The sequence below is a fragment of the Musa acuminata genome, chromosome BXJ3-8, assembly GCF_036884655.1.
Source record: "Musa acuminata AAA Group cultivar baxijiao chromosome BXJ3-8, Cavendish_Baxijiao_AAA, whole genome shotgun sequence".
NCBI classification, from domain to species: Eukaryota; Viridiplantae; Streptophyta; class Magnoliopsida; order Zingiberales; family Musaceae; genus Musa; species Musa acuminata.
In genome coordinates this window covers 5,738,461-6,024,292 of record NC_088356.1, presented here as the reverse complement: position 1 = coordinate 6,024,292, position 285,832 = coordinate 5,738,461, and the positions used below count along the sequence as shown (strand labels likewise).

The window sequence follows — 285,832 nt, the reverse complement described above, 5'->3', positions numbered from 1 at the left end:
CAAATCAGAGCACTTAAAGTAATTAAAAAAAAGTGAACAAGAAGCAGATGCATGACTAAGTTTATAATTTCAATTAGACACACAAACAATAATGTATAATGAGAATAATGGACCGGTTCACATTATGAAAATACTCCATACTAACAGATAAAATGTTGATTGCAAACACGTAGCCCAATAATCAAGCTTATGAATCTAATGAATCCTAAATAATAGAACCAAAACCATCTTGCATTTTCTTTTGAGGCGCAGATAACCAGAAGACTACTGAAACTTGCTTCATTAAGATAATAAAAGAGGAATTTCAAAAAGTAAGGGGAAAGATATAAAAGATATGGTGTATTTATAGGACATATATTAAAATAAAGAAAAATAATTCAAGGGAGCTAGCTTCCCATTTGGTATATCGACTTTCCATCCTCTAGAAAACCATCTAGAGTTATTTGGCGCCTTTTCTGTATGAATGTCATTATTCTATATGGTTCGGGAATTACTAGCTTTCTAAATTACTCAGCATATTGGAATGAATTAATCCAAAAAAAGCCTCCATTATAGTGATTTAAAAAGCGCTAGGCGCCAAGGTCCAAAAACGCACGAGGCGCTAGGCACTCAACAGAGCGAAGCAAAACGCTAAAATATAAAAATATATAATATAATTAATAAATATAATTATTTAAATAAAAATATGATATTAAATTAAAAAATCTTACAGAATCACAATATCACATTAACAAAAAATCTAAAAATTCATAACAATAACAATAATTTCAAATAAATAAAAATTAGCAGTATTAAAATTAAAATAATATATTATTAATCTAATAAATAAATAAAAATATTATTACTAGTATACAATTAATAGTATACTGTTAACAGTATACTATCGAGTCGATGTGAGAAGACGGAGTAAGAGTAACAGTAGCGGCGAGTAGCGGTAACGACAATGGGAGCGACGATAATAGCAAGTAACGACAGCAGCAGCGAGCAACGGTAATGGCAGCGGTAGCAGTAGCGGCGAGCAGCGAGGGCGCAGTGTAAGAGTAAGACTGAGGTTGTTGACTGAGAGAAGCAGCAGTGGTAGTAGCGAGCAACGGCAGCAGGAGCGAGAGCGACGAGCAACGATAGTGGCAACAGCAGTAGCGGCGGCGAGCAGCAACAACAGCGGAGAGCAACGACAACGAAGAGAGGCAACGACAACGGCAACAGAGAGGAAATGTTAGCGGCAGAATCATAAGCATGGTTAAGGTTGGGGAAGTCGTGAGAGGGATGCTGAGAGGTTGATATCGATGCTTTAGGTTGTTCGATTGAACCAGCTAAAGCACCGAAGACTGAACCAGACATAAAACGCCGGTTTGATCGCTTGGTTTAACTCGGGCGCTCGCTCGAAGCACTCGGTGCCTGATCTTGGGCGAGCGCCCAGGCAACGCCTCTTTGAAGCGAGGCGCCTGGACATGAAGCGAGGCGCTCGGGCGCTCGAAGCACTCGGTGCCTGATCTCGGGCGAGCGCCCAGGCAACGCCTCTTTGAAGCGAGGCGCCTGGACATGAAGCGAGGCGCTCGGGCCTCGCCTCGCCTCGCCCGAGTGCCTATTGAAATCGTTGCTCCATTAATAGCTTGATTCTTTTCTTTCTCCAGATATACCAATGAAAATTTGATAGGAAAATTGCTGATATATAATGATAAAAAGATCCTCACCAAATATGCTTTACTAAAAGGACAAATGAGTGCAGTATAATCCATGGTTTCATCAGTTTCGTTGTGGAACACATATGGCTTTGTTCTCCCATTTCCTCTTGATGGTGGCAATATTGGTTTTTCTACTCTTAGGCAAGTCACAGAAACTTAGTTTAATTTTAAAGTCCAATGAATTATCATCATGCATGTTTAGGTAATTGTTTCAGAAAGTCCACTGAATACTATCCCATTCCTAGTATCCAACCAGCTTCATAGCAGAAATGATCAAACATAAGTAGAATTTTAGACAACAAAGAGCCACTAGGACCCAAGTGTGCATGACAACAGTTCAAGCTGTGGTCATCTTCTGTAACAAGCAACTAAATGCTGAAACAATGAAGGTTTAATAGATGCATTAAGGATCCAAAAGGTGCAACAGTTATCAAATGGTTTCAGAAATAGAGGATCAATTGCTTAACTATTTGTAACTGATCAAGTATTTCATGTTTCTAGTGAAACACCCAAATTTCTTGTGTTCCAAGAAACTGATGCAAGTAAAATTCTCTATTTCACAAGAAAAATGTGGTTAAAAGTACACCTTGACTGTATCATTACATAGATGGGCCTCCGTCACATCACATAGCTTCCCAATTATATAAGAAGCAGAATATTTTCCATCTGCAGTTCCATATTCCCCAAGAACCCAGCATATGACCTGAAGTGGATCACTATATGTTACAGAATTTGCTTTCATAAAACAACTATCAAGACAAAAGACAGATGCAAGAATAACAGATAAGTACCTGCAAAAATAGAGATGGAAGCTTTGGTTCCCCAAGAATACGTAAGTAAGAATTCACCTGTATAGAAGAGAAAGAAGTTAGAACTTATACATCTAACATAAAAAAGATTAGAATACACCAAACAATCAGCCAAGATGACTGCTGAGAGCCTGAGACCATAAAGGGCATCTTTCTTTTAATGAATAAGTACACACCATCTAGCTAAGATTCAATTAAATAAATAAAAAATGGGCATTATTGGAAGTATGAGCAATTAACTTAAATAATTCACAAGAGTATGAAGACAGCAACACCAAATACTATTAAAGTTAAACTTGAATACAAGTTAGTTCAAATAGTATGGTACAAGCATCAGGAAAAATATCTAGTGCAGTTGTTGTTTCATAGTTTAGACACATAAACAACAAGCACGATAAATCAAATCCAAATTCTACAACCAAGTTCATGCATTTCCTAATTATTGTCGACACATACAACTCAAAGCATGTAGAAAATGGTGGTCCATTTAAATGTAGAACTTATGGAGACAAGCAAAATCACCATTTTAAGAAACTTGTTACAAAGAATATTATTTAATATTTTAGCAGCAACATGCTGCATCCAAATTACAACCAAATATTTGAGAACATATATTGAAAGCATACTGTTGAATTTCCATAGATAAACTTTAGCAAGTTCAGAATGGAGAAAAAGAAGCTCAATGTTAAACTTCAAACCACTAAATGAAGAAGTGTGGAAGAATTGAGAAAAGGAAAATGGAAAAAACGATTAAATTCAAGAGGAAAAAGGTAATGGAGAGAAGAATAATTGAAGGGTTGTTTAAGTGCCCAAGAAAATAAGTGAATTAGAAAATAGGAATAGGCTTTTTTTTTCGCAAAAGGGTAAGAGTACAAAATATATTGGATGAGATCTCAAGACTCAACCATTGGTACGAAAGTCTGGTACACTTCGAACCCTCAACCTTTGATAAGTTGGTCTGATACATCACCACCAGACCAGTGTTTAAAGAGTGAAATACGCTATTCTAAGAATGGAAAAGTATAAGGGATATGAGATTACCTTTTCCCAGTTACCAGTCATAGACAGTTTGGCTCAACATCCTACCAGTGGATGGTAAGTGTCCTGAGAGTTATTGGAACCCTCATAAAGAAGAGCAGAAAATAACACAACAGCAAATCTCAATCTGAGAAGAGAGAATCTAGGATGTCATTGAACAGGTCAGGGTAATAGGAGGGAACTCAGCTCTGCAATTTCGGAGAACCCACTTCTTCTGGCTCAGCATTCAAGGTAGAGATAGAAGTCCTGAACTCAATGAGTGGACAACAAGGCCTCGTAAGCAGGCCCACTTTGACACATCTTTAGGCTAAACAAACATGGTTAGTTAATGAACTAGAGCTAGAAATTAAAGGAACAAAAGCTCCTCAAGAGGAAGAAATCCTATCCTACACAATCTTTTACAACATGGATACATCACCAGAACAATTTAAATATAATCGCAATCAGAGTCTTCAGACCAAATTACTTTAAGCTAAAAAACTTCAATATTAATAAATTGAACAACTAGTGAATATCTTATTATTCTCCAAAAATGAATAATTAAATCATTTCATGCAGGTATCATGATCCAACATTCATAAATTTAATTACTTGCAATCTATCAAGACCTTCAGGACCTTGTGAGAATTTTACTTAATATGGTATCCTCCTTCCAAATGAAAATCCTCCATTCCTGGAGTACAAATATATAAGCAATAGAAACCTAGATACTAGTAAAATGCTAAGCATTCTGAAAAATTGGCCAAACATGCACGGAAAGAGCATATTACTTAGTGGAACAAACCCTCGTGCACTCAGAGATAGCCTGGTTCATCATTTACAAAGATATGGTAGCTATACAAAAAAAGAACTTACTGCTGAGGATCTCAGCTGGCTATCAGCACCTTCATCATCCTCTCCAAATCCTTCAGCAATTAGTCGCATTAAATTATGTGCCACTCTAACATTTAAAAGATCGCCTGCATGCTCAAAGACCTTATTCATGGTCTGGAAAGTAAAATTGTTAGAGACAGAGAACTGCAGAGATAAGAGATAAAACATATGGTAAGCAATAAGATCTAAACAACACAGTTATAACAGTAGTTACCTGGATAAACCATTGGTTGCTTGGTGCAAACTGTTCAGCAAGCTCAACACAACGTGATGCAATCTCTGTTTTGTAGTGATTGTCATTGATGCTTATCATGTAATCAATCATACGGTCAACTATCACTTCAACATTTGTAGATTTTGTCATTTTATATAGTAACTCAAAGGTCTTGCGCTTTAAGGTATCATCAGGATCCTGTAGGAATGTGTTTCAACCCCAATTGGCTCAATCAGTTTCTAGGTTCATATTTAAATATATGGCAAAAGTTGTGAGCAAGCATGTATAAGTACACCTAGAACATAAATGCATATGCTTGAAACATATGTTAATCGTTTGAACTAAACATAACTATAAATACTACCAGAAAGACTAGTTTAGGTGTCTGATGGTTCTAGAATCAACCTTTGTTCCCTTTTGACTGCTATCACTCCTTTTTCCAAGAAGATCATGAACAACTTAATGAGCATCACCCTGGTCTTCCTTTCTTGGCAACCATCCTCTCCTCCCATTATTTTGGCAAGCATGTATAAGTACACCTAGAACATTAATGCATATGCTTGAAACATATGTTAACCGTTTGAACAAAACATAATTATAAGTACTGTTCTAGAATCAACCTTTGTTGCATTTTGACTGCTATCACTCCTTTTTTCAAGCAGATCATGAACAACTTAATGTGCATCCCCCTGATCTACCATTTTTGGCAACCATCCTCTCCTCCCATTACAACTTAATGTGCCTCACCATCTTTTGGCAACTACCTATCTGCTATGGTTAGGGATGTCAAAATAGATTGGTCCTCGTGTACATGTGACTGGTGTGGCACAAGACATGCTTCCAACCTAAGGCTAGCACATGCATGGCACACATGATGTCAACTACTTGTTGAGAAATGCTCGAGTAATGTAGATCCATATGTTTCTAGCAATAACTAAAGTGAAGCACATGGGTACATTCTGCCAACTCATATTAGTGGCATCAAGCCAGACATGGGACCAAATCATACACGTGAGTTTAGCACATAGCTTGAAGCTTAAGACTGTACTAGTGACTTTATCAAACTTCAATAAAGTTACATATGCTTATTTATACTTTTATCAAGCACTATTCGAATAACCTTTTAACTCTTCATGGAAATTTAGCATACAAGACTACCATCAATAATTATATTGTCCCCAGAACAAAATAAACCACCTTACAAAACTAGTAAAATATAGGTACAAAAATATCTATAAGCATGTTTTCTTATAAGAACTACTCTTACCTCTAAGCAATCAATAACAGCCAGTTGGTGTTCTTCAGCAATATCTGGATTTATTTTAATAAGTCTGCCAAGAGCATCAATGCCCATATATTTGAGGTTATGACTATCACTCTGCCCATAGAAGTGTAGATATTAGACTGAGACAGAAGATGTAAGTATCAACCAAGAACAAAAAGTAGACATGCCTTCAGAAACTTTGAAGTAGATTCTGCAGCAGCATCTAGTACTTTAGCATTTGGGTAGATGGATGAAACACAGCATATGCATTCATATAGCACAGCATTACCAATGTTGCTCGATGATTCGCATTTCCTAAATATGTCACCAAGTACATTATAAATGTGTCCACTTGCTTGCTTATCACCGCTACCAAGCAGTGCAAGAATCTTGAGCAGCTTTATCTGCAGCAAAATATAGGATGCTAACCAACATAAAATTGGATAAATTAGTAGGTTAGAGATCAAGTATTGTTGGTAGCACAATACCTGAATAAATGGAGCAGGCATTTGATGGTAATCATAGGCCTTCGGAAGCCTTCTTTCAGCTACTTGCTTAAGAATGCTAACAAAACTGATAACCAGATCCTTATATGAGTTTACATCTGCAGTAATGAGATCAAAAAGAGGAAAAAGTGTTGCACCCATCACTCCAGGATCATTGTCACATAGCCTCTGCAAAAAAAAAAAAAAAAAAAAAAAAATCAACAAACTGATATATTAGCTCCTGAAAAGGCCTGCCAGATACAAGTAGAAGATGTAATGTAGATCATTGTAAAAGACTGTAATGAGAATTAATAAATGTATTAAAGCAATGTGTTATGAAAACATCACAATATATAAAAGTTAATAAACAGACAAATGTTCGAACCAGATAGAATTTTTTAACCATTTCCACATATCAAGCATTTTATCCAGACCTATATGGGACGATGTAACAGAACAAGCTAAACTTAGTTATATCAGGTTGAGAAAAATAACTAACAAAAACAAAATTAGGAGATGACAGCAATGATAGGGTATTTCCCCTCTTACCACAGGTCTTCTTTCTTCAAGGGAGAAAGATATCCTCCCTGAGATAGGAAAGATCAAAGAGAAGCAAGAAAGAACAAAGACAGAAAAGCTAGAAGATAGAGGTAGAACAAGAGAGAAGAAAGAAGAATAAGAGAGAGAGAGAAAAAGAAAGGAACTATAGAGAGTTTATCGTGGATAAATTCAATTAGTATCCTCTGAGGATCCTTTCCCCCTGTTATTCCTCAAGAAAGTAAAACTCAACAAGACTTATCACCGTAAAGTCTATAAGTTGAGAGATGAAAAGTTAATCTCACATTCTCGCAAAGTTCCTCTGTTGGACTTTATAACTCTCCAAATATAATCCTAAATAGGAAATATAAATAGCCTAACCACCACTACCAAGATTAAGTCTTTTGGACGCTAATACAACTCTTAATAGGAATCTATAAGCCTTTCAAAAGAGCCTTTAAAAACAAGGAGAAAATACAACTATATTCCTAGTCCAAGTAGGATAAAAATTCTTAGGAAAGAGAACTAGTTAGACTGAATCATATTCTAATTTGGTTTGAGCCTTGACTTGAATCCTGATGTAGGGATTAAAATCTTTTGATTGCTTAAATTAAAGATGCAAATCAAGACAACATCATGGATCCACTTCTTCTAAAGTATCCCTTCCTAAATCCACAACATGGTCCAATTATGGTAGTTTGAGCCTGGAATACGTGCAGTAGAATTCCGAAGTAATCTGACCCATGCCAGAATAAATATAGGTTTCCAACTCTGCTCTTTTCCAGTTCAATCCAGTAACATAATAAAGGCATAGTAACTCAGTTTTCTGGGTTGTTCAGGTCCTAGTCAAGGGATGTCAATTGCAAACTCGAAGACTATTGGTTTCTCCTAAAACCACCTGTTAATATGAACATTGTAAATGTTGCTGCATTGTTCCTTAACAATAAAACCAATAGAAAAGCCTTTTTTTCTCAGTACTGCCCTAAAGAAATCAGAAAAGGTAATCCATCATGTTTACAAATAAAAGAATTCATTGGGTGCTTTCATGTCAACCCTTTGTATATTCTAAGATGTCAATGTAAGCCACAAAGCTAAGATTCATAATTGGCAGATGGTTAAAGAACATAAATTGAGGATCCCTCAATGTTTCCATAAAAAAGGTTCAGAAATCCTTCTGAACATATTTCTTTTGTTTTATGAACTCAAATTCTTTTTCATTGAGTGTTCTGTCTCATGCAGTCTTTCTACTTGCAAGGAAAACATTGTGATGAAAAAAGAGAAAGTGGTAACAAACAAACACCAATGAGCCAAACGAGGTGCCTCAGCAACCGGAGACATACTAGCATCCTTTTAAGTGCAACAAAATTCAACGACGACCACCTAAGAAACAAGTTGCCATAAATAGCATAAACGCAAGCATAGAGGATTCAGTCACAAACTTTAATAAGTGTGGAAAGAGCACCTTTCTGAAGTTGGAGATGAGGTGGGACACGGAGGCGGGGGATCGCTGGTAGAAGCGGTGGAGGGCCATAACAGCCTTCTTGCGGACGGCCTCTTTGGGGTGGGCGAGGAGGTCGACCACCTGGGGGAGGACGGCGGGGATCGTCTCCTCGTTGATGAGCTTGCATGCGGCGGTTAGGGCGGTGCAAACGATGAGGTAGTTGTCGGAACGGAGGTCCTTCTGGATGGTGTTGACTATGAGGATGATAAGGTCATGGTCGTCGCTGAGGAAGAGGGTGACGGCGAGGTAGCCAGTGCGCTTGAGGGAGAGGGAGTCGTCGTGGGTCATCTTGACAGCATGGATATAGCCGAAGGAAGCATCGTGGCCAAGCATCTCGGCGTAGACGAGGCGGATGATGTACTCCTTCATCCGGCGGCGGGGGACGTCTGGTTCGGCGATGCGGCGGCGGAGTGAGTCGATCTCCCGGAGGATGATGCGGTCCTCTTCCGCCTTGGAGCGCGCCTCCCCAATCGACTTCACCAGGTCCAGGAACTCCTTGGACTGGCCGGTCCACCCGCCCCCTTGGGAGCCCATTGCCAGCTCCCGCCCGATCGTCTTCAGCTGCTCCATCCCCAATTCCCGATGCGGAATCGCACGAAGCCAAAGCCCTAGGACGATCTACTTCCTCTTCTCCTCCTTGGAAGATTCAGATCTCCCAGTCCCGAATTCGTTATCCCAGTTTCGCCTCGATCGCAAAGATTCAGCGTATTCTGAGATCTCCCGATCAAATACGGAAGAGCAGAATCCAGATCCAGATCCAGGTCGAGGATCGAGGTCGTTGTTGAGATGGAGATCTGAAGCCACGCACAGAGGAGGAGGAAGAAAAGAGCGATCTCTGGTTTGTTCTCCTCGCTTGACAGGAGAGATGAAAATTAGGGTGTGAGAATAGAAGTGGAGAACGGGCCGGGAACCCTTTGGGTGTATGATGGTCTCGGTTTGGGCTAAGACACATAAATACAAGCTAGTTAAGGATTTAGGAATGAGAAGGGTGGAGGTGAGGAATATTTGGGTGAAGTTATCACTTTACATGTGATCTCGAGGCGATAAGAACGACATGCACGAAAGCATCCGTAGGCATTGGATTCAGTATAATGCACGGTGGCTTTTCACATGTCTATTATTCCCTTGAGTTTGTAAATACCATATCTTTTGCCTTACAATTTTTGGTACGAAATATGTGATGCCAATTAGTTTAAGCTCGTATATAAGCAACTTGTATATATTTTAATATTACAAAAATAATTAATTTAATTTAAAATAGTTATGAATCTTTAAGTAAATTATAGTGATATATGTATGCTTTATTCTGTGAAAATATTGCTGTGTTTGGTCTCCATAAGAATGCATTAGATTTACATTAAGGTATAGGTAGAAAGTGAATAGGGAATACATACTTGATTGTTGTCTTGGAAATCAATCCCCATCTTATGATACAATAATAATATACCTACGCCGGACATTATGACAGTTCATTCAATCAATAATTAAAACATAATGATCAATTAATAATCAACAAGTACCGATCACTATGAACACAGATTCGTCCATCTGTTTTAAACAATAAGAAAGCTCCATAGTTATACTTTTGAGCTCTTTGCCTCTAATCTTTTGAGCTAATAGCAACTTCCAAGGAGCTTTAATCTATAATACATGCATACACAGATTGCAGATTGATGGTGTTAGTGTTGATGATATCTCTGACCCATGATTATTTTTCTTTCACACTTGTAAGGCTAGAATAATCAAATCCATTGGAAGATGTTACTGTCCCTAACTTCAAATGTCAAGATACATTCCAAGCTTTTATTTCAGCCATTCAACAGATCACAAACAAGAAAAGAGTTTCGAGCAGTAATTTACTTGTATAGCTGCTTAATTTGTTCCCTGTACCGATCTGCAACTTCGTTCCTTTTTATTTTCATGGTTGGAGTCATTAAACCATTATCAATCTGAATACAGAAGTGGAAAAACAAGATTATGATTAAGACATATTTGACATGGTATGGACTAAAAATCATGTTGAGCAAAATAATTGAAATCAGGAAGGAGATTACCGTGAAGGGCTCGTCCACTATCAGTATGGGTCCGATCCGGAAAGAGAAACCAACAGTCCTGCAGTAAAGTAGACATCAGTTTTTCATCCTTTCCTTCCTGTTACTGTTACTAGCTTTGGACATGAAATTCCTGGGAACTTTAGCTCAGACCTATAGAGATTCTTTTCCAGCTAAACAGGTTTATCGATGGTTAAATTTTTTAATTGACAATTTTGAGCATTCAATCCGTAAGGGAAAAAAAAATGCATTTACCAACATTCTAACTTTTATACATTTGTGCTTTTACTATGCTGCTGTCTTGAATGTATCAAGTGTCATAGTTATGTTAGAACCCTTGTAGAATGTTAGAACCCTTATAGATTTTAAACTTGGGATTGATCTCGTTAGGGGGATCGATCTCCTTGGATCTCTATAGGGGTTCCTCCCTCCAAGTTGCTGCTCAAAGACTGCAAAAAAGATTCATCTATTGCTTATCAAAAGATGATGAATATATGACAATTTATAGGGTTTTTAAATCCTAACTCCTAATAGGACTCCTACTCAAGACTCCTAATAGGACTCCTACTCAATACTCTTATTTCTTTACAACTCCTAATTCTTCTCTAAGAAATAACCTCCAAACCCTAGCCGACATCTTCACCTCTTTAATAAGGGTCGGCTTAGGTAGATTTTACATGAATGCTCCTCTTAATTAGGACTCTCCTAATTAGAGTCCTAACAAGTTCCTCTGCTTGTTTGATGCAATCATAAAGTTTATTGGTGTATCATCAAATGTTGCTTAATTGCTGTTGAAATCAGGTATCATAAGGAACTGAACTGCAAATAAGGATAGCAATAGAAGACTTTAAAATGTCACAGTTGAACTGATGAGACAATGCTATTTGCAACACTATATTACACGACATTTCACCCGGTGAGCTGATGAAGAAAAGGTTTCTCTAGGCATTTTATCAGAAACTTGGGAGAATATGAAAATAAAATTATATGCCAGTTCTGTGAAATTAGTTAGACATTGAAATCTGATCAGCAACAATTAAGGTTGAAATATGCATCTAAAAAGGAGAGATGGCATGCATTGGTCAGATGACTTGCACAACAACTTTAAACATTGCACATTGGTTGTGAGGAGTTGAAAGATGGAGGGAAGAAAAGAAGAAAAAATCTCCTGGTTGTGAAGTTCAAAAATTCAGGATTTTGAAAAAGAAAAAGAAAACAGAAAACCTGTGTTTATCTAGTGATATCGAGAGGAGAGGATAAAGGGTTTCCATTGACAACCAAATTTATCTCTTCAGCTTTTCTCTCACACTGCTTCCAACCCGCTCAACCAATCATATGGATAAGAGAAATGGACATGAAAGTAGCTCTTACGGTTCAGTTTGTCAAGGATTGTGACAATCCCAATTAGTTCAATGGTGAGTAGCTAAAGTGCAGAAAGGAAAGATCAGAACTAAGAAGCTTAAAGATGCATTGATAATGACAGAAGTCAAACAGCATGCAGAGAAGATAGGGATTAAGGTTCCAGACGGATAAAAGTGTAAAAATAATAAGTATCAGGTACTTGAGGAACAATGTGAAAAACTGAGGATGTTGGTCAGTGGGTGATATCCTCAATTTCATTATGGCCGGACAAGATTCTGAAACAATGTAAAGTCTGCCTGCAAAATTTGGGAATGTATTGTTGTTATATACAAATTTGGGAAAGGAATCACTTGTTTCACTTACATGGAATGCTTCATGCAACAACTGTGCAATTGTTCTTTAATAATCAAACACTTGAGCTAGTATCAAGAATTAAAATACTGGTCTAATACCGGTTTCAGCACCATGCTGAACCAACATGATATTGGTATCTGGCTAGTATAAGGTCTTTCTCAGTTGATTCATGCATTCTGGTGAGTTTTGTTACAAGTTGTTTATATTGCATGGTAAAGCTCATCCCAAAAAAGATGATGTCGTATGATCCACATCAGAAACATAGCCTATAGAATTAGCCAACTTAAAGAATATGTGCACATGATGCAGTTAGTGCCAAAATTTTGATTCCACATTTTCTGGCGAGACAGATGCACAAAAGGTAAAATGTCTTAAAAATGTCGAACTGTTCTAGCAATCACCACCTTGCAATCCCAGATAAGGCATGACAGCCATTGTTACAAGCATGTCATAGACATGGGCAATGAACTACTCGACTATCAAGAAACATTCATCACATCCCTCGATCACCGCAACATAATGGCAAAGATGATAGACAAACTTTAGTACTTAATAACAAAGAAACTAAAAAAGTCAAGTATTTTATGATTAATATACATATTGCCTCACATGAAGAAAAGAAAGTTATTGAAATACTTAAGAGTTAAGACATTGTTATACAAAAACTGTTCGAAAGTGATAATCGAGTACCCATGCATTTTGTGTCGAACATCAACTGGAAGAATGAGAAACATAGAGAAGGAGACAGTTACTACATGATATAAACCAAAAGAGCCTGATCATATGGCAATCAACAATGTTAAAGTCATTTTCAGGTTTTTCATTAAAAAAAAAAAGAGAAATATCAACTCATAAAATCATCATGTTTACAACAAAACTGGCACATATTAAGAGATAGTAGACAATGTTCAGGATTAATTGCATAAATACTAAAAGTAGACCAAAGATATGGAACCAAAGTGGAAGCAACAGTGACTTACAGATGAGAGAATACTGGGTTACATGAAATTTGTATTATACATAATTTCATACAAAAGCTAGACTTACAAAAAGAAAGAAAGAAATCTGGCAGAAGTGGGAACAAAGACCATGCTATTAGAAGCTAACAAATTAAATAGTGTCATGGTTTGTTAAAACTTAAAAGTACCTCAAACATTGGTATGGAGACAACACATAAAAGCAAAGCGAATAATAGATCTTACCAAGTTTTTAACTCATCATATAACAGGCTCATCATCTTATTTTCACTCAGCTCAGAGTCATCATTTACAATTGACTGCCTTCGGGCTACTGCTAAAACTTCATCTTTGTTTGGGACAATTATAGCTCCAAGCCTCCGTTGATCCTACATACAATTTGTGCCAATAAGCTACCAAAGATGTTACAAGCTAGCACAATGCTACAAAGTTTCATAAGGAATCTAACATAAGGAAAACATAACAGTTAGTCAATTGTTATGAAAGGACAATCATGATTTAAAACCCGAATGTACTAGTCCATACCAAACTGTGTTTACTGGTCCAAAGAAGAAGCAGTGCATGGACCAACCCAATCTGTACAGTACTGTTCATACGAGGTGGACCATGTGATAAGGTCATAGTACCGGGCATACTTGTAGGTTTTCTTACTTTGCAATGTCGAATCAAATGATAAGCACTGTCTGGTCAATTGACCCGTCCCATTATCTAAAAAGTCCAAGCTTCATGCCTATTTGGTTCCTTCGACACATTACTTTAGTGATCTAGAACATGTTGCCATGAGGAGATTGTGCTTCTTCATCTTAGTGATGAACAAAGCATTAATTCAAGCTGGATCTGTGTCTCAAGCCAAATCCACGCAGATCTTATCAGTGCCCACCATCATGGTCATACAACTTGTACTTGATCAGGTCACTCATACCAATAGGCACCAATTGTACATCTGAAGCCCCACACAAAAAAGTAAATACCATAACCATTTGTTGTTCTCTAATTTACAAGAAAGCCACATGATGTTCCTCTGTTTATCCACAATTGGCACAAACCTATTAACAACGATTCCCTGGAATATCACAAGTGGATACTTTAGATTTATATTATTGATCTCTAGTGCCAATTGCATTCCGAGGAACTACGCCATTAATTTTGGTATAAGTAGGACTGTAGGAGACTTTTACTTTTAAGGTATGGCTTGTAATATACATAACACATGTATCATATGCTGATATTTTGCAATTTCAGAAGGTTTCTGCTTATGTATTTTTGATACATGGTTCATACAGGATCTTTGAAAATGTATTAGTTTATTATTGAAGCAAACATACATTAAAAAACTGAGTTTAACATGGTTTGGATGGATACAGAATTAGAACCCACCGATCTAACTAATATGGACCAGTATGGCAACAACACTTACTATGGTCAATACAAGCATGGCAATGGTCCAACCAAACATCAGTTTTATACCGGACCGAGATTTAAAGCTTCAGATAGAATGAATTCATAAGTCAACAAACAAATTATTTTCAAGTCGTATTATTTTGGGAAAGCCATGATAAACCAAACATACATTTTGTTTTTGCTCTGTTTCTCTTTAGATTTGCACAGAAAAGGAAATGCATGGATTTTGAAAACATTGTGGGTGTATTAATTATTAAAGCTTAAAAAGTTTGTTAAATCTGAAGATGCCTTGCAGATTTTTTAAAATGGAAGTACAAAAACTCACTAAAATCTGATAAAATACAAGTACAAAGTTTCCTAAATCTTTTAACTGGGATGGACATACATGGATTTAGAAAACAGGACTGCTGTTTTAAAAGTTCTCTAAACTTTGGAAATGTCCATTACATTTCTTAAATGAAAGGATAATCTAATATAGAATCTATCTTGTGCAGGCACTCAAAATGATAGCCACACATTGTGATGCTCAGACAGGCAGCAAGCAAGTTCAAAAGTCAGAAAGAGGACCAAAGGATGATAGAGTCACACTTGTAGAACTGGTTAATACAATGCTCTACAGGCTTCCTATTTCAATCAGTACTAGAACCAACTTCCTCTGGAACTTAAAGGTCAGTTTTTTGTTTTTTGCATTTTTTTATTGGTACAGGGTGTTATGGTTGGTATACTGCCAAGTACACCAGACTGTATCAGGACCATATGATCCAGTTACAGTCAGTAAATAGTTTTTTTTGCCTTTTCAATTGGTATCGAGAGGTACAGGTTAGTGTACTTTGCCATATACCAGATCATACTAGTTTGGTAGATTGCTGAAACCAGTACTGGACCAAGATTTAAAATCTTGGAATATACACAATCAATTTGACAACACTTTTTTTATATGAAGAATGATTTTTTTTTAATTTTATATCACTGGAATGAAGAATTGGTGTCTAGCAAGAGTAGTTAGTGAAACCTACATATGCGGCATAAGGTAAAAACTTTTCAAGGACATCAAACAAGACACTCATTCACTTCTTTGCAATTTAAACATAAGTACAGATCGACAATGAGTTTCTCTTCAAAATTACCACTCATAAAATTTTAGTACTGATTGAGACAATTAATAAAAACTTTCACGAACATCAATTAAGATATGCATTCACTTCCATGGAATGCAAGCATAAATACAAAGAATACTCAATTTAGTTTGTGTTCTCTTTAAATAATACATATTAAATCTACAACTTATTTTCCAAGTCTAGAACCATAATAATGGGTAGTACTCCTTTACCTGACCAATGACCACAATTTGTTGTATCAAACTACTTCGCATGGCAGCAGCCTCGAGCTCTGTTGGTTCAACATTCTCACCTAGAAAGTTTCCAATCAAGTCAAAATACTATGAAAGACCGGACGCAAAAGAAGCATAAATTTGTAGATAGTATCCTATATTCTCCTGGTTTTTATTATCATGATAGGAGAATATTTGAATTAAACAAAATATTTGATACCCATAGACAAGGGTATAGTTAGCTAGAATATAATGAAATATGTGAGGCAAAGAAATTTCGAAGTCAAAGATGGTTGCAATAGTTTTTACATCCTTCAATAGTATAATCGTGTGTGATCATGTTCAGCAAACACTCACAAACTGCCATGATACGAAACAAAACCACTTATTCAATGTATTAGTTTACCTTTGTAAACCTCCTATCACCAAGCAAAAGTAAAAAACAGTTAGGTGTTTGCTTCATGCAATGGGAGGGAACAATTAATCAAATACCGGTTGGATTGACATGCCTGGACCAGCCCAAATCAGGTGGTTCGGTCTGGTCTATATATCATATATTTTTTCTCTTAGGGTTACGGATTAGGGATGCATGATTTCTCATGCTTGCCATGAGGCCCACAGTTGCTCGTCGCCCCATCCAGTACACTTCCACCTCCTTTCCTCTTCCACTGTCTTGTCCTCTTCTCTTCTTCCTTCTTCTTCCTCCTTGTCCTCCATCAGCTCCTCTTCTTCCTTTCTCTTCCTCCTTCCTCTTCTCCTTCTTCTCCTTCCTCCTCTCTTGAGCACATATAAGTGTCTTGTGTGTTGATACACCGGTGCATTTGGTATGTACCGATCCAGCCAAGGACCTATCTATAGTACCCCAGTACGAGATTGCATAGGGCTCAGCTAGCATGAATGAAAAAACGACTCCTCGACTTCACCCTCCCATGCCCATCAACCACTGTCCGCTGCTGACTGTACACTCATTGCCCACTCTGGTGCGTCTTCTCCTCCTTCACGACCTCCTCTTCTTCCTTCTTATTTTTCATCATTTTCCTCCCCTCCTCTCCCTACCCCAACAATACTGTGGTATGTTCTGATGCACCATATGTCAATACATCCGGTCCAGCCATGGACTGGCACAGGTCCAATAACTGAAATTGCAAACCTTGCTCATGACCAGCAGTGTGATAATTTGGTCATTTTTCTTAGAGTATGATGCATCTTATGACTTACATCATCAGTATAATGATGACAATAGCAACTCAATTACATTTCAGCAGAGCCATACGTGTCATGATCATTCTTGTCTGCAACACGGGTTGTCAATGACGATGAGACTGTGATTGCTACCATGTTGTTACATTAGTGAACACATTGTTTGACAATATCAAATGTCATGGGAGTATTTTCATGCACAAGTCCTTCAGGATTATAATTTTGAACCACCTCTCATGAATCAAAGGTGATTATTTGGTAGTGATATGCTGGTATGGAATTAAATTTTTTTATTTGCTTTTCTTTATATACTGTTCATAATCCACACTTAAAACATCTTTTGATTCATTATTTACTCGTTACTTAGTCAACACTTATGTATATTTACTGATTAATAAGACTTCTTAGGTCAATTTTAATAAAAAAGATAAAAACTAAACCTAATTTTTGGGTCCACTGGCTGGTCCAGACCAGCCAGACCTGTACTGCTCGGTATGCGGGTGTATTGACATATGATACACCCCCATTATACTGATACTGTACTGGTCCACTCAGGGACAAGTACGGATCTTAGACCAATATCTAAAAACTTGCTTGGTGTCAACCGCTACAATCAGCATACCAGCAAGGTATGGTCAGTAACACTTGGGGATTGAGATTATGCCTGCAAGCAGGGTTTGCCGTACCGCCCGGTCCGGACGGTACGTACTGGTCCGACAGATTTTCGGTACGCAGACCGACGGTTACCGGTCCGAGGTACTGTAGCACTGTAGGAGGTACTGTATTACTGGAGTACTACAGTACTCGGTACACTCAGGTGTACCGCTCGGTATACCGTACCGTACCGGTACCGAGCCCAGGTCGAAATACCGGTACGATACGGTATTGCGAACCTTGCCTGCAAGTGATATTGACATAGTATTGCAAGTAAGTCTCATATTTAGGAATATGATAATATCAGCAGGTATTGTTATTCAACATAATAGTGTATAATGGTCCCATGGTTGGTTCAAACAAAAGTATAAATGCTTCCACGTTAATGGTTCAAGGGATGCCAATTTCTTCAATAAATGGTGCAGCATGACTTAGTCTATGAGATGCACAAGGTAGCACACAAGCATGATTAAAATTCTTTAGCTGTTTAGCATTTTCGATCTTGAATTATCATGACATATAATTGCTAATCCAATAGCGTCTTTATGTTTACAAGCAAGTCTTTGAAAAGAAAAAAATGAAACACAGGGCAAGTGTTGCCACAATTGGCATGGATGAAGATTTTGGATCTTTTAATGAGAGACATTAACTACTGCAAACCGTAATGAATAGGAGCTCAGGTCTAAGAATATTTATGAGAAAATATAAATAAAGCCAGTTACTTTCTGTTATCATTAACTGAATTAACAAAAGCCAAAATTAAAAAAAAAAATTAAATCTTTATATGCATAATCTAATAAGGATTTATCAAATAATTGATGTAATTGCTATGATCCGTTCATTATAAGATATTAAGATGCATTAGTAGCCTGTTGTGTTTTTCTATTACTTTTTTTATTTTGCTTTTGCCTCTCTAGAGATGTACCTAATCTTTGCTCATGTACACAAAAACTAAACTACTTTTGGATCCATTAGTTCCAGAAAACTGAATGTGTCTGTCATCACAACAATTTTGTGTCATATTACTTTCCAGCATGTTGTGCTCTTGTCCATTTACTAAGAAACTTATACAAGAACTTTTGCCGCTTCTATTTCTACAGAATTGTACTATCTTCAAGATCTTAGTTCTTATCAAAAAGTAACTTCTTATGCAAACCACATCTAATAATCTTCACTAATGATTATAATCTCTGTAGGTTGCAATTTAACATGTTTAATAAAGCCATAGTCAAAGCAAAGTGCAGATAAAGATTTATAGTTTTACATAACAACTGAAGAAGAGCATTTACATACGAAATTTGCTTTTGGATATACCTGTGCTAAGAACTATTGTGTCCTTTGATCGTCCTTCAAGAACAATCATTCCCCCACAGTTACGACTCCTCCCCATGGAATGCATCGGTATAATCCAACCTATATCACCAGTGTTAAACCAGCCCTCTTCATCTACAGCTTCACTTGTAGCAGATGGATTCTATGGGCAATGAACAATATAAGACCATTAAGAGGAAGGTGTCCTTTTCAACACAAGTTGATTCAACTTCCAAATGATCCTCTCTATTATTAAAAATTTATTAGGTTCACTTCTTCTTTGTCTGGAGACATTCACAAATTTTAGAAGGATAAACACCAGCATAAATGTGATAAACATATTTTATTGTCAGACAAACAGTATCATTGGGTTCATTACTATATATGTTACACAAAATCAACTGTTGTTTTTTCCACAAATAATTCATGAAGAGCCATTTGGATCAAAATGAAATATGAAACACTTCGGCCATATTTACGATATCCTAAATTCCTGATACATGATAAGAATATGACAAGAAATTTTTGGACTATGGACCAGCAAAGAAACTTGTCAGGTGTTCTAAAAGTCTAAAACTACTAAAGACAACTAATTATAGATAGTTCTAATTCCATTTCCACATCTCCAAAAGAAAAGTTAAAACTTCCAATGCTTCGAGAGTGTATAACTTCCATCAACAACTAACCAATTCCAGGGCCATCATACACTTCCGCACCACACACACACGAGAAGAACAGAAGGCAAGGTTAACCAGGTAAGTGATAGAACACTGTATTTCTGCATCTCCTAGTTGTGACTGCATGTCAGCCGGACTCCAGGATTCAAATCAGGAACTGGACTACTAAAATTGATGACCAGAAAGCTCACTGGACAGAATGCTTAATTATCACCCTGATCCTATAGTCATCGAGATTCAAGTGGAAGCATCGTCTGCTACTCACCCGCATATGTATTGCAATCATGAAAGAACTGTTTCTGGCATTCAAACATACAATCCTCAATCTATTTTGATCCTACCATAATCTATTTTGTGAAAGAGACACCCGATTAATTCCATCAGCCATTGGAGGAGATCGTCTGTCAACAAATGAATATTACTTTATCGGCCTCAGCTTGCAAATTCGTCTCCTTCCCCTTTATTTTCTCACTCATCTCGTCTCTTTCCCTCCAATAAGTGTACCAGCATGTCTTAAATCACATGAGATTAGATCAGTGGGCGCTGATAACATAGTGATGCAAGGTGGGGTGGTGAGGCACATAAAAAAAGATAGCAAATATATAGTGATAAACAACAGCAAAATGCTGGCTTTGAAGAGTAGAAAGGAAGAATATTGGTTAGAAATAGGAGGAAACATAAGAGGACTAAGAGATAACATTAGGACCAACTAGCACTCGAAAACAACTAAATTTCTATTGATTCATATAAAGAACTCTAAATAAATCATCAGCACCCTTTTCTTAAATATATCTTTGTAACTTCTAATAATGTATTCCAGTTTCCTTAAGTACAAGACAACACCAATATGGGACAGGAATTTTACATCACCTGTTTGCCAATACCTTTTTCAATTCTAAGTTTCCAATTGCCTCATGATGATCCAATTCTAAGATGGTTGAATTGTGTTAGAACCAGTGTCTGCCATACCGAATCGTACCGCCCGGTACGGGCGGTATGCACCAGTCCGACAGGCCAGCGGTACGCGGACCGCCCGGTACCGGTCCGCACTGTAGCTCTTGAGTCCTAACAAATTGAATTTGGAGTCCTAACAAATTGGCTCTAGTCAACCTGGTTCCCTAAAAGTCTTCATATTGAATTTGGAGTTTCTTGGTTAATGAGCTCTTGAGCCCACGAAGAACCACACTGAACTACTCTTGTATTTAGAATTTTGATTTTTAGACGAGCCCATTAAAAGAAAGAAGACGAAAAAGATGGAGAAGAGGAAGAAGAAAATGTACACTCCTCTTTTTTCAGTTTTCTCCACCCTCTCCCTCTCCCCCTTCCTCTTCCCTTTTTTGTCTTGTCAGCAGCACATTATCTTTGTATGCCCAAAATCTATATCATGGAATCCTGTTTTGCCTGGACCGATCAGGGCATGAATTAGTATGGAGACTTGATCCATTTCAGGCTGCCCAGTTCAATTCAATTATTATATATACCACCACCATCTGCCTCATTGTCCGCTGGTTGCCTCTCATCAGGTAATCCCCCTCCTCTTCCTTCCTATTCCTCCTACTCTTCCTTCTTATCTCCTGGCTGGAAATAGTACTGTAAGCTTGTCTACTGACAGCATTGATGTTTTCATAATGCAGTTCATATGTCATTCAAATGATGGTTGCATAGTGTCGTTCACATCTCAAAAATGTTTTAGTTCCATTTGTAGACTGCAAGTTTCAATTAATTCATATCATTAAATTTTACCTTGTAGTAACCTTTCATGACTTGTGGCCCTTTGACTTTGACAATGCCTTTTAAACCATCTGGAAGAACCTCACCAGTTTTCATATCCACTATTTTGATTTCTGTGTACTTAAGCGGGTGGCCAATTGTGCCAAGAACCTTCAAATGTAAAAGAATAAAAATTCAAAATTTCATTAAAAAATTAGCATTAGAGTAAAATGTGAAGATTGAAAGCAAATTCTAAATGAAAATGCAAACAAACAAAAAAGGGGAAGTAAAAAATCAAAACAACAATATAACAGGGTTTTTCTAGTACAATTTTGTTCCCTGACATGGCCCAGATAAAATATGCATATATCTTGCATATTACATGGAATGGTTCTGGTGACATGCCATATAATTCAGTTAAAATTACCAGCAAAATTCCAATTTATATTCTTAAAAATATCTAATTCAAGTTATTATTTGGTGCAAGCAATCATGCATATGGAGTCATACCACCATAGGACTTTTCATTGGGTAGTGACTTACTCTTTTTGTTTCAACAGAAAGTTTCTTCCTAAGAAGTTTTAACTGCAAGATGGATAAAGAACATCACCACCCATAATTGTGAATCAAAGTAGTTTTTAATTTGTAATACATAATTAAAGATCTACTTCATTCTACATAAGAATAACTGAATAACTATGGTCATTAAATAAGAATCCTCCTTTGAAAATTATGTTTAATTAAATAGTAAAGAACACAACATTTCCTTTCTGTCGGAAACACAAAAAGTAACAAACTTTTAGCAGATTTACGGTACATTGGAGCCTTCATCAGGCATAGAATGCCTAAGTAGTTTCTCAAACTTCACTTCTCTTTTCCCCAACATATGTATGTGCCAGTTTAGGAACACACATCATTTTAAGATATGCATATACATTTGCAAATGTAAACTCTTCAATAATTTGGCCATAGCAACTAACCAGGATTATGAACTAACGACATAAAGCTTTTTCCCCCTCCAAAAAGAAGGGTTTGTAGTTCATGTGTACACAAGTATGCCAGCATACTCGCGCATACAAGTATTCCAACATACAAGCATTCGAACATGCTCATACAAGTATTCCAACATACTCAAGCGTGTTAACTACTCTCTTTCTCATATTTGAAATTTTGGGTTTCTGACGTGCACACAAGTATTCCAACTTACTCATGCATGCTGAGGGGATATAAAGTAAGAGACCATTCTATAGCATTTAATAGGATAGACCCAAAAGTTAGTTAACCATTAATTGCACAGTTGCTGAAAAGCTGCAATCTGTAAATAAAGAGGACTTAGTGGGCTGGCAACCTTGATATGGGTTCATGATTCTCAGAGAAACTCTGGATTTTCTTTGTTATTTTCCAATTCCATTAGCAAAATATTAATCAACCAGTAAATAATGAATCCTAAATTATCACCATTTGTTAGTTAACAATGGACATTGGTACATGGAAAATTATTTACAAACACATTTCTGCATCACAAAGAATTCCTACAATAAAGCAACATACATTGCAAGATGGCCGTCGAGCAGCTACAACAGGAGAAGTTTCTGTTAGACCATAACCATTCTGCACCTTAACACCAATAGCCTGAAACAGAGTTGTCAATAAACTACGGTCCTTAATGCTACAATAACACATCATTTAAGGATTCTAACCTCAAAAAACCGGTCAATATGCGATGGTAAACTCGCACCACCACTTATACCAGCCTGCAATGTGGCAAACAAATCTCTGCAATTTACTCAAGACATCAAAATGCATAAAATAGTTTTTGATTATAATAAAAAAGCAAAGTAGACTGCTGATTCTAATGCAAAAGTTCTATATTCTAGTACCTTTGATATTCCAATTGCAGAATGAATTTTGCTATAAACTAGCTTCATTGCCAATGTATGCAGTGGCCAGAGAAGTACAGCAACAATTCTTGCCCACAACCAGTCTTTCACAACTATAATTAATGATTCTTGAATGTGTTCTTTTGTTAAGAATCCACCCTTCACAAATAAAGTGTTTCTCACTCGAAAAATAAACATAAGATAATAAAAATAATTTGATAAGTTTTCCGCGTAGACATTCTAGTAAGTGAAGTAGTGAACAACTGGCAATGATTTTAGATCAATCGAGTCAAGTCCTAAAGAGCTTCAGAAAGTTGGACATAATAATGTAACCAGTAATGGAGTCATTAGTTGATGAATTAAGCATAACCCACCTCATAAATCCTCTTGGCTTCCATGTATAACAAACTAACTTTAATTAACATAAGTGCAACAAACTTCCGAGCACCAGAGCTTGAAGATATCTGCTTCTGGATTGAACTGCAGAAAAGAAAAAAACAAAAATGTCACTGCAACCTTTATTTATTGAACTCTGTCAAGGTTGATACTTGATACAAGCCCAAATTAACACTGTATTCTTTTTCCCATGGAACAAAATTCTCACTGAACAATTTTATCGAACTTGCATGATAGTGTTCCACATGTGAGCAAATAATCTCCCATTAAAATGATCCAAGAACTCTACAAACTATAAGTAAGATTTTTTAGATTTCCAGATTATATGATTTGTCAGCAATTCAAGAACTCATGAACCAACATGAGTAATTCATACTCAAGAAGCAACCATTATCTCCTGCCACTGCTTTTTATATCTTTAAAAAATTAATTTCCTTTCATTATATTAATCAGTATATAAGCTCACACATAAACTAGAATTCGAACCTGAGACCCATCAAATGTACAACAATGAACTAACCAACCTAGACATACCTTTTCGCCATGGAAAGAACTAACCTGCATTAGTTGGTGACTCAAAACAAAAATGATCAGACTTCAGAGACATTCTACAAAGACCAAACAAATTTAATCCAGTCCGGTTCAGCTTCAGGGATAATGCATATCATTTTTCATTTCTAAATAATAATCAGGAGATATATATAAATAAATATATATATATATATATTTATATTTATATTTATATTTATATGTATATACATATATATATATATATATATAAACTACATTTAGAAGAATCTCCAAAGAAAGCTGACCTGTAAAGTGTTTCATAAACCAGGGGAACAGAAATAAGATACTGAGGTTGATAGAGCTTCAAGTCATCCTGTCAAAAGAAAAAAAGAATAAATAGGAGGGAAACTTTTGGGTAAGGGAAGCAGGGAGGGTAGTGAGGTGAGCAAGTTGTGCATGGACAAGCCTTTACTAAGGACTTCTGTCAAACCCAGTCTAACCAGCTGACTTCAGGCTTACAGTGTTGGGATGGCCTTGCTAGATGGCCTTGGACCTAAACCAGGTCATAAAAAATGGCTTGAAAAATTCAACTTTGGTTGAGTCATGCTTCATTCCAGTTCATCCAAGTAGTAGTGAAGAGACGGAGAGGAAGAAGAGGAGACCCTTCTTCCTTCCCTCCAGCATCTCTGATCTCTGGTCTGACCTCTACCCTTAGCAAGAAAAAAGAATAAGAAGATCTTTTATCTAATGGGAAACACCTATTCTCTTTTTTTATTATTTTTACTAGATATACAAGGTGCACAGGGTGGTACATCAGTCAGTATTGCCGGCACCATGCTGGTGGTACATACTCGGGTGCAAATGCTCGACTCAGATGCACTAATCAATAGGAGTAAGGATGCAAAACTCTACCTTCAACCTTTTAATGTTTGTGTAAACCTGCTCAATCCCATAGGTAAATATAAAATACTCAGCTGCACGCTCATATGCATGCCATGTTGGCAGCATACTCAAGAAACGGTCTCCGGCTTCTGCAGGCACAATGTCCCACAAGTTCTTTATCTACAACAAAAAATGCACAGAGAAGAAAAAATAAGAACCACATAGGAGACAAGGAAGATTATAACAATGTACATACTCACAAAGCCACGTGCAAATTACAAGTACAACAGAAACTTCCATGCCTAGTTAACTTATATTGCAGTTGGTAAGTTGGGATGGTATCTGTATGTCAGTCATAGGCATCATACACAAAAGATAAATTTCTATAATATATGACATTACGAGGCGAAATTATGAGAAGATAATATTCAAGACTGAAGATTAAGCAATACAATAACAATCATGAAAAAGGTTTTCAGACCTGATGCAAAAGATTCTGATGTGTAAGCATCACACCTTTGGGAATACCACTTGTTCCACTTGTATACATTAGTGTAGCAACATCTTCAGGGTTGATGGCTTCATAAACATACTTCTGGCCTATAAAATGTCACTTGCTGTTAATTGCAATTTAGATATTAAGCACAATATAAAACATGCAGACTGATCATTTTAAAAATATAATTTCATCTATCTTAAGATAAAGTGGTGAGAAAATGGACCTTGGATAAAAATACTGTTAGGACCCTTTTTCTGAGCTTTTGAATAATGTTTATTGAGTCTGTTTAGTCCAGTTGTTTATTGAGTCGATTTGGTTCAATTAGAGTCAAGTAGAGATTTATTTAATATTTATTTATTATTAGAGTTCAAGTCCTGATGGACTCTGGGTGGAACTCTATAAATAGGGATGTAACTGCTTCTTTTCAGAAATCTATGAAAAATACTATTGTCTTTGGACAAACCCTAGGAGGCCGATCCCCTCGAAGTGATCAAGGAGGGCCGATCCCCTCGAAGCGATCAAGGAGGGCCGATCCCCTCGAAGCGATCAAGGAGGTCGATCCCCTCGAAGTGATCATTATCATCCCTTTTCTCATCTTTCTTCCATGATAAGACTTTAGGATCTTACCATTTGGTATCAGAGCCTACGATAAGACTTTAGGGTCTTATCATTTGGTATCAGAGCCTACGATAAGACCTTAGGGTCTTATCATTTGGTATCAGAGCCTACGATAAGACCTTAGGGTCTTATCAAAAAAAAAAAAAAAAAAAAAAAGAAAGAAAGAAAGAAAGAAAGAAAGAAAGAAAGAGAGAGAGAAAGAAGAAGCAGCAACCGCAGCCACGCACGCCTGCTTCCCCTGCTTCCGGCCAGCCCACCCGCCGCCCGTCGCTTCTCTCCGGCCAGCGCCCACCATCGCCCCGCTTCCCGGCCGGCGACCACCGCCGCCGTTATCCCCTGGCCAGGAGACGACGCTGCCAACGTCCATCCCAGCCCTACTACCGCCGCCCGCCTTCCCTAGCGTCGCAGCGCAGCCGCTCGACCTCTCCTCCTCGGCGATCGTTGGTGACGCTGCTCCCAGCCGCGCCACCACCGCTGCCTCTCCACCGCCGCCCGCCTTCCCTTGGGTCGCAGCCGCAGCGGCCGATTGTCGCCCTCCTCGCGGCGACGGAAACAGGGCAACTCACGGATTGCCCTTGTTCCCAGCTGCATCGCCTCCGCTCGATCACCTGGCCAGCGACCTCTTCTCCTCGCGTTCCCATCTCGCTCGAGTGAGAAGGACCGCCGGCACCACAGCCGCAACCGCCGGTTGCCGCAGCCCCTCCTTACAGCGGTGGCAGAAACACAGCTTCCTCTGTTGCCGCAGCCCCTCGTCGATCGCAGCCACGCCTCGAGCGCCGTCACCTTCCAGCCGACCCACCACTACTGCCAGCCACCGTGCGGCGACCGCTGCTCGCCTCCCAGCCGCCGCTCCCCGTGGCTCGGGCGAGAACGACCGCCGCCACTCCCCCTTGCTCTGCCCCCTTGGTGACCGAAACAGGGCAATCCTCTTGCTGCTGCGAACGGTTGCCACCACCGTCGCCGCTGCTGCCCAGCCAGCGACGACGCCGCTCGCCGCCCAGCCTGCCACCGTCGATTCCTATTTTCCCCTGCAGCCTCAACCTCGGCAACACCACCGCAGCCTCCCTCCAACAGCACACGCAGCAAGCTCCGTTTCGGTCGCTTCAACGACACCGTTGTGTCCTCAACGGCACGCGATCCATCGACGTCACCAACGCCTTCGTAGTGCGGTAGAGACAGAGCAACGCTGCCTTCAATCCGCATCGTCGCAACCACCGCAGTGACAGTCCCTTGGTGACGCTGCCCCCAACTGCAACCACATCAACGCAGTCGCCTTCCAACCTCGGCGCTCTCACCCCATGCCTCGATAGAAACAGGGCAGCTACTCTTCCTCCAACGCAGCGACCGCAGCACTGCCCTTGGCGTCCACCTCCTCGGTAACTTCGCATCGATAGTGTTGATGCCCTTGACCCGACACCAAAAACAGGAGTTGAGATTACAGATTTGCAGTCTTACGCAATGGCCATTGATAACTCGGTGAAAGCACAAATGGAAGCATTGGAAATCAGAATTGAGAATCGACTGCAAGAAACACTTAATGATTTCAAAAAGAGCCTAATGGAGAGCATTAGTTAATTTTCAACAAGGTGGGAGCTCAAGTTCTACGTTGCACAGATCTGAAGATACAGGAAAAGGGCCCCAAGATTATGACACAAATTACTCACACATGAAGATGGAATTTCCGAGATGGAAAGATGGAGATCCGACCAATTGGATCTCTAAGGCAGAAAATATTTTCCGTTTTCACAGAACCCCAGAAGAATCCAAGGTAGAAGTGGCCTCAATCCAACTCGAGGGAGATGCACTCCAGTGGTACGATTGGTATGAAACTTTTCACGGAGTTCCTTCGTGGGAGCAGTTCAAAAGAGGGCTTCTTGTTCGCTTTGGCCCATCCGAATATGAGAATGTTGATTGCCAGCTCGCCAAAATTCATCAAACTTCTACAGTGTTAGAATATCAGAGTAAGTTTGAAAGATTATCAAATCAAGCTAGAGATTGGTCGAACCGACAACTTCTGGATACATTTATTGAAGGGCTTATTCCAGAGATCCGGTGTGAAGTTAAGGCTCGTCAACCCCGTACTATGATAACTGCGATCTCATTTGCAAATCTACATGAGAAAAAAATTAGCAAGGAAAGATCAGCAAGGGGTTTGTATTATGATGAAAAATGGAGTATGGAGCACCGATGTAAACAAGGGCAACTTCTGATGATTGAACCAATTGGAGAGGAACCGAAAGCTAAGAATGTGGACTCCGATCATGAAGGTATAAATTCTAATGAAGATGTTGGACCTACCATATATACAATGCATGCATTAGCCGACTACTCTAACCCGCAAACTATGGAAGTTGGCGAAACTCTGGAACATCAGCCTGTTATAGTTTTGATTGATACTGGTAGCACTAACAATTTTATAGACAGTGAGACTGTTGACCGATTGGCCCACCACATTGAAGACTATGATAGATTCGAAGTAAAGATCGTTGATGGACGGATTTTCACTTGTGATAGCAAAGGTTCAAAGATAAAATTGATTATACGGGGCCAGAAGTTTTATGCAACGATTGCTACATTGAAAGATCGACTTGTTGCTTACACTATTAAAAAGTGGAGATCATACTTACTTGATCAACGGGTTGTGATGCGTTACAGATAATCTATGGCTAAAGTGCTAAAAGAGAAGCTCCCAGAGATTGATGCTGCTCAGCCTTGAGGACAAGGCTGATTTGAAGAGGGAGGAACTGTTAGGACCCTTTTTCTGAGCTTTTGAATAATGTTTATTGAGTCTGTTTAGTCCAGTTGTTTATTGAGTCGATTTGGTTCAATTAGAGTCAAGTAGAGGTTTATTTAATATTTATTTATTATTAGAGTTCAAGTCCTGATGGACTCTGGGTGGAACTCTATAAATAGGGATGTAACTGCTTCTTTTCAGAAATCTATGAAAAATACTATTGTCTTTGGACAAACCCTAGGAGGCCGATCCCCTCGAAGTGATCAAGGAGGGCCGATCCCCTCGAAGAGATCAAGGAGGGCCGATCCCCTCGAAGCGATCAAGGAGGGTCGATCCCCTCGAAGCGATCAAGGAGGTCGATCCCCTCGAAGTGATCATTATCATCCCTTTTCTCATCTTTCTTCCACGATAAGACTTTAGGATCTTACCATTTAGTATTAGAGCCTACGATAAGACTTTAGGGTCTTATCATTTGGTATCAGAGCCTACGATAAGACTTTAAGGGTCTTATCATTTGGTATCAGAGCCTACGATAAGACTTTAGGGTCTTATCATTTGGTATCAGAGCCTACGATAAGACCTTAGGGTCTTATCAAATACCAATTGCTCCACTTCTTCATATTATGGACAGCCTGATTGCAAGGAGGATAGACTTATATATATGACAGGCCGAAACCATGCCAACAAGTAAGATGGAGTAACATGTTTAGGTATACTAGCACTTATCAGACTCTTATCGGTATAAAAATGGAAACTTTGTGATAGATGATAATGTTGGCCTGGAGTACTACAACGTCAAAACTTGAAACCTGTGACAGACAATCTAGGTGGCCTTGAGTAACACCATAAACTCATCTTTGTAATTTAAGCGGGAATATAGCCATCTAAGTTTGTAAATTCTAATTGAAAATGAGAAAAATTAGCTTTACAGAATGAAGGCGCTAGGGTTCAAAAACTTTTTTTTTTTTGAAACAAAACAAAAGGACACACAAGCAAAGAAAATAGTTTAAGCAACTAAATTGGTGTTAGTACTTAGTAGCATCTTGCTTTGTACATATAGTCCACAAAATACCCTAGAAGTTTTAGAGACAAATATGGCAATGCTATTCCCTTCTGTTTGAAGGCACTGCTAGCTATTAACATAGGAGAATTGCTTTACAGTTTACACAACTAAAACTTTTAGCACATTGTAAGACAATAGAGATACCTTTTTATGATGCAAGCTGTTCACTTTGCAACAAACTTTGCATCTTTAGTTTTGTTGCATTTTCTGCATAAACTATATGATGTTATTGGCACATTTTTATGTTGCAAGTCGATCCTTTATCGAAGATCAAAGCACCTCTATCTAAATTTTTGAAGCAAACTAAGCTTCCCTAACTATATTATCAATGGAATTTGAGGCACATACTAAGACCTCAATGTTCACAACTTGTAGCAGTCGTCTCCTTGAGCATCGATTCATATTGATGCGAAGCATGAAAAATGTGCAGAAACTAAAGGATGGCAAGTAATTCATCTTTAGGACTTAAGTCATATCATAATATAGCATAATTACTAGAAAGCAGTCACTAATAATTACTCCAGGAACATAGCTTAGCAGATTGATTACACTTCATATATGCCACTGCATATTCTAGAGAATGTCAAGGGAATCCACTAATTGCCCAATGTGGGATTCATTTTTCTTGCCAAATGCTCTACAGGTCAACACATGGAAAATATTTAAGCATAACATAAATAGATGTACCTGTCGGCCAAGAATGAAGCAATGCATGGCGGCTTTGTTGTCCTAGTTCCACAATATCCTTGTACTCATATATAGGCATTTCATCCACAAATTTACTTTTAAGGTGTGATTTCTCGCCCCAAAGTAGAACAACGAATCTTATATGAGCCCTTGTAATGAAGGATTCTGCAAGCCTGTTGAAAAATTGAGGATTGTCGACAACAAGTGCATCACTGTTACAACAAATTACAAAAAGTCAGTTATTATTAAAACACATGCAAAAAAATATTATGTCTCACAAAATAATAAAGGTTCAGATTCTAATGATTAACTTTCTATGGTATAGGTAGTCAAATTATGCAATAAAATAATGTTTACATGGCACAATAATAGCCATGCATTTTAAGAGATCAATTTCTTAAAATGATATTGGCATTGTTTCTAATTGTTCTACATCAACCATATAGAGTCTATTGTTTAACTCAGTGATTGAAATTTCAGTTGGCACAGTACGAAATCACGGAAGTGTGAACCAAGCCAATTTCAACAAGTTCACACCCAGTATAGGTGTGTCAGTCAAAATTGAAGATATACTGCTTGTTACCCTGGCTTACCAACATGCAGTGCACTAGTATGAACCAATCCTACAATGGTCTGCCCAGTGACCACTATACCAATACCATTGAGATTGTATACCTTTAACTATCTACAGAATATGGCATTTACAGATATTAATTAATATCATACTCTTAAATATAATCAGTAGGAACTTGGTCTAATGTATCAACATGTTCTATCTGTAATTGACAACAGGAACAATAAAGTGAATTTTTGTATCATGGTTTAAAATCTCAGGTACCAGCACTAGGCACTAAATGACACCAAAGTTTCAAAATGCCTGAGGCTGCTCGCCCAAACAAAGTGAGGCACTTACCCAATATAAATAAAACAATTACTAATTGGATTAGAAAGAATATAATTGAAAAAAAGAGGCATAAGAGAGGACAAGCTATTGGAAACAGAGGCAAGGTAGTCATTAGTGAGGATCACGATGACAACAGTAGGTGATCGAAAAAGCACCGAGAGAAGTTGAAGGTAGAGGTGATTATAATCGTAAAGGTAACGGTGGTCATGATCAAGGTTCGTAATTTCGTATCATACCGAAGTTTCGAACTCAGTTCGATACGGTACGATATAAGTATACTGAGCGGTACGTTTTAGTATACCGCTCTCTCTCCGTATGAGAAGGAGGTTTCCTTCTCCCTGCATGGAAAAAAAAAAAAGCGACGTCGCTCGGTTTCTGCCCATGTGGGGAGAAGAAATTGTTTCCTTCTCCCCATGCGAAAAAAAAAAAGAGAGAAAGGCAATGTCGCCCGGTTTCACCACGCAAAAAAAAAGGGAAAAAGAAAGCGACGTCGCTCGATTTCTGCCCACGTGGGGAGAAGAAATCATTTCCTTCTCTCCGCGCGAAAAAAAAAGGTAACATCGCTCGGTTTCTGCCCGCGTTGTCACGGACTTAGCTGGTTTTGCCTAAGTCGTGCGGCACCCCTGCGTGTCTGTCCGCAAAAGTCAACCTCCTCGAAACCTCCCATGATCCCTTAGGACCTACAAAAGAGAAAACGGGTTAGAGAAAGCGCCTTACCCGGGATCCACAAGCAAACATCTCATAAAACACTTCATAGCCAATGCAAATTACAAACAGACATTATAAGCTCTGAACGGTTGCACAACAAAGGGTCAAAATGGTCCACTACAGACCGAATATCTCTCACAAGTGTCCACATAACACAATCTTTATTTACAAGCCTAAAACGACCACCAAACCCAATTAAAATGGGGTTGTTAAGCCTTCGACCGTCCCTATACATGTTGTGCAAAGCATGAACATACCAAAAGACACGGACATATATAAGCATTACATCAAACATCCTGTTTAGAAGTTTGTCCATGACATTCTCCCCCACTTATTCCTTCGACGTCCTCGTCGAAGCTTTTGCCGACACTGCAACTCCTCGCCTTTGCTGAGTCTACAATTTTTTGCTTCAGCTGCAATGCGACTCTTGGCTCCCAGCTGCTCTCCGCTGCTGTAGTTGAGTAGTCGAACTTTTGATCTGCCATGCTGCTTCAACTCGGCAATGACTCTGACTCTAGTGTGGGGTTAGCTGAGTTGTGTTGATCCCTGTTGGTTCCTACGAATCCTTCAGATGAAGGAAAAGACCATCCTTACTTTGCGCCAGTCTCTCAAATGTCTCATGCTGCCTGAACTGGGTGGATGTTTGTTGGAGCTTTAACGAGCATCGCCTCGTAGACTTTTTGAAGTTTTGGGTCCTTCCTCCATAAAATTTGCCCATTGACTCTTCTTTCACTTAGTTGTCACTTCCAAGTAGATTCGCATCACTTCCGGTTTTGATTGGCATTCTGTTGGGAAATGAAGCGGATAATCTGCTCTCAGTAGCACCGATCACCATTGGTAAGGATTTGACAACTATTGTCTTCCATTATCTTCGAAGGGTATTTGAACCTGTGCTGAGCTCCTTTGCTGGATAGATAAGAGAATTGGGGTATTTGGTTTCACCCATTCTCTTAAGAGTTGAGAAGGCAAAGGTTACTTGACTCGCCCACCTCCTTATGGGTTGTACTCCATGCATCGAGTTGGTTATTGGCCTTCACCCGCTCTTTGCGCACACGTCTGAAGCACTTGAAATGTTTGCACTCCTTGCGTTGAGTTAGCTACTGTGATTCACCTTCTCAATGTCGTCGAACTTTTGGAATGCAGGAAGTTTTCACCCCAACTTAAAGTAAGTCTCTAATAGTTTTGGTCGCCTTTGGGATTATACCGTCTTCTCCATCAACCCTGCCGCCTACAACACCGCATATTACCTGCTTCGTTCCTTGGTCGTGCACTTTTGCATGACCCGAAGTCCTTCACTTTCGGCTATCTTGATGAGAAGCTCGTTGACACCGGTCTTACGAAGTTCCTTGGCCTCTGCCCTTCAACCTTGTCCTGGTACTTGGAGTTTGCCTCTGCATGCTCCACCTCCTCGGCCCCTTTCATGACCAAGCGCTCTCCCTCCATGAGAGCAAGGGATCGATGACTTCACGGAAGTCTCGCCTCTGCGGTACCATGGCGCTGCCATGCCTATGGCCCTACTATCCGTCACATCGCATCTGCATCCCTTTTCTTCACGATCGGTAGATCTGTCTCTGTGGCACTCATTCGAGTCCACCTTCATTATAGCTAATGCTTTGTTTTGGGTAGCTAAGTCCCTCTGGACTCGTCGTCGCTTCCTCGCCCCTTTTGACCCCTTGCTTCAACACCTCCTTGTTTTCCAAGCAGTTCCCCTTGGTCGATAGAAAGACAGACTGCAACTCTCATGCATGGCCTCTGCCATCATGTTGTAGGGTTTGCATTGATTTTGTTCTCCTCAGCTTCCTTGGTAGCAACGTTCACATACTCGACCTTGTCCTCTAACTTGCCGGGCTCCCTTAAGCGAATATAGGCTCTGGGGCAGTCCAACTCTCCAACTGCTTTGATTATACCTCTGCATGATCAAGTCCCTCCCATGGGACTCACTAGTACTTGCATTCGAACTTTTCCCTTGGTGGTACACAGCCCCCATATGTTGAAGACCAAAGCTTTCATCCGATGCAAAATTCGATGCACGCACGGAAGACCCGCCTCTACGGTACCATGGCTTTCACTACTTGAATCCATAGCCTTTTTTCCTGTCGTGTTATTCACCGAAGTAAAGCTCCCAGTAGCTCCAATCATACCTCCGTATAATATAGTCCCTCACGGGACTATATTCGTGTGTATCGCATTGCCACGAATTGTTCCACCATGATCCGTTGCACCATGTCGCCTCCTGGTGATATCTCCATTGCATTTTGATCCTTATGGGATGAACTCGGATTGTGATCCCTCCATGTGTGGCCTCTGCCAACACATCGCAGGGCCTCTTCCACTTTCGATTGTGTTCGCTCCTTTGGCACTCGACCTTCTGTCACGGACTTAGCTGGTTTTGCCTAAGTCGTGCGGCACCCATGCGTGTCCGTCCGCAAAGGTCAGCCTCCCCGAAGCCTCCCATGGTCATTTAGGACCCACAAAAGAGAAAATGGGATAAAGAAAATGCCTCACTCGGGATCCACAAGCAAACATTTCCGAAAACACTTCATAGACAATGCAAATTACAAACAGAATTTACAAGCTCTGAACAGTTGCACAACAAAGGGTAAAATGGTCCATTACAGACCGAAAATCTCTCACACGTGTCCACATGACACAACCTTTATTTATAAGCCTAAAGCGACCACCAACCTAACTAAAATGGGACTATTAAGCCTTCGGCCGTCCCTCTACATGCTGTACAAAGCATGAACATACCAAAAGACACGGACATACATAAGCATTACATCAAACATCCTGTTTAGAAGTTTGTCTGTGACATTCTCCCCCACTTATTCCTTCGACGTCCTCGTCGAAGCCTTTGCCGACACTACAACTCCTTGCCTTTGCTAAGTCTTCAATCTTCTGCTTCAACTGCAATGCGCCTCCTGGCTCCCCCACTTATTCCTTCGACGTCCTCGTCGAAGCCTTTGCCGACACTACAACTCCTTGCCTTTGCTAAGTCTTCAATCTTCTGCTTCAACTGCAATGCGCCTCCTGGCTCCCAACTGCTCTCCGCTGTTGTTTTTTAGTAGTGGAACCCAATGTTCGCAATACCGTACCGTACCGGAGTTTCGATCTGGGCTCGGTATCGATACGGTACGGTATACCGCTCGGTACACCCAGGTGTACCGAGCGGTATATTCAGGCATGCCGAGCACTGTAGCAGTGCTACAGTGCTACAGTACTGCTACAACATTGCTACAGTGTCGGAACGGTAACATATGGTCCGTGTACCGAAAGTCTGTCAGACCGGTACTGCAAACCATGGTCGAACCTTTGATCCGCCATGCTGCTTCAACTCGCCAATGACTCTGACTCTAGTGTGGGGTTGGCTGAGTTGTGTTGATCCCTGTTGGTTCCTACGGATCCTCCAGATGAAGGAAAAGACCATCCTTACTGCGCCAGTCTCTCAAATGCCTCATGCTACTTGAACTGGGTGGATGCTTGTTGGAGCTTTAATGAGCATCGTCTCACAAACTTCTGAAGTTTTGGGTCCTTCCTTCACAAAATTTGCTCATTAACTCTTCTTTCACTTAGTTGTCACATCCAAGTAGGTTCGCATCACTTCCTCTTTCGATTGGCATTTCGTTGGGAAATGAAGCAGACAATCTACTCTCAGAAACACTGATCACCGTTAGTGAGGATTTGACAACTATTGTCTTCCATTATCTTCGAAGGATCTTTGAACATATGCAGAGCTCCTCTACTGGATAGATAAGAGAATTGGGGTATTCGATTTCGCTCATTCTCTTAAGAGTTGAGAAGGCAAAGGTTACTTGACTTTGCCCGCCTCCTCGAGGTTGTACTCCATGCATCGAGCTGGTTACTGGCCTTCGCCTGCTCTTTGCTCACACTTCTGAAGCACTTGAAGTGTTTGCACTCATTGCATTGAGTAAGTTGTTGTGATTCACCTTCTCAATGCCATCGAACTTCTGGAATGCAGGAAGTTTTCACCCCAACTTGGAGTAATTCTCTCATAGGTTTAGTCGCCTCTGGGATTGTACCATCTTCTCCATCAACCCTGCCGCCTACTCCACTGAGTAGCAAAAGTACAGCACCGCATACTGCCTGCTTCGTTCCTTGGTCATGCACTCTTGCCTGACCCGAAGTCCTTCACTTTCGGCTATCATGATGAGCAGCTCGTTGACACCGGTCTTACGAAGTTCCTTGGCCTCTGCCCTTCATCTTTGTCTCAGTACATGGAGTTTGCCTCTGCATGCTCCACCTCCTCGGCCCCTTTCACGACCAAGCGCTCTCCCTCCATGAGAGCAAGGGATCAATGACTTTCACGGAAGTCCCGCCTCTGCGGTACCATGGCGCTGCCATGCCCATGGCACTACTATCCGTTGCCTCGCATCTGCATCCCTTTTCTTCACGATCAGTAGATATGTCTCTGTGGCATTCCTCCGAGTCCACCTCCATTCTAACTGATGCTTGATTTTGGGTAGCTAAGTCCCTCTGGACTCATCGTCGCTTCCTCGCCCCTTTCGACCCCCTGCTTCAACACCTCTGTGTTCTCCAAGCAGCTCCCTTTGGTCGATGGAAAGATAGACTACAACTCCTATGCATGGCCTCTGCCATCGCATTATAGGGTTTGCACAGATTATGTTCTCATTAGCTTCCTTAGTAGCAACGTTCGCTTACTCGACCTTGTCCTCTGACTTGCCGAGCTCCCTTAAGTGAATATAAGCTCTGGAGTAGTCCAACTCTCCAGCTGCTTCGATTATACCTCTGTATGATCAAGTCCCTCCCATAGGACTCACTGGTACTTGCATTCGAACTTTTCCCTTGGTGGAACACAGCCCCCATATGCTAATGACCAAGGTTTTCATCCGATGCAAAATTCGATGCACGCACGGAAGACCCGCCTCTGCGGTACCATGGCCTTCACTCCTTGAATCCATAGCCCTTCTTGCCGTCGTGTTGTTCACCGAAGTGGAGCTTCCAGTAGCTCCCGATCATACCTCCATATGATCTAGTCCCTCACGGGACTCAGTGGTACTTGCATTCGAACTTTTCCCTTGGTGGAACACAGCCCCCATATGTTGATGACCAAAGTTTTCATCCGATGCAAAATTCGATGCACGCACGGAAGACCCACCTCTGCGGTACCATGGCCTTCACTCCTTGAATCCATAGCCCTTCTTGTCGTCGTGTTGTTCACCGAAGTGGAGCTTCCAGTAGCTCCCGATTATACCTCCGTATGATCTAATCCCTCACGGGACTATGTCGTGTGTATCGCATTGCCACGAACAGTTCCACCACGATTCGCTGCACCATGTCGCCTCTTGGTGACATCTCTATTGCATTCTGATCCTTGTGGGATGAACTCGAATTGTGAACCCTTCATGTGTGGCCTCTGCCAATACATCGCAGGGTCTCTTCCACCTTCGATTTTGTTCGCTCCTTTGGCAATCGACCTTCATCCACCCACTCTTGGGTCACACCTAGATAAAGCATCGCTCTAGGACAGTCCGTTGCCTAGTAGCTCCCGAAGTCTCCCGACTTCGCTGCAATTAGTGCACCATTGTCTGGATCCTGGGCCTCTGCCCCTGCCAGCACAATCTTCGCTGCGCACCGCTTCCTTCATGGCAACTTGAATGGCAACACTGCGGCATATTCTTCAAGAGTACCCGCCTCTGCGTCCTCTTGCCCCGTGCTAAGGCCTTCTGAACCCAACTTCGCCTCCGCAAATTGAGTCGCCTTAGTTCCTCCATCAAATGCTCCTCCGAGATAAGGTGCATATGCCCAGAAGCTCCCTTCGTCTTTGGCACCATGCAAGATGAGTCCGCTCCGTCAGAATGAATGACCCATGGAACAACATGATCCTGCTCTTGCCTCTGCAAGAGTTCATGTCCTTGACCTCTGTCCAAGGAAAGCACTATGCCTCCGCTCCATGTTCCATCTTTTATGCTGGCTCCCTTCATGCGGCTTGGGTACTTCGCCAAGTTACACCCAAGTTGCTCCGCTCTTCGTTTTTGCATTGAGTTGATTGTGGGCCTCGTGCCCACCATTCCACGGGTCAGCCCTCCCTTGAGTCTAATCTCCATATCGACTCCAAGTGTGCCTTCATTTGTGTTGCTTTAGGTCGCTCCCCCACTTAATCTCGCAATGCATCTACCAATGCATTCTCTCGAGCGAGATCATGCGACGACTCCTCGCCGCTTGCTCAGTCCATTGAGCTTCATGGAGTTGTTGTTTGTTGAGGTACTCCTCCTCAACTTGTGAGGTCCGTCCTACATGATTCTCCCTCTGGAGAGCTGGGACTTATCCCTCCTGGATAACTGTCCCGTTGGAGCAACATCTCTCTTCGTTTCGGAGACCACCATTCCCTTTGACTACTCCGATCTACTAAACAAACTATGCATTGTTCTGCCTCCTACAAACACACTTGCTAGATTGTGACTCCACGTCAATACAGCCCCCGCTGCACCACTCAAAGCCTAGCAACATGCTGAACTCATTACACACTTCAGCCTCCTACGGACGTATCCTTCACATGCCGAAGAGAAAGCTTCAATGCTCCATAGCGCCGAGTTTCGGTCGCCTTGGGATGGCCGCGAACATTCCATCGTCCGCATACAAGCCTATGCACGAGTACCGAATTCTTTGAGTTAGCAATTCCCATCACCTCTGTGAGCTTTGCACGACTCTTTCGGTCGCTAAGCAACTCATTCCACCTTGGATGGTCTCATCCTTTACCAAGCGTCTCGCTTGCCTTGAGCACCATCAAGTATAGTTGTCAACGTTGAACCATAGCTCAAACTCAGCTATCCCAACCTTTGTGCGCTCCGCATTCTTCTAAGCTTGTCTGTTCTCGTGGTGCCTCTTGCACGAAGGGTTGGCCATTCCTCTGAATGTCAATCTCAGATGCCCGCTCCTCCGAGCGACTCCTTTTCCCTACATCTCCATGCCCGTTTTCCCCCAAACGGTCGCGTGTGTGCTAACTGCCCTCAATGCAGCCCCGCTAGGTCCCCCACGTTTGCATACTAAGTGTTTCTATGAGTGCTTGTCCCGCTCTGATACCATCTGTCACGGACTTAGCTGGTTTGCCTAAGTCATGCGGCACCCTTGCGTGTCCGTCCGCAAAGATCAGCCTCCCCGAAGCCTCCCATGATCCCTTAGGACCAACAAAAGAGAGAACGGGATAGAGAAAACGCCTCACTCGGGATCCACAAGCAAACATCTTCGAAAACACTTCATAGACAATGCAAATTACAGACTTTACAAGCTCTGAACAGTTACACAACAAAGGGTAAAATGGTCCATTACAGACCGAAAATCTCTCACACGTGTCCACATGACACAACCTTTATTTACAAACCTAAAGCGGCCACCAACCTAACTAAAATGGGACTATTAAGCCTTCTACCATCCCTCTACATGTTATACAAAGCATGAACATACCAAAAGACACGGACATACATAAGCATTACATCAAACATCCTGTTTAGAAGTTTGTCCATGACACTTCGTCCATCCGCTCTCGGGACACACCTAGACAAAGCATCGCTCTAGGACAGCCAGTCGCCTAGTAGCTCCCAAAGTCCACCGACTTTGCTGAAATCGGTGCACCATTGTCTGGATCCTGGGCCTCTGCCCCTACTAACACAATCTCCATTGCGCACCACTCCCTTCATGACAACTTGAATGGCAGCACTATGGCATATTCTTCAAGAGTACCTGCCTCCGCATACTCTTGCCTCGTGCCAAGGCCTTCTGAACAACTTCGCCTCCGCAAGTTGAGTCGTCTCAGTTCCTCAGTCAAATGCTTCTCTGAGATAAGGTGCATATGCCTCGAAGCTCCCTTCGTCTTTGGCACCATGCAGGATGAGCCTGCTCCATCAGAATGAGGGACCCATGGAACGACATGATCCCGTTCTTGCCTCTGCAAGAGTTCATGTCCTCGACCTCTGTCCAAGGAAAACTCTGTGCCTCTGCTCCATGTTCCATCTTCTATGCTGGTTCCCTTCATGCGGCTTGGGTACTTCACCAAGTTACACTCAAGTTGCTCCGCTCCTCGTTTTTACATTGAGTTGATGGTGACCCTCGCGCCCACCATTCCACGGCCCAGCCCTCCATTGAGTCTGATCTTCATATCGACTCCAAGTGTGCCTTCATTTGTGTTGCTTTGGGTCGCTCCCCCACTTGATCTCGCAATGCATCCACCAATGCATTCTCTCAAGCAAGATCATGCGACGACTCCTCGCTGCTCGCTCGGTCCATTGAGCTTCGTGGAGTTATTGTTTTTGAGGTCCTCCTCAATATGTACGATCCATTGCACATGATTCACCCTCTAGAAAACTGAGACTTATCCCTCCTATATATCTGTCTCGTTGGAGCAATCTCTCTTCATTTTCCTGCCCTTTGAAAGCATCGGAGACCACCATCCCCTTGGACTACTCCGACTTGCTAAACAAACTGTGTATTGTTCTGCCTCCTACAAACGCACTTGCTAGATTGCGACTCCACATCAATACAACCCACGCTGCACCACTCAAGGCCTAGCAACATGCTAAACTCGCTGCATACTTCAGCCTCCTACGGACGTATCTTTCTCATGCCGAAGAGAAAGTTTCAACGCTTCATGATGCCGAGTTTCGGTCACCTTGGGATGGCCACGAACATTCCATCATCCATATACAAGCCCTTGCATGAGTAACGAATTCTTCGAGTTAGCAATTCCCCTCACCTTTGTGAGCTTTGCACAACTCTTTCGGTCGCCAAGCAACCCATTCCACCTTGCATGGTCTCATCTTTTACCAAGCGTCTCGCTTGTCTTGAGCACCATCAAGTATTGTTGTCAACGTCGAGTCGTAGCTCGAACTCAGCCATCCCAACCTTTGTACGCTATGCATTCTTTCAAGCTTGCTTGTTCTCATAGTGCTTATTGCGCGAAGGATTGGCCATTCCTCTGAATGTCAATCTCAGATGCCCGCTCCTCTAAGCAACTTCTTTTCCCTACATCTTCATGCCTGTTTTCCCCAAAACGATATCGCGTGTTGGCTGCCCTCAACGCAGCCCCGCTAGGTCCCCTACGTTTGCATGTCAAGTGTTTCTATGAGTGCTTGCCCCGCTCTGATACCATGTATCACGGACTTAGCTGGTTTTGCCTAAGTCATGCGGCACCCCTGCGTGTTTGTCCGCAAAGGTCAGCCTCCTCGAAACCTCCTATGGTCCCTTAGGACCTACAAAAGAGAAAACGAGTTAGCGAAAGCGCCTCACCCGAGATCCACAAGCAAACATCTCATAAAACACTTCATAACCAATGCAAATTACAAACAGACTTTACAAGCTCTGAACGGTTGCACAATAAAATGTTAAAATGATCCACTATAGACCGAATATCTCTCACAAGTGTCCACATGACACAACATTTATTTACAAGCCTAAAACGGCCACCAAACCCAACTAAAATGGGGTTGTTAAGCCTTCGACCGTCCCTCTACATACTGTGCAAAGCATGAACATACCAAAAGACATAGACATACATAAGCATTACATCAAACATCCTGTTTAGAAGTTTGTCCGTGATAACGTGGAGAGAAGAAACCGAGGGTTACTTCTCATCGTGGAAGAAAGTAAAAAAAAAAAAAAAAAGGCCTCGTTCCATCTGCCTACGTGGGGAGAAGAAACTGCTTCTCCCCGCGACGTCACTGTGACGTTGCCGAGGCTTCTTCTCTCCCCGTGTGGATGAGGAAAAGTCGTCGACGACGCCGAGGCCTCGTCACCTCAAATGAGGAGACGACATCATCTACAGCGTCCGACGAGGGAAGGCGGCGACGAATCGGGATCGTCGAGGGAGAGCGACTCCGGATCTTTAGGTTTTATCTTTTCTTCTCCCTCTTCTTTCTTCTCCCTCTGCTAATACCATTCGGTAGCGGGCGGTGACAGTCGATTTAGGGTGATAATGGAGCGGAAACAGCCCCAATCGACGCTATCGCCTGGTAGCGAGCAGTCCGCATACCGGTCTGCTGACAGACCAGTACATACCGCCCAGTACAGGCGGTATTATTCGAAATTAAAATCCTTGGTCATGATAACAGTAATGATGGCAATGCTAATAGTAGTAATTGTAATATTGTTAATGGTAATGGTAATGGCAATGCAAATAATCTCAATGGTAATAATGATAGTGGTCACAATGGTAACAGTAATTATAATGTTGACAACGGTAATGGTAATGGTAATAGTAATGATAATGGTAGTGATTAGAGTAGAGTTGTCGAAGGCGAAGGTTGTCAAAGAAGGCTTGTTGAACGCTATGGTCGATGAAAATCAAAGGGACAAGAAGTTGTTGTAGGTGAAAATCACAGTGGCAATGGTAGCCGATTGGAGAATCGCATCGAAGAATAGCATTAGAGAATGTTGTAGGAGGCAGAGACAAAGGGAGTCATTGGTGATAATCATAGTGACAACGAGGAGAAGAGCTCTCAAAAGTGAAGGTAGAAACGATCATTCATGAAAATCACAATGGTAATGATAGGAGGTTGACAATAGTCGTCGGAGGGGATGACGATTATTGGGTGGTGGTCCTAGTGGTGACGAAGAAGCTGAGGTTTCAATTAAGTGAGGAGGGCGATCACACTAGGAGGGATAGGAGATCATGCAAGGGGACGATTGTATAATGAGGATGGGAGAGTTATTAATGAATTGCTTCGATCGAACCAATTCATCAACTCTAATTGCAAAGGCTCGACCACTCGACAAAACCAATTCTCTCAATTTGGGCACAATTTGAGACCAATGAACACCTAAACTAGGCTAGGAGAACGTTTAAGCCATGTTGGCCTCCGGCACCTGCCAAGGTGCCTCCTTATAAAATCATATCGCTTAGGTTTATAATGAGGTGCTCGGAGCTCGCCTCACCTTAACAAAGCACCTAAGCAAGCACTCGAATGCTCTTGACATCACTGGGTGCCCAGATCCGTACTTGTCCCTTGCCAGACCAGAAGGATGAGGCAAACCCCAAGGAGAGGAGGAGAAGAAGAAGAAGACACGATGAGAAGGAAAAGAGAACAAGGTTAAGGAGGAGGAGGAGGTGCACTCACGGACCACGTGGACATCGGGAGTGATAGGCAAGTTGGTTGGCAATAGCAGACAACACAATGGCGAGAACAAGAGAGACATCAAGAGAAGGTGGATCACTTTAACCCAAAACTAACAAAAGAAAAGATTAAATGCTCGATCAAGTCCATAAGCTTGGTTCAGGAGCGCGATTGCCCAATGACCAATGAACCAACTATGAACCACCAAAACGGATGGTATGCGTGTTAGTTCATGCCCATACCGATGAATATTGAGCAGTACGTAAAAGTTAGAGAGAAATTTAAAATATTGACTAAATATTATATGGTTAGTTAGTCAATTATGGTTGGTTGGTTTTTTTACGCTAATTGCTAATTGACAATAATTGCTTAAACAATTTTTTAAATAATGTTATTGGTTCTCAGAACTTGTATAATTGTCAATGGGACTATTAATCCATTTTGTCAATGAAGAATAATTGTCAATGAAGAATCTAAACTAATAAGCAAAGGGACTGTTAATCCATTCATGAATGTTGCCAATGAGCACTAGGAAAATGAAGGATATAAAAGTTCCAACCTTTCAGAGTGGTCATATATATGAAACAATTCTTCATTTGAAGATCTAGTACCCCTAACTACATTTATTGCACCGGTAGCCATTATTCCTGCAACACAACCTTTTAAGCATAAATATAAGATGATTACAGTCAGAAAAGAAATTGAAGGACAAATAAGAAAGAAACCGATCTATGCCCAGAATATGAAGAATAATTTGGTATCTCAAGTGGTATTTATTATCAAAGTAATATTACAATTCAATTTGGCTAAAAATGGTAACAATGGCATTGTTGACCATTCATGGTGCATGAGGATCTATTGTTTTAACTGTATTACCAAATCAGTTTACACACAACAATTTCCAAATTGAGAAGCCCCAAATGGATTAAGAAGATAATCCTGAAATTCTCTGCAGCATCTTTATCTGTTTATTAGTGCTAAGCTACTAGCTAAGAAAACCTTAAGAAAGAGAGGGACCTCAAATACCTCTTTTGAGAAGCCATCTACCATGCAAACAGGCCTATTCTGATGAAAGTAAGATATATACTGTAACTCAAAAAGTAACTCTTCATTTTACTTGACATAAAGTAGTCAAATGAAAGTAAGATATGAAGATAACAAAGTTACAGACCCATGACTTCAAGATTTAATATGATAGCTCTTTATACCATAGCTTGTTAAAGAATATGAAGAGAAAGATAAACACTAAAAGTGGAGAATACGAACTCATCCTGTAGCTCATCCTGTTGCATATCATCCATGTTGCGGTCAGTGTAGTCCCCTGTCTTATAATCATGCTCCTTAGCTCAAATGGTTATTCATAATTTCATATATCAACTATATAACTTGACTCCGATTAAGCTAACAGATCTCACTCTATTATAAGTTTAATTTATGCTTACAATTGGCTCAGTCGAATCTGAATAACAATCAAAATGTGAATAAACCCGAGCAAAAGAATCAAATTATAGTGGTAAACAACTGGAAACTATAGAATGATATTGTACATTAAAGAAAAACAATCACACAAGTCAATAAACCAATGTATCAGTGTGATTCCAAACAAGGATTGAAATTTCGTACCGAATCGATGTACCGAGCTTTGCTCGATATGGTACAATACGACGTACCGAGTGGTACGCCAAGGCATACCGAGCGATACGCCTAGAAAAAATATAAAAATTAATTTTAGTATCAAGCGGTACTATATATATATATATAAAAAGATATAAAATATATATCTTTTATATATAAAAAAGATATAAAAATCGATATATAAAGATATAAAGAAGATTACCAAGCAATAGCCTCGTCGTCGTCGCCTCGTCCTTCTTCTCCTCATCGCCTCGTTTGTGACCTTCAACGTCAAGGAGTCGGGGAGAAGAAAGACGACATCAGAAGGTTCTCCGTGCGACAGCAGTGGACAAAGGAGACCGTTCGGAGATGAAGAAGGCCGGGTCTTCGCCACCTTCCTCGCAGTTGCCTCTTCCGTTGCTCTCACCACCACCTCCGCTAATCCCCACGCCTCCAGCTCCTCCTCCAAAGAGGTACGACTCTTCTCGCCGTTACCTCTCAAATCGGGATCATTGAAGGAGGGCGACGCCAGATCGGGATCAAGAAAGGGCGTGGAAGACAAATTCGCACCGAGGTTCGACGAGCTCAGGTTGTTCGAGACACTGGTGACAACACACCAGTGACTCTGCGGTCCTCTTTCTCGACGCTTCTCACTCTTCTTCGAACGCTCTCTTCTTCCTCGCCTCACCTCGCCGCAGCCAGGCTGATACCACCCAGTAGCGGGCGGTCCATGTGTCGGTCAGTTAGCAAACCGATACATACAAATATAAAGTGAGAAAAAAAGTTATATGCATATCCTAAAGAGATTTATAAATGAATCACAGATTACTCAACTGAAATAAATGATGCAGGAAGACATGTATGAAGAACCAAGGAGACCTTATTAGAAAGAAAGGTACTGAATGGCATTTAGTTTGACTAGTGCAGCCCTCATTAGGGTTCAATGGCAGGCTTTGACCGACTCCAAATCATAGGGATCTATTGAATCACGACAGAATTTCCAAGCCAAAATGTTTCAGAAAGATATTGCAGCTCAGGCTAGTTTAGATTATTTATGTTCCTGAACCTTCCTATCCATATTGATTCATTCTGGTGCTTGCAGATCAAGTACAAAATAAATCACTCATATGGCGTATTTTTCTCTGGGGATGAATCTTGACCAATGTTCTAATTCCTTAATCCTTAGCAGCACAGAACAGCACAGTGTGGTACGATGTAGAATGAAATTGTCATGTGGAAGTGCCATAAACTACTTTATGAATAATGTGATCACTGATTATGGATTTAGCAAGCTTTACATATGAAACCATGGTATTTTTCAGAAGACCTACATAAACTAGCTCAAGCATCCAAAAGAAATGTCCATATTTGTATAAATTACATATACCTGAAGAGTCACTTTTCAGGGTAGGAAACCTATGCTAGTATGAATCCAAATACACAAAAAGAGGGTCAAAGATGGGAAAGAGATGTATTTAGATGGCTCTCCAACGTAAAGATATACTCTTTTTATTTTGAAAGGGAAGCAGAAGGAAAAGATAGATTGATTTCTGCAATTGAGTGACCCCACATGACATACCACCTAGAAGCATGTTGCTAGAAATGGCTGGTGCACAACAAGAAAAGAAAGATAAATTGACTCATAAATACACAAAACAGAAACACATTACCTTGGTCTGCAATTAACCACCTACAAGAATTATCAGCAAAAAGTGCTAGCTTTTCATCTGGAGCAACTCCAACAACCCTTAAGCCTTCAGAAAAGTTCAAAATTTCTTGCTCAAGCTGCCGTGAGAGACATAGAAGCAGATTTGAGAAATTAGATACACTCTTTAGTTCTGACAAACATCTTATGTTTAGAAATTTCCAAATGATTTTACAAGAAATTATTCATATAACAAGTGTTAAATTGTAAGCATGGTTTGCATTATTATTGGTTTATTGACCAGTGTTCTATCAATCAAATCCAAACCAAGATACATGAAACACCTTGATTAGTCCCACATTGGAAGTGGATAAGATTAAGATTGACTTATAAGGGTCTGATGAGTGTATTACTATCAACCAGGGTCTGTCGTACTGATCCGTACCGCCCGTACCGGTCCGACAGGTTTTCGGTACGCGGACCGATTGTTACCGGTCCGAGGCACTGTAGCACTGTAGCAGTATACTGTCGCACTGTAGCAGTGCTACAGTACTCGATACACCCAGGTGTACCGCTCGGTATACCGTATCGTACCGGTACCGAGCCCAGGTCGAAATACCGGTACGGTACGGTATTGCGAATTTTGCTATCAACTTTAGCTTAAGCATTATAGCCAATAGTTTGAGCCAAACGAAGTTGATAGGTTAGTTAGCCTATCAGGCTTGGGTCATGACAATACAGACAATGATGTGCTTTCGTCAAAATCTTAAACAATATCTCTAAAATTCTTTTTCCCTCTTTCTCATTTTGATTTTGGTGTAGTACAGTAATTATATAGCAACAAACAAGACCAAGTTCAAACTCTTCTTTATGAGTTCACAGTTGGGTCCTCATTTGACATCCATCCATCTATCCTCTTTGTCTTCTGCAGTGCCATTTTCCTGTATCAGACCATCTTTGCTCACTCTTCTCGTCACATCAGGCCAGTGCCCCCCTCAGACAAGGTAACTTCCCTTTTTTTCTCATTTATTTCTTTCTTCCTGATTTGCATTCGTTGTGGCAGCATGTCATACAATATAAGACACTGAAGGATGGGTAAAAGGAATTCATTGATTCCAAGTATCATAGAGGTGAACCACTGGTCACTGGTGGAAAGGTATCGTGAAGTGTCATGCCAGCACTTATTCATTGACATGCCAAAGCATTTTAATGATATAAACTATACAAATTATTGACTGTTTCACAATATGTGATAGACATGCACCAGCACAAAGTGGAAGTGATTTATAGGGACAATTGTACATCATCATAGTATACTTGGTAAGCACTTGAAAAATGAGGTACTAGACCATTAACTTACCCCAAAACATTGCAAAGACTTAGGTTAATGCAAAGGGCAACTGAAAGGAATATGGATATACAAGCGAATCTAATAGACTGAAAACTAAATTTTGCAACTAATCCATACTACTTATGAAATTGGTACAAACTATCAGCATCAAGCACCAAAAAACTGCTTGTCCAACCTGAAGTTGCCATGAACCACCGTCTCAAGTCAACAGACTCAATCTACAACTCCATTTCTGAATCTCAAATTCAGCACTAAACCCATGAATGATAATGCCATGGGCAAAGATGTCAAAGAACTGATTGTCTAGAAAAACTACTGTTGTTGTCTCATTAGATATAGAGAAATCATAAAATAATAAGGCTTTTTTGCAATCAATAGCTGTGATGCATACACATCAAGCAACTACTAGTTTTTACCTACTAGCTCATGATCATTGGATCAAGAGTTGGTAGTCTTGACTCTTGAGATATCTGTACATTAAGACCCTCCCATCACTTCACCTACACCGATCATGTCAATATAATTCCAGACAAAAGATCACCAGCTCATGATCATTGTCATGAATTGGTAGGATCAAGTTACACTGCTCTGGGATAAAGACCAATTTATCCATGCACACATATGTATATGTGTACCTATATATAAATTCAAGGGTTGTCATTTCATGGTGTCAGCATGGCATGATCATGGTTTTGAATAGTACGGCAGAGAATGGGTGATATTCACCAATCGAATAGCGCTGCTTATCATAAGTGGATTAGGGTGGTTCAAGCCCGGTATGGACCTTCTATCCCCCAGTATGGGCCTTGTATCAGGCACTCAGGCTTACCACCCAGTATAGACCAGGTAAGGGCCTATACCGGGAGGCATGCTTACCCCCCTAATGTGACTACTCAACTAGCTGTTGGTTGTCATTGGGGGATTGTTAGGTGACTATAAAATATAAATAGTCCCCACAATCCCCTTTCTTCTCCTTACACTCTCTCTCTCTCTTTCTCACCCTCATTCTCTTTGATATTTCTCTCAAAACACACCTAATTCTCTCTTAACTCCCTTCCAAACTCAATGAAGATTCTTAGGGAGGTTAATCTGCACATTAAAATGATTCAGTCTCAAGATCTGAACAAAGTTCTTTTTAAATCAATGTAAAAAATCTGAACTTAACTCTAAGCCAATTTCATGCAATTAGGTTAGGGCATGTATACCAAAGTTTAGGGCTTCATGTTCAAAATTAAAGCTAAATCCCTGAGGATCAAGTTGATCCATTCAGATCTAGCTTGAATCTAGGCTTAGATTCAAATATATCTTAGCATTGATCCAATTGGGTTCATACTAGAACTTCACAGATGGAGTGTAGATTCCATGCAGTAGATCTTCATGGATCAAGACTTAATTTTATCGAACTAGCCTAGATATTCATGGATTACAATTCTAGTCTTAATTTTTAGTATGATTATGAATTTGTAGATCTGATTATATGTTGTCAACTCTTTTTGCAAAAATGGCCCCAAAAGTAGCCAACTTTCAGTCCAGGATGGTTGCATCTTTGACACCTGGAGCACCGCCATCGCTGTGATTGCAACTATATCAACTATCAAGAGGGGTGGAGATATAAGTCATATAACCCATCTAAGGAAGCATTTGACCGACAAATTTCCCGGCATACAAATTTGCAAAGATATGCCCCAGGAAAACAGAAGAGCCTTCAGCGCATCACTTGATGCCCGAGAAAAACTGCGACTGCAGGAGGCAAATTGGGAGGAACCTGACAAGCATGCTACGGAGTCACAAGTCTATGCTTCCTTGGAACATTAACACATACACAAGCAAGTGATGAGACATCTATCGATCGACTCACAGCATGAGTCATAATTTGATTGTGTATGCAAAGAAAAGGGGAGGAAAAAACACAAAGTTCGGGTTTTTTTATTTTCAACTGATTTTTCAATTTGAAATTTGGTATGTGTTGACGTATCAACACATGATATGCCAGTATGGTTCAGGCTCGTACCGGTCTGGCCCAGGACTGATACAAGTTCGTTACCAAGATTAAATTCCTGGGGCACGTCAGTCATTTTGTATATTCATAAGATGTGTATAACATATGTACACACAAATGGATACATATTTTTGTGTGCATCTTTATGTGTGTAGATATATATTTATATGCATGTTGGGAGTACTAAGATGTGTGGCAGAAAGAAAGAGAAGCAACGAAGAACATGGAGAAGAGAAGAAGAAAAAAAGAGATACAACATATTTCACATCAACAATATCAAGAGCATTTTGAATGACTAATAAGTCAATAAATACCAAACACAAACAAACCGCAACTAGAAATCGACTAAAATCGAATTTAAAGCCAACCCAAAGTCTAATCTCCTCAAAACTACTTATTTGATAAGTGAAATTAATAAATTGCCAACTAAACAATCTAGTATTAAAGATCCAAAACATTTCGAAACTATTTTGGTCAAACATATACCAAACATCATGAATCCACCTTAACAATATTTTGTCATTCCAAATCCACCATGACAGCACCAAAAAGTCCCACGAGAGACTCGATGAATTCAAAACATCTTGAACCATTCTCTTAGATCTCTAATGTGGCATAAATTTATCCTGAAACAATCCTCATATGAAATTTTCCAAAGATCCCTTAAAACTCACAATGTTAACAAATGTCAGTACAGAATTCACAATGGCATTTTTCAGTAGCCCAGGCCCCAGGGGGCTATATCAGAATATGTATTTGTTTCTTTAACATATGTGCACATTTTGCAGATATAAAATACTGTCTATTGACAAGGACAATTTGGATAGATTTCAAATTAGATAATTGTTGCTACATGTTTCAAAAAGATGATGTATTTGTAGTACATTGATAACATCTACCATCCTATAAGTAACTTTATAAGCATCACTTAGTTAACAAACTAACAAAGAGTAACTCAACTGCTTAAACCATCAGAAATCCATAAAAGAACTTTCTAATTGAAAGGAAAATTTTGGCTAAGTGAATAGAAATTGAAACATTTCTTGAGTGATAATACAGTAGTAGATGAGACTAAATTTACACCTGTTTGTAAGTTAACTCTGTAGGTGGCTCGTGATAAGGATCCACAAGAGCAACACGATCACCATATTTTTCTGCTGATGACTTCCAAATATCTGGAATTGCACTCCACTTGTGCAAGGATGGATCATTAGAACTAGAAAGAAAAGAACCTTCTAGATAGGGGCAACACTTCCTTCTTACTAAGCCCTCCAGCTGTTCAGACATGCAAAATAATTGGTCAAATCAAAAATATGTTTCATCTCAAAATTTCAGACATTAACAACTTACAACTCCATGTTGCAGAACCATGTGCAAACTGTCTGCTGGTTTTCATATATATTCTTAGAATCTCAAGTAACACAAGGAAATATTAATGCTCATAACTTGCAATTTAGGAAAAAATATAAGCAAAGATTTGAAAGTTCCACATTTTCTCTTAGAGTGGTTTAACCTAATAAAGTAACAGAAAAGCCCAAAAACTGAGATCTTGATTAGGAAAATGATCTTCAAGAGCTTAATTTACTTTTTGAAAACACTTGCAACAGATAGTCACATTTATTGTTTTATTTGATAATATTTGGTTAGAGTTACAGTCATGTAGATAAAACAAACAATATCTAGACAGAAATATATGAATTTATATTTTATGTCAAATTTACAGTTCTCTGAACATTTGCCTTCTATCATATCTGTTGCTTTTCTTAATATGAAGCTTGAGAGCAACAAAATAGGGCAAAAAGTAAAGAATGATATGCAAGATATTGCATATAATCACTGAACTCCTAGAATTCATATTATATGGTCATACAACTTTTCTTCGAGAAGAAATTTTCACAGATCCCTTCTTCATAACTTCTTTTTGCATGTCCATGCCACCAGTGTTCCAATGCCTCATGAGCCAATTATCATGATAGGATCATCATTCCGCTATCAAGGGTCTTCTTTTTTCAAGGAAAAATGTTTCCACAAGGAGACACATCGAGAGAAAAGAAGGAAAAAACAATCAGTGGGAAGATAGAGAAGTAAAGAAGAGGTAGGAAAAGAGGAGAGAGATAGATGGGAACTCAAGAGATATTATTCATAGCTTCTGATTCTTTAAAAGCCTTTAGAGCTTGCAATAGCTTCTATTTATAGTATCTATCTCTTTTCTATCATAAATAGAAGATTCCCATGTTAAACTTTCCGAGTACAAGTCCAACCATAAAAATAACTAGTTCTAACTTATAGTACACTAGTAATAGAGTTTTTTTGACAGTGATCTAACTCTAAATATGACTGACTAGGTCCCTCTGAATAGGGTAGTTTGGACTCAGTCTGGTCTTGACTAAAATCTTAACTTAGGAATGTTTTCTTTTGTTTGAGAAAGTGATCTCGAATCACCCAAATCAAATAAAAAGTTCAAGTCATCCTACAAGTAACTTTGTGAGGCTCAGACCAACTTCTTGACCACAGTGGTCCCTCCTATTCTTTTATTTTAATGGAAAATTTGCTTCTTTAATTTAATTCATAATTTGGAACATTGTATATCTATTATTTAAAATGAAACATGGAAATTCTTTGTTCAAAGTGAAAAACATCTTATATATCCTTTAAGAAGAAGAAAATAGCATATATATGATCAATTTTTCCTTTGAACATATTGTCAATATCTAATCTCTAGTTCTCTACTACCAATACTTTGATTTGCATGTCCATCAATAGATAGTTTCCATATAACAGAAAACTAGATCCTAGGATGCTGATGATAACAAAATAACCATAGGCATGGGACAATTGTGTTTGAACATCCCTTTTCCCCCTTTTGTTAACTTTCATTTTTTTTCTCTCAAGGTAGATTCTCAAAGTTGTATATCAGTGTTTGTTTAACATGAACTACATGTTGAAATTTGATACGAACTTGTTAGTTGTTATCAGACTTGAACCTTAGGATCCAATATTAGTAAGAATTGTCATTTCAAGCAGCATATGTTGACATCCGTCAAAAAGGATCATGCTAGCAAGGCATCAGCATTTGCCAAGCCGATTTGTGCCGATGTATGGCTAGAGTACCTTTTGGGGCACATGGCTACCGTCACAGTACAAAGTAGTACCAAGCCATAAGTCTATCAATATACCCTCATGGCTAATGGGAGATTAATAATCAATTAAGTTTAGCATCAACTGACAAGACCCATTAACATATTGGCAGGACAGGAAAATAGTAAGCCAATTTGCTAATCCAGCCGAATGAACATGTGGTTTATGCAACCATGACGACTACCTACATTTCCACCAAGCCAAAATGCATGAGGTTAACCAAAACCTGGCTACTATATAACGGACCTCTGATATGGGATCAAAAATCAGATCAGTTTCTCACCACTACAAGAAATCCCATTGGCATATTCCACCTCCATTTTACTTGGCAACTCGAAATGCATGTTTCAACATCTGAGATTTAATGTCTACGTTCTGATCATTGGATTTATTTTTCTTAGGAAATAAGTGACAATAACTTTCTCAGTGGATGATTATGCAGCAAATGCTAACTTAAACCAGACAATGTCCTGTTTATTACTTAGCGACGGTCAGAAAGAAAGATAACTAAAAGCTAAAACAGCTCAGCATGTCAAAAGATTCATTAAATTTTCAGAACCTCAAAGAAAACTCATCTTTTCATGGCAAGTAATTCACCTCCAGATGGCAGGCAACCCTATGACTCCGAAAGCGACAACCCCGCAGACTCCTGCGTCTTCTCGGGAAGAGTCCCTTATCCTTGACCTCCTGGCGGAAGCAGTAGAGTTCGGAAGACCACCTACGATCCAGACCGCAAAGGGCGACAGTGGAGCGGAGAGAGACCGCCATCGACCTCACCCCGAGCTGGAAATCCTTCAAGAAGATGGCACGGAGGAAGCGAAAAGATTCGGGTGCGGTGTTGAGAGGAAAACGGAGATCAGATCGGTGAAGGCAATTTCGAAGGAAAACGGAGAAACCGACGTTCTCGATGCATAGAATAAAACGAAGCTGTGAGTTTTCACTAACAGCAAATGGGGCAGACGGTCGGACCAATGTATCTGCCAAGCCAAAGAAGAGGGTCCGAAATTTAAAAGGCGTTTGGTTAATTTAATTAGTAAAAACTTTTAAATCTCGTCTTCGTCATTTATTTTTATCAAAAAAGCTTATTATATATTTTTTATATTAAATTTTATATTTTTATAAAACTTAAATATATCAATTTTTAATATTTATTTGACTATGGGCGTGATGGTATTGAAACTCTGCGTACCATTAATATCCTTCAAAAATATTTATGAATTTTTTAAGTTGAATGATATATATATATATATATATATATATATATATATATATATATATATATATATATATAATACTACGCTAAATGATAAATATACTATTTCAAAATATAGACGCATAAATTCTAATATAAAAATATGTCTGAAAACCGTTGACGTCCATGGCGTGTTACTTTAAGTCGGGTTCCCAACTACCCGTGATATTAGTCAAAATAATTAATGTGTGATGGATATAATTTCATGATTAAAAGAGAAATAAATACCTTCTTCCTTTTTTTTCAACTAACTTTTTTTTTCTCATTTACTGATTAAAAGGTAGTATGCTGATATAAAGAAAATTTAATTATAATAAGATTTCATAAGAGATGATATTGGTGAGAGAAACTATTATAATTATTTATTATAGACTCTATATTCTCATTTATAAAAGAATAAAACCTTCTAGAGACATAATTATTTATTATAGACTCTATATTCTCATTTATAAAAGAATAAAACCTTCTAGAGACTCGTGTAAATATGTAGTTACGTGAATACACGAATTCGTAGATACGAGGATAGATAAATATATGACATTATTGAGAAATTATAGATCTTATATTATTTTTTTATTTATCCCTAATTCATCACTTATAGCAATATTATAAAGGATAAGAAAAAGAATAGAAGACGTTCACAATGCATACATATCATCGTGCGTTCTTTCATGATATCCGAGTTATCCTTTCGATTATTACCTTTAAAAGGTATATATATTTGATCTCAAATCTATAATATTTGATTTTAATCTCGACATTAATTTTTTTTACATAAGAATTTTATTTCTTAAATTATTATGAATCACTTCATCCTTCTTCGAGAGCAAACTTTCATATAATTGTAATTGTCTCGCGGAGGGGACTCAGTTAGGTTCTTCAAACGAAGAGGAATGTTGATAATTAAAGGAGTTAACACCAAACAAGCACTACAAATCCCCTGTTCCTAACAACTCAGGCTTAGGAACGTAAATAGAAATTACCTTTCAGAGTTATCATATTAATAATACAGATATTTGGTTAGTGTATTATTGCATAATTGATGGATCTTAGAGAAAGTAAGAAAAGAAAAATGAGATGGAATTTAGTTTGAAATGAAATGGTTGAAAGAATAAAATATGACCCTCAAAATGCATATTGCACTGCAAATTGCATGTTAGTTGACTTGTTGATAGTGTTCCTTCTCCTTACTTTGTCAAACTTGGGTATTTGCAAGATCCATAACCTGCAAAAATCACCACCAAGTCATTCTAACCAGCCAATATATATCAAGTTAGCAAAATAATGAGTGTCAAATAGAAAATTCACTCTAAGCATCAGGGTTGGACTTTTGGTGAACAGGTTATGGGCAACAGAAGGTGTAGGCATTCCAGTGCAAGACGTGGGCTTACTCGGGTCGGCCTTGGTCTGCACGGCGAGCCCGTCGAAGAAGCACGTCCCGCCCGCCTGCCGAAACTGTTGCCAGTACGAGTTGAACGCGTAGCTCGCGTGCGTCACCAGCGTGTTGGGCTCGTAGCACGGGCCGCCCGGCCGGATGGCGTCGCACGTGCCGGTTCCCTGCCCGCACGCGTACGCCAGCGCCGCCGTCGTGTTCGCCGCCGCCTTTCCCTCGGCGTCTAACACGCACCAGATCTTCCCCATGTACGGCACGTCGTTCTCCGGCGGCGGAAGCGGTGGGTACGACTCCAACGGCCGCCGCCCGCTGAGGTCCACCTCGTACACCTGCTTCCCGTCGGGGTACAGCAGGCCCCAGTGACGCTCCGTCCCTGGCCCCGGCTTCCGGTCCTCGTTGTACAGCGAGAAGACGAACACCGGCATCGCTGCTCCCGGCCGCGCCGGCGTCCCCGCCGCCGGCCGCACCGCCATCCGCCGGGCGAGGTTCCGGTTGTAGGTGGCCGCATTGTGGACGTTGGCCCCGAACTGGTCCAGGTCTCCGGCGTTCGGCCAACCCGTCTCCGCCACGGCGATCGGGACGCCTCCGAACCCTAGCCGGCGCATCGCCGCCACCACCGCGTCGAACATCTGGTCCAACAGATTGGTGTAGGTCAGGTTGCTCCCCGGATCGATGTAGCTCAAGGACGAGTTGGCGGCGAAGAGGGCGTAGTCGAGGCGGATGGAGGACGGGTTCGAGGCCCAGGCGAGGTACGGGTATGCGTCGACGAAGTAGTAGGAGCGAGTCCTGCTGAGGAAGTCGAGGAGGGGGCGCATCACAGGCCCGGCGATGTCGGCGCGGAAGGCGCCAGCAGAGGGCGGGAAGGAGGTCGCGAGGGCGTCCATGGCGAGGGTCGTGCCGACCTTCACGTCGCAGACGGAGCGGGCGCGGAGGGCGCGGTGGATGTTGGCCATGGCGGGGACGAGGAAGGGCCAGGTGGAGTTGGCGAGAGAGGCGTCGGAAAGGATCTCGTTACCAACGAGGAGGTATCGGACGCGGACGGCAGGGTAGAAGGGCGCGAGGTTGTCGGCCACCCAAGCGTCGGCGAGCGAAGCGTTAGCGCCCAGGAAGGGGACGATCTCGTTGGGCACCATGATTGAGACGCGAACGCCAGTGCCGGCAAGGGCGCGGAGGATGGCCGGGTTCGCGTCGTAGATCTTCACGGCGCCGGCGCCGAGAGACTGGAGGAGGGCAACGGAACGGGCGGCGGAGGGGAGGTCGTCACCCAGGGTGCCATAGTTAACGCCCAGCCTCGTAAAGCTCCCACCTTTGACTGCCATAGACGCGAACAGAGCGTCACAAAGCCCTGAAAACAGATACAAAGTGCAGTAGAACAGAACATTTTGACATGGGAATTAAGAGGTGCTAACCCGGGGGAGAGGAGAAGCAGAGCAAGAGGCGAAGGAGAAGGAGGATCATTAGCACGGTGAGGTGAAGAAACGACAGTTTCTCCTCCGTGGAAGAGAACAATTGCACCGCTCGAGCTACAGTGTGTGAGAGAGAGAGAGAGAGAGAGAAGCGTGAAACCTGTAGTTCAAGCTTTGTACATAGTGGCAGGGGTGGTGTGAACACATAATATATAGCTTTCTTCCCCAACTCTCCAAAAGATGGGACACGCTCTTGGGACTGCCACAGACATCCTCACACGCAAAAGAATGCGCCATCGTCTCTCCCTCTCAGTTTGACTTAGCTTCAGTTGAATGGGTACCATGCGACTTGATCTTTGGGCAACAAGAGATGAGGTTTCTCACATATTCTATTTTCTTTAATTATTCCATTAATAATTAATCTAACATTAATAATAAATCATAAGTTGCCCAACCATAAACCTAAAATCCACCAACAGCTTAACGTAAGTGATATTATTACATTGTGAATCCTGCATTGGTTGCCCAAAGTGGTTGACCTCTGTGTGAACATTTAACAAACAGCTTATGGGCAATAATAGTGTCAGATAATTCTTTAGGAAGGAGGCATTCAGGGTAGAAGCATCGTTTCATCCGATCGTCATGTTGATGAGAAACTATGGTTGGACCATCACCATGCCTGAAAGCAATCAATTCCATCTTGGTCTTCGTTTTTGTTGGACTTGACGTCGCAAGAAAAGAATTGATCTGAGGGTTCGGTGTGATATAAGATACTAAGAGTCTGTGTCAGCCAGAATGTTCAAAGCCAGGCATAACATCTGCTAGCAATGTCAACTTCCTGTTGTGCGATCAGCAAATGGATAAGGAGTGCTCAGCATGATGATGCAGACTACTTGCAGATTTCCAAGTGCTACAGTTTCTTCTTGCTTAAATCTCATGTTCAAAGACCCGAAGCAACGACGTCTCACCTCTCCTTCCATTGGCAATAATGGCGGTCGCGTTGCTGCTCAATAGCTTAATCTCGTTGTCCAACGTAGTCTCTCTTCTTCTCTTCAAAGGGGTAGCCGTGCTCGTGTTGCTGCTGCTTTGGGTGCTCAAAGTCCCTGGCTATGTCATCTGCTGCTTCCTTTGCCAAACCAGGCAAAGTGTGATAGAGCTGCTTCAGTTGGCCATCAAGCTTGCGAGGGACTGGCTCGCGTCCGCCGCCGCCGCGAGTGGTGGCGTGGAAATCGCCATGCCGTCCGTGTCCTGGAACGGCACCATCGCGCGTGTGAAGGATCACATGGAGACGGTGGCGAAAGCGATCGACTACGTGTCGGTCGTGAAGGCGGTCTTCGAGATGGCTTCGGGCATGGCCAAGAATTTGATGGATGCCGTCAAGCTCGTCGCCCAGTTTGCGCCCCAGAGATGATCGCCTGCGACGCCACGGCCCTCCTTCTCTCGTTCAAAGACGTCGAAGACCTGTGTCGCAGTCTCGCCGGTAAGTGTGCAGCAATACATTATCGATCGATCCTTTGTTCTCATACTATTTACATGCCTTTGTTAGATCCCATAATAATAATAATAATAATAATATTAATATTATTATTATTATTATTATTATTATTATTATTATTATTATTATTATTATTATTATTATTATTATTATTATTATTATTATTATTATTATTATTATTATTATTATACGTTCATCAGATATAAAACAAATCACTCATTTATTGCATAGCAAATATTTTTGAATTATTAAAGCTTATATGTTTAGATTACGAGGAATTTAAATATAAAAAGATTTGTGAATTAATAAAAAAATAATAAAAATTAAAATTTAATTATTATATGAATATTCATGTATTTTTAGATTTTAGTAGGATGAGTGTGGCAAAATATTCGATTGTCTCTTGGGATGATATAAATAAAAAACTTGATTTTTCTACATAAACTTAGATGATAAGTCTCGAATCACATAAATTTTATTCCACCTTTGCCACGTCAACTTTTTTATATTTTATAAAAGGTGATTTATCATTTGGATCAATTCAATAGGTATAATTTTCATGTAATAAATTATAATATTTTTAAACAAATACATTAAATATTATATCAAACTCACTTACTAAATATATTTTTTGAATGTGTCAATTTATTTAGTTAGTAAAACCTTAACGGTTTATCGCAAAGTGTAGAGCTTATGTTATACATAAATAAGCTTATAGTGTTTTAACACTTCCACCAAAATAATATACTTGAGGCAAATAGACTCCAAAACCTAATAGAAATCCACTATCTCCAAAAATAAGATTTTAAATAGATACCCTTATTGGTTTATGCAACAAAAAAAAAACTAAATATAGAGAATTTTGTACTATTTTTTAATGGACTTATAATAATTCACACCTCTACCAAAACAATGTAAATTGGGTAAATAGACTCAAAACTCAATGGAAACTACTTCATATATAAAAAAAATAAAATAAGGTCTCTAGTTAGTATCATTACTGGTTTAGAAATGATCAAATATAAAAACTCTTGAGATAGTTATAATATTTTTGATATCTTCATCAATAAATCTATTAAAAAATAATATAATTGAAAAATTAGATTGATTCATTTTATAGTTTATCCCGTTAATCGATCCACAATATGTATCCATATGCTGGATAACTAAAAGTTAATATGTAAAAGAAATCAGTCTAGCTGAGATAATAATATTGAGGCGGGTTGTAAATTTTCTAGAAAAGATGGAAAATATTTTCAGTTGCCAACAATTAGGTATAACAACTAAAGATGATATCAATTTTTTTGTCCAATAAGATAAAACAATTATCAACAATCATCAATATTATAAAGAAAATCTAGCATATGAAATATATATATATTAAAAATCCTATGTTTAATTAAAGGTCATCATGGCAATTGAAAACAGAGTTGTTAGGGAAAAAAAAAGAGCAACATGAGGGGATTTGCTTACTCTAGCAGAATTGGCAATGACATATGACATGATGTTCACATTCCTATTAATAAGGGAGAGGTTTGGTACTTTATGTGGTTGTTCAAAAAATAAGGATATCACTTGTTCCAGATAACATGATGTTCCATGAAGCATCAAATTTAATCCACAAGGCCTGCAAGCTATCTATCTTTTTGGCTCTTTTTAAAGCTTCCATGACTGCAATGCACTCTTTTCTTTAATATTTCTGCCTTGAGAAGGTATACTTCTTGTAGCTACAGCTATAAAGTGATGATGTACTGAGGATATATTCAAAAGGATACAAGTTTGTAATATCAAAAATCTTATTCTGTATTGGGTTTGATTAGTGTCAAACATAAAGTTATATGTCATGATGGTCACTTTACACTATTACGATTAAGCAATAGAAGTCAGAGTGAAATATCAATTAAACTCCTTATTTTTCTTTTTTTTACATCTTCATCTTATCCCTCGAATAATAAATAGTCATAGAGCTGTCAAGAGAAGAGTTTAAAATTATAGCGGTAGTTAGATTATGTGATCCTTTATAATTAGATATAATATATAATAAAATTAATTAGATTTTAATGACAGAATTTTTTAGGAGATGTACTAATAATTTATCTTAAATCATGTATAAATAAATATGACATCTAATTACTAAATTATGCATGTCAAAGAGAACGCAGTTGAGAGATTATGGTTTCTCTCTAAACCTCCCTAAACCATCAATAATAATGATTATATGAAAAGATAGGAAAAGAGGAGGAGTGTCTAATTCTCCTTCCAGATCGATATTATTGTGATATTCGAATATGAAGGACAGTGTCTTTACAGATCAGATAGAGATCTTTTTCAGATAACATCGAAAGGTATGCATCGTATATCCTATCTAACGTTATTTGATTTCAATCTAAAGTTTTTCGTATAACTTATAGCATATTACATATTTTATGCTTACACTAACTAATTATCGATAATTATAAACAAAAATATATTCAAAGAAAATATACCGAGAAAAGTTTACAAATAAGATAAATATTCTATTTAGAGTGTAAGATTTTACTTTAGAAAAAAACATAGGTCGGTAAACTATTCCAAAGCAATTTCCACTAATGCCGGTGTAAAACCACTTTTAATTACTCAAATTTAGACAAATCTTTTGTATTAATTAATCATGATATATTTTTTAATTTGCATTTGGATGAACGAGATAAACCGATTAATTATTGGTTCACGTTGATTTACAATATTGGATCCTCTTACTAAATCAAAACGAGGAAGAAAAGAGGGTCATAATTGACCTAACAAATTGAAATTGTTTTCGACATGGAAGACTCATCGTTCCAACGCAACACACGCTGCTACGCATGTCGAGCAACAGTTCCGCTGTGTTCCGTCGATCGAGCGGTGGAGCACATGGGTTGTCGTGAACACAGATTTCATTGATGTCTCCGTAGCCAAGAAAAGGGGGAAGAATTCATCTTTAACGACCTCAATTAATATGCATCTTTCATTGGTGTTCGTTTGTGTCATGGCATCGAAGACGATTTAGTAAATGATGTCCTCGTCAACGCTCATGACTTCAATTTTCGATCATTCATTATTGATGCCAACCATTCAATGCTCAAATTAAATTTAGATAATTAATTCTCAAACTGATTGGATTAGCACCAATGATGACAATATACCCCGATGTGGATGTTCGATCATCAAAATTGCCTGTCCAATCAACATCGATAAAGGCATGAAGCTGAAGTGGAGAATATTTACGAAGAAAGACACTATGATTGAGAGTCTCCTTAAGATATCGTAGGACTCGTTTGACCGAAAACGAATACATAGTAGACGACCTCTGCAGTAGAGGAAGTAAGTCAACACTAGTCCTTCCGACTTCCACACCGACACATAGAGGAGCAATAGAAGGCTTCGACAGTACATCCGCAAGAAAGAATACTCTAATACAATATTAAAAAAATAATTACTGAAGAATATTCACATGTTCATTTCCTATTTATACAAGTTAGGAGGCACAATAGATTAGCGGATTCTCAATAAAAATAGAAAAATATTCTGATATAGTTGAAGAAATCTATCAGATACAAAGTCTCAAACTTGTTTTATTGACCTCATTCACAAAACAATTTGTATCATTATTTAATTCCTCCTAACACTAGCAAAAAAATCCTTCTTATGGTTTGGGCTTGTAGATTAGTATTATCACCGTGGAAGTATAATGTTCTTGGCAGCAGAAGAAAACTAGAGCAGCAAGAATATCCTAGATTTCAGCATCAGTCAAATCACTGGAGTCATCTCATACTGATTTCCATTGTCTGAAGGTTAAAAAAAATCAGCTTGTGGAACATTCCAAGCCATCATCTTCTTTCATTCATTCTGCCTTCATAGCTTATGATCAAGTGGTGGTATGAGAGTCTTAAATCTTAACATAGTAGAAAAGTTGCCTTGCTTTGTTTGATGATCTCTGAGGGGGTTTTGGAGACCTAAACATAAGGAACGTTGCAGTCTATGCCAAACCTATCAGCACATCTGTGCATCTGAATGCAAAAAATCCTTCCATCTAAGTTTAGATGCCACTGCAGAAATGTTTCTCACAGCTCATATGGATCTACCATCCATAGTGAAAACATGCATCGACTTTGGTCAGACAAGATGAATCAAGTTCCTTTGAAGGCCAATCCAAAGAAGAAAAGAAGACAGAGACAGTATCGGTATGCGAATTTTCTAGATGAAGTAAACTGTATGGATTTACATCAAACAGCAAAATCTCTTCTTCTTCATCTTCTTCAGCTATCACAACAGAGTACTTGAGGAGGAAAGGACACAAGGAAAGAGAAACCATGACAGCACCCTTGTTCGGTGTTGGCTGCTCCTCCTCCCCTCTGTTTCCCCTCTCCACCATCATCATCTTTATTGCTACTATTAATTTATAGTAATGATGAAGATTAATCTGTAATTAACCAACAATATAATAATACACGGTCACGTATGATGATTGCGTCAGGCCGACGCTGCCGCTCGCTCCTCTCCGGCGATCTTGCGCTTCCTGTTGATCCTCTTGGTGGTCTCCACGCCGTAGTACTCGACGTACCACTTCACGAACTTCTTCAGCCCGGTGGCGAGGTCGGTGGTCGGCCGATACCCGAAGTCCCTCTCCGCCAAGCTGACGTTGGCGTGCGTGAAGGGCACGTCGCCGTTCTGCGGCAACGTGACGACGTTCTTCTTGGCTTTCTTCCGTAGCAGGTCCTCCAAGATGCTTACCATCTTGGCCACTGGAACAGGGGAGGTGTTGCCGAGGTTGTATATCCGCAGTTGCGCGGGGCCCCGCTTCTTGCCGCCGCCGGCGACGCCCGTGCTCTTCTTGGCGGTGTCGAGGGCGCCGAGGCAGCCCTTGACGACGTCCTCGATGAATGTGAAGTCGCGCTGCACGGCGGTGCCGTCGGGCATCCGGAAGAGGGTGATGGGCTTACCGGAGAGGATGCTCTTGGTGAAGGAGAAGTAGGCCATGTCGGGGCGGCCCCAGGGGCCGTAGACGGTGAAGAAGCGGAGGCCGGTGATGGAGAGGCCATAGATGTGGTTGTAGGTATGGGCGATGGCCTCGCCAGCCTTCTTGGTGGCGGCGTAGAGGGAGGCGGGGCGATCGGTCCGGTGGAGCTCGGAAAAGGGGGCCTCGGTGTTGAGGCCATAGACAGAGGAGGAAGACGCCCACACGATCGAGGGCTGGGGGTCGGCGTGCTTGGCGGCGGTCTCGAAGAGAGAGACGAGGCCGGCGACGTTGGAGGCCACGTACGACTGGGGATTGCGTGTGGCGTAGCGGACGCCGGCCTGGGCAGCCAGGTGGAGGACGTGGGAGAAGGGGACGACGTCGAACAGCTTGGCGAGGAGGGCGACGTTGTTGATGTCGGCGTCAAGGACGAGCACGCCGTGGCGGGCAAGGAGGGCCTGGCGGGAGCGCTTGAGGGCGGGATCGTAGTAGGCGTTGAAGTTATCGACGCCGACCACGCCATCGCCACGCCGCTTCAGCGCGAGCGAGCAGTGGGTGCCGACGAAGCCGGCAGCGCCGGTGACGAGGACGGAGAGGCCGTCGGCTCGGCGTGGAGTGGCAGAGCGGCGGACGTCCTGCTCCCAGGCGGCGCCGCCGTAGGCGGCAGAGGATGAGGAGAGGAGGCTGCGGTGGTTCGAGTGAGGGGAGGAGTAGTAGTGGGAGCCGGAGAAGAGGAGAGGTGGGCTGTGGAGGAGGAAGAGGAAGATAAGGAGAAGAGCGGCAAGGAGGGTGAAGCGGAAGAGGATGTAGGATGAGGCAGCGATGAGCTTGGCGCTGCTGACCCGGCGGCGTAGGTAACTGTTGTAGCGCTCCAGCTTGGACGCCTTGCTTGTGTCCGGCGGAGAAGCCATCTTGTAATATTAATAGCAATGCTGAAGGTGGTGATCCAGCGCTACAAAGATACTAATGATTTCTCTCTCTCTCTCTGAGATGGGATTTGCAGATGGAAGAAGGGAGATAGAGAGATATAAAAGAACCAAGTGAGCTGATGAGAGAGTGACTGTCTGTGAGAGAAAGAGAGAGAGAGAGAGAGAGGTGTCGGTTGGATGCCACTTGCTTTCCTTTTCTTTTCCGCTGCCTTCTTTCTCCTTAGCCTGAGCATTTGCATGTGTATGATCAACTCCTCCATTATTTACGACCCCTATTACCCAACATGGTAAATGATATATATATATATATATACAAATATCACACAATATAAACTTGTCAGTAAAATGATGGATTCAAATGGATCATTTAGATTCTCTTGACTTGGAATCTGATTGGTCACAACAGGATCTTCCTCAATTCGACATGGCTCTGTCCTACCGTTGATGCGCACATCTTTTACCAATCTTAAAGCTCTGCTCTACCCATCCGACTCAAATTTCGTGCGGGTGAAAGCCACAGGAAGCCTATGGAGATCGCTGCTTCAGTACAACAGCTGAGATGGCAGAGTGTGGCGTGGTCTGGAAGTCACATGCCTCGCCGCGTAGTGCCACCCGCGTGAGTTCCCTGTCCGTTTCGCCATTGCTGTTACTCTGCTCCTTCCTCCTTGGAACTCGGAATGCAACGAGAATGACAGTCTTCACCGGACCATCAGAGATGGAGAGGGAGCAGTGTGGCTGCTTACAGTGGATGCCGGCAAACAGACTCTTACGAGAAACAACAGATAGAAGATAGAGAGCAAGCCGAAAGGAGGAGAAGGCGTATCTTTGACTGCAGTTCAACTTTCTTCAGGTCTTTGCTCAGTGGCGAGTGACACTCCAAGTTTCCAGCCACTTCACCGGTGTTGGAATTGGCACTCTCCCAACACAAACCGATGGGACAGTTGCCTTGAGAGGAGAGGCAGCATTTATTGGATTCACTGTCATTGTGTGACTCTCTCGATTGGTTGACATGGACTTGTTAGCCACTGTAGTTTCCTGCCCCTTTCCAAGGGCTTATCAACATGGCCGATTCCACCACCTCACTGCTTCGCATTGAATATGATTCTCCCAGAAGTCCCCTTCTTCCTTGTTTCGGTGCGTTTTATCTGATTCCATCTGTCTAAAGCTTGGCGAGTAAATTACACTCTGCTGCATAAATACTGTACCTGACACACAACAAAACTGATACTGCAGACCTCAAGTGTGAAGGATCAATGATGATAAGACCTAAAGCTAGGAGAAGACAACTTTTTTAGGCTCTGACAGCTCCTGGATATCCTCGTCTGGTCTGCCCATGGCTGCACCAATTCTAAAAATCCTGCAATTGCAGTACAAGGCATCTTTGACACAACCACGTAATCTATCATCTTTCCTGCTTGTCCTGCACAATCAACCCTGCACTTCAATTAATCTCCCTCATAAATTACTTGGCCAGGAAGCAACTGTTTCAAACCACTCCCAGTTGGTGCCTGATTAATCTTCTGATATATCTGAACAGTTCAGCACCGAAGGCGTTAGAGAGCTGAGCATTCTACAGCAGCTTCACTAAATTGGTCTGCAAACCAAAGTTCAGTGGTTTTAATCATGAGTATGATTCAAGAACCTTGCAAGTTACTATCACAGATAAATTACTATTAACATCTAGGTTTGTGTAACCGAGGAAGACATTGTGAATCGAAGGACAGCAAAAAAGGGGAGAATCAAAGGAAGTCAGGTGATGCCAAACTACGAGGAGTTGGCATGGGACACACCACCGGATACAGGGGGAAAGGAGGAGACTTGAAGGCATCTTTGTGACCTTGTTTTGTCGGTGGAGAGACGATGGGCTTCGTCGATGCCGACGTGGGAAGTCCACGCTGCCACACATGCATGCCTCAGATAAGTCGATCAGAGTTGGGACTGTTGCGGTATGCGCGTTGGAGGTGGAAGAAGATGAGGGGTTTGGAAGCCACCGACTGCACATGGCCCTAAAATATCAATTAAAGCGCCACCTCTTCGAAGGCTTTGCCGGCTTGATTGATCGTCCTCGGCTTCGGTTCTTTCCTTCCAAGTTCGGCATTGCAACAGGAACAGATGTTTCGGTGGGAGAACTCGAATTCCCCTTCACCGTGCGCAGGTTGTTAGTCTCACGATAGGATTTGAAGTATCTCTCTCTTTCCTCCTCCGATCTCTCCGTCTTTTGAGTATACAACAGTTTGACGGCCGGCTTTAGTCCGATTTGTTTTCTTCCTTTGTTTTAGATTTTCTTTTTTCTTACCACGTGGCACCATCACGTTGGTCGGATTAGGTTATGAATGATGCCTCTCCGTCGATCAATGTTTTTGTATTTTCTTTCTTTTTTAGGATTTTTTTCAACCGCCCCTCCAATGCCACGTGGTATTATCCCGTTGGTAGAATTAAATTATAAATATGACTTTTCCTATCAATGGTTTTATTATTTATTTTTTTCTTATTTATAAAATTATCTTTCGATAAATTCTCGAAAAATCTCAAAGTTTTACTTTTTTTTCTATAAAGGGTCTCTTCGTATCGTCGCTTTCACTCCTCGTTTGTTGTTATCATATCCTTGTTCGTCCGAACTTTTCTTGCTATAGTGTTGTTGCATTGGCTTTTGGTAATTCCAACTATGCCCCTCTGAGCTTTGCACATGTCGTTCTATCGTTGATCGCATCCTCCTTTACATCGTCAATTATTATTATGCCCTCACCTCCCTCCTCGTTTATAATGATGATAGTTGTGATGCCCTTCACTACTTCATCTACTTGTTGCGATGCTCGCTTTCACCTCTTATCATTGCTTAATTATGAGAATAGATTAGCTTGGGAAGGAGGCATGGGCAATGCTCGATGCAATGGGCCATATGGGATAGGAGGGAGGGAAAGTCTCATCGTGACTACCTCCTTTCTCTATTGTTGAGGTCGATGACAAGGATGATGAAGAAGAGACCGAGCCTTAGCAACGCATTGACAACAACGAACAAGAATAAGGGTATAGTAGGCAAGCAAATATAAGGACAACGAAGCGAAAGTAATCACGCAAAAACGAAGGTCAATGTAATATCGTTTCTTAAAAAATAAGAGATACTACGTAAGAATAAATAAATAAAAACTTAGATGTTTTTTAAAAAAATTGCTCATCATTTAGCAATCGATTGCTTAAATGCCATGTGGCACTATCCCATTGGTTCCATTAGGTTATAAATATGCCTTTCACTTAACCAATGTTTTTTAATTCAAAGAAATAAAAAATGAAGAACATTGTAAGAAAAAGATATTAAAATAAATATTTCACAGATAAATATTAAACTAAAATAGAGATAGAAGACACAACAAACTGATTCAATTCTGAGGAGATCCAAGTTAGTAATCCAAAATTATGAAACATTTGGGGATCAACAATACAGTAGTAGCATGGAACATAAAGCATGTTAAATATTTTCAAGAAACATAATCAGAAGCAGAATGCAGCATTACTTGATTGCAAAAAAGGATAAAACATAACAAAGAAACCATAGCACTCAAATTACCAAAAAAGATGTCACTGATTGAAGATCTAATGTGAGAAAGATAAGAGGTCCCAAGAACAAGGTTCAAAATAATCATCAAATGACAGCTAGAACTAAAACATTTAGATAACACACAAGACTCGATAACATTTCTCCAGTGAACAGAGCAAGAACCCATAACCATAGTTTGCTTTACATATCACTTTTTGCTTCAGCTCAAGCAAACGAAGTTTTAAGAATTGACAAGCAGATAAATATGCTATACGTTAGCAAAAACAGGTAAGTTTCAGCAGAAATGTAATCTGTCAAGAATTAAGCTCAAATAATAAACTTAAAGCTAAGAGTTGCATCTTTTAAACAAAACAAAGTAGAACATCACTTTTTCTTCAAAATACAGTACCAACAGCAATAACTACCAAGTCGCCAGGAATCCATGAAGCACAACAAAAAAAAAAATCTTGGAACAATAAACAAACTCACATTTTGATCACAAAGGATCAATTCTACACCAAGTTATATGAAAATACAAACAAGAAAAGCCACAACCAAAACACTGAATCACAAATATCTTTCTTGAAGCAAAAAGAGAAAAAATGATTGGCATATATAGAAGAACCGTAAATGTTACCCATGCCTTGTACAACTATTCCCTTCCATAAACAACACCGTTGAATGAATGTTTCAGAAACCAGATTATTACAAGGGAAAAATCATTTTTTCTTTATGATTATTCTTCAACAATATGCAGGGAATGATGTGAATTCAAGCCATTTCTCCAGTTTCATGCTGACTGGTGGCTTTTCCAAATAGTTAACCCAAAAAGAGAACTTAAAAGTGTCAGCTTTGTCTGCAACTGCATTTCTATCTCCATTCAGGAATCATTCCTATCATGATTGACTTCATCATGAACAGGAAAAATGTATCATCAACATAGTCAGATCAAATTTCCAGATGTTTAACCCTCAGAAGCATTGTTATCTGCAATTGTCTGCAAAAACAAACCCTTGGCTTTTGCATCAGTAGAAAATTGGCCCAAAACTGCAATCGTAGCCGTGTTGCTTCCTACTTTCTCAATCCCTCTTGATATCATGCAAAGGTGGTGAGCTTCCACGACAACAATTACTCCAATATTGAAGATTGAGTAAACTGCTTCAGCTATCTGTCTGGTTAGTCTCTCTTGCACTTGGAGCTTGCAAGCAAAGGAATGAACCACTGACTGCAAAACAGATCGTTCGATACATTTACCTTCTTGTTTATCCAAGTATCCTATGTGTACAACACCGTGGAATGGCAGGAGATGGTGCTCACACTGTGAGCAAAAAGGGATGTTCAACACAGACTGGATCTCGTTCAGGCAAGTAAAGTTTCCATCTACCACATTACAGGAGTTCGCTTTACTAAGACCATTCAGTCTCAAGTCCAAGTTAGAACTCCTAGAATTCAAAAGCCACTGCACATAGTGGTGTGGGGTACACACAAGTTCTTTTCGTGATGGATCTTCACCAAGGGAATGGAGAATTGAAGTCACTGAAGCCATCATGGAAGCATGTGTAACGCCTGTCTTGGAAGTCTTACCATTTTTGGGGCTCCTTGCACAATGCCCATTGCACAAAGATGTCTCTAGAACCCGTGATGGACACCAAGAAGAAGCAGAAGAAAGGTTTGTATCCCCTCTTTCAATGTTTATGCTTTTTAACTTCAGAAGTGCCAAAAAGTCATCCCACAAAGAACTTTTCTCTTCCTTTAAAACTCCAGAACTTGAAGAAACAAAAACTTGTATCCACCCTTGCATATCCAATTTGGATGGGTATGTTGAGTTGGAATTACACGGGAGGGCTTCAGGAAACTGGATGTGCCAACAGTGAAGAGCAACAGCAACACCAGCCGGCTTGATGCTGTTGTGCAACGCTGAACAAATTTCATTTGCCAGTCTTTGTGGATCTTGAAGCCTCTTAGAGAACACATCTGCAACTCGGGATAGCTTGCTCAGGCCCACAACTCGCCGACCTGATGGCACATAGCCAACATGGCACTGGATACTGAATGGAAGCAAGCAAGACTCGCAGTATGAGAACAGATTGATGTTCCGAACCACCACTAGCCCACCAGCTCCTCCAGCATGACCTGTTCCAGTCTCCAATCCGGCTTCTGGAAACAAGGCACCTTGTACGATGTCCTTTACTTTTTGTTTGTAACCTAACACAAAATAGAATAGACTAAATAAAGACCTCAAGCGACTTAAAATTTCTACATGATCAATGATCGATTCTTCCACGAGTTTGTCATATAGAAGTTGTGAGGAACTGAAGTAGCTAAGCATGACACAACTGTCAGGAGCAATATGTTTTGAAGGTTAAAGCTCAAATGCATAGAAATCCTCCTGTTGGCAAAGCTAGAATTGATATCTGAGAAACATCTATCGACTATCAATAAGCAAAGACTTTCTTTTTGATAAAACAAAAGTAAGTGCATTTTCAACATTTTTAGGAAATTAAACTAACAAGCAATATATTTTGAAACATAGACAACTGACATGGAGAAATATTAATTGAAATGAGTTTCAGGAGAAGTGACAATAGATATGTTTTGATATTTCCAAGGAACATACTCCAGAGTAAGATATAGCATTCGTAATTGGTTAAACGCACAAATTATCTTAAACAAATTATAGCATTCAAATAAGTGAAAAATATGACTGATGCAGACAAGAACTTAGAGATCTAACATGAATGATAAATAAAGGCAATCCTGACTTCAAGATTCAAAATATAGATAGGACATTTGCCAAAGCAATACGTTAATAGTACTCATATGACTAACTTTATTCTAACAAACAACACAATATTCCCGAACTATGTTTTTTCTGTGCAAAGTAAGAAATTTTGGCAACCACTACCTTTCTGCTCCAGAAAACAAAGCACCAGGAATTAAGACAAAAGAGCATGTTTTGGCAGTACCAAAATCACCTGGAAGTGTCGCCACAGATAGAAAGCTAAAGGTTGAATCATTTCGAACCAAACAAAGCAAAGATCAAATATGGAAAGAAGATTTGCCAAGAGCTGAAGTTTGTAATACATATACGACCATAACCTTTTTGGTTTTTTGCAAAGACAGAATCTGTCGCTAACAAACAACACAATCCTTTTTTTCCCAAAAAGTAAAATTTTATAACCTAACTATGCAGCTGCGAACTCCGCTCATCAGAAGAGAGTAGGATTGTGAAAGTGAACTATATCTTTACTGTGCAAAGAGAGAAACTTCCTAAGATCAAACCTCTTCTACTCTAGGAAACAAAGCAACAGGAATAAACACAGATAAAAAAAAAAACCAAAAGTTTAACATAAAGGGAAAGTTATGGCAGTAATGAATAAGCGTCGCCACATATTTAACGATAAAGGTTCATCAATTGAATTAAACAAAGCAAAAGGTCAAATATAAAAAAGAAGATTTGCCAAACGCTAAAGTTTATAATACGTATACGACCATAACTTTTTTTGTAAAGACAGAATCTATCGCTAACAAACAACACAACAATTCAGAACTATATCTTCCCCTTGCAGCATGAGAAACTTTTTCAGATCACTTCCTTTCGTCTCCAGAAAACAGAGCTAAAAGGGCGAGTTTTGGCAGGAGAATTAAGCAACGCCACAGATTTGAAGCTAATGGTTCCATCATTTAAACCAAACAAAGCAGAAGGTCACCTTTTCCTCCAAAAGATGGTATAAGAGACAAACAGAACACGCTAACAACGAGAAAGGTGCGATTACTACAGCCAGTCAGTCGCACATACTACGAAGGGGCAGCTAAAGGATCCACCATTGCACAACAGAGAAACTAAAGATCAAGCTTTATTAAAAAAGAACCGAGCAGATCTAAGAAAAACGAGACGACAAAGAAAGATCTATAAAAAGCAAGCAAGCACAAACCTCTGGTTCCTTCGCGGAACGCTTTGGCCACGCGATGGGGCGTCCTCCGGAGGCCCTCGCGCTCGGGGTCCTCCCCAAGGCCCTGCAGCAAGACCCGCACGGCGTCCTCGATCGCCCGAGCCGACTCAGACTCGGAGTCCGTCATCCCCGATTCCCACCCGATCTCCGCCACATCCTCCTCCAACCCGACCCCATTCTCGAGCTCCTCCTCGAAGCATCCCGCGTCGAGAGCCCCCATGCCGCCGGTCGCCGAGCTTGAGGCACGAGCCGGGCAGTAAGACCAAGCCCTAGACAACGAAGGCCACGAAGGGTGGCAGCAAGGAGTGCCACCGAAACGGATGGATGAGATCCTCCTCGAGATGTGTGGATCGGCGCCGCCTCCTCCCCCTCCGCGGTCCGCCTTCTCTTATAGGACGATCGATTCAACTGTTGAGTCTAACGTGCGGGGTAGATCGCATTCTTAGACCCTACGGGCGTGGCTTTAATCGCGCCATCTAATAATAATCATAATTTAACGTCGGCTCGGTTTCGTATAGGAAGGGAACAAGTTCGATTCCGATCTGAGATCCGCCGCACGAATCTTAAACAGCATCGGACGTTCGTTGAGCCGCTGTGCGGGGAACGGATGGTGGGGCCCAAAAGTGAGCCGAGGGGCGTCGCCCACCGTCGCTTTTTCGCCTGGGCGGGGCCCGCGGAGGATTTGGGGTGGAGGTAGTGGGATCCTTCACGCACACTCATTTCCTTCTCACACGCCGTGTCGACACCCCATCCGCGGTGTGTGGCGAGGGGACGGATGCGGTGGGGCCCGGGTGCGGTCGCGTGAGAGGTCACGTGGACGTTACTGTTCCTGAACAAGACGTCATGTAGACGTAATAAATCGAAATAGTCATCTTTTGTAGAAAGGCTTTAGTAATTCCCTTTTTTCTCTACTCTATTTATCCCAATAAACCTATCAGTTGCCTAAGGGTCAGGCATTGTAGAGGTAAGTTGGTACATATGATCCCACAATCACTTCCAATATTGGATTAAAATAATATTTTTTTTGATGAAAAATATTGAAACAGTAAAATAAAACTAGATCGAATTTGATATAAAAACCAATTAACACGATACGTAATAGATAAAAAAAAAATTTTAAAAGCACAATATGTTATTTTAAAACTTATATCTCGAGCCGATTGTAATGGATAATTAACTCATGTAGTACCAAATATTGAGAACTTTAATGTTTCAAGAATCAAAGTTAAGATATCAATAGTATATAAAATTGAAAAAGAATATTGAATATTTTGATATAGAGATTCTAATATTGTAATAATTTGGCATTGTGGAAAAGTTTAAAAAAATAGTTAATGATCATAAAATTATATCATATATTAAAACAGATGAAAATATTAGTACTAAATATAATTAGTAAATGAAATATATGAGAACATTGAAAATATTCAAGTTTCTTGCAATTCTCACAAGAAAAACACCAAACTTCAACGTCACAGTAATTTATGTGATACATCCTATCCTATACACTCATGATGTCCTCCACATGAAATAATAAGCCAAAAGTCTCTTGAGGCAGTGTGAAATTGTGGTAGGCTCGACATGTGTTCCTCCTCCTTCACTCACAAGAAATGGGAAGAGATTGCCTCACCTACTAAACTTGGTCGGTCAGGAGAAAGATTGGATGATGGCTGGACTTTTGCTGGTAAGTGCAGCGTTTGATGGTGGTGGATGAATGATGGGAAGCTCAGCTGTTCCTTTCCACACCGAGAAAAGTTGCACTCGAAGTCTAAATTAGTTACTCATTGTTGGTGATCGAAATAGTTGTTCAGATAACATTTTTAATATACAAGAATGTTCACGTTAAAAAAATTAATTAGATTATGGGTTCTATCTAATTAGATAAAATATATTATAAATATAATTAAATTTTGATAATGATTATCGATCAATAGAAAATAAGCTTGATTATAATATAATTTCTTAAGATATGATTTTGATGGAAGAAAAATTTCTAATTATTTATCATAAAACTTCTATTCTATAAGCAGATAAAATTTTACAGGAACTAAATGGGGATGTATGGATACATGATACATGATAGTAGTTAATTTTTTTATATTAATTTTTTTTTGTATAATAATAACATATTATTGATTTTTATGTTCAGGGTCAAGAGAGCAATTGGATGATGGTTGGACTTTTACTAGGAAGTGTAGTTTTTGATGGTGGTGGGTGAATGATTGGATGCTCAGCTGTTTCTTTCCACACACAAAAAAGTTGCACTCAAAGTCTAAATTAGGTACTCATGCAGATTGTTGTTGATCAAAAGAGTTGTTCAGATAACATTTTTAATATACAAGAATTTTCTCAATAAATTTAATTAGATTATGAGTTACATTTAATTAAAAAATATATTATAAATATGATTGGATTCTCATAATGATTATCAGTCAATAATTTTTTTAAATATAATAAAATTTCTTAAAAATTTTTGATGAAAAAAACTCTCTTGATTATTTATTCTAAAACTCTCCTGATTAATTTTTTAATATTAAAAATTGACATAGAAAAATTACACTCAAAGTCTAAATTAGGTACTCATGCAGATTGTTGATTGAAGAGTTGTTCAGGTTACAATTTTAACATACAAGAATGTTCTCATTAGAAAATTTAGAGCTTGTTGATTGCTTTCAAACAAAGAAATGAGTATTTTCTTTCACATAACAAAGCAAGCAGAGACATGCTAGATGAGACATAAATACTCCATCTCATGTGTCGATGACGATTTACCAGATTTCAAACATAAATATGTCATACAATCTAAACTCTTTTGATTTATATTTTCACAAAAAAAAAATATTTATCTCAATCACATCTCATCATGTATGGTAGCACAATTAGAAAGATTAGATTTAGGTTAATGATTGGGTCATGTAGACGTTAATCCAAAATAGAATTTTCAAAACATATCTCACCTTAAAATATTTTCTCAATTAAACCCATTGTAGAAAGTCATTAGATCACGATAATCGAGTATAGTTACTGTTATACTAAAAAAAAATTATTTAGTTTTATCATCGACATGACTTAAGTATGAAAGGGACCATATCGAGAAATCAATTTGATCTCGGTCTTCATACAATTTGAATAAGATTCGAACATAAATATGTCCATCAAAACTGAATCATCCAAGTGTAATGACATAAAAAATTATATAAAAAAACATAATTTTATTTCTAAAATTTGAAAATAGATGTATAATTATAATAAGTGTAATGACATAAAAAATTATATAAAAATATAAATTTATACAATTTTAATCGATTTTAAACTAGGTTACTTAATTTTAAAATAAAAGATTTAAGCATCAACCATAAACTCTACATGTGATTTATTTTTATTTATTTCTATCATTTAATCGGTTTGAAATCAGGACGATTGATTCTAGTTTCTCAAAATAAAATAATATAATATTTTAATCCAATTCGAGTCGAATCAATGATCCGAAGGAAACGAGCTATGGGATCCCATCTAAACTATCTTTCTAAACGGAGTTTAGTTTTGTACCATCATCCGATGCTCTGCTCTGATGCGACACACTTGACGAAGTATTCCTCGCCTCGAACCACCGTCGAACAGTTGGTCGGCAAGTTAATAGCCCTTGTTGTCAAATCCCTTCAAAAGAAGCTGTTGTTGACGAAGACCACTGCTTTCCTACTTTGACGATCTCAGACTTTGGTTCTTGGGAGGAAGACATTTGGCCAGCGAGAGTCGAAGAAGAAGATAAATATATATTGGAGTGAAACAATATTGACTTACCAACTCGTGAGATGTTCATACAAAACGGACGTCAGAGTCAACGATTGCTGCCGCCATAATCCACCATAGCTTGCTTTCGCATGTAAAAGAAGGTGTGGCCGTCCCCTACGTTTTCAGCATCCATGAATTGACTTACCGATCGTCCTTCTGTTTCTGCTCCGATGGAAAGGTTATGGGAGGGAGGCTAACATATTAGTCCCTCTAAATTCTAATATAGCAAAATATATCCCTTTATATATATAAATATATCCTTAACGAATATTAATAAAAAAATAAAAATAAAAATAAATACATAAAATCCCTCACCACATGCAAACGTGAAAATTGCTAGTTCAAGAGTTATATATAAATAATAATTTATACAGAACATTTGTGGTTTGAGAATTTTGAAAATAGAATACCATTTAAGAAAATCTAAAAAAGAGTATTTAATTTCCCATCTATAAAAATAAATAGATAGTTTTTATTTATGAAGTGGTGAAGACCGTATCTGATTCCAAGAATTTATCATTAATGATAGAAAATAACATCACTATCAATGTTTTCTATTTGACGGTCATAACTTATATAGTACCGAAATTTCTAGACCCAACTAATTATTTGTTATCGAAAGTCATACGAGAGGCTCTTAATTCATTTATGACAATGACAAACCCAATTAATAAGTGCGGTAATCGGTCCAAATGGTTGAATAAGCAATTAATACAACCCATTACCACGCAATGGACGTTCTAAAATCATTATATATGATCAATTAAGTTTTCGAACGAGACTTAAATGGATGGATTGTTGGGTCCAAATTAATAATTAAAAAAGAAAGCAGCGAACGAGGGCAATCGGTGCAGTGAAGAGTTTTGTGCATGCGCAACGAGCAGCGGCGGTGCACGGTGAGAGAGAAGGCAGAGAGCGCGCTGCGAACTGTGGCGGCGTGCGTGTATGCAGAGAACGACGGTAGTGCACAGCGAGAGGAAAGAGAGAGAAAAAGGAGAGAGAGATTAGTCTCTTCGGTTTTCTGTTTGATGATAGTAGTCAAATGTTGTCAATTTTAATCGAAATTTTATACGGAGAATTTTTATAGTAGACTCTATAATCTTAACGGTGTTAATCTACGATTTACCCTCTCTGAGATACTTTTATGCTATATTCATTTTTATGAGATCTAGAATTTTTTTTTTATGATAATATATTTTTGAGCTAAGATTTATGTTCTTGATGTTGGTGTGATCCTCTAGTTATTATAGAGAAAATTTACTATAAATCTATTATTATTATTATTGATAGTAGAAGTTTGAGATGGACTATGGTCCCGTGATTTTTTTCACATTAGGTTTTTTACGTTAAAAATTTAATCTTTTATGATTGATTTATTGCTCTATTAAAAAAATATTTCGTTTTAACATATTTTTCCATTGATGATAAAAGTATTTTATATTATTTGTGCCAATGGGGATAGATAGAAAATTTCGTGTCACATTTATATTATCATATCATATTTATTAATGATTATATATATATATATATATAAGAATTAAACTCAACATTTATGATTCTAATATTTCAATATTAATCATTAAATCAATATTATGCTTAAATTTTTAATATATTTAAAATAAAAAAATAAAAAAATATTTTAGTAGAAGTTCGAAGACCATGAAAATATACGGTAAGAACTTTAAGTTGAGTGAAAATACTCTAATTTTTATTTAATATTAATTCTTAATAAATTTTATTTATATAATAAATAAATATTATTTCGAAATGTTACACATCTTTAAAGAAGATAAATATTATTGTGATATAATTGATATATTTTTTTAAATTTAATAATATGATTTCTTTTAATAATATTGTTAGATACTTAACATGTTTTGTTATTTTTGTAGTACACAGATATGTGAGTATTAAAATTGAGAAAAATATTAATTTTATATATTAATTTTAATATATTTATATTTGAATATTATTGTGATGTATAAACTTTGCAAATATGATAATAATAATATTATTATTTTTAATAATATATTTTTCTTAAAAAAGATAATTAAAGAATAATATTAATAACTTGAATTCCCTGTCTAGATTATGATTTCTATCCCCACCTCTGCTCCATCTAAACGAGTAATGGGATGGGGGATGGGAGATGAGGGATGAGAATAGCTCAACTTGTTCCATTAGTATCCTTAATAAAGATTTTATAAATATATAAAATAAAAAATAAATATTAAACAACATATATATATATATATTTATATTTATATCCAGTAAAATAGAATTATAGTTGGTAATGGTTGACCGTTGACCTAAGGTTTAATGGGGAATACCAACGGCAGACGCACGCTACATTGGAATTTATATGGGCATACACATACTTTTTCGTGTGCATAAGGACATGTACGTAATTTTACTTGTGGATCTTGATTCGCGATTATTTAATGAGTTGGTGCGCTAATTTCTTTTACCCCTCACGAGGGGAAAGTATAATACCCGAGCCGTTGGTTTCTCCAATCTTGGGCGCGGCGGAGGAATAAATCCAAGATCTCCTCTACGCCTTCCTCTCTCTCTCCTTTTGATTCGTGTTCCTCTCTAGGGTTTTCTCTTCGTTCGCCCCAAATTTCTATACCCGAGAGTGATGGGGTGGGGATCGCGGGATGTGGCTGCGTTCAAGTGCTTGTTCTTGCTCGCTCTCATGTTCGGGATCATGTCCTGCATCACCTATTGGATCATCCACATGAAGCACGTCGCTCCCCTCGGCCTCGACGCGCCTTCGGATCGCTTCTCGGAGGCGAGGGCCGTCGAGCACATCCGGCAGCTCACGGTCGAGATTGATGGGCGCCAGGTGAGTGGATCGGGGAGTTCGTCGTTTCCGATTGGTTTGGGTGATGAAATTGGGTTCTTCATGATATTTGGATTGCAGGAGGGTCATCCGGGATTGGAAGAGGCAGCGAAGTATATAAGGAAGGAGTTGGAGACTATAGCGTCACGGGCAGGACCCGATTACAGGTGAATTTATGGGTTCGAAAATCTAAATCTGTTTACGTGATGTAAAATATTGAATTAAGTGGCAATTCTTTGTCTTTACCTTCTGTTTCTTGTCGACAACCAATTACCGTTTTTACCTCATCGGCTCCACAATTAATTAGCCAAGGATGAAGTATGCTGGTGATGTGACCTTTTTTATAGCTCAATTGTTACTTAATTAGTGAGAGAACTTTTCTGAAAACACTTACTGTCAGAAATTAAAGCGAGTTAGTTTGCAGCTTGTTAGCATGCTGTTTAGGATTCCGATGAAGGCTTTAAGTTTATCACATGGTCTGTGACACATTGAATGTAGTTAGAAGCATAAAACTGTACATCCCGCTTATGCTTCTGAGTAATTTTCAACTAACTTTGCAGCTGGATCCTTCGCATGGGTTTTTTCCTTGCTTGATTATTACAGCCACCTGTTGTTGCTGGTTGTTGTACTGAAATATATACCACACGTTAGAGTCTAGAAATGTACATCCAGTGGTGTAGTGGGCTATAGGTGTGATCAAGCTCAGCTCTTGTTTTTCTCTGTTCTGCCCTATTTTGCATCTTCATCTTTTATTGGATTTTAAACAAACTTTAGATCGAATGAATTAACATGCCTGAAAGAAAAAGCCAGATTTATTTTCACAAAATCGTATTATTTCCTGAAAGAAAAGCCAATTTATTTTCAATACCTTGTTTGCTTGGTAATAATTGAAATTATTCGATACTTGCAATATAGATGGCATTTCACACTATACGCTGTCCATATGAACTGAGAACACATTGTCCACACTTAAATAGAAGGCTTGAGAAATTATGCTCAGAGGTCATGGAATATGTCTATATAAAAATTATGATAAAATATTTGGAGGCTGATAACTGGTCCAGAAAACAAACAGCTAAGATGGACAGTTGTTGCCACAATATATTTCTAAAGTGGAAAGTTAAAGGTGGTATTAAAAAAGGGAACTTGGAATAGTATATAGCATATACAGCTTTTTCTTCCATGCACCAGCTGGATTACTTGTCTTTAATTACTTTTTTTCTATTGTATGTGGTAGATACATCAAATATAAATCTTAACTCAGATATTCAAACTTTTGAGTTTTGATGGTTTAGTAGTGTACTGCAATTTTTCATTATTGAGGATTTGATCATTCCACTACCCATTTTTAAGGATTGATTTAAGTGATTGAAAATTTCCATTATACTATTAGCTCTTGTCTAGGTGTCTGTTAATAGGACTGCTAAGTTTTAAACCATTGGTAAGTTACTAGTTTTTTTGCTTATAGTTTTTGTTTGACAAGATGGGAATCAGGACTCAAATTGTGACAAAACCAGAATTTTGAATTTGGATCTTGTTGGAACAGTCAGATTGGATTGTGGAATCAGATTTATTCAAATTGATCAACAAAAAGTTGGTACAAAATCAGAATGGATCAGTCAGAACCCAATTGATTGAGTCCAAGTTAGCCGGGTCAGAAACCGAAGCATCGCCTGAATTGGACAGGAAATCAACAATACATAGTAGGGGTTGGTCAAAAATGACCTGATCGATTGGGATCAGTCACACACAGCATTTTCTGAACAATTTCTGATTGAGTTTGATCTAGATATAGTTGATTTAGGCCTAGCCCAGCTGATTATTGATATTTCGAGTGCTTAGGTATCGGATCAGGTGAATGCAACCATATTGGTGCTACTATGTTGATTAGCTTTGAAATTAAGCTTCAGGTCCACCTCAGGGGAGGTAAAAGATGCATACTAAACTTAAGCTAGATGATTCATTGTGGGATTGGCTAACCAAACTGGTACTGGTTTTTATAGTTTTTGTGGTTTGTATCAAATATTAATTTATGAGGAAATTTGGTTTTTATTAGTTTTCAAATGTAGGATATGACATTGGTCAACAAAAAAAGGTGCAAGAACTTGAAAATGAACAGGTTTATCTGATTTGTGTTTAGAGGGCACAATTTGTAGGAGTGATATTGTGGGTTTGGTGCTTGTAAAAGGAGGTGGAGGGTACAGATGATGAATAGAAACAGACTGGGGAAGGATCACTTTGAACTCACTCTTAAGTTTTTCGGACTTGCTCAAAAGAGACTATGACTGCAAAAGAACTTATATAAATAGTAGGAAATGTTCATCCATGTTCAAGTTTTAAAGTCTCTTCATATTATATAAGAATACAGCTACAAGTAAAATATAAAAATAAGCAAGGCAGAAAAGAAACATGGTGATCTCTAGCTGGCACTAATTATGCACAGACAATGCAAGTTGTCAATCATGCCATATTGAAGTAAGTCTTTCCCTTCTTTAAAGATTCTTGATTGTGGAAATATATTTCTTTGCTATGATCCTTTTTTAAAGATGGTTTTCTCATGGATTTCCCCAACTTGCAATGAATGTTCAACCATTCTCCATCTATCATGTGCCACTATTTGATCAAAGATAGTATCATGTTAGTCGCTACTGCTATTCCTTCCTAGCGAAGTATTACGAGGAGTTGAAGACTATAAATGCTAAAGCAGTTAATATGTTATTAAGTTCAGCCAAAGCCAAGCATGACCAAATGATCAGTGCCCTGGGACTACAGTTGAACTTTTTTTTTTTTTGTTAAAACTTGTATTTTGGACAAGGAAAGTCTCTATCACTTTCGATAAAACAATGTAAGATAACAATTAGATTATTAGTTGCTTAAATTTTGAGCTTTAGGCCGCACCTAGCGTTGTGGGTAATACATTTACATGACTATTGTATGGATTTTTTTATGGAAAAGAAAGGATCTGCAAGGATAACTAACTTGTGTTTTGAAACTTCCCTGCCAAGTTCCCTTGATGCTCTTCTTTTTTTAAATTCTCTCCTGAAAAAAGTTGACATATGATATCTCAACATGTTAAATGTAGATTTATAGGAAATTACTTGGAATTTGCAACATTTCAGGGCTTTATGTGAGGACTACCATAAGGTGTAATATCAAATGCCCTCAAAATTAATGAGCTAAAAAAATTAGTGTGCATCAGCAAGTCCTTTGGTTTTCCATTATGAGCTTTTAGAAGAAATATGTGATTTTGAAGAAGTGGAACATTGTTCGTTTAATTAAGAAGTTCATTATTTGTCAGATGTTGTAACATATTAGTGGAAATCCGAAAGCTAGACATCCATAGTTCTGAGTCTTCTGACTGGATATGACTTCAATGTTCCACACAAGTAAGGACACAAAAAAAATTCTTGGATCGTTGGCCAATTAATGCTAAAAATTAATGGATTTTACTTTAAAGATGATCGTTTTATCTGTTTGAAACTTACTAAGTCAAATGAATAACTAATTATTTTTGGGTTGATCAATGTCCATGTTCATGCACAATTTGACATTGCTGGAAGGCATGATGCAGTACCTGCTGTTTTTGTACATACTTGTCGAGTTTACAAATTTCTTATGTTTTTAATCTGCAGAATAGAGGTTGAGGAGTCACTTGTCAATGGTACTTTCAATATGTTATTTTTACGGCATAGCATATCTCTTGGTTACAGGAATCATAAAAATGTAGTTATGAGGTACTTCCAGCTTTCTTTATCTCATATCTTGATAATGGTAATTACTTGCTTTATTATAAATACTTTTCTGGTAGTTTGTTCGTGCATGTTGTGCATTATCTTCACCCACTTGGGGTTGCTGCTTATGTAACTTTTAGGACTTAGATGACATGTCTTGGAGACTACATAGTCAGGATTGACATGTATAAGATGGTAATAACTGCTTTTTTTTTGTTTTTTCTATCAAGGGATTTGCAGATGGTAAGACTACATATTTGTGCATTCAACGTTGAATTGTATGTTGAATATGACTAATACTCATCTCATATGTGGTCTTTGTTCAATCACCTTCTCCCTAAGTTCTATAGCATGGCTCATTAGTATAACTTCTGTATAATTTTTCAGCAATGAATATTTCCCTTATATATCAGAGCTAAAGAACTTCTCTAATCAGTAATCAATTTTCTATTTGTACTATTCATCTAGATCAATGGGATGCATTTAGATTCTTTACTAGTTAATAAATTACGTCACTTCTCTATTTTTATATGAGAAAAAAAAATTATGATTTTTATACTTTGTTTAATTTTTGATACTAAATTTATAGTGGCTTTATTAAGTCACTTATGAAAATAATCTCTCTATCTTCACCTAACCATAACAAGCACTATCCAGTCCTGTACCTAATACATCTAGTGTTACCTAAATCACTAAACCTCCTTTCTTTGGCTTTAGTGCCAACCTATCAAAATCCTATCGTAAGCCTTATGTTTAGCCATATTTCCATTTTTCAACCACCTTTTATATTATAATATATCCTATAAAATATTTATCATTTTTATAGTACTGTCAAAATTTAGAAGCATTGTTTTTGCATCAATTTTTATACCTCTTCGCGCTACCACCAACTGTTCCTTGTTTCAATTCCGTGCATTTTACTCTTGGAGATTTCTTTTAGTACACTCTGAATCACACTTACCATTAAAATCCATCTGATATTTGTATCATTTTTCTCCAAGTTCTGAACCCCTTTCCCATTCTACTTCTTAATTGGTCAAACTGACAATTATTGATCCTTTATTGGGGATGCCACATATCAGTCTAACAGGGTTCAAATAGTAATAAAATAAATGGTGTAATAGAAACAATAGTGACTAGTAGGACTACATTGTCAGAACTTTTTTCAATTAGAAATGAAATGTTAAGTGAAAGAGGTAACTACCAGAATGGTTGGACCATATCATAAAGTAGAGGAATTGTTCAAGTCTTCAAGATATATGTAATGAAGTTGATGAAAAGCCTAATTATGGAACTTGTGCATCTCTTGGACAATATAGAGGCATAGAGCTATAGAAGTATTTCTCAGCCATAATAAACTTATGATGGGTATTCCATAGTTTGGCATGTAATTGATAACTGAAATCTATTTATACAAAATTGATAATCCTATATACCTCATATGCAAGAAATTATTCAAAATGACCTAAAAGAGATGTACATGAACCTTGACATTAGTTTATGGAGTCTGGACAATGCCTTAGCATATCGTGTGCTGGTGTTACTTGGTACCACAATTAAGATTTGAGGGAACTGTTAAGTATTCTTGAGAGCACATCAATCTTGAAATTTAAGCAATGTAGAACTTTTGTATTTTGTACCCATAAAATATCAACTGGCTCGATGATTACTTGCTCTTTCTTTCTATATTACTATTAGTGGACATCACTGCAGTTAGAAATTCATTTCTTTAATTCCTCCAAAAGTTATATAATATGTCAGGCCAGGAAGACACAGGAAGCTGGAAGGAAAAGAGGATGAGTTTCAAAAATGTTAAAGAATAGACACAACTGAATAAATCAAGGTTCCAAGACTACTGCTGAACTTCCTAGCAAAAGGATCATCATTAAACCAAGGTTTGCAATTTCGAATCGTACCGCCCATACCGGGCGGTCCACTCGATATAACGGCCTGGCTGCGGTGAGGCTAAGGGAGAAGCGTCGAAGAAGGAAGAAGAAGGAGAGGGCGTTCGAAGAAGAGGGAGAATCGGGAGAACCTTGGCGCAAACTTGTTTCCACGCCCTTTCTCGATCCCGATCCGACGCCGCCCTCCCTCGACGACCCCAATCCAGGAGGCAATGACGAGGAGAATCGTAAAGAGGAGGATCTGGAGGTGCGGGGATCGGGGGAGGCGGTGGCTAGAGCAGCGGAAGAGGCGGTCTCCTTCATTGCCTCGTCTGTGACTCTACGACTTTCTTCTTCGCTGAAGGTCTGAGACGTCTACGGTCTTCGCCGAATGCCGCAGACGAGGCGACGAGGAGAAGAGGAGGAGGCGATGTCGTTGAGGCTGCGTACGCCTTTTTTAAAAATATTTTTATTTATTGATTTTTATATTTTTATATAAAAATTAATATTTTTTATAGTTTTTATATATTAATTATATATATATATATACACGTATCGCTCGGTATGCTCTGGCGTACCGCTCGGTATGATGTACCGTACCATACCGAGCAAAGCTCGAGACATCGGTATGGTATGAAATTTCAAACCTTGCATTAAACTATCACATCTAAGGGGTTGAGATTTGAGAACACATGAATACATCTATGTGATTGAGAATTGTAATCAAATTGAACTATTGATTAATTTTACACCAGCTGCAGATTAGCATAAATAAACAACTTCAAAGTGCACAACAATACAAAAAAAAAGAACAGTATAGGAAAAATAAATTCCTAGTACAAGATCTGCAAGGCAGGATAAAATAAAGGTAAATTGGTGTTGAAGAAAAAAAATTATCTGTTGAAAAATAGGGAACTTATCTGTATTAATGAAAAAAAACCTTTCACAGAATCCCACAATATTGCAATACAGAAGTGACAGTGCAATTTGGAAAATGCAGAAACAATGGCACAAGGAGGAATACAATCACTGGCAAACTATGAAGTCCCAAAGATAAATGTTTGGATTGTTGTGGTCAAAGTAAGGTGTATATTTCAAAGAAGTTTGGATGTCATAGCTTTCGTAATTATCCTATAAACCATTCGTATAATAGAATTATCTTTTCAATAGTTAATATTCCTAATTTTAATTGGCAAGTTTACAGTTAAGAACTTCAGTAAGGGAATACAGGCAATTTTGCTAAAATAGAATGAATGTATGTGCATCTGTGCAGCTTCCTAATTTTATGTTCATGAATTTTGAAATTTGATTAGTGGATGCCACTGTAAAATGGTGAAATAGACACTTAGACAGTGTTTCTGATTACTACGAAATCTGTGTAAGCTTTTACATATTTTAGGCAAAGGACTTTTCTCGACTTCCATGATATTCTCTGGACTTGAAAAGATCAATTTTAGTTAGGAAAAAAGTTTGTCCATGAAGTGATGATTTAATTGAGCATAATGTCTTGTTAAGCCAACTTTTGTTAGGACAATTGCAAGTTTCTTTTTCAATGATGTTACAGTTCCAAGAGTTTTTGACAAATATCTAGTCAATTTTTTGCCACATACTGTGCAAACCTTACTCAAACTCTATTGAAGATTATAGAAGATAACAATAAGAGAAATACAAATTTAAAGATACAAGTGAAAGAAAGGGATGGACAGTGAGAAGGGGTTAAAAGAACAAAAATGAAAAGAAAATATAATTTGAAAGCCCAAGAGGAGGAAAATGGAGAAAGGAGAACTTGGTTAGAAGTTCAAACAATAATGTTGTTTTTCACTTATGTGTGGATAAGAGCAGAAGCGAAAGGAGGGGAAACATAAGGGAAAAAGGAGATAAAGAGAGAGCAGAAAAAATACTTCTAAGAGAAAAAGAAAAGACAAGGACAGGGACATGGTATGATTTTGATTGCATTAGAAAGCCAAGTGCTATCCTTTGATGGGCAACTTTAATCACTAACAGCAGTCGCAGCCAAGGATTGCCATTTTGTGGCATGGGAACATACTGGTACCATTTTGTCATGTCAAGATTCCGTGTTGTCCTGGTCAGCATGCCTTTGTTTCTTGTACATGCCAAAAATTTGAGGAAAAGAGAAAACAATGGTACAAAGCCTAATGTTTCAGGCTTAAACCCATCTGTCTTAAAACGATGGGCTAGCTTAAGCTCTATGGAGTTCTAAAATCTGCATGACATGAGTTTGTTTTGGGTTTTGACTGAAGCTCTGTTGTTTTGCTGATGGTTTTAAGTCTAAATGTGTTGGCCCATGCAGATTTTTGTGCATGATTCAACCCAATAACATATATGAAGTGAGCCTTAACTTAATGGCTAAAATAGTTACGGCCAAGTAGTCACTAGTTATGGCTTCAAGTTCTTTTATTTGGGTCTCAAGTCAAATAATTGACATTATTATATAGGCATTAGATGTATTTGGGAATCCTTCACGGAGTTTCTCATGTGGAACCATGGCCTTCAAATGTGCTGTTAGTGCACATTATTTGGTAGTTCTGCTCCCCAGTCCCCTGATCAAGTTGAGAAGAAATATAACTTGAATATCTACTTGGTTCACTGCATTACAAAGAGAAGCCACAAAAATGTTTTAATTCCATTGCTATCTATCTGAAATGATCACTTGGCCTGATGATGTTATGGGGCAGGCCTCACTCAGTGGATCACATAAAATTAAAATATCTACTCTTCTCATAATAATAATAATGATAAAGATAGCAGGCATTCAAGTTCATGTATAATATTCATCTCTTTTATGATGTGAGATTGTTGAGGCATCACACACTATGGAGCAAAAAAATAATAAAAATACCCATGATGACTAAGGGTGCTTGTACACACATGTTAAAGCAATTCAATTAAGGTTGCCATAACTATAATTTTCTTTGATCTTTGTGTACTTTATAGTCTCAGATATGCTGCTTCTAACTGAATTAAACTAAATCACAGGATTTCGTCAAAATTGTCAAATGACCGTGATCCATCTATTTTGGTAAATGGACATTTTGATAGCCCACTTGGCTCTCCTGGTGCAGGTGACTGTGGTTCTTGTGTTGGTGAGTCATGTTATATTGATTGCTGACATTTTAAATTATGCTATTGATTGTTTATGCTTTTCTTATTTGTTTTGTCTTTCTTTTCAGCATCAATGCTTGAGTTAGCACGATTAATTGTTGACTCTGGCTGGATTCCACCTCAACCTATTATCTTTCTTTTCAATGGTGCAGAAGAACTCTTTCTTTTGGTAACAAACTACAATTATTTTAGGAAATAGACTATTCTTCGCCTCATTTCAATTACACCGATCACCTGAGCATACTTGGATTACCAACTTTTTCATTTTAGAAATGTGCATAACCAACTTGAACGCCGACTATTACATGTGGACCTTATTCTGTTACGAAATATTAATAGGCAGTCTTTGACAGGTTTTCAATATTTCTTATCAATCCAAAAGTCTTTCATAGGTCTTTTATGTTTCTTATGAATCCAAAAGTGATATGTGTCATGTTTTGGATTATACTTTATACTTTATACTTTATAGTTTATAGTATGTGCAAACATGCTCAATACCATTTAAAGCATTAAGGTAGTTTGCTGCTTCATTTTTCTCTTCAAGGACTAACTTTTTGCAAGAACAACTCTCTGCTCAAGCTATGCATAAAAATGACTTATGACTTTTTGACAGTCTTCTGCTTCCTTAGTTCTCTTACAGTACTAACTTTTTGCAAGAGCAGCTTCTGTATGCATCTCTGAACCTATTGTACCTTCAATTTTTAAGAAGCCTTTTTCAAAAGTTGTGTTGTTTCTTTTGATGCAAAATCTTCATAGAGGAACAATATATTTTCATTTTTCTGTCATTTTTGTCTCACCTAAATGTTTAGCACTGTCCTCTGCCACCACCTACACATACATTAAATTTGCTGGATATAAAAATCTCATTTTTCATATAACTGCCACGAGACAGAATGTTAGGTAAGAATGACAATACAGGTGCTTGCTTTTAGACAGTTTTATATCTTCTAAAGTATCATATTTCCAAGTTCTTTTAGCCAACACAAAGGTTTCAATTTGCACCGTCAGTGTGTGAATCTATTCTTACAAGCACGAAGGCCAACTGATATGAAATGGAGGCAATTTCATGGTGTCCACTCTGAAACAAAGTTTACTGCTCAGTAATCTCACATATTAGGCTTATCAGCTGGTAAGCCTACCACCTGAGTCCCAAATTTTTTTTTAATAAACCACTACCACCTGAGTCCCATTTTTTTTTTTAATAAACCACCCCTGGATAGTTGTCAACAGGCTGTTGATAGCTCCTCTCTCCTGTTGACAGCCCCGTTCTCCCTGGAAACTATCACCCACCCTTCCCCCTTCTCCCTTATTGACAACTGTCTGTACCCCTCGACAACTGGCTCCCATTCCCTCTCATGTGGATACCCACCCCCAGTTCCGAGAGTCTCCTCCTCCTCCTCTGTTTCTCTTCCTCCATTGCAGTTGCCTCTTCTTCCCTTTTCTCCACTGCACCTCTGTGTCTGTCTCTGCCTTTCTCTGTCTCTCTATATAAATGTTTCTCTTGTAGTAGTCCAGATGGTACTGAACTGTACCAACACTCATACGCCATATGATACTGTACCAAATAGGTTCAGTCATTGACCAGTGTCAGTAATGAATTGTGATTTTTAATCCTTCTTAACTAATTGTTTTTATTCCAAAATGAAACAACATTCCCAGACAAGGGCTTAAACACAAGCTGATGGCTATGTTAACAAAAATCAAATAGAAAAAAGTGAAAGAAGTTAGATGCGGCAATTGCTGTTTTATATATTCATCTGATAAAAGGAATAAGGTCGCTTGCTTTATATTTGCTTATTCATCACAATTATCTACTTGTGCTTTCTGTCTTTCTGCATTGTAAGATAATATGGGTTGCATTTACATTGATCTCCTGCCCCTATTTAGGACACATGAGCATCTTTAGGTTTTAGATCTTTCAACTGTGCAATTCATCGTGGATTGCTATGGGTTCCTGTTCAAAACAGGAAGCATATTCTACCTTGTAGACATGCTCATAAATATTTTATTCCATCTAGTTCTTTGATGCTTCCAATATTTGATAGTGTCCATACTAGCAATAATTGCTCATATCATAATTGGCATTATCAATCTAATATGAGCTTGCTGATTATTTTATTTTATTTTGGCAACATCCTGTTGCTTATGAGACACTTAAATAATCCATTAAAATATTCAGTGATGCAGATATTCTTCTTTGGCACTTCCATATCTGATATTTTCTAGGAGTACCTTCTTGTTTCCTGCAATCATATTTACACTGTTTAGGCAAGCGAAAAAGCACTTCTGATTGGCTGTCTACAGCAATAATCTATTAGAATATACAGTGACACAGATATTCTTCTTTGGCACTTCCTTATCCGATATTTCTGAGTTCCTTCTTGCTTCCTGCATTCATATTTACACTCTTTATGCAAGCGAAAAAAAACACTTCTGATTGGCTGTCTAAAGCAAAAAGGTGTTCTTAGTATGCAATTATGCTTTTCATACTGATAAATTTGAAATTTTGTACAAAATGCATATTAAAATAACTGAGAAGTCATAGTTCCTTTTACATTTTAGAAGCTAAATTTCCTTCATTGAACTGAAATTGCTCTATTCTGTAACAGTGTAACCCATAATTGTATATCTGAATTCTGGACATGAATTTTTTTCTGCATCTGTTGCATGAGTACAATGTCCAAAACATTTAGTTTTTTGTTACCTTATGAGAATACTTTCTGCATTCCTCAACAATTTATGTACTCTGACCTGTAAATTTTGCTCATAAATCCCAGGGTTCTCATGGTTTTGTCAAGACACATAAATGGAGCAACACAGTTGGGGCTTTTATCAACATTGAAGCATCTGGAACTGGTGGTTTTGGTATGATTATTTTTGTTTGAATCTAAGCTCGAACACTAACATTTTTCTCTTTGTTGGATTGAAGCCTTCAATGCTAACATCTTTTTATATTTTAACTTTACAGTTAAAATATATTTATTTTACATGGTCTCCTTGACTGTAAATTCTGAAGTAAGCTGGTTTTCTGAAAAATGCATTTTAGCACAATGTTGTACCAGGTCTTGCAGGGATGTTGAGTAAACCTTTATGTCCAAACAAATTAAGATCATATGAATGAGATTCTGATTGTACCATGATACAATATATGCATGGTAATAATGAGAAAATTTTGTAGATGCACAAATGTCTCTTCCAGATCAACATCCCGTGTGTTCTATACTGTAATTGCATACAAGTTACATCTGGTGGATTCTGTTGTTGCTGTTTAGAATTCCTACCTTGATAATTTTTTTCACCCAGCTAAATTATGGGCATTAAAGATGTAAAAATCTCCATGCTTCATTTATTCAGTAAGGATGCTTCACATCTTTACCTTTTTGAAATTCTAACTAACTTCAGTTATAACCTTTTTTCTCCATTTAGTCTTATGGTATGCTTCCAAAGCTCTTTTCTTTAATTTTTTTATGGCTTCTTTATCATTCACTATCTGCGTTTGCGTATAAATTTTGAATTCTGCCGTCTGATTTCTTTCACCTAAAGTAATTAACTTATAGATATAGCCAACCAATATTTCTAGGTTGTTGGCAAACTGAATGCTCCAATTTTTTCCTAGTTCGATCATATTTGAATGCAAGGTATATAGTTTCGAATGATGCCGCCCGGTACGGGTGGTACGCATCGGTCCAACAGTAAACCGGTACGCGGACCGCTCGCTACCGGGTGGTACATATATATATATATATATATATATGTGACGTAGCCTTGTTTTTCTGCGATGTCGCCCTGCCTGGGGAGAAGAGAGGTGACGTCGCACATTGTTATATATATATATATATATATATATATATATATATAGAGGCGACGTCTCCTCGTTTGGGGAGAAGAGAGACAACGTCGCCTCGCTTGGGGGAGAAGGGAGGTGACGTCGTCGAATTTTTTTTTTACTTATATATATATATATATATATATATATATATATATATATATATATATATATAAGTAAACTGAACGGTATACCGTTTGGTATACAGTACCATACCGAGAGAAGGTCAAAACTCCGGTACAGTACGATATTTCAATTCTTGTTTGAATGTTAATAAACCTGAGGTAGTCAGGCTATGTTTGGAATTTTTCATCTAGAAGTTGGATGTAAGTAGTCCATTTGTTTGAACTTGAATTATCAAGTGATCTAGAGGCTGGATACAAGTATTCCATTCGTATGGACATGAACTATGAAGTGATGTAGAAGCTGGATGCAAGTGTTTCATTCATTTTATACTTTCTGTAAGATCTTAGCCTTGATATTTCTTTACATGGAAAAGAAATTTTTACTTGTATATCATTATGTTTCTTGAAGTAACTTGTATAAGTTGTGAGCATAACAAAATTTTGTAAAACTAGATTGTTGAATAACCAAGCATTTGACATGAGGTTACTTGAGGTTTATCTCTAAAACAATATTTTTTTGAAGGTTGATTAACTTTTTTTTTTCCTAATGATCAGATTTGGTTTGTCAATCTGGACCTGGATCCTGGCCTGCCCATGTCTATGCTCAATCAGCAAAATATCCAATGGCAAATAGTGTAGCACAGGTTATGTTTTCCTCTATCCTTGTTAGCCAATATGTTTTAAGTTCATTTAGAGAAACTATTTTGTTGAACTTAGCTGAATTTGATCCACATTTCTTCTTTTTTTCAACAAGATTTAAAGTGTACCTTTATTTTGGCTATCAGACCCAAGCTGGTCCTTGGCTGTACTGATACAGGTCTGGTCTGTCTTGTACCAACACACTTACCCTGGAACATACCATGTTACAAAGAAGGGGGAAGCAAGGAAGAGAAGAAGTGGAGGTGGCAGTGGAGAAGAAGAGGAGGGGAGGTGGTGGTGGAGAAGAAGAGGAGGGGAGGTGGTGGTGGAGAAGAAGAGGTGGCGATGGGATACAAGTCTGCAAGAATTCTGTTCCATACATATTCAAATTTGAAGGAAAGGATTGCAATTTCGGGTATCTGACCTTGTTGATCACTGGTCGGACTGGCATGTACCCAATATTAACCAGTGTACCATTGCATGATATGTTGGTATGTACCACAGTACCAGAAGGAAGAGGAGGAAAGGAAGAAGAGAAAGAGGAGGAGAACATCAAGAAGAGGAGAGGAGAGAGGAGGAAGAGGCAGCGAAATAGCAGGTTGAGGAGGAGATGGCAACAAAGGCAGCGACATAGGAGGTTGAGGAGGAGATGACATACATGGTCATTAGCAGGCAGCATGACAGTGGACATTGTAAAAGGAGGTGACAGGCAGTGTGATATTTTCACACGAGAGAGGTGTGAGGGTTGGTGGTTAAGGGGTTTTTAGAGTTTTTTAACATAGTTTTTTTAGAAAAAGAACTGGACAGTATGCCTGATTTAGAGTATTTACCGGGCGGTAATTCCTATACCGCATATGGGTTGCTTGGAATTGGATGGTTCACATGCAGATCCATGTTGTATCAGCAAATATCAGCCGGTACATATCGGTCCTGGTGAAATCTCATTCCTTGATTTAAGGTGACATGATATATGCTGCTTCATACTATACCTCACATAATTCATATTATGATAGCTTTGCAGTTTTTGTCCAGACATATAGTTGGGGTAAACATAAGGTGTTAACTTAAGACCTAAACTATGAGGGTTCAAGGCAAAAAAGTAACTTTCTTTTGTTTATGTATGCTGAACTACTTACTTTATTATGTTTCTTGGAACTTAGAAGAGCTTTTGGTTTGTCTTCATGTTTATGTCCTTTAAGTTTTGAGATTATTATTATACATACACTTATATCACATGTGGTTGGTAACTCAATTACGTTGTACAAACAGGATATGTTTGGCATTATCCCTGGTGATACAGATTACAGAATATTTGCTGAAGATTATGGCAACATTCCAGGACTGGATATTATCTTTGTTCTGGGGGGTTACTTTTATCATACCTCTTACGACACCGTGGAAAGGCTATTGTATGCATCAATTATTGTCTATTAAGAATTCTATAACTATTACTAGAATTTAATATGCATTATTGTGATTTAAAAACCTAAAGCTTTCATATATCAGACCTGGAAGCATCCAAGCACGTGGCGAGAATTTGTTCAGGTTGACTAAGGCATTTGCAAATTCTTCTTTGCTGCTAAATGCTGGTGAAAGATCTCTAAAAGTTGCACCTCACGGAACCATGGAGGACCGTGCTGTTTTCTTTGATTACCTATCTTGGTTCATGGTATCCAGTTCTACAGTATTTGTTCTGCAGCCAGTTATTACAAAATTAGCATAGTACTCATGCTTGATCATCCACCTCAATGAAGGGGATAACAAATCCAAGTTTTTTTCTTGCCTCTAACTACACAAAGTAAACAACATTTTCTTGTATGCTGTGTTTCAGATATATTACTCAAGGAATTTGTCCGTGGGACTTCATAGTTTGCCTCTGGTTGTATTCCTCCTCATGTCATTGTTTCTGCATTTTCCAAATTGTGCTGTTAACCTCTGGATTGCAACATTATGTGATTTTCTAAAAGGTAACTACTCATCAATACAGATAAATGTTTTTTTTACACTAATTCCCTTTACTTTATGTGTCCTGTACTCTTGTATTAAGATTTTATTTTTCCTACACTTATGTTCCTTTTTTACTGTGATATCCTGCTCTTTGAAGTTGTTTATGCTAATCTGTGGCTTGTGTAAAAGTTTTAACTGATAGTTTGATTTGAGTATAATGTTCTCAACCCCATAGATGTGATAGTTTAAAACTTTAAATGTTTAATGATGATCCATTAGCCAGGAAACTCAACAGTAGTCTTGGATACTTGATTTATTCAGTCTCCTATTTTCTTCTTTTTTTTAATCACATACTCTTTTCCTTCCAGCTTCCAGTGTCTTCCTGGCCTTAACATATTATATAGCTTTTGTCTGAATTAAAGAAATGAATTTCTAACTGTGGTAATGTCTACTAATTGTAATACAGTAAAAAGATCAAGTAATCATCAAGCTAGTTGATCTTTTATGGTTACAATATACAAAAAAAAATTAACTGTATCTTCTATCTGTAATGCTTAAGCTTCAAGGTTGATGCAATATCAAATTCTTAAAGTTCACTCGGATCTTAATTGTACTATCAAGTAACAACAGCACAAGATATGATAAGGCATTGTACAGAACTAATGTCAGTGTTCATGTATATCTCTTTTTAGATTATTGTCAATAACTGCTTGCTTACTAGATATGTAGATTTTGTATAAATGGATTTCTGTTATCAATTACTTGGCAAACAATGGAATACTTGCTGGGAGAGGGTAGTAATCAAGCAATTTAAAGCAAGAATATCATTGTCATAAGTCTAGTAAACACTTAGCTAAATCATTACATTGGCCGAGCAACACTTACAACTTCAATTCTCCAAGAGATGCAAGTTTTCACCAGATGAGAGTTTTTTTATCAAGTTAATTATATATATCTTGGACATTTCTTCTATGTTTTATGATGTGGTTTAATCATTCTGTTAGTTACTTGTTTAACTTAATATTTCATTGTAATTGAAAAAAATGCATTAGTGTCATGCTAGTAGTCACTATTTTATCTATTACTCCATTTAGTTTATTAATATTTGAACCCTATTATAGTTATAGCCTTATACCAATATACTTTGAAGTTTGAAGTACAAGTCCAATATTGATGCTAACCTCAATGTCAATACATATTGGTATTATTTTGTATGGATTTGGCTAGTCGATATCCATATTGGAGCCACTAAAATCTCCATTTCCTCTTTTTTTTTTATAATTTTGTGATATGTTATCTCATGCAGGGAAAAACATAACAAGTAACTAAAATCACTAGAATTAGCACAGAACACCAGTAACATGATGTATGTTCAAACCAACGATTTCAATAGGCGCTCGGGCGCTTGCCTAGGCGCTTAGGCGAGGCGAGGCAAGGCTCGAGCACCTGGCTTCAAAGAGGTGCCGCCTGGGCGCTCGCCCGAGCCCAAGCGCCGAGCGCTTAGGGAGAGCGCCCGAGTTAAATCAGGCAACTGAACCAGTGTTTTACGTCTGGCTTGATCTTCGGTGCTTTAGTTGGTTCAATCGAACCAACTAAAGCACTAATATTAGACTCTCAGCATCCCTCTCGCGACTTCTCTAACCCTAACCTTGCTCGCAATTCTATCGTTGACATTTCTTCTCTGCCGCCTCTCTCCGCTGTCGTTGCCTCTCTTCGTTGTCATTGCTCTCCGCTGCCGCTGCTACTGTTGCTGCTGCTACTGCGACTCTCGCCGCTCCTGTTGCCGTTGCTCGTTGCTACCGTTGCTGCTTCTCTCAGTCAGCAATCTCAGTCTTACTCTTACATTGCGCCCTCGCTACCGCTACCGCTGCCACTACCATTGCTTGCCACTGTTGTCGTTGCTCGCCACTATCGTCGCTCCCGCCGCCGCCGCTACTGATACTCTTACTCCCTCTTCTCACATTGACTCGATAGTATACTGTTAACAGTATATTAACATTATATTAGTAACAATATTTTTTTATTTATTATATTAATAATATATTATTTTGATTTTAATAATGCTAATTTTTATTTATTTGAAATTATTGTTATTGTTTTGAATTTTGAGATTTTTTGTTAATGTGATATTATGATTTTGTAAGATTTTTTTAATTCAATATCATATTTTTATTTAAATAATTATATTTATTAATTATATTATATATTTTTATATTTTAGCACATCGCTTCGCTCAGGCGAGCGCCTAGCGCTTTTTAAATCACTAGTTCAAATTTCAAACATTACAAATAAGTACAATTATAAGACATAATAAAAAAATTACAATCTTGGTATCCACAATATAAGAAGGGTGAACTCAGTATATGAGGCTCTCGCCAATGCATATTATTGGTGAGTTTTAACGAATGGTGTCCACATCATACATATCCTTTTTTCCTAATACTAAAATGTGTCATGTTGACGTGGGAGCTGCCTTCGGGCAGAAGTCAATTTGATATATTTTTACTATATAAGAATGTTGTTGCTCACAGTTCACATTTTGTGCTGGTAGATGTACTGCATATTGATAAGATTATCAACCCATGTAGGTTCTCGATATTTTTCGTTTATGTGGTGCTTTATTTGATAGATGTGTTGAGGAAGGTCTGATGGTAGAATCCACGCAAGAACCAATTTTTAAGCACCATTTTGCTCATTACATTAAGTTCACTTTGATTGAACATTTTGAGAATGTCATTGTCATAATCCGACCCATAAAATCATGCTACAGGATGGTGACCATGATGAACATTTATCAGAGACTCAATCTTGGCAGTGCTCTCTATCATCATATACTTGAAATTAGCTCCATCTCAACATGTATACACCTATATCCATGCATATTTAACCTAAATTTGCATGTGTAGCCTAGAATCTCGTGGATCCAGTCTAACTTCAAGTATAGTTAGACTAATTTCATGCAACTAAAGCATGCAGTCAAGTAGACCTAGATGAGATGCAAGCAAATCTATGCTTGGTCCATGTAGATCTAGGATATCTTTGAGTTAACCTATGCTTGATCTAGCCTGAAAGTGAGATTATTATGACATTGTATCTTAATGCAAAAAAATCTAAATGCTAATTAAAAATTTTGTCCCGATTGTGGATGGATTGGAGTGAAAGATAGTATGGGACGGTGTCACTGCAAAGTACTTAAGACGAGGAAGAGACTAGAGAGGTGGGAGCTTTGACCAAAGGTTTCATCCAAGGAATCTTCTTAATAGGCTTTTGAAAGGGAAGGGCCTTATGCCATGTGGTAGGCTTAGGGCCCAGTATGAGATCAATATTTATGAAATAGCAGGTGGTAAGTTGAGAACTCGAGAAATATGGGGCAGTGAGCTTGGATGAGAGACTTATTGCTTAGTAAGGCCTGGTCCTCTTATCATACTTGGCTAGGACCAGTAAATACCAGTCATGTTGTGCATGTCCAATCAGTATTTCGTATCCTGGAATAGAATTACATATCACACTACTAGTTTTAAGTTAGAAATATGAGAAAAACAGGAAAATGATCAAAATGTTGCATATAGTGTTTGTAGAATTTAACTTTATTTGAGCATGATGATAAGATGGAGAGGGAAGCAGAAAGAAGTGGAATGGAGTAAAGGGTAGACAAACTAGCATACTCAAGTAAAACACCCAAGGATACAAATATCCCATGACCGAGTATAAAGGACTTGAAGTCACCCTCCAAGGAATCCACCTAAGACTTACAAACTTGAAAATGATAAGAAAACACGTCTCATTCTCAATAAAATTATACTTGTATTCAAACCACTTTATTCCTCTAAATCTTATGAGACATGATATACAAGGTAGGTTTGGAACAACCCTCCAAGCATGGGTGATTCACAGGGCATTAAATGTTCACCATTTTGAGATCAAAATACATGTAGAACTAATTAAAAAGTTATATAATAACTAAAAATCACCTAGAAACTCCAAAAAGTGAGAAGAATTTTTTATAGTTCACATGTGGTATAGCCACTATGACCTATAAAAAAAGGCGGTATGTACCGGTCCGATAGGGGACTGGTACGGACGATACATATCGATATGTTGGTACACCCCATCGATCTGTCGGTACATCGGTATGGTTCGATATGTACCATACCGACTGTCGGTCGGTACACCGGTACAAACATATAAAGTGAACCATGGTATAGAGAAATGAATATAACATCCTATTAAAAGACTTTACATTGAAACCTGTAAGATGCTTTGGATTCCTAACTCATTGAATTTTGAAATGGTATAATATCCCACATAGATATCTCAGTATTAATTTCAGAATTTATTTGAAACAAGTCCTAAAATTTTGGTTAACTGGAGAACCAAGAGCTTAATGTGAATATTCTGAGTTCTCTTGATTCAAGGCATAGAAATGCTCCTGTGTCATTAAACTCTAGAATCAACTACGAATTGATCATATAAATTTTAAATCTTAAACTAATGGAACTTTAACCCTAACCACTCAATCCAGACCTAGTTAAACAAAACACGGACCAGTTGGAAACCTAATTGCATCACCAACGATGTCTGATTTTTTTATTCAGGTTGAGCAGTGAGTTTATCTATGTGGTTATTTCCAAAAATCATGTAAAGTTACCCAAATAGATTAGTATCTCCAACTTATAGATCCTCTAGGAGATTCAGGTTACCATTTTCAATGCTTTGATTTGATAGTACAATCTCCTAGTTATAGAAGTTAGTAGTCATTCTAAATGCATAGATTAATAAAATTTTGAATTGGTAAATCTAATGTATTTAATCAACCAACACTACATTTAATCAAAGTCTGTGCACCAATTTCTGGTTTTTTGTCACAATTTGATTTAAACTTTCAGTAGGATATTTTCTTTTCCCTCTTGTTGTGTTATACTATAGCTTTGTAATTTAGCAATTTATACAATGTTATCGATGCTTTTCATGGTCATATTTTTAAAAAAATATTTTTTAAAAGATTAGTCTATGACTTACCTTTTTTCCTTTTCTACAGGGACATTGTTTCATGCTGTTAGTCTTGTTTCTGCCATTGTTCTTCCAGTTGTATTTGCTGTGTTGAGATTATTTTTCTCGAGCCAGGCGATGAATTGGTAGGGATCGTTTCTGTCTCCAAAAATGTCTTCACTTTCCTATTTTTCAGTATCTTACGTGGTGTTTTAGTCCTAACTAGCTTATGTATAATATTGATTGAAGTATCAAAGTTTCTCAGAAGCCCTTCTAAGTAATTATTAATACATATGAGCTAGCATTCCTTGTGAACTGCTGTTTTTCTGCATCGTAACATTGATAAAAGGTAAGATAGCAATTGATAACTTAATTTAAATGACTGTTGATTGGTTATTTCATCTAGGATGTTTTGCAAAGTTCTTTTGAGGAATTTGCTGTCAGGCACTCTCCTGTGAAGTGCAGGGATAGTTACTGTAGCACTGTAGCAGTTCGAAATACCATACCGTATTGCTACAGTACTCGGTACACCCAGGTATACCATACCGTACCGGTACCGAGCCCAGGTCGAAATACCGGTACGGTACGGTATTGCGAACCTTGCTTTAAACTGTGTTGTATTTTGTAGTTGTTCGTTGTTACTTGTTACAACAAATAAATATTCTAGAATCCCTTGTTTACATAGAAGGTATTTTCCTACTATGAGTCCGTAGTTTTTTTCAACATATACAAAGATGATTTTATCAATTTCTTTTTAAAAAGTAGGATAATGTAATATCTGATTCTTATTTCTCTTAAGAATATTAAATATTATAAATATGCTGGAAATTTTGCTGGGTATATGGACTGATGAGAAATTTATAGGTTTGCTCACCCTTTTTTGGCGTTCTTGATGTTTGTACCATGCTCACTGGTTGGTCTGTTGCTTCCAAGAACTGTATGGGGATTCTTTCCGCTTTCACAAGATGCGTCACATCTCAATGTATCAAATGTGGTATATGTTTTTCCCTTATTTTCTTAAAGGCCCAATATTTTTTCCACTCATGATGATACTATCCTTTAGAAGTTAATTACTAGAAACTTAAATATTTGTGTACCCACTTAATCTTCTAACTTGTGTATTATTCTCTAGCAAAGATCAAAACTTATTATGGTTGGTAACTCAACAATTGACAATGTTTTGATAACATATTTTCTATGATTCATCTTATCGGTCTGCATCGATGTACCGACCAGCTATCGGTATGGTACGTACCAAGCTTTACTGAGCTGTATCGAGTATACCAATACATGGTACATGGGAGCATACCGATATATCGCCCGTATCGGTCCCCTGTCAGATTGGTACATACCGCTCATATTGAGCGGTATGCCATGGTATGACGAACCTTGATATTTTCAAGTTGACTCATTGGCTACATTACCATTGGATATTGTATTTCTATTATTTGCAACATATTTATTATTGCTGGAACATTTTCTATGACCAATGAACATTTGTTTTCATGGTTCTTTCTAAAGTGCAAGATATCATGGTTTTTGTTAATCCTTGAATTAAAGATGAGGGCTTTGAAGTTTGAGCCATAAACATCTCGAGATTGATTAACAATGTCCAGGATTTAGTCTAACCTTTAACTTTACAAACTATGTTTTCAGTATTACCATTATTGTTCATTGTGATATAGACAAAAATACATTGTAATGCATTAAGATGCAATGGCAATTAGCTCATGGAAGTCGTAAAAATGTTCATAATAATTGGATTTTTGTGCTGTTGTATCTTAAATGAACATGTCAATAAGCCTTCTTTGGGTGGAGAATATGGAGAGCTACAATGGTAGAGTTTTGTATGATCGGTAGACACCATTTAGATTAAACGGAAAATTTAGAACATAGGTGTTTGGCTAGTGATACTATACAAATATAAGTATTGGATGGTTAACCACATATACAAAATTATTTGTTATTTGAGATGAGAATGTTCAGATATATGTGTGGAGTTACTAAAAAAAAAAGAAATGTTTCATTCATGAAAAATTAGTTATGGCTCTGATAAAGAATAAAATGAGAAAAAATCGTCTAAGATGGTAACGAGACATTTCTATGTTGTAAGAAGAAATTAGACAATTAGGATTAGAGGATTAATGGTACTAAGCAGGATAGAAGGCGACCTATATTTATTTTACATAAGGTATCTATTCTGTTTATTTTGTTGTATGTTGTAATAAAAAAACAGGTTGCCAAAGGAGTGTTCAGTGATTTAATATTTTTTGTTTGAAATACTAAATGGCTCTGTATTTACTTGTTAGGTTCTATCTGATAATGCATGCTTTTGGGGAGCTTTTGGACTATATACTTTTATAACTATGGTAAGTTTATTGGTTTTTACTCTGTTACATGCCTTTTTCAGTTATGCCATCTCCATGCAAATACCTTTTTTCCATGAGTATTTGGTTCTATACAATTTGCAAATGTAGTAATGTGGAGACAATTCAGTAACATTTGTTCACCTGATTGTTGCTGGAATATCTATTGAAATTTTCTCCTTGAACATCTTGTACCCCATGAAAGTTAAAAAGAAGTAAAGATGATTTGTTTAAGTGTTGAATGTCTTAATATTGACCCTTTTGTCATAGGTGATTGAAATTGACTTGATAACTTGATTTTGTATGCATAGAATTGTGCGGATTTCTATGTTCCATCTGTACAAAGATAAATTCTGGTTGAACATCATATGTTTAAGATATCATTCCTTCCTTTTTGATGCTTATCATCCGCCTGATAGTTGCTTTGAACTTGTATTAATATCTTTAGTTATTCTGGTAGCTGGCAACACTGCAGTATGAGATATTTCTAGTTTCTACCTAAAGTTAATGCCACTATGCTATGGTGGTTAGTTGTTACTTGTTTGAGCTCATAAACCTTTTGAGACCTGGATATGTTCAGTTACATTTGAGCATCAGCCCCTTACGAGCTTGCGGAGATTGTAGTTCGTGTGCTCTCTGTAAGTTTTTTGTGTTCACACAAAGGTATAAATTGATACGGGGTTTATCTCCATGACTTTCTGCTTTATCCTTACTATATCTATGCCATTTCATGTGACCAGACAACTAAAAGTTTATTGCCTCAGCTTGTCTTTAAGCTTTATATTGGATATCACTTTATTAATGGAAAGCTGTTTTATGGCCCAAGCTAGATCTGAGAGGTCCATTGTTTCATCAGCCACAGCATTGGCATGTTACAGTAAAATATAGTGGAAATATGAGTGGTAGTACTGCTGTACTATCAATTTATGTTTCTGTATATATATTTAAACTACTCAAAAGGAAAATGAGCAAGTCTAATGCACAAGGCTCCTGCCAGTATAGGTCTGGGAAGGCAGATGGGTTGTTTATGACTATTTCTGATCACCCAAGTTGCAAATAAACATCTTAGAACAACAAGGATCACCTTTTAAAAACTACATGGAGGATTATATGCAAAATTAATTTGAAACTCAATATTCAATATTGAATTTGTGCTTTTAGAATGAAGTACAATACTACCTATACAGCACAATCATGATTCCAAATTACTCTTTTAAGACAATGGTCATCACTTTATGCATGGATACTTCTAAGACCCGAACACTCAATCAAGTTACACTATTGGTGCTTCCACGTGAACTTTTGAAATTTCATATAGACATACTATGATAGAGTCATCTTTTCGTTTAAAATTTGTAATATTAGGTTTGGAATATTTAACTATATTTTCACAAGTTGGTTTTGTTTCATAAGGCAACATTGTAGCTGGTGCATTTACTTGACTTATATGTTAATGAAGCCATCTTTTTGTTTAAAAACATTTCTAGAAGTTGTTTCTTTACGAAGTTATGGTGCAGCTAGTGCATGTACTAACTTTAATATTTGATCTCTAGATTTAGATATCTATCTTATGTTGTACTATAAACTATAAAGTACGTTGCCTATATTTGATGTTGACTCTTTCTAGAAGTTGTTTGTTTACAATGTTACAGTGCAGCTAGTGCATCTACTGACTTTAATATTTAATCTCTAAGTTTAGATATTTATCTTATCCTGTACTTTAAAACACGCTGGCTTTGGTCATTTACCCTTTGAAGATATTATCTTGTACTTTCCAATGTTTCCATAATATTTATGGAGTTGCCATTATGGTTCAAGCTGTCAAGACAATCCTTTTAAGTTCTATTGGCTAGTTACTTCTAGTTATATGACATGGGTCACATTTGCTTTGTATATCCTATGTTGGGACATTTCTTTCTTTTTGGAGCAACACTTGACGGATTCATGTGTCAACTCTTCTATAAAATATTAATTAAATAAGGGAAGTGTATCAACCACAAAAATAACAAGTTCCCAACTAGTTGGATTTAGCTGCATGAATCCTTTCCTAGAATCCTTATGCTTTGTAAAGGGAAACATCAGACAGCGCTATCTAGTTAAAGCCAATCTTTTTTATTATTTCAAACAAAGACTTCTGTGTACTTCCTCTAATTCTCATAGCACTGCTTGTGAGCTAGTCTAAATTAGCTTCTGTGATCTGGCAGTGTATATTTAGATTTTTTTGTCATTTCCAAATATTCTTAAATTATTATTCTTTAAATTATCTCCAATTAATACTACCTCTGATTTTTTCAAAGATGCAGCACATATTGTTTCATGTTATATGATAACTTCAAAACTTTTTTCAGCTTTTGTTGTTATACCATCTTAGGCAAGCATGTGAAGAACTTTGGCTTCCCACTATACCTTTTTGTAGTATATGCTCTATTATAGATTGGACCTTGGCAAAAAGAAAAGATTGGACCTCCTCTAGCTATACTCAACTGTGCCATTCTTTTACATAATTAGTCTTCAGCAATCATTTCATGGCTTAATTTTGCTTATGTTATTTATTGTCACAGACTTACAGTTATCTGCATGCATTTTTTATTAGATTCATGCCAAATTATACAGAAGAAACATTTATTTTGAGCAGGTTTATCTGCTAGCTCAGCTTGGTGGTGGTTTCTTGACATGTATGATATCATTGTCTATGCTGCTTGCTTGGTTCGCTTATTGCATTATGAGAAAGCGTTGTGGCCGTCAATCAATCAAGTACTTTCTATGCACCCTTGACACATGCAAACTTTTGTACAGTGGTTCAGCTTTTTGCCTAACTTTGCTGAAGTACTTGGGACAACTTCTTGTCTCTTATGCATAAAATCTTTGCTACTTCTCTAAGACATTGCCCAACTAAAAGTAGTTAACAAATATGTTTCACATGACATCACCATCGAACGAACATCATAAGTAAGAGTATCTTAAAAAGTCAATAAATTGCAAATATAGATGAAGCATATCTTTTTCCACTTTAATGGTTAAGACATCAGATCATTGCCTGCCATGCTATGGTCTTATTGAATTGTCTTTGCACCTAATGTTGCACATTTTACATCACATGAATGCAGTGTATATTTCAGATTTCTTCTTTTCTTTTCTTTCAGTCTGCACTTTGGACAGTAAAATGTGTTCTGGTTCCCACTTCACCAGTCTTTGTAAAATAACTTCTGGGCTAAACATATGGCACTGTTTTTATCCTCTAATTGCCTATGATGTTGAGGTTGACGCTGAGCATCAGCTTGATCATATTGCCAGTGAGGAAGGCCATGCAGTATACATGTTACATCACTTCATATTGCCAGTGATGTAGTGCATCATATGTTTTATGTGGTTAACCTATTGATGAAAATGTATAAAGAAGTTTGAAGAGTCTAACCAAGGACAGAGGTAAGTAAGCTTGATAATGATGGAGATGATCTTTGGGAGAAATAAGTTGTTTGCTATGGTTGTATTGTAGTTGGTGGAAAGAAGAAACTGATCAAGGTGACTGCAAGCACAGAGGTGCATCCCAGTAAATGGGATCATAAAAAAGTGTGCCAGATTGGTGCACTGACCAACGTCATATGGTAGTTTTTGGTAAATAAGGTAGATAATTGGTATAAGGACATAAAATATTGCAAAAGAAGATCACATTTTATAAGCATAATGAATGAAGAGCCAACAGAAACCTCCATCCAGGCACAGCACTGTGGTTGAGATGCATTGAGTATCACAGCTGTCCTAGAAAAATTTTGAACTGATCATCGTACTGTTGATGGAGAAAACACAGCAGTGGTATGCATTAAGTTTTAAAACAAATGTTTAGCCACATCAGAAGACCGCATTGTTGTCTTGTATCTTCCTGGCAATGCTTCGGAGATTCAGTAAAGGAGGCTATCCTTTGGTATGACTACAAGCAGAGTGATCTTATATCTAGCTAAATTTCTAGAGGGAATAATACATGTCGAACTAACATTTATTGTGACATGTATTGTATTCTTCACATGGATCCAAATCAGATTGAGCCTGAAGGAATAATAACATCAATGAGAGAATGATGATCGTTACTGGTCTTAACCCATTGGAACACAACTTTAAGAATAAGAAATATTCTTCTGTAGAAAATGATTAACCTGTAAATTCTTAGACGTTCAAATTACTGAGCATATAGTGCCATCACTAAGTTTCTTTTTACATGAAAAAGTATGCAAGGAGCAATTTTCTGGGTATTTTCCCACCATACATGAAATTTCATGGTTTCCAAGATAGTTCTATATAGCAACTGTTGATAATGCAACTTATGGTGGTCATTCTTCCGTGTACATGATAGTAATTTGTTTTCATTTTCATATAGCATAAAAATGAATGTTTATCTTCAAGTATCATGTTCTTATGTACTTATGCTTACAGGTCATTAGCAGGATATGTAGTCCCTATGATCCCCTGCGTTCTATACAGTGTTTACTACAGTGGGTTTCTTGTCCAATTTTTGATTGAGAAGATGGGTATGATGGGCTCTCTTCCACAGCCTTATGGTTAGTTTTCTGCTCTTCTTTTTTTATATCTTACATGTCTTTTTTATGCCAATCGCTTTTTTTGAATAAATTTCCAGACAGTTGTTTTTGATAATTATCTTCTTGCATTCACTATCCAGTCGCTTTCACAATTGAAAATTAAAGCTGTTCTTCTTTTAGTAGGACCAAGTTTTCAAGCAATTCATTCTGACAAAAATCAGAATTAAGATTTAATGGTACTCAGAATAATTTACTTCCTTAAGGTCTCTTTTGTTCCTAATGCTTTGATGCTCTTCTTATGCTGAACAACACTTCAAAAGGATGTAGTTACTGGCTTACTGCTATGCTGAAGTTGGGGAAAGTTCTCTTATTCTTCACTAATATTCTTGTTTGTATGGGTTTAGCTACATTTGAATCCTGTTATAATTTTATGTGGTTATACTTTAAAATAGCCATGGGCCAATAGCATAGCAAATTTTCATGGCTGGTTAAAATTTTTTATACTTGTCTAGCTGTCAGTAAACTGTTAAAGTACAGTAAACAAAAATGAGTTGCAGTATAGTTGATGCTAAAGTTGTTCTTAATGCTTGGATTTCTTACTTATGCTGAACATTGTTGTTAAAGTCGCTAGGCCTGAAAAGGTGCCAAGCTTCCAAAACGCATGCTCGCTTGAGCGAAGGGAGGCGCTCATCAAATATAAAATGATAAAAATGTATTTCTGGATAAAAATAATCATTAAAATAAAAATGAGATAACACATGAGTTTCATGTCATTTCATATTCAAAATATCATCACTAAAACATTAAATTACATACGTTTAACCACTAAGATAAATGTACCATCTATAATGAGTAGGAGAGAGAAGTGGTGGGTGGTGATTGAGAGGCAGGGGAGAAAAGGGGGAGGAGGGCTAGGGGAGAGAGAGCCCAAAACGGAGAGAGAAGCGAGAGGAGGGGGCTTGCACTGTTGATGGAGAGGAATATCGGAGAAGGAAGTCGTTAGGTGGAGGAGATGGCGTTTGAGATTGCAAACACTGACAATGTCGGTAGAGAAGGTTGTCAATGGAAGGAGGCGGTCGTGGTGGATAGTGTCGCTTTGTTAGGTGGCGGAGTCTCGATTCTAGTGAGAAGTTTCAGTTGACAAAGGAAGCAACATAGATAGCAATCATCGGGAAGATTCGATTGTTAGCTAGGGTTTCTTCCCATTCATAGAAGCGCATTGAGGTGGCTTGAGAGGTGTTGCAGTTTGTTCAATTGGTTCAACTAAATCATCTGTTTTGACTGCAAATCAAACCCATACACCTTGTTTAACTCAAGCGTGCACTTGAGCCACCTAGCGCTTGGGCCTCTGGTATGCCTGGGCCATGCTTAGCCCTATTGCTTGCCTGAACCCAACTAGAGGCGCTCGTAGCCTTGCTTGGGCACCTAGGCGAGTGCCTGAGCTCCCCTTAATAAAACATTGATGCTGAAGTAAACTGCAATTACATGTGGATGCTGACTTACTGCTATGATCAAGTAGTGAAGATCCCTTATTATTTGGTATGATGCTTGTTGATATGATTAAGCTACATGTGAATCTTATTGTAACCTTGTAATTATATTTTAGGATGTTCTTGGGATAACAACATGGACAATTTGCATAGTTGTTTAAAAGTTTATCCATAATGCAGTTGAGCTGTCTGTTGAATATACAATAAACAGAATGAGTAGCTGTTTGATGCTAAAGTGATTTTTATGCAGGCTATTTTGTGCAGGATGCTGTAGTTGCAGCTACAATTGGACTGGTGACTGGGTGGTGCATGGGTCCACTAATGCCCGTAGTTGGTCATTGGTTGGCCAGGTCATCCATTTTGCAATGCTTCATGCAAGTGACTATTATCGCTCTGGCTCTATCATCACAGTTCTTTCCATACAGTTTGGATGCACCAAAGAGGGTTGTGCTTCAACACACATTTAATACTGCCGGTATGCTGTTACATGTATCTTTTTATGCCAGACATCTTTTAACTAGGTGACCATGATATCTTCTGTTGGACATTTGTCTGTACTAGACAACTTTTTATTACACTAGGAACTCTATAGCCTCAAACATCTGCCAATTTGTTCTTTGAGATTCAACACATTGGTCTGATTATGATAAATTTGATTTAGCTGTTTTCATCTATGACCATGTAAATTTGTATTTTGTTGACTTGTTTCCATTTGTGCTCAATAACAACAGCAAGATTTAAATCTCATCTTTAAATATAAATTACATTCTAACTCCTTATGGCAGTGCGCTATTGTTCCTATGGTCATCATGTCCGTGTGGTCATTGCCTCTTAGTTCTGACCCTTGTTGAAATTAAGATTGGTGACCCAGGCTCTAGGTAGTTCTTTGGCGGGTTGACAGCTTTGGTGAATAACCCTGCACAACAGAGCCAATGCTGGATGGGATACTCATCCCATTTTAAAATCTTCCCTCCTTTGCTTGAATTTCATCCCATCGTGCACTTCTCCCAATCTCTCAACCTTCAGAATTAAAATCTTATCGAGATATATGGCCTTGAGAAACTGAGGTGTCTGGATCATTTCTTATGTGGTAATCATTGCCAATTACAATCCGCCCTTTGCTTCAGTTTCCTCCCACTTCGTTCTTTTGTTATTGTAATTCTTGGTTTTCATCCCATTGTGCAGATATTGGTAGTGCAACAGTGGTATGGGAATTGGAAATCAGCTTGATCTTGCTGCTGTAGAAAATATGTAGAACTAGTTATAAACTGGAAGTTACATCTTTTGACCTTTAGACCTTGAGGTATCACAGTACCATTTTATATTCTTCCCTTTTGTTTCATTAGTTGTCACAGGAAAAGAGAAGTATAGAATTACCTTTAGCATAAGACCGTAGAAGAGTTGGTTGTGTGTGGTGATTCGTTAATATTGATTCTAATTATAGTTCGATCTCGAGTTGCAATATGGTATCAAAAAGAGGAAAAAGCATCTCAGTTACAAGGCTGTATACAGAGATGTTTTATTTCTTCATTAGTACAACCTTTTTCAGAGTCTCTTTCCATGAATTTGTTGGATGTGGAGGACCCTAGTTATTGATTTTGTACATGGAATTGAATCTTGGACAGTTACCCAAGCTGGTTTCCTCAAGTACTGGTGTGATACAATATACCTTGATATAGACGACTGAAAAAAGAATAAATACAAGTTGGTGTTGGTATTACTTTTGATATGGTATAGTATGTTACATACAGGTTGGTCATTGGACCTCTGCGGTACAATTTATGTATAGTGATACTTAAATGTTAAATCCATGATCATGTCAGTATCAAAAATGAAAAAAAATTCACAAATTTTCTTTTCTGCATAATTGCTTTATCCATATCTTGCCTGTGTTTCCCTAAGTTTCCTTAGTTGTTTCTATTGGTACATAGTTTCTCCTTTTTTATTTCTATTGGGGATTTTGACAGGTGCTTACAAGGTTGTGGATTCAAGATATGATTTTTCTGTAGTTGATTCCAATTCACTGGCTTTTCTCTTCAAGCATTCACCTGAAGCTTCAAAAATGTTAGACATCAATTCAGAGTTCTCCTTTAACAGCAATTATCATTCTGATGGGAGCACTTGGATAGTAAGTGAATTGGCACTTCAGGCTTCTGCTTCGCATACCAATGATTTTAACTAGTTCTAATTCTGTTTGTAAATACAAGTTGTATATTGTTCTCTGGGCATAATTTCTAATTATCCATTGTGTATCTAGTGGCTGATAATGTGAGCTAAGATAAAATTGCATCGGCCATTAGTATTCATGCTTTATATCAAGGTTTGTTGTATCGATGCATACCGCCTGGTATGGGCGGTACTGGTCACTTTACCCTGTATCGAGTGATACAGGGTCTATACCGAGCGGTAACGATCGAAATCTGATCGTTACTGACCTACCGGGCGATAACGATCGAAATCTGATCGTTACCGACCTACCGGTCAAGGGCTGAGACAACATTGAGTCAGAACGTGGCAGAAGGAGCCACATAACATCGAGTTAGATTGCTCAAGGAACTAGAGACACCTAATCGTCACAGTCGTCTGCCCAGCATACAAAGGTAAAGGGGAATGCAGTAGCATCGGATGCACCATTCGAAAGAATCGAGTCAGGCAATGAGACATCTTCGCAATCTCATTTAACAACCTGCTCGGTCTAGAGACATATGGTAGCGACGTGGATAGCAATGCCTTGACCGAGGAGCGATATTTTATACATGCCACCCAAGATTTAGATCTTGAAGCTCGACAAGGTACTGGTCAAGTTTATGCATGGAAGGGGAAGGGGAAGTCAGTTGATGATTTTGAGCAGATGTGATAGAACCTACACGATGTAGATGCAGAGCAAAGCTCATCGTATTCACAACCGTCGTATTACGAAGAATTTACGACTAACAACAGTACGGTGATAGTTAGTCATACTTCTTTGAGCATCAATACAATGATACGACCCTACGATATGGAACAACAGATCAGTAACGGCTGTAAAAGTTCAGACATTCTCTGTGCTCTACACCAATACATGCCACATTCGTCCTTTCCTCAGGAGTTGCCTCGAACACCTGTGGTTCACGTCGATTAGACTACGACCATCACCACATTGATGCACTAATGGCATGCGATGTATCAGTACACTATGTCGTGGGATCAATTTGAGGATTGGGTCTGACAAACATATTATATTAATATACAGATACATTAGATCGAGGACCCTGATCCACCGCTCGTGGAGTCCTATCGTTCTTTTTTATGGTAGAACTAAGTATATCCATCAATTGATTATTTAATACATTGGAATCATAAAATTTAAGTTGTATAAAAAATAATCTAATAATTCAACTAATTTCTTTGTAGAAATTTAATATTAATGGAAGGACGATCCTGAACTTACCATAGAGTTACTCCTCAAAGTCCGAAAAAGACAAGTGACACTATTCTTTCCTAATTTACATCATTTTTGCTAAAATTATACTAAAATTATATTTATTTCTAACTTAAAAACTCTAATCTAATTTTTTTTTTAAAGGTATTTTTGAAGTTATTTTTTATGATTTTGGGTGTACCGCCCCGATTTACCATCGATATGCCTTGGTACATATCATACCGAACATGGTTCAATACCCCGATATGGACCAAAATTGCAATCTTTGCTTTATATTTTCTTATAGGAATTGTGATGCACTGGTGTATTATACCGACGAAGTAACAAACAATGCTTGATCCCCTCCAGTTCTTTGTATGAACCCTATGTTCATTGTTTTCTTAAGTGATATGATAGCAAGGTTATGGTATGCAAATTGATGCACAACTGAGCTTCCAGGCTCCTGTTCCTTGCTCATTAGATATCATTATTCATAACATTGTAAAAATAATGAATATCCAATGCACCATCTTGGTCTTATGTAAAAAGTAAAGGACAAAACCAATGCATAAGGTTCCCCTATATACCAGGTCTCAGAAGGGTTAGGATACCCCACCCTTCCTCTTAATGATAGATCCGTGACTTGAACACTGGTCATCCTGGTCGGGTGAAACTTTGACCTTCTACTTGCCCTCATTCTAGGACAAGTACAAAAAATGTAAGATTTGGAAATTGCGTTCGTGGTTTTCATGTAAATTTTGGAAACCAGTAATTGCATTTATTCCATTTTTCTAGTACTCTGAGGAGAATAATGATCGTCTTAATATTGAATTGCCTTACTAGCTTTCTAAATTTAATTAAATGACATACTTGGGTCTTCACTAGTTGAAGGATTTTTATTCCATTTTTCTTGCCAAATCTATGTCTTTCATAAGGATGTTTGTAGCTGCATGTGTCTAGTAACCTAAATAGTAACTAATTTTTTGTGTAGGAAGTTGCACACTGAGCTTGCATCTACAATTTCGAATGCTTAACTGTTTCCTTATATCGCAGGCACTATTCCCAGTGTCGTTCTTGTTCTCTGGAAGTTTGAAATTTCCTGCAGATGGTGATAGCATCTTAAAGCATTATGCATCCTTCCCACACTTAACTGTTCGTAACACAAAATCAATTTCTGAGGCTGGTCACCGCAGAGTACACTTGGAACTTCATTTAGGGTGATTGTTACTTTGAAGATGACTGTTCTAATGTGTATATATCTATAGATGTAGTCACCTGAAATACTTTGTTTAGCTTAGATAAATTTGTTTGTTTAAAACTGTTACAGCTCCTTGGGTGAGATCTGGGCTTCAGTCCTGAATATTACTGGTCCGCTGTCGAATTGGTCTTTTGCAGATTATAGGCTTCCAGGTCAATCTCAACGAGCTTTTGCCTCTAGAATTTATTGTCTTCCAGTAACCTGACCTTTTTGTTTCCTCTTTTGCCCCCAGCTCCGGAGAAAATCAGTGGTGGCCCACCATCATATATATGTAGACTTAGTGGAAGTAGCAATGAGAGTTGGACTTTCTGGCTAGAGGTAATGGTTTAATTTACTCAATTGTTTCTCGTCATTGAAGTAAATTTTGCGAATAGAACCAGTTGCATCCCAAATTGTATTAATTGCATTTTGAAGTGGAGTATTTTAGCAGTACATTTCTTCACATCTACTGGCCAATTTGGAAGTCTTCATGCTTGATTTTTTCTTGGACCTCTCGATTCACAATCTTTGGATGCATGCTTGATGTTTTTTGAACTAAAATCACATTTGTCCGAATAATCTACTCCCATTTGTTGCATGGACTGTGGATGTTCTCATGCTTGATATTTTCTGTAAAATCACATTTGTCAGTGTGTTGCATGAACTGCAGGCCAACAGTTCGGAGGCTTTGAGGATGGATGTTGCTGTGTTAGATCAGTATCTCGTTGATGATACCAAAAAGTTGAAGAGCTTCTTCCCCAGCTGGGCAGATGTAACTGCTTTCTCAACCTTTTTTTCGAGCTATAACTTATGAAAACGATCCTATTTGTAACCTTAATTGTTCTTAGTTGTTAGAAATTCATTTTGTATACCCCTACAAGGTGAAAAAGAAAAAAGATGATATAGCATCTGTCATTTCTTCATAATTTGTCAATCAAAAATGTTTCATTCTCATAAACATTACAAGAGGATACCTTAGATGTATCAAGGTTTGAGGATTTGAGTTTTCCTTGATGATTCTACCAAAGCCTCGGATAGCTTTTGACTTGTATCAAGTTAAATTGTAGTACTTCCTTGAATAAACAATGCCATTTACTTCCTAATATAAATATATGTTTTCTACCCATCTACAGATGATTTTGGTGAAAACACAACTTTTTAGAAAGGTATCTTATTGTGATAAGTGTCTTACGAATCTTGATCGTTTCCAGTTTGCACAAAATTTTGAGAGGCTTCTTAATGAATGGTGACCTGAATTTAGAAAGGTCTATAACAGATATATGATAAAGAAAATGATTGATTAATTAGTCTCATCAACTAACTAATGCAAGTAAAAACAACAAGATTCAATGTTTCAATTATCTGGGATTCATTGCATGCATCTTTATTTGTTATTAACCCCCTGACTATGTTATTAATGGATCTTTACTCGTATTTAAGTTCCAACATGTTTCGAAACAGTTCAAAGTTCCTGTCTATCTTCTCGTTCCATGCGATCTAATCTGCCAATTCATGCAACTAACATATTTAAGGTATAAATTTATCATACATATTTTAATTTTATCCGTACAATAACATTATTGCTATGTAGCATTATATCTTCGAGAAATTGGTTGATTGGGCTTTCAGTTACGTGACTTAATTGGAACCGCTCGGCCGCATAACCGTACCCAGCCGACCATTTGAATCAGAACGAACAGTCAGCCGATTAGTGATAGGATCACCCTTGATGTTACCACTGAACGGCTATGATTCATTCTTTCGCATACAATTGTCGCACATGTTTCGTATGCAAGTTACGTTGTTCCAAGCTTATACCCACGAATCCCGTGCCAGTTGAAGAGTCCCGGTCAGGGCTTCTCAAAATTTATTTTCCTTACGGACTTTGCGATTCAAATTACGTAAATAGGCCCATTGATGAACTCTATTTCGGTCATTTTGTCACCCGATTTTAAAGATTCCGGAGCTCAAACCCTATTGAACTTCACCCTCTTTCTCGCTCGTTCAATCGCCTTCGGAATTCGCCTTCGCCGCGGAATCCAACTAGGGTTTTGGAAAACCCTCGCTGCATCCGCCGCAAAACCCTCCCGATCCCGGGGGCCGGAGCACGATTCGATGGCGGACGACGCCGCGCCATCCCCTGCTGCGGGACCGATCGGACACACCGTCATCCCTATCGTGAACAAACTCCAGGACATCTTCGCCCAACTCGGGAGCTCGTCCACTATCGATCTCCCCCAGGTGGCGGTCGTCGGGAGCCAGAGCAGCGGCAAGTCGAGCGTTCTTGAAGCGTTGGTGGGCCGGGACTTCTTACCCAGGGGTTTGGATATTTGCACGCGGCGGCCGCTGGTGCTGCAGCTGGTGCACCGGCCGCGGAGAACGGATGCGGCCGAAGGAGGGGAGGAGTGGGGGGAATTCCTCCACTTGAACGGGCAGAAGTTCTTCGACTTCTCAGAGATTCGTCGGGAGATCCAGGTACTTCGGGTTTTTGTATTTTGTTTGAGGGTTTTAGATTGTTTCTTTCCTTTATGTTATTCTTGGCTATTTTGCGATTCATTTTTTGGTTTACTAGATATTAAAGTTACTGGATTGATCATCCCGTGTCTTGCTTATGGCTTGGAACTTTTAGGAATTGAAGTGCGCACTCTGGATAGTACGCTTTGCTAGTTATTTTGACATGTGTCCTTTTAGTTGTTGATTATTTGAGTATTGATATGCTGATTTAATCTAGAATATAACAGTGTGTTTCAATCTTCCTAATTTAGAATTTACATGCATTCTTGCTACAAATTATGAACTGATGGCATTCTATTCTTTGGTGATACGCAAGACACATCTTTATGCTTTTTTTAGAATCTCAATGATGGGCTCAAACACGACAAGATTCATATAGAGTTGCAAATATTTTCTTCGTAGAACTAGATGTGACTTTGTTAAATCTGCAAAGGTTTTAGGCTTATTGAATCTACATAGGTCTTAAACTTTCATCTCTGGTGATAAATAGATCCTTGTATTGATGTCATGAGGTGTCTTCACCTTGTCATCTAGGTTCTAAATGCATTTCTTAAACTCACAGACATACAATCCACTGGTGTTGCTTGTTGGTCCTTTTTGAATCTTTAGTTTTCCTAGAGAATCATGTCTTGTAGAGAAATTCTCATTCTTGCTAACCATAATTTGCTCCCAATTGTTTGCCAATACTTTCTGATAATGATGTTATTTATTTTAGGCAGAAACAGAAAGAGAAGCTGGGGGAAACAAAGGTGTTTCTGATAAGCAGATTCGTCTGAAGATTTTTTCTCCAAATGTCCTGAATATCACTCTTGTTGACTTACCTGGAATTACTAAAGTACCGGTTGGTGACCAACCTAGTGATATTGAGGCAAGAATTAGAACAATGATATTGTCTTACATCAAGCATAAGACATGCATTATATTAGCAGTTTCACCAGCAAATGCAGACTTGGCAAATTCTGATGCACTTCAAATGGCGAGAATTGCAGATCCAGATGGTAAGTTTTTTTGATCGATTATTTATCTATGGAGGCTAGAACATGGTAGACTAGTATTCCACGTTGTCAGAATGTTTGAAATCTAATCTACCATTTCACAATAATGAATTTTATTTTGGCAGGTTCTCGCACAATTGGTGTCATCACAAAGGTTTTATTTTGTGAACTTTAGTAAATTACAATTACAATAGCATTATAATTATTTGCCGTGATGACACTAACTTTATTACTTCTATTTGCAGTTGGATATAATGGACAGAGGTACCGATGCACGCAACTTTTTGTTAGGAAATGTGATACCACTTCGACTTGGTTATGTGGGTATTGTAAATCGTAGTCAGCAGGTATTTTCATTTTTCCGGATAATATGTGCTTTTCCTTCATGCTTATCTCTGGTTATGGAAATTATGTATGAAACTACTTATCATTTAATTTGAGGTATCTTAATCATGGTTCGCCATACCACTACGTACCGTCCAATATGGGTGATACATATCGGTTTGATAGAGAACTAGTTCGAGTGGTATACACCGGTTTATCTTTATGCCTCACCATATCGTGTGTCGGTATTTGGTATGGTTCAGTATATACTGTATCGATGGTCGGTCGGTACATCGGTATAAACTGGTAAGGCGAACCATGATCTTAATACTATCCAAGTAACAAAGCAAGCACCATGACTACAAAGTGCATCTGTTGTGAACATGTTGTATACTTGGGGAGTCAAAACTAATCAAGAATCATATGTCAGCAGCTTTTTTATTGTGAGACGTGATGAGGAAAATCATCTGAGGTTGCTAAAAATGTCTAAATATGGGCTTTTAAGTGTTCTCACAACAAGAAACTTAGTCAATTGATTTAGAGGTTTCAGGAAGGAGAAATAACCAAGTAAAGATGAGCCCATACTTTTTGTTTTTGGGGGGGGGGCTGGAAGATGAGCCCTTACATGTTAGAGGATCCAGGAAGTCAGAGGAATTGCCAAGCAAGATATTCAGAAGGGCTTGAGGCTCTCGGGCTATGTTATAAATTTACTCCAAGCAAAGCTAAACTGGAATACAGATGGTTATATTTAGGTCTAATTTTTCATGATTGTTGTTGGATAAATTTAATAGGTTCCGGTTTTAATCTCTAGATTAAAGCCAATGACATATATGGTGACTAGTTAGCATGGGTTGACCAATCAGCATTTTTGTTTTAAGTATTTTTTCCTATCAGTTGTGAAAGAACTTTATGGTTAGCTTCAATTACAACAAATACTTGTCTGTTTGAGACGAGTGCATTTTATCACATTGCTTATTATAGTGCCACTTGTGATCTGTTATTCAAATAGATATTTGTTGAGCATGTGTTTAGGCTTTAGAGCACTGTTGATGTTCCATATTTGCTGATACCTTTGTCTTTGTAAATATGCTTTGTTTCAGTGACCACAACAGATTTTGCTATGGCTGACTTTCTTGAAAATGCAGGACATCAACTTGAATCGTAGTATCAAAGATGCATTGGCATTTGAAGAAAACTTCTTCCGCAAACAGCCTGTATGTTGTATCCGAGGACAATATTTGATCTGCACTATATGCTATTCATTTCAAAAATATAATGACACATTATGGTGGTTTGCAGGCATATCATGGCCTTTCTCATTGTTGTGGGGTTCCTCAGTTAGCCAAGAAACTGAATCAGGTAAGTGGTTCAAATGATAATTTTGCTAGTATACAATTAAAATGTGTCTTTTTGTTGGGATTATAAATATTTGAACAGAATTAGCAATATGTATTTTGCTACATAAAGATTAATTTTCCTGCACTATTTCAAGCAATTATTCAGAATATTCGGCTTTTGTCCTCTTGTGGCCTAAACCTGATGTATTATATTCCAACTTTTCTGCAGATTTTAGTACAACACATTAAGAATGTCCTTCCGGGGTTGAAGTCTCGCATAAATGCCCAATTGGTTGCTGTTGCAAAGGAGCATGCGGCCTATGGTGATGTAGCAGAATCAAAGGTTTGTAAATATGTATATATGTACATTACATATAAATACATAAACATTTGGTACCCGTAGATGAAAATATATTGTATTCTTGCAGTTTCTCTACCATTGTTACAAGCATCATATGTTCATGTCGAATTTTGGTGTTATATCTCAATATCTCCCTTTTAGTTGTTCAACCTCTAATCTGGGTCTTCAGTCCATGAACTGGAGAGACATACCACACCACGTGTGTTTAAAAACATAGTTGATTGGATACTAGTAAAACGACAATCATGGGTTCTTACACTCATTTTCTTAAAATGTATAGCCCTTTCATTGCATGTGTTTGCTTAGTTACTTTTTCTTTATCTTTTATCTGTGTTACTTGAAGATAATTCATTTTTACAGGCAAAGCCAATATGAGAAGTTGAGACTGCTTAAATCTCTAATTGACCCAACTTATTCTTTAGTGGCATATGATTAGCTTGATTTAACTTAAGTATTAGTGGCAACTCAGCTGCTGGTTGTCTCAGGATTTTGATACCTTATGATATCGACTTTTCGATATACATTTTCCTGTATTATTTCAGCTATCATTTGGTGTTTATCTAGTCTTTTCATGTTCTTCCTTCTCGACATTATCCTTGAAATAACTGACTGTAAGGTAACTTTGACTGCAGGCTGGAATGGGGGTTAAACTGTTGAACATTCTTACAAAATATTGTGAAGGTCAGCTTGGAGCTATTTAATAAATATCAAAATTTTGAGCTTTTTTTGGCATGAGAAATGCTTTGGAGTGAATTTTTGTGTTATTTAAAATTTAATTATTTGTGTTTATGCCGGTAGTCTCATAATTGTTTATTGTGTCTTAAGTTGCTTTTGCTTTCTTGGACTGATCAATTTTTTTATTGCATGATTGCATATCTTTAGAATTCTATAATCTTGGATTTTAGTAATATTCACCTGGATGGCTTAGATTGAATGTGATCTCAGTGATGATCCAAGTTTGTCTTGGATGCCTCTTTTGCTTGTAAGGGTAAGGTTGCATGTGTAGCCTCCTAGATCGTGTTGCAAGAAACCTTTTGCATTGGGTCTCCCTTTTGGATTTCGTTTGTCATACTTCAACATGCAAAAGTTAGTTTGTTGGTACTTTAGTTCACATGCCTTGTTAGCTTCTGACTAAGCATGCGCCCTTTTCAGTGAATGTAGGCAGGTTGCCATAACTAATGGTATGTTTTTTGCAGCTTTCTCTTCTATTGTGGAAGGGAAGAATGAAGAATTGTCAACTGATGAGCTATCCGGTGGTGCTCGTATACATTACATATTTCAGTCTATCTTTGTGAAGAGTTTAGAGGTGTATTTCATTATCATTTTTCTAATGTGCATGATATTCTTCCTTTTATATTTTCTTATCCCTAGTTGTATAAAACTATAAATCACTGTTATTTAAATCTGAAAGATTCTTTCTTATCCTTAGTGTTCTCCATGGGTTTAGGAGTCCTATAATTGGAGGGGTATTTTGATTCCCTCCCACAAACCTCTACCTTTTGTAGTTCAACATTATGGATGATCATCTGATGTTTGTGTAGGAAGTTGATCCTTGTGAGGATGTAACTGATGAAGATATCCGCATGGCTATTCAAAATGCAACTGGTCCAAAAAGTGCACTCTTTGTACCAGAGGTGATAGTGACTTGAATGATGTTACATGCTCTTGTGAGATTGAATACAACTAAGTCTGCAGTTTAGATATCTTCTTCATTTTGATGAACCCTGGTTCTCTATGTCTATAATACATGATTAGGTGCCATTTGAAGTTTTAGTTCGAAGGCAGATAGGTCGTCTGCTAGATCCAAGTCTTCAGTGTGCAAAGTTTATCTATGATGAACTAATAAAGGTATACACCATGAAATTGTTAGGAAAATAACTTGATTGCCTTATAATTACCAATAATTGTTCATGTTATTGTAGATGAGCCACCGTTGTTTAGCTAGTGAGTTGCAGCGTTTTCCTGTCCTTCGAAAGTCAATGGATGAGGTAGTTGGGAGCTTCTTAAGGGAAGGCCTTCAACCTGCAGAGACAATGATTACTCATATCATCGAGATGGAGGTAGATAAACTATCTTAGTTTTGTTGTGTTGCTTTGATGTGTGAATTTAGCTCTTGTGAAATGCATAAAGCAAAAGACTAAGATAGCTCCTGGTGTATGCATTTCTCATATCTTTATTCTGACTAAATTGATGTCCGATAACTTAGGGAAACCAGTGTAATGATTTAGACCCAGAATCTGTTTCCTTGGTTGCTTATCTGGGATTAATCATGGAAACCCCTATTGTGCACAAAAAAACCTCAAAATGCGTGTACTCCGATATGACAACCCACAGGAGCATTGGGAACATAATCATTATGTTACAATCAAAGTAGTCACTAGTCCAATAATCTAAGTCGAACAAACTTCAGAATTGTCTAGAGAATGCTTGAGCCCCAAGTTATTCCAGATGGCCAGTCAAATCGTATGTACGAGTTAAATCTTTATTTTATGGTACTGAAATATTGGATTGTAATTATGTATAAAAGCAACGAAATTCATCTAGTAATTCGTCATGTCTACTGGTTTTTGCTAATTGCTACACTTTTTTTAAATTGTCACCAGTGATCTTTTTGGTATTTGATCTTTATCATGCATACTTTATGTCAGAGTAAAGGGGCCGTATTATTGTTGAGGATTAACTGAAGGAAAAAAGGATCATTGTCATGTAAAACTTCTTGTTTTTAGTTTTTTCGGTTGAAGCCTGATTTCGTATATAGGATTTAATAAGAAGACAAGAAAATGGGCCATTTCTACTTGGTTGAGTCACACAATACTAAATAAGCTTAACATGACCACAAGGAACATAGACGACAAGAACTCATCCCTAAACATGCCAAAGGCAACAGTTGAGGCATATCGTGAATATACCATAGAGAACGCAAGCTTCCCAAGGAATCTACCTCCATTGTCACTATCAAGGACTCAAGTTGAGTTTATTAATTAACCTGCTAAGAATAGGGTATTCTGATATAGGAAGTGGATTGCTTGGTTCTTGTTAACTTCTGTTCATGGATATGGTAGATCATATGGGTGCATGCAATCGTTTGTATTTGGTGGTTGGAAAATGTACTATAATTATCTGAGACTTGCTACTATAAAGGTATGTTATCATTGACAAGCTAGTCTATGCCTCCTTTGTTAATGTGTATGTTCCTTTGTTAATATTTTTCATTTTTTTGAAGTCTGTTGGAGTTGATTTCATCATTTTTCTTTGAGCATTTATGCTTCAGTGGAATGCCAAAACATATTTTTGTGATTCATCTTCTTGGCACATCTGTTATAGATTTATGGAAAGCATGATTTCGATCATTTTTCTTTGAGCGTTTAAGCATCAGCGGAATGCCAAAACATATTCTTGTGATTCATCTTCTTGGCACATCTGTTATAGATTTATGGAAAGCATGATTGAGGAATGTGTGATTGTATTATCTTCTTGACGAACTTTCTTGTATATATTATCATATTTGTTAACTAATGCTGCAAGACTTGGTTCTTACAGAAACATTGAAATATGTAAAATCTAAGAGCATCGGCTCTTATTGTTTTGCCACCGAATGTATAATTGCTAAATACGTAGACCTTTATCTATAGTGATTTTCCTGCTCATGCTGTAATGTTATTAGCTATGGTGGTTATTTGGTTCATTCAATTCATTCCTGGGACATTTCTGAACCAGTTAATCTGACTTGTTTTTCAAAAGTTTGATGCAAACTTCTACCAAATTGGGAGTTATAATATGGCTGAAATGAACTGTAGAATTATTGGCAATTTGAGAATTAAAAAGGCTTTAAAAAATGTGCACAGCAAGGATTGCCTTTTCGGGTACTGGATCCATTTCTTCAATCTATCAAACCCATACATACTGGCCTGTACCGGTGTGCCGACACACGGCATGCCAGTGCATACTGGTGTTTCGACAAGGAAGAAAAAGAGGGTTCAGAGGAAAGGGTGTTGGAGGAACAGAGGAGGAAGGAAGAAGGACAAAGCAAGATTCGCAATACCGTATCGTACTGGTATTTCGACCTGGGCTCGGTACCGGTATGGTACGGTATACCGAGCGGTACACCTGGGTGTACCGAGTACTGTAGCACTGCTACAGTGATACAGTACCTCGGACCGGTAACAGTCGGTCCACGTACCGAAAACCTATCGGACCGGTACGTACCGCCCGTACCGGGCGGTACGGCTCGGTACGGCAGACCCTGGGACAAAGAGGAAGCGGTGGAGGAGGAAAAAGAAAGAAGAAGAAGAAGAAGAAGAAGAAGAAAAAGAAGAAGAAAGAAAGAAGAGGAGAAGAAGCAACGGCAGCATACCTGGAACCAGCATCGAAGCGGCAGTGGCGGTGGTGAAGCGGCAACATCGCAGTGGCAGTAGTGAAGTGGAAGCAGCAAGGGCAGCGACACTGTATGCGAGAAGACGCAAGCTGTAATTTGATTTTTTCTCTTTTTTAACCCTGAATTAGATAGAAACCCATCACTTTTTTTATTTTTTTATTATTTTAATTGGACTGCACGAAACAGGTGTGGTCCGTGTATCACCCCATGCTCGGACCGATATGTACCCCCTGTACCATACCATTTCGAGCGGTACAGCAGTCGATGGTGCACGGTTGGTACTTCAGTAGAAATTTTGTCATTTTATTTTTGTTATGTTCTTTCTGGTCTGTGTCGGAACTGAAAGTTATAATCTGTCTTTTGTCAAATAACTTAATGCACACCCCAATGCTCCCTTTTGTAAGAGACCATTACAAATTATAGTCCCCATTGGCCCATGTACTTGTCGTGCTGAGCCTCACTGTTGCCTAGTCACCATAAGTTGGGCCTTGTTGATTCTGGAATCATCTTTCTGTTCTACTTTAGAGAGAAAAATCTAAGCTGCTAATTGCTCGGAAGCAACTCTCTTACATGACCAACGGTATATGACTGCTCTCCTTTTGTCATGCATGACATGTGAACTATGCTTTTTCTTTTTGCCCCTCTATTTTTGCATTGATGAACAGTGCAGGTTAGTGCTATGGTGCCTCTTACAGGTGTCAAGCATTTATTGTTTGCTTGAATCAGCAAAATTTGAAACCTTATCATGTCAACCTATTGTGTGTGCATGTGCTTGATGTGTTGGAAAGTTTCCCTTGTTATACGTACTTATTTTTTAATATCCTGTGAGCATTATGTTCTAATACATGTATTGTAAACATATTTTACATGCTTACAGTTTGTGATGTCTAAAGGCCAGGGATTGCATTGTGAATTTCTAGATCAAAATTTTAAGGTATAACAGACTTTGTTATGTAATGTAAAAGTGTGCCCTGTCTGAGGAAATCTAAAATATGTACATGATTACAGCTAAACAATTCTTTAGCTCACACACCCAGTGATAGAAACATCTCTTTTATTATTCAGAAGAGTCAGCTAAATCATATAGGCACATTTTTCTTGGCATCTCTTGTTTTTCCTGGAATCCTGCATCCATTTCTACATTTCTGTCAAACATGTATCCATTTGCCAAATATTTGTGTGCAAGCATGGCACCGACCAACTTCTTTGGTTATCAGTTTTAAATATCATGTGATCAAGATAAATCCTTTTTGTTTTGAGGTTATTCTATTTTCTGAAGTTTCACTTGTCCAAGTTCTTCTTGGGTTTCGATTGTATGACCGGGGTTGAGTTGGTTAATTGGTTTTCCAGATGGATTATATAAACACTTCTCATCCAAACTTTGTTGGTGGAAGTAAGGCTGTAGAAGTCGCCCAGCAGCAAGTCAAATCTGCAAGGTTGGCAGCATCAGCACCTAGAGCTAAGGTATATGTTCCTCTATTGTGTACGTGCAACCATTTTTTTCTAATAGATTTGCTTTTATATTCTAGACTAAATTTATCATGTTCATTTTCTTCTTTTTGCTGACATCTGCATTTGTTGGAGCAAAGGCTGCTTCTTTTAAACAAGTTAATGTTATTAAAAAAACTGTCATGCTTCTTTAACCAACAATATTAACCAATCAACTATTGAAACTAAAATTTCTTTTATAGCAATTTTTGTCAATGATTATATTATTTTGTTGGACTGAGGCTGTTTGAAACTTCAGCTATCATTACTACTTTCTTTTGAGTGACTTGCATTCATTAACAAAGACTGATCTAACCTGGAGTAGAACAGGGTTTTCCAATTGATTTATCTTGATGGCACGGATTGCTGGTTTGGGCGTCTGCTATAACTTAAGTTCATTTTGATTTCTTTCTCCTAAATTTATTATTGTTGGACTTGATCCTTTCATTTTTAAGTTGTCAGATAACATGTTGGTGCCTTCTTATTAGCACCCATAATCTATTGGTGTTGCTCAGCTTTTAGATTTCATATTGACATTCATAAAGGTTTTCTTCAGAGTTTAGGGGGAAGGGTAACTTTAGGATCATAATCTATAAATTTATGTGAGAAACTTAGCTTGTATTTTTTAATAAATTCTAATGCTTGTTTATTGTTTCAATCAAAAGTTTTTTTTTTAAGAAAAAATCAATGCAGAAGTAGATTGTCGAGCAAGTTTCTGTTCCTACTTACATCTTCTAAATCCTTGGGATGGGTACAGGCATAGTCATATTATATTGTGAATAATTAGATTAAGTTCAAAAATAGATGCATAATAGCATATTGTCTATCCACAATGTCTTGAGTTGCTCATTAGCTAACAGATTATCCGACTTGTTTGATGATGCTATTGGAATAACTTCTTTTTTAAATTTTATTTATAAATGACATGAATTTTAGAATCTGGGTAAGCCTTTGCTTTCCACTTTTGTTGGAAGTAAAAAAGGTGAGGCATAGGTGCAAAATGTAGTGAAACCCTGGCTCATCATTAGTCTGATTCTATTTTTGTTTCCATTACCTTGGGGTTTGGGCCAAAGAGAGTAAATGAAAATTGCAACTGTTTCTCTTCTGTATCCTGGTATTCTGGAATCAGAATATCTACAACCAATCTATGTTTTTATACACAGGATGGAGTTGATTCTGATAAGCTGCAAGCTTCTGTAAAGAATCTAAAATCTCGTGCTATCATTGCCAAATCTGGAGCAAATGGAGTTGTTCCTGATCATCATCAGGTCACTGCTTTATCCCTGTTGTTTATCAATACCTTTTTTGGTATTATAATGCATATGTTCTTATGATGTCTTGTGTATGCTTTCACATTGGTTTAATTCTCCTTTCCTGTTTTTATTGATGACGAATAGGATGCTCGAATTGTTGGGGATTCTGACAGACCAGGTTCATCTGGTGAGAAAAATACTGTTATAAAAATTATAATGTTTTTTTAATATCTTTTTGATATGTTGCCCACTAGAAGTGAACCAATTCTAAAATTTTGTATCCTGACATACGTTGGAACTGATTTTGAGAATGATAAACACAGTTTTTCAGCCTCATAGCTTAATACTAGTAATGTCGTTCAAGGACCAAGGGGAATACTTGTTCCCTGTCAAGTGTCAACGATAGTTAATTTCTTCATTCAATTTTCTCATGGTGCATGTGCAATTGTTTATCACCAAAATGTTTTCAGTAACCATTTAACTTTGAGATGAATCAGGTAGTACGACTGGATCGAGCTGGGTTTCATCAATTTTTGGTGTTAGTGAAGACCGTCCATCTTTGAAAGAGGTTCCAGTGAACAAGCCTTATGGCATGCCTGTTCATAATGTTGAAACTTCACTCTCTATGATCCAATTGAGAGAGGCAAGTATTTTGAAACTATGTTTGTGAATTGCTTTCATTTGCTTATCCATTTACCTGCATCATTTCTGTAACTGAATTTGTCATTTTTCAGCCACCAATAATCTTGAAACCCTCAGAGAATCAGACTGAGCAGGAGGCTCTGGAGATAGCAATCACAAAATTGTTGCTGAAATCATATTATGATATTGTGAGAAAGAATATTGAGGACTCTGTGCCGAAGGCAATAATGCACTTCCTGGTAAATTTCCTATATTCTAGCTATGAGGGGTCAGATGGTGTTTGCTTTTAGTTTGTCAACACTATGATCTATGTTCTTTTGTTTTAAGTCTACATGCCTTTAACTCATGAGTGGGTCCTACAACCAAGCAAAATTATGAATAAATCTAACAGCAAAATATCTCAATATGTTCTCTGCTAGAATAATGTCCTTCTGACCTTACAAATTATGAATATTAATCATGTTTGAACTTAAGATGCACTATGCCTTCCTGATAAATTTGACAGCATTACATGTTTAGTAGTGAAGAATCACTCATTCTATGTGGAAGTTGTATATTTGGTGTTAGTTTACTTGGGAAGTGTTTTTGTGCTCTGCTGTCAGTGCCCTGCTTTCCTAAATGTAGTCACTAATACTACAGTAAAAATGTTTTTATTCAATACAAGCAAATATATTCCTTGATCGTCCAATTATAGGCTACACCAGAAACTTCTACCTGCATGATGGGCTAGCCAAACTATTGCCTCCTTCATGATCTAATTGTAAGTGCAGCCAACAAACTATTCATGAAAAGGATGCAGTTACTTAGGATGGTCTTCAAATCCCAAGGCCAAGCACCACCCTTTATAACAAAACAAGAGTAGAATAATTGACTCCAAAAGGCAAGCGGATAATGTTGTGTTCAGCTGCCTACTACAATCCATCTAACGATCTGATTACCTGGTGTAACCGATAGTAATTGTCCACGACATAAGAATAGTTTATTTAGACAGATATCCTATCCTTGTGGTCACGACCATGATACCATTTATTCTATTGGAGAAGAAAATTGGCCTTTAGCATTAATAAGCTTGAAGTTCAGATAAGTCCTTTGAATGTTAACATGGTTTATTCGATTTTCTTTTTAATGCAATCCCCTGGAATGATGAGTTGTAATAATAGCATTTATTTTTGTGGTGAATTGGATTCTATTTTATCATGATTATTTTCACATAGTCAGCGGTTGTATCAGGGTTACTTCTTTAGATGCTTCTGTTCAAGGTTTTAAATCTCGATCACAACGTTCATCATAGACCAAGTATATAGCTATTGAGCTTATAGCTCAATACCAATTCGTGATATTATTTTTTAATGTTTTTACTGCTTTACTTAGTGGTATTGCTTCGATAGAGAATAAGATAAGAGAAGATCACTTATGATGGTATAGGCATATGGTTAGAAGATCTCCGGATGCGATAGTCGGAAAAGGTGAAATGATTAATGTTAATGGTGCGAGAAGAAATAGAGGAAGACCTAAAAATACTTTAATAGCAATTGTAAATAAAGATTTAATTATTCTAAACTTAATTAAACATATGATTTTTTATATATCTCAATGGTGGTTCTGCAAAAGATCTATATAGCCGACCCCAAATAGTTGAGACTTATGACTTTGTTGTTATTGTTGTACTGAATGGTATTGGGTAGTGCAGGTTGGTATTTCGTCTGATACATTATCCTACCTACGTGGTCCCTTAGATTAATAAAACCAGTATCGAACTGAGATTAAAATCAATACATCTGTATACTTCTGAAAGATTGTATCATACATCTATCACTTTTGTTTTTAAACAATCAATTCATGATGTTATTATCTTCCATCTGTAAGGCAGTGCCTCAGGCCTGATATAGCCCTGAGGACATGTTGCTTAATCAGTTAAGAACCATGGCACTCTAGCTTTATATTACGTGATTTGATCTTTCTTAGTGTTAGCAGTTACTTGTGGGTCACAAGATGGCTAGCCTTAGCACAATGGTTATGTTGCTCATCTGCAACTTGGTGATCAAGGCTCAAGCTAGACATTATTTTCTGCTTACGGTGGTAAGGCTGGTGTGTTGACCATTACCATAGCCAATAGCTGGCAGGAGCCTGATGCTTGATGCCATCTCTTTTCTAAATTATTTGGATATGATGCTAATCTAACTGGTGATTGTGATGACACCGAAAGTCTGACATTACCTACAGCAGACCTGTTGGCTTTTAGTTATCATTGTTTAGTGTTTTCTCTTGTTGAGCAACTGGTTTCTTATTGTTTCTTGTGTAGGTAAATCATACAAAACGTGAGCTGCATAATGTGTTTATCAGGAAGCTTTACAGGTAACAACTTGGTTCATGTTGTGAATTTATTAATATTCTCCTACCTTTGGTTTTATTAGGATGGTAACTACATGCTGCTTTATGCTGTGAACCAAAAATTATACTTGGATCTAACTTGTCAAACAGAGAAAACCTATTTGAAGACCTGCTGAGGGAGCCTGATGACATTACTGCCAGAAGGAAACGTATACGTGAAACTCTCTGGGTTTTGCAGCAGGCTTATAAGGTATGTTTCTCCTTGAACAAACCTATGGTTCTGAAAACAACTTATTTGCAATGTACACTAGCTCTCAGCAAAGTACTGATACCTTGTTTCTTGGTCCTGTTGGTCGCCAGACAATAGATGAGATCCCACTTGAAGCCGAGTCTATCGAGAAGGGCTATACATTAGATGCTGATCCAACTGGTCTCCCAAAGATACATGTGCATCCTTCATCCTTTTATGCAGGGAACAACGATCTAACCTCCCAATATTCAGCTTCACCCAAGAATCCGAGACCTAGGAAGTCGGCACACTCAGGAGAACAACCGCCTCCACTGTTTTCAAGCTCTGTTGCCAATGGCCTGGGATCCTATCCCACTTTTGATGTTTGATCACTCACCGCAAGTTGTGGATTTAGTCTACTTCCCACAAATTGGTACACGTGGTTTCATTTTCTTTTTTGGATGCCAATGCGAGCAGTGCATTTTGGTTTTTTTTTTTTTTCCTGTCTGTATAACACTCGTTTTACTTTTTTTTTCTCATCATAGTCTATCTTCATATAAAGCTGACCCATTAGAAAAATGTGGCAGCTTACTACTGGCATTTGCGCTTTAATTTGAAGTGGATCTGCTGCTGGCAGTATCCATATCCTATTTAAGGAATTTGCTAGGATTTTTCTTCAGCTGTTGACTTGAAGCTATTGATTGAATGAGGGTTTTGCGCAATCTAATCTTTGAGTCATGGCTACTATTTTTCCAGTCCGATGCCCATTTTCTTTTATGTTCTTTATTTATTGTAAAACAATCGTTTGATGCCTTTTGCTTTATGTTAAAACCGTAACGAGCCTGTCTTGGCAAAAGATCTATTGTATCCCTTTGTACTTCATTCTTGTGTGTAGATAAAGTGAAGAACTATATCACTTAACTTGGTTGTAACCACACGCACACACATCAGGCTTTAGAAGCATTCTCCAGCATTCATTATATGCTTATTAATGACGGTTTCATGGCTATTTCAAAAATATCCTTAAATCATTGATAAACACATAATGCAGGATGGATCATGTTTATAAAGCTTGGAATTTCCAAGAAATCTTCACTAATAAACATATATATATATATATATATATAACAGTGGTAGGATAATTGTGGAGAATGCTTTCAAATCCATCTGACTATGGGTCGTCTGATATGTTCGCAGTTAAAGCCATCATAAATAGACATCATCTTCAGGTAGCAGTTGGTGTGGCCATCTAAAGCTGAGCGGTTCTTCCTAAACAATCGAAACAAGTTAGGTGCAGCTTCAGCATCAACATTATGGTGATCGATGCCAAACCGAGCTGAGAGCAGTCACCACCATCTTTATTTAACATCTACCTATATATCTCAGTGGGTTTAAGACGGAGACCAGCAATTGCTTTGCGGAGGTTGGCTCACCTTCAAAAGTGAGTTGTTTTGACTTCTCTCGTTCTGCTTTAATTCTCATCAATGTGGACACTGTTTCATCTCTCTCTCTCTCTCTCTCTCTCTCTCTCTAAGGCATTTCAAAGACTCTCTTCGTCCTTCGTCTCATCACTTTTGCACGTAAATCGGTGGTTACTTTTTGTTTCTATATCTTTTCAAATGATGATTCATTTTCGTGTCAGGCGTGAAGCAGAAATAGATGTCTCAGCTACTCTCATCACAAGGACAAGTTTCCTGTACTAACTTCTCCTTTCTTAAATACATGTTCTTCTGTTGCCTGAGTAGCTAACAACACTTTTCAGAACAATCAAATATCTCCGAATACTCACATAATTTTATAGAATTCCTTTCAATTTTTTTTCTTCTTTCGATTAAACACGCCAAGATTTTTTATACAATTATTTTTTAACATCCTCCCTCCTCCGTCCAAACATAATATATTTATTTATTTATACAATAATCAAATTCTAATTTATAATATTTTATTTCTTTCACACTTATATTAATTAATACTGACTCCATAAATATAACAAATAACAATAATACTTTATCGGTCTCAAATAATAATTATAATAGCCATTAAATAGTTTATACGGCCGCACAAATACAAAGAGTGTTTGTAGTTGTTTGCCTGAGTGTAATTTGCAACTGAGCTCCCCAGATCATGATATTTATTTCCTGCATCCTTTTCTTGTTGTGATTCACATGTGACCACTCTGTTATTAATTGTTTCATTCATTGATTGTTGGTTTTCCCATTTTATACTCTCTGTCGTCGAATTGATGTTAATCATGATATACATGATAAGTCACGATCCGAGATGACTCAATTATCGATAACTCTATTTTGATCCTTCAATTACGGACAAAAATATTTAAACAGAAGTTAATATAGTATACTCATCAGGTCTATATAAGTTAATCATACATATTGTTCACTTTCGATATGGAACTAATGATCGAACATGATCTAACGAGACTATATACATACCTTTGCCCTAATATGAGGTCTCATGTTTATTGCTTCCAACTCATAGTTTTTTATTATCTCATTATAATGTCTCATCGTATTACATTGTTCTCCTCTCTTACCATATTTATCTCGATATTAAATTTTGGAACATGCTTTCTGCACTGCTCAAAGCTTCGTAGTTCTTAATCTAAAGATCATGCCCCGATCACATAAAATTCTATGGTATTCTTTACCCGAATCATTCTTTATTCCTATATAAATAAATATTTGACCCTTTAATTTTTGTCATATTCCAACTAAATTCTCATTCATCAAATGTAAACTTATCTATAAATAAATATGCATTCAAACATAATTTTTTTTCCAGTGCAAAGAAAATAATTAATTCCATCATTAATCTTGAAAATTTCACTAAAAGTTTCATTTACTGTGTATCACATCAAGGGTAAAGTAGTAAATTCTTGTATCTAGCTCCTATTAATTTCCGCTCCTCTCTCTCTAGACGCCGCCTCCCTCGCCGTCTCTCGCCAAGCTCAAAGAAGAGGTAGAGCAAAGGAGGAGAGAAATAAGAGGGGGAAAGAAGAGGTTTGAAGGGCTTCGATGGCTTATCGAGTGGCGTTGCGGCCGGAGTCTTTCCTCTGCTTCTCTCCCGTGAGGAGCAAGAGGAATGGCAGATCTCCCAGGGTCTCCAAGGCATCCGCCATTCGGTCCTCCTCCGCCACCAAGTAAAATCCTTTCGTTCGTGTTGTCTCTTCGCGCATTGGATTGTCCGATTTACCTTTCTTGATGCCGTTCTCCGATCTGCTTTCTTGGTTCCTCTTGCGAAAATTTTTGGGCTCGGGCGATTTGGATGCGTTAGTCTTTTACTTTTTTTTGTTCTTCACGGAGTTTCAGTGTACGATTCTTTTTTATTCGGGTTACTTCTTTTTGCTGTTTCAATTTGGAGTTGGCCGAAAGTTGGCAACTTTGTGCCTTCGGTGATGTCAAGATGCCTTTTTTAGTTAACCTATCGATGGTCGCTTTCTGTATATTACTTGGTTGTTTGGGATTTATCTTTTTCGATGAGTTATTGACACTAAATTCATGTCGTCATGTTGAGTTCATGGCTTTGGTTTAGCAAATTTTAGCGTTGTCTTGCATTCGAAGATTCTATGGTGGATACTTTTTCTTCTTGTTGTCGTTGGGCGGCATTTTGGTTTTCGCTAGAATGACGTGTTGTCCTTCTGTTGTTTGGCGGTGCTTTCATTTAAGTATCTTAACTTTAGCTTTCAACTACTTGCATATAAATGATATGTTATGTTAGTTCTTACTTCTCAGAATATCCAAATATACCTTCTCGGTCCCCATCCTTCTATTCTATTCCTCCACTGTGGTAGATGGGAGGCTTACTCGATCCCCTTTATGTTTCATTGTTCTCAATTGTCTAGTTTTGCACCAACTTAAGCGCTTTAAGCTTTACTTTGTACTGAATGTCTATATCCAACTAAGAGCAAGGAAAAAAAATTTATTAGAGGAAGACAAGTAGAGTTTAAGAGAGATGTTAGAACTGACGGAACTTGTGAGAGGAAAAAATTGTGTTTCGGCTGATCAATAAGGGACAGTTGATTTTTGTGATTGGAATTTGTGAAAATTTTTAGGTTTTGCAGTAGAACATATGATATCTTGAATTTTGTATAAAATTAGTTTCGTCTCTATGGAAATACATACATTGATCCCCTTACTTGCAAATAAGACTGCATGCAGTGGGCTCGTGTTTACCTTCTAGGACCACTCAACAATAATTTGCCTTGGACTGTCATATCTTTGATGATGGTACATATCTTCACAAGGGATGGTTCGATCTTCTACTTCCGCTCTGTCATCTGAATCTGCATTAGAAAGTATTTTTCTGACTTGGAATATGGTGACGATTGGATTTAGATCAAAGTTTTTTTGAACTAGCTTCTGCTCTTCCCTAGTGATCGCTTTGACATTCTACATTTTGGGTAGACAGACTATGGTGTTGTTTCCACTTTCTACCATATAGAAATTATTGATACCGTTATACTGTTATTCTCTTTTTTCATTTCAAGTTACTACAACTTTTAGAGGACTGGTGGCCATATCTGAATCAGCATAGGGATTGCAAATATGAAGATGAAAAGGTTCTGATGCCAACTGATGCATCTCTTGGTGATATGACAATCATACAATAGGCTTTAGAGATTAACCATAAATAAAAAAAGAAAAAAAAATTATCAGAAGAGAGTAAGAAAGAAGGAAGCATGAGTAGTAATCTGCTATAGAAATAGAGAAAAATTAAGAGAATGGGCTTGTTGTCTGAAAAGGTTATCTTTCTTTCAACAATGTATATGGCAGCAAAAACCTGTTTCTTTCACAGTAACTAGATAAGTCTCCCATGAAATCAGACACCAAGTCCTTTGTAACTCCTGAACTGAACAATATATCAACTAGCCCTCACTAAATCACTACAATATCACCACATACTACCAACATGATATTATAAAATGTTGATTAATCGTATTTCAATTTAGGTTTGAAAGGAAAAGGTTTAAATTGAGTGTTTGGGTATCATAAATTGTAGATAAAATATCAATTCAAATCGAATTTTTATCATGTTGTGCCATAGTCGATAAGTTATTAATTTATCTTTTGGTTTAACGTGCTTTCTATATTGAAACAATGAAGCCATTATCATCGAGGCATTAGTCTTATTTGTTTTGAATGGCCATAGTAACTTCTCATCCTATATGTAATTGGAGAAACTAGAAACCTTTTTTTTTTTTTGCTTTTGTGAAGCTAATGTAGTTTTGGTTCATATAATCCTTATGTGCATCTTGTCATTGGTTCAGTTTGAAAGTACATAACATGTGTTTATATTCTCCATGGTAATGATCCTCTTGCTGATACCTTTTGGGATGCCTACTTAGATATGTCTGATTGAGTTATTGATAGAAGTTGTGATGCAAGAAAGCTTGTCTATATCCTAAAAATCATATCAGAATCATTTTATAGAAGTTACAATTGGTTCAAAGAAAATGATGATACACCTCCTCTTGATTTCATGAGATTATGTAACCTAATCATAACAATTCTTGCTATATCATGTGCACAATTTGTATACTGTTATTTCTAGCTATGTAGAAAGTCTCTTCAGTGGTAAATTTGTGCTCAAACTCTTTGCTTCCTTGTATATGATTGTTATTTTAAGAACATGATGATTGTTATATATATTATTCACATTTATATCTTCTACCGACCAAAATATTACTGACATAATCGTCTTCTTCCAAGTGCTATGTTCATTCAGTTCTTTGATAGTTGGATGGAACTATCTCATTTTCTCGAGCTTTATATGTATCACTTACTCTATTTTGAAACTGAAAATGCATTATACTTTATAGATATGCCTCGAGAATGTTAATGATGCTTTCCTATCTTTGTAATGTCGAACTTAATCTAATATTTTAGGCCTTATGATCTCAAATCACTGATTTATGTATTTTTAATGTTATAGTCATTTATTTTGCTCTAGGGTTGAGACTCCAAAAAAGCCCTTCACTCCTCATGAGTTACATGTTCAAGTCACTCATTCCATGCCACGTCAAAAGATCGAGATTTTCAAATCATTAGAAGATTGGGCAGAAAATAATATATTGGTGCATCTGAAACCGGTCGAGAAATGTTGGCAGCCACAGGATTTTCTTCCAGATTCTTCATCAGAGGCTTTCTATGATGAGGTTAAGGAACTGAGAGTGCGGTCGAAGGAGATCCCTGACGATTATTTTGTTTGCTTGGTTGGAGATATGATTACTGAAGAAGCTCTTCCTACATACCAAACAATGCTAAACACTCTTGATGGCATCAGAGATGAGACAGGAGCAAGTCTTACTTCTTGGGCTATCTGGACTAGGGCATGGACTGCTGAAGAGAACAGACATGGAGATCTCCTTAACAAGTATCTATACCTATCTGGAAGAGTGGACATGAAACAGATTGAGAAGACAATTCAATATCTTATTGGTTCAGGAATGGTGAGATTTCTTGATGTGCTGTGTTGCTTATGCTTGACTGATCTTTTAAGGTTCTTATTTAGGGTTCACCTCAAAAGGGTCAAGTTGTCATATCATAGAACCTTCCTGTGGATGTGAATTTAGATTGTCATCTACCGCATTACATGCCTTTTGTCAGCTGCATGTGGATCAAAAGCCTTGGCTGTGCAGTCACATTGCACATGAGTTGCGTCGTATACAATATGAGCAATAAATCAGTAAACATCAAACCAATTTGAGTTTTGCATGTATCAAGATGAGACCACTTTTCAATGTGGATGGGGGGCCTTCCGCATTAGTGACTACAGGAAATCAGAAAATAAAAAATAGAAAGCACATCTTAGTGCACATGGGTGGGAAATCAGGCCTTTGCTGATCAAAATCCTTTATGGTATATAACTGTTTTTTCTATTATTTTCAGTATCAGTGATCTGTCTTAAAAACATTATGGCTCATATATTTTGTCTCTGATCTTAGAATTAGTTTTTGGCTCTTCCTTTTTAATCTTGCTCATAAAATGATTTTTTATGTTGATAAGTACTATTCTCCGAGTCGATGAATAGTTGCATTAAAGTGGCATGTCCTTTCATTGTCTACTCGTTCTGCATTCAGCTAATTTAAACGGCTATGGAATTTGCAGGATCCCAGGACAGAGAACAATCCATATCTCGGTTTTATTTATACCTCGTTTCAGGAGCGGGCAACCTTCATATCCCATGGGAACACTGCTCGGCTTGCCAAGGAACATGGGGACCTCACATTGGCACAGATATGTGGGATAATTGCATCTGATGAGAAGCGCCATGAGACTGCATACACTAAGATAGTGGAGAAATTGTTTGAGATAGATCCGGACGACACTGTTATTGCATTTGCTGACATGATGAAGAAGAAAATCTCAATGCCTGCTCATCTGATGTACGATGGTCGTGATGATAAGCTTTTCGAGCACTTCTCAGTGGTTGCCCAGCGGTTAGGTGTCTACACAGCCAAGGACTATGCCGACATACTGGAGTTCCTTGTTACGAGGTGGAAAGTTGGTGACCTAACAGGCCTCTCTGAAAAAGGGAATAAATCCCGGGACTTCATCTGCAATTTAGCTCCAAGGATCAGGAGGCTTGAGGAAAGAGCCCATGGAAGGGCCAAGAAAGCACCTACCATACCTTTTAGTTGGATCTTCGACAGGAAAGTGCAGCTATGAGTGTCAAACAAGAAAACGGTTTTGGTTGTCCATCCAAGCAATCGTTCTCCCTTTGCTGCGAGTATGCGGTTCATGGGGTTCTAAAAGAAGTTGTAGCATCATGTCCGTGCTTCATTTTGTCTTCTATTCAAGTAATGGATGAGTTGGGATGGGGGACTGTACATACTCTTCAAGCTATCATAATTTGGTTTTCAGAGCTAGAAAGCCTCTTGTTTTTATGTTTTCTTTTTATCTTTTTCATGGGACAAGTTCTGTTTGTCTGAGTGGAATAATGGATGCATATGAGAAATTAGCCTTCGCTCTTCTCTCGTGTTGTGGAACCTACATTTTGCCATCTAGTTTCTCTGTCTATATGCATACAGATGAGATGCTTTTTATGTGCGTGTGCTGGTCACATGCAACTTCCAACATCCCTAGGAAAATTATTAGTCCACATATCTGTGCTTTGACTCCTAATATGCTTGTAGATATGTCTTCACCATTTGACTATTTCCTGTGGGTTTCTATGCAATATATAAGCTATGCCATGGTGAGAAGCTTTTGACTTCTGAATTGTTTGCTCTGCTGTGTGATTCTATTAGGGAAAATAAAACAGGAAATATCACAAGCATCCTTAGTTATCATGTATCGATACATCGTTGTCTTGTGCCGTAGGGTTTTGTTATACTTGTATAATCTCAAGTTTATGCTTTGATACGGACTAATATATTTTCTGTGTAGATTTTGCAAGACTACAAGAGATTATAAGAGTGGGTTGATCCTTTTGAGAGCAGACTTTTAAACCTGTGATGGATGATATCTTAGCTCTTGATTACTTGAAATTCACTTTTATCTAACACAAAGGATAATCAATTTCAGCCACATTATCACTGATATATTTTTTTTTCTTTGAAAACTTCATGATAAAATTTAATTTCTCAACCCAGATGATCTGTGTTGGAATAGTGAAGTGGAAATACAAAATGTTTATATTTTCCACTCATTCTAACATGAGTTATTCACACTCTCTTTTTTTTTTTTCCAGAAAGCAAATGTATTGCTCTTGATATTTCTCTATATTCTTAATTAAATTGCTTCCATATGATTGAATTAAAAATTTAAAATAATAAATTCTATTTAGGAATACTGGTAGTTGGTTTGATAAGTTAAAATATTATAACTTTCAACACTCCTGCTCACAACTTAGCCAATTTTGATAGACAAAACTCTTTATGTTTTTTGTATGGAAAGATGTTGCTCATCTGTTTATAGAGGTGTCCCACCTCCTTGTAATTCTGCTTTTTGGAGAGGTGATTCCACTTCCTTTCAACTCTGTTCTGTTCTGTTCAGATTTAATATAAAATAGTTTTTTTAATTTAAAAAAACATTACAATTGATTTGTTGTTAAGATGAGGAAATTAATTATTTTTTCGAGTGAGGACATTTTGATTATTTTTTTAAAAATATAATAACTCTATGAGTATTAGGAAAACAGGGCAGAAGCCTAACATATCAAATCTTTCTTTGATATAAAAATATAAAAAAATATAAAAAATAAAAATAAAAATATATGAAAAATATAAAATAAAATACATATAAAATAAGATATATATAAATATATAAACCATATAAAGAATATAAAAAATATAAATATAAAAATAAACATAAATATATAAAAATATAATATGTATGTATGTATATATATATATATATATATATATATTCCAAGGGAAAATAAAAAAATAACATTTTCTATACCCTATCTTAAACCCATCTCGCTCCCGTCTCCCCGTCTTCCCTTTCCCCGAACCCACACTGACGAACTCGGGGGCAGGCGAAGCACGCGACGTGCGCTTCTTTCCTGCTTCCTCCTCTCTTCTCTCTTTTTCCTACTCCCAAATCGCTGCAAAATCCCTTAATAGAGAATTCAACCGAGGAAGCATAGCCCATTCCCATGCCCTAATCTCTCTCTAGCTCATGGAATCCAGTGTTGTCTCTCTCCATCTCACCTCCTCCCTCCTCACTCCCTTCCCCTTCCATTTCTCCCGTTATTGCCTTCCCCTCTCGCCCCCTTTTTTCCGCTCCAAACCCTCTCGCCACCGTTTTCGAGCTGCTATTAAACCCTTCATTCCTCCCTTCCCGCATCCGTATCCTCGCGTTTCTGCTTCCTTAACTCCTCCCGATCATCAGTCCTCGGAAAAGTCGCCAGATTTATCAGGATTGTGCGCCACTGTTCTCCATAATGCTCGAAAGCCTCTATCTTTCTTGTTCTTCTGCATCGCGGTTGGTTTCCTCCCAATTCCTACTGCTGGAATTCGTGCCCTTGCTGTAGCGGCTACCGTGCAGCCGAGGAAGGAAAAAACACGGAACAGTGACGCCTCTATGGATCATGAGTTTTCAGAGTACACCCGGAAACTGCTTGCTGATGTTTCAGTTCTCCTGCAGAGAATCGAAGAGGTGAGATCCTCGAGAGGAGATATGGATGGCGTTCGGGAGGCTTTGAGGGCAGTGAAGAAGAAGAGGAAGGAGGTTCAGGAAGAGGTTCTTAGGAAGCTGAATTTGGAGTTGAGGGAGTTGCAAAGGGAAAAAATGCAACTGGTGAAACGGTCTGAGGATATTATGAACTCAGCTTTGGCAATGAAGAAGCGGCAGGACAAGTTGTCCAGAAAAAAGGGTGATGGTGATGGTGTGAGAAAGAATGTGCAGGCTCTGGAGAACAGCTTGGTTGCTGCAGAGAAGGAATACAGTGATATCTGGGAGAAGGTCGGGGACATTGAGGACAGGATCCTGAGGAGGGAGACATTGACGTTCAGCATTGCCATTAGGGAGCTTTCATTTATTGAAAGGGAGTCCGAACTCTTAGTGGAGAGATTTGGCCGTCGGTCGAAACAGGACAGTGTTGCAAGGTATGTAGTTTGAATATTGTGGTATGTCTGACCGACAAACTTGGACTTTGGTGTCTGATACCATTCAACTTTTCAAGATGTTGTGCCAAATAGTAGCCATGGCATGGTAATATAATGACTTCATACTATTAGTAATTTTTAAAAAATTATTTTCCAATGTCCTATAACATTTTCCCTTCTAGAAAGAGACTTCAGTCGTCTGCAAATAAGGTATTTTCTTTTCTTTCGGTATTAAAAGAAAAGGCATAGCCAAAAGCTCCTTGCTATATATGTCTAGCCATAAATTGGATTTACCTGTAAAAGAAAGTAGGTGTTAGTGAGTCCACAATACAAATGAAAGGAAAGGGATGCTCAAAGCTTAATTAGATGTTTATATTTTTTTTGGAATTTAGCAGGAATCATAGATCAGGAAGTCTTTATCTGTATTGTTTAATCTAATTCTTTGATGCTTCTGTACAAATATTTTATTATTTATTTCTATTAATTTTAAAAATTGATCAAAATGCCCTACTCCCCTTGTTTAGAAATTTAGTGCTTTTAGATTATTCTGTTGAAATATGATATACTCTTTTCAACTCTTAAATTTTTTCACATTTTGATGGTTGATCATTACCTACATGTCACTAGGAATAGGCTTGCATTTGATTCATGCTTACTTCTTTCAAATGAAAGATAATTGCTGATGGTTTGTGCATTTGAACTAATGAGTAATGTCATAGAGTTATGCAATATATTATGTTAGTCAAGTTAACCTTCAAAAATTTGTAATTGAGAATTTGAGATCACACCTTGTCTTGGCAGTGCATATAAATTTGACCAAGGTATAATTTGAAGCCCACTGCGTGATTGCAAACAATTATATCTGTAACATTTGATTCTTGTTCCTAATCATACATCTTGGTTGCCATTGGTGCTCACAGTATTTTTATGACCAGTTGAGTCAGGTTTCCTGATTTATAATTTTATTTTATTGCAGTCCATTGAAGGCGACAACTAGGCTGTCCAGGGATGATATCAAGAAAGAACTAGAAACAGCCCAAAATGATTATTGGGAGCAGATGCTGCTGCCAAAAGTTTTGGAAGCTGAAGATCCTGAAATCTATTCAGAAACCAGTACTGGAGGTTTTGTTTCTAATATAAGAAGAGCTCTTAAAGAATCCAAACAGATGCAAATGAATATGGAAGCTCAGTTAAGGCGAAAGCTAAAGAAGTTTGGTGATGAAAATCTTTTCCTTGCAAAAACTTCAGAGGATGAGGTGCTGAAGGGTTTTCCAGAGGCAGAATTGAAGTGGATGTTTGGACAGAAAGAATTTGTTATTCCCAGAGCTGTTAGTCTTCATTTATTTCATGGTTGGAAAAAGTGGCGGGAGGAAGCAAAAGCAAATTTGAAAAAGGAATTACTAGAGAACATGGATCATGGTAGGCATTACATGGATCAAAGAAAGGTACATTTTCCTATATTATGAACCCCATGTTTAGGCAACTTGATGCTTATGGTACGTTTTAGATTTTGCATTGAACAATGGCTGTAGAGTATGAATATGTGGATTACATCTAACAATATAAGTCATATAATAATCAATATCTTTCTTGCATGATATGCATATTTATTATGCAATAATCAACTGGTTCTTTGTGGAGAGTCCACATTTAATAATGATGTTTTAACGTGCGAATTCTCTGCTTTTGGTTATTTATGTTGCTGCATATCTTTTCCTGTATGCATTTTTTTCTTGTCCAATTGGTAGTAACAATTACATTTGACTTTGATCCTTACGAGTTCTTTTTAATACATCAAATGCATCTAGGAGTTAAACTTCACCAAGAAAATATGGTTAGATCCAAATTACACAAATTGATTTTTAGATAGCAGTTTGGAGTTCCAGTTTCTACTTTCGATTGAGTCGTGAAGGGTCCAGTACATTTTTTTTATTTGATTCAGTTGATTTGTCAGTTTTATGTCATGTTTCAGTCACTTTCTTCTGCTTCATTGTGTTTCATTGGTGAGCTTCCACAAAATTAAAAAGAAATGAATTTTTCCAAAGAGGGCATGCAGTTTTCAGTTACATGCCCAATGATTTGGCTCTTATGAAGCATCCCTTGCAACTCTTGCATTCCGGTTCAAATCAAAGCTGAACCAGCTCTTCACTAATCGAGTTTCAGAAACTCTTCCTGGCTAAGATTCTTGGTAAAATTTCAAGTGTTTGGGTCCCTTTTCCTCTAATTGCATGGCTATGGAGAGCTATCTTATAGTCACTTAAGTACAGAAGTCATTGTTGGGGTATTCACTCTAGCAGAGAAAAAGGGAGTGCAGCTATTACATCAAGATTTTTTTTAATGTTCTCTAGACTTGTTAAGAGTTTTTCAACATTGTAAATTTAGGGTCATGCAACCCAAAGCCTTGTCATAGTAGTCTATAATAATTCTTTTACAATCTCTCTTCAATTTCAAGCAATCTGATTATTTAGATTTCCATTTAACTATTCCTTCCAGGTCTTTCTATTCCTCAGATTTAGTGAAAACCTACCACAGATGACTCGTAACATTTTTATATCCAAATGATGTTTGTCTAGCCTTTTTATACATCAAATGCAATGGTTGAAGTTAGCTGAAGATATCTGGATTACTGCAACAATGGGAATGATTGATAATGGTTGTGAAGGGTGACACCAAAGGACCTTCTTGGGGAGAAAGTGTAATTTGGGGAAATTTGTTATAAGACATTTGACAAGGTCAAATTGGCTTTCTTAATGTATCTTATACTAGCAGCCTAAGGGTGGCTTGAACTCCAAAACAACCAGAGTAGGGTTCCTCCAAGCTGAAAAGGGGAGAGGAGCCATTATTTTGAGGGTATTTTAATCAGATTTTTTTTCTTGACTAGTAATATTTTAGATAATGAAATACTATTGACAAAGGGGACTTGTGAGCCCCCAAACACACCTTATTATTTTTCTATAAGTTTAATGATATAGTTGTTTAGTTTCTTTTAGATCGACCCTTTGGAAGTGTTTTCCTTTGTGAAAATAAAGAATTCATATTTACAAATGGTGATTCCTGATAGTTGCCTAGGTTACTCTCAGTGATCCTTTAAGACAATGACAAAGACAACGATAAAATACACTACGGCCCCAATTATTTAAGGGTTTATATGGATCTTTTCCTGACATTGGGCTTAATGATCCTTTAAAATTACTTCTAAACTGTTCAACTTATTAGCAGGAGGGATGATTCAGAGGTATTAATTAGTAAATTTGTTAGTATTATTTTGCTTTGAGAAAAGTCTATGTAAGTCGAAATAGTAGAAGGAATACAGTTGCCACATTATCAAATCATCCTGTGACTGGGTTGGAACTCTACTTGGATATAAGGGATGGATTAATTCGAAGGGGAAGCAACTTACTAGTTCATCCTTACAATTGTTCAGGTCCCCATGAGTTAGATATTAAGCTTTTGTGGGGAAAGTTGTTGTGGAGGATCTGGAGATGACTTATATATAGGTTAACTTTGGATCAGTTGGCTTCAGCATCCCACTTGAGAATTCCACTAACTATACCGGTTCAGCTGCAGGCTGAGCTGTCCTTGTCTTAACTGGCCTGTACTTAAAAGAGTCCTCATTTGACTAGACCACCAGATTGGCAGATTCACTCAAAAGTAGGGAAGAATCTGACATGACCTATCTCTCTTATGGTTGTGTCCTGTGCTTCTGTAATGTGTGCCATCATCCATTGACCCTAAGAGGGGTGGTTGTAACACCCCTGATTAGTCCCACATCGAAAGTGGGCAGGATTAAGATTGACTTATAAGAGTCTGATGAGTGTACTACTATCAACTTCAGCTTAAGCATTTTGGTCAGTGGATTAGACCAAACGAAGTTGATAGGCTAGTTAGCTCATCAGGCTCGGGTTATAATATTCGGTATCAGAGCCGACCTAGCATTTGGGCATGGTGAGGGGGCTCGAGTAGGAAAGGGCTATCCGTAGACGGAGTCAGAGGACTCGTCACGGCGTGGAGCCACCACTGGGCTACGCCTCACATGCACTATGCTAGGGTTTGATCTGGGTTATGTAGGGGCTTGACGAGGATGTCAAGCCTTTGAGTGGGGGTGATTGTAACACCCCTGATTAGTCCCATATCGAAAGTGGGCAGGATTAAGATTGACTTATAAGAGTCTGATGAGTGTACTACTATCAACTTCAGCTTAAGCATTTTGATCAATGGATTAGACCAAACGAAGTTGATAGGCTAGTTAGCTCATCAGGCTCGGGTTATAATAGTGGTGGCCAACGGGTAACAGTGTATATATGAGTATTCTTAGGATCATATAAAGTTAAAGTTTAGCTTTAGTCTGTTGTAGTTAGGATTGAGAACGTTTGTAGAGTACAAATAAGCCATGTAAGATTAATTTATCATCATTTTTTGTTTTTTGTTCCTTTTTTTAACACTAAGACTTTTAATTTTTGTCTGTCCAGAAATCTCTTGGAATTTGAAAAAACCATAGGGTCATAAATCCTAATAGTTTGGGATTAGAATTAGGCCTGAGTGACATGCTGATGCATCTCTATGATGACATCCATGGGTGATGAAACTTTTACTTGTGCCACATACATTGTCAATGATGGCTTCAAGAGGCCAGAGAACATATTGGAATAGATGATGGATTTCAACTACTTTCAGGAGGATGTCATTGACTGTTTTGATTGATTGGAAGAGTAAAGGAATTTTCTATGATAAGTTGGAACTGGGATTCTCAAAATGAAAATGTGAAAAGATGTTCATTGGCACTTATTGATCACAGAGCAATAGAGCATCATCATTGACAGAATCAAAATCAAACTGGCTGGAGGTAAAGAGAATGCAGGATCCCCCTCAATTATGCAACCGCTAACGTGCAACAAGGCTAATATCTTGCCAAGCGATGGCCGACCTGATCAACCATGAGTGGAATTGCGGATTGAAACTACCATATGCCACTATAATAGACACTTCTTGTACTGCTGACCAAGGATCGTCATTTCGGGTATCAGACCCGTTTCGGTGATATCTCGCATTGGTATGTACCAGTCAGTATCAATGTACTGACATGCGGTGCACCGGTATGTGCTAGTGTTTTGCGGAGGAAGAAAAAGAGGGAGAAGATGAAGGGGTGGTAGAGGAACAGAGGAGGAAAAAGGAGGAAGGGAGAAGGAAGAAGAGGAAGCGGTGGAGGAGGAGGAAGAAGAAGAAGGAAGAAGAAGAAGCGATGGAGGAGAAGGAAGAAGAGGAGGGGAAGAGGTGGGAGCTTACCTAGGAAGAAGAAGTAGAAGGAACATGGGGCAATGATGATGGTAGTGGTGGTAACAGAGTGACCAAGGATTCGCGGTGGCAGTGGAGTAGGGAAGCAACGACGTCGTGAAATAACAGCAACGGGGAAGCAGCGACAGCGATAATGGCGACAACAACAACGTTGTATGCGAGAAGAGGGCTTGTGTTCACGAGCCCTATTTTTTTTTAGTGCTGAGTTTGATGGGCTCCACCACTTTTCTGGTATTTTTATTATTTTAACTGGGCACCTGAAATGGGGGTTGTCCGCATACCGGTGCACACCTGGACCGGTACATCCCGCCCATACTATACCGTTTTGGGTGGTACAGCAGTCCTTGCTGCTGACTGGCTCTGTTGGGGATCTTTTCAGCGTTGAACAGCAGCAGGTTGCTGTTTCAAAACAACACTTCAGATTGATCTAAACCAGGTTTCATCCATCTTTCAGAACATTTGAACATAAACCCCATTTAGCTCAAACTCCAGAGACAGCGGCAGAAACCTGCTGCTGCTGGTACTGTGGCATGTCTGACAGTTCCATTTGTTGCATCTTTGAGGCTGAACAGCAGTGACTAGTTATTTTTTGATTCTATCAATGCTATTGCCTTCTCAACACTTGTCCGCCCCATTGCAGCAGCAACTGAGTCGTCTGAAAGAACTCATTTGAGTGCTGGAATGCAGCAAAGCAAAAGCAACAGTGAGGGAGCGAAAGTTTTACTTGAAGATGAGCTTCTTTTAACCATCATAGGCTGCCATTTCCCTGATACGTAATATAGGTTCAAGTTTGAACTGGTATGCTGACCACCCCTGTTTTGGGCAGTCTGGTCCAAATTCTTAAAAGAAAACTATTTAACACTGTGTTCTGGAGCCCTGCTTGCTCGAATGTGAGCCCTCTTCACCCTTAAGCCCCTTGTTGCTGACTAGTGCTGCCCGCCGATCGTGGTTCTTTCTCCTCTTCTCTTTCTCTTTTTCCGCTGCCTCCTCTTTTTCTTTCCTCTTCCTCCATCGTCAACTCTTCTTCCTTCCGCTTCATCTTTTCTCCTCTTCCTCCACTGCCTCCTCATCTTCGTTCTTCTTCCTCCTCTTTCTCCACCGCCTCCTCTTCTTCCTTCCTCTTCCTCCTTTTTCGTCTGCTTCTTTCTCCACTGCCTTCTCTTATGACTTCCTTTTCCTCCTCCTTCCTCCTCCACCTTTCTCTTCTTCCTTCCTCTTCCTCCTTCTCCTTCCTCCTATTCCTCCATTGCTATGTTCCTTCCTCTTCTCCTTCTTCTTTCTCTTTGAGACTTCGGTATGTATTGGTGTGTTGGGACACCTGTACCAATTAGTACGTATTGAACTGAACACTGGTATATTGTGGTCATTATGAGATGACATTCCTTGCTTGGAATATTACCTAATCCTTAAACTGATAAATATGAGCTAAATCTTAAAATTTTATGGGGTTTTTATTGGAGTATCTCCAAGAACCTAAAGGAACTATCACCTCAGAGGGGACATGATTAATGTATCGCCCTTATTTTGGTATTGAACTACTTGACTTGTCTCCTTACAGGTATGCTCATGACCAGACAATGGAGATCGAAAGGCATGTTAAATAAATGTTGAAGAATGGGCTCATCTGATCATCGTGTAATCCTAACTTGTTTTCTGTGCAGTTGGTGAAAAAGTAAGAACTTGATGCTTTTGCTTGCATTGTAGTTGGAAGGAGCACCTGATTAATTTTCAAGAGTGTGTTGGAGGTATTATGACATCACTGGCTGTACATAAAAAGTGAGCAAAGCCATATTTGGATCTATTCACTGAGCTGTTTGGGAAAAGTCATATTTTGGAAGTTTCAGATGACTAAGAAAATCAAGTCGATGGTGGATTGGTTCTTTATTATTTTAGTAAGTTGCAAAGATTTCTAGGGCTTACCAGTTATTACATATTTTTTGTCGAAGTACCGACAACCCTTCTGGAAAAAGATAATTCCTTTTTGGAATCATGCAATGGCATGACATCCAAATTCCCTAAGGAAGCTATGAACCTTTGACATATATGCCCATTGCGCTGGTGCCTTCCTGCACGTGGTTAGAGTATGTGACATATTTTGCTCTATGGGGTGTGACAACAATAATGTATTTGCATCTACGCTTTGGCATGAGCTCATTTCCATGCGAAAGATGTAATTTAAGGTGAGTACATTGTATCATCCTTGATGGATGGCCAATCAAATGTGATGAAGCATGGGCGAAAGTTGACAGTAGCACAGAGGAAGATGAAGGTGTAGTATGATTGCAAGGGCTAAGTTCGATATGGTTGTAATGATTTGGTGATTTTCCGATTGTCTTGCTATAGATAGTCTTCAATCTGTCCTATGCTGTCTACCATCCTGCAGACCCTTTCAGGTGTTTGAGAGCTTGGACTAGCTTCTTATCGTGTATAGCTATCTGCTGATCCACATGTTTATGATGTACATGTGCCAAAGCTCAAGCTTTACTGAGAACCTGAGACAGTATCTATTATTCCTATTCCTGCTGCAGTAATTGAATATGACTTATCATCTGATGAAAATTCTTGTTTGTCAATGCCATCAACTAAATGGAGGAATCAGATTGAAGTCCTTGTCAAGTTGAGTGGTGACTTGTGGGAGTATGCTGCATGGGAGCTTCTTGACAACCTCTTTTGGTATTTTCTGTAGATTTTACCAGGAGGACAACATGTAACCATGGAAGGCTGGAGGCTTATGGAGCTGGCTTATCTATACATTAGGTCGTGGCTTCAGCAAAAGTCCCAAAAAACCTGTGGCTTCAGTAATAGTCCTGATTTTTTTCATTAAAACAAATCGGTTGAGCTTCAGAACAGCGATGGTCCTAAAGTGATCCAGAATAAGGCTGATCAGCCGATATCCCAACCAGCCAAGACTCAAATCCCTATACGGTCAGAACATCAAACATGGAGATCACCCAAAGTAGGGAAAAAAAATTAAACTTTCCTTTTGCCCAGAGGCCCCATACAATGTTTCTATGGCATACAACATCATCCACTGATCATTGCCAGCAGTAGACAAAGAAGAAAAAACAATTATCCTCGAGGGCAAAATAGTCAAGCTTAGCTTTAGCCTCTCTTCTTGTAGGAGTATGATTGCATATATTGATCCTTCCGACTGCACATTATCGGTAGCCTTGGCACTTAGCCATTTTAACTTTAGCCAATTGTAGTTAAATTAAGAAGATTAATAGGTTATGCATATCGTCACTTTTGTCAAATTTTTCTCTTATTTTTTAAGCAGTAGTTGTTTTTTTAAACTGGATCTGTGGGGCATAATGTCACTTAAGTGGTGAAAACACTATTTTTGCAGTTTAATTCTAATTGAAGTACTGGCTCTAATAGGACAAATTTGTGCTGAATTCAATTTTCTTGTGCAATCCACTTTATCAACCTTCTTTTTCTACTTAATTCATCAGCATTTGTCTTCTCAATCCTCATGGAAACCTTCTTTTACTTGTATAATTCTTATATGAACTCATTTTTGATCAGTTTCATTATGCTGTGTTCAGAACTGATTTTCTTCTTTTTTTCTTTCTCCTCTTCCTCAAACTGAAGTTATTTGCTATTTAACTTGATAGATTTCACCTATTAGTATTATTCTGACCTTGGAATGTGGAGGATACATTATGCTGTATCTTTTCTGATGCACTCTGAAATTATGTGTAAATTTTGTTGTGCTTTATCTTTGCATATCGTTTACTGATTTATGTGTTGATCTTCTAATATTTTTGTTGCAGGGGCATATCATCAAGGACAGGGAGAAGTTGATGACAAAGACATGGTACAATGATGAAAGAAATAGGTGGGAAATGGATCCAGTGGCTGTTCCTTTTGCTGTTTCCAAGAGACTAGTTGGAAGAGCTCACATTAGGCATGACTGGGCTGTCATGTATCTTACACTTAAGGGTGAAGATAAAGAATATTATGTTGATCTCAAGGTTAGTCATTTATTTATTCAGTAACTATGCTGTATAAAGTTATACAAGATCATGCTTCTATGCTTTGTCTGTTACTCTGAAGAACTATTTATAATTCAATGCAGAAGTTTGACATACTTTTTGAAGATTTTGGAGGATTTGATGGCCTTTATGTTAAAATGCTTGCATCTGGAGTTCCAACTTCTGTTCAGTTGATGTGGATCCCATTATCAGAGTTAGATATTCGACAACAGTTTCTCGTGCTAACAAGACCTCCTTCTCAGTTTCTGGTTGGTCTGTGGAAGTCAAGCATTGTATCTTATATGAGAAAATGGTCTTACTCAAAAACAAAAGATATCATTGATGATCTAATGATCATTGTTGGTTTTCCTCTTGTAGAGTTTATCATTCCTAAGCAGGTAGTTGTTTACAGGATTATATTTAAAATATTATTTAATTTTCTACCTTAATAATCTTTTAGGGTGATCAATATTGGTAATGTGTTATAATATGGTTGGTAGATTATATTTTCCATTCTTATTACAGATAAGAATGAGTTTAGGCATGGCCTGGCCTGAAGAAGCATATCAAACTGTTGGCGCCACATGGTACCTTGAATGGCAATCTGTGGCTGAATTGAATCACAGATCTAGAAAGAAAGGCAGCATCTGGTGGTACTTTTGGTTTTTGATGAGAAGTGCCATATTTGGATTTCTTTTGTTTCATGTCTTTCGATTCTCAAAGAGAAACATTCCAAGGTTTCTTGGATATGGACCATTTCGTAGAGATCCTAACTTGCGGAAATTTCGGAGAGTGGTATGATTTTGCCATTGATTCTTTTGCTTCTTCACAGATTTATTGCAGCGTTTCAAACTAGTGCCAGATATTTCATGTTGCTATTATGGCTTTTATGTTTTGTTTGTCCTGCTTTGTAGACCTCAATGACTGTATTGCATCCAATCCTTTACTTATAATTCCTCTATTGTAATGAGATGCTAGAGTTATTAGTTCTTTTCTCTTCACATTCCAGTTCTCAAATTCCTATACTACTTTTAATAAGTTTATTCTTAATTTCATGTCATAAAACCGATTGTTTGACCGCATTGGCATGCATACAGAAAGGGAGACTAGTGGCAATAGAGAGAACTAATTTCACCTCAGGCACATCTGTAATCCATTTTCTTTCTGTTTTCAATTTATTTTGCTTAAATGAGGGACAAATTTGGTCACTGTATAGTTGTAAAACTTAACATTAACATGCTGATGGAGAAACTGATAGAAGTCTATTGAAATGCATGAATCACTAGATTTTTCATTGTTTTGAATATTTTTATGTTGATTTTTTTTAATGATTTGGCTGTAGTATTGTTTCTAGAGATGGCCCAATAATTTACCTTATGTTTTGTGGTGTAATAGTTAATTGGTTGTCCTGTATCATATATAATTGTCTTCTTGTTAATTATTCTCTTTTTTAAATTCTTCAAAATTATAATGTATTTTCTGTATCTGCAGAGATTTTATTTTAAATATAAGCTATACAGAACGATACGGAGGAAGAAGGAAGGCATTGATCCAATAAGGTCTGCATTTGATCAGATGAAGGTGTGAATAAATCAAAGAAAAACTGTCAGTTTGGTACTATTTGACTTTCCATTATTGAGCTTCACTATGCCAACCATTTCTTTCATTTTGTATCCTTCTTTTGTAGGTATTTGACTTTGCATTATTTAGTTTCACTATGCTAACCATTTCTTACATTGCATATTCTTGTTTTATCGATTGCAGAGGGTGAAGAATCCACCCATTCGACTGCAGGATTTTGCTAGTGTGGAATCAATGAGAGAGGAAATTAATGACATTGTGACATGTTTACGGAATCCCACTGCTTTTCAGGAAAAAGGAGCACGTGCTCCCAGAGTAAGATCACTCGTCAAACTCTTTGAGTTCTCTAAGATACTTCTGTTTTATTTGCTGTTCAAAGGACTGATTTTCTGTTGCATGCTTACCTCATCCCAATATATTCTCAAGAAGTGCACTTTTGACGAATTTCACCAAATTGTAACATATGTAATGCCTTCTCCACCCTTTACATTCAATAGTTGCCAAAGCATAGTTGCTGAAACTTTTGTGTCCTTTTTGACTATACATTCTTGAAATTGTTTCTTTACTTGAAATCTGTAGTCTTTACCCTTATACCAATCTGAAATCTGAAGGATTTTAATTGGTACCGTCCGAAAGCCGACTATTATTGACCTGTACCAATCAGTAATGGTTGAATTTCGATGAATTGGGCAGTATAGAGGGTGTCCTACTGGGTATATGCCTTATATTGGGTTTGAAGTGATTGTCTCAACCCTGTTTCAGGTACTGGCGGCAGGTTGAATAGGTAGGTAAATACAGGTGATTCTGTACCATGCCTCCTGGTATTGCATTCCATGAGTAAAACTAAAAAAACATAATAAATTATAAATTAGCAACATAATGTATATTAACAACATAAGTCTGATTACATGTTTATATTCCATACCTTTTTAGCAAGGGCCCCTACTTTGCCAAAATGAATGCTGTGGTTCTTTGGGGTAATTTTTAGCTGTAGGTCCAGATCAAGGTTTGAAATGCTAGTTTGTATGGTGCATATTGCTTGTTATTTATCTGTTCGACAAAGGGCCCGGATCAAACCATATTAATTGTTTAATGTATCGGTTGGATATAGATCAGTTTTATTTCTTTTTTTTATGTTGGTATTAGGCGATAAAAGTCAGTATATCACACAGTACTCTGGTACTGTACTGGTTAGTAGCTACTAAAATCGGTGTTGGACCGAGTTTAAAACCTTAGTCAAGATTATCTTTCCCTATGCTGATCTAAGTTGAATTCATGGGGACCTAGCCTTGTTCTTTGTAGTTCTAGATCAAATTTAGTTATATTTTGTCCACACCCATGCATATCTAGTATATATTTACATGGATCTTGGTTAGATCCATACAAATTTAGGTCTTATCGATCATTATGTAGCTTAGATCCATGTGGATCTCACCTGCCTTATGTTGATCTAATCTAGATTTATGCATATCTTGGCCAAATTTGAAAAATCTAGATCAGATCAGCGAGTTTCTAGCTCAGTTACATGTGAATCCAACCATGATATGCACAGATTTAAGTGAGATTCGCACATCTGGCCTATATCATGTAGACCTACAGTAGAAGCAACTAGATCTGTCGTTGGATGCTTTTATAGTGATTCTGGATTTTTATGCAATGAAGAGATGAGCACACATGAAACTTTCTATACAGTAAAAATTTTTGTAGATGATTTGATGATCTAACATAATTAGTCTGAAAGATATTGCTTAATGATTCCTCATGATTGGTTTCAATTCAAGCTTTCTAGAAGACTTGGCTATACCATTATGCTCTATATGTATTGTTGTTGAAGCCAAGAAGTCGTACCACTCGAAATGGTATGAAATGGTTGGTATGTACTGGTTCAGGTGTGGACTAGTACGTGTTCCCAGTGATTTAAAAAGCGCTAGGCGCCAAAAGGCGCCAAGGTCTAAAAACGCCCGAGGTGCTAGGTGCTCGCCCGAGCAAATCAGAGCGCTAAAATATAAAAATATATAATATAATTAATAAATATAATTATTTAAAATTTTAAATTAAAATATGCTATTAATAGTATATAGTATACTGTATACTGTTAACAGAAGGAGAAGAAGGAAGTGTAAGGGGTGCTGAGCCTACTGACTGAGAAAAGAGGAAGCGGCAGTGGCAGCGGAGTGTAAGGAGGCAGCGGCGAGCGACGGCAACGGTAGTGGCAAGCGGCGACAGCGGCGGCGGGAGCAGGAGCAGGAGCGGCGAGCAGCGGGAGGCGCGAGCGGCAGTGTTTGCGAGCAACGGCAGCGGGAGCGGCGAGCGGCGGGAGGCGTGAGCGGTGATAGCGGCAGCATTTGCGAGCAGCGACAGCGGCGAGCAACGGCAGCGGGAGAAGAAGCGGGAGCGGGAGTAGGAGCGGGAGCAGGAGCGACGAGCAGCGGTAGCGTTTGCGACAGCGACAGTGGCGAGCAACGGTAGCGGGAGCAGGAGCAACGTGCAACGGGAGCAGGAGTGGCGAGCGGCGAACCAGACCTAAAATCCTGGTTCGGTCGCCTTGGTTAACCCAGGCGCTCGCCCGAAGCGCCCAACGCCTGGGCTTGGGCGAGCGCCCAGGCGACGCCTCTTTGAAGCGCGCTGCCTGGAAGATTAGCGAGGCGCTCGGGCTTTTTAAATCGCTGCGTGTTCCTATTTTGGGCTGCTCAGCCCAAAATCCAAATCTTATATAAAAAAATAAATCTTAATATAAGTGTTACATTGCCTTGATTAGGGCTTGCTACCCACTTCTCATGACGCTATCGATGCCATCTTTGTCACCTCGGGACATTGCCTGCCCGTTTGTTGTCGCTGCAGGATGTTGCCCGCCCATTCATTACTATCGTGGGACATCGTCTATCTGTTCACTGCTGCCACAGGACGTCGCTCTCTCGTTCGCTATTGTCATGGGAAGCTACTCTCCTGTTGCCTGCCTGTTTGCTATTGTTGCTGGATGTCTCCCGCCCGTTCACTGTCGTTTATATCTTCGGTACATGCCTTCCTCCTCTTCCTCCTTCTCCCCTGTCGCTCTGTCTTCTTCCTTCTTCCTCCACTGTTCTATCTTCTTCCTTCTTCCTCCATCGCGTCTTTTTCTTTCTTCTTCCTCTTTATTGCTTCTCTTTCTTCGTTCTCCTCCTCGACTGCTTCGTCTTTTTTTGTCTTCTTTTTGCTTCTCCATTGCTCTATCTTCTTTTTTTTTTTTCCACCTCCTCTATTGCTTTCTCTTCTTCCTTCTCCCTCCTCTTCTTTCTCCACTGCCCCCCCTTTTTCCTTCCTCTTCATCCTTTATCCTTTGTTCCTCCACCACCCCTTCCTCTTTTCTCTCTTTTTCCTCCTCTCCGAAACATCGGTACATAACAGTATATTGACACATTGTATACCGACACTGACCGGTATGTACCAGTCTAACTAGATCACCGAAACGGGGCCAGTACCTGAAATGAGGATCCTTGGTTGAAACTATAAGTGGGTTTAGGTGTGAAACTTTTCTTCTTATTGAGATTCTTTCTGCAGCCCACATGATGGTTGGTAGCTGACAGATATGTGTTAGCATATTATTTAAGGATTACAATGTTTCATGGATCAATAATTAAGGTAGCACCTGGTAGGCTAAATGTGTGGTAATGTGGCTAACTAATACAATATGTAGTGTTATGTGGATCAAGGTTGCGTGCTAGTTATAACAAGTTTGCATGAGTCAGAACAGTATGGCTCCATTATATGACACTGGTTGTGCCGGCCAACACAAGTGAACACCAGTTGGAACTCATGCTGTGCCACAAAAGGTATTGGTGTGCCCTTGAGGCATGGAACAATAATCCTTGACATGAACTCACATGTCAATGTCTGGTATGTGTCCACGAATTGCGAGTCGGACATGTATATCAAATGTATCATAATATCTAAACTCTCAAGTCTAGAAACTTTCAGTACTTTACATTCTCACAGCATTATAATAGAAAAAAAATATTTTTTGTTTTCCAATGTTTCTGTCTCCATTTAGTCTCCTTGTTGATTCAGGTGGTTGGCATTGCCAGCATCAAATTCTCGTATCTGTCTGTGCGTATGTATAATTACTTACCTAAACTATGAACATACTCTCATCATACATACTGTATGTGTAATACCAGTGGTCTGAACGTTTTCCGTGTGGAACACAGGTGAATTTCTCACCTAAACTATAAACATATCCTCATCATACATGCTTGATAGTTCTAGTCTGAACTGGGGATTGGCAATTAATTAGGATTGGATTGGATGGATTGTTGGGTCGAATCGTTTTGTTAGCTTAGCTTTGAAGTAGTTTCCTATCGACATAGATTGACTCGTACTTGCTTGGAATAAGCCATGATTGGTTGCAAATTTATCATGGCTAGCTGAATCTGGCTGTTGTGACCAAGACAGGTTCATTAAGTGGTTCCTAATTTCTTAAAGGGACATGGGATCACCTATGGGCCACATTGATCCTGATCCACCAACTGAATCCAGAACAACCAATCCTTCAGACCATGTCATTTAATATAAACAATCTTAAACCACTTCAAGTTTTAATTCTTAATATCAGTATGTGAGATGCCAGTAAAGTACTAAAAAGGACTAAAACAAGTTAAGGAGACATCAAACAAGTGACATCAGGTTAGTTTTGAAGTTGTCTGCAATCAACCTAGATTGACTTGTACTTGCTCGGAATCAGCCATGAACGTTTGCAAATTGGTCTTGATTAGCTGAATCTGGCTGGTGTGGACAAGGCAAGTTTTTAACTGATTCTTAATTTCTCAAATGGACATGAGATCACCGAGGGGCCACCTTGATCCTGAACAACCAATTTAATCCAGATTGACCAATCCTTCAGACCATGTCATTTAATGTAAACAATTTTAAACTACTTTGGGTTTTAACTCTTAATATCAGTACTGTGAGATGCCATTGAAGTACTAAAAAGGTATAAAACAAATTAAGGACATATCAAACAATATTTTGTGCTAGTTGTGCTGCTCTGTGCTGTCTGGTTCATTCTGATAGAGTTTAGCATTAGGTGCTAGTGCATTCCCAATGCTGGGCTTGTATACAGTTTTAGGTATGTGATCTCTATATGATTTGCATGGTCACAACTCAGTAGCATGAGCACATTCCTGTTTCAAATATTGGTTGGCGTATTGTCCAATCCGACAGTGGACTGTTATCAGACTATATGGTCTAAGACTCTTAAGTATTGATTGGGTATTATTTTTTAATTATTTTGTCAGGTAATATTAGGAAGCATGGGTTGATATATTATCCAATTACTGGAACCAAACCAGTTTGATAGATTATTGGACTGACATTTAAATCCTTGTGCACAATACACCATGATAGGTGGTGTCGGCCTAGTTCCAATATTTTGCCTTATTTGGGAAATAACTTAAGAAAATGGTTGCTGATTCAACAAGTTCTGCCATGCAAACAAGTGATTTTGCCTCATCTACTTTGGGTTAATCTGTACTTCATGATAAGATTGTTTTACCAGGCTCACCATGTAAAGAGATCGATACCGAAGGGTACCAACAGTTAGCCTACCTTCCGGTATTGATATCGTTTTTTTAGATATATGTGACAGTTGGACAACTATCAGTCTTTATTTCTTGTTCTCTATTCCTTCGTTTCCTTCCTCTCCCTGATTTTTTTTCCCTTTCTCTCTCTCCTTGCCTCCAATTTCTTCCTCCTCCACCTCCCTCTTCTACTCTTGCTCTCTCTTTGGTCAATGCTGTTTGGTATGAGACTGTGTTGTATGTTGGCATGCCCCGTGTACCAGGATCTCATTGGTTTGATTGGCATTTGAAACCTTGGTACCAGAGTTTGCCATTTTGGATATTGGATCCGTCTTGGAGATTTGTTAGGTCGATATGTACCGGTCTATATCGATGTACCGACACACGATACACCAATAAGTACTAGTTTTTTGGAGAGGAAGAAAAAAGGGAGAAGAGGAAGGGATGGTGGAGGACGGAGGAAGGAGGGAGGTAGAAGAGGAAGCGACAGAGGAGGAAGAAGGGAGGAAGAGGAGAACATACATACCTGAGACGTGGTGGTGTGCAGGGAGGTTGTGGCATGTGGAGGTTGCTGGTAGCTGCCTATGTGTGTGCAGCGTCGATCGCTGCAAATTGGTGGCCTGGCGGTGTGCAATGTCGATCGTGACAATCAAAGTTTGTGGCGGTGAGAAGTTGCAGGCTTGCGGCGATAGCATGAGAAGCGGAGGTGGCACGAAGTGCGATTCAGGGTTTGCCACTTCCCTTTTATACGATGGACTAGACCGGGGTGGATTTGTGTATCAGTCAGCGCTTGGACCAGCATGTGCCACCCGTTTTGTATTGGTCTGGGCGAAACAACGATCATTGCTTGTTACATGCTGGATAATGCTAGGGGTCATTGTTTTCACATTTTAAGTTAACTATCCAGAGCATATCTTTTCATTGTTGTTGCCCTCTCTTTTGTCCTTGGTCTATTTTATTTTACATGAGGACTCAGAGTTCCGCTCATGATGCACAAGTTCTGTACCTGGTATCCTACCATTGAAATTTAATTTGAGATCTTGTGAAGAGCTATTGGGATCTCTTTGGGCCATTTAAACCAATCTTCCTTTCTCTCTCTCTCTCTCTCTCTCCCTCCCCATCCCCCCACCCCCCACAGACGTTTCCATTTCAAATTTCAAAATCCAGACTTATTTCTATTTAGATCGAGGTAAATCCGAACCTAATTTCTATACTAGTTTCGTGCAGTTAGTTAGGGTCCTCGATTCCTTCTATTTAGACCTAATGTGGGGCTTGATGTACAAAATTAAGCCTTACTATTGTAGATCTTAGTTAGATCCAGATGGATCATGGCTTGATCCTTATGAATTTAGCATAGATCTGATACATCTGGTTGAGTCACGTCGATCATTTTGGTGGTAGACACCGATTTATGTATTAATTTTTCATCCATTTAATTGATCATGCTTATATGTTATTTAGAACTTCTGTATATTCTTTATATGTTGCTTTCGATCCTTATCCTATATATGTTTCAATTTGGTATTTTATCGTTTTCTAGATTAAAATCACTTTATTGTTGTTTTATTGATCATAGTTTCCAATAATGATTGAGGAAGAACCTTAAATTAGGGTCTTTGTTATTTCCAGAATTTTTGAGTTTTTTGGTACCATGATATGTGCTGGCTTAGCATGGGTTGGTACACCGTGTGGACCAGACCCATATGTTTTGTACACAAAATTTTGTTCATTGCTGCAAAATACTGCTATTTTATAGCTGAGACCCAAGTGTTATGTTACATTATTCTGGACAAGGTGGTTCCATAGTTTTCCACCAGCACTCTTCTAGGACGACACACAATGTCTATGCATATGCTTTCTTTCACAATGGTCTAAATCAGTGACATGATACAATGTGTAAAAAAAAAAAATGAAGTCCTTGACAAGACTCAGAAGTTAGAACCGCAAATTATAGAAGATAGTAATTCTTATTAATTAATTTGATAGATCTTAGTAGAAATTTTGGCTTTTTTGCATGAGTTTCAGTTCATTGATCTTTTTTATTGGCTTTTGGTACCCATGTAATTTTTTCTTCCGCTCAAAAAGAGACTATGTTTTCCCAACTCTTCTTATACTTACAAATTAGCATAAGACATGGGATGACATTTAAAAAAATTAGTTTCTAGATCTAACGAAGATAGTTGGTAGTTGTTTTATAGTTAAAAGTTCATGAGATCTACATGCAAAATATATTATTTTATAGATAGTAAATTTTGATGCTCCATAAAATCTCTTTGATGTGCCTTGTTTTGGCAAGATGACGATATATGTTCTTGACCATTATTTTGAAGCTACACAAACCTTCAAACCAAGGTTCGCCATACCATAGCGTCCTGCCCGGTACGGGCAGTATATACCAGTCTAATAGGGGACCGGTATAGGCAGTACGTATTGGTTTATTGGTGTGCTTCATTGTATCATGTGTCGATACAACGGTACAGCTCAGTACATATCGTACCAATGGCCGGTTGGTATATCGGTACGGACTGGTAAGACGAATCATACTTCAAACACATAAACATATTAAAGAACAACTTTATTAATTATTACCACAATTAAGCATGTTTTTCATTTCTTCTAATTACTGACCGAACAGATCATGATATTATGTGATTTGAGACTTTCTATATGCAAGTCTGTTTTGCACTAGTTAAACTAAATTTTATCCGTTGACTATTCTTAATAAGCATCATTAGTATAGGTACACTTGTGAGACATCGTTTGGAGCATTTGTTCTTCCAGATATTACTTACATGTAAAAGAACAAATCTTTGCAGATTAAGGTTCTTCTTTGCACATATTATATTTTTGAAGGCATATGCTACAGAAGGAACAACCATTCTAGTGGTTGACTTACTGGTGATGGTTATCAATGGAACTGCAGGGAGTCCTAATTGTTGGTGAGAGAGGTACAGGGAAGACTTCACTTGCATTGGCCATAGCTGCAGAAGCAAGAGTTCCTGTTGTTCAGGTTGAAGCTCGTCAACTAGAACCTGGTCTCTGGGTTGGTCAAAGTGCATCAAATGTTAGGGAGTTGTTCCAGACTGCAAGGGATTTGGTTGTCCTCTATTCTTGCTGATATTAATTAGTGTTCTATTCCTTTTATTAATTGAACATTGAACCTGTGTATCTTTTATTTTATCAAAGAAATTAGCTTTTGCATACAGACTTATTAACTATCAAGAACCAATAATGGACCATGTATCTTTTTGTTGGTTGGTTTCCCATTTTTATTAGTTTTTTAGTGATACCGGATGGAACAGATTGGTATACCATTCAGTATATGGGATACCATATTAGTCAAACAATTTGTTGAAACTGGTTCAGAACTGGTATTTGAAATCTTGTTCATATTAGTTTGCATGCCAAAGTTTGTTCATGATTTTGAGATATAAATTGTTCACATCCATGAGATAGAGTGAAATCCTTTGTAAATATCTAAACATGATCTTCAAAAGGCTATGATCTGGTCAAATGATGGCAAAAAATCATCATACTTATGTTAAATGTCACATACACTTGCTATGCTCTTTGAGTGCAGCTCTTAGACACTTTCAGAAAGGGCGAGTGATTTTTATTAGTTACCTTAGTGTCATCTGGATATCCTATTTCTCAATGCATAGTCTTCCATTGGCATGACAGTTACTTAGTTACCAACTTACCATCATATTATTTCTTTTGATGGTTGACTGCTAAACCATTTTGATATTTTACAATTTCTTGAAACTAATATGACTTGTTCTGTAGGCACCAGTGATTATTTTTGTCGAGGATTTTGATCTATTTGCTGGGGTTCGAGGTCAATTTATTCACACTAAAAAGCAAGACCATGAGGCATTTATTAACCAACTTCTGGTCGAACTTGATGGGTAATAATCATCATTGCCCCATTATTTATTGCTTATTGCAATTTGTTGATCTTGTTCAACTCATTTTTCCATACCTGATACCAATTCCAGCATGTTCTGTAATCATTATAGTTTGCATAATTTCTCTTTTCTTGATACAAATAAGAGCATAATACATAAGAGAGTGAAACAGAAAATCTTATGGGTGGTAAGAATTAAATTGTTTGTTAATGAAGATACTTAAATATTTTATCATTATTCATACAATTGATATTTAGCAACTTCAGGCTGCCATCCTGTGTGGATGCTATGTCGGTGATCCAGCTTTTGACTCTGCCCATAAGCATTAACTTGTAGTGCTTCCTTTCAGGCAGCATGTTTGTATAAATTAAGCTTGAAAGTGTGTGCCTTTTCTCTCGTAAGAAGATGTTTTTGAAATAGTAATGAGTTGTATATTATACAACTCATTGCTATTTCAACCCATATCTAGTGTGGGACTTGAGGAAGTATATTTCATGGCATGGGCAATGCTGATATCTATCTTGGATGGTGAGATTTCATGCTGTTCTGATTGACACATACAAAAGAATCATCCTACCATTCAGCACATACTAACATGAAGTGAGTTGTTTTAGTTTGCACATGCCAAATTGTCGACCTAACTAGTGAAGTCACCGGCTGCTTGGGCGTTCACCTAGGTGCCCAGGCATGGCCCTAGCGCCCGCCTATTGGGCTAGGCTGGCGACTTCAATCATGTGCAGCCTAAGCACTCGCTTTGGCCCAAGTGTTGGTAGTGATTTCAATAGGCGCTCGGGCACTCGCCTTGGCGCTCGGGCGAGGCGAGGCCCGAGCGCCTCACTTCATTTCCAAGCAGCGCCCTTCAAAGAGGCGCCGCCTGGGCGCTCGCTTAAGCCCAAGCGTCGGTCGCTTCGGGCGAGCACCCGGGTTAAACCAAGCGACCAAACTAGCATTTTAGGTCTGGTTCGGTCTTCGGTGCTTTAGTTGATTCAATCGAACCAACTAAAGCATCGATATCAGCGTTCCTCTCGCGACTTCCCAACCCTAACCCTACTTGCCGCTCCCGCTCTCGCTGCCGTTGCTACCGCTGCCACTGTCGCCGCTCCCGCTGCCGTTGCTACTACCGCTGCCACTATTGCTGCTCCCGCTACTGCTGTTGTCGTTGCCATTGTCGTCGCTCGCCACTCTCGTTGTCGCTGCTCACTGCTACCGCTACTGCTGCCATTGTTGTCGCTCGTCGCTCCTGCTCCCGCTACTTGCTGCTATCGCTACTGCTGCCACTGTCGTTGCTCGCTGCTCCCGCTGTTACTGCTGCTGCTCGCTGCTATCGCTGCCATTGTCGTCGCTCGCTCCCGCTCCCACTACTCGTTGCTACTATTACCGCTGTCGCTGCTCTCAGTCAGCAGCCTCGATCTTCCTCTTACTCACACTCTTCTCACTTCGTATACTATTAATAATATATTAACAGCATACTACTAACTGTATACTAGTAACAGTACTTTTATTTGTTAGAATAATAATATATTATTTTGATTTTAATACTATTAATTTTTATTTATTTAAAATTATTGTTATTGTTTTGAATTTTGAGACTTTTTGTTAATGTGATATTGTAATTTTATAAGATTTTCTTAATTTAATATCATATTTTTATTTAAATATTTATATTTATTAATTATATTATATATTTTAATATTTTAGTGTCTCGTTTTGCTCAAGCGAGCGCCTAACGCCTTGGGCGTTTTTGAACCTTGGCGCCTTTTGGTGCATAGCGCTTTTTAAATCATTGAGTGCTGGGCGGGTCGGGCAGTTCAACTCAGGCTAGGTTGAGCCTGAGTTGAACCAAATTGATCTCTAGTTTGATTAAAACAGACACTCTTATGCTCAAACACCCTGAATCCCTCCATGTGACCCGTGCCCTAAACACAGAATGACTCTTTCCTAGTGTTTTTGCACAATGGTGGACTTCCTCCCATTGGTGAATAACGACACTACCTAGCCTGAGTTGAACCAAATTGATCTCTAGTTTGATTGAAACAGATTCTCTTATGCTCAAACACCCTGAATCCCTCCATGTGACCCGTGCCCTAAACGCAGAATGACTCTTTCCTAGTGTTTTTGCACAATGGTGGACTTCCTCCCATTGGTGAATAACAACAGCAGAGGTAGTGACTTCTTCCACACTTGGTATTTAACTCTCTTTCTCCTCCTCCCTTCTACCTCTGTCACGTTCATCGCAGCCCCCTGTCCCACCTGCCTCGTCGTAGTCCCCGCTTCCCCAATCCCTCTTCCCCTTGTTGTCGCACCTCTTCCTTAATACCTAGTGCATGCCCGGTAACGTGCTAGGTGGTAAGCCCTGTACCACATCCAGACCTCCCGAAAAGGGTAGTCCACGTACTGGTTCATTCCCGGTTTAGGAAATACCATTCGGTTTATAACTACAAAATTATCAAATTTAGGAGCTATACAGAGTGCTGGTAATAATAGTGCATGGAGATTTATGATTTGCCTTATCATAAGGTTTATAACTGCAAAATTATTAAACTTGAGAGGTACACAGTGTGCTGGCATCTCTTAAATAAATAGGCTAGGAACTGGCATGCTCCAGTTTTAGTGCTTCAGTGTAAGCAACCTACGTTACTGGACTTCAAGGAAAGTAGGAAACAACTTCTCATTCTTAATTTGGTGTATCAAGAATGCTGGTGTTTGCGCTTGGGAGTTTGGTCACTTGGTAGTAGGACCTTATGATCCACAACCTGGATCATGCTTTCTGAATGATGGTGCTCATTATGATTAGGATCTTATTCTTAGATCAGTATCAGTGAGACCTAATATTCCAACCTGGATCATGATATCCAAATCATGCATTGTACAGTGATGATTGCAGGTTCCTAGACTTGGATCATCAAGCATATTTTAAGTTGCTAAACATTTAAATCTCTATTTTTGTAATCCATTAGCTTGTTAATAGTTGCAGCAAAAGTGCAAAATAGCTAGCATGTTAAGATTTTCATGTGCCCAAAGCTAAGACTCAAAAGGAGGCATGGTTAGGGAAGTGATTGCGGTTTGATGTGTTAAACTGTGTTTTATTTAGTAAATGGTGATATAGAAAAATCGCTCAGATGGCTATTAAAGTAAACAAAAATTTCATTATCCTAGGATTTGAAGATAAGGAGGAAAAGTTAAATACCTTAAATTCACTTTGGTACCTAGGCATCACACTATCGGTCTTGGTCTCCCACCAGCGATATAAAAAAAAAGGAAAATGGATAAATATTAAACTCACTCTAGCACTGTGAGCATACATAGGGATGAAGACCTCGAATCTTCTCAGTCTCACACATGGATGTTAGAATCACACCATTATTGAAGAAAAACTCTTTCATTAATCTAACTTTTATTACCTCATTTTTTTGTTTTGCTTACAGTTATCTCGCTTTGAATAGACACTGTGTATAAAGACATAGGAAAATATATTTCAGGAAATTGATTTTCCTGATTTAAAACTAATCATTCATCCATCTATCGTTTCTTGGGAATCATCATTTTATAATTTTACTTCAAGAGACAAAGTTCCTTGTATAGCTTGATCTTTTATCAATCACCTTTATAATGGTCTTCCTTTTTAGCTTATCTTTCTTTCTCATCTTCTTTGAAAATCTTAGTAGCTGATGTGCCATGTGGCAACTTATTAATTTACAAAAACTCCAAATTAGCAGAATATTACTAAGATTAATATAAAACAAAATATCTCTTGCATCAAGTGGTGTGGCCCTTGCCCCTGTATAATTAGTTTCGTTTGGACTTATTTTTTTAGTATTACGATGTTGCTTGTTTTCTTTATTTTTAGTGGTTATGGTTAAAATATATTTGCTTTTCTGATAGTTGATTCATATATTAGATCATACCTCATGATTATCAAGGGTCAAATCATATCTCATGATTGTTTGTCACCAGCTGATAAGCTTATCGAAAGTTGTAGAACATGGAGTGGCTTCTATATTCATTTATGAGCTGCCAAAAAACATTAACATCCATTTTTATTGTTTATTGAGGCAATGAGTCTAATCTTATGTACCCACAAGTGCCAACTGGGGAACCCAGTAAGGCCACTATCATTGTTATTATTCGTTTATTAGTTTTGATACATTTGAATTTTGGTATGCATTTATGTATTTAGCGGACCGCCGAAACATTTAATCTTGTTGAAAGAGTGGTTCTGTAAAAATTTGCTGGAGTATTCTGCTAAAATTCATTGACTTGGTCATCATAACATTTTATTTAAATATTATTAACACTAGTAAATTCTCAACAATCTTCACCACATTATCTACAATATTGCAGTTTTGAAAAGCAGGATGGGGTTGTTTTAATAGCTACCACTAGAACTCTTAAACAAATTGATGCGGCTTTGAGAAGACCTGGCCGCATGGATAGGGTATTGCATCTTCAACGGCCAACCCAGATGGAAAGGGAAAAAATATTACGCCTAGCTGCCAAGGAAACAATGGATGATGAGCTTATTAATTTTGTTGACTGGAAGAAGGTAAAATTGCTTGAATTGTAATGTCAAGCTTCTTTTTTTCTTTTGTTTTCTTAATCTGTGGTCTCTCTTCTCTTTCTTTTTACAAACAAATGCTAGTTACTGAATGTGATTATGGAAGCTAAGGACCACCCTTGTACCCAATCTTGTACAGGGGTGGTCATATATCCTTGAGAACTTAAGTCTCAAGAATAGTGGATGTTTTTCATTAATTGGAATGCTCATTTTTAATGTCTTAGCACTTATATTTTCTGAATGGTTGTTGTATATTCTTGATAACTTAAGCCTGATGAATATTGGGCCTGGCAGATTTGTAGCTTAATTTGACAGCATTAATCACTTGACCATTGTGTCACCCTGTGACTGCAGCTCTCCTTTGACTCTCTTGTTCCTTGAACCAAGCGTCAAACTCATCTTTATCTTTTCCTCTGATGTAGCTTGTATGCACAGTCTATTTGATGATAATTATATTTGATATACATGCCCAGATTGGTGTTGATCATGATGCTTAAGATTTGTTTCTTTCTTTAATAATTTGATGAACTGATTAACAAATTCTGATGTTGAAATTATTTAGTTAAAATTTTTCTTTCTTTTCATTGATTCAATTATTCATTTTTTAATTGCATTTTCTGAGGTATTTATGACATTATCTAATATTGGAACTAGTGTCTGGTACATTATGTTGTTTCTCTTTGAGTATTGCCTTAATTTCTACTAGCCTTATTAGAGGTGTCCAATTTTTCCATTGAAGCAGGAGTGTTTTCTGTTCTTGTGATACTCTATTGATTACTTTGTTTGCCATGTTTTTCTGCACTTCATGCTGAAACTTCCAATGTGTTACACAAGGTTCTAATTACTGATGTCATGATGTGCTTCTTCATAGAAATGTTGGTTGTTTATTGTGTTAATCATCATTTTGGCCATGCATTATGATATTTCTCCTGTTTATTAGAAAGAACCAAGTGTATTTTCTAATGTTTTAGCTTCCATTTTCAGGTTGCTGAGAAGACAGCTTTGCTAAGGCCGATAGAATTGAAGTTTGTGCCTTTGGCACTAGAGGGTAGTGCATTCCGTAGCAGGATTCTTGACGCAGATGAATTAAATTCCTATTGCAATTGGTTTGCGGTGCGTATTGTTTGTTAAATTGATTTTTTTAATATTTTATAATATATGTTTGTTAGTTAAAGTGGTCTTTGCTTGTTCAAATTACAATAAACTTTAGTTGCCACATATTAATGTTTGATGAAATTTGAGAAGAAAAGTTTAGTTGTATGTTGCCACAATATTGTTATTTACTCTAGTAAGAGATTTGCAAGTGTAGATGATGAATTTAAAATTTCCATGACAAAAATAAAATTTCCATAATAGAAGATACGCTTCTCCAGAAACAAGTATAGAATGAGAAAGGAGATGGGTAAAGAAATGCCGGTTAGAAATAAACCTATAGAAGTACCTAATGAAGGTGAGAAAGTCATTGGCCACTATCAGAGGTGGAAAATCGATGTTGGTACACTGGTATGCCATCAAGAGACGTGACATCCTATGTCATGAGATAGGAACATGTGACATCTTCATTGAGAGAGATCAAGATCAGGGGATGCAAACAAGAGACGTTTAGAGATAGGTGGGGATTGGTTGCTGTAGTTGGATATTCAAGACAAAGTGAGGAGCTTTAGATATGTTTAAGGTTCTCTAAATTAAATATTTCAGATAGATGTCTATATTTATATATGAATAGGGTCTTGGGTCCCAAATGTGTTTGTTACCTGGCCCCTTAGCAACAGCTTGAGTGCAAATCTAAATATTGAGTCTCCATGGGTTTAGATTAAGGCGTGTTAGGGTAAGTTTATACCAACGTATGCAATTTCGAATAGTATCGCCCAGTACGGGCGGTACGTACCGGTCCGATGGCATACTGGTACGTGGACCGCCCGCTACCGGACGAAACGTTTAAAAGTGCCTCGTATTGGACGATACGGGGTAATATCGGGCGGTAACAGTTGAAATTTCGACCATTACCGCCCGGCACAGCTCGATAATGGTCGATTTCGACTGTTACCGCTCGGTAACAGTGCTATAGTGCTCCAACTGTCAAATTGACCGTTGGAGCCCTTTCTCATAGTATTTAAATCATTCTTCTCCCTTATTTCACTCCATTACATTCTCATACTCTCTTAAACTATTTCAAACTCTTTTTTTCTCTTAAAAAATAATCTAATAATTTAAATGATTTTTCTGTAGATATTTTAATATTTACATAAAGACAATCCGTAATGGACTGAAATACGAACCTTGCACAAAATATTCTTCAAAGCCCGAAAAAGATATGTGATAGTATTCTTACCTAATTTATATTGATTTTGCTAAACTTATGCTATTACTATATTTATTTCTAACTTAAAAATCATTTCCTAACTTTTTTTTATTATAAGGTATTTTCGGAGGGTTTTACACATAAATTAGGTGTACCGCTCGGTACACCCTGGCATACCGCTCGGTACACGGTACCGTACCATACCGAGCCAGCCTCGAAACATCGGTACGGTACAGTATTGCATACCTTGGTTTATACTTCATATTTATTCTTTTTGTCTATTTTCTAGGTTTAGTTTGAGTCAAGGTTTGCAATACCAAATGATACCGTCCGTACCGGGTGGTATGTACCGGTCCATCAATAGACTGGTACACGGACCGCCTGCTACCGAGCGGTAGCGTCGATTGAGGTCGTTATTGTTGACGGTGATCAATGGAGAAGAAAGAGGGACAAGGTGAAAGAAGAGGCAAAAGGGGAAGAAAGAAATAGGAAAAAAAAAAAAAGAACTTGAGATCAGCTTCACTCTCGTCGTCTGCAGCGACTTCTCATTCGCGTGCGGGGAGAAGAGTATCAGCGTCGCGGGGTGAAGAGAGGCAATGCCTCAGCAATTTTTTTTTTTCTGCGACGTCGCCCCGCATAGGGAGAAGAGAGGTATACCAAGCAATTTACCGCTTTTATATATATATATACACACACCAAGCGGTATACCAAAATATACCGCTCGGTATAGAGTACCGTCAAGGTATGTATACCTTGACGGTATGGTACCAGCGTACCAAGCGGTACACCAAGGCGTACTGAGCGATTTCCTCTTACTGTAGCACTGCTATAGTGTATTATTGTAGCACTGTAGCACGGTCCGCGTACTGGTATGTACCGCCCGTACCGGACAGTACCATTCGAAATTGCATACCATGAGTACCGTATCGTATCGAGCAAATCTCAAAATTTCGGTACGGTACGAAATTTCAATCCTTGGTTTGAGTTATATGTTTTTATTTTATTTTTCTAGTTCTTATAATAGTAAATCTTATTAAAATTATATTAAGATTTGAATATTATATTATTTTTTTGGGTAAGATGTCAAAAAATTAAAATTTTGGCACATTTATTTGATTCAAGGATTTTAATTTCGAATGATACCATCCGGTTGTGGGCAGTCCGCCAGCAGATCCGTACACGGACTGCTCACAACCGGGTGGTACTGTCGATTGGGGTTGTTTCCATCCCGTTACTGTCCTAAATCAGACGATGACTGAGGGAGAAAAAAGAAAGAGAGATTAGTGGTATCAATCGAGGGAAAAATGTAAAGGGAGAAGAAGAGAACCTGAAGAACGGTGCCGCTCTGCCTCCTCATCTGTCAGCGACTTCTCTCGGCGCGAGGAGAAGAGAGGCGGCGTCGCGGGCAAAAGAGAGGAGTCGTCGTCTCGATGAAAACAGTTTTTTTATTTTACTTATATATATATATATATATATATACATATATATATATATATATACATATATATATATATATACTGAGCGGTATACCGAAATGTACCGCTCAATATATAGTACCGTACCGAACGAATCTCGAAACTTCAATACGGTATGAAATTTCAATCGTTGATTTGATAATTAAGCCAAAGCAAACAACAGTCGCGAATAGGGCCTTTCTGGCAACAAAACATCAAATCAACCTTGATACGATAGAACATTAATGATGACGACCAAAAAATAAAGAAATACGAAAAAAAGTGAAATGAGTTGACTATAATTTCTTTTACTTTCTTTCTTTTCTTTTCTAGAATTCCTTTTTGTCGGAATAATTGTAAGTATGGTTGTGATGCTTTTAACTGTGAAATCAAAATGAAAATTTGAATGTCTTATAGCAATAGTCCTCTTGGTAGATTCCCTCAAACTTGTAATTCCCTTATTGTCACGGACAAGCTTCTAAATAAGATGTTTGATGTAATGTTTATGTATGTCCATGTCCTTTGATATATTCATGCCTTACACAGCATGTAAAGGGACAGTCGAAGGCTTAATAGCCTCATTTTAGTTGGGTTTGGTGGTCGTTTTAGGCTTGTAAATAAAGGTTGTGTCATGTGGGCACTTGTGGGAGATATTCGGTCTGTAGTGGATTATTTTGACCCTTTGTTGTGCAACCGTTCAGAGCTTGTAAAGTCCATTTGTAATTTGCATTGGTTATGAAGTGTTTTCTGGAATGTTTGCTTGTGGATCTTGAGTGAGGCGCTTTCTCTAACCCGTTTTCTCTTTTGTAGGTCCCAAGGGACCATGGGAGGTTTCGAGGAGGCTGACCTTTGCGAACGAACACGCAAGGGTGCCGCACGACTTAGGCAAAACTAGCTAAGTCCGTGACATCATGTCACATCCCTCTTAGACCTTTTTTTAATCTCTAATTACCATCATATGGCATATTACAATTTCTACAGTAATACCGTATCAGTGTCAACATCTTTATAGGTTCTATTGCATCTGCTTGTTGTCATCCATTGCCTTTCTCCTTTCCTATCTTTGTGGTCATAAAAGAGTCGTATAGATCCTTATGCTTCGTAATTTGTATCTTAGGTGTCAAATAAAATATTGTTCTTTGGTTCATGACCCATCCATTGACTCTTAAGTAATAGGGAATGAGTGATTGGCCGTCATCGGCATCATTATAGGTCCTCACCATGATTCACCTCACTGACATCTCTCTAGACCTCAGGAAGCAGGGACTACTAGGGGTGTGTCTTGTTACTCGACTAAAGTGATTGCTTGTTTATTGTGTCCAAAGGATCAATCAATTACTAAGCTTGCTCCTTTTCCTTTTAAAATTCGTTATGCTGTGACTGCCACATTCCTTAGTAGCAAGGTTCGCAATACCGTACCGTTGCTTAGACATTCGCTCGGTACGGTACGAAATGGTATACTGAGCGGTATACCGCTCGGTATATATATATATATAACTTGGCGACGTCGCCTCTCTCTTCTCCCAGGCGGGGCGACGCTTCGGCGACATCACCTCATTTATATATATATAAATTTATATATATATATATAATTCGAATAGACGCCTCGGCGACGTCGCGTCGCCTCGGCAACTTCGTCGAAAAAGGTGATGTCGCCGGCGACGTCACCGAACATCGCCTTTTTCTAATATATATATATATATATATATATATATATATATATATATATATATAATTTTTTGTTCTGTCCGGTAGCGAGCGGTCCGCGTACCGGTATGTTGTTGGACAAGTATGTACCGCCCGTACCGGGCGGTATCATTCGGTATTGCCTATCTTGCTTAGTAGACCAAGTGCTTGAAAGTCTTGACACGTCAAGAAACAGGGCACTGCCCTTCATGTGATCGATGGTCCTTTTCTTCTTATATTGCCTCAGTGATGAAACAAGGTGAATGTGGAGATCTCCTATTGTTTGTAGTTATTATAATCTCCCTAGGGTATTTCATACCATGCTAGCCTCTTTGTTGCTTTCCGGTTTAAGATCTGTCCAATTAGCTAGACTTTGAAGTCTTATTAAAACTTTTTCTTTTTTGTTGTTCTCACTGGTCATTTCAATCTAGCAATTGAATATTTCTTTTTGTTGTTTTTACTGGTCATTGTCTAGCAATTGATACTGTCCTTTATGCTGATACGAGTTCTGTTTAAACTTTAAACAACACGGAGTTGTTGCTTTTGCTTATGTGGTCTCAGTGAAATTTGTTATGATCTTCCTAACGGCTATGATTGTGGTCCTTGCAAGCAAAAATGTCAATTTTATTTTCTCTCTGTTGCTTGGAATGTATTAAACAACTAAATGAATTCTTCTGATGATGACACCCGTGACTTCCCTTCTGGATGTATGGTTATGGATGTTTTGTTTGTTTCTTCCAGCAGCATTTGTGCTTATAATCATGAGAGAAGTTGGCAGAACTTTTTTTTTCCTATTAACTCTCCAATGTACTTGTGGTTACACAGTTAGCATGTAAATATGAAATGAGAGAAAATGATACTTAAGTTGCTTTTCTTACCCCAGTTATCCTTTATATTACATGTTGGCTAAATGAGTAAATAGAGAGTATATGGACTATGGAGAAACTATTTGTTTTTGGTTAAAAGGGTAAAGAGTCAGAGAAATTAGTCATGTTGATGTTGTCATAAAATTCAATATTTGCTTCATTTTCATCTTATTAATTCTCTCTTATTTTGTAGTCATCATTTACTGTTTATGATGAAACATGGCATTTTTAACTTGTAGCTTAACTCGTTCATGACAATGTTCTATTATGTGCTCATTTAGTGTCTGAGTAAAACTGTTCCCAAATGGTTGAGAGGGACCAAAATTTACAAGAGGATTAGCAAGTCTCTAGTTAATCATCTTGGATTGACATTGACAAGGGAAGATATGGAATCAGTTGTTGATCTAATGGAACCCTATGGTCAGATAAGCAATGGGATTGAATTATACAGCCCTCCACTTGATGTAAGCAACTTTACGAGATTATACATTTCCTTTCTTTTCTAATGAAATCTTCTTTTTGCCTTGTTGGCTATTTTTTTGTCTTTTTTTTGTTGAATATTGTCCTATTTCACACATTGCTCGACTTTTTATATGCATTGCTGGTTTTTGTATGTTACCAAAGTTGTTTTGTGAATGTTTAGAAATTGATATCTAATCCATTAAGAAACCATAATTGACGGTTTTGGTCAGACTGGAGTTATGTTTTCATGTTATTAGGCAACATCAGTTCCTCTGTACTGCATCTATCTGTCTCCACCCTCAAAAGAACAGAAGGGAATGGGACAGTAAAGAAGGGAAATCAAGCATTTCTTTGGACTGATGCTTGGTCGGATCTGCCGATTCCAGCTGGTCTTAACTCAGATTTGTTGTTCATAGCATGAATTGGCTGATTAGAACTGGGGCTGATATAGCCCAATCCTGTTGGGTTGAGGGAAATCTGGGACAAGATCAGTCAATCTTAGTCTGGACATGCAATAGTTTTGTTAATAAGCCATTTACACCAAATGGCTTTCACATAGACTTTGAAAAAATATGCAATCAGATGTACACCTTCAGTTAGACGTTTTGTATAGATTCATGCTAGAGTAGTGTTTTCAAAAGGCACTTGGGCGCTCGCCTAGGTGATTCGATGAAGTACCGCTTGTTTGAACAAGTGAAGTTGGATTGGGATTTGAGCATCGGATTGAACGAGCAAGTTGGTTCAATCGAATCAACTAATGTAATTAGACAAACCCCTCTCCCCCCTCCCCTCTTCCCCCTCGCCCCCACACTTAGTGAGACAAACCTAAAGTGAAACCCTACGTCCATTGCTATCACTGTCATTTGCCACCACTCCCTTTATCCGTGTTTCGGCCATTGCCACCGTCTTCATCTAGAGCTTCATCTGCAGCTTCATCCGCTGCCCTCTCCTTCCCCCACCTTCCTCCATAGTCTCCAATTACTCCTTTTCTCAGTTCCCTCTTTAGAGCGGTTTAGTATTGGTTAGAACTATCTAGCATCATATTGATAACTCTGGTTATAATTATTTAGCACATATTGATCCACTCTTTAGAATTGTTTAGCACCATATTAATCCACTCTTTAGAATTGTGTAGCACTGTTTAGAAACCAATTGCATAAGTCTCCATCAGTAGAAACCATATGGCATCATTTTTATTTTTATGATCATATTTATCAATTGTAACATATTTTTTTAAATTTTAATACATACATACATATCAAATCTCTTCTGCAGTCAGTTCGAAAACAAAGCAGACAATCTTGACATGTGCCTTGCAGAGTGTTTTGATCTTGTTTCCCATTTCGTCGCTGGAGGAAGAGGAGAGGAGAGTAGGAGAAGAGGGAAAAAAGAGAGGAGACAAGATTTAATTCAAAATAATACACTTAAAAAACTATGAAAGACATTGCTCATCATGTCTATCATAAAGTTTAGCAATCATTGAAGTCTTCACGCAGACATAAATTTTATCATTTATTAATTTTTGTCAATGAGATTAACTTTTTAAAGAATATTATCTTTAATCTTAAAAATTGTAATATTTTTGCTACTTTGTTTTTTTATTGATTTTTCGTTATTATATTCCCTTTCTATCTTTTGGATTATTAGAAAGAAATAACTGCAAGTGAAATAGATAATATCTACTAATTGGTATATTATATTAATATTTTGTATAATAATACATAACAAGTTGAATCAATTGTGTATAATAAGTAATAAAGTGTTTGTATAATAGACAATGAAAACAATAACCCATGATTTGATATAAATAACACAATAAATATTGATATTCGGTAATATTCATAAGCATATTTGTAGACTAGTGAATAGTTGTGACAGAAGGTCATTGGAATAATCTTTCAATAATATTATGATTTTACATATCTGGTGATGGATTTGTGTTGGTTCATTGTTAGTCCGATATGGTCCAGTTCGTGTAGGAATACCAACACATGGTACATAGGCACATACCGTGGTACCAATAGGAGGAGAAGACGAGGAAAAGGAGAAGATGAAGAGGCATAAAAGAAAAAGAAGAGAGGATTAGCTGGCAAATTGGTAGTAGTGGGAATGGTGAGTGGTTTGCAGGAGGCAAATGTGAACCATATCTGGACCACCTGACTGAAAAGGGGTGGGCCCCAGCCCGGTTCAAGCTCAGACCTGTGTATATCACCTGATATGTAATGGCCCAGCCGATACATTAAACGTTGTTAAATCCAACTTGGACCCCAAAAGAGTCGACGAAAGCATAGACATGGCTGTTCACAGTAGATGGTAATGCAGTCGTTGCTGAGGTCCGCATGGTGTAGCTGAACTTTGCATTGGCTGATGTGGGCCTTGTGAAGGTCCCTAACAGAGCTTGATTATCCTGCAATGTGCTTAATCAGCTCCAATTGGACTTGGGTGTGACTTCAAATGAAGGATTAACAAGTGGTCGATATCTTCTGCCTGAAACAGAAAGTGGTAGGGCAGTTCTCTCATTTGGAAGGGTTGGATGACCAGTTCATGTAGTTGACCGCGGTTGCTTCAAACATTAAAAGGGTGTGACGGTCTTGCCAACGGCAGGCTTGTAGCAGGAGGGCAGCAGTATTAGGTTGTTTTCCTGAGTATTTTCAACATATTAGTTCATGTATTTGAGTGACGTATTCTTCACGTCTCATTTTTTGGATGCACTATTTTCTCTTGTAGATAAATTGTTCCTGAGATACCCTTGTTTTTAAAATATTTCTCAGAATAGCTTTGGCCAAAATTTGTTTGTGAGACAAGCCTCCTTTTTATCACCATGCTGTCATGTTAAAAGCCACTAATGAAAACAGCATTAATAAGTTAATATAATAAATATTTTTGTCTCTCTGCTTATATTAGATTGTTCGTCCTCTAGTTTTTTAACTTAAAAAACTTATAATGGCGGTCTAATTGTATTGAAAATACTACTATCATTAGCAGTTTCTTGCTTGATTCCAAATGACACATTTCTCTAGCTCTCAAAAGCAGTTGGAAATTTCTCTGTCAAGTTGACACTACTGCTATTGCTTAGAAGATACAAGTAAAAAAGTCCTGTCTAATGCTCATGTTATAATAAATTTAATAACAAAAGTTTGACCTGTTGCACCTTATCAGTTAGATTACTATGGAATCTGGTGGTGAAAGGTCAATATGTATGATATACAATGGTATGATCCAACTAGCTTGCGTATGAGATCATTGTTTAGTCAATCTGTTATGATCAACCAGATTAACCTATTTTTTATCGGTCACAATTGTATCAATTCAAATTTGATCGAAAACCAAGATGTCTATAATCTCTATGAATGGTAACTTATTATTTTTGAAATTGTAATAATTCTTCTTGAATGTAATGTGATTGAGATATTATTAAGCGAATTCTAGTAGGTAGTCAACGCTAATGTTTTGAATTTGAATTATAGAATCCGAAATAGTGATTGGTAGTTAAGAAGTGTTAACGATGTGGTGCTATGGGGATCAAGAAATGACTGAGAGAAAAGAATATAGTTGATCTGTATAGTTCATTAAATTTGTTAATGATGATCTATATCTTTCATTAAATTGTTGAGTATATACGCGTTGACACACGGATGGCATCTTAGAATCATTATGGATGACATTTGAAGAAGAACTTAAAGATTTTGTTCTTGTTCTTGTAACTCAGTATATTGATGGCTTTTGTTAGTGGACAAGGGAAACAAAATTCCCTCATGCTGTATGGGCAGCTGGACGTGCTCTGATTGCTCTTCTTCTGCCAAATTTTGATGTAGTTGATAATATATGGCTTGAGCCTGCTGCTTGGGAGGTATTGGTCCTCATCTTATCATCTTGATTCTGCTCGAGCTTTTACTAATTTTTTCCTCTCTGATAACCAAGTTCACGCAAGTTGACAAACATGTTATTTAAAGTTTTATAATGATTCTTTCACTTGTCATCATTGTTCTCTGTGGAATGTTTGTGCTATTTACAATGATGGATTAACATATTTTATGTAAACTTTGATGTTACGATAAACAGTTTTTATAAAGGGAATCAAAGATAAGGGGGGTTAAAGTTGTGGAAGGAAAAGGTCTGGCTTGAAGAAACATGGTTCATTTCATCAAATAAAATAAGACTTGTTGTGAACGTATCCAACATCTAAAAATTAATAAGAATATTTCAAAATTCTTGAAAATAAAAAGAATCTAAAATCAAAGAAACTAAAAACTTCACTCTTAGATTGGGATGCATCAACAAGCTTTTTTCTGCATAGAACTGGTCCTCGAGATCTCATGGTGTACTTGCACTATTACTTGATCTTACAAGTTATTTTTCTTGGATACATGTTCAGCATGTATCTCATTGTAAACCTCTCATTGTTGCAACAGATTGAGGGCATACCATTTTTTGTAATTTGAAAAATATAAGAATAACATCAAGATAGAGATGAACAGATTGGACAGGCGTGAAATTCTAGGAAGAAAGAATGGGGTGGAAGATAATATTGTCTTTTCCAAGAGTTTTCAAACATGATCTGGAGCCAAATACAGAAGACTATGGACTGAAAGAAGTTTGCAAGAAATTATCATAGAAAAGAAGATATCATAGAGTAGTGACATTATGCAAATACAACAGTGCAATCTCAGTTTTGTACTTTCAGGCAAATGAGCATATGTTGATGTTAGGCTTTTGTTTCTTAGGGGATTGGATGTACAAAGATTTCAAAAGCAAAAAATGAAGGTTCTGTCAGTGGCAATCTGGAATCAAGGTCATACCTCGAAAAGAAACTTGTATTTTGTTTCGGTTCACATGTTGCATCTCAGTTGCTGCTTCCTTTTGGGGAAGAAAATTTCTTGTCCACATCTGAACTTAAGCAGGCACAAGAGGTTGGTTATAGGTTACAACTGCAGCTGCAAAAAATTTGCTATATTTACAAGAATTTCTTGATGACTCATACACTCCTGATAATTTTTAAATGATTGTTGATTGCAGATTGCCACACGGATGGTGATTGAATATGGATGGAGTCCTGATGACAGTCCTGCCATTTACATCACTAGCAAAGCAGTAATTATCTATTTAATGAGGCCTAAATCTCAATTATGTTGTGTTTTAGTGCTTTTATAATTTTGAAGTGTCTTAGGATTTCTTCTGGAACATGTGATAATCACTTTATTATTATAGTTGTTCCTGGCGAAAGGAAGTAATTATTAATATAAAAGATGGTGGACATTTTTTCAAAGTCAGATTCTTTTGAAAATATAGATATATAGGAAATGGCCATAAGCTGCATTATCAGAGATATTTGTATCATCATCTTTTGTGGTTATGCTTTGTCTATCATTATTGATGTCAATTCCCACATGAGCAGCAGGATACTTTTTTGAGCTGTTATTAACTCTCACAAATTTTAATCTCTAGCTAGATAGCAAGTCTCTTGTGTTGAAGCAAAATTCGGAACAAAATCCCTCTAGAAAGCCTCAAAGCTGCCTCATCATTTAGAGTGAAAGAAGGGAAAGGAAGCCTCAGCTTCATCACTTCATGATCGAGGATTATATAGTTGTAATAGACAGCAAAAAGATAACAAAGCATTATCTTCAGTTGGTTTTAGTTATCCTGTTTTGGTTGGCTGGTCCACCTCGGAATTGGCATGTGGCTTGAGAAAAGAAAAGAAGTAAAAATGCATCATAATTAGTTGGCTTTGTACAAACATGTATTCACTTAGTAGCTTCAAACTTGATTGTGCGGAATTTGGCAATTTGGAACTTGATGCCTTGGGACTTGGTGACTTGAAATAGATTTTTATTTTTCTATATTGTCATTAATCTTCAAACCTAGCCATGTTTTGCATCATCTTCCTAAATCAGTAGCTGTAATTTAATTTTAGGTGCATTAGCGTCTGCATCATGTGTAAATTAGTCTGTGTTCATGTTTTGGTTCTCATGGCTATAAGCTTGGATGACTTAGTTACTAATTGAAGACTAAAATTTGGTACATAATTGTAATCAAGTAATGCAAACTGGCTGGTATTTGCGGGGTGAATTGGCATGAAGACAGCACAATTTTGGGTGGTCCACTTATGATACAGGGCTTACTTGGTGCTGAGCCATGTGAACTGGGTTTATGGGGCTTGGATAGGGCAATAAATCCAGTTCTTTTTTTATTCTTTTAACCCTAAAAAATGATATGGGAAACCTCTTCTCTCTCCCTCTCACCCCAAGTCTCTCTCTTGTGACCCTTTATTGTGCCATCTGTTGCCGCTCGTCCGTTCTGATTCTCCCCACTGCCTGCAGTCCACCTGTTGTATTCCTCTTCTCCTCTGCCATGGCTGCCTCCTCTTCTCCTCCGCTTCCTAACCTCCTCTCCTCTTCCTTCTCTCTTCTTCTTTTTCTCCTCCCGGTACGATGGTACGTACCAGCATACTGCATGTTGGTATGCCAGTCCATACCAGAGCTATACTATGCTGGCCAGCTATGAGCATGGGTTTGATACCCAAAGTTGTAATCCTTGATTTCAATTACAGTTTACTTTCTGATTAAAAATCCAAAAAACTGCATCTGGAGTAAGCTGCATGTCATTCTTCACCCCTTCTTTGGAGACAATAATCTTAATTTTCATCCCATACGTCATCCGTCCACTCTGCTCTTACAGAATCTTCTTTCACAGCTTTTATTTCTAAGTTTCTAAGTGGACCGGCTGTAGTAAGTTTGTTTATATTTGTAAATAGTTTCCTTTTCTTTGCATGAGCCTAACTTGACTTCACTTATTGTCTTTTTTTTTTCATGTTAATCATGATGAACAAAAAAGTATGTGCAAAATTCTTCCATAACTGTAAATTACTATATTTATGTAAAAATCTGTTGCTATCTTTCGAAGTCAATTCATTTATGATATGCCAATTTATATCTCCTTAGTTCAAGGGTGATCTGCATTTTCATTTGGGGGGTATATTGCCTTGAAATCAAGGCTTTGGTTGAATTTAGGTTAGTTACAGCTAAAAATTTGTAGCTAAATTTTGAATTGAAACATGAGATTTTCAGATGTGCAGCTTTCCTTATATTTTTTTGTACTTGATTAGGTTGGAGCTCTCAGTATGGGGAATAGCCATGAGTTTGAGATAGAAGCAAAAGTTCAGAAGGTATGAATGTCTCAAAGCACACCTTTGAGTTTGGAATATTGTAGAATTTGTTTCATGACTGCTATATGCCAAACATTTTCTTAACCAATATGGCATGTAGATTCATTTTTGATGATTACTTTCCCTTGCAGATTTATGATTTGGCATATGATAAAGCTAAAGAAATGCTTCAGAAGAATCGTAAAGTCCTTGAAATAATTGTGGAACAATTGCTCAATTTTGAAAATTTGACAGGAGAGGTGAATGCTTCTACATTCATTTGCTCAAGCTAAATGTTGATATCTATTATCTTGATTTTTTTTTAGAAAATTTTTGATACGATCTTGAAATGTGGCCCAAACCTAAAGCATTCGATGTCCATGACCTTCCACAAGCAGCTAGGAAGCCAATTATATTGAAGATCTTAAATTCTATAATAGTACTTTTATATGTTGATGTGTTGTAATAAAAGATATGCAAGTTAATTGGATTGTAGGATAGGAAATTTAGATGGCTTCTTTAAAATTTCCCTTGGTAATTTTTTTCTTTCTTTAAATTAACCTAGTATCATTCACATATCTGACTGATATTTCAAAGTGGCACAGTAAAATGCATGAAGCTTCTATCTTCATAGAATTATTATATATGTTTTTTAAGCTGCTGATGAAATGAACAATCCTTTTAATGTCGTATATATGGAAGTTCGAAAACTTTGCTAGATGTACATGCTAGTAGCATACTCTGTCAGAATTAGCTTCAATCTTGACTTAGATTGATTTGCTGCTTATAGCAAATATGGCCTTTCATTCCAGGATTTGCTGAACATCCTTAAGAATAATGGAGAGATTCCAGAAAAAGAGCCATTCTTCTTATCGAAGCAGCTTTATAAGAAGGTATTGTTTAGATCTTATTGAGCCTCGACTTTTGTTTTTCTTTTATAAATGTGATGAGAGAAATTACCTATCTGTTCATTCAATTTAGACACGGCAAATGCATTAGAAGGAATAACATGTATATGTATATGTAAACACATCCATTTGAGGATGCATCACGAGTTTAGAGCTTAGTATAAGAGCTTTGTATGAGAAATAAGTTACTTGTTTTCTCCATATTCAAATGCTTTGTGGAATCCTAACATTTAGAATGAACTCATAATATTAGAAATTTTGACTTGTATATGAAGAAACGTGGCACCACATTATCGCTAACAATTTATGAAGATATAGGTTAGTACATTTTTGCTTTTCATACATATGTAGTAATGTACATATATCTTGTTCATTGCTAATAGGATCAGAAAACTTAGTTCAAGCAAAGGATAATTTTTTAAAATCTTTTCCTAGGACAATAATACAAATACATTTGTGCATATTTTGATGCTTCCTTATAATTAGACGACTAGGTTCAGAGTTGTCATGAACTGAGATTGACTCAGATTACATAAAAAATTTCAGCACCCTACTAAATTACTATTTTCAGCTTTGTTACTATGCCAGCTTTGATTGTAACATTGCTAATTGGTGCAAAAATACTTTTTGAGTGACAACATTTATGTGGATTACTTGGTGTTGTTTCCTATGATCTCCTGAATTAAGCATAATTTAGTTTGGATGCAACAACCAGACATCTTGCTTTTTAGCTCAAGGCTAGAAGTAACCAAAATTTCTCACCTTGCAGCTTAAATCTGGAAGCTCTCTTGATGAAAGTGGGGATGCAGAAGTATTGGACCTTTTGGGGGTTGCAACATAAAGGGGCTGCAATTTTGTAATTTGCACATTCCTCTAGGACAATAGGTATGAGTTTGACTGAAATTTGAAGTATATATTTATGTCACTTGATAATATTTTCATTTAGTCTAATTTTACCAGCATTCTCTAATTCATCTCCTGTCTCAGGGACAAGGAAGATTATAAAATGTGACTGAATCTGGCTATAGAATTTTGTCTTTTGAACTGAAAATCTTGCATCTTTGGGAGTGTTTTTTCCATGGCTTAGCCAATGACTTGTACAAATTGAAAGCCATCTCAAGGAATAAGTCTGCAACTTGAAAGAAATATTAGTTTTTCTGATCAACCAGAGTTGGGGCACCTTTGCCGTCATGTCAAATTTGTATCAACTGCAGCTTTCACAAACTGGTACTACTAATATTCTAAAAACATGCCGAAGTTGCAGGCTGGAGAAATTATTGTGTTCAAGAACATTGGTGCCACAGTAAGGTTGTTCTTTTGCTTTGCTGGAATTCAAGTCATGGAAAGCGAACTTTTCTGCCTGCAGGGATAAGGTTTCATGTTGATTTTTTCTAAACATCACATTGGCAAGAGTTCTGTGCAATAGGCTGACTGATTTTCTATACCAAACTAGCGGTATGTCTCACAGCTCAGATTTATGTTGTTCTGCGTTTCCAAAAGCAGAAGCCTAATGCAAAATAATATATCATTCATGTATCTAACATAGTCCTATTATGTTGCTTAATATGCCTTAAGAGATGAGAAATGCTGCCCTGTATTCCATCTACTATATCAGCAATCATTTTGGCTTCAATATTAAGATTGATCAGCAGCAAGCCCCACTTCTAATTCGACTCAAATGTGTTGTGCATGCCTTTTTCTATTACTTGCTCACCAACAATACAAGGTCGACAAAGAGGGCTGAGATTTCATAATGCCCTTTCGATTAATAATAAATGGTCCTTCAAAATGTCATCACTTGTATGTAGTCTTTGTCACGCGTGGTGTTGCTCTCTCTCTGAATCACCAGACAAAATGTTGGGCCTGCTTTATGCCTGCTGTGTGGAAATGTATTTTACTTGCCTGATGGAAATGTATTTAACTTGGATCCGAGTCTGATAACTATGTTTGAGAAGCATAGTTATCAGACTCGGATCGAACTGCCTGATGGAAATGTATTTAACTTGCTATAGTTCATCTACTAATACATGCTACCATTTCTAATGTTTGAGAAGCATAGTTATCAGAATCGGATTGAACTGCCTGATGGAAATGTATTTAACTTGCTATAGTTCATCTACTAATACATACTACCATTTGTAATGTTTGAGAAGCATAGTTATCAGAATCGGATCGAACTGCCTGATGGAAATGTATTTAACTTGCTATAGTTCATCTACAAATACATGCTACCATTTCTAATGCTTGAGAAGCATAGTTCTCAGAATCGGATTGAACTGCCTGATGGAAATGTATTTAACTCGCTATAGTTCATCTACTGATACATACTACCATTTCTAATGTTTGAGAAGCATAGTTATCAGAATCGGATCGAACTGCCTGATGGAAATGTATTTAACTTGCTATAGTTCATCTACAAATACATACTACCATTTCTAATGTTTAAGGGCAGAATTGGATCGAACTGCTGTGTGGAAATGTATTTAATTTGCTATAGTTCATCTACTAAGACATGCTACCATTTCTAATGTTTGAGAGGAATAGTTATCAGAATCGGATCGAACTGCTTGATGGAAATGTATTTAACTTGCTATATAGTTCATCTACTAATACATGTTAAATCTGTACATCCACAAAGATAGATCTGTACAATCCAAGTCTTAAATATAGATCTCAAAGAAATGGCATCTTATGGTGTCATGGTCTCTACAAATGTCAACTTCACTGGAAAAAAATATTTTCATACTTGGTGATATCCGAATAGCAGAACCTCATGTAAGCTTAATACATGGAGTAACATCGTCTTTGGCGTTGTAGATGACTATTGTACTTGGCGTTGTGTTCTTACCGAAGTTGAGAAGATGGTGGAATGAATTGATGTATCTTTCAAGCTCGAGGGTATGGGTCAATCCAGCACTTAATCTTCTTCCACTGCTTGTTGCCATCTCCTTCTAAAGATACCCAGCTCAGGTAGCAACCATGTATCACCTGCAACCAAGATATCTCAGCCCAGGAAATATTAGTGAAGAGAAAAAGAGACCAGAAACGTTTGTACTACAACATGGTTGATTAAGATTATGCTCAAACATAAACCAACAACTACTCTGGAATTATAAATGAATTGTGATACATACAGCAGCTCTAAGAGCGGTGGTAGATGATCCATTAGAATCCTGCAAGTATCCGTGTCAGATTGTTGCACGATCAATGCACAACGAAGTAGAAAGATCTGCCACTTGAAGGCAGTTTGATAGGTTAGACATGCGTGTGGCTTCAATATAAATTAACTATAAACTATTGAGGATCAAGAAAAATTGTGATTTCGAAAAATTGTGATTTCAATTACATGATACAACAGCTTATATCGATGGCTAACAATTAAGCTAATCATAACAAGAACATCAACAATAACGAAGCGACTATGAGCCTAACTAGATCAAAACAAGCAAAATAAGGACCTAGTTATGTCACGAGTATTTCTGAGATAATTCAATGACCAAAGGAACTAGCATTTTGACCTTGGAAACCAAAAAGCTAGAAAAAAATGAGGGAAGGAAATAACAGATGATCTCCAATGGCTTTATGATCTCCAGAAGTAAAATTCAGACTAGTGAGTTTGATATGAATACTATCAGCTCTTCATCATATGTTTCCTTTATATATATATAAGCTACTCATCTTTTAGGCATAAAAGAAGACATCTCTAATCAGATAGTGATTGTTTGTTTTCACACACATTTTCTCAGGATCTCCACCAAGTGTAGGGGTCCCCTTGTGAATGATGTATTCACTATCTACGACTCCAACATTTATAATCCGATCACCCTATTAAGAGGTAAATAGGTGTCATCTTGTCACAAATTATTAACTGGTACTATTTGGTTATGCAAAATGTTACCTGAGCAGACAGTAACCAAATTTCATGTCTAAACCCCCCACCAATGACAGAATACTTGGATCATATGTCATGCACATTGCCAAGCAGCTTTTGTGAAAACTGGAACCATCATTTCCACAAACCTACAAAGTAAACCAATTCAATGCAAAAACAAAACAAAATAAACTTAAGTTTGCTCTAGGGAGAAGAGCAACTAATTACACTATAATTTAAAATAAAAGCTAATAGAGTCACACACGATATGGTATTACTAAATGGCTATTAAAGAAAAATAGATAAAACTGATAGCAAAGAAAGTATGAATCATGATCATCTACAATGCACTACACTCTTGATCATTCTATGAATGCTTGAGACAAGTATAACTAAAATGTGCAATTGAAATGGTCATATAATATAATGAAATCTAATCAAGTTATTCATCTCGGTTTCTTGGGTTCATTTTGATTGAATGCTTCATTTCAGTTTAAAAAACTGAAAATCAAATGTGATTCAACCATGTTTGAATATACAAGTTATTGTCATGATTTTAATATGTATGTTGTTCTTTACTCCCATTCAGTTCAATTTGATCTTTCAAAAGTTTACCTTGTTTCATTAACTTCAGCTTGGGAATTTCCCTGGGCTATAGCAGCTATTTTGACTTGTTGTTCATGGAATGTAAGTTAATTTGTTTTTATGGTCATAGTATGCCTTCAAATGCTCATGGAGATTGTTTCCTCAATGTGTGGTGTACTATCTGTATAAGAATAACTAGATGCTGTTGAGAGGGACATGAAATGTTTGGTCATTACGAGGACTATAAGAAGAAACAGTGAATACAAATTTGTTATTTGATTAATTAATAGTTCCTACAGATTTATTTCCAGGGTGGTTCATTCTCCAAATTAAACTTTATATGATACAAGTTTTGGTAATTTAAAGGTGGCCAAACTTGAATCTAGAAGTCACTCAATTAACCGACGGTTGGCATCTATAAGTTTGGAAATAGTACTTTCAAAGAGAATAAATGTATCAGCAATATTTAATAGTACTTTCAAAGAGAATAAATGTATCAGCAATATAAATAAATAAATAGTACGAGAACCATTTGACACAAATGTAGCTCAATCATATTAAAATTTATATAAATAAATAAAAATAAATGTTTACATTGAATCAAGGATTGATGAATCACCCGAAATGGAATGATACGGGTAGCACATATCGGTCCGACAGAAGACCGAGATGCGGACTGCTTGGTACCGGGTAGTATATGCTAGGGGGGTTGTATCAAGTGATACAACTTGTGTACCAAACAAAACAGTTGAAATTTGACCGTTACTGACTCATTACTGGAGCATCAATACTTGGTCATTAAGGTCTTGCAACGTATCTTGCATATCAAACATTTTATCATGAAAAGATGTAAATGATGAAACAACCTTCCAGGGTGAAAATTTTCTACTCCAATGTCTTCATCCCAAAGGAAGATGTGTTTATACTCAGCCACTATATCTGGATGTAAGAAATGCTTAGCAAACCACCTGTAACATGCACATAGGTTTTTACCATGAGAAGAGAATCCCAATTTCGGTTTGTGGAAAAGAATGTGCATTGAGTTACCATTTGGTTCGATTGATTGCAGAGATATGTACTGCAGTGTCACTCCATTGATCAACAATTCCATCATAGTGGAAAAGCATTACAGTGAAATTACAGAAAAGGAAGGAGATACAATAAACAACATAACCAGGAGGAAATAGTCATCTTCAACTTATTAGTTCATACTAGGAGTTTTTAAAATGAAGAAAGAAAAATGTAAACAATATTGTAAGTGCCTTCTTTACAAGTTCAATTACCATTTCTTTTGGTTTTATTCCAACTGAGACTGCCAATAAGCTCTTAGATAAAACTCATTTTTTTCCTGAAAACAACTAAGGTTAGAGAAAGGCTATATGCTTCCGTCAGTAGAACAATTTGCATGTGTAAACAGGTGACATAGTTAATCATATCATATAAATCAATTAAGATTTATATTGTACCCTTGAAAATTGAAATTATTGTATAGACTAGATTTTCTTGGTACTGGTTAAGGAAATCAGCACCAAGTAGTATACAAGAAAAGGAATACTTAGATCAGAATAGAGATTGTTAAGACTTGTTAGGAGATGAACACATGTAATTTTCCAGGAAAAGAATAAAGCAAAACTGAATAAATGGAATTTATATTCATCAGAAAAATTCAAGTCAACCATATTATGACCTGAATAAGCATTCTCAAATGACCTTCTTTGCTTCCTTTAATCACTAAGGCTTTCGCCAACAAACTCACTTATTACTCTAAAACTCACTTATGGAATAGAATGGAGTGCAAAACTAATAGAACAGCGGAACCTAACCTAACTGCTGACATTTTATGTAGCGGTAGCCTAACTGCTGGCATCTTACTCTGCGGTAACCTAACTGCTAACTCCTGACCTCTAAACAAGAAGAACTCAGCTAGGCACTAAACTTTAAGAACGTTGCTACCCAATTGAAATCCAGGCACATTTAAGATAAGATCATAACCGGACTGCCCACTACACTCCATTGGAGCAAGTCAAACAATCATTTCTTACTTTCAAATTATACTCGTTAGCACAAGTCAAATCAAAGAATGAAAGCAGTCAGCAGAAGAAGCAAGAGCGTTAGGACTCAAACTGGTATTACACTCGTATTCAATGCCGAAAGCACCTAAAATCTAATATTTACTTCCCTTATTAAGCACCTAAACTCAAATACTTATTCCCTGGCATATATAAGAATGAGAAAGGCTTATAGAGTTTGGCTTCATCTTCCTCGGATGCAATTCTGTGCAGAACAAAAGCACAAGAGAAAAAGAAAGTTCAAAAGAAACACTAGAGAAAAGACTAAACGTATATAGAATCAAAGAAACAATTAAACAAGACATCCAACAACTAAGACATTTAAATAGCAGATCAATAGAAAAAAAGAGGGAGAGAAGGAACAACCAATGCATTCGAGAACGAGCGCCCAAAACACGAGGAAAAAATATGGTGTTGTTAGAATTTGCAATGACATATATGTAAAATACTAAAATTTGAAGTGACGCAGCATTTAATTTACCGGGGACCTTTCAGAATTTAGAATCAAAAGAAAGCACCTCATACTTTATTTTTTTTCAAATTTAAAATCAAAAGAAAGCTTTGCATTAAATTATGATCTAACCAATTGGTCCACTTGTCGATAATGACCCCTCTATCTCAAATGGCCGTCTTGTTTTGTGTTGATTTCTTCTTTTCCTTATTTGCTCTTTTCTTCTGAGGATTTATATATATAAGCTAATTATTGAATAAGATTTTAGAAAATAAGAAATATCTTATTGATTTCAATTATAAACAAAATTTAGGGCTCCAACAAGCCGATTTCCATGTGAAACACAAGTCTGCAGAGAATGCATCAAGAACTGCACCAAAAAATCGACCGATTCTTTTCTCACCATTATGAGTCTCGACAAGTTCGCCACTAGTCCCACACCAGGCAAGCTTACACGACCAACGTGAACAACGAAATCTTTTCAACTTAGACCGGAAAAGATAGAAAGAAAAGAAGAAGAAGAAGAAGAAGAAGAAGAAGAACCATGACATGTAAATAGGTCTGTTTCTTGGAAAGAATCAGAGACATCGGATAAAGATAGGACCTCTTGCCTCGTCATTCTGAACGATGCTTGTGCCCGACTCGGTCGGTGTCTGCTCCTGGAGGAGTTGCAGAACGGAGGGATGGTCGAGAGAGCTGAGCCCTTTTATAGGTATATGATTTGGGGAAATCATTTATTTGATGCAGTTTGCGACTTAACTCGTAGTCAGTACGAGATGGGTTAAGCATTAGGCCGCGATGGAATCGTCATTGGACGGCGAGTGACATTATGTTATTGGATTCGGGTTGTCGGTTTAGCAGTAACGGGCTAGAATTATCCATGTTCGACCCATCGTTACTATCCCATCATCATCATTGCTGCACTAACATATCACGTGACTTTAAATGTACTTGTTATGACAGGCATTAAATCAGATGCTGGGATGTCAACCATCTCCGATCAATTCATCCTGACCGTTGATCATCGCGTTCTCGTGCTCATCCTGTGATCTCGGACTGCCACCTCGGTTGGTAACACCACTGCTTCGATCGCTTCCCGTTCCGTCGTATTATAAGTCCCGTTAAGGCCGCTCATCAACAATCGGACGGCCGACATCGGTTCCACATCGGTCCTATCGACCACGAGTCATCTATAAGCGCTGATGTGCGGCGACGGAAAGGGAGCGCCTCGTGGAGTGCTGTAAGGGAGGTGACGCGAATCACGAGGTAGCCGGTGGATGGCGGAGATGCTGCGATTCTGCGCGGCGGCGGGCCTTATCAGGTACAGCGAGGCGGCGGTGGCGGCGGCCGAATGCCGCGGCCGGAGGAGGTGGGCGGCGGTTCGGTGCTCCTCCAGAGCGATCCCCGGGCAGGAGGCGGCGGACGTGGCGGCGGCGTCGAGGCTAGTCGCCGGGGTGGGGGCGGTGGGCGGGGCAGAAGGCAAGGGGCTGTCGGAGCGGTTGCGCCTGGGGAGTCTGGTGCCGGATGGGCTGTCGTATAAGGAGAGCTTCGTAGTGCGGTGCTACGAGGTGGGGATCAACAAGACGGCTACCGTGGAGACGATCGCCAATCTACTCCAGGTCTTCATTCGGATCCCACCTTTTCTGCAATTTGTTCTTCTTTTCCCTTTTTCGAAGACATTAGAAAAATGAGCGCTGTCTAGATCTGGAATCACCTTGCTGTCCTCCCCCCTTCCGGTTTCCTTCGTCCGCTCGGATTTTGGAGTCAGTAAGAGACTTCGATTTGTGTTCCTTCTTCTACGATGTCGATTTCTCTCGCTGAATTTGGTACGACTGAGGTTGGGGTTTGGAAACTTCTCTCCAAAAATTTCGCCTTTATTGTAAAGTTAACTTTTTTTTTTTCACTAGCTTTATGATTGTGCTTTTATCTTAATTGATTTAGTTTGACCTTTACTAAAATTTCCATTTAGTCGGTACGAGTGATTTGAGTTTGTGCAACTTGTGATTGTGATATGCATTCTGGTTGATGCTAGATTTGGTTGCGCAGATCTTTGCAAACGACTTGTATTTCTTTATTGATTCAATTGTATTCCATAATTTCTAGAATTTTCGTCTTCCATTTCTTCATAATTCATGCTTCTACTTTTTTATTATGTTTTCCCCCCAATTTAGCTGAAATTTTGGATCTATTCAAGAATCTATTGTTCTTTATTTGTACTGGATTGCAGGAAGTAGGATGCAACCATGCACAGAGTGTGGGGTTCTCCACTGATGGATTTGCTACGACGCCTACCATGAGGAAGCTCCGCCTAATATGGGTGACTTCTCGCATGCACATTGAGATATACAAGTATCCTGCTTGGTGGGTTATTAGGAATGTGCATTTCATCTCCTTGAATTCTGAGTCGGAGGTTGAGGCTTACGTCATAGTTCTTGCCAGGGGTGACGTGGTTGAGATAGAGACATGGTGCCAAGGGGAGGGAAGAATTGGAACCAGGCGTGATTGGATTCTCAAGGATTTGGCCACTGGTGAAGTAATTGGAAGAGCTACAAGGTACTTTGTTGATTGTACCTAACGTTAAATAAGATAAAAAGTTGTTCTTGCATGTTGAAAATTTTACAGCCTCCGATGTACATAGATGCATAAGTTTCTCAGTGCAATTGTATGATAGTTCACAGTTTGTATAGTAGAACTGGTGATGGCAACATCTCAGCAGTTGATTAGTGCCATCAGGAACAGAAACTCGGTCAAGTTATGCTTCTCCTTTTGATTTTCAGAAAGAATTCTCCATAAGCAAAAAATTAGCTGTGTTCTTAAAATTGATTGTGAAAACTGATATAGTTTATCCTAAAAGCTATTAAATGATTTTGAGTAGGGCATGAAAAGATGGTTCCCAAGGAGTGTCTTTTTTGTTTGAGGAGGGATGGAGATGCGCATCAAGATATATAGTCAAAGAGGAGCTAAAGGGATTACAAAGTTTGGAAGCATTGAGTGGACAAGTGAGGAAAAGAAGTGTATTCATTTTGCTGAGGTAGCAAAAGAGTGGGGGGAGAGAGTTACTGCAGGGCATAAATAGCTATGTTATTTATACTTTTATAGGATTGCTATTGTTCTCTCTATGTTTGTAGGTGATGATAATAAGTGTATTGCTTCTCACTTTTGGTTATGCATCTTTGCTTCAGCAAGTGGGTAATGATGAACCAAGACACACGGAAGCTTCAACGAGTAAGTGATGAAGTCAGGGAAGAATATCTTGTGTATTGTCCAAGAACTCCTAGGTAAGCATATATTGGAAATTCTTTTTAATTTGTTTACTTGAATTGAAACTTCTTGAGGGATGATGCCAAATCCATGGAATTGCATCAAATTTTATTTTTTGAAAAGGGAGGAAATAAGATGGATTATGAAGTTATATAAGACATCAGTGATTGCACTTAGCCTAAAACGCAGTGCTGTTTCCCCCAGTATATGCTCTTTAGAACTGCAAGTTATATTTCTAAAACTTTTGTCTTATGGCATGTAGATTATCATTTCCAGAAGAAAACAATGGCAGCCTGAAGAAAATTCCCAAGCTTGCAGATCCTGCTCAATATTCAAGATTAGGACTTGTGGTATGCTTTTTATTTGGTTAATTGAACTCATGTTTGTAATCCTGTGCTTACAGAATATGCCTGCTTTTCTTTTGAGCTGTTACTCTAATCATTCTCCATTTGAAAAATGCAGCCAAGAAGAGCTGATTTGGACATGAACCAACACGTAAACAATGTGACTTACATTGGATGGGTCCTTGAAGTATGTGCTTCTTATCTAATGCAACTATGTCTATGCATAATGTTATATTTACAGTACACACTCTAGGTTAGCAGCAATTTTTATTCAGCTTTCTCCACTTTGTTAATGTTATTTTGTGAATTTTTTCATCAGCTGATCCTATATTTATCCTTTTACAGAGCATGCCTCAAGAAATTATTGACACCCATGAGCTGCAGACAATCACTCTAGATTATAGGCGAGAATGCCAACATGACGACGCAGTGGATTCACTTACCAGTTCAGAATTTGCGGAAAATGGTAGCACAAATGGGATTGCCACCACAAAGCCACATGATCAGGAGCTCCAGCAGTTCTTGCATTTCTTGAAATCGTCTGGCACCGGTCTTGAAATAAATCGAGGCCGGACAGAGTGGAGGAAACTGATTCGTTAAGGTTTTGGTTCATGTACACCAGTTTTTGCTAGCAGATAAGAGAACTGGTTGGTTAAGTTATTTTAATTATGTTGCATGTTTACCTGGTAAATTTCATCATTGATATTGCGTTAGCTTTGGACATACTTATTATTGCTCTACCGAGAGGACATTGGACTGTCAAGCAAGCGATCTTGATTCCTTTTCTTAATGAGCCATGTAAGATTTGGGTGTAGCAACCAATGTATGCTTGGAGACCAATAAATTATTCAGTTTGTTAAGACTGAGGGAATTTGTATCCAGAATCTAATTTTTTGGGCTGAGAACTTTTGTATTTGGTAGTTCCAGTTGGATCTGTAGGCTACAACAGAAAGGTAATGGATTATGGTATGTGAAATTAATTTAGTTTATGAAGAAACTGCAAACTCTTCTTGCTCTTTGAAGATGAGGGTTTGACAAGTTTACTGATAAATAGGTTGTGTGATCACATCTCTCTCCTTCTGTTTTCTTCCCTTATGGTGGATGCATTTAGGAGGTTCAAATTGCACAGCAACTTTGGCTTCTGCTTTCTGTAAGCTTGCTAACTACTATCAAAGAATCTTTGCCTGTGTGAAGTTTGATTTGAGCTGACATTATCTTGAGCAATTCAATTGTTTGATTTGTGTTTTTAGCTAATTAAAGGATTTGAGCCTTCTGAGCTTGCCTTTCAATGTGCATTTTTCACAAGTTTTTTCCCTTTTTTTTTGTTTTTGGAAAAACAAGTGGTAAAGATTGAGATTAAAGACATCAAAATTTTACTAGATCAGATTATGAATCCTCTACTTTTTGAATCTAACACTACTCATTGAACATAAATTATTAGAATCTCTAGTCCCCATCAAAATAATGTGTGAGAGGTAATTACATTATGTATCAATTTCCAAGGAAGATCCTTGTCACTGTCCCAAGGTAATTCCTACAGAACACTTGGTGGAACTTCTCAATGGGGATATTCCTGAAGGTAATGCCTACCAAATTATAACAGTCCTATAAAGTATACATATCCAATTCCAGTTCCCCAGGATGATCCTTTGGTGGAACTACTCACTGATATGACGGTACTGAATTTTTGCAAGCAGCCAAAAGGACTGCTTCTGAGATCAGAACTGACAACTTGACATTCTTACCAAGTCCAGTCATTTAAAGATCAGATGGCATATTAGAAGTACAAGTGACATAACTTCTCTTATCATGTGTGTCCCAAAGTCTGGGTGATTCACCAATAATTTCTTGTAAGATCTTCATATTTAAATTACTGTTGGATACACACCAGATTTCTATTAATTTCATGATTATTTTACATGATTAAACTAAATGAGTAAAAAATTGTCATAATGATCCTTCAGATAGCGCCCCCAAAATTTGGGTGATTCACTAAAAATACAAAAATCACCAAGATTTCCTGGGATGTTCTTCTTAGGCAATACAAGATTTCTTAATTCATCCATCCTGAATAAGAAGAAATGGGAATCTGAATTGTTACTCTAGCAAATTATGTTTACTGCCAGTTCACTATATTCACTAGTGTCATTCCAAGCAAAAAATTAAATAATATTTGACCTTAAAAATGGGTATAAAATCTATATCTATGTAGACTTCATCTTAGCAAGCACTACAAAGAGCACATCATCCTTGTAATGAGATGGATATTTTTTACGTAGTTCCTGAACACATATTTCATCACATTGTTCCTGAACTACATTGAAAAACATTCTTGGACCTGGAAGAATCACTGGTAAAATCATGAAGAACATAAAGGACCTAATCGGTGTCGTGTCAATCGGAAAATGGAAGATAAACACGATGAAAATTGTTCTTAGTGAGTTTCCTTCTACAGGTTGGGCATTTCTTCTGTGCCTGAATGGAGGCCTTTATGCACTTTAGACAGAAAATATGGCCACAGATGGTTGATGCTGCCTCCACCAATGCATCCATGCAGACAGGGCAGGTGAAGGCAGGTTCCTTCCTAATTACCTCCGCAGGCTCTAGTTTAGACTTCATCATATTTTTCCTCTGCAATTTACAAGTCGAAATCAAGTTTAATTAACGAGAATGGTAGCAGAAGTGTGTACTAGAAAACAAAAGAATAAGACAGTAGAGGGAGCAATAAGATTTTCATGGTTGTGAAGATGGACAACTTAAAAAGTAATGATTAAACAGCCAATGTTAGGCAACTGAATCGACAAAAAAAAAAGAGTTTCAGTATACTGATCTAGTAGTCCAATTCCTATTCATATTCAGTATACTGATCATAGTAGTTAAATTCCTATTCATACCTGTGATTACCTGAAAAGGTGAAAAGAGTCCAATCTACTTGTCATAGAAATATTAAAATGAAGACTATGCTCTTGCATCAAATCCACATATTAAATTGTTTACCTCACAAGACATGACAAAGATCCTGAAGTCAAACAATTCTATTTGACCATCTTCCCACAGGGAAGATCTAGAAAGCAGCAGTACTTTGCAAATGATCCAAAGGAAAACAGTAGCCGGACAAAGCATCTTGCAAAAATCTACATTTATAAAGTTCTATACTTGAGAAGACAGATGGGACTGCACTTGCAGATTCAACTCCAGCCCACATACTAACCCCTCAACAATATGACAGACATTGACCAAATCTAGGTACGAGGAAAGTCCATATAGTGAGCAGACTTGACAACAAATGCACTTGCCAGAAAGAATATTGGAACAGTTACAAATGATAAAGAAACAATAACTATAAGCAAATAGTTAAAAAACCAACAGTCCTATTACGTTTCGAGTTTGCCAGCTCTGAGATAGTTTGATATGTATCTAATTTTAGTTTGAATGCAATTAGTTCTTTATGTTCATATAGTTAGTTAATCAAAAGATAGAATTGCCATTCAACACAGCCATTTAGAGGTTGAGTTGGAAGAGCTATGACGGCAGTTCACCAACCAATCTTGTGGCTGTATGATTAAAGCACCAACTCTTATTTGGCAAATTCATAGGTTGTGGCCATTTGTTCATTCTTTCTCTGGTTCTCAGAATCCAAGTAAATGAGGAAGAGAAAGCAAATGTGACACCTGCTAAGCTGAAGTGCTAAGCACAGCAATACATATCACTAAACCAGATACAATAGATCTAATGATCCATAGCCATTTTAACAACCAAAAAAAAAAAGCTGAGTTTGAAAATAATGACTACTGGTAGATCAACAACTCAAAACTGTTTTAGATAGTTAAGCTCATTCATAAATACAGTTCAGCCAGTTGCTTTAGTAACCCTCCGAAAGATAATCAAGCACCCCCCTAGAATGTCATTTAGATAACACATGAAAACAAAGAATCATTTACAATTCAAATAATATTATTTATAGCTAAACAGAAGATCAAACAAAGTAAAATACTGCATTACACAAAAAAAAAGACAACCAAACATATTTACCTTGGAATTGTAGTCCTCTTCCAAACCAAGATAAAGATCATAACTAGTAACTGCCGTGCTTGTCGAACTTTTATACCGTTTGTTGCTGGTGTTCAAAGATGATCTGACCACTTGTTCGCCTATCATAATGACTCAAAATGTCAGACTAACAAAGAAACAGAAAGCACAATAGCACATTTCTTAACCACCATTTACCACCCTATTTGATTTTACTTGTAATAACAAATTAATATTAAATTCCAATCTAAATCATGTATCGATATTTCCTATAAACAACTCCACATCTTTTAATGTCACATTGACTATGTTGCTAGAGCTCCAATTTCATAGTTTTCTTACCTTTCATAATTTCTTAGTTTTTAAATTTTTAATATAGATCTTAAATCTTATCTTTTTCACTTTGAAATAACTTTCCAATTTCAAGAATAATCTGATCCAATCAAATTGGACCAACACAACCCAGAGCTTGCAGCCAATGCCAGAATTGGTGTCTATCTTATAAACCATAAATAACTAGGATCCCATTTTGAAAAGTCCTCATGGTTATAAATAGAGGTCGGTGCCATCATCACTACCAGTTCGCTTCATGCCAGTGCAGTGCAATGGACCATTGTTATCCGTCATAAAATACCTCATAACATCCATCCTCTCTACATAGGACAAGATGATCCCTGTCAAGACACCAAATCTAGAGAAAGAGAGAGAGAGAGAGAGCGCAGAGAATAGGACGAAAGATTAAACATGCACAACAGCTCAAAAAAGGAACAAATTATTAAGGCTTCAGCTCCCTAGCATTTTATATACATGTAGCAGCTTTCATTATTTTCTCTAAACCATCAAACCAACTATGTCATTTAGCTCGGCTTGGCTTTTAAGACAAACGATTTAAAGAAAGTTATCTATATTATCAACTCATATTATATTTTAGCCCAAACTCCACCTATTATCATAAGTGAGTCCCTTGTTTGTCTTTGCCATCCATACCATTCTCATCTCTACCAGTTTACAAGAATGAGATTGAAAACATCTTACCATGGATACTAAAGGTTATTTTTATATTGAGCCATATGAATTAAGAGTACAAACCAAACCATAACATTTCAATTTGGTTTTGTATGGATTTCATTAAAAAAAAAAATAGTGAGCTTATGTTTGAAAATTTTTCAAACATAAATTCTTAGTTGGAATGTGAATCTCTATAAATCAGACCAGATTAGATCATCCACAGCCTTATCCATGAATATGAACCAGGTTGAATTGGACTGTTCAGATCATTGAGTCGTCCAGGACCACAACTGTGATCCCAGTAAAATTGAACTAGGCTATGATGGATTAAGTTGGATCTCTACTTTATAGTTTTTCAATTTGTATATGTTATAATTCAAAGGACAACATCTAGTGTTAAGATATCCATGTAAGTCTATGGTTACATATCAGAACATATATCAAGAAGGAACCCTTGAAAGATGTGTGAGGCATTGGCGCACTTCTTTCTAAAAATTTTATGGTTGAATAAGCCGGACTCTTACTGATCAAACACCTCAGGATGGTAAGCAAAATAAGATGGCTTTGTCATATATCACTGGTCTCTTGACAAAGAAAAAAAAAAGGATTAGCCAGTAAAATTACCATCCCTGTGCATAGAAAACACTTCAACTTCATTTATCCCATCCGTAGTTTATAACTTTATAGATAAGGTATATCAATCCTTGAGTGTAAATATCATTTTATTTTAATTTTTTACACAATAAACATATATAGCATCTACTGCAATTGTCAAATGAAGCCAATGTACCCACTAATGAAGTTCATGTTTAATTGCAAATGAAACAAAAGAAGAATGTACGAACTTCAATTCACAATATCAAGCAAAAAATATCTTCTTAGATGTGCGATGAGGATTTGAGATTCAGGATTGCTAGAGAACGATAAATATATAAAAGCCAAAAAGGAAAAATCTCATCTACGAGAATAAATGACTATCTAAAGTATTAATTTGCAGATTCTCATATTAAAAAGAAATTTCTACCAGCACTTTGGTCTCAGAGTTTCCATTTAATACCAATACTGGCATACACTAACCTGATCGTCTCAAATTTGTCTTTGGATCTTCATCTAGGACCACTGTCACAGGGTGGTCTCTTCTGGAGTGGTTCCTCCTCTAATCCAATAAGAACAAACTTGAATAAAGATCAGTCTTCAAATCCGCTAAAATTAAGTGTTTCAGCCTACCTAAAATTCAAGAAACATGACTCATGGTGCAAAACTTTCAAAGGCTATATCGATGTTCAAATATGTGACAAAAAGTGTTCTGGCCCCCCTAGGAATTCAAGGTACTACAATATTTTAAATACATAACTCCAAATATTTAATTAAAATATTCAATCTATATCGATGTTCAAATATGTCCATATATGCTAAAAACAAGCTAATGTCTCGGCCTATTCAGGAATTAAAATAGAGCATAAAAATTCTACCATGGTCAAAAAGGCAGATAAGTGTTATAGGCTAATGAGGTATTCAAATACAGCAGAAAAGATCATACGACAGTTAAGAAGCTAACATAATTTCATACGACATATAGCCCCCTCCAAAGACAAGTATATTAGAAGCCAAGAACTAGCAAGTACCAGGGGAAGACCTCTCGGGGAAGAGAGAATCACGACCTCATCCTCTATCAGCTCTACATCAATCAAACCACCATTTAAGCAATCGTTTGATGGCGCAGAAGACCCTTGCTGCCGTCCGGTCGGATTACCCGACTGAGGATCAACGGAAATAGATGTTCCTCGAGAAATCCGTGGATGTCTACAACCGGAAGTCCCCTCAGGAAGCTGGCACTCCACCGGAGGAGAGTTGAGGTCCAAATTCAGAACCATCTTACGACTGACACCTTCCCTCGCGTGCCTCCCTGTACCTTTCCTCGATGGTCCAAGCGTGTTCATGCTATACGTCAGCCATACAGTAAAACCCTAATTCCCCAAAAACAATACATCATAAAAGACAATCCAAAGTCCTCTCACAAGAACGATAATAAACAAAAGACGAAATAGCAAAAGAAAGCATTCTTTCGCCTATTCTTTCATCTTTTCTCAACGGAACAAGGAGAACGAACAGACCCAACCAAAGAGGAAATCGTACAACCGATGAGCGAAATCGAAATACTCTGCAAAAGAACTTCGTAAAAGATAAAGCTTTCCCCAGTTATCCCGAGTCGGCAAAAAATACGAACTTGATTGCGACACGTAAATCGAAAATCCACAAGAAGATGGAAAGAACAAAAGAAAAGACGTACCATACCTAATCAGCAAAGCAATAGGAGAAGATCCGAGCATAAATTCAGAGAACCCCAAAACGCAAATTGACAGGAAAGAAACCATCAACAAATTGTACCCACCGCGGATCAAACAATTTGGGGTCGGATCGAGTGAAACGGAGACGCTGTCCGTCAAGTTCTTGCCTTTGGAGGTGTAGGGTCTTGACGAGACGATCGAGATGGATCGAAGAAGGCGAAAAAAGGAGCGAGTTTTTCGCTCCCTTCGTTTCTATCAGCGCACGGATCCTCAGATCGCCGCCTCCATCGCCGGATAAGTTACGACTGGTGACACGGACCGTTGGGCCTGAGTTCCTGAGAAGAGCACATACGTCTCCGGTGACGAGAGCGTGCAGCGGACCGCACTACCGCTGGATTTCGTCCATCTGTACTTTCCCTTCAAATCAACGGCAATCCATGCATGTCAACTGATCGTTGGATTGGGGGTCTGCAAATCCAACGGCTCCTGTAAATTTATAAGCTGTTACGTCAAAATCAGATATTAACTTTTCGATGACAGATAAAGTCTTTACCAAGTCAGCATCTACTTCGATAAAATATTCATTATAACGTTGAATTAGATTATTCGTCGGGAATCCATTTGATTAGATAATTAATTTATTAAAATTGTTTCACGGGTTTAATAATATATTTATTTTAATTTTTAATAAATTCAATCAAATCATAGAAGTGACAGCAGAATTCACGTGATGCATCGAGGCCGTCCAATTTTACAATGGACGGCCAAACAATGGGAACGCCTTCGGTCGCCGTCAGCCCGTCCGCAGGATCCCACCACGCGAAGGCGGACGTGAAAGGTTATGAATTCGGACTCTGAAATCCGCCTTTAAATCCGTGGTGGAGCGCTTCGCCTTCGCTTGGAGCTCGGCTCGGCTACGGCAGGCGAAGCGTCGTGAGATTGAAACCCTAAGGAAGGGTCGGGAGCGCGGGATCGGTCGAGTGATGTCGGGGCCAGGGCAAGAGGAGGATAAGAAGCCGGCGGATCAGTCGGCGCACATCAATCTCAAGGTCAAGGGGCAGGTTTGGTTCCTTCTGTTGCCTCCTCCCTTCTTTTCCCTTTTTTATTTATTTTCTTCGATAAAATGGATTTCTTTGTGCGCTGTAATGTTCTTCTGTCGCCAATCAGCATGATTACTCTGCTTTATAAGATTTAGCTCTCGTCGATTTAGAGATTTGGTGTTTCGTTAGTGTATTCCTTTTGGGGGTTTGATTCGAGATTGCTTACCTCTGAAATCTTTGCCAAAAACATGAGCTTTTTCTGATTTGCTTGGGTATTTGGGGTGATGCCTATGCTGTCAGTCGAAATCTCCTGCCAATGCATGGTCTACAAACAAAGTGATACTCGAAATTTTCTATGTAGTTGTGGATTATGCTGGATGTAACAACATGGTATCTAATTGATATTTTTAGTAGGTGTTATGTTGAGTTCATTGTTGAACTCTTTGTGCTGTTGTCAAATATTTATGTTGTTGTTCATGCATCATCTGTATATTGAATTATTTCCTACCGTAATTTCCAAAACTACGTGGGAAAAGAACCTTGTAGCCTTCCCTCGAGAACTGAGATGTACGTCTTCTCGTGTTGTTTTTGGTCCTAGATAGAAAAGCTTGTTGATCCAATTGACTATTCTGTCATGACACAAATTAGTTTGCAAGTTATGTTGATTATGTTGAAACTTGGGGGACTAAGGTTTGAATCAGACACAGATTTACAAGTGAACTGCAATCTATTGAGATTAAACTGGCGTTTGCTCCTGGTTAAACTAAGCTTGTCAAGAAGTTAAGCTCATTGACTGGGGGTTCTTATCCTGTGTCCTGGTGTCAGACCTTGTGATCTCTTAACCTGTGCCAAGAAATTGAACTTTGCAACTTTGTATCAATTTATATCAAGCAATTAATTGATGAGTTGTATGTTATATACATAAAATGCATTGCATAGTGATAACAAATGGCCGGAAAAGATTCATCTAGCTGACCCTTAATAATTGGGACATAATAGCTCGTTATTGTTGTCTTTGTTTTTTATACGTGTGTGTATCTTTAATAAAGACAAGATAAAAGGAGTTTGCATAATTAGTAGCTTTGTTCTCACAAGTTCAGTTTGCCAAAGTGGGTGCGGTCAGTCTGATTGTATCTTTATTTGCTTTGGAAGGTCATGCTGTGAGCCTGAGATTTAGGATATCTTGCATTTTATTTGTTTTATTTCATACTTTGAATCATGTTGTGCTCAGGAGCAGCACTTTGGTCATGAGTAGAAATTTTTATTTGCATGGATTGTTTCAGTAACACTGGTAAATTAATGTTAACTATCTTCTCTGCCTTGTACGGTGTTTTAGCGAGCTATTTATTTGATATGTTAACTGTCACAACCGAAGCCCAAAATCCAAAAATTACTCATGAGGTCCACTTTTATGCTGGGTAGTGGTATATATATATATATATATATATATATATATATATATATATATATATATATATATATATATATATATATATATATATATATATATCCTTTGTGCAATGAATGTTGGATTAATCAGGGAATTACATAGTAGTGAAACCATTCTTTTCATCATTATAGAAACACTAGAAATAAGGTAGCATAGAACTTCAATTTTAAAACTAACAAATAGAGTTAAAAGTATGAAAATTGCACAAACTACAATGTGTTCATGTCAAAATTACAGAAATTACAGTACAGTATTTTCCAGAGCCAAGATCATAAAAGCTTCTGAAAATTGTGAAACATAACTGTTTATTGAGATAACATGATTAAAATTAATGGTAGTTGCAAGGCCAACGATTATTGTGTGATTCAGTTCTTATAGCCTCTTCATCTTTTCCCCTCTTTCTTGAGTTCTACGATACTGGGTCAACAATTTTGGCTATCTGGATTGCATATTATCTTGAATTTGGACATGAAAAGCACTGTGAATTGGGATGGTTGATCTGGATCTATGTCCAAAGTGTGAATAGTGTTTAGACTAACTATTTCTATGCCTGATATAGGCATACACGTGGTTTGTGCTTTGGATATTATCTGCCATAAGTTAATTTATATATAACTTCTATTAGGTATAAAATAAAGCTGATACAACTATTTGGGCTGATATAATAGCTGCATAGCTAATCAGCATCATACATATTATATGCCTTTCCCAGTTCAGCTTTATTGTCTTCAAATGACAAAACAGTGACTATGGATTCTTTTTTTCTTTGAAATATCCAGTGCTGGAACATTTTTCAGCATATCTTGATATTTAATATGTAGTTTTCCTCTTCAAATATTCAGCATTGTTCTTGCCATAGCTGAACTTCTTCAATAAGCTGGTTGGTGGTGGATCCTATTTGCGTTTGACTTAAAATTTCTTTTATAGTGGAGGCAACCAGCGCTAAAATTTGGAGGACTTGAAATTACATTTTTCTGATCGTGTTTGATCTTTATTATGATATGCCGCCATCAGTGCTCTACTAATTTCTTGCTTTTGTGTTGTAAGGATGGAAATGAGGTCTTCTTTAGGATCAAGCGCAGCACTCAGCTGAAGAAGCTCATGAATGCCTACTGCGATCGCCAGTCCGTGGACTTCAATGCCATTGCTTTCTTGTTTGACGGCCGTAGACTACGGGGGGAACAGACTCCTGATGAAGTAACCGTTTGCTGCAGCTTTAAATCAATTCTCTGTCACTGTTAACCATAATTTACGCTCAATGATCTTGTCTCATGTTCCTGCAGCTTGAAATGGAAGATGGGGATGAGATTGATGCGATGTTGCACCAAACCGGGGGTGGCCTGCCAAGTGCGTAGACGTCATCAGTTGTATTTTGGCCATGGTAAAGAACCGTGTAAAAGACGACCGGCAGCTACTGAACTTAATGGCCTGTTCTAAAGTATGAACTACTATTTTGGATGGATTAACGTTGCGAGGTGTTTACGTTTGCTTTTAGTTTCCATTCTCCAATAGTTTCGGATGTGCTCTCCAATTATCCAACTTTTGCTTCCTTAAAGGATGCGTTCTCTTCCAGTGTATACGCTAATCGGCTCTCTGCCTGTTTGACGCGTGGATTGTTGAGTTTGGAAACTGCGACGTCTCCCTGGGTAAACAATTCGGGTTCATAGGAGGCAGTATCTTAAGTCTTTCGTAGAAAAGCTCGCCTCAGTGTTCTACTTCTTATACAGTCACTCAGGGTAGATGGTCGTTAAGGAAGCAGTAAAGACAGATGGTCGTCAACTAAAGTTCCTAAATAGCTATCTATTTAACAATTTTAATATGTATATATATATATATATATATATATATATATATATATATATATATATATATATATATATATATGTGCTATTTACTAGGTTCCATTTTAACCTATCTTATTCACTGCTCGCCTTCAAACGGAGAGTGACATTACTCGCTCTGCCTGGCACATTTGATCGTCATTAGGTTTTTATTTGTTCCTGCGAACGTGAGCCGTGATGTTTCTGTGGTTTGAAGCCGTCGAATCGGAGAACGATGGTGGTCGACGGTCGCAATGGCAAGAGTAACGAGTGAGTTCCTGCGATGCTAGCTTGTTTTGGGTTACTTATGTCTAATTTGGTGACGGTAGTATTTCATGGAGCCTACGAGACAGAAGGTTGGATTGATCTGGATTTCATGGCGATTTCTTTGAGGTCATCCGATCTTTGTGTTCTTAGCATGGTCGGAAATGATGATCGAAATGGGTACTCTCCCTCTCTTTCTCTTCAGGACCATTTCACGAGTTTGGGAGTCTTGAATGTACGGAGTATGTTCTGATTCGGTATCTGTTTATCTCTCTTCTTCGCTTATCCGTCTTTTACTGATCATTTTTAATTCTTTTCAGAAGTTAATTTTTAGTTCAAGTTTTTACCCTCTTTAATGTCGTTTATAGCTTTCACCAACAAAGCCATTAGTTCCTATGAAGCTTGCTTTCATTTGTACTGATTTTATGGTACATCTTGAATCTTTTACTTATTCTTGTAGCAGTGGATGATTATAGTATGAAGGGCACGCCCGGTCATGGCTGTGCCTTTTATGGACTTCCAAATTCCGCAGGATTCTCTCACATATTCTGGGATGAGTTATGCCATTGTCAAGATGATTTGTTGAACATGCTGGATGAGCACATTCCCATCAAAGATTGCGCAGATTAGGGACACCAAGTTTCTAATATCGGTGGTATGATCGACCTTTATGATGCTTGGTATCCAATGTTTGTATCCATGCTTAGCAAAAAGTTACTCTGTTGCATCTTAAACCATTGGATCCTTTTTATTGTGTGTATGCCTACGCTTGAAAGCTTTCCTTTTTGTATCATATTAGTCTATCATAGTTGCATCAGTTATGTTTATATATAATCATGGTTAAGGACGGTAATATACCAGATCAAATTTGGTAAAGGTCAGGACTTGGCATCCAGATCTGTCAGATTCCCAATTTGGATCAATGGTTTTTCTTATTTGGAAATGTTAAATTGTCCACCGAGAGTGGTTGGAAATCAGGCTGAATCGATGGGTTTGGTCAGAAGTTGTATCGGTACAGCACAATCATCTGAAACTGGTGCACTTGGGATGATCAGCTGACAACTGATTGGTTGGAAAGATGGATCCAGTAGCCGAATGGAATGATCAATCGGATCAGCAGCTGATCCTCGTGATTCTTAGAAAAATCAGAGGTTTGAATATTGGAGTCCTTTAATCCTAATCCAGATTCTGCAAAGCCTTAACATTGAGCTAAGTCAGAAGATGATGTGTCTAGTAGAAACTCAGTGTTTGCATTTTGGATTAGAAGTTATCTTAACATTCAACTAATCTGTTACATCGGAGTTTTGTAAGTGAAACATGCTGGTGTTAACAAATAGCACATGTTTTGTGACACACCATAATTTTTTTGCAGTTATTCTTCATGGCCTGCCGATTAATCCTAACTACAATAAGAGTTTAAGCAGCATCGTTATTTAGCATTTATGGCCCTTTTGCAGGCACTACTTAATTCAGTCAGATGTATGCTGCCGGTAGGGAAGAAGGGCATATTTGCAGATGTTTGCTTGATGCTTAGACTTGAAAGAGTACATGCATTTTAACCTTTAAGAATAATATGCATATTTTGATTTCCATATGTGGGTTCATGCCCTACTATTCTTAAGGCATCGGCATGTTAGTAAAACACCTCCATCCTAGTTCCTTTTTTATCCCCCCCACCCTATGGCATTATCAGCTTGGGTTTCCTCGTTTCCAGTGCAATAACAATTCAGAACCACCTAAATGATACTTTTCTTGCGTGGATTAGATTTACTGCTAACTTCTCATGAAAGCATATTTATTAGGCTTTGCTTCAGTACTTCTGTTGGTCCCTCCATGGGAACCCTAACTATCAAATCTGGATTGTTCGATCACTATTTGACACTCTGGAATGGTGACTTATTTCATGATCAACTGTATTCTTGAATCTAAATGATAAGGTAAGAATTATTGTGTTAACCCATTAAGAATTCTTTTCTCAAATCTCTGTGATATTATGGAATACTTGATGTGGAATGCATTGTCCACATAAATTGCTTACCTGATGTTATTTTTCTCCAAGTCAATATCTCTTTTTTTTCTTGATAAATATCTAATTGTTAACAGTGGTTACTGAGTTGTTGCTGTGGTGAGCCATGCTTGATTTTGGGGATCTTTTTGCAGACCAAGAATTTATTTGGTCTGGCTTATAGACATGGCTCCTGTGATTCAATTAATTGACTGTTTATTTTTCTGATGTGATATTTGTCAGTTCATTTTTTCATCATGCATTGTTCTTGTAGTGATCAATCATCAATGCTGAAATATGTAGTCCATTTTAACAGAAAAAATAGCTTTAAGATGGGGAATAGCATAAGACGATATGGCGATCCTGTGGAGTTCTGTGGGTAGTGCTGGAAAATGAATAGGAAAACCATTAGATTTTGATGGAACTGCTTAGCTACTAGGTATGGGTACTGAACAAAGATTAACCAAGTAATAATACCAGTACATGCCAGAAACTGTGAACTATTCTGTAGTACAAACCAAAAGAAAAATGTTTACTTCAATACAGTCTTCATTGCCTGGAGCTAGTAGCTGGAAAGATTTAGATTTGAAGTTGGACTTTGTTGCCCGAATTTGATCTTTCTTATATTTATGTTTAAAAAACACAAAAATTGACAATGACTTAAATTCCAGGCTCAAGGTCCCAATTCCAGACCTACATTAAGTAGGATCACATGCTGCCAACAACTGATGTAATTATCTTTATTCATGCTATCATAATTTTCTGAAATACTTGGATATCAATGATCAGGTTCTTCACATTTGCATCAGGCATGAATCTGTTAATTACTGGAAGTACGCTCAAGCTCAGGCAACCTTGACACATCACAAGCTTCTTTCGAATGTGATATCAAAATCAAGGCACAGGTATGTATTTAGCTTGAGAAGCATGCATTATGTGAATCATCAGTATATGTTACTGTTCTATGAGAAAAGAAACATGGAATTGACAGATGAGACACTCGTAGAACTAGTAAAGACACATCACTGGCCCAGACCATGACTGCTTGTGCCAAGATAAGAAGTAAATAAAATGTAGATGCACTTAATGTTTGGTATGAAAAGAAATATAAGTTAATGTTGTACAGAAGATCTTCAGTATTTTGGTGTATGGGATCATCTCATCTTTGATATTTTCATTTTTTTATTTCTCATTGGTCTTATAATAAAAATAAAAAATATTTTGTAATCTTCCTTTGGACAACTTCTAGTATTATTGTTCCCTCAAATAATCTCCAAGCTAAATTTGCATTTGCAGATATAACATTAGTCTTCAGATTCTAACACTACAGCCACGAAGGTTTGGCAACTGATTTGACATCTTAAATCTATTCAATTTCTGTACAATGCATGCACTTGATTATGAACTGAATAAGAACAAGTCAATTAATAAGGTCAATAAGACCTGTATACAATTTTTTGTTTCATTGATATCTAAATCCAGCATTATACATCAGCATTTAGCAACATGACGCTAAATCCAACATTTTGTTTCACTAACATATTGTTCTCCCATCTTGGCATGCATCAGGAAAATCCAGGAACGATGACCATTGAATAAGACACGCAACAACAGTCTTAGCAACATGAAACGGGACATTGTCATTATAGAAGAGCAATTGGTGATGGTGGTGGTGGTGGACGTTGGAAATTGGGAGGAGAAGTTAGAAGATGTCGAGGATCTCGAGAATGTAGCCATTGCAGAGGGGACAGTTGCCGCGGCTGACCCAGAGCTCCCGGGAGCAGAGCCGGCAAAATGTGTGGCCGCAGGGGATGAACGCCGCCCCCTTGTGCCGCACCATGCATACGCAGCAGACGTACAACATCCCATCCCCTCCACCCTCCGGCTTATCCTGCGCCACTTCCTCCTCCTCCTCCTCCTCTTCCTCCGCCTCTAACTCCTCCTCGCTACCGCCCCATTGCATATCCGTCTGCTCCAGCAACGCCATCAGGGACATCTTAGCCGGCTGCTCCTCCTCTTCTTCCTCTTCCTCCTCCTCCTCTTCTTCCTTTGATGGTGCAGCAGCCGGCGCCCAGGAATCGTCGGTGTCGCCCGGATAGGTCTTATGGCCGCCGCTGATTTCTTTGCTGACGGCGGGCGGTTCCTCCGCCGCTACGGCTACGGCCATGGGTTCTTGGACGGGAGGCTCGGAGTTCCTAACGGAGACCGAGAGCGAAACGGAGCGGCAGCGGACGGTGTTGGAGCGGGACGAGACGACGAGCTCGGGGTCCGAGATGGGGTAAGGATTCCTAATGGAGACGTTGCGGGAAACGACGGGATTGCGGCAGATGGAAACGGCGACCTCGGGGTCGGAGATCGGACACGGTTGGCTGGAGGACACCGCCGTCAAAGCCGCACCGGCGCGGCGGAGGCTGTCCGTCAGCGACCTCCACCTGGAGCCGTTGCCGGAATCCCCATCCGCGTTGCGCACCTGCTGGATGATGTCAAACAGCCTCTTTCCGCCGCCCGAGGCGGAGCCTTCCCTCTTCTCGCTCGCGAAGTCGCCGCTGCCTCGGCCGCAGGATGGCTTCGTGTCATCCTCCTCCCGGACCTCGAGGGGTTCACAGAGATCAGAGGAATCGACGTTCTCCGAGGGCGTCACACTTTGCGGTAGCTCGCTCCCTTCCATTCCAAGATCCGATTTTCATAACAAAGAAGGCTCGTCCCCGAAGCGAGAAGGCTTTGATGGCGGTGGAGGAGCAACGGAGATGGAGAGAAGCCTGGATCTAAAAGGAGTGCATCGTTGCCGATTGAGTCCACGGGCAAAGGCCCCCTAACATCCCTCTTCCTCCAAGACGAAGAGAACAGCCAAAAATATCGGCCCGTCTCATACAGGTCGACGACGACGATAAGGTGGAAGGTAGGAAACAGAGGAGAGATGAGCGTCGGAGCGAAAAAGGAGGAGAAAAGGTCGGTACCTCTTTGCCTTCTCGTCGTTTTTGTTTTCTTGTCGATTTGAACCGTGTGCCAGAGAGACGGGACAGATACGTGTCATCTCTCTGTCTCTCTCTCCTCGTCCTCCTCCGCTGTGGCTGGTGGTGGAGGACAGAGTTGCCGGGGGAGGGGAACGCGTCTTCCGCGACGTGTTCCGTTCCCCACGGAGTGACATGGGAAACGTGGAAAGTGTCGCGGCGTCACATCCGAACCCAGCTGTTGACGGTTACTACCGGTTAGACTGGCGGCTGCTTCGCACGTGATGCATGATCCCTAGAGATCAGGAGTTGATTAGGCAAAACTATGGACGGCTCGGATCGGGCTCGACCTTAAGAGAAGTATTCAGGTGCATATAATCCGTGGTGTCGTCATCCTCGCTCAGGTAATTGAATGGGTTTCGTGTTTGACTGTGTTCTACATGGGTTTTTTACGTAAAAATACTTAAATCATTCATACTATTTTTACAATCATAAAAAAGTTTGTAGAAGATAATAAGATATGTTAGAGTTATAGCTAATACAAATTGTTTATATTTTGAGTATTCTAGAATTTTTGCAAGAATATGTATGGTATATGAGAAACTTAATTTTAGAGGGGTTATACGAAAATAACTTGTTATTTTAGAGATTGACATGTCCTTCAGGCTTTTGCCTGGAATAAAAAGAAAATAGTGGACTGATGATGCATGAGGGCCACTTAGGACCACTTTAAACTGTTACAAATACATAAATAAACTTAATTATAAAAGAAAATCACTTGTTATTTTTCTTTTGTTTAGGATAACATCAGGCCTTAAGACTTAGTTGGTCCAAAACATGTGTTTCTTTTATCTTTTAGACACCAAGTTGTACTTCACCCGCGTCGATTTGTAATCATCTCATTGCAACTATTGATATGCTCCAACTTGAGCAATTCACTGTCTCCCCTATAACTAACATGCTCCCGTCATCTTATCTGGCCAAGTGGAGCTTCGGTTGCGTCAAAGGCATGATCTAGTTGGCATGAAGTTGTGGTTAACCTAAATCTTATTTGAGGATGATTGGATGATGAACCAACTTTAAGATGTCTCAATGAAACGGTCATCTTGAGAAAGTTATTATCTCCAAGTATATTGTCTTGACAATGAGACCAACTTGTGAAGTAGTCATCATGACATGACTAACTCGAGGGAGTATTAGTCGATCATCTTAAAGAAGTAGATATTTTGATAATACAATCAACTTGTCATCAAGATATTTATCTATTTCTTGTAGTTCGGATAAGGTTATCGTTTCATCAGTGAAGGTATTTTTTAAGCTAATTATATATTATCTCGTTTAGTTAGATCTCTTTAGCATATCAATCTTTAGACTTCAAAATTTTATGCTAGAATACTTATATGTAGGAAAATGAAACATCTAATTTCATTTGCCCTAACATCATTGGTTTTATCAATAGAAGCATGAAAACAATGGGCAGAAAGATCATTTCAATATCCTAATTACATTTTCGATGGTGGCGGATGGTGATGCCATTAAGGGTCGCAAGTGGCTGTTGTAGATAAAGAGGAAGAGCGACGATGAGAGTTGAGGCAAAGGAAGAGGACGAAGCAAATCTCAATACTTTACATTTGTGTCGACACTAATACAGTTGTCGAACAACGTTGACGCAGATGTAGAGCGACAAAAAGGTTGCTTAGCAACTGCGTCAACGCCACTTCGCAACCCCATCCTTCGGCTCCAACCTAGTGGGACAGCCTCCACCCTCTCCTCAACCACCTCGAACCATTGTTTCGTGGTTGTATATCGACGATCTATGTGCTTCTTCGCTCGAGGTGCCACCGTGGACTCGAAGATAGAGAGGCTAGAGTTAGAAGACCAGGAAGCCATAGAGTGCAAAGGGTAGGTAGCAAGATCGAGATCATAGGAAGCAGAAAGGGGGCAGACCTGTCACAAACCTATGTCAGAGATGCATCAACCGGCATCGAGGGAGTGGCAAGCGGCATTGGTGACCTAATTGATGTGGCGAACCGTAAGGAAGTTGGTGTCATGAGTGAACTCATCGTATGCCCAAAAAAGGAAGGCTGCATCTAGGTCACAGTAGATTGTCATCTTTTTATTGCTCTGCATCTACGTCAATACTGATACAGATGTCGAGCGATCCTTTCATTGCTCTGCATTTGCTTCGACGTCACTCAACAACTATATCAATATCGATGCATGCAGAACGTCAACATTTGCATTATCCTTTTCCTATTCTCCCTTTGTCTCACCTTTTGTCATCACTTTTCCTCTTCATCCACAATAATCACCTGTGACCTCCAACGACGTTATTGTTCATCACTATTGTAATCGTAATTGGGACGTTAAAATTATTTTTTTATCTATCATTTTTGTGTTTTCATTAGTAAAATCAATGATATGGTAAATGGACTTAGATGTTTCACTTTTATAACTATAGATATTTCAATATAATTTTTTTAAAATTTATAGATTATGATATAAAAAGATCTAACTACATATTGTAATATATGATTAGTCCGTATTTTTTTATTCCAGTAAGTGTGATGGAGGTTGAACCGAATTGGCATCTTTAAGTTCTTTATTCCCAGTAGGGAATGATGAGATCACCTTGTGGCTAATGAGTAGCCAAATAATGTGCTACCACTGGATGTATCAATTGTTGGAAAATAGGGATGATGGTTTCCAGAGTTTGGACTTGTTGGGTGAAGTGAAAGAAGGTTTCAACGGGTATAATAACTTATTCTGGACTCGTTGATGGGAAACGGAAGTGATGATCGTTATGGAATCATCGTCGATAGTGTGCATGACAAAGTTGATATAACCTGTCTCATTTTTCATATGTTATCGCATTTGGAATAGGGAAAGAATATTAACTAAACGTGAGAGAATTAACGGATAAATAATAATATCCATTGTGTCATATCCTAACATAACCTAAGGGTAAAGAACATCCCTATCCTATATAGTGTCAATTCAAGAATAGAAAACGCTCGCATAATCATCATATTAGAAGTTTGTTCAAAAAATACGATATTAGGAGTTTGTCCAAAAAAATACTCTTCCAAGGTCAAGTTAATAATTGTTCATTCATTACGAGTGAAAAAAAATATTGTAAACAAAAAGTATGAGAGTTAGCTTAATTATATGAGCTCTATTTTATTCAAAATAAGAACATATTTGAAAAACAAAAACAAAACTTAATTATATATAGAGTTAATTTAATAAAAAAATATTCATTTCAGATGCTTTCTTAATGTGATATACACAACTGGCACATCATCATCATCATCATCAAGTTGACTAGACTTTACATGTCAAGTAGATCAAAAATAATAACCATATCAATACCTAAAACATTCTTTCATATGATGATGTTCTAAACTCACTCATCAAAATGATATGATAATAGATGTACCAGACTAATTTATCAAAGGAAAGAAGAAAAAAAAAATAGAGCCGAAACATTGGGACCAAATTAACTCTGGACTAATTTCAAAACCGACAACTGGCGTGAAAAGAAACACAAAAGCTTGCAAGCATGGGCATGCCTGAAATGATCGCAAGGGTATCTAGTAATCAAGATGATGCTGCTTGCATGCCGTTAACACTTACCCATGAAAGTAAACGCTTCATGCCATTGACTTTGGACACGGTCTCAGTCACTGCTGGCGGCTGGGACGCACATCAAAGAAGCGCACTGTCCCCTCCTCTTCCCTTGGTGGATGTGCTACACTCAAAAAGGTCAGTCTTCAAAGGTCTTCCACATTCCATGTACTGAAACGAATTCCTGAGAACACAAGACTTTGACTACTGCCCTCTTTACAGATTCAAAACTTGAGACATGTAAATCAATTTTATCTGTGATACAGAGGAGAAAAGGAGTATAGCAAAACATATATCCGGGTTGGTTTGTAACAAATGCCTATCATAAAAATTATCAGCACATTTTGTATCACAATGGAGGGTAAAAGTATGATGATAAGGAAAACCCCAGAAACAGAAGGCCGCCAATGGTAGCAACTGTCTTTTGTGATATTTTGGATGCCAGCATGCTCCCTCCCACCACTGCTAATGTTGTACATATAGTGTGACCCAAAGTTGCGCCTACGGCAACTCCAATTGCGTTCTTGTGAGTTGCCAGCTGCAGGATCCACAACACGACATGCTCTAATTAATCAAACAAAGAAATTTAAAGGATGATAAACATGTAGGTAGAATATGCCTCTGCAATTCCAGTAGAGGATTATTTGTTCTGTTCACATTAACAGGTGCTTTGATCAGAAAAAAAAAAGGAGTAACTGGCACCTGGTGTGCAATCAGATTGGTGGAGAAGAATAGGTATTCAAAAGAATCAAAGGCCAAATATGATAGATTAAACTAATTATCCATTTTTGCCCTAACTAATCATAGTGTCTGCCCACCTCCCAAGTCCTTCGATGGAAGAAAAGTTAACATGGGATGGAAACAAGCTGCACGGCTACAATTATACTCCAGGAGAGTTCTTGAGTACATTAAGCCCTGCTTTCTAGCCATAGAAAATCACCAGTTCATGATGCTTGAGAAATTTTGCAGCTTTTGGGGTAGTTACACAACTTACAAAGACGAAAAAAATAAGCATAATACATATACATTTTCTGGGCACTTCTAAAATCGAGCATCAGGTAACTATGACTCCCTGCATAATGGCATGGCAAACTCTATGTTGGTGGCCAGTTAAATAAATTTAAATGGTACACCCTCTTAACAATGTCATGTTCTAATAAACATACATTATTTACTCGAAATCACTATTCTTCCACAAAATTGCAGTGTCTTACGAAGTTCTACGGTTTTGCCATTCGGAGTGCAACAATACCTAAACAATTAATTTATAGTAATTTCAAACCATGCTTCAAACAATGGTTCATTGTTTGGCCAATCTAAATCAGGATCTGCCAAAGCCATGCAATCCGGATTGTCAGCTATTTCTTAGCCGATGCCAGAAATCAGCCAGGAATGGACCAATTCTCAGCAACCAGCAAATTTCCTTGATCCCATTGTAGACAAATAAGGAAGATGAAGAAGAAGAAGAAGAAGAAGAAGAAGAGCACAAAGGAAAGAAAAGAAACTCACCGAGTCCCCAGTTTTGAAATGCCAATGCGGTGCATGCACGTCTGTGCAAGCAAAGAGAGGATGGAAGAGTCTGAGAGGTCTCTTTGGTGACAGCTTAAAAACCCTAGCACCATGGACTATTAGACCTAAACCATTTTTTAAGTTAACAATTTTAAAGCAACATTTCACATGCATCTACAAAAAATCAGTTAACATTGTTTTAGTTGCCATTCAATTTTTTTATTTTTCCAAGTTTCTTAGTGTTTTTTTAATCCTACACTCACAGGCTCATACCCTATTCTTATACTATTCCTACCAACTTTCAAAGTCTATTACACTAGATGGTTAAAAATATTATTTGCTGACTTGCATAGTAAATCTTACTGTGCAAAGTGTTATCTGACTCTCACATTTTACGGGGAGCCGTCAAATATCTCAGGAATAAACACATATTCAAGGTGTGACATTTTGGCTTCCAAGGTTTCTTGTTAACTCGTCTTCTAATATAACACATTCTATCAACGTTAGTCTCCTACATCTACCCATATGTCCTCATCTATATCCAGATCAAACACTTGGATATGCATCTAACACCAATTCATTTGCCTGTATCATGCAACACCAATGGGTAGATGTGCTGATTTTGCAATTCAGCTTCTTAGTTTGCCTATTTGATTTTACTCTAAGCATTGATATTGACATGAGACAGGTCTAAAACCAGGCCATGAATTCTTCTGCTGAAATGTTCATGTACTTCATGTTTGGACACATGCACCCAACATTCATGGCAACCGCAAAAGAATGTTTGGAATGAGCTCATGGTCAGTGTCCCAGCTAGCAACATAACACATACAAAGTTATACTCAATAATGTTTCAGATGTAATTAGCAACCAACATTTCTTATTCACAAGCAAATACACTTCAAAAAAGGTGATAACTTCATAAAGAAAAAACAAATCCTCCAAAATTATCATGGAAGATAGATTGAAGAGCTAATAGAAACATATAAATGAGCAGACCAGTTAAATTAGTTTAGGTTCAGAAGTATCTTAGTGAAGAATTTAGACCAATTGCAGCAAGAAATTGCAAAATTAATATGTACCATGAATTGAATGACTTGATCCACATAATCAATTATTAGAGAGTAGCAAAAATGCATTTCAGATGTCCAGATGAGGCTACATACAAATTTTAAGTCAAGTAAAAGTTGTATGAACCATAAGGAAATAAACTCTATAAAAGGTGATAGATAGCTCACCGCAATAGTTGCTATCTGGCTGCGATCCCCCCATTCAGCCAAAAATGTCAAAATAAATGACTGCATACACAAGGTAGTTTTATCAATAAAAGTCAATTTTTTTCCTATATTCGAGTTAATTTGCAAAAAATGATCAATTTGAAAGATAAGGCATCAATATTAATATGTTCCAGAATATTCATAGGCATCCATGTAGTCTCTACATCTACGTACAAAGAACAAAGATTATAAGCTTTCAAACACCACGAAACATCCCAGACATACAATAGTATCCGACGCAAAACGAAACATACAGAAAGTGATGGGCATCACCCAGAAGCAATTAATGAGTGATCCAAACCTCCAAGAATATTGGCGTACAAAATCTTGAAAAGAAGCGGCGCAACGTTGACTTCCCTTGCCCTGACTCAAGCTTTTCTTCTACCTTCATTAGTTGATCACTGAAGTTAACAACTAGAAATTTTTCATAAGCTTTTGGGATAATGCAGTAACTTTAAGCTGATCTGGCAATTTGAAATGTATATACACTAACAAGAAGTTGTAAAAAGTTACTCATGCTCAGGCAAATATGAATCATATCACGAAGATGTATGTGCACTTAAATACCAGATATCTAATTACAGTTCTTTTTCAATCACTTGTTAATTCTTGAGCTACAATGCTCTAGAAGTTTTAATCAGTGCTCTCCATTCAAAAATTGTGACACCATGACACAAAAAAAGAGGGGAAAGGAGGGGAAAAGAAATAAGATTTCACCACAGAAGATAAGCTGAAGACTGTCACAAAAGTCAATATGGATGGAGCTTATATTCAATAAAGTTTGAAAAGTTAAGTAGACAATATAAATACACAAATACCACTTTTTAATTGTATTATGATGAATTTTATGTCTATACCGGCAAGAAATAAAAAAATTGCAAAACAACCATGATGATTTACTACTTGTACTATATAGCTAATGCACTTCAACACACTAAATATATAAAGTCAAGGCATTCTGAAGCCACATACCATCAATAATTGCCAAATGCCACAGTTACCTAAGTTCCATTTAAATATGGCAGCATCCATCTATGGAATATGCTAAAATATTATGGTTGAGAAGTCAGAAAGCAAAGACAGGTTTTAAAAACTTCAAGCAAAATATGCAATTTCATCCTAAGCAAGAATCAAAATCCCAAAACTTATGTTGACTGCCAACAAAAGCAGAGTCCTGATACAACCACAAAGAACAATGCAATAAAGAAATAATAGAAACAGATATTTTTACAGAAAAAGCAGACCAAAGAAGCATACTGGCCACTATAGGTTTATCATATTTACAGTAAAAAATCAAACCACAGAAGCATACTTCTTCCATTTCCTTCTTCTGTGATGTCTTTGAATCTGATCTCCAGGCGATGTATAGTAATCGCAGCCCAAAGAATGCATACAGCACTGTGTGGAGTAGACAGAGGAAAGTTATTACTGTGAGATGCTCCAAACAACAAATAACAAACTCAAATTAAATACAATCCTGATTAGGACATTATTCAAAGAGTAGGGAAATAATCTATAAAGTGGACTTCACAAAGCAGTAATGACATGACAGAACAGAAAACAATGACATGATTGAACAAATACAAATTCTAATGAAATGCGATATGAAGAATATTCTCAGCCAACTGGCAGTTGACACGTGGAGCTTTTTAAGCCAAAAAAATTGACAAAACAAGCCAGTGAGGTTTTCCATGTCAGCATAATCCTTGGGGAAAATATTCTCAGAAATCATAATTTTCTTATCCAGAGAATATGTCCCATAAGTGGTCAGGGACCCCTAGCTATAAATAGGGGCCTTTTCAAATTCAATGCAAGTTTTTTGACTCTCTATAAACCTTCTTTGACCTCCTCGGTCTTTCCAACCTCCAACAATTACTAACTTGAACATTGAGGGACCATGTCAAGTAAGCCCCACACAAGGTTTGCAAGTCTCGTCAAGGATCGCATCGAGAGTCAATCTACTCATCTAAGTCAGAGAAGCACCCCAAACAACCTCAGATCTCGAACATGACAAATTTTGAAAAAGTGCGCCAGTTCGCATCACTCTCAACACATTGGATAGACGATCATTTTTTCTTGACAAAATGTGATCCGAATTAGACCTTTAATCTAAGAATAGAAGAACATAGTACAAAATGAACTTCCATGCGCTGAATTTGTATTAGGCTAATATGTCTGCAATAAAAAAATCTATTTTGGTATCTTGATTAGGAGGTTTTTGAAGTAAAAGAAATAATTGTGTCAGTTATAGATAATTGTTTGAGAATATCAGTTGACTTTTCATCACACATTATGTAGGAAAACATGCATAGGCCAATAAACTATGCAGGAATGAAAATTTCTGAAGCAACATTATCTATGGCAATACTTCAGGCACTCAAAATGTACATCTAGAAAGAGCTTCTGATGTAGGACTAGCTCATGACATGCAGAGCAAGTTTTTCTTTTTAATAAAGGAAGGAAAAGAGATACAAAGGGAAAGTTAATAATAAAAAAGATACAAGTGATAACAACTAAACTGGTTCTAGTCATAGAAGTAATACTCAGGATGAAGGTCTCACATATCCACACATATGTCAATACTTCAGGCACTCAAAATGCACATCTATAAAGAGCTTCTGATGTAGGACTAATTCATGACATGCAGAGAGTTTTTCTTTTTAATAAAGGAAGGAAAAGAGATACAAAGGGAAAGTAACTAATCCAAAAGATAATAGAAAAGTAATAACGACTAAACTGGTTCTAGTTTTAGAAGTAATACTCGGGATGAAGGTCTTGCATATCCACACATATTACATGTGCACAATAAATTCATACCATTAGGAAAAATAAATATTGTCTCACACCACTTATATAGAAGGTGAGAAATGGACTTATTCATTCATTGATTCATTTCATGCTTTGATTCATTCATTCACAATCTCTTTCCCTCTTCTAATAGACTCAAAGTACAAAGAGAGAAAGCAAAATAGAGAAATAAAAGTATATAATTACATATAGTCAAATTAATCAACTATTCTTTCCTTCTTCAAAGAAGATATCATTCTTCACTAATGGACTTCGATCTTTGTAGAATAAGAAAACTTTCTCAATCAATTTCAAGTATTACCTTATTCCTTTTTGGGATCTTCAATCAAACTTTGTCAATCAATGTTCATTACTAGATCACAAAGTCAGGTTGTGTAGCAAAAGGTAGCTGTGGTATAGTAGTTATATTTGTTCCCCTCCAACATAAGGTTGGATGTAGTAGATTTGATATATTGCATTATTATCAACTGGCAATGACAAACCACTTATGGTGTATTCACATTCTCAGCAGATCCCCTTTCTATTACTGAAGAAATCAAAAACTGGATGTGGATAAAGATAAAGGTGAACAGAGAGCACTTGAATTGCAGCAAAAGAAAGATAAATGAGAAAAGTTGAATGATAACTTTACCTGTAGCTGCACTGTTGGTGTGCTTCCGCGATATCAAATTGGGCACGATCCTACCAAGTCCAGTTGACAGTACCTAGAACAACAGGCAATTGCGATATGCAACATTCAAAAACGCACAAGGCTTCAGAAGCGTGATTTACACTACATAAAATATATCAAAGAGGAAGTGCAGAAGACCAAGAATCTCAACAAGAAGGAAGCCGCAAAGGAGGCACTCACCGTCATCACAAAAAGGGCGGCGAGTGCACCGGACAGGACAATTGATTTCGGATGGCGCATCGCCATAAGAGCAGCAATTATAAAGGTCTCATCTCCGATCTAGCAGGAACAGATGATCACAACAACATGACGACTGACATTAGTACAGACATCGATTCAAGACCGGAACTCGTTAAAATCATCACACCTCGCTGACGATAATCATGGAAAAGCTAGCGAAGAAGGCATCAAAGAGGCCCAGCCCCGTTTGGTCCAACGAAACGACGCCCTCCCAGCTCGCATCTTCATCTTTCCGGAACGGGCGAAGCAACATCTGCAGCAGAACAAAACCCCCCATTTCATCAGGAGACGCAGACAAAACAAAATCACCTACAACGCCAAAGATCCACTCACTTTCGTGCGCCGATCCAAAGATTTAGGCAAGACGGCCGATGCGTTCTCGCCATTATCCGTCTCCGACTCCTGAAACATAAGCAAAATCGACAAAACTACCTTAAAGATCCCGCATCACGATCAGCCGAACAAGAAAAGGGATCAAGAGATTACCTGCGCCAAGGCTAGAGATGAATTAGAGGCAAGCAGGATGAGGAAGAACAGAGCAATCGAAGAGAGACGACCATATCTAGGGCACCTGCGGGAGCGATCCATCGGGACTGGAGCTGAAACCCTAGATTCAGATCCAAAGCCTGCCGTATGGAGAAGAAGAGATATAGGGAAGGGGGGGATTTGAAGAACTCGCGTGGATCTATACCAATGGCTTAGCTCATACGATTAATATGAGAGCTCTGCTCTTTTATACGGGCTAATTAGTAATTACATATGTTTCATCTCAATCATTATAAATAAGTAAATAAATATTGTACTTTTATAAATATAAAAATCTCAATATAATTTTAAAAAATATAAGAATTAATTTTTGCAATTGCCAATGGCAGGAAAAATTATTATTATTATTATTATGAAAAAAAAAGATATTTGTATATCTAATTATTTATAGTACATATTAATTCCTCTTTGTGTTTAAAATAATGAAGGAATGAGGAAATAATGAAGTAGACAAAAGCTTTAACATTTTAATTATTTGTGTTCAGTAAAATCCATTCAATTAGTTTATTATGTCATGTTTTTTATGATTCGAGATCTATAGATGATCAATTATAATACTATTTTTTTTATCATTGAATTTTACATCAGAAAATAAATATTATGATTATTAGTCTTGTAATAATCATTGTTAAGACTATAGCCGACATAATATAAAAGCTGGTTCAAAAGTCAAAAGTGTGACTTGAGAACTAACCACGAATTAACTTTTAGGTCAGAAACACGGAGTGAGATCCAATTTTGACTTGTGGAAGTTTGGCGTGTAATGGAAGGGTTGGGAGATTGCAGGCGAGTCTCCACCATTTGAGATCATCTGCACGTGGGGACTGATAAATGCAGAGGAAAGCGCGACTAAATTGGATAGATGGTGAGAGTGATCAAACCTGTTCATGATCAATTGGACATGAGATTGAGTCAAGCTCATGTCCAACTGATTGATAAATGTATACAGAGACAGATAAATGTTCAATTAGTCAACTGATTGAATTGTGTTCATGTAGTCATAATAACTCACTGTAAGGGAATCAGAATGCTGAATGAACTTTGAAACATGTACTTCTCTCTGAAAACATAGTACTAAAACCATGGCAAATAATACACACACTGATGACCTTATTCCATTTTTGAGAGTTGATGTCACATGGCTGGCATTGTGTTGCAAGAGTTTTAAAGAGAGCTCAGACTCTTAAGAGTCAACCTTGATCTGATGAGCTTGTCAATCATGCTATTGAAAACAATTTCAGCTACATTGGTTTGGGAATCAGTTCTCTGACAAGTCTGATTAATTGTCTGGTCTTCTTCCAGAAGAAAAAGTCAGCTATACAAGTAGAATCATGCGACAAAAATATACTGAACAATGAAAAAAGATACAGACCATACATCACTTGTTACAAGATGAAAAGAATTGAAGCTTTCTCTCTCCAGATCAAGTTGTTGACAGCGAATACACATAGGTAGATGAAGTCCCTTGTACTAAATTGGGACGGTAGAAGTTGCATTCTTCGTCAGTCAACCGATGTTTATGGCATGTCAAAATCCAGAACAAAGATATAGAGAATACAGAGTATGTCCCAAGCATGGATCAGGGACTGTCATCTTCCTCAGGCTTTCTTGATGTTCTTTTCAGGAAAGAGTTGCACAGGAGTTTCAGTGGGACGATCTGATTTGATGGAGTAATTTGATGCTGAAACTTGATCGATCAATGACCGAAGCAAGGATGAATTACTTGTTTGAATTTCTAGGAGTCACTCAGGGCTATTGTTTCCATGGGAGTACTTTCTCCCATGTCCATTGTCTTGTGGAGAAGGAAAGTACCAGAGAGTATTGTAACGAACCCACATATCTCAGTGACTATCTGGGAAGCATTCTGGGAGGCCCAATCCTGGTTCATAACTAGCTAAGTTAGCAATAACTCTGAGACAAACAGTTATTGCTGAAGAAACTGAAAATTAAACTGAAAAATGGAGTTAAATCAGAAGGTTCAACAAAAGTAAGATTCATTGACAATCAAACATAAAAGGAAGACAACAAAAAAAACACCTTAAACATGATCATGCTAGCCAATATGGTGAGAGTAGTGAACATCACATAGTAGACTGGGGATATCACAGCAGTATTGAAGGTGTCGAGTGCCTGCATGGATGAATCCAACAATTGCAATAAGCATAGCTGAAACTGTTTGTAGAAAAGATACTTGATAGTATTAGAAAAACTAATCCATTCATTGATTACTGCACCACAATGAACATGCCATACTTATTTTGATTTGATAAACTCTATTAACATGCAAATTTTGTATCCTTCAGAAAATAAATAAGATAGATGGAGAAAGAAAGGGAAAAGGAAGAGAGAGAGAGAGAGAGAGAGAGAAAGAGAGAGAGAGAGAGAGAGAGCAAAGTTAAGAATCCTTTGTAGGTAACACACTAAATTTATGCAAATCCTTCGTAATATTCCTGGATAGAATATCAACCTTTTTGTAAATGGTAAATCATTCATGTCATATGGACTCCATGAATCACTAGATGAAAACAAAAAATGGATGCATTAAGCCACAAGCTCTATACTATATGGTGCCATCCAAGCATGTAGGTGAAATATCGATGATGATCCCAACCAATTTATCTTACTGTTGGCAAATGATGGAATGAATTCCTCCATAGAATTTTTCTGCACTGCATAATGTGTATATTCATTATTCTAAAATCAATTGTGTATATTACTTGTTTGCAAAACCATTCATAGCGTATTAATTTTTCGTTATAATTCACCATATGACAACAGCAAAGGTTGTATGGCGAAGTATGTAGGACGAACGCTTCAAATTTGTTATGTTTCTGTAGCAATGTATTCTTCATGTGGTTATTTTAGCTTAAGACAACCTTTTTTCTTGAAATCCCTGCACACTGAATATGAGTACCAGATAAATTAGTAAATGCTATTGTCAAGCAAGTTTCTGTATTAGCATATGCATGCCCCACAAAATCAGGGTTACCTTGTTCAGATAATTCATCTGCATGAGACAACAGATTGCTACAACAACTGTAAAAAACCAGGTCTGAGCATAGACAAATTGATTCATTCCCGATAATGTTAGCTTTAACGCAATGCCCACTGCTTTTACACTCATAACCTGCACCAACAACCTAGTGAGCATTTCAGCGATGAAAGCACAAATGCACATCCGTAGTTTTAACAAACACTGAACACACCGTCAGGGAACCCATGAGTGAGCAAATTCCAACATATACCACCAAATTTGTTTGCCCATAACGTGGAACTAGGTGGACGATGAGAAAAACAACCAAGATCATGACCACACAGAAATAAACGATAAACCCTGTTGGAGAGAAAACAGTTCGTTAGTCGACTAAAGGCTGAAGGTTCTGAGTCTGAAAACATGAAAAGTTTGTTTTTACAAATTCAGCGTATAAAGAAAGGTCTAAGTGGAACATACATAAGTAACACATGCTTAAACAAACCCAAAGGAGTTTAACCTCAGCACAGGAATCAATATTGGACATGAAAAAATTAAGCAAACACACATGACAAGACAACTAGAATATTTAAGACTGGAGTTACCTGGTTCAGTGGCAAGGTACCAAACTTCCTTAACTGATTCAATATCTTTCTCTATTGGAGCATGCAAAACAATACTAACAGAACCAACCACACAAAGAACACACCCAAGGATGCCAAATATATGCAGTTTCTCGTTTAAAAAGAAATGAGCTAGCACTGCACTGCATCAAATAACTCATATTAGTGACACACTTTAGATTGATCTTTTAGAACTTACTAAACCTGAGAGTAGTGCCATGTTTACCATACCTGACAATTATACTCAGTGCTCCTAAAGGAGTTACAAGAATTGCCGGAGCAAATGCATAGGCAGCAAAGTTAGCTGCCTCACCAAGTATCACTGTAGACAATAAAACATATACATAAATAAATAACCAAAGTTGAGAGGATAGATCTGGGACAGTAATATCCTCTGCATAAAATCAAAATTTTATGGTCAATTAGAAGACAAAATATACATGAACTTGAATCTGGGAGCTTGCTTGCACAAGAGATTAACTTGAAGCTTTTCTTTATGTATGCCAAGTGCATGACCTATGTCAATCGACGCCAAACAGCACAATACCATGCAACAAGTCAGCTTGCTATGAAATCTAAAATCTTTCTAAAAGTTCTTTGTTCTATATCACAAATTATGTTAGCTATCGGTTACCCCATCTGTTCTAGCCTATATCAGCCCTGAACCAATCGATTCAGCCCTACCTAAGTGATACTTCCTTTAGGCAGAAATGATGACACTCTTACTAACCACCAAAGTAGAGCCATTATCTGCAGGGTCTGCATCCTTCAATGAAACATTCCAGGTTCCTAGGATGCATTACACGGTTTTAGCCGTTGGGCTTCACACGGAAAAAGTTTTCGCTACGTTAATAAATTTTGAGAGAAAAATCATCTTTGTAAATGACAAAATCCACAATAATGTCTCCCCTGATTTTAAATGAGCCTAATACTAGCTAACCTATTCACATCTGCTCATATATTTGTAGCAATAACAATGCCAAAACTATTTTCTTAGAAAATTGAAAAAAAAAAAAAAAGGTGCCTAAAACTCAGAAACCATCACCAAACAACCCAAACTCCTGGCTCATAAATTCAGTTTTCCATGCCAAGTACTTGTTTCAACACCGAACATTCAGGACTCCAATTATGATCACAAGTCTCATACCAACAAGTTGACCAGGTGAATAACTACAGAAAAAAAAAAAGGCGAATATGTGCATGTCTTCACAGCTCTCTAGAAGGTGCTTTTGTTCGCAAGAAATAAACCAGGAAATTGAAAGTATGTTCCATGATGACATGATATGTCTCCAATAGATATGGATCACGTCTAAGAACACTAGGATATTCTTACAGATATCAAATCCAAACATTGAACTTACTAGTAAGCATCCCAACCCACCAGAGAGGCTCGTACAAGTATGAGAACCCTCCCGAACCTGAAATGTTGAAAGGAAAACATCATTTACTCAATCACTTCTTCATATCCGCAACAAAACGAACTTTAATCCAATATAGAACTTCATGCCTCCTCGATAGTGAATTATGATTCCATAAGGCACAAACCATCATTCCTGGTATGTGATCGTAATTAACTACGTCTCGGATCGACCTTCGTGATCAGATCAATAGTAACGAAATGGAAACGAAAGAGAAGAAAAACCAAGAAAGACCAGACCTGCTCTGACGCCATGCGCCCCGGCCCTTTTGAGCCCTTTCTTCTTCACGATGAAGCTTGACCCGATGAAAAGACTCGACGATAGGGCCAGCACGAGACCCCGAATGTTGTCCACCGAGACTCCCATCGTTGAACACACAAATCGTCCAAGCTAGATCCCTGAATCCAAAAAAGTGAACCCCAACATAAAAGCCGACACTCAACAAACGCCATTTTTCCTATAAATGAATGAAAAGAGAGCTACGACGCCGGATTCTTCGACCGGAACCGCGAGCAACACCCACCAAAACGATCAGAGCGGCGACGGAGGATCGACGGATGGGAGGAAGCTCATGGAGGGGGGGCGGGAGGCGACGCAACAGCTTCTTTCGGCGTTGCCTCCTCCAACGAGGGGGCCCGCTTCCGCCTTTTGAGCTCTCTCCCCGATTCCCTCGCTATTACTCGTTCGAGTTGTCCGTGTGAGTCTCCCACACGGGGGGCGAACCTATACATGATCGAATCGTGTTCGTTGGATTCGGGATCGACGCTACATGATGCATCAAACCCTTCTTTGGTTGTTTTGGAAGAAACTATATGGAATATGATTCCGGTGATATATATTTAGGGATATAATTACAACATTAATCATGGTAGCATGTAAGTAAATTTAATACATAGAGGCTTAATTATATATATATATAACATAATTTTTTTCATCATCATAATAATTAAATATTGAGAGTGAGATAATTGATATATTAGACCTTCCATACTCGAATTTTCTATCATGCTCTTCTAATATTAGACTTTGATATCGATTATTAGAACGAAATAACTAACTTATTAATCTTAGTAAAATGAGCTCAAACTACTAACTTAAAATATTTAAGTTAATATTAATAATAATGCATCAATCAAATTAATCATCATCTTATCTCAGAAATTTCTGACGTGGAACTAATCATGGTGTTAAGCGAAATCAATCGACATCATAAAGCCAATTTACCTAACGGTTTGATGACAAATATAACAAACCATGTGTTGTTTCACTTTTCATGCCCAAATTGTAGAATTATTGTATATTTTAAATTATTTAATAAATATTTATTTTATTTTATTTTATCTCAACCTTTATCTTTAATAATTAAAGTGTTTTACCGACTAGAGTGGTTATATCCTAAAGAAAATTACCTGATGAAGTATTATTATACTTTCAACTCTAGTTAGGTAAGTCTACTATACACTATCATTAAACCAATCATTAAGGTAATGATATGACATGCCTAAAGAAAGCCATTTGCTTGCAATAAGGCCAAATCATTCACTCTATACAAATCCTATGGCCATTTATTTTGTGATCTAACATAGTAACTGTAGATCACCTTTGAGCACACTAACCGTAATTCTATAAACAAGTGTGCTTCCCATGCATTAATGGAACAGCAACTAAAGGTCAAAGCTGGAGGTGGCACATCGAAATAATTGTCCGTGCAGTACTTATTAGGTGAGTACTCAACATAACTGGTGACGATTCTAATCGATCTCAAATAACAAGAAGTCTTTGTCCATGTATTATTATTATCTTTCGGTAGGTAGTTCACTAATGATTTGATTTCATGGACAAACCACATGAGATTTGCCTTTGTAAATATATTTTAATATTAAATATATTTATCTGGGCAATCAAGTTCTTAGGATTATATTAAATAAAAATATTTTTTTATTAAAGTAGAATTTGAGTTTAGTATTTAAAAAAATATTATTTTTTTATCAACTAAATTAGTTGACGCCTTTAAATAGAAATGGAGGAAGAAAAAAAGGATAATTATTTTATTGTGCCTAAATATTTTGATCCGCTGGCCCACAAGAGTTACTGGAACCACAGGAAGGTCAGGAAACAGAAGCAGAAGTCAGTGACAGGTGGTCACGTTTGCGGGTGGAGTATCCATCCGTCGCCCCTCGTGATTGCCGTTGCCCACGGCTACCAGTCTCCAAGTGACACACAGATCTATATAGGTCTCCCGTGCCACCATCGCTCCCACAAGACAGGGTTGATTCCACCTTCCACCATGGCGACGGTCTTCCTGCGCGAGCTCTTTCTATGCGTCGCGCTCTTTTATGCTCTTCGGTACGTGGTTCGGCGTCTCCTCCCTCGTCGTGCTCTACCACCGGGGCCGCGAGGGTTCCCCGTCGTCGGTGCGCTCCCGCTGCTGGGAAGCACGCCGCACGTCGCGTTGGCCCGCATGGCCAAGCGGTACGGCCCGGTCATGCACCTCAAAATGGGGCAGTTCGGCGTGGTCGTGGCTTCTACTCCGAGTGCGGCTCGCGTCTTCCTCAAGACCCTCGATACCTACTTCTCCAACCGCCCCGTCGACGCCGCCCCCATCAGGCTCGCCTACGAGGGCCAGGACCTTGTTTTTGCGGAATACGGCCCCAAGTGGAAGCTGCTGCGCAAACTGTGCAACCTGGAGATGCTCGGCAACAAGGCGCTCGACGCATGGAGCGGCGTGCGGCGCGACGAGGTCGGCCACATGCTGCGGGCCATGAAAGCGTCGGGACGTAAGCGGGAGAGGGTGATGCTGGGGGAGATGCTCATTTACACCATGGCGAACATGATCGGGCGGGTGATACTGAGTCGCCGGGTGTTCGAGACGAAGGACACGCAGGCGAACGAGTTCAAGGACATGGTGGTGGAGCTCATGACTTTGGCGGGGCAGGTGAACATCGGCGACTTCATCCCGGCGGTGGCGTGGATGGACCTGCAGGGGTTGGAGCGACGGATGAAGAAGCTTCACAACAAGTTCGATTCGGTGCTCAGTAGGATGGTGGCCGAGCACGAGGCGACCAAAAGCGACCGTGAAGGGAGACCCGATTTGCTGGACACCGTGCTGACCAACCGGGACGGTTCGGACGAGGTGAAGCTGACGAACGATAACATCAAGGCCCTGCTTTTGGTAACGAAACCTTTCTGCTCGTCGTCCACAAAAGCGCTTCTTTGACATGGCATCACGTTGTGGTTTTCCTGGTTGCAGAATCTGTTCACTGCAGGAACGGACACCTCGACAGGGACGATCGAATGGGCGATGGCGGAGATGCTACTGAACCCGAGCATCCTCAAGCGGGCGCAAGCGGAGATGGACAGAGTCATCGGCCGGGACCGGCGACTGGAGGAATCCGACATACCAAACCTCCCGTACCTGCAAGCCATATGCAAGGAATCGTTCCGGAAGCACCCGTCCACCCCTCTCAACCTGCCGCGCATCTCGACCCAGGCGTGCGAGGTCAACGGCTACTACATCCCCAAGAACACCAAGCTGTTGGTCAACATATGGGCGATCGGGAGGGACCCGGACGTGTGGGAAAACCCGCTGGAGTTCAATCCCGACAGATTCATGACGGCGGAGGGATCCAAGATGGACCCGCGCGGCAACGACTTCGAGCTCATCCCCTTCGGCGCCGGGCGAAGGATCTGCGCCGGCGTGCGCATGGGGGTCGTGCTCGTCCAGTATATGTTGGGTTCTTTGATCCACGCCTTCAACTGGAATCTGCCGGAAGGGGAGAACCTCGATATGGGCGAGACGTTTGGGATCGCGTTGCAGAAGACCGTGCCGGTGGCGGCCATGGTGAGCCCTCGATTGGCAGCGAGCATTTACGAGTAATCGACGACGTGTGGAGATGATCAGAACAGTGGATGAGTCCGTCACCTTTAAGAATAAGGTTGGAAGATAGTGGTCGATCGGGTGTGTAAGACTAGTCTGTTGCGACACTGCGTCGAAGTTACCATATGAAATCTATAAGATTTGAAGGCATCTTTTCTTCTATGTTATGATGTTTTATGATACCTATGATATAATTTTGATGTATGAGAAAATTCGAGCTCATTATATTTTATGATACATGTAAGTGTAAACAACTTTATGCCGTGGCGTGGCTTGGTCGGGGTCTGAATGACGAGGATCTGGTACGGCGTCCCACGAGATTGCCCAGGTGGCCTGTTAAGGTGGTCCGATCGGGACGATGCGTTGGGAGGGAAGCTTTTCCATAGCGCCGGGAAGATGTAACCCCGCCCTTGCACCTGCACACATGTCGGGTCGGAAGCTCGGCCCGACCCCTCCGATGATCAAGTTAGATGATGTGGAGTGGAGTTTTTTGTCTGTGTTTTTTCTCCCCCCTCATCGCTTACAGGGGGCAGGCTCGTATTCCTGGTAGCGTCTGACATTGGTATTGGCGTGGCGGGAAGGACCGAACTGCCGCAGGATATGGGCACGCCTCGGTTGTCGTCCTTCTCATTCTCGGCCAAGCATGTTGGGTTGGACGACGACTAAGTCGTTGTTTGAGAGCGGGTGACGTCGGCGCATGTCGCGTCGACATTATTGTCTTCTTTGGGCACTTTGGGCAGAGGGTCGTTCAATCATGGACGTCGTGGCGTGTCATGTCGTCATTATTATCCTCATCAATACGCATGATATAAGTTTGATTGGGCTACGCGTTATCTCATACTGGTCCATAATGAACCTACACCAAAGCCAACGCGGATCCGATCAACAAGATCCAACAACGGCGCGCAAATTGATGCATTGCATTGGAGCGACAGCGTGGCTTCAGTGAGCCCCGCTCTGCGTCGGCGGGCGAAAGGTGGGCTTTCCTTGTCAGCCACTCTCCTGTGGCCTCGTCGCCGGTCACCTCATTTCGCACCACGAATTCACTTTTGCCCACCCAACCCATCAAAGCAGCCGACGCCAATATCTCATTCCCTTGTCCGGCGAGGCCACCATGCCTGGGATTCCCGCTGCTGCTGCTGCCACCCTCTCCACCCCCGCCGATCTGTTCTCTTTCGACGATGATGACGGCTTTGGCGACTTCATATTCGCCTCCTCCGACCAACCTCTCCCACCCCATCGGCAGCAGGACGATGACGACTGGGGCGAATTTGTCGTCAGCCCGCTCGGATCCCAGCGTTTCGAATCCCCAGCTACGCCGCCCCCCTTCGATGCCTTCCCTTCCCATTCCGCCGCCGTCGTCGTCGACGAGATCGTGGGTGTCAAGGAATGGGAGAAACCCAGAGGGGCGCTGCCGCTGTCGATTTTCGGGGAGGAGGAGGAGGAGGTGAACGTACCGCAGCCCCTCCAGCCGCTGGACCTCTGCTCTCCTTCTTTGTCTTCTTCGAGTCCGGCCACAGATCACAAGGGACCGGTTGCGGGCGGAGAGCTGAGGGATCTGATCACCAGTCTCTATGGCCATGCCCCCCAACCGGTTGGCGTTGACAGGATCGGCTCTCGTTTGGCTGAGGGAAAGGCGGACGATACCGGCGAGAGCTCTTGGGAATACAAGGACGCCTCTTCCTCGTCGCCCAATTCGGTGCTCAAGTTGATGATGGTATTGATAATGATGATGCATTTTTGTATGGTGGTCGCATGGTTCAACATCGATTTTTCTTCGGAGCTGATTGATCAATTTTCACCGCTCTTTGTATAATTGTATCAGGAAGACGGTATACGAGAGGAGAAATCTGGGCCTCGTGGCGTTGCAGCTGTGGGTGAAGTCGAGGTGAGAAGAAGCAGCTTCTTCATGTTGCCCGCTGTATTGTTTTCTGTTCTCGCATTTTAGCTGCATCTCCAACTAGCATTAGAATATGGACATTCTCTACGAAGAATATATCTGTCATATTTGCTCTCCTATTTAAAAGTAAGTAATTGCATTCTTATTCGGAGCTTTTGTGATGTATATTTGTCATATGACACTTATGCTGTGTGAAGGTTCTTCGAATTGGGTCACAAGGTCATCAAGAGGCAAATGGTTGGATCAGTGTTGGTAGTGATGGACAAGATGTTAGTAATGGTGGTACAGATGGAGCAGGCTTTCTTTCTGATGCTAGTTTTCCTATGGTTGTTCATGATAGAATAAGAAATGCCCAAAACACAGATGACTGGTTTTCCGGCCCAGAGAATGGCGAGAAAAGAGGTGAAGAGGAGTTTTGGAAGTTTGGTGATACTGTTATGGAGAACAAAGTCGTATCAACTTTGGGACAAAAGGTTGTGTTTCTCCTATTCCTCTAGCATTGACATCAGTAGTTGGTATAATTTGTTTATCTAATAGATGAAGTCTTCTAATCTTTTCCCAGAGCCATGAAGAACCAATGATTCAAGATGCTGAGACAAAGATGCTGGGTCCCAGCACTGAAACTGAGGTTGGCATGTGATTTTTTGCTATGCTAACACCTTTTCTGTTCCCCCTCTCCCTTTTAACCCCATTTCTGCTGTCCTCAGTACAACTATTTTGTTTTTTTTATGGCCTGTCCTATTAATATCTTAGACTTTTGTTACATTGAAAAAATATAATTTGTTTGGTAAACCATAAGTGACTTAGTAATAATTTGTGTATTTTGAAACAACATTCTTTTGAGTATTGTTCATTATCAATATGGCCTTATCTCCCTTGTCTCAAATAAATTTTTGGGCCAAATACTCCATGACTGGCTTCCTTCGTGTTGAAATAATTTTGTTAAGTTCATATCTGCTTTACATGATAGTATTTAAAATTCACTGAATCTAATAAACATCATTGAACTTTGACACAATGGTGTGTCATCCTGTGTCTGCATTTTTCTGAATCAGGTTCATAGAGTCAGAATGGGTGGAACACGGCCCTTGTACCAGTTAATGCAGAAGGGGTTTGCCTCACTCAGATAGAAACACTTCTGCATATCTGACTTTACTGTTCATCTGAGCTTAAATATGTGTCATCAAACCCCTTTCAGTCAGTTGAGGATCAAATACTGTAATGTTTCAGATAATTGTTTTGGTTTCCTAGAATGGTTCTGTACCATTTACTTAAAACACGCAATTTAAATGCCCCCTGAATAGATTAACTACTACAGCTGATTAATAGTTGCATAGACCTGCTGGTACTGGATACCACTAAGCATTCTGAGTTGGAATTATGACTCCTAAATTAAGACGAACAATTGATAACTTGATCTAGACAAACCATGACTAGTGCAAACTTAAACTTCGCCCACTATATTTTATCAACATTATAATCATTACCCTAGTTGTTTATATCATATAAGAAAGCATAAATTTTAGTTAATTGTTAAAAAAAATGTGATTTAGGGGAATTATTCTGTGGATTTATATCTGATAAGTCCTCTCTCTTTTCTTTTATAATTTGCAGGCTACCAGAAGCGTGTTGAAAAGTAACCTAGTTGACTGGCCTGTTCATTCTTGCAGCAATTTTAAAAAAGAAGCTGATCTAGGACTCAATGACCTGAATGGGTATTTTTGTGAGCCAATGTTTGTGGGGAGTTCAACTAAAGATATAACTTTTACCTCATCCGATAGGCTTACTAACAACACACTGGAAATGTTCATTGAGGTTGATCAGGACGATGCTGTTTGTGCTGCAAATGATGCCACAAAGAAGCATCAAAACTCAGATATGGTCAGCTCAGTGCAGAGAGATTATCATCTTGGTAGAACTCAATGCGAGTTCTTAAAAACTTCAGAAGTAGTGGTCAGGAATCAGGATTCTGCATGTGAAATAGATAAAAATGATTCAACTAATTTGACACACAACTCTCTTGTAGCTCTTTATTGTAGATTGAAAGATGGATCTGCTTCCTTATTAAATTGCCATCTTGATGATCTCAAGGTTAGTGCCATAAAACTATATATGCTTGCTTCTTGCTATGTTCATTAATTTTGTTAAGTAAAAATGCCTTTAATTTCAGAATGCATATGAAGTTGCTTCTCTTTCTGGTGAAGAAGTTAAAGAAAAAGAAATATATGAAGAAATTAAGGTGAGTGCCATGAGTTAATCTATAATCTGTGATTTCTTTATGTTGAAAAATTTTACATTTCATTAACTTAATAAGTCAGTTGCCTTGAAATTTTTATCTTATTAACTTACTTTTGGAGTCATAATATTAAGTAAATTATTATATATGAAGTATATTGTCATCTTCAAGTTATATTAACAATAGGACAAATCTGTAGTTGCTTCTACATTAACCAGTTGTTTTGATGCCCTTAGCTCACTTTCTAATATGTTTCTTATAGCACAAATTACTCCTCAGTCTTCATCTCTTATGCTAAAGATATATGGCCCTTCTTAATAATATGGTATTATGAACAAGGTTTGCAATAACACTCGGTGCAGTTCGTATGGTACGGGCAGGCAGTATTTACAGTTTATTGATATGTGAACCAGGGTAAACAGCATGCCTGGTATAGGGTTTGCATCACCTGGTATGGGAAAGTACAGGCCCTTAATGGGCACGGAAATTGACACCGATATGTGGGCATGATGTGATGCGGAACCATTAAACAGCGATACTGAAAAATTCAGGATATGATATGATCATGAATACAACCAGAAAATATACATTTTCTGAGTACCAATCAAATATTAAGCAATAAAAATTCAAATTATTTAAAAATATATATATATAGTAATTGTAAGTTAATATAGTAATCCAATAATGATCATGGCTCAAGCTAAGTCATGAAACATACTAAGAAGCAAGGTCTGTCGAAGCGTACCGCCCGTACCGGACGGTATGTACCAGTCCAACAGGTTACCGGTATACGGACTGCCCGGTACCGTTACAGTGCTACAGTGCTATACTGTAGCATTGCTACAGTATGAAAAAAATATAAAATTGTTCGGTACATCAGGGTGTACCGCTCGGTACGCCCTGATGTATCGCCCGGTACACCAGTACCGTACCGTACCGAGCCCGGGTCGAAATGCCGGTACGGTACAGTACGGCGAACCTTGCTAAGAAGTGCTCAATTAGATTAAATTTGTTACACACATCAATATACATATTCATCAAAAATTAAACCAAATGCATCTAGAGAAGTTCATGAGATAGCAATGGCTTTGTCCAATAAGCATCAAGCCATGTAGGTGAGTGTTTTCTCCATGACCAAGCAATGATCAATTTCAGCAAAAAAAAAAAGAAAAAGAAAAATTAGGATGCAGCATGGCCATGTTGGGAAAGTGCCCAACATGGATACAGGAACCAGTAACTTCATGGAATCTATAGCTACATATACCTGTCCCTTATAGAACTCCAAAATAGCGTATCCTATACCATAAGAGATCCTATAGAAGCCCAAGTATTAAATTTGTAACCGAAGTTTGATTTACACTAGTTATAGGATACAGTTCAACAATGAATATTATACAAGTAGCAACTGCCAAAATTCTTTGGAGTCATAATTTAATAATATTCCCATGCCTTGTTAATCTATACCACTCCACAAAAAATTGCCGATGGTTAAAAAGGTCCATGCCTTTAACAGCTCGCCTATCCTTGAAAAAATGTTGGTGTTGATCATTCAAATTCTGGAGAAAGAATAATGAAATTAAACTTCTTTCATGAAAATTTCTTTCTTCTTGAAGATCTAATTTCATGTATTACTCGTATTAACCGAAGAGATAAATATATTTAATAGCTTACACATGGCTTCTTATAATTTTATGCATAATGAACTTCTTTTGCTTTTAAAAATTTCTAATACATTTAGAAAATACAACTCAAGTTGTAGTTTTTGTTATTCATTTAATCTAAAAACATGTCATAGCATGCTTGCCATTTATTTTTCCTCTGCTTGCCTTTGAGTATGACTAACGGACAATTTAAGTTCCTAAATCTTATATATTCTTGCAAGTTATATTTTCTGACCTCTCATTACTTTCATGGTGAATGAATACTGTAAGATTTCTTAAAAGAAATTTTAGTTTGTCAGTTCTGCTTTACAGGTTTGAGTTACACTTACAACTATTTTCCCCTCCTTTCTTTAGGTAGCTTATGAGAAACTAGAAGAAGTTAAGGGTACTGAAAATGCCAAAATAGGAGAGCACCTATCAAAAAATGTTTGCATTAGTCAACTGCTTAAAGCTGTAGAAGAGCCAAACTTTCGAGCATTTGAGCAAGAATATCACCTGTCAGAAAGAATAATATCAGTAAGCACTCCTTAAACCTATGCTTTACATGGAAGAATCAGCTAATTATTTGCAGACCAAAATTTATCTTATCTAATCTGCATTTGTTGGCATATGAAAATTGACTTAAAACTTATTATGATATGTTCTAAAGTGGATTGTATCTGTTTACATGAACGTTTAACATCTTTATATTGGATGAACAATTTAGTGCATGGATGATCCTTCTCCCAATTAATCATGATGGTTGTAACAAGATGTTTACCAAATCTGTTTTAAATTGATTATCTTTCTTATTGTTTCCATTGGTGACATGATAGACAATATTTATTATTCAGGAATTTTGCTGCTCTTTCTTGAAAAATTAAAATTTTGTTTACTTGAGAACTATCCCTCATCATATTTATAAAATATGTGACCCGGACTTCATAGGACACGATCATTGGTCATGTCATCTAATCCACTTTCACCACTTTTTGATTGATTACTGTTGTAGTACAACTTTTAAGGTGGGCCTATGCAATGTACTTAATTAGACTTAAAGGACAAGACTTATCCGAATAACTAATGAAAAGACCAAGAATGCTAACATACAAAGATCTGGGGTCAAAGGAAACATAATTCTTGAGAAGCGAAAGGAAAATGTACCAAAAAATAAACAGTGTACTTAGTCAAGTTTTAAGAGTTTTTCTTATTGACGAAACCCTGGACGATCTTCAGAAAGTAAAGGATAACATGCAGACCAATCCCCTCTTAGATTTTTGGTTTTGATCATGATGTAATGCAAATTTTTGAGAGGCAAAAGAGATGGATTCTTAAGGTAAAAGGGTACTACAATTAATTTTGATGAAATTTTTTTCTGTACGTCTCTGATAGTTTGATGTTTAATATGGAATTATAGCCTTAGTGAAAGGAACATTCAGATCAACCCCCTCCTAAATTTTTGGTTTTGGTCTCGTAATGCAAATACCTTACAGTGGCAAAAAAGATGGAATTCTTAAGGGCAAATTGTACTACAGTTAATTTTGGTGGAAATTTTCTTCTATATTGTAGAACTTATCAATAATGGCAATGGAAATCTGAACAAAAGACCATTTGCTTTCCAATAATTAGGTCTGTTAAAATATTCTTGCATGATCCATGAAGACATGCACTGTGTTCAGAAACTAATTTGCTTTCCATAGGCAGGGAAAGAGTTATGTGCAGCAATTGAATTTCTTGAACATACCAACTCAGTACTTTGTATTCTGGCATTAGCATCAAGAGAGGAACAGCATGCTTATATTCATGCATGGTCTGCCATAAGTGTGGCTTGTGTTCAAGAGTTGCAGCATGGTGCCATAATTTTGCAAGAGTCGGTTCGAGCACAAAAATTGATGCAAATATTATTTCAAGGTACACATTCATGTTAACTGAATTTATATTTCATAAATTGGAACCTTCCTCTGTTTTTGAGTTAGCCAATTTTGCAAATTTGTTACTTCTAGATATTTAATTTTCCTCCTTCCAATATTTAATGCCCTGCAGAAGTAAAATATTTTATTGCCATCGGGGAGATCTATCGAGTCACAGAAGTCTTGAGAGTCTCTTTGAAACTTTACAAACCTTGGATACTGTTGAATCGGGGTGTCTCCAGCCAATTATTAACAAACTTAGATAAGTGTGCTGAAGCATGGACCGTCTCCGGTCTGGAGAACGCTTTGAAAACCATTTCTGATGCCAATGGTGTAGAATATGCCGTTTTGGCCAAACGACTCCTTTCATCCATCAAACATCTTGGTGACCTTGATCTCTCCCACTATTCTTTTAATCATGACAAAACGATTTGTAGAATATCACTTTTGACCACGGAAGAATTGCAAGGTACAGTCTGGATGATTCTGAACTCTTTATTCTGGTTATTCATCGTGACTTCTCTCCCGTGGACTTATTTGTTGTTCCATATTAAACAGACATGAAAATGGTGCTATGGAGCGGAAACTATTATTTTGGCAAGCTTGCAAACCTGTGGGCCAATCGGATATCTCATGATCCTCCCAAACTTACATTTTGATTAGTTCAAGACACATCTGGAATTTGGAAGCAGGAGATTCTTAAACACGCTCGGGTACCCAGTCAAGACAATCTCTTTCCTAGATAAAACTGCAGTGTCGCAGGTGCTATCTAATAAATCCAAGAGCACTCGAGAAAGTCTTCACGTAACAGACGAAGCCGAGTATTACGTTGCAACATTATCGATCCCAAATGAGGAAGAATGATCTTAGAAACAATCATTGGTGTGTCGTTCTCCATTCTTACGCTCGATGCTTCTTTTCTTTCCTCTTTCTGAGTTCTAGTCATTGGAAATGTATATTGTGGTTGCAAGTCTCGGCTATATTCATTCTATTCTTTTGTTCGATATCAATACACGACCAGGTGCTTAGTATTTGATTATTCTAGAGATATGAAAGTTTGAATCGAAGGCACACATCATGTTTGGGATGACTCAAAAGACTTCATGAAGGTTTCTCTTCGCCACGCTTCAGTCTCATTGCGGAAATGATAAGGTGGTTTTTATTCACTGATTTTGACCTCGATTCAAGATATTAATCAGATGCTGTTGTTCCTTATTCAGATCATGGTTGCACCTGAGAGTTACGTGCAAGTTTCTCTCACATCATCGACTTCCATGATGTTCTAACACATGAAAACAAATATTGATGGAACATGGCATTCCTGGAAGTATCTGTGACTGTTGTGACCATGTGATCCACCTAATAGATGTTGTTATTCCTCACCTTTCTACATATGATAGCATATTTGTTGAAGTGTCTTTGTATTGTAGCCAACTATAATAATTTGTTGAAATGTCTTTTGTATCTTGTCATGAAGAACATAAATATCAAGATGATTAAATCAGGAGTGTTATGATCTTACCCAATTAGCAGCTTAACATTTGATTGGATGAAATAATTACCTCAGTTTGATATTTCTAAAATCATATTACTTCAAATACACAAATTTTAAGTGATGCAAATTTCTTTCCATTTTCCATGTATGGATTGGATTAGATTGTGGATAGCATACACAAACTAGGTTTTAATTTTACGAGAATATCTTTTTTGTATATGCTTATATGCATATTGATGAATTATGAATTAGCTTTAATCGGAAGTATTTGACCAAAGAGGTTCGAGATGAAGTGGTGGTAGCCATCACATCAAATCACATCACATCATCAACAACAGTGCTGAAGCCAAGATGAAAGCACCATCAAACATGAGACTACCCTCGCCAGGGGGTCGTGTTCTCTCTCTCGAAAGATCCAAGTCCATGAAGACAACTAAATCCTCTTCGTCTCGTCCATGGCACGCCAAGATTCCTTGGTTTGTCCGTAGCCAAATACCGTGGGCGTTGGGTCACAGTCAAAGATTGTAATAGAATAATAATAATACGTCATGACAACGCACTTCATTTTCGTGTCTCGTGGCGGCCACCACTAGAATATTCAGCACAATTTAGAATTCCGTCAGATGTCTTTTCATCTTAACATATTTTACGTGATTTGATAAATTCTTTATTTTAATTTTATATATCAAATGAGTTTTCGAGCTGACCTGATTTCATACATCACCATCCAATTATTATTCTATATGTAATAATATATCTTCCCTAAACATGATATTTTGATGTTCTTTCTAAAAAAAATAAATTATTAATCCTATACATTTAAATTAAAGTTTATGATAGTGGGTGTATATATATATATATATATATATATATATATATATATATAATCCTTGTAAATTCATTCAAATCATTGGCTTTGAAATAAATCAAAATATTATAAAATTTCTTATTTAAGGATTTGAGGTCTTACGGACATAAGGTAGTCATTTGTGCAATGGTGGTCTTACACTATGATATATGATAAGGTCATTTAGTATCACATCAGTTGAGGAGTATGAGAACCAAGGATTTATAAGTCTATCATGCCTCTTTTATCCTCAAAGGCATCTTTTAGAGCTCAAATGTTTTGAAAGGATAAATTCGTACAGGTACGCCCATCTCCCAAAGCGGATAATTCTTCGCGAGCCTACGAGTCGCACCAATGACCGACCGACCAAATGATCCCTTATAAATTTACTTTTTAATCTTATTCATTGGTATATCTAATCTCTCTTATTCATTGGTTCGTTAGGATAATTAACCTATTGATCACATTCGATTTAAAATATTGATCGAAGATGCTTGATCTCAAGTTAGTGATAATGAACTTATAGTCATTATAAGTTGTTTTAAAGTCATTTTACACTACGAAATGAATGAAGAATTATAATTATAATTTATAATTTTAAAATATATATCTTTGTATATTATATATATGTATGTATATATACGAACGTACACCTCTGATTTATATCTAATAAATAGGGATAATAATTTAAAATCAGACCCTACAATGCAACTAATCTCATCTAACTCGGTTAGATATTATTGGCAAATAGATGCATCCCAATTAGATTAAGCAATAAAATTAGGATGCCTATAACGAGAATTGATAGAGCACACAAATGAAAAATCACTCATGTAGTTTTCCACAAGAGAATGGAAGTGAATATTTTTCATTATTTTGATGATTTAATTGGCCAATCTAAGGGGTCGAAATTAATTTCTGGTGTACATGAGATTCATATAATTTTTTTCACGCATATCTGCGTGCGACATACGAATGCTTATAATATGTGAGATATTTCGGTAAAAAAGAAAAAAAAGAAAAAGAAAAAAAAGTAGACAATGTTGAGATGGTGATTGCTTTTTGAGAAGTTGTTCTTATCCTCTCTTGGTTTGGTGACCTAACCAGCGGCAGTGACAGTGGCTGACAGAATTCACATCGCACATCGATGATGTTTGTACAAACAGCATCTTTCCACAGAAATCAAAATGCTAAAATCATGATGTCTTTGTCATGTTCTCATCCTTTTCATCTCAGATCTAATTAGTCGAAGGACGCAACGTAATGGCCGCCATTTGTGGGGGCCACCAAATTTATGTTTTATATTTAGGATAAATTCTAAAAAAAAATTCAAGTTTTCTTTTTCCACACACCATCTCTTTTTATTTTATTCCAGTAAAACATCCCTTATTTTCTAAAAAAAAAAAAAAATTACCCTCGATCTCCATCCCTTGTTCACTACGATTGTTGTTGTTGTGCCCTCATCCATTATTGTTATCGCGAAGGCTATCGTTAATCACTATCGTCATGGTCTCGTCCATCGGTTGCACCCTCGTCATGGTTCACGTTCGTCGCTATCGAGGCCCTTGCCTTTCGTCTTCACCATAGCTTGTGCCGCTATTATCGTTTTCCTCCTCGCTTTCGTCTCATACATCTCTCGTTGTGCCATCTTCGATGATCGTATCCTTGACCTCTTCTTTTGCCTTTTAGATTTCAAGCCTCTTATGAGGAAAAAGTATGCCCCTCGTAGTCGTTCAATTAGAATAAAAGAACTCAAAAAGGATGCACGAACAATGCTTAACTCAATGACCATGCAAGGGAAGGGAAAGCCCATCGTGGCCGCCTCCTTCCCCTCAATCAAGATCAAGAATAAAAAGGCATGATAGAGGTGGGGTCTTAACAACTTCTATATAGTAGCAGGCGAGAGCAAGAGTTACGAACAAAGACAACCATACGGAGGGCAATGACACAAGGTGGAAGTGGTCGCGATAGAACGACAAAACGAAGATGACAATCCATAAGACGAAAGCTAAAGGTAATTTTATCTTTTAAAAACTAAAGCACGACATGCAGGAAAAATAATTTATCGTAAAAAGTAATAATATGGGATTTTAATAAATTTTACCTTTAGTCTTTTTTTTTTTGGACCCATGATATTCAAAATAAATGTTGATACCTTTATCTTTTTTAAATAAAAGAATTTGATCCTCAAATCTTGTTATCAATGGTTAAAATCTGTACCTGCGCATACTATAAATCATTAAAATCTTGATAAGTAACACAAATACATCATTATAAAGCCAATATTTCACTAAAATCACACTACACTATTGAAGAACAGTACGCAGCAAAAAAAAAAAAGGGGAGACAACCTCATGTGTGCACTTAAGCATCGAGATCACCGCCCAGGTTGATAACACGTCACATCACGAATGATCATGATGCACTCCATGACACTATCTCTCTAAATAATCACTTCCCCCTCCTTGTATTCACTCGGCTATTTTTTATTTTTATTAAATTATTATTATTATTATGGATGATTTCAAGATGACTCCACAACTTTAAAAAAAAATTTAACAGTGTATTTTTTTTAATGATCATTTTACTTTTATTGATCACCTCTCAGCCCTACCTTCACTTCGTCGATTTCGATTGCCCCCCTTCGTCGAACTCGTCCAGTAATAATGATGCAACCTTCGTGATCAACAATGGAGATGATAAGCCAGGGTGAGCTACGTCTTCTTCTTTTTCGCCCGTGATCAAATAGTAGAAGGCTACGAACGACAATGATGATAAACTCAAAAATAAGTGTGATCAATGAACGGAGACCAACAGAGATGACGGAGAAAGAAGAAGACGTAGCTTATCTATTCACTTGATCAGGAGAGCTCTATGAAAATTTTTTATAATAAAGATATTTTATAAGAAATTCTTATATTTATGAATTAAAAAAATAATTCTATTTTATGCATGAATTTTATTTTCTTTAACATTATTATGAATAAAATAAAATAAATCTTATTATTGTAAAGAGCAACAAACAGATTGCAGCTTCAGCAGCAGTGCTCTGCCTATAAAAGCAGGTAGGCAGGCAGGCAACCTTTCCCTCCATCGTCTCATCTTCTCTTTATCTTCTTCCACACAGGTGAGGGTAAGTCGGTTACGATCGTCATGTTGGGGGTGTTCAGCGGGGAGGTGGTGGAGGTGCCGGCGGAGCTGGTGGCCGCCGGCAGCAGGACGCCGTCCCCTAAGACACGAGCGTCGGAGCTGATCAACCGATTCCTCGGGAGCTTCGCTCCCGCGGTGTCGATCCAGATCGGGGACTTGGGACACCTCGCCTACTCCCACGCCAACCAGTCCCCCTTCGCTCCCAGGTTCTTCTTCCCCCATCTCTCTTCCCCTCCTCGTATGCTCATGATTCCCTAACTCAACGAGAAAGAAAGAAAGAAAGAAGAAAGTCGTCCCGATGCATCCTGGAGACGCGCGTCTTCAAGTCCAACACTAGTGACGAAGAGATCGCTCAGATCTATTTGAGATTAGTTTGCGGACAGCACTAATTGATGATGCATCAGACCCTCGTCCCTGATCTGTTTGCTGGAGAAAGGGGAAGGACGAATAACGCTGAAGCGGAGGGGAAAGGGGAAGTAGGGGAGAGATTGAACTGTTGAGCTATACATTCACTCCCTTTAAACCTGCCAGCTAATGATTGGGTAGGGAAAAGCACGTGGGGGCCATTTACTTGTCCAATCACAAGACTGGTTGGTGGTTTGGTAGCTGCTGAACTGGTAGCAATTCATTCTTTTGTTAACTTGATTGCCCATAGGTCCGTGGTAGCCAGTAAATCATATATATATATATATATATATAATATTTTAGGTACCTGTTTATACTTCTATAGAAATTTTAGATCAAATTAGTTAATATTAACCATAATTAGAACAATAATTATCTGAGTTCTTTGAATGGTTGTCAATAGGAGTATCTATATGGAGAGTGTTTGTATTTGGTGGTGACATATAATAATATTATTGACTCTTACAACATGGTTCTTGATAGTATATAATAAGAAAAAATAATAATAAATTGCAATAGTGATGATGTCTCACATGTTCATGTGCGCTGACGGGCAGTTCATGCCTGTTCTAACTTATAGTAATGGTGTTGTCGGTCATTTTCATTCATTAAAAACTAGGCTCCAATTAAAGAAACCCTCAGTCCATGGTTAGGTCGCTTGCATGACATTTAGCTTCAAGCGTGGGTCACTTAGCTGATCTGTGGATGTTCTCTTTTCTGCACATGGATCTTCTATACTTTTGACGTTGCATTATTGATGCCATGACGTTAGGGGGTGGTGGCAATGATTGATCCACACTTGCTTTATCTACCCAAACCCATCCTAATTGATTAGGTATGAAGTTAGAGGGGGTGAATCTGAACAGATCAAATTCAGGTTTACTTGAACATAAAGTTCTTTCCTAAGAAGAATTGAGATCTTTACCAACTAAACTATCGCTGTCTTAATGTTCATAGGTCACCATAAATCAACATAGAATTCTAAACATAGTTTCTTTTTCTCTAATCACAGGGTTGTTGAGACATCACAATTATTATTGTTGTATAATACTCATCGAGAAAAGCTTCATTTTGTGTTTATTAGCATTATATTATTACTGCTTTTCAAAAAAGTTGATTATGAATATTTTTCCAGTTGAAACAAATGCCATCTATAGTTGAGTGGGCTAACTACAGTTTAAAGCTTTTCTGACCTGTCGACAAATAACTTAGGTCCAGGTTAAGCATATTCTTTTGCTAATCCGAAGTCAGCCCTAGCAATCATATTTATCACATCATTTATTTTTGTGGAAGTCTAGAGAAAAGGTTCCCCCAATTACATCCTCATGCAGTAGTACCGTATTTGAGCCAGGAATTAGCAGGGGCCAATTATATATATATACATATCTCTTAATCTTTGTTGATTAGAGCTTGTGGTTTAACCTTAAATTTTGATCCATAGATTACACACAAAGAAAAAAGTGGTTCCAGAATATTGTAGAATTTTAGCTCACAACCTGATCTGGTCCTGTAACATGATCCATATCTAATCAGTTGAATTAGTAGAGCGTATGAAACTTTTTGGCCTTCTTGTAGTGCCAAAATCTTTTGATCTGTTGAATAGCTTTTGCTTCGCACTTACAAACGTACAACAAAATCTGTGGCTGGAGTTGCTTGATGTGCAACGCAATCTTGTGCAGGTTGTTTGCAGCGAAGGACGAGATTTACTGCCTCTTCAAGGGAGTGCTGACCAACCTGGGCAGCTTGAGGCAGCAGTATGGGCTTTCCAAGAGTGCCGACGAGGTGGTGCTGGTCATCGAAGCCTACAAGGCCCTCCGTGACCGAGCTCCCTATCCTCCCAGCTTCATGCTCGCACACCTTACTGGCAACTTCGCCTTCGTGCTCTTCGACAAGTCCACATCATCCATCCTTGTTGCATCTGTATGAACATGCTCTTTCCTGCATGTTAAGCTCTAAAAGAAAAGCCCAGTCTGATGGTTTGTTATGCTTGTAATGTGACAGGACCCAGATGGAAGAGTACCCTTGTTCTGGGGGATCACTGCAGATGGATGCCTTGCCTTTGCTGACGATCTAGACTTGCTGAAGGGATCGTGCGGGAAGTCACTTGCACCATTCCCTGAAGGTAAACCCAGCAAGATATCTTTGAGAGTCCATTTCATCAATCATCTCCTTTGTAACGTGGTACATGTTTGGTGTAAATAATTGAAATCTATATATGTGCTTGCTGGATTGCAGGATGTTACTATTCGAATGCCTTGGGGGGCCTGAAAAGCTATGAGAACCCCAAGCACAAGGTGACTGCTGTTCTTGAAGATGAGGAAGAAGTATGTGGTGCCACTTTCAAGGTATCGGTCTTATCTAATTATGCGTAATGTACTATTGTTTCTATACAAATTAAGCTTTGAAATCAAATGAAAAAAATACATGCACAACGTAATTAAAATTGTAGATTCCCAGACAACTCGAGCATTTATTTAAGATGTGAACTACCTCGAGAACCTATTTCAGATCACAATATTTAAGTACATTCTAGGTGATTGCAATCACCAACTATGTGTTAAATGATTTGTAACATTAAATTGCTATTAGACATCAAATTTTCTTGCAATTGTATATCCAGGTGGAAGGATCTGCAGTTCTTGCGGCAACGCACTAATCAAGGAACATCATGCGACTGTTGGGGCAAATGATCACTCTTTAGAATCATAAAAGTCATGGAGTTCCTGACTATGTAAATTATATGGTGGGAGTCGTGAGTTTGCACTAGCAGTTCTGTCTGTCTCTCTGTTTGCCTCCTTGGGTTGTTCTAAAACTTTCTCCGAGTAGTTGTCTTTGTTATCTTCATGTACTCTACTCTAGTAATCTTCCTTATCTGCTGCATGATGATGATGACGATGATGAAGTCAGCGTAAATTATCTCATCCTCAATTGTGTGGCAATGCCATGGTTTGTGCTGAATCAGACGAGGAACAGTGTGGATAAAGATGGAGGCATGCCGGCCTCCGCAGGTCCACAAGCAAATAAATGCACTTCCGCTGCTGCCCTTGGCGTCGAAACGAAGCGCATATTTATCGAGACGTCGCTTGCGCAAATCCATCCACGTCTCCAGTCCTTAACCCTTCTTTCTTCTTCTTCTTCTTCTTCTTGTTTCCTCGGTGTATATAAAGAGAGAGAGGCTCCTGCCTCGACAACCAGCACAAGATTAATTAGGGGAAGGCTGCTTGACGATCTTCTCATGTCTACCTCGACCCAGGACTTGGACAACATCTTCCATGCCTTCGACATGGGTTCTCTGAGAACTCACCTCCCCATAAAGTAAGAGCGAGCAGGGTTGGATGCTTTTGTGGAGAAGGATTGGTTTCTGACATTTGCACCTTCATGTTTTCTTTTCGGTTTCAGAAGGAAAGGGTTGTCGAAATATTTCTCCGGCCAATCGAAGTCTTTTAAGTGCCTGGCGGATGCAAAGTGCGTCGAGGATCTTAAGAAGACGGACGTGCCGGAGAGAAAGCGGCGGAAGTATTTGGACCGCCGGGCAGCAGCGTCCAATAACGCACTACTCTTCTCCTGTAGCAGTTAGATGTGTTATATTGTTCTTGCCACAGGTCTCCCTCGATAGGTGCGCGGTCTCTCTACCTGCTGCGGCACCCTCGATCCAATATATATATATTGAAAGATTGCATTATAACCTCTAGACTCAGTATTATAGAGCAATTTTTAAGGTGATAATATTTATTCTTTTTCATAATTTTAAGGTTATTTTTTTTTAAAATATCAAGTTTTGATTTTTATTTTTTTGAGAATGGAATCTTTTCCATTTATTTATGTAAAGTATCATTTATTTTCTAAAAAATGATATTACCTCTAACCTCTATTGTATTGGTCTTCGCCTTTGTCTCAGCATCTTCATGTGGCTGCCTACATCCTGTTGTGGTCACCCTCGTCTATCGATTGCGCCCTCGCTCTCATCTATTGACTGCATCCTTACCCTCATTCATAGCTTCTACCCTTTGTCATCGTTCATCTCCATCGTATCATCTTTAGGATGACATCATTCCTCCTTTGTTACGATGATAACAAGAGTGATAAGACGAAGATAATCATGATGAGATGATTAAGTAAAGATTATGGGTAATCTTATCTTAAAAAAAAAATATTCCATGAGAATAAATAAAAAAGAATATTATACCAAAGAAAATTTTTCTAATTTTAATAAATATATAAGCATATAAGCTGTCAACTGCATTGTTAATTATACAAAGAAAATTACTATTCTTTTTCCCTCTCTTCAACCTTTTTGTGTCTTTTCCTATGTAAATTCTCTCTCTTGGACATTACTATCATCCGTAAAGGAAAGTAGCCTTGATTAAATGTAGAATATTCATAAAGTGAATCACTATGCTATTATCAGATTTTTAGATGCAAAATATATCAAATAAGATTTTGAATTTATATAATCAGATAATTAAAAAAAAGAAGAGAGAGCAATCTTTTAGATATACAAGCCAATGTTTAAGGAAAAAAAAAGAATATATAAACATTTTAGCAATTATGCATATTCTATGAACATATAAGTAATGATTACATAATACTTACATATGAAAGGAAACGAGTAAAATAAAATAACATAACTCACTTCAGTACTATCATCACATTAAGCAAACAACATATAGAACCACAAGTGGAAGACCTATCCATCCATCCATCCATATGTTGCTTAAAGCTGCAGTGACAACCACATATATAGCTCTAAAACCTATGCCCGGAATTCAAGAAAACAAAAGAGAAAAAGAGACATATTGGAAGATCATTAATGATAAGGGCAGAGTGATCCCTCTTCATGCTTCTCGAGGGAGAAGAGACGCACACTGTCAAGATTGCTTCACATGACGGAGCAGCCGTTGGGGTTCTCATCACTGAACATGGTGTAAGGCTCCGCCTGGGGATGGGTTGCCGGTGGCGGTAGCGCGTAAACCGGCCGGCCGTAGCCGTAGCCGTAGCCCACAGGCGGCGGGAATGCAGCACGGTCTTGACCGTTCATCAGCATCATCATCATCATCATCCTCTGCTGCTGCTGCTGATGGTAGGGATTTGTTCCTGCCATCATCATCTCCGGCGGCACATTTCCACCCTGGAAGTACCCCGGCATGCCCCCTCCGGCCGACGGCCTTCGGACTGCTGGAATGTGACCCATTTGCCCCATCCTGTTAAGTTGGCCATCGCCCCCCACGCCATCATTGCTCCCACCACCACCACCCTTCTTGCCACCTTGGGGTGGATTGCCATTGCCACCCTTGTTGTGTTTTCCTTCATGCTTGCTGTCACGGGCTCCATGGACATTTTTACCACCGCCGCCCTGGCTGTGGCTCCCCCCACCATTGACGTTGCTACCACCCATAGCCTTGTTTCGCGCCTGTACTCCTCCCTTACCTCCTCCCCCACCACCACCACCAGCGGCGCCTTTCGTATCTTTCCCCAGAACCTTCCCACGGACGTCCTCTTCAAAGCCATCCATGGCGTCCAAGCCGTCATCGTCCTCAAATTCATCGTAGTCATGATCACTATACTCGCTTCCATCATCAACGTCTTCCTTGGGAGGAAGGTCGAACTTGACTGTTCTGTTGCCCTTGCTGAAGGGCAACTTCAGGCCCTTCAGATTCGGAAACTTCAGATCCTTGAACCCTTTTGCCTGCTGCTGTGGCTGCTGGCACTTCTTCTGTGTCTTCCAGTATTCCTTCTGCTGCTGTGCTTTGGCAAGCTCAAGCTGGTCGGTGAGGGTGTGATGGTTTCCAGCCTTTGCAGACCACAGCCGAGCATGTTTGCCAGCCTTTCTAAGCTTTGTAATCAGGACGGCAGGATCAACATTCCCTGTGACGGTCACCTTCCTCTCCTCTGCATCTATGGTGGTATTGTAGACCCCTGAATCACCACCCAATCAAATGAACTTACTTCTCAGGAACAAATGGTTAGATCGGAAGCTAGCATTCTAATGGACGAAAGGCAAATCACAGGCAGAATAGTTAACTGTCAGAAAGAGGAGAAATACCATACCTTCGATCTTTTGCAGCAGTTTCTTCACCTTCTTCTGGCATCCATCACAACATATGTTCACTTTCAGAACACATGCCTGCAAATGAAGTAGGAAACAAGAGATCTCCGTGAAGAGCTTCAAATTTGGGTTATGATTCAACCAAGAAAACACCATTGTCTGATGCTGAGAACAGAGGAAGCAGGCCAAGGAGATGACAGATTTACCTGCGTTTTCAGTAGCTTGCTCTCTTGTTCTTTACTCATCCTTTCCGCTCACCAAACAGTCTTCTTTAAGACGAGCAAACAACACTTGAGAGTTGTGTGAGGCTGAGGACAACCATGAGGAACAAAGATGTAGCAAGAAGCTACCTCAGTAGCCGAAGCCATGGTGTCATATTATATATTCTGATCAATTCTCTCTCTCTCTCTTAGCCCTCTGCTTGTCTACTGCACACGTCTTCAGCAATCAACAGACAGCTCAAGTTAGTGGAATGAAGCCACTACAGGAAACGTCTGACTCGATGAACAATGGCGAACAAAGCATGACCTGCATTGTTGTCAGAGTGCAAGATCTCAACCCACGGTAAGAAACATCTGATCCAATAAATGGTGGCAAGCAAACCATGCAGTGTGCCTGTCAGTACAGTCCACCCAGATGTGCTGAGAAGCTTTAATGGATGCAGCTGTTCCGACACACCTCGCATGTCAATGGAGGACCGGACTCTTCGTGGTCGACACATACGACGACACAGGGCAGTAAAGTCGTCTGTGGTTCTTCACGGATAACTATGTAGGCGTTGGAGTCTGTGTGGATCAGCAAACAAGACAAGGCTCTCGGTTGACGCGAACACGCCACGCCACGCCGATGCTGGATTCATCGACGCCGACGCGGAGGTGAACTCCGGAAGATTCCTCCTCTCTCCATGGAACGGTGGTGATGCGTATGAACAGCTTCGTGCGTCAAGATGGAGGTGGGCGTAGGACGCGGAGAATAAGGTAGAGGAAGAAGCTGAAATGTTTGAATCTTGCAAGCAAGAATAAAGCCTCTGAGTTATGTCTCGTGACTCTCTCTCTTCTCTCTCTCTTACTCTTACTCGATCGCTGTGTGTCATCCGCTAAAATATTCTTCTCTAGTTTTCTTAGTGATCTTTCGTGATGTCATAATCTACCGGTAAGATCCTAAAATTTTATCATGGTTCTAATACTAAATGATAAGATCGTTTTATCAAAGGAGAGAAAAGAGAATGATAATGATCGCTTCGAGGGAATCGACTTCCTTGATCACCTAACAACTGAATTAAACAAACTCAATAAACATTATTCAAAAACTCAGAAAAAAGATCCCAACATCTACTTGTGGGTATTTATTAGGGTTTATAAGTATTTTTAGAGGTCATTTGGATTACTTAGATATGAAAATTTAAATATGAAAAAAATCTTTGTAAATTAAGATTAATTTGTTCTATGATTATCTTTAGGTATTCATAGAGAAAAATACCGAAAATTTAATTTTTCTACAAGAGTATATATAAAGATTTTAGATTTAAATTAACTCAGGAGAGAGGATTTTTATTCCTTGTATTTGTATTGAGTATCCTCATAGAGTAAAGAATTTGATCTTCTATGAACATAGACAAAAACACTAAACCATACAATTCTTTCATCTATTTCATTAGTTTTTTATTTGATTATTAATTTAAAATTAATTATTCTTTTGGCATCGATATCGTCTATTGTTATTGTGTTTAGATTTACGTCTAAAATATACTCATACGCGTTTAAAGAATGTATATTCTTGAAGGTGAGCATAACCATGTCATCAAGTTTATATTATATGATGGGAACTTACCAAATACTTAGGGAGGTGACTCAATTGTTAGAGAACCAATTTGTTTCCCATAGGTGAAGCTAATAGTACAGTTGAAGCAAAAGGAAGATATTGTTTGGCATACCCAACCAAGACATGCATGCATGCATACACAGTATGTGTTGGATTCCAATCAAACAAGAAACACAAGAAAGGAGGAGGAAAAATAACACACAAAGGGGGCCATTTGCAATATGGAGGCAGTTTGGGGAGAGGTTGGTCAACACCCACAGCTGCCAGCATTCTCAAACTTGGATGCTGATGGAAAATCTATTTATTGGATGGTAGGTGTTGATTAGGTTTATGATGACATAATATGGATGATAAGATGACATGTACATATCAATGTTGGTGTCTACTCTATCTATCATCGACTATGCTGGTTAGTCTTCTTATTGATCATCTATGTCGAAATGCAAAGATGATCGAGTCGCACTGAGATAAATGCATGAGTCGAATGTGCTCTCGTTGTCGATCCGTGAGACTTATGAAAGAAAAGCTGAACTCTTGAGAGTCTACTTACTATAATAAATATCAAATTCGGATTTATTCTCTCAATTCTTTCTCTTTGATATCTAAGTCAATGAATATTCGAAATTGAGAGGATAAAAATTAAAAGAGAGAGAGAGAGAGTCCAATCTCTTTGGAAAATATTTTTTTGAATCATTCTAGATTCGAAAAATATTTTTTGTTATGATTGAGACTAACACTACAGATATCATGCGATGACTTTTGTTGTTATCTACTATTTGACATCCATGTACGAAGTCTTTGGCACTTGACGAGGAATGAACACTTTTGCCCTATTCAACATTAGACCTATAATTCTATAAATCCCATCATACTTCTCTCGATTTATCTTTTTTCTATAGTTTGATTTTTAAATATCAAATTCGGCTTTGAGGACCTACAATTGTATTTGTATTTAGATCATAATAATATGGGCTAGAACACTATCACATGTAAATTTTAGAGAGGTGTGGAGTCCATCGTTTAAGAGAGCTTATACGGTATAAGGAGAAAACATTTATCATTAATTTTTTTTGGGTATTCATGGAGTTTCTTCACTCGTCACTTAAAGATATGCCATTGCTTTGTTTGTCTTGACTTATTGTGTTGTAACGTTACTATTCTATCCTTATGTCACATGAAAATTTACTTTAATTAATTAATAGAGAATCTAAAGATTTATGAAAACATAAGTTTTTTTTTTCATTCATTATGATAAAAAGATAAATTATAAGCTTTCTTTTCATTCTTTATAATAAGGAAGACAAACACAAAATTTCTTTTTATCCATTATAATGTAGATTTCTTTTAAACAACTCAAACCCATATTTGAGGACCTCGGATTTTGAGCATTGAAGGGATTAGATTGGAAAATCTCTCTTGACCTTAGCTTTTATGCGGGTAACACTTCGGGAGCACGATGTTTTTACCTCAGAGACATTTTGGACAATCCTTTGCATACGGATTCGGATCATGTTGGGCTAACCAAGACGTCAATGACATTTTTCTCTAACATTTTGGTGCTAGAAAGAGGGCTCAATATCACAAGAACGTCTACCTTCCAACCCTCTCAATGGACGTTCGAGTAAGGAGGTTCTTTTTGCATGTAGATGCATCCATCTTGGGTCAAACATCGATGCGATATGGGCGTTTGTTCAATGACCCAAGCCTCTCACCCTTGGAGGCAACCTCAAGTCACATACTCATCCCCACTAAAGTTGTTCTTGAGCCTCACCCAGTAGGTACAGACGCTAATGGCCCAACTAGCCCAACAAGTGATGCTCACAACAACGACATTACCGAGAGCGATGACTATGCCTCCCCGGAGCACCATGCCCTCAAGCTCGATGGCTTCGCTCCCAAAGGTGACGCCGATGACCACTTGGCATTTCGCCTCTGACCCCTTCATCCTCGTCTTCACTGATCTCTCATATAACGTGAGGAAGTACCAGAAGTTATCGCTCTTACGCAAGAACTACCTTGCCATTGACCCCATCGCTAGCCTCAGGGCACTGAAGATGATCTCCAAGATTGAGAGGCTATATTGAATTCCATCTCGAGCGAGGTGAGGGAAGGGGAGATCTTCGCAATGTTGGGGATGAATGGCTCCGGCAATACCACCCTAATTGACACCCTCATGAACCGCATTGTGTGGGAGAGCCTACAGGGACCCATCACCGTCAACAACAAGAAGCTCAAGGGGTGGCTCCTCAAGGTGATCTTCACTTACGTCATGTAGGATGACCTCTTGTACCCCATTGCTCACCGTGGAAGAGACCTTAATGTTATTTATAGAGTTATGGTTATCGTAGTCACTATTTACCTCGAAAAAGAAGAGCTAGGTATAGGCACTCATCGACCAGCTCAGCCTTTGGACCATCGCCGAGACCATTATTAGCGATGAGATCCAACGTAACATCTTTGGCGAAGAGCATCGACTTGTGTCAATAGGAATCAACATCATCCACGATTGAGGTGCAAGGTCAAATATACTCAAGATGCATGAGTCAAGAAAACCTGATCTGCATGAAGAGAAATCTATCGTGGTGAGAGGACTAAAAATCCACCATGGTAGAAGGGGGACTTGAAGCCTGCAATGGTGGGAGGACCAAAAATTTGCTATGGCGGAGGGAGGACTTGAAGCCCATTATGGCGAAGGACATGAAATCTATTATGGTGGAGGAAGGACATGAAGCCCTCCACAATGAAGGAAGGAGCCAAAATCTGTCATGGTGGGAGGACCCGAAATCCATTATGATGAAGGGAGGACTTGAAGCTTGCCATGGCAGGAGGACCCGAAATCTACTATGGTAGAGGGAGGACATGAAGCTCATTATGGCGAGAGGATTCAAAATCCACTATGACCGAGAGAAGACATGAAGCTTGCCATGGCGAGAGGACCCAAAATCCATTGTGGCAAAGGTCGCTACAGTGGTAGAACTTGAAATCCGCCACGACGAAAGGAAGACTCACCATAGCGAGAGAACACAAAATCCAATGACGGAGGCACAAGGCCAATATGCCCAAAATGCATGAGTGAGGAAAACATGACCCACATGAAGAAATCTATCACGATAGAGATATAAGGCCAACATGCTCTAGATGCATGAGTCGGGAAAACCCGACCCACATAAAAAAAATTCCATCATAGCGAAGTCACAAGGCTAATATGCCCAAAATGCACGGGTCAGGAAAACTCTACTTGTATGAAGATAAATCCGCTATGGTAAAGACATAAGGTCAAATGCGCTCGAGACACATGAGTCAAGAAACCCGACTTATGTCAAGATAAATCCGTTATGACGGAGGCATATGGCTAAGTGCGCCTAAGATACGTGAGTCGTGAAAACCTGACCCATATGAAGAAAAATCCTATATTGCAAAAGTGCAAGGCCAAATACGCCCAAAATATGCAAGTTGAGAAAACCTGACTCATCCTATGATAAATCTACTACGGTAGAAGCGCAATGCTAAATGTGCTCGAGATGTGTGAGTTAGAAAAACCCAGCCCACGTGAAGAGAAATCCACTACGATGAAGGCATAAGGTCAAATGCGACCTAGACATATGAGTTAGGAAAACCTGACCTATGCCAAGATAAATCTATTACAGTAGAGGCGCAAAGCCAAATGCGCTTGAGACATGTGAGTTAGAAAAACATGACCTACATGGGATCAATTATGGTAGAAGCACAAGGCCAAATGCATCCAAGACATATATATATGTTGGAAAACCCAACCCATGCTAAGAGAAATCCGTCACGGTGGAGATGAAAGACAACATGTGCCCGAGGTGTGTAAGTTGAAAAAATCTGACCCATGCTAATGAAATCTGCTACGATAAAAACACAAGCCAAATACGCCCAGAACACTTGAATAGGGAAAACCCGACCCATAAGATAAGATACTAAACTCTCCCAAGTCAGACGAACCATAAGATAAGATACTAAACTATTCCAAGTTAGATGAACTAAGCGATGTGCTTCGAACCCCTCTTTCAAGAGCCCCGAAGCATGCCTTCGATAGGGGCGGTGGCGGTGGGGGACAAGTGATATGGAGTCTACTATTAGCTGGCACGTAGTTATCACATAAAATCCAAGTCACCCTCTACCTATCTGTCTACATAGATGAAGATTCAAAGTAGAAAAACATAAGCTTCCTTCTTATCCTTTATAACAAGGAAGACAATCACAAGTTTCTTTCTCATCCATTATGACGAGGAAGACAATCATAAACTCACTTCTCATTCTCTAAGATATAAAAATACATCTTAAACCTAATGTAAGAGACTACATTTGAATAACTTGAACCTGAGGACCTTGAATTATTAACTTGAGCATTGGAGGGAACAGGTTAGGAAACCTCTCTCAACCTTGGTCTTCGTATAGATGACACCTCGAGAGCACATCATTTCTATTTTGGATACATTTCAAATAATTTCATGTATACGGGTCTTTGTGTAGATATTAATAATATTTTTTTCTAACACTTAATAATTAATAAGCGGGTCTTTGTGTAGATATCAATAACATTTTTCCCTAACACTTAATAATTAATAAGCTTAAGTTAGATGAACAAATCATGTTATTACTCCTTGATCCTACAAGTGATCCATTTCAATGATTCAAGTATTCTTGTGATCCAAAGTCCATATGAGTCATTTATAATCAAGTTCTGAATGAGGTCGGATGAGAAGAAAAATACCGGCTTGGATTTGAGGTCAAATATAATTGTTATATTATAGTTATCTGTATTCAACTAGACAAGTTGAGTTTAATCATATAGGAAGCAAAATATTGCCAATAAAATGCGTCATATCAATATGAAACATAAGGAAAATATTCTCGCACTTAATCTTATGTAAGTGATGGTGATTTAAGAAGAAAACTATAAAAGGATAATCTTTTTAGGTACATTAACTTAGGAACTCATTCCACCATGAGACACTGATTTTAAATGTTAGAGAGGCCTTATCAAGCAGGGCTCCTATCTCAATCGAACCTTGAAGAATTCACCCCCAATTAGGGCTCCTATCTCAATCGATTGACCCCTCGTAAGGGGTTCTTTTGATCTCATCTATATTTTCCAATCCAATTTGGACGCTTCTTTGTGTGGGTGAGAGAGAGAGAGAGAGAAGAAGAAGAAGAAGAAGAAGAATAGTCAAATCGAAGTTGACCAAATATCCCTAACAATTAGTTACAAGTGCACACACACTCCCCCTTTTAAAAAGTCAAAGCGATCGAATTCAACCGTCTACCAATTTCCAAGTCAAACAACGTTTCCACCGAGTGCATGTTTTGTAGTCAAAAGTTTAGGCCTTCGCCCTAACAAATCCGTTCTCAACTCGAAGGTTTTGTTTTCGATTTCACGATCTTAGATATGTAGACTCCTTTTTTTTGTTGTTTCTTTACATCGAGAGATCGAGAAATTAAATGATGTTTTGGCTTTGGATCAAAGAGATTGGGAGATTAACAATGCATCGTTTTGTATTAGTAATATCTATTATTATTATTATTATTATTATACTTTCAATAAATCTTAATTCACTAAGGATTCCTTTTCTTAATTCAATTCATAATCATAATCTTAATCTATCCACTAGTTTGACTTTGAAGTTACTTATCTGACCTAACAAGCAAATTAATGCACTGCAGGAGTGAACATGTCGATCATATGCTAAACACAGTTCTTCGCCTCCTTTGTTGTCGTTCTCCACCAAACGCTTAGTTGCAGTCAATCTAGGTTTTGCTTTTCCTGGTATCTGCTCTCTTTGGCCATGGATTTCTACCAGACCTTAACCTAACCCACCTCTGTGGAAGAAGACCATGCAGTCTCTCTGTGTGTGTGAGTTGGTGGCTGCATCGCTTTGCAGGATTTCCCACCCGCTCCATGCTTTATATGCTGCTCGAGCTGCTTCGGACCAGCCATTAGCCATGGCGACCCCCACGAGCAGCTTCTTCCTTCTCCCCCTCTTCTTCGTCTTCGTCTTCCTCCTGCCAGGAAACGATGCGGTCTTCGACGTGGTGAAGTTTGGAGCAAAAGCCGACGGGAGTGCCGACTCCGCTCGGTCTTTCCTCAAGGCTTGGTCCTACGCGTGCAACTCTTGGAGCCCTGCCACCGTGTACGTGCCCGCCGGGAAGTTCCTCGTGACCCAGGCCGTCTTCCGTGGCCCCTGCAAGAACTCCATGATCAAGTTTCTGATCCAAGGAACCCTGGTTGCGCCTTCCGGCTCCGGTGGGTCGGACCAGTGGATAGCTTTTAGCGGCGTCGATGGCGTTTCCATCAGCGGCGGTGGCACCATCGACGGCGGCGGGAGTCGCCTGTGGGCCTGCAAATTAGCTGGCCGCAGCTGCCCCAGAGGCACATCGGTAAGCGGGGCTCATGCTCTTCCTTTCTGCAGTACGTAGCTGGTAGATGGATCGATCATGCGACTCGTGTTTGTTCCCCTGGTTGCAGTCGCTGACCTTCGTCAACTCCAAGAACATCGCCGTCGACGGCCTGACGTCGATCGACAGCAAGCTGTTCCACATCGTGGTCCTCCGCTGCCAGAACGTGAAGCTGAGTCGAGTCAACATCGTGGCGTCGGGGAACAGCCCCAACACCGACGGCATCCACGTTCAGATGTCCACCGGCGTCGACATCCTCCAGGCCAACATCCGGACCGGCGACGACTGCATCTCCGTCGGCCCCGGCACCGCCCACCTCTGGATCGAGCGCGTCTTCTGCGGCCCCGGCCACGGCATCAGCATCGGGAGCCTCGGCAGAGCTCAAGGGCTGCAAGAGGAGAGCGTCAGAAACGTCACCGTGAAGACGGTGACATTCTCCGGCACACAGAACGGAGTGAGGATCAAGACATGGGGGACACGCATCCAAGGCCAGGTGAGGGGAGTCGTCTTCGAGGACGCGCTGATGCGCAACGTCCAAAACCCTATCATCATCGACCAGAACTATTGCCCCGGGAACAAAGGCTGCCCTGGTCAGAGCTCCGGCATCAAGATCAGTCAAGTGAAGTACAAGAACATCAGGGGGACGTCGGCGACGCCGGTGGCTGTGACCTTCGACTGCAGCCCCAGTAATCCATGCAGTGGCATCACATTGCAAGATATTAAGCTCGGCTACTACAGTCAGCGAGCACAGTCCTCCTGCAAGTACGCTAATGGGGTTGCTTCCGGTCTCAATGTCCCACCGAGCTGTCTCTGAGATGAAGGTGGAGGTCTTTCGGGTCGTAGTAGGTTGTCTGTGCATTGGCTTGTTCAAGCCGACACCCTCTTCACATGCTGGTATACACTTCATGTACAGAGATTTAGCTTCCTAAGCAACACAATCTCTCACTCCTCCCCTGCTTTACTCTTCACTGCTCTCAGCTACCTTTGAGATCTTAGTTCCTTAATTCTTCATGATCAGATTTGTGAGGGGAAGCCAATGTTATAACCTGAATTATAACATTGGATCATTCTGTGTTCCACCTATGTCTACATATGTTTGATGATATTATGAACACAGACAAGACATCAACACCTCCTGTTGGACTTTTAGCTGGAGTGAGCAACAATCACAACAAAAGAAATCCTCTCTCTCTCTCTCTCTCTCTCTCTCTCTCTCTCTCTCTCCAAGCAACTAGAAACTATATTATTTCAAAAAGCATTCTCTCTCTTTTTTATTTTTTTTCCAAGAAAATAGAAATTATATTATTTCAAGAAGTGACATCAAAGTAGCAAGATTAGGAAGGAAAGTCCTCTCTCCAAAAACCATCTACCTTATGAGTCTGAACACAATTTATTCTAATTGCATCTTATTAATACATGATTTACCTTAAAGAGAGAGAGAGAGAGAGAGAGAGAGAGAGAGGAAAGTTCTCTCTTTATTCTACCTTAAAGAAAGAGGAAAATCCTCTCTCTTTATTCTAATTGCATCCTTCACTTCTTTTCCTTTCACTCTTTCTTTTATTCTCTCCTTTTATTTTGATTTAAGTTATAATTTTGATTTTTTTTTATATATATCTCTTTACTTTCATGCCTCTAATCATGTTTCATATGTCAAACATAAATCTCTTGAGAATTTATCTTAAAATATGATCTATCTATTTATTTTAACAAAAATTTTTTTCACTAATTAGAGTCTAATATAGTTTAATCTTCACCCCAAGTTTTCAAGACTTAAATTGGAACATGAGTCATTATTATAAATAATTATGATGATGATGATAGGAGGCCATTGATGGGAACATCATCTAACTTACAAGTCTTCATGACATTATTATTATTTTTTGAAGGCCTTTTTTGATTACATTAAAGTGTTAATTATGATTGGATTCACAGATCAACATTGATGTGGATTTCTTCTTTTCCCCACTCTCCACCTACCATCAAGACCTGAGAAATGTGAACAGACCAAATTAAGAAATGGTGCTAATTTCTTATGTCAATCTCAAACAATAAAGTGTCATAATAGACTATAAGGAACAAATGTAGGGTAGTCACATAAAATTAGCTCTTTCCATTAACATCAACCAAAGTGTATGAATGCCCCACTAATCCTCAACTTGGACCAATGTCTTGAAATATGGCATCACCTTTGGAAATGAATCTTTCCCCCTTTCACTTTGAGCATCAAACATCACAAAGTGTGGCTTAGGAGCTTAAACCCCAATGTTGCTACCAAATTTGATCTCTCTAGACCATTGGATAGTTTATTTAAGCAAATTGGATCAAATTCGATTAGATCGAGTTTTCGAACCTCAACTTATTTGTCGAGTGCTCGATGATTTCATTAATGCAAACACGTGATCGACCTACAAGGAATTATCCGTTTTAGGTAAGCTCTACACGACGACTAGCATCAACAATCCATGATAAGCCCTCTAATATTTTACTTGATGAAATTGAAGTGTGAATGTGGCTGATGTGACTTCGACGATCATGATAGAAACATCAATTTGATTTAGCAAAGACACAGATTCCATTCAAAGACTGCAAGAAGTGTGAGCCAATCACTGGTTGGCTTGCATCTATTTCAGCTTGTTCACTTCAGCCTTCTTCTCCGTCGGGTAGCATTCACACCCACCCGCCTTTGCACACTAATTGATGTCGATTGGCACACCATGAGCTTGGCATCTGTTCTTCCCGCAAGATTGAGTGAATCGATCCGAGGACGGATTCGGGTTGACACTGTTGCCAGATTCTCCACCGAGCATATGGCACAGATTTCTCCGCAGAAATCACGTGATATGCTGTGATCTTAATAGATACGTGTTCCGTACAACAGTATTTTCGACGTACGGTACTAAGACCCACGGTCAACGGGCGTATAGTCAACGTCAACGTCGAAAGGGGCACGTAAAGCAGTGTCTCTGAGGGCTTTTGGATTCGACGTGGTTCGACTACCAATGGCTGGCTCCAAAGACGCCACGCAGGTCGGTCAGGAAAGCGCACTGCGGCGCCTCTGATCTATCCCCTCTATTAAAGCCCATGCGATCCTTCTCTTCACCTCCCGCATCACTCGCCTCTTCGTCTTCGTAGCTCGCCTGCTCGGTTGTGTACTTTCTTATGGGGGAAGCCGCGGTGGAGATGGTGAGGAACAAGCAGGTGGTGCTGAAGGAGTTCGTGGTGGGAGCTCCGAAGGAGACGGACATGGAGATCAGGCAGGGGAAGGCGAGCCTCAGAGCCCCCACAGGGGTGGAGGGAGCCATCGTCGTGAAGAACCTGTACCTCTCCTGCGATCCCTACATGAGGGGGAGGATGAGGGATTACTCTGACTCCTATATCCCTCCGTTTCAGCCCGGCTCGGTATGATCCTCCGTTCACCTCTAATCTATACCGTTTGATCTGTCGTGATAATCTCGTATCAGAAGATTTCTGCTTTCAAGATGGAAAGAGATTGAAATTTCTGCCTCATTTTTCTGAGGTGAGATTGACATAGTGATTTCTGAGCTTTGGGATGCTCTTCACTGGTGAATCATTTCCATCCCACTTTGCTATTGATAAGAATATACTTGTAGGGGAAAAAGATAATTAATCAGAAACTTGGCTTCTTCTTCTCTCCTCTTGAAATCTTTTTGTTTCTTGAGCAGAATAAATCATCTATTCCCTTTATGTTTGGTTAAGTACTTCTTGGCCAAATTCCAAAGTCAAGGAGATTGCTCTGCTCCAACAGCAGCATGTTACCTGTTCGTAATAATTCTGCTGAAATAGCTCAGCTGAAAAATGAGCTATTTGTTACATCTTTTTGAGCAAACAACTTCATCAAAAAAGGACAACAAATACATGAAACTCCGTTACTTATGATGATTCTTCAATCTTTTCTTTTTTCTTGGTGATGAGTATGAAAACATTAATAAGTTGATTCTTTTGTATCCTTATTACAGGATAAAGACAAGAAATTGCAAACTATTAGTGCTCTCTCTCTCTCTCTCTCTTGTCTCTCTCTCTTGTTTAACATGCATATTCAAGCTTAAATCACTAACATGTGAGGAATTGCCTGATGCTTAACATCATTACAATGCATACTTTCATGTGCATATCATCTCTCTCATATGAAAACTTGAATAATGTGATGATAAATTATTATCATATTCAAGCTCCCAGTGGCTGACTTGGTGGTTGTCATTTCCATGAAGGTGATAGAGGGCTTTGGGGTGGCTAAAGTTGTTGACTCCACAAACCCAAATTTTTGTGTTGGCGACTACATCACAGGACTAACTGGCTGGGAAGAGTACAGTACTATTGTCAGGACTGAGCAACTGAGAAAAATTGAGGTCTTTGATGTCCCTCTTTCATACCATGTGGGACTTCTCGGTATGTATCTGTTCTTGCATGCCGTCTCTGGTTCTAATTAAATTGTTCCCATATCAGTTCTCATATCTTACATGGTCTAATTTATGTACCACATGCTCATAAAAGAACCCTCATATTAATCACTAAGTACATTTTGTGACTGTATCAGATCAAGATTTAAAAAAACCGGCTGGGACAGTGATTATCGATCAGTATTTATCGGTCCGAGTAAGAACCAATGCAGGACAATCATGTTTGGCACCAACAGATATTTATTTTTTTGATACCAAAAGTATAGAGTGTAGTTGGTACACCCTTACCTTACCAATTCAGTAGATTACTGAAATTAATATCTTTCCAAATTTTAAAACCTTGCATGAAATGATGCTATTTTTCGGCTTTAAAGTTCTTTTCTCAAATATCACCTCTTCTTTCTTCTTTCTTCTTCATTTGGTCATTTGACAAGGTGCACCGACTTAATGTTTGTATCTTTACATTGTACAGTTGGTAGAGTGCAACTCTTTTACCAGCTTAACTGGCATCTGTATTTGGATCCATTAAATGCAGATATAATTTCTTTGACATGTTTCGTAAGCTTAGAGGCATCATGGTCTTATAAACATTTGTGGGGAACAGGTATGACTGGTTTTACGGCTTATGTTGGCTTCTACGAGATCTGTGCTCCAAAGAAAGGGGATTTTGTCTTTGTATCTGCTGCATCTGGAGCAGTTGGTCAGCTTGTGGGTCAACTTGCCAAGCTGCATGGATGTTATGTTGTTGGTAGTGCTGGATCAGCACAAAAGGTAGGGCTTGCCTTTTCTTGAGATCGAGTCATATATCAGTTTTGCTTTTCTGGCTTACTAATTGAACTTTGTATCAGGTTGATCTTCTGAAGAACAAGCTAGGGTTTGATGAAGCATTCAATTACAAAGAGGAACCTGACTTGACTGAAGCCTTGAGAAGGTCAGTGTATATCTCATGCCACTCCCTTAGATTCTTCCCCAGCTCAACCAATTCACTATGACCTACAAATTTTGATTCATGTAAAAATTGATGTTGAACTTCCTAAAAATCGTGTTATATTATTCAATCTCAAATTTACTGATTCTCTGTTATGCTCAAGTACCTTAGGTTCCTCCAGATCCAAAGTCAATCCATCTCACTTCAGTTTCTTAAAGTTTGCATATATATTTGAGTTATTGCACATGAACGTATTCGACTCTCTTGTTTTATGTTTTCTTCTTGATCTATGAGATAGAAAAAACGTCACTCCGATATTATAACTTGAGTTGGTTTACCATTGTTAACTTGGAATTAAGTATTTTAGCATTTTATACCATGAACTTGAGAGGTCCGAGAAGAAATTGAACTGCATTTCAGCATTTTATACCATGTGCATTTTACAGATGTTGCCGATAACTTCACAGATTCATCATTACACATTGGCTGCAAGTTTGAACTCACCCAAACCATCCTTGTGCCTCTTGATCTGCTGAAACTTGCAGCTACTTCCCAAAGGGCATCGACATCTACTTCGACAACGTAGGTGGCGCCATGCTCGACGCAGCACTGCTCAACATGAGAGTCCATGGTCGGGTCGCCGTATGCGGGATGGTCTCTCAGCACGCCGTCTCTGACCCCAAGGGGATCTCCAACCTCTACACCCTCGTGATGAAGCGCATCAGGATGGAGGGCTTCATCCAGAGCGACTACCTGCACCTGTTCCCCAAGTTCTTGCCCACCATCATAGATCTCTACAAGCAGGGGAGGATTGTTTACATCGAGGACATGAACGAAGGTCTTGAGAACGGACCGGCAGCATTCGTCGGCCTTTTCACCGGCAATAATGTGGGCAAGCAGGTCGTGTGTGTCTCAAGGGAGTAGCTTGATCTGTTCTTTGCACTGATAAGAGGCAGAGTATGTCCAAATTCCTCTTCCACAATGTTATGTTTTGATCTGAGAGTGCAATCTGCTAGAAAGATATTAAATGCTATAAGGTTGACAATGCATTTGTAAATCTTGATATGAATTTAATGGCCAAATATAATTTTAAGAGGAAGAATAAGGGATGAGAAATGGTGCATGTTTTGTGTTCAAAGGAATAAGTCAGAGCCACAGATTTGCGGTTATTTAACCGCCACTTCCTTCCCTCCGATAAAAGGCGGCCTCGCTGTCCTCTTCTCCGGAAAACTAGGGTTTGCAGCTTCCTCCACACCCCCAAATCCGCCCCCATTCCCTCCCTTCCCCTCCTTCTTCTCCACCTCCCTCCAATTCCTTCCCCTCGATCCCCCCATCCCTCCACTCACCAATCGTCTCCCCGGTTCTGGATCGAAACCGGGGTGTAACTCTGATCTCCTTCCGAAACCACCGTGGAGGATGTGATCTTCAACTCCCCCACTTTTCCTTTCGTGTTTGTTCTTGGTAATTGGTGGGAGTTGGAGGCTCTGCTTTCGGGGACGAGGAGATCGACGGAGATGGAGGCGGCGAAGCAGCTCAAGCGCGGCATTTCGCGGCAGCTCTCTGGGGGTTCTGTGAGGAGGAGCGGGAGGTTTAGCTTCAAGCGCAACCTCTCCTTCGACCCGCGGCTTAGCAATGTCAGTAGGTTTAGCTTCGGGCGGCAGTCCTCGCTAGATCCGAACCGTGGGACGAGGAGCCCCGCCAGGGAGGAGCTCACGGTGCCGGAGAACCTCGACTCCACCATGCAGCTGCTGTTCTTGGCGTGCCAGGGGGACGCTAAGGGGGTGGAGGAGCTCATGGAGAATGGCGTCGACGTGAACAGCATCGATTTGGACGGCAGGACGGCGCTACATATAGCGGCGTGTGAGGGACATATCGGTGTCGTGAAGCTGTTGTTGAGCTGGAGAGCCAACATCGATGCCAGGGATCGGTGGGGCAGCACGGTAAAAATCTTTATCTTTCTGCTGCTTGTGATATCTCATATGCTTCCATGTGTTCGTTTAGTGTTAGAACATGCTTTTGGATAAATCCTATTGCGACTGATAGAAAATAGGGCGTTCACAACCTGGTTATTGCATCGTAGGCTGCTGCAGATGCCAAGTACTACGGCAACGTTGAAGTGTACAGCATCTTGAAAGCTCGAGGAGCCAAAGTCCCGGTATTTCTTCTTTTTCCTACCAAACCATTTCTTTTAATAGGAGCAAGAACCTCCTCAATTTCTCTCCTGATGTCTCCAGAAAACCAGGAGGACTCCCATGGCTGTGTCAAATCCCCAAGAAGTTCCAGAGTATGAGCTAAATCCAGGGGAGCTTCAGTTCCGACGAGGTGAAGAGGTCCTAAAGGCATGTTCTTCCTGACTTTTGCCTACACCTAAGTGTCTAACATGAATGACATATTTAGCTTATATGCTACATTTTCAGAAAATAGAAATATGGCAGTTATCCATTTCTATTTTCTATCGCGATGTTATGTTTCTATCCTTTTGGACAGGAGAATCTGATGATAAAGATAGTGTGAATCATTTGAAATTATGGTCTGGACAGAAAAAGATGCTAAATGATAATTGTAGCGACATATGAGGGTTATATGGCTGCTTTATATGCTGATGAAAACATATATGATAAGAAATAGCAGGTCAATAAAGCATACAAAATATTGGATTTAATATTTGGAATAAGGTACCAGAAAGTGGCGGTTGCAGGAAAACATCATTTCTTTGGTGTTGTAGTTTTTTGATACCACATAGTTTAGTTCATGCCTGTTCTTCTAGATTCAAGATATATAAACTGAATTTAATTTTGCAATAGAGCTGCATTATTCTCCTTATTGATTCCTTGGTCATCGTTTTATTGATGCTTCTTTAAGCCATATGGTAATTCTTTTATTGATTGATGGAAGTTCATTATTTCCTTTTTCAACACTTTGTCAGGATACTTACCAAGTCGCTAAGTGGAATGGTACAAAGGTTTCTGTGAAAATCCTTGACAGAGAAAGCTATTCAGACCCAGATAGAGTGTAACTGCTTAACCTGCTCTTTTTAAGCTTTAAGATAGTTATTCCTATCTGTATAAAAGAATAGGTGGTAGGTCATTTTTATTTATTGAAATTGTTCTGAGTCAAACTCTCCTGAACTATGAGTTGATTATATCTTTTTGTGTAGCAAATTCGAATGTTGTGATTGTCCCATAAGACACTTACCTGATTTTTCAGCACCACTAGAAGGGCTTTCTCTGATGTCCTGACTCTGTCTGTCCCTGATATCATACTAATAGAAACTGTTTATAGACTTCATTTCTTGCATATTCTCTGTTCTTTGTTTTGCTTTGTTTTGTACATTATTAAGATGTCTTTCATCTGCAGAAATGCATTCAAATATGAACTGAATCTGTTACAAAGGGCCCGTCATCCGAATGTAATTCAGTTTGTAGGAGCTGTCACCCAAAATATACCAATGATGATTGTTTCGGAGTACCATCCAAAAGTAAGTAATCTATGGACTACTCCAATTCTTCAACTTACCATACCTTCACATGTTCATTGCCTTATGATTTTTGCAAAATAAATCACTCTTGCCTTTCTATTGTCTATGACTCTATCTCATCAGGAAGTTATCCACATTTTTTTATCTACAAGAGTACCATGTTAGTTTTTTAATCATTATGTTTTGATTCTCTTCTCTGTGAAAACTCAGGGTGACTTAGGGAGTTACCTTCACAAGAAAGGACGTCTGCAGCCCCATAAAGTTATTAGATATGCTCTTGAAATTGCCAGGTATGCAACAAACTACTTTCAAAGTTTGTCCAAAGCTAATAGTAAACTCCTTAGAATTGCTTGCTGCAAGGTTGGTTATGAAACTGTAGCTTATAAATTTTGTTTTGATATTTGAAGTTGCACTTTTAGGAATTTGAAAAAGCTAGTGATATTGTTTGTAGAAACTTGTGGAATTTTTATCTTACATAACGTCCCACCAATCGAACTTTATGATTTGGCTAATACCTAAGAGAGAAAGTGCAACTATCTTTCCGACTGTGATGAGCTACACTAGCAAGGACACCATGACTACGTCTTGTTTATTATTTGCTTCCTTTTGTATATTTTTATGCTCATTTGTACTTAATAAACGGAACTTTAAACGTACAGTCATTACCAATAACAGCAGAAGCACCATCAATGTCAGCAGGCTTTTTCCTGAACGTAAAGGATTATGGATTGGGCACTAGTTGCAACTATGATGCCCAAAATTATAAATTCATCTGAACTTGATTTTTTTGGCCATATGGTGATTGTCATGAGCAGATTCAATATATTAGTTAGAAAGAAGCAAAGTTCACTTTTGGTACTCATTGCAAGAGATGTGATGATATGCAGTTTATGTTGAGAAATGTGGAGGAACAATGCACTCAATTACCTTAAACAACAACTGCACTTAGTTGTGTTAAAAACCAATGATATAGTTAGCATATAGTAGATATTCCCAAAAATAATGTGTGGTATTCTTACAGGCTAATATCACCAAAACTAGTGCAGAGTGTATCAAATGCTCCTGTTTCACTGCATGTATCTGAATCTATACAAGGGCTTTTGTTTCCAGTAACATGAAAAGTGTTTCTGATGCTGTGGCTATTGCTTCATATTCAGGGGAATGAATTATCTCCATCAATGTAAACCAGACCCAATCATTCACTGCAATTTAAAACCAAAGTAAGATGGACCAATGAGGAAGTGAGCTCATTTTCATACATATATATCATGCATTGCGATTTAATTTGATCATTTGTTCATGTACTGTACTTTAATATTCAAAGTTTTGGTAAGGTGCCAGAAATATCTTGCTCGATTGTGGTGGACAATTGAAGGTTGGAGGCTTTGGGTTAGTCAACCTATCAAAAATTTCACCTAATAAAGCTAAATTGGCAGATTCCAAAGCTCAAATTGACAACTTGAGTAAGTCCTTTTGCTTTTTCAACCAGCATTCAGAATCTGACAGACCAAGCTCCCTCTAGGAGTGTGAAAAATTTATTGCTACTCCATATGTACATTGTTATGTACTTTAAGTGATACTTCTATGAGTGGAATGTGTTTAATGTATTTTTGAACTAGCTTTGCTTTGTATGCCAAGGACTAATTTAAAGCACTATATGATAATATACTCTGCTGTTTTCTTTCTTTCTTGAATGGAAATGTATCTGTATCCTCTTTTGAGTAGTTCCCTAATAGCAAGTACAAAGTATTCTATTCAAGAATCCGGTTCCATAAGTAAATTATCATTTACTTGATTGAAGTCAATAATAATCATCTTAGTTACTTTAAATGTCATATTTGTGAATCTGGATGACAGATGCACTTCTAAATAATGGACCAGAAGCAGATTTATTGGAAAATTACATCGAATTTCTATTTGACATTGATTCTTCTGAGATAATGACAACTGATAAGTTAAAAATTATTTGTGAAAAAGAATAAAGAAGTAAAAGTGATTGGCATGCTTAATCTACGAGAATCTAATTATTATAAATATCAACTGGTGAATAGAGCAAAAGCAAATTAAAATTCATGTATCATAAAGATTGGGTGCAACAATCCAAAATAAGAAAACATACTAGTTCATATTTGATATGCATTTTGCACTTGCTCGATATTATTTCTTGTTGCCTTCATTTGGGTTTTTTTCAGTTATTTCTTTCCCATTCTAGCATTCCTAATTAAAAAAATGATTCTCTTATCTTAATGTTCTTTTCTCGACTTGGATTAGATTATAGAGTAGATGACAACAAACAACCAATTTTGCTTACTGATGTCTAAGTTGGTTTCTTTTATTAGCTATTGGATAGACCAAATTATGAGAGCAGTGATGTTCAAGACTATCCAATAGAATAAGAAGCATTAAAACAAATTTTCTAGGTTGATTATTGTTTATCTCTAGCTGCAATGTTGTTACTATTGAAGATTGAACTGTATCATGACAAGCAATGGTTGTATGTATTAGTTTATGTATTTCACTGTTGAAAATAAAAGAATGAACTCTGTATCACTTCATTACTTCACTAAATAAATGTACATATTTTTTTTTTATAAAGGCACTGGACAAGAGTCTGATGCTTGTTTGAATCAATATTCTTACAGTTTAAAAGTAACAATGTCTTCTGGTAGGTTTGTACATGGCACCGGAGGTTTACAGGGACGAAATATTTGACAGAAGTGTTGATGCATTCTCCTTTGGTCTCATTCTTTATGAGGTTCGTAAAGCTATAACTTTCTTCTAATAGTTTTCAGTGTTTTATAATGAAAAATGTCACTTTTTGACACTGAAGGAGAAAAAAAATATCAATCTCTTAACAGATGCTTATACTAATATGTAGCAGAGCAAACTAGTATTATGTGTGAACCATTACACAGTATCTAACTGGTACTTGGCATCAGGCATCAACTAGCTTGTTCATATTGTTTTCCTATATTTGAAATATTCATGGAAATATCTTCATATTTTGGACAATTTTCTGCTAGTTTTTGTTAAATTATTTATTCATCTTGGAACCTCATGAAGTGGTTTTAATTGTAGTCTGACTATTGAGTCATATTTACCATGGACCATGGTAAATTATGTTATATTCAATATAAATTACAAAAGATGGCTAAAATAGTTGATTGTGCTACACATTTGGTCGATCGGATGGTCTCTGTTGGGTTCTCATTTTTTACATCAGGGCATACATGTTCCTAGCAGACGTGTTTTTTTGTTTTTTGTTCCTAGCGAACGTTAGGGAGAATGGGAACAAGGAGAGAGATAGAGAAAGCAAGAATATGGTGATAATTGGCTCGGTATTGAGGACTCTTGACAGATTGGAAGTTCTTTTTAACAGGTTTGGCATCTTTGACTTCTTGTAGAAAAGTCATACCCATCAGACAGCATATACAAAAACCTCGTGGAGCTGCTGTGGGAATTTGCTTTTCTCTATGCAAATATGAAACTTTTCAACATATTGTCACCTTACATCTTGACTGTATTTTATATCAAATGAACCTCAAATAAATAATGTCAATAGATTTCATTATGTAGTCTCTGCTGAAGTTAATAACATTAAAGTCATTATCTATTGAAGAGGTCTTCCTTCTCACAATGCAACATACCATGAGGAAAGCTGGATATAGAAAGTAGGTTGTTTCATGTGCAAGATACATGTTGTCATGCATTTTGCATTTGTTGAAGGCATCCTCTTCAACAGTTCTGCTGGAGACTGTGCTTAAGAGGGATATGAAAGTTGGGAGGAAGATAATGGCAGGTTCAACAAGAAGTTGGCCTAAAACTTTGCCTTGCATTTTAAATGGACAATGAAAGATCGACTGTAATTTTATGTCTTGGTGTTATATGAATTGTTAATTTATCAATAGTAAATATTATTTTTTTTCCTCTTTTTGATTGTTTTATACTCTCTTGATGGTTTCAGATGATTGAAGGAGCACCAGCCTTTCACCCAAAGGGCCCAGAAGAAGCTGCTAGAATGATTTGCTTGGATGGGTTGAGACCCCTAATGAAGAACAAATCAAAAGGTTATCCTCTAGATGTAAAAGAGTAAGTTTGACATATTGCTAAAGTCAATGCATTTTCTTCTGTTTCTCCCATTCTCTTTTTATTATATTTCCAAGTAAACATTCTGACTAAGTTCGATATATTTTGGCCCATTTCGATCGACTTCTAATTATAAGTCCAAAATTCTAACTTCATATAAATTCTGGTAGATAGCTGATAATTCATTACTACACCCCCATAAAACAAAAAATCTCCATGTTAGTATTATATGTGTATCAATATGACATGTTCTGACATATCTTGAGGATGTCATATCTTCATCTAATTATTTTGATGCCTTTGCTTTAGACTATTATCTCGGCCTTATATGCTAGCACTAACGACAACTCTGCACATGTTATGCTACCTGTCTAGAGAAAGACCAGAGAAGCTTTGCAACTACCAGCTTCTCTTGGAAAAATGCATGTCATGAAAACGCCTGGATGAACCGAGCAAAGTTAGGGATCAGATCATCATACAATTTTCTTCCATGTCTTTGTTATTTTCAGTGGTTACACAGATGTTCACCAAATCATTCGCATCTCATGATGAACAAATAGTGTCTAAACTATGTCCCCTTTTTTTTGTTTTTTTGGCAGATTAATTGAAGAATGTTGGGATCCTGATCCTGTAGTGAGACCAACCTTTTCAGAAATAATTATTCGGCTCGACAAAGTTTATGCCACTTGTCTCAAGCAGGGGCGGTGGAAAGACACCTTTAAACTCCCTTGGTATGCACCAATATTCTCTAAGATCATGATGATTCATTCCTGTGCAATGTTCTTGAATATCTAGGCAAGAAATTGGGTTTAATGCAACAAGCCCATTGGAAAAATCCCTAACCAGAAGCATCCTTTTTTTATTTTGGATGCTTTACAGAAGAGAGTTCAATTTTTATAGGACTTTTGACACAATAATGCATTCAATTAATCTTTTTTTTTTCCTTGATATGTTTGTGCTTCTTTTGATTTTTTAAGTTTATGTATTTTTTTATCACTGCTAACATTTATGGTTGTATTGGTTATTGATAAGTAGAAATAGATGGCTTAACATGTAAACATAGAAAGAATGGTAAGAAGCATTCCTCACATCAGCCAAAGCATAATACATAGAAATATGTACTGTTCCCACATGATACTTGGAGTTCTACAAGGAGATATATTTTTATTCCATCCATCCTACTATTGTTTGATCACCTCAAGCAAAGTATCATTCTCAACAGAACCTGAAAATGCTTTTCATATGTAGTTCATCTTTTCCATTATGCTAGTTGAGAACCTCTTCATTTATGAAGCCAAAGTCCCCCATAGCTGTTCTAAATATTTCATTTTAAGTTAGATAAACAAGTTATTTGTCTTACTGTACCTGGACTTTATGCTCTCAGTATTCTCATCCATGACATGTAACAAGAAGTTATTATTAATTTGCAGGAAATAAAGACAGATATGGGGAGGTCTGTGTATTGCATCAGTTGTACATGTTAAACCCAACATGCTTCTTCAATGTACATGCTCTTAAACTAAACAATGTCAAGAAACTAGAACAGTTCTCTTCTTTGATAGTTGACACACACACACACACACAATTGAAGCATCAGTCAAAATGGAAGTCCTCGACCTGTGCACAGGTACTGTGGTTATCATCCTTCGCAATTGTTATCAGACAATGGAACTCCTTGATTTGTTAGAAATGTATGTCGCTCATGGCTCACATTACTGTGAAGAAAAGAAAGAAAAAGAATGATTTAGGTAGATTGTAGAGATTTGTGGGTGGGAAATATCAAGTGTTAAGTGCTACTGTTTGAAATATAAATTATTTCTGATGAAAGGAAGGTGACAGTCCATTGTTTCTTTTTCTGTGCATTCCTAGACTGGTGATTATTATTGTGCTTCCAAGGCATGAAGTTTACCAAACACATGTAAACATAAAGTGAGTCAGCTCTTCGAACTTAAATGACCATCACTAAGTAAATATTCTACTTCTGCATACTTCCCCAAATAACTCAACACACCCATCTCCAAGAATAGGAGAATGATTTAATGAATTCATGGTGTTCATCCATTTTTCTTCAATATGCCGCTATAGTCTTCCAAAGGAAAATTAATAGTAATAACGGTGTCTGCTATATAGAGAAATTTCGAAATTGGTTAAGACTTATACTTGATCAAGACTGAAAGTTAAGTAAGCACCAAAAAAGAAGAAAATAGAGTTCCAGTTCCAGTTGACCAAGTAAACCAGACTTATGATATGATGAGCAAAGCAAACTATAATTTGAGAGTAAAAATAAATGATACTGCTGGTGTAAAATATTTTCTATTTTGAATCATGTTTTACATGATAAATTTGATCAGTCTATTTTACCGTTTTCTGACTGCTGGTGTTGACATATCAAATGTCAATGGGGCAGCGAACGTTGCCCCTATCAACAGCATATATCCTACGAAAGTTGTCGAGGTCAACTACTCCAATATTGTGTAAACATTTGCAAGACTATTGCAGACTGCATGATCAGGTATCAAGAGTACGGAAACCTAACCTTGAAATACAACAGGCAAGCGAAGCAAAGTAATAGACCAGGCAGCCGTTCCGAGTTCTGTGAAACTTATGATGATCCACTGCTGGGCTTCTCTTGCTCCCTTAGCTTTGCATCACCTTGGCATCCTCCCTCTTCCTACTCTCTAGGACTGTGATCTTCTATCTCCTCAAGCGGCAGCGGCAGAGGGGGCTGCCTCTTCGCCGGATGTGCCTAGTGCCTAACCACTGAAACAAAAGAAGAAGGTTCCTTTGTTTCCTGATTAATCAAAAAATGCCTAGCTCCTAATAAAGGTGAGATCATGATTCACAACCTTGTACTTTTCATCAAGTTTGATTCATGGTCCCTCCCATGTTGAAAGACAGGACTCATCGTATGATTCCGAAAATAGGTGTCCATGGATCACCCAAAGAAACTCATATATCATATCTGACTGATGGTGTGATCTGTCTGTAGCTAAGAACTCATGCACTATTCCATTCAATTCAATGAAAGAGCACCCTGGTATCTTATGTATGCTCCAATTGCGCATAACTCCTCTGACCTTGTTCACATCACTCCACCTTGATGAAACAGCATATATATTTGACAGCAAAACATGCCCCGCACACCTCCTTGGCTCCAATTCCAGAATTTTTTCTGCTGCATATTCTGCTAGCTTGACATTCTCCTTACCTCGACAAGCGAAAAGCAGCGATCGCCAAATGACCACATCAGGTTTAATTGGCATTTCCTTGATGAACTTTTTTGCCTTTTCCAGAAGATTTGCACGACCAAGAAGATCAACTATACATCCATAGTGCTCTATTTGAGGCATGAGTCCGTAGCGATGTACCATTTTGTTGAAGTAGTGGTACCCTTTGTCGACAAACCCTCCATGACTACAAGCAGTTAAAACCCCGAGGAATGTAATCTCATTTGGCATGGCCTCATCTGATAATTCCATTTCCGAGAACAAATCCAATGCCTCCTTTGGATATCCATTCAATGCCAGACCGGATATCATCACAGTCCATGAAATTACATCCTTCTGGGCAAGTCCTTGGAAAACCTCGAAAGCTCTCTGAATGTCCCCACACTTTGAGTACATATCAATTAGAGCATTCTTCACGGATAGGAGTTTTCCTATATTGTTCACATCACAATACTTGTGGATATTCCTTCCTTGTGCATGAGCGCCCAGCTGTGCACAAGATGACACGACAGAAGCTACGGTGGGATCTTCAGCTCTAACTCCAGCCATCTGCATCTCTCTGAACAGCTCGATGGACTCCCTGAACTGACCCGATTGGGTGTACCCAGAAATCATCGATGTCCAGCAGACAACATTCCTTTCAGGAATTCGATCGAACAACTTGCGAGCATCCTCAATATAGCCACACCCTGCATACATATTAATCAGAGAAGAGCCCAAAAAACAGTTCAGATCGAAACCATAGATGACAACCAGGGCATGGATCCTTCTTCCAGGCTCGATCGCTCCGATCCTCCCACAAGCAATCAACGCACTCACTGGAGTGATTACATCCATCGTGATTGATCTACGGACCATATTCCCAAAGACCGACAACGCTTCTTGGCACAAACCGACCTGCAAATACCCCGATATCATACTACTCCAGGACACCACGTCACGGGCGGAATCCTCGGCCAAATCAAAGACCCTCCTTGCAGCGACATGGAAGCCGCAGACAGAGTACATATGGATGAGGGAGTTGAGAACGAAGTTTTCACTTTCGAACCCAAGTTTCAGGCTCAAAGAATGAATATTTTCGCCCTCCTTGGGGCGTGGGAACGCGGCGACGGCTTTAAGGACGGCGGTGAAGGCGTAATTGTCGACGTAGACGCCGGCTCTTCGGAGCAGATCGAATAGGGAGATGGAGAGGCCGGGGTTGGGGCCGCGAGCGAGCGAGTGGAGGAGGGAGTTCCAGAGATGGAGGTGGCTGTTCCGGAGAAGGCCAGCGGCGATGGCGCGAGCGAGGAATTGGCGGAGGTGGCGACTGGTCGAGATGGAGATGGAGATGGAGATGGAGCTGGATAGGAGAAGCCATTGGGAAAGGGAGGAGGAGGGAGGATTAGGGTTTGAGGTAGTGGAATGGAGTCTGAGGAAGAACCTCTGGAGTTTAGGGAATGATGAATGCATCAGGATTGATGGATTGATTTGATCGTAAACGCATCATGTGATCTGAAAATATTATTATGTCTTTTTACATATTTATCCCTGTAGAGCATCCAAATAACGCTTTAGGCCTTAGAAATCTAATTATGATATATTTATATACACTGAAACCCACTAAACCAAACTGATTATAATGGTTTTCAACAACATCGTAATATTTTTATTTACCAACTTTAAAGTGAATTAAAGTAATAGGAAGGATATAATTATGGTAAAAATTATAGGATGATTTTATTAAAAAATATTTCTCATTGTTGGTTTTTCTCGTAATGTGTTTGTTTTTTTTCTATGATACCCATATTTTCTATAGCAATACTCATAATATCCTTCGTTATCATTTATCATTTATCGTCTTCACCCTCGTCTATCGTTGTTGTCACCCTCACTCAGATACATCGAGGAGTATGAAAGACAGAGGCATCATTGGAAAAAATAAAATATATCTTTTTCAGAAAAATTATCGAAAACTCTTATGTAATATTTTCTGTCATATGTGACTCTATATAATAATTCTGCAAAATCAAACGAGGCTGATAACGAGTAAAACAATTTGGGAGGTCATATCACGAATCAGATAGGATTGACAATAATTTCTAACACTATGGTCTGCAGATCGGATCAACAATCGCCTTCTAGTCAAAAGTCCTAATCTAATAAACGAGAATCGAACTAAATAGATACGCCACCGATTGAGATTTGGATTGCATATCGCAATGTGCTGTGGTTGGATAGTGAACCAAAGTCCAAACACGGAACTAAGAGATCAACGCAGTCACCGTCGCACGTGCTGGAATTCGACGACTCTGAATGCAGTAACGGAGGAAGAGGGGACGACCAGTCTGACCACTCTTCTGTCCGCTCCTGCGACGACCACGCTGCGTTCCTCTCTCTCTCTCTCTCTCTCGACTAAGAACTGGTGAACTTGCAATCGTTTTGTGTCTCATGGTGTTGTTTGCAATAATGTTGATGGGATATGTATGTGTGTTACAATGAAAGATAGAAGGAAGTGCATATGCATTCAGCAGCAGAGGAATTGATGTCAGCCGGTGTCTTCCTTGTTGTGGTGGTTGTTCTTGCGGTGGGCACGCTTCTTCCTTCTGCCAATCCCACCAAAAGGGGCACCGCCGCTCCTCCTCCTCCGCTCCGCCTCGTTGATCGTCTCCAGCTTCGGCTTCCAGGAGCGGCAGCTCACCAACTGCTTGTAATCCTTCGCCAACTCCTCGGTGGTGCACACTCTCCTCCCTCTCCTATCCATGGCCTCCTCTTCCGATGCCGATCTCCACAGGCAATCCAGGTACTCTTCGGACACGCGGACCTGGAGCCTGCCGGCGGCCGTTTTCTGGATCTCGATGAGCCGCGGGAGAGGGGCGCCGGCGCCGCCCCCCCGCTGCTTGAAGGCTCCGAAGCAGGAGGCGAGGGAGGCGAAGGATAGGGCGGAGTGGAAGAAGTGGGAGGAGAGGAGGAAGTAGGTGTGGCCCGGGAGCAGGCAGTCGTCGGGGGACAGGGCGGGGAGGGGCTGGCCGATGACGAAGGCGTCGGAGCGGCAGAGGAGGTGGAGGGGGTGGCTGGCCATGAGCTCTGCGGCGGAGACACGGCAGTGGTAGAGCTTGATGTGGCCGTCAGGGCCCACGAGACGGACGGAGGGCTTCGGCGAGTCTGCTGTAGCTTCGTCGTCGTCATGGGCGGTGAACCAGGAAGAGGAGGAGGAAGAGGAGTGGCGTGTGGCGCCTGCTGCTACGTGGAAGCACCATGGGATCATTTGCAGACCGAAGAAGGGTTTGAGACCCATCTCCTCCTGCACTTAATAGTTACCACTCATACGAGAGAGAGAGAGAGAGAGAGAGAGAGAGATGGAAGCAACGGGCATTGGGAAGACGGGACTCAATGCCTGCGGTGCAGAGTGAACACAGAGAGCAGACCCAACAGAGCAGTGGGTACTGTAATATATGGCTCATGTTGAACAAAAGCTTCACTTAGTTTACTTTTCCTTCTTTCTTCATAATTATTTAATAAAAAAACCACTGCATTATAATATCACATATAAAAAGTATTGGTGTAGTGATAATATCAAATCAAACCAATCAAATATTACATCTACCACAATCATCGCTTACTAAATTTTGATGATTCAAAATCTCATTCGATAGTAAGTGAATTATTTCTATGATTTAGATCTTTGATCTTTTTAATTTATAAATAAGAATAATAATCTGATGGTATGTCAAAATCTATCCTCAGGTGTAAAATATGGTAAAGGTAAAGAAATCAAAGTGAACCAAAGAAAGCTTGGTCAAACACCCTCCCTCATCTTTTCTTTTCTCCGAGTGCAATTAATGTAGTTCCTATCCTCATGAGATTGGTAATGCTTCACCTTCACATATTATCTGTTTGGTCCAACACAAGCTTTGACGTGAAGAGGAAATGGATAGAAGCGACGGCTGCGTGGCGTCTATCTTTTTCCTCCCTTTTCACGTGCTCTTCCTCCGAGGAGACTCCCTTTGAGCCCTTCACTGCATTTAATATCGAAATCTTCTCATTGACATATGATTTTTTTTCTAGGGAAAATTTTCGATGTAACTTTTGGTCGTCTCATTTTACTACATTATCTTACTTTTATCATTATCATTAATGTGGTCGAATATTGAGACACATAGTTTCCACATACTCCATGAGAAGGCTATGATTGTTTAGACCTTTATCCTTCTTTTTCTTTGCTTTCACACGTGCAAAATTTCTTTGAACTGCCAATCTGCTCCCCCAATTTCCACGCTATGCTTCTGGCGTGTACAGAGACTCTTCTTTTGTCTACTTGTTATCCATATGTCTCAAACCAATTAAAGTGACAAGGACTGGCTCAATAGACCTTGGGCTCTTTTTTTCTTGAAAGGAATATTATCTCCATTAATCCATCAGCTGCAAGCTAATCACACAGGTCTCCTTGCAGAAACTATTGAATTCAGCTTCCCAACTTGAGCTGATTCTTGTATGTGACCAAAACTAGCTAACAGATGTACTAAAACTCGCTGGCATTCCTCATCACCTAATTGGTCATAACTAGCTCAATTGATTTAGGCTGCCACATCTTCTTCCTTGTAACCTCCACTCTCTCTTTCTCTCTGTCACATCCCCTTGGTAGGATTGGGTGCAAGACTGATGTAATCACTGGTAGGGGCAGTAGCTCAACACCAAAGAGAGAAATGCTGGGTGGGAGCCATTCTGATGGTTCCAGAGACACCAAAGAGAGTCGGCTATCAAACATTGGATTGTCTCTACCTCCTTTTTCCCAAGTCAGGAACCATTTGAAGCCAAGCACCTTAGTACCATTGTCAAAGAGATCAAAAGATGAATTCAACTGGTTCTTTTCTTAAATCAAAGCCCAATACATAGTGGCAGAAGAGCAGTCAAATAAAGTGTGCTTGGCCAAATCTTGAAGAGGACAGAATACCAAACAAGGCTCGGGCAACGAATGAAAGATTCCAGATGGCAAATCCAATGTAGGTAGCTTGCTCCAAAATAATTATCAAAGAAAGAACTTATTTGGAGAACCAATCCTTGGCATCCACACTACCTTGCAGCCAAACCAGCATGCCTCACTTTCATTTTCTCCATTTTTTTACCTACATGCACCATATGCAGTAACTCCATATTCACTTATCATCACAGGGGACAGGAGAGATATGAATGCCATAAATTCTCTCCACAAGAAAGGGATGAAAAATTATAGTTAAATCATCTCACTCGTATTAACAAAAGTTACCCTCTTTCTAGAAGGGAAGTTAACAACCTAAGGTTGAGATCATAATCCCATTTCCTACAAGTTAGGCAATACCTCCCTTAATATTGCCTACAAAATGACAAGTTCCTTCTGTTGTTTAGCTCCCTTCAGCAATATTTGGCAGTCTGGATACACAGAATCATGTCATTGTTAAACAATGGGATATTTCTTTACTGTACTTGTAGATCTTAAACGACTCGAGAAAAAGTTCCATAATCAAAATATGTAAGGATATTTTCTTACTGGGGTCTGGTAAATTCATAAAGATACAACAAATATATAATCATGTATATACATAGTAACATGCATGTTGACCGAGTTCCCAGTGGTCAACTTATTTGTAGATAGCAGATTAGCTCAGGTTTGCTGCCTCAGGAAAGTGATCAAATCCGTCATCGGCAACCCTGCACCACGGCCAATCAAACAATTTGACATGGCTGCTAAAGAGAGAGTAGATGTCAAAGCTTTTTAATTGCAATAGCACAGAGTTGACCACTTGTATTAATGTCAAACAATGACAGGTTTGGCTCATTTGTCTGAGTACAGGTATAAGATTTTTTAGCACACATGAACACAGCACCAGAAGCAACACAAGAATAGATAATTAGCAGAAGGATCATATGCAGGTCTAAACCTCAGCAATTAGTGAAACTGACGGACTACATACGACAATGTCCCACCGTGTCCATAAAAGGTTAAATTGATGAAAAAATTTGGTTAACTTGTTTTTTCTGAGAAGCCATTTTCTGCAGGACCTTCAACCTTGCCATCAAATCCATGATATGGAACTTCGCTCATAGGACAGGGAATTTGACGGCCACCGAAATCTTGAGGAAAATACTCGAAATCAGGCCCAAAATTGAATCGCACTTCACAGTTTGGCTGGTTAGGAAGCGTGTACATTGAGGCAGCAGGATAATATCGGCCTCCAAAAAGATCGGTAAAAGCAACACCTTGGCATACTCCATTCTTGAAGAATGATATTTCACTCCCTGCAGGGTTGCATAAATGGACAACCAGACGAATCATCATAAGGTGCACAGAGAACATCATACTATATTATGCTGTGAAGCTGAAACTCATGCAGAATGATAAGGTTATTTGTGCAGGCATAGACATCAACCATTCTGATCCTATTGGATAACATTTACATGCGAAAATATCAAACTAGTGAGCAAGTTTAGAATTTACATTTACATGCTAAAATTCCAAACTAATAAGCAGGGCCTAAAATTTCAATTGCAGACCCTGATAGACAGACCGGCATGGATCTGATACATACTAGCATATCAACATATGGTACAGCCTCATACTGGTTGGCACTGAGAAAGGGTCACAGTAGTAGTAGTAGTAGTAGCATGAGGAGGAGGAGGAGAGGAGCATACTAGGAGGAAGAGAAGGTGGGGGAGAAGAGAAATACTGGATGGCAGTGGACAGCATATGCAGCAGGAGGCAGTGTGAGGTGAATCCACATTTCAGTTGAGGGAAGGTGTTAAAAAGTTAAAAACCAACTCTAAACTTAACACACAAAATAACTTAGAACTGGGCAGTAAGCCCAACTCAAAGTTACAGGGCAGTAACCTGTAAACTGGACCAAACTGGGTGAAAACTGAAAAGTTCCAATCTGCATGCCTATTCAGCCTGGTACCAGTAAATAACCACCCAGAATTTCAAAGTTCAAACCATGGTAGTGAGTATTAACTATTAGTTACACTTATCTAATAACGTTATAAGATTAAGGAAATGAATTAGTCAGAAGATGTCTGCAGGACTTGAAAATAATTAGGAGACAACATGGCACACTAAGTTCAGCATTAACACCATCAACCAACCACTAGAACTACAAAGAATTTGTAAACTGTTTGTGAACAACTATGATTTCTTCTTGGAACTAACTTGGGGATTATGATCTTAACATTCCAAAGAAGTTAAAGCATAAAACTTATCTTGCCACAAATGTGAAGATTTCATGCAGAAACAAGGTATAGCAACTCTGCAGCAAGTTTCATTAATTGTGGAAGATGAACAAGACCACCAAGAAAAGACGGGTTAGCTTCAAGAATTTAGTCACTTCAAATCATGAAATTGAATTCAAATACCCTATTCTTGCAATAACTCAAATTCACAGCACATCAGAGAAACTTCCCCTTTTCTTTATGTGGCTCATGAATGCGGCCAGCTGACATTGCAATCTTGGGAGTATGGTTCGTCTTACCGGTTCATACCGATATACCGACCAGCTATCGGTACGATATGTACCGAGTTGTACCGAACATATCAACACATAGTACATTAGAGTGTACCGATGTACCGCCCATACCGAGCGGTATGCCATGGTACGACGAACCTTACTTGGGAGCATCTCCCATCTAAAAGGTTTTTGATAATTATTTTATTGTATCAATAGATCAACTAGATGCACAAATTACATTAAAATTTAACAAAACATCAATTTTTTTGAAAGTGGTTATGTCCAAGTTTATTCTATAACATTTGCCTTACTAATGTTCTTCTTATAATCTCCCCTTTGATCCTATTTATGATCTCTTGATACTACAATACAGAGAATAAGACTTCATTCATAATGGAGCAGAATCACTACCCACATTTACTGACACAAAGAATGAATATGATGAGAGGAGACAACGAAAAGGATAGAAAACTGTTCTCAGCTTTCTAAAATTATTAACTTTTCTATTACTGGAAATTTTGAGTTAGCATGGGTGAAAGCCTGACCGTCCAATACAAATCAATCCTAATCATGATACTGATTTAAACCCTCACTTTTACTCCCTAGCATCAGAGACCCATTAGCAGACCAATGGAACCTACACCTTCCCATATTAAGATTCTCAGCAAATGCATGATTCTTATCCCTTTTGTAAAATGATGAGAGACAAGGAAAAGGATAGAAAAATGTTCTCATCTTTCTAAAATTATTCACTTTTCTATTACTGGAACTTTTGAGTTAGCATGGGTGAAAGCCTGACCTTCCAATACAAACCAATAATAATCATGATCCTGATTTTGGAACCTCATTTTAATACTCCCTAGCATCAGAGACCCATTATCAGACCAATGGAACCTACTCCTTCCCATATTAAGATTCTCGGCAAATGCATGATTCTTATCCCTTCTGATTCTCCTCTTAGCTAGGAATTTCTTTAATTTATCTTGTGACCTTTTGACAATCCTTGGTGCTCCTGAATAAGGATGAGGATAGGGCTTTGTGTAGCCACCATTCCTACCATATTTGGATTTATAAATCCATTCTAATATGCCTAACAGATATATAGTGAGAAATCTATAGAGAAATAAATGGATGACACAAATAAATAATTAAAACCAAGGTGTAAAGATAATTAAATCCTGAGAAAACTTATGTCTCAATGTAAGACTTTCTGTAAACCATCATAACTTATACTGAATCAATTTGCTTCTAACTGCAGTTCATTAAATCCTGGTTATTGCAACAATGTGTGGAATTCATGGATGTCTGTGTTTAACAGATCAATTTGTTTTCTAGGATGATCAGCATTTGGCAAAACTACAACACCAGCTTCTAAGAAAGCATAGGGGCTGATGAGGTTAGATGTGAGTTATTTGAACTTCGATTCAACAATGATTTATCGGAACATTTAAATACCATAAAGAGAAAGGGAAATACAAATGAAAGAGAAATGTCAAGAAACCAAGAAAAAGAATAAACAGAAAAGAAAACTAATCACAGGACCTGATGACCAAGAAAACCATACTCAGCCACAAAACTACCCATTTCATAATAACAATATACTATTTCCCAGCTGCACAGCATGAGTCCTATTCCTATCTTAACCAGGCCTACCAAAAACCCAATGATGCTTATCTTGAATTACTTCTCTGTCCGAAAATTGATCATAATGCAATAACAGAACAATAAAGAAAAGAGAGAGAGAGAGAGAGAGAGAGAGAGAGGAGAAAATACAACTTTCTAGAACTGAAAACAAAATTTAGACAATGTCTTTCAGGCTATTTTCAATTGGAATTATAGGCATTGTCTTGAGAAATAAAGAACAAAATTGTGATAGATTGGTCATCCTCAAGCAACCAGTTAGTCTTATATAAAATTCTATGAAAAAGATATTAAGAATAAAGTAAATAAAAATCAAGATTTCCACACCACCAATATATGCAAATAATTGTAAGAAAGTATCTTTTAGCTCAAGTAATAACTGGTGTAAATTGCAAAAAGGCAATAATTCAACTGTATAGATTCCAGTCCTATATCACTTAAGTGTAAGAAATATTTGGGGGCATTCAGGGTCAAAGACAAGTTTATTATTATGTGAAAGCACTTTCAGACTCTTGGGATTCTGGCAAGGTGCACAAGGCATGCCTTGTGAAGCCATGTAGCCTACATTTGAGACAAAGCAAAATCTGAGCCTCACTGAACGTTATACCTTAACATGCCTAGCACAATACCATGGTATACAAATGTTATGTTGAATGACATACATGTCATGTCTAGTTTTTATGAAAGGCAGCACAAATTAAAAATGTCCAACAGAATATTATTGCAAAAGAAAAAAACATGATGCATCCATGAGCAAAAAAAAAAAAGAAACTAAGATGAGATACAAGTAAAAAATTGCAACCAAAAAGAGAAGAACACTGAAAAACAACAGGGAAGGAGGGAAAAGATGAGATATGTGGTGAACTCCAAAAAATAATGTGAAAGCTCTCTCTATCATCAGATGTTTCATGTATGAACAACATCCATCAGCAAATACGTAAAGAGTTGGGATTATTATGATACACTATAAGCTCTTCCCACAAGGTTTAACAGATAGCAAAGTTATACTAACAATAAGAAAGAAGCAAGATCAACCTACAACTAAGCATATTGCCCATTTCCAGTACAAATTGATATGCAAATAGACCAATTACAGGAAATGTAAGTCTAGGATAACCTAAGCAAACTGGTCATAACTTTTATCCACTAGGGAACATAGAATCATGGCCAAAATTCCTAAGGCTGGTATCATAAATTTTTCTTATCACCAACCACACAATGTTCTTTATTTCCTCAAAATCCTCCAATTTGGTAGCTCCATCATCGTTATTGAAGTCATTTGTTTCCATCAGCCATACAAGAAATAATAATCATCTGCTCACTCAAGAACCTCCTCCTCCAAACGAACTTTATCATCAACACAAACTCAATACAAAATTTGCAATGTAAAACTAACGGACACTTATTAAGGATACGATTGTTAAGAACAGAATTACACCATAAAACCATAATCTGGCTCTCAGACATAAATACTACTTCAATTCGGGAAGTAGTACTTCAGCTACACAATTTATACTGTGAGGTCCAAGAACAACATTCTATACTAAAAATTATCCTGACAAGCAGATAACAGTAAAATGAAGAAGATAAACATATGGAGACTAAATTTTCTTTTTTATAGCCAATGAGACAGTTAAAACATAAGATAAGCATGCAAAAGGTTATCTCAATAAAAATGCTGTATATAATCTTTGCTTTGGTTGATGGTAATCACAGCTTCCAAGAAAACTAATAAGCAAAGCAAATAGAAGCCTAAGCAAAATAGCTTCATATTGTAACTATTGAGAGGAAGAGCTAACCTGGCACAACTTTTGGAGGGTCATCTTTCCCATCAACCGAATACACGTACCTCTGCCCCTTGTACCAGATCAAGTGAGGAGGCTTCGGTGCATACGAAGCTCCATCTGGAATATTAATGTAGAACCCAATGACATCCCCTTCAGTATACCCCTCTTCCCCATACTTCTCCCTCAGTGCCTTGTGTATCTTAGTGCCATCAATGTCCCTATAACCGAAGCTATTCCCGTCATACCCCACCGGTGCCTGGAGGTCCCCTTTCTCCGTCGTCCACCCGAGCCTTGTGTGCCCCGTCTCACCCAGCCTCACCACCTTGATCTCGAAGTACCACGCACCCTCCTGCACCCCTCTGGTGGCCCGGACCATGCGGTACCCTTTGGTGCTGCCGGCCGACAACCGGTCATCGCTGAGCTCCACCTTCTCCGCCTTATACACCCTCGACAGGCATATCTTCGCCTCAGGGGTGTCGTCGGTCTTGTCCGGGAACCGGGGAACCGGGGTCATGAGGACAGTGTCCTCCACGGAGGCGGCGTGGTGGTTGTTGCCCGATTTCCCCTTTTTCTTTCCCTTCCGCGAGGTGGATTTCGACCAGACATTGTTGCTCTTCTTCTTAGGCTTCTTCGCGGCGGTGGTGGCGGCGGGAGGAGGCGGCGGCGGGAGCGGCACGGCGGCGGCAGAGGAGGAGGATAGGGAGACGAAGGAGGACAGAGGCCGCTGCTTCTTCCGGGCGGAGGCGTCATCGTCGTCGTCTGAGGAGGTGGAGGTAGAGGACGGCGGAAGCTCGTCGGCAGCGGCCAACGCCACGGCGGGCGCCATTACGTCGGGTGTTTGGAGAGAGGAAGGGTCAGGGAGGTCAGGCTTGGTCGCGAGCCGTTCCGCGTCGTCCGGCTCGCCTGGTTCCACAGGGGCCGGAAGGGAGGCGAGGGCAGCGGCAGGTGCCGCAGGTGAGGCGGGAGAGAGAGGAGAGGGGATGCAATCGAGGGCGTCACTCCAGCGATCGTCGTCGGCGTCGTCGCCCTTGCGAGGGGCTTGGTGGCCGTCCATCGCCGGAAGGAAGAGCGGACACAACTAGGAATCTGATAGCAAGATATAATTCCTTTGGGGCTCGAGCATATAAAGAGATCTCTATGTGAATCAAAGAAATTAGTGCTAGAAGATCAAAGGGCATGTCAGCCGTTGGATTTGCAGAAAGGGTCCGAGTCTGGTAAGCTTCGGGTCCGTCTCGTTTCCCGTCCGAACCAGCCGGACTTCGATTAGCTCTTGCATTTTGATGTGAAAGGCTCCTCTGTATTTTTCTCAGTCGAGTAATATATATTTTTTCTTTAAAGAAATACTGAGATTGATAAATATTTTTGGATTTATAAAATCAGTATGGTTGAAGAACAAGAAATCCAAATATGTAAAAACTTATGTATCAAGCAAAACAACTATTGAAATTAGGTTTTAATTATTCTATACTTACGTTATTGAATGTGAGTGGATACTATGTATAGAAATTGTGAGTTTGGATAAACTCACAGAAACGGTCAGTTTCCTCTCATATATTGAAATTTTAAAATTTTTTAATATATATATATAGTTGTAAGTAAAATATTATTAATCAATCATCATCTAACACATGATAATCAAGGTGACATAGGAGAGATAGGACTTACATCCTTGATTCGTGCACATGAACATTAGTACAAAACAAACGTTACCTCTTAAAATATATTATCTAAAATGCTTCATCTTATTTTTACCCGATATAAAAGTCTATCTCTAACATGCGAATCAAGGTCGGTTATCTTTTTATCGATTCCATCTTACTTCACCTCACTTCAAAACTAACTTAGACGTCGAAGGGATTAGATCAGAAAACTCACACTCAACCTCGATCTTCGTTCATATTATCGTTGGAGCTAATAAGCACACCCACAATGACCTCAAAAGACCTCCAACTTCATCAAAACGACACCATATTATTCATGCACATGTGTAGTCGAACTATTGTCACGGACTTAGTTGGTTTTGCCTGAGTCATGCGGCACCCTTGCATGTCCGTCTGCAAAGGTCAGCCTCCCCGAAGCCTCCCATGGTCCCTTAGAACCCACAAAAGAGAGAACAAGATAGAGAAAACGCCTCACTCGGGATCTACAAGCAAACATCTCCGAAAACACTTCATAGACAATGCAAATTACAAACAGACTTTACAAGCTCTGAACAGTTACACAACAAAGGGTAAAATGGTCCATTATAGATCAAAAATCTCTCGCACGTATCCACATGACAACCTTTACTTACAAGCCTAAAACGACCACCAACCTAACTAAAATGGGACTATTAAGCCTTCGGTCGTCTCTCTACATACTGTGCAAAGTATTAATATACCAAAAGACACGGACATTCATAAGGATTACATCAAACATCCTGTTTAGAAGTTTGTCCGTGACATTCTCCCCCACTTATTCCTTCGACGTCCTCGTCGAAGCCTTTGTCGACACTGCAACTCCTCGCCTTTGCTGAGTCTTCAATCTTCTGCTCTAGCTGCAACGCGCCTCTTGGCTCCCAATTGCTCTCCGTTGCTATTTTTTAGTAGTCGAACCTTTGATCCGCCATGCTACTTCAACTCACCAATGACTCTAACTCTAGTGTGGGGTTGGCTGAGTTGTGTTGATCCCTGTTGGTTCTTGCGGATCCTCCAGATGAAGGAAAAGACCATCCTTACTGCGCTAGTCTCTCAAATGTCTCATGCTACTTGAACTAGGTGGATGCTTGTTGGAGCTTTAACGAATATCGCCTCGCAAACTTCTGAAGTTTTGGGTCCTTCCTCCACAAAATTTGCTCATTGACTCTTCTTTCACTTAGTTGTCACATCTAAGTAGGTTCGCATCACTTCCGCTTTCGATTGGCATTTCATTGGGAAATGAAGCGGACAATCTACTCTCAGTAATACTGATCACCGTTGGTGAGGATTTAACAACTATTGTCTTCTATTATCTTCGAAGGGTCTTTGAACATATGTAGAGCTCCTCTGCTAGATAGATAAGAGAATTAGGGCACTCAGTTTTGCCCATTCTCTTAAGAGTTGAGAAGGCAAAGGTTACTTGACTTCGCCCGCCTCCTCGAGGTTATACTCCATGCATCGAGCTGATTACTGACCTTCGCCTACTCTTTGCTCACACTTCTGAAGCACTTGAAGTGTTTGCACTCCTTGCGTTGAGTTAACTACTGTGATTCACCTTCTCAATACCATCGAACTTCTGGAATGCAGGAAGTTTTCACCCCAACTTGGAGTAATTCTCTAATAGATTTGGTCGCCTCTAGGATTGTACCGTTTTTTCCATCAACCCTGCCGCCTACTCCCCTGAGTAGCGAAGGTACAACACTGCGTACTACCTGCTTCGTTCCTTAGTTATGCACTCTTGCATGACCCGAAGTCCTTCACTTTCGGCTATCTTGATGAGAAACTCGTTGACACCGGTCTTACGAAGTTCCTTGGCCTCTGCCCTTCAACCTTGTCACGGTAGTTGGAATTTGCCTCTACATGCTCCGCCTCCTCGACCCCTTTCACGACCAAGTGCTCTCCCTCCATAAGAGCAAGGGATCAAAGACTTTCATAGAAGTCCCGCCTCTGCGGTACCATGGCGCTGCCATGCCCATGGCCCTACTATCCTTCGCCTCACATCTGCATCCCTTTTCTTCACGATCAGTAGATATGTCTCTGTGGCACTCCTCTGAGTCCACCTCCATTCTAACTAATGCTTGATTTTGGGTAGCTAAGTCCCTCTGGACTCGTCGTCACTTCCTTGCCCCTTTCAACCCCCTGCTTCAACACCTTTGTGTTCTCCAAGCAGCTCCCTTTGGTCGATGGAAAGATAGACTGCAACTCCCATGCATGGCCTCTGCCATCGCATTATAGGGTTTGCATCGATTCTGTTCTCCTTAGCTTCCTTGGTAGCAATGTTCGCTTACTTGACCTTGTCCTCTGACTTGCCGGGCTCCCTTAAGCGAATATAAGCTCTGGAGCAGTCCAACTCTCCAACTGCTTCGTTCATACCTCTGTATGATCAAGTCCCTCCCATGGGACTCACTGATACTTGCATTCGAACTTTTCCCTTGGTGGAACCCAGCCCCCATATGCTGATGACCAAGGTTTTCATCCGATGCAAAATTCGATGCACGCACGGAAGACCCGCCTCTGCGGTACCATGACCTTCGCTCCTTGAATTCATAGCCCTTCTTATCGTCATGTTGTTCACCGAAGTGGAGCTTCCAGTAGCTCCCGATCATACCTCGGTATGATCTAGTCCCTCACGGGACTATGTCATGTGTATCGCATTTGCCACGAACTATTCCACCATGATCCGCTGCACCATGTCGCCTCCTGGTGACATATCCATTACATTCTGATCCTTATGGGATGAACTCGAATTGTGATCCCTCAATGTGTGGCCTCTTCCAATACATCGCAGGGTCTCTTCCACCTTCGATTTTGTTCACTCCTTTGGCAATCGACCTTCATCCACCCACTCTTGGGTCACACCTAGATGAAGCACCGCTCTAGGACAGTCCATCGCCTAGTAGCTCCCGAAGTCCACCGACTTTACTGTAATTAGTGCACCATTATCTGGATCCTGGGCCTCTGCCCCTACCAGCACAATCGCCGGTGCGCACCGCTTCCTTCATGGCAACTTGAATGGCAACAATGTAGCATATTCTTCAAGAGTACCCGCCTTTGAGTCCTCTTGCCCCATGCTAAGGCCTTCTGAACCCAACTTCGCCTCCGCAAATTGAGTCGCCTTAGTTCCTCCATCAAATGCTCCTTTGAGATAAGGTGCATGTGCCCAGAAGCTCCCTTCGTCTTTGGCACCATGCAAGATGAATTCGTTCCATCAGAATGAATGACCCATGGAACAACATAATCCAGCTCTTGCCTCTGCAAGAGTTCATGTCCTTGACCTCTGTCCAAGGAAAGCACTATGCCTCCGCTCCATGTTCCATCTTCTATGCTAGCTCCCTTCATGCGGCTTGGGTACTTCGCCAAGTTACACCCAAGTTGCTCCGCTCCTCATTTTTGCATTGAGTGATGGTGGCCCTCGTGCCCATCATTCCACGAGTCAGCCCTCCCTTGAGTCTGATCTCCATATCGACTCCAAGTGTGCCTTCATTTGTATTGCTTTGGGTCGCTCCCCTACTTGATCTCGTAATGCATCTACCAATGCACTCTCTTGAGCGAGATCATGCGATGACTCCTCGCCGCTTGCTCAGTCCATTGAGCTTCGTGGAGTTGTTGTTTGTTGAGATACTCCTCCTCAACTTGTGAGGTCCGTCCCACATGATTCTCCCTTTGGAGAGCCGGGACTTATCCCTCTTGGATAACTATCCCGTTGGAGCAACATCTCTCTTCGTTTCAGAGACCACCATCCCCTTGGACTACTCTGATCTGCTAAACAAACTGTGCATTATTCTGCCTCCTGCAAACACACTTGCTAGATTGTGATTCCAGGTCAATACAGCCCCCACTGCATCACTCAAGGCCTAGCAACATGCTGAACTCATTGTACACTTTAGCCTCCTACGGACGTATCCTTCGCATGCCAAAGAGAAAGTTTCAATGCTCCATGGCGCCGAGTTTCGGTCGCCTTGGGATGGCCACGAACATTCCATCGTCCGCATACAAGCCCATGCATGAGTACCAAATTCTTCGAGCTAGCAATTCCCCTCACCTCTGTGAGCTTTGCATAACTCTTTTGGTCATTGAGCAACTCATTCCACCTTGCATGGTCTCATCCTTTACCAAGCGCCTCGCTTGCCTTGAGCACCATCAAGTATAGTTGTCAACGTTAA

The 285,832-nt window shown here is 38.7% G+C and overlaps 24 protein-coding genes and 3 long non-coding RNA genes across 38 annotated transcripts in view; 12 read left to right on the top strand and 15 right to left on the bottom strand.

Annotated features, from left to right (window-relative positions):
- The window catches only part of LOC135645297 (AP-4 complex subunit epsilon-like), a 12,127-nt gene extending 2,800 nt beyond the window's left edge, over positions 1–9,327 (bottom strand). The window contains exons 1-8 of the mRNA XM_065163558.1: positions 8,368–9,327; positions 6,372–6,557; positions 6,072–6,287; positions 5,887–5,997; positions 4,620–4,817; positions 4,388–4,519; positions 2,477–2,533; positions 2,272–2,388 (exon numbers count right to left, since the gene is read on the bottom strand). Coding sequence (XP_065019630.1) covers positions 2,272–2,388; positions 2,477–2,533; positions 4,388–4,519; positions 4,620–4,817; positions 5,887–5,997; positions 6,072–6,287; positions 6,372–6,557; positions 8,368–8,976 — 1,626 coding nt within the window. The 5' untranslated portion in view covers positions 8,977–9,327. The remainder of the gene's footprint in view (positions 1–2,271; positions 2,389–2,476; positions 2,534–4,387; positions 4,520–4,619; positions 4,818–5,886; positions 5,998–6,071; positions 6,288–6,371; positions 6,558–8,367) is intronic.
- Positions 9,328–9,874: 547 nt separating this feature from the next.
- LOC103994281 (probable acyl-activating enzyme 16, chloroplastic) lies at positions 9,875–54,123 on the bottom strand. Of its 3 annotated transcripts, none has more exons than XM_065164703.1 (18): positions 53,743–54,119; positions 51,091–51,282; positions 46,683–46,797; positions 43,958–44,057; positions 30,703–30,914; positions 25,583–25,701; positions 25,132–25,281; positions 24,525–24,592; positions 23,688–23,793; positions 23,314–23,472; positions 23,134–23,187; positions 22,985–23,065; positions 21,467–21,604; positions 19,050–19,209; positions 15,882–15,961; positions 13,376–13,518; positions 10,461–10,518; positions 9,875–10,355 (listed from the first exon to the last, which is right to left on the bottom strand). In XM_065164703.1, the coding sequence occupies exons 1-18, from the start codon at positions 53,911–53,913 to the stop codon at positions 10,263–10,265; spliced, it is 2,199 nt and encodes a 732-aa protein (XP_065020775.1). In that variant the 5' UTR covers positions 53,914–54,119; the 3' UTR covers positions 9,875–10,262. The 3 variants fall into 3 exon arrangements, with proteins under 3 accessions (XP_065020775.1, XP_065020776.1, XP_065020777.1); XM_065164704.1 differs by having other exon boundaries at positions 43,958–44,045; XM_065164705.1 differs by lacking the exon at positions 21,467–21,604 and having other exon boundaries at positions 53,743–54,123.
- A 1,200-nt stretch (positions 54,124–55,323) lies between these two features.
- On the bottom strand, positions 55,324–57,525 carry LOC103993484 (probable glucan endo-1,3-beta-glucosidase A6). 2 transcript variants are annotated; one of them, XM_009413571.3, is made up of 3 exons: positions 57,200–57,525; positions 55,789–57,102; positions 55,324–55,622 (listed from the first exon to the last, which is right to left on the bottom strand). In XM_009413571.3, the coding sequence occupies exons 1-3, from the start codon at positions 57,246–57,248 to the stop codon at positions 55,585–55,587; spliced, it is 1,401 nt and encodes a 466-aa protein (XP_009411846.2). In that variant the 5' UTR covers positions 57,249–57,525; the 3' UTR covers positions 55,324–55,584. The 2 variants fall into 2 exon arrangements, with proteins under 2 accessions (XP_009411846.2, XP_009411847.2); XM_009413572.3 differs by having other exon boundaries at positions 55,325–55,622; positions 55,789–57,525.
- Positions 57,526–62,894: 5,369 nt separating this feature from the next.
- LOC135646124 (UDP-glucuronate 4-epimerase 6-like) lies at positions 62,895–64,802 on the bottom strand. The gene has a single exon (XM_065165304.1). It carries the CDS (start codon positions 64,575–64,577, stop codon positions 63,183–63,185), a length of 1,395 nt encoding a protein of 464 aa, XP_065021376.1. The 5' UTR covers positions 64,578–64,802; the 3' UTR covers positions 62,895–63,182.
- A 3,922-nt stretch (positions 64,803–68,724) lies between these two features.
- Positions 68,725–72,476, bottom strand: LOC103993487 (GTP cyclohydrolase 1). Its single transcript, XM_009413574.3, has 2 exons — positions 72,066–72,476; positions 68,725–70,335 (listed from the first exon to the last, which is right to left on the bottom strand). The coding sequence occupies exons 1-2, from the start codon at positions 72,301–72,303 to the stop codon at positions 69,095–69,097; spliced, it is 1,479 nt and encodes a 492-aa protein (XP_009411849.2). The 5' UTR covers positions 72,304–72,476; the 3' UTR covers positions 68,725–69,094.
- Positions 72,477–75,513: 3,037 nt separating this feature from the next.
- LOC135644912 (uncharacterized) lies at positions 75,514–76,126 on the bottom strand. The gene is made up of 2 exons (XR_010498625.1): positions 75,885–76,126; positions 75,514–75,806 (listed from the first exon to the last, which is right to left on the bottom strand). It is a non-coding gene; the product is annotated as an uncharacterized LOC135644912 (long non-coding RNA).
- Positions 76,127–78,359: 2,233 nt separating this feature from the next.
- On the top strand, positions 78,360–113,024 carry LOC135645613 (uncharacterized). Its single transcript, XM_065164173.1, has 21 exons — positions 78,360–78,720; positions 78,799–78,884; positions 82,350–82,451; positions 87,329–87,435; positions 87,523–87,623; positions 90,232–90,319; positions 91,961–92,049; positions 93,314–93,453; positions 93,551–93,713; positions 93,876–94,011; positions 99,030–99,126; positions 99,845–99,974; positions 101,290–101,349; positions 103,982–104,100; positions 105,775–105,899; positions 107,619–107,843; positions 109,336–109,496; positions 111,822–111,985; positions 112,096–112,178; positions 112,259–112,344; positions 112,676–113,024. Exons 1-21 carry the CDS (start codon positions 78,514–78,516, stop codon positions 112,817–112,819), a joined length of 2,613 nt encoding a protein of 870 aa, XP_065020245.1. The 5' UTR covers positions 78,360–78,513; the 3' UTR covers positions 112,820–113,024.
- A 932-nt stretch (positions 113,025–113,956) lies between these two features.
- Positions 113,957–128,533, top strand: LOC135645612 (dynamin-related protein 3A-like). The gene is made up of 20 exons (XM_065164172.1): positions 113,957–114,480; positions 115,235–115,517; positions 115,640–115,668; positions 115,760–115,861; positions 116,984–117,052; positions 117,138–117,197; positions 117,405–117,518; positions 118,169–118,217; positions 118,733–118,842; positions 119,078–119,170; positions 119,292–119,384; positions 119,459–119,596; positions 123,262–123,375; positions 124,563–124,667; positions 124,797–124,839; positions 125,150–125,295; positions 125,387–125,533; positions 127,597–127,649; positions 127,776–127,875; positions 127,986–128,533. Exons 1-20 carry the CDS (start codon positions 114,121–114,123, stop codon positions 128,241–128,243), a joined length of 2,466 nt encoding a protein of 821 aa, XP_065020244.1. The 5' UTR covers positions 113,957–114,120; the 3' UTR covers positions 128,244–128,533.
- Positions 128,534–130,779: 2,246 nt separating this feature from the next.
- On the top strand, positions 130,780–135,844 carry LOC135643966 (stearoyl-[acyl-carrier-protein] 9-desaturase, chloroplastic-like). Of its 2 annotated transcripts, none has more exons than XM_065161287.1 (3): positions 130,780–131,011; positions 133,804–134,320; positions 134,979–135,844. In XM_065161287.1, exons 1-3 carry the CDS (start codon positions 130,887–130,889, stop codon positions 135,537–135,539), a joined length of 1,203 nt encoding a protein of 400 aa, XP_065017359.1. In that variant the 5' UTR covers positions 130,780–130,886; the 3' UTR covers positions 135,540–135,844. The 2 variants fall into 2 exon arrangements, with proteins under 2 accessions (XP_065017359.1, XP_065017360.1); XM_065161288.1 differs by having other exon boundaries at positions 130,781–131,011; positions 133,822–134,320.
- A 1,473-nt stretch (positions 135,845–137,317) lies between these two features.
- On the top strand, positions 137,318–179,778 carry LOC135645490 (probable inactive ATP-dependent zinc metalloprotease FTSHI 5, chloroplastic). 2 transcript variants are annotated; one of them, XM_065163894.1, is made up of 20 exons: positions 137,318–138,424; positions 139,401–139,869; positions 147,490–147,690; positions 147,795–148,088; positions 148,216–148,485; positions 149,182–149,271; positions 149,455–149,586; positions 157,747–157,920; positions 158,610–158,731; positions 163,073–163,274; positions 164,271–164,399; positions 169,876–170,058; positions 173,787–173,906; positions 174,781–174,966; positions 175,073–175,147; positions 177,159–177,218; positions 177,350–177,457; positions 178,010–178,090; positions 178,875–178,990; positions 179,093–179,778. In XM_065163894.1, exons 1-19 carry the CDS (start codon positions 137,496–137,498, stop codon positions 178,944–178,946), a joined length of 3,897 nt encoding a protein of 1,298 aa, XP_065019966.1. In that variant the 5' UTR covers positions 137,318–137,495; the 3' UTR covers positions 178,947–178,990; positions 179,093–179,778. The 2 variants fall into 2 exon arrangements, with proteins under 2 accessions (XP_065019966.1, XP_065019967.1); XM_065163895.1 differs by lacking the exons at positions 174,781–174,966; positions 175,073–175,147; positions 177,159–177,218; ... (2 more) ...; positions 178,875–178,990; positions 179,093–179,778 and having other exon boundaries at positions 137,348–138,424; positions 173,766–173,895.
- A 1,064-nt stretch (positions 179,779–180,842) lies between these two features.
- Positions 180,843–185,756, bottom strand: LOC135645486 (uncharacterized). The gene is made up of 5 exons (XR_010498802.1): positions 183,609–185,756; positions 183,428–183,529; positions 182,004–182,125; positions 181,240–181,334; positions 180,843–181,093 (listed from the first exon to the last, which is right to left on the bottom strand). It is a non-coding gene; the product is annotated as an uncharacterized LOC135645486 (long non-coding RNA).
- Positions 185,757–186,309: 553 nt separating this feature from the next.
- On the top strand, positions 186,310–189,546 carry LOC135644597 (oleoyl-acyl carrier protein thioesterase 1, chloroplastic-like). Its single transcript, XM_065162313.1, has 7 exons — positions 186,310–186,700; positions 187,309–187,442; positions 187,521–187,634; positions 188,264–188,359; positions 188,605–188,692; positions 188,805–188,873; positions 189,032–189,546. Exons 1-7 carry the CDS (start codon positions 186,359–186,361, stop codon positions 189,284–189,286), a joined length of 1,098 nt encoding a protein of 365 aa, XP_065018385.1. The 5' UTR covers positions 186,310–186,358; the 3' UTR covers positions 189,287–189,546.
- Positions 189,547–190,933: 1,387 nt separating this feature from the next.
- On the bottom strand, positions 190,934–196,334 carry LOC103993493 (uncharacterized). Of its 3 annotated transcripts, none has more exons than XM_018829605.2 (5): positions 196,116–196,334; positions 195,349–195,690; positions 194,801–194,879; positions 192,719–192,837; positions 190,934–191,317 (listed from the first exon to the last, which is right to left on the bottom strand). In XM_018829605.2, the coding sequence occupies exons 2-5, from the start codon at positions 195,661–195,663 to the stop codon at positions 191,081–191,083; spliced, it is 750 nt and encodes a 249-aa protein (XP_018685150.2). In that variant the 5' UTR covers positions 195,664–195,690; positions 196,116–196,334; the 3' UTR covers positions 190,934–191,080. The 3 variants fall into 3 exon arrangements, with proteins under 3 accessions (XP_018685150.2, XP_018685151.2, XP_018685152.2); XM_018829606.2 differs by having other exon boundaries at positions 195,349–195,635; XM_018829607.2 differs by lacking the exon at positions 194,801–194,879 and having other exon boundaries at positions 195,360–195,690.
- A 563-nt stretch (positions 196,335–196,897) lies between these two features.
- Positions 196,898–199,995, top strand: LOC135646029 (small ubiquitin-related modifier 2-like). Its single transcript, XM_065165092.1, has 3 exons — positions 196,898–197,072; positions 199,549–199,698; positions 199,785–199,995. The coding sequence occupies exons 1-3, from the start codon at positions 196,995–196,997 to the stop codon at positions 199,854–199,856; spliced, it is 300 nt and encodes a 99-aa protein (XP_065021164.1). The 5' UTR covers positions 196,898–196,994; the 3' UTR covers positions 199,857–199,995.
- A 4,018-nt stretch (positions 199,996–204,013) lies between these two features.
- Positions 204,014–205,623, bottom strand: LOC103993496 (uncharacterized). The gene has a single exon (XM_009413583.3). It carries the CDS (start codon positions 205,256–205,258, stop codon positions 204,293–204,295), a length of 966 nt encoding a protein of 321 aa, XP_009411858.2. The 5' UTR covers positions 205,259–205,623; the 3' UTR covers positions 204,014–204,292.
- Positions 205,624–209,383: 3,760 nt separating this feature from the next.
- Positions 209,384–216,375, bottom strand: LOC135644391 (GDT1-like protein 4). Its single transcript, XM_065161924.1, has 9 exons — positions 216,159–216,375; positions 216,006–216,074; positions 215,800–215,925; positions 215,613–215,711; positions 215,394–215,466; positions 213,267–213,352; positions 212,256–212,339; positions 211,916–211,975; positions 209,384–209,706 (listed from the first exon to the last, which is right to left on the bottom strand). The coding sequence occupies exons 1-9, from the start codon at positions 216,258–216,260 to the stop codon at positions 209,518–209,520; spliced, it is 888 nt and encodes a 295-aa protein (XP_065017996.1). The 5' UTR covers positions 216,261–216,375; the 3' UTR covers positions 209,384–209,517.
- A 1,346-nt stretch (positions 216,376–217,721) lies between these two features.
- Positions 217,722–221,869, bottom strand: LOC103993498 (probable magnesium transporter NIPA2). Its single transcript, XM_009413585.3, has 9 exons — positions 221,754–221,869; positions 221,470–221,628; positions 221,174–221,230; positions 220,044–220,134; positions 219,795–219,955; positions 219,425–219,552; positions 219,208–219,345; positions 218,256–218,348; positions 217,722–218,097 (listed from the first exon to the last, which is right to left on the bottom strand). The coding sequence occupies exons 2-9, from the start codon at positions 221,594–221,596 to the stop codon at positions 217,954–217,956; spliced, it is 939 nt and encodes a 312-aa protein (XP_009411860.1). The 5' UTR covers positions 221,597–221,628; positions 221,754–221,869; the 3' UTR covers positions 217,722–217,953.
- A 1,621-nt stretch (positions 221,870–223,490) lies between these two features.
- On the top strand, positions 223,491–225,339 carry LOC135645163 (flavonoid 3',5'-hydroxylase 1-like). The gene is made up of 2 exons (XM_065163277.1): positions 223,491–224,402; positions 224,481–225,339. The coding sequence occupies exons 1-2, from the start codon at positions 223,518–223,520 to the stop codon at positions 225,105–225,107; spliced, it is 1,512 nt and encodes a 503-aa protein (XP_065019349.1). The 5' UTR covers positions 223,491–223,517; the 3' UTR covers positions 225,108–225,339.
- Positions 225,340–226,066: 727 nt separating this feature from the next.
- Positions 226,067–233,880, top strand: LOC135646136 (uncharacterized). 4 transcript variants are annotated; one of them, XM_065165335.1, is made up of 11 exons: positions 226,067–226,824; positions 226,933–226,995; positions 227,205–227,289; positions 227,371–227,480; positions 227,570–227,635; positions 228,622–229,098; positions 229,178–229,246; positions 231,259–231,420; positions 232,584–232,794; positions 232,927–233,262; positions 233,352–233,880. In XM_065165335.1, exons 1-11 carry the CDS (start codon positions 226,222–226,224, stop codon positions 233,450–233,452), a joined length of 2,283 nt encoding a protein of 760 aa, XP_065021407.1. In that variant the 5' UTR covers positions 226,067–226,221; the 3' UTR covers positions 233,453–233,880. The 4 variants fall into 4 exon arrangements, with proteins under 4 accessions (XP_065021407.1, XP_065021406.1, XP_065021408.1 ...); XM_065165334.1 differs by having other exon boundaries at positions 227,205–227,480; XM_065165336.1 differs by lacking the exon at positions 231,259–231,420 and having other exon boundaries at positions 226,071–226,824; positions 227,205–227,480; positions 233,352–233,592.
- Positions 233,881–238,206: 4,326 nt separating this feature from the next.
- On the top strand, positions 238,207–241,570 carry LOC103993501 (stem-specific protein TSJT1). Its single transcript, XM_009413590.3, has 5 exons — positions 238,207–238,491; positions 240,370–240,610; positions 240,692–240,812; positions 240,926–241,035; positions 241,311–241,570. The coding sequence occupies exons 1-5, from the start codon at positions 238,289–238,291 to the stop codon at positions 241,344–241,346; spliced, it is 711 nt and encodes a 236-aa protein (XP_009411865.1). The 5' UTR covers positions 238,207–238,288; the 3' UTR covers positions 241,347–241,570.
- Positions 241,571–241,833: 263 nt separating this feature from the next.
- Positions 241,834–242,381, top strand: LOC108953675 (uncharacterized). Its single transcript, XR_010498974.1, has 2 exons — positions 241,834–242,005; positions 242,090–242,381. It is a non-coding gene; the product is annotated as an uncharacterized LOC108953675 (long non-coding RNA).
- A 912-nt stretch (positions 242,382–243,293) lies between these two features.
- LOC135644369 (heavy metal-associated isoprenylated plant protein 32-like) lies at positions 243,294–245,085 on the bottom strand. Its single transcript, XM_065161877.1, has 3 exons — positions 244,943–245,085; positions 244,739–244,814; positions 243,294–244,606 (listed from the first exon to the last, which is right to left on the bottom strand). The coding sequence occupies exons 1-3, from the start codon at positions 244,979–244,981 to the stop codon at positions 243,570–243,572; spliced, it is 1,152 nt and encodes a 383-aa protein (XP_065017949.1). The 5' UTR covers positions 244,982–245,085; the 3' UTR covers positions 243,294–243,569.
- A 7,424-nt stretch (positions 245,086–252,509) lies between these two features.
- On the top strand, positions 252,510–259,416 carry LOC135645711 (uncharacterized). Its single transcript, XM_065164353.1, has 8 exons — positions 252,510–252,959; positions 253,048–253,783; positions 254,095–254,132; positions 256,110–256,376; positions 257,207–257,384; positions 258,000–258,166; positions 258,244–258,326; positions 258,869–259,416. The coding sequence occupies exons 1-8, from the start codon at positions 252,525–252,527 to the stop codon at positions 259,245–259,247; spliced, it is 2,283 nt and encodes a 760-aa protein (XP_065020425.1). The 5' UTR covers positions 252,510–252,524; the 3' UTR covers positions 259,248–259,416.
- Positions 259,417–259,542: 126 nt separating this feature from the next.
- Positions 259,543–267,456, top strand: LOC103993505 (integrin-linked protein kinase 1-like). The gene is made up of 12 exons (XM_009413595.3): positions 259,543–260,263; positions 260,404–260,478; positions 260,558–260,662; positions 261,250–261,335; positions 261,681–261,801; positions 262,012–262,091; positions 262,959–263,021; positions 263,143–263,264; positions 264,471–264,556; positions 265,766–265,890; positions 266,487–266,618; positions 267,318–267,456. Exons 1-12 carry the CDS (start codon positions 259,838–259,840, stop codon positions 267,322–267,324), a joined length of 1,428 nt encoding a protein of 475 aa, XP_009411870.1. The 5' UTR covers positions 259,543–259,837; the 3' UTR covers positions 267,325–267,456.
- On the bottom strand, positions 267,284–270,580 carry LOC103993504 (pentatricopeptide repeat-containing protein At1g31430). Of its 2 annotated transcripts, XM_065164002.1 has the most exons (3): positions 268,734–270,580; positions 268,424–268,647; positions 267,284–267,602 (listed from the first exon to the last, which is right to left on the bottom strand). In XM_065164002.1, exon 1 carries the CDS (start codon positions 270,561–270,563, stop codon positions 268,758–268,760), a length of 1,806 nt encoding a protein of 601 aa, XP_065020074.1. In that variant the 5' UTR covers positions 270,564–270,580; the 3' UTR covers positions 267,284–267,602; positions 268,424–268,647; positions 268,734–268,757. The 2 variants fall into 2 exon arrangements, with proteins under 2 accessions (XP_065020074.1, XP_009411868.3); XM_009413593.3 differs by having other exon boundaries at positions 268,424–270,580.
- Positions 270,581–271,638: 1,058 nt separating this feature from the next.
- On the bottom strand, positions 271,639–272,388 carry LOC135645710 (uncharacterized). The gene has a single exon (XM_065164352.1). The coding sequence runs from the start codon at positions 272,386–272,388 to the stop codon at positions 271,639–271,641; it is 750 nt and encodes a 249-aa protein (XP_065020424.1).
- Positions 272,389–274,956: 2,568 nt separating this feature from the next.
- LOC135643980 (protein TRAUCO-like) lies at positions 274,957–281,096 on the bottom strand. Its single transcript, XM_065161311.1, has 2 exons — positions 280,006–281,096; positions 274,957–275,366 (listed from the first exon to the last, which is right to left on the bottom strand). Exons 1-2 carry the CDS (start codon positions 281,045–281,047, stop codon positions 275,092–275,094), a joined length of 1,317 nt encoding a protein of 438 aa, XP_065017383.1. The 5' UTR covers positions 281,048–281,096; the 3' UTR covers positions 274,957–275,091.
- Between the last annotated feature and the right edge of the window lie 4,736 nt (positions 281,097–285,832).

Coding starts and splice junctions, on each gene's coding strand:
- LOC103994281 (XM_065164703.1), bottom strand. CDS start 53,913: ATGGCGGTCTCTCTCCGCTCCACTGTCGCCCTTTGCGGTCTGGATCGT. Junction 23,066..23,133: donor ATATTGACCGGTTTTTTGAG/GTTAGAATCCTT, acceptor ACTCTGTTTCAG/GCTATTGGTGTTAAGGTGCA. Junction 13,519..15,881: donor AAATTGTGGTCATTGGTCAG/GTAAAGGAGTAC, acceptor AATTGTATGTAG/GATCAACGGAGGCTTGGAGC.
- LOC103993484 (XM_009413571.3), bottom strand. CDS start 57,248: ATGATCCTCCTTCTCCTTCGCCTCTTGCTCTGCTTCTCCTCTCCCCCG. Junction 57,103..57,199: donor CTGCTTCTCCTCTCCCCCGG/GTTAGCACCTCT, acceptor CGTCTATGGCAG/TCAAAGGTGGGAGCTTTACG. Junction 55,623..55,788: donor GCAGACCAAGGCCGACCCGA/GTAAGCCCACGT, acceptor TGATTTTTGCAG/GTTATGGATCTTGCAAATAC.
- LOC135646124 (XM_065165304.1), bottom strand. CDS start 64,577: ATGGCTTCTCCGCCGGACACAAGCAAGGCGTCCAAGCTGGAGCGCTAC.
- LOC103993487 (XM_009413574.3), bottom strand. CDS start 72,303: ATGGGGGCTCTCGACGCGGGATGCTTCGAGGAGGAGCTCGAGAATGGG. Junction 70,336..72,065: donor GTTCCGCGAAGGAACCAGAG/GTTTGTGCTTGC, acceptor ATTTTGTGTTAG/GTTACAAACAAAAAGTAAAG.
- LOC135645613 (XM_065164173.1), top strand. CDS start 78,514: ATGGGGTGGGGATCGCGGGATGTGGCTGCGTTCAAGTGCTTGTTCTTG. Junction 101,350..103,981: donor TATATACTTTTATAACTATG/GTAAGTTTATTG, acceptor TATTTTGAGCAG/GTTTATCTGCTAGCTCAGCT. Junction 107,844..109,335: donor ACACACATTTAATACTGCCG/GTATGCTGTTAC, acceptor GGATTTTGACAG/GTGCTTACAAGGTTGTGGAT.
- LOC135645612 (XM_065164172.1), top strand. CDS start 114,121: ATGGCGGACGACGCCGCGCCATCCCCTGCTGCGGGACCGATCGGACAC. Junction 115,669..115,759: donor CAATTGGTGTCATCACAAAG/GTTTTATTTTGT, acceptor TTCTATTTGCAG/TTGGATATAATGGACAGAGG. Junction 118,218..118,732: donor TCTTACAAAATATTGTGAAG/GTCAGCTTGGAG, acceptor TGTTTTTTGCAG/CTTTCTCTTCTATTGTGGAA.
- LOC135643966 (XM_065161287.1), top strand. CDS start 130,887: ATGGCTTATCGAGTGGCGTTGCGGCCGGAGTCTTTCCTCTGCTTCTCT. Junction 131,012..133,803: donor CGGTCCTCCTCCGCCACCAA/GTAAAATCCTTT, acceptor TTAATGTTATAG/TCATTTATTTTGCTCTAGGG. Junction 134,321..134,978: donor ATCTTATTGGTTCAGGAATG/GTGAGATTTCTT, acceptor TGGAATTTGCAG/GATCCCAGGACAGAGAACAA.
- LOC135645490 (XM_065163894.1), top strand. CDS start 137,496: ATGGAATCCAGTGTTGTCTCTCTCCATCTCACCTCCTCCCTCCTCACT. Junction 148,486..149,181: donor TGCGGAAATTTCGGAGAGTG/GTATGATTTTGC, acceptor CTGTATCTGCAG/AGATTTTATTTTAAATATAA. Junction 178,091..178,874: donor CGAAGCAGCTTTATAAGAAG/GTATTGTTTAGA, acceptor CTCACCTTGCAG/CTTAAATCTGGAAGCTCTCT.
- LOC135644597 (XM_065162313.1), top strand. CDS start 186,359: ATGGCGGAGATGCTGCGATTCTGCGCGGCGGCGGGCCTTATCAGGTAC. Junction 187,635..188,263: donor GTAATTGGAAGAGCTACAAG/GTACTTTGTTGA, acceptor TCTTTGCTTCAG/CAAGTGGGTAATGATGAACC. Junction 188,693..188,804: donor ATTCAAGATTAGGACTTGTG/GTATGCTTTTTA, acceptor TGAAAAATGCAG/CCAAGAAGAGCTGATTTGGA.
- LOC103993493 (XM_018829605.2), bottom strand. CDS start 195,663: ATGAACACGCTTGGACCATCGAGGAAAGGTACAGGGAGGCACGCGAGG. Junction 192,838..194,800: donor GACAAATTTGAGACGATCAG/GTTAGTGTATGC, acceptor TCATTATGATAG/GCGAACAAGTGGTCAGATCA. Junction 191,318..192,718: donor AAGAGGACTACAATTCCAAG/GTAAATATGTTT, acceptor TGTAAATTGCAG/AGGAAAAATATGATGAAGTC.
- LOC135646029 (XM_065165092.1), top strand. CDS start 196,995: ATGTCGGGGCCAGGGCAAGAGGAGGATAAGAAGCCGGCGGATCAGTCG. Junction 197,073..199,548: donor ATCTCAAGGTCAAGGGGCAG/GTTTGGTTCCTT, acceptor TTGTGTTGTAAG/GATGGAAATGAGGTCTTCTT. Junction 199,699..199,784: donor GGGAACAGACTCCTGATGAA/GTAACCGTTTGC, acceptor ATGTTCCTGCAG/CTTGAAATGGAAGATGGGGA.
- LOC103993496 (XM_009413583.3), bottom strand. CDS start 205,258: ATGGAAGGGAGCGAGCTACCGCAAAGTGTGACGCCCTCGGAGAACGTC.
- LOC135644391 (XM_065161924.1), bottom strand. CDS start 216,260: ATGGATCGCTCCCGCAGGTGCCCTAGATATGGTCGTCTCTCTTCGATT. Junction 215,926..216,005: donor CTTTGGATCGGCGCACGAAA/GTGAGTGGATCT, acceptor GTTCTGCTGCAG/ATGTTGCTTCGCCCGTTCCG. Junction 215,712..215,799: donor CCATGATTATCGTCAGCGAG/GTGTGATGATTT, acceptor TGTTCCTGCTAG/ATCGGAGATGAGACCTTTAT.
- LOC103993498 (XM_009413585.3), bottom strand. CDS start 221,596: ATGGGAGTCTCGGTGGACAACATTCGGGGTCTCGTGCTGGCCCTATCG. Junction 219,956..220,043: donor GCACTGAGTATAATTGTCAG/GTATGGTAAACA, acceptor TATTTGATGCAG/TGCAGTGCTAGCTCATTTCT. Junction 219,553..219,794: donor GTACCTTGCCACTGAACCAG/GTAACTCCAGTC, acceptor TCTCTCCAACAG/GGTTTATCGTTTATTTCTGT.
- LOC135645163 (XM_065163277.1), top strand. CDS start 223,518: ATGGCGACGGTCTTCCTGCGCGAGCTCTTTCTATGCGTCGCGCTCTTT. Junction 224,403..224,480: donor ACATCAAGGCCCTGCTTTTG/GTAACGAAACCT, acceptor TCCTGGTTGCAG/AATCTGTTCACTGCAGGAAC.
- LOC135646136 (XM_065165334.1), top strand. CDS start 226,222: ATGCCTGGGATTCCCGCTGCTGCTGCTGCCACCCTCTCCACCCCCGCC. Junction 227,636..228,621: donor GTCCCAGCACTGAAACTGAG/GTTGGCATGTGA, acceptor TATAATTTGCAG/GCTACCAGAAGCGTGTTGAA. Junction 233,263..233,351: donor GACCACGGAAGAATTGCAAG/GTACAGTCTGGA, acceptor CATATTAAACAG/ACATGAAAATGGTGCTATGG.
- LOC103993501 (XM_009413590.3), top strand. CDS start 238,289: ATGTTGGGGGTGTTCAGCGGGGAGGTGGTGGAGGTGCCGGCGGAGCTG. Junction 238,492..240,369: donor CAGTCCCCCTTCGCTCCCAG/GTTCTTCTTCCC, acceptor AATCTTGTGCAG/GTTGTTTGCAGCGAAGGACG. Junction 241,036..241,310: donor TATGTGGTGCCACTTTCAAG/GTATCGGTCTTA, acceptor TTGTATATCCAG/GTGGAAGGATCTGCAGTTCT.
- LOC135644369 (XM_065161877.1), bottom strand. CDS start 244,981: ATGAGTAAAGAACAAGAGAGCAAGCTACTGAAAACGCAG. Junction 244,815..244,942: donor GCAAGCTACTGAAAACGCAG/GTAAATCTGTCA, acceptor CTTCATTTGCAG/GCATGTGTTCTGAAAGTGAA. Junction 244,607..244,738: donor ACTGCTGCAAAAGATCGAAG/GTATGGTATTTC, acceptor GTGGTGATTCAG/GGGTCTACAATACCACCATA.
- LOC135645711 (XM_065164353.1), top strand. CDS start 252,525: ATGGCGACCCCCACGAGCAGCTTCTTCCTTCTCCCCCTCTTCTTCGTC. Junction 257,385..257,999: donor ATACCATGTGGGACTTCTCG/GTATGTATCTGT, acceptor TGTGGGGAACAG/GTATGACTGGTTTTACGGCT. Junction 258,327..258,868: donor TTGACTGAAGCCTTGAGAAG/GTCAGTGTATAT, acceptor TGAAACTTGCAG/CTACTTCCCAAAGGGCATCG.
- LOC103993505 (XM_009413595.3), top strand. CDS start 259,838: ATGGAGGCGGCGAAGCAGCTCAAGCGCGGCATTTCGCGGCAGCTCTCT. Junction 260,479..260,557: donor CTCGAGGAGCCAAAGTCCCG/GTATTTCTTCTT, acceptor TGATGTCTCCAG/AAAACCAGGAGGACTCCCAT. Junction 263,265..264,470: donor AGCTCAAATTGACAACTTGA/GTAAGTCCTTTT, acceptor GTCTTCTGGTAG/GTTTGTACATGGCACCGGAG.
- LOC103993504 (XM_009413593.3), bottom strand. CDS start 270,563: ATGCATTCATCATTCCCTAAACTCCAGAGGTTCTTCCTCAGACTCCAT.
- LOC135645710 (XM_065164352.1), bottom strand. CDS start 272,388: ATGGGTCTCAAACCCTTCTTCGGTCTGCAAATGATCCCATGGTGCTTC.
- LOC135643980 (XM_065161311.1), bottom strand. CDS start 281,047: ATGGACGGCCACCAAGCCCCTCGCAAGGGCGACGACGCCGACGACGAT. Junction 275,367..280,005: donor CCCTCCAAAAGTTGTGCCAG/GTTAGCTCTTCC, acceptor GCAACCCTGCAG/GGAGTGAAATATCATTCTTC.